This window comes from Bos mutus, chromosome 16 (assembly GCF_027580195.1).
Source record: "Bos mutus isolate GX-2022 chromosome 16, NWIPB_WYAK_1.1, whole genome shotgun sequence".
NCBI classification, from domain to species: domain Eukaryota; kingdom Metazoa; phylum Chordata; class Mammalia; order Artiodactyla; family Bovidae; genus Bos; species Bos mutus.
The window spans coordinates 43,474,536-43,759,318 of record NC_091632.1 but is presented as its reverse complement, the minus strand read 5'-3'; the positions used below and the strand labels follow the sequence as shown (position 1 = coordinate 43,759,318).

The 284,783-nt window shown below is 46.9% G+C and overlaps 7 protein-coding genes and 1 long non-coding RNA gene across 11 annotated transcripts; 4 read left to right on the top strand and 4 right to left on the bottom strand.

The window, feature by feature from the left end:
• Positions 1 to 53,680: 53,680 nt before the first annotated feature.
• UBIAD1 (UbiA prenyltransferase domain containing 1) lies at positions 53,681 to 65,905 on the bottom strand. The gene is made up of 2 exons (XM_005901309.3): positions 65,039 to 65,905; positions 53,681 to 56,321 (listed from the first exon to the last, which is right to left on the bottom strand). The coding sequence occupies exons 1-2, from the start codon at positions 65,547 to 65,549 to the stop codon at positions 55,834 to 55,836; spliced, it is 999 nt and encodes a 332-aa protein (XP_005901371.2). The 5' UTR covers positions 65,550 to 65,905; the 3' UTR covers positions 53,681 to 55,833.
• A 4,867-nt stretch (positions 65,906 to 70,772) lies between these two features.
• MTOR (mechanistic target of rapamycin kinase) lies at positions 70,773 to 194,310 on the top strand. Its single transcript, XM_005901305.3, has 58 exons — positions 70,773 to 70,930; positions 73,012 to 73,187; positions 73,822 to 73,930; positions 74,620 to 74,852; positions 76,124 to 76,324; positions 77,032 to 77,166; positions 82,248 to 82,523; positions 82,608 to 82,716; positions 85,714 to 85,900; positions 86,857 to 86,985; positions 87,679 to 87,923; positions 89,067 to 89,282; positions 89,628 to 89,833; positions 92,391 to 92,513; positions 93,281 to 93,370; positions 93,495 to 93,587; positions 94,275 to 94,409; positions 94,638 to 94,767; positions 96,113 to 96,363; positions 106,176 to 106,262; positions 108,930 to 109,097; positions 109,600 to 109,712; positions 110,056 to 110,218; positions 111,313 to 111,405; positions 112,299 to 112,445; positions 116,652 to 116,794; positions 119,685 to 119,847; positions 119,963 to 120,108; positions 153,853 to 153,928; positions 156,716 to 156,855; positions 161,044 to 161,144; positions 162,833 to 162,948; positions 164,114 to 164,191; positions 164,379 to 164,486; positions 167,847 to 167,972; positions 168,065 to 168,196; positions 171,912 to 172,027; positions 172,939 to 173,056; positions 176,567 to 176,818; positions 177,495 to 177,595; positions 178,271 to 178,367; positions 178,768 to 178,866; positions 179,161 to 179,283; positions 179,494 to 179,676; positions 180,075 to 180,209; positions 180,419 to 180,593; positions 181,851 to 181,986; positions 182,598 to 182,745; positions 183,331 to 183,453; positions 184,806 to 184,888; positions 185,946 to 186,018; positions 186,472 to 186,546; positions 186,931 to 187,066; positions 187,705 to 187,770; positions 189,859 to 189,939; positions 190,217 to 190,297; positions 192,587 to 192,692; positions 193,384 to 194,310. The coding sequence occupies exons 2-58, from the start codon at positions 73,026 to 73,028 to the stop codon at positions 193,397 to 193,399; spliced, it is 7,653 nt and encodes a 2,550-aa protein (XP_005901367.2). The 5' UTR covers positions 70,773 to 70,930; positions 73,012 to 73,025; the 3' UTR covers positions 193,400 to 194,310.
• Positions 125,771 to 132,301, bottom strand: ANGPTL7 (angiopoietin like 7). Its single transcript, XM_005901304.3, has 5 exons — positions 131,111 to 132,301; positions 128,739 to 128,839; positions 127,968 to 128,162; positions 127,088 to 127,286; positions 125,771 to 126,884 (listed from the first exon to the last, which is right to left on the bottom strand). The coding sequence occupies exons 1-5, from the start codon at positions 131,478 to 131,480 to the stop codon at positions 126,715 to 126,717; spliced, it is 1,035 nt and encodes a 344-aa protein (XP_005901366.1). The 5' UTR covers positions 131,481 to 132,301; the 3' UTR covers positions 125,771 to 126,714.
• On the bottom strand, positions 169,676 to 173,015 carry LOC138991273 (uncharacterized). The gene is made up of 3 exons (XR_011467288.1): positions 172,419 to 173,015; positions 172,141 to 172,323; positions 169,676 to 170,401 (listed from the first exon to the last, which is right to left on the bottom strand). It is a non-coding gene; the product is annotated as an uncharacterized lncRNA (long non-coding RNA).
• Positions 194,311 to 200,936: 6,626 nt separating the features above from the next.
• Positions 200,937 to 223,422, top strand: EXOSC10 (exosome component 10). Its single transcript, XM_014479969.2, has 25 exons — positions 200,937 to 201,094; positions 203,044 to 203,180; positions 204,099 to 204,222; positions 205,444 to 205,548; positions 205,841 to 206,006; positions 206,155 to 206,269; positions 208,135 to 208,210; positions 208,502 to 208,612; positions 208,813 to 208,956; positions 209,479 to 209,669; positions 211,094 to 211,250; positions 211,624 to 211,772; positions 211,942 to 211,992; positions 212,885 to 212,996; positions 214,732 to 214,782; positions 214,952 to 215,030; positions 215,122 to 215,231; positions 217,187 to 217,282; positions 217,626 to 217,700; positions 219,040 to 219,127; positions 220,210 to 220,283; positions 220,810 to 220,981; positions 221,806 to 221,867; positions 222,429 to 222,505; positions 223,280 to 223,422. The coding sequence occupies exons 1-25, from the start codon at positions 200,984 to 200,986 to the stop codon at positions 223,308 to 223,310; spliced, it is 2,664 nt and encodes an 887-aa protein (XP_014335455.2). The 5' UTR covers positions 200,937 to 200,983; the 3' UTR covers positions 223,311 to 223,422.
• A 19,312-nt stretch (positions 223,423 to 242,734) lies between these two features.
• SRM (spermidine synthase) lies at positions 242,735 to 246,764 on the top strand. Its single transcript, XM_005901302.3, has 8 exons — positions 242,735 to 243,008; positions 243,547 to 243,667; positions 244,087 to 244,179; positions 244,882 to 245,035; positions 245,785 to 245,868; positions 246,009 to 246,154; positions 246,245 to 246,367; positions 246,476 to 246,764. Exons 1-8 carry the CDS (start codon positions 242,842 to 242,844, stop codon positions 246,494 to 246,496), a joined length of 909 nt encoding a protein of 302 aa, XP_005901364.2. The 5' UTR covers positions 242,735 to 242,841; the 3' UTR covers positions 246,497 to 246,764.
• A 4,555-nt stretch (positions 246,765 to 251,319) lies between these two features.
• On the top strand, positions 251,320 to 274,918 carry MASP2 (MBL associated serine protease 2). The gene is made up of 11 exons (XM_070384402.1): positions 251,320 to 251,372; positions 260,697 to 260,925; positions 261,045 to 261,222; positions 261,992 to 262,123; positions 264,206 to 264,402; positions 264,476 to 264,623; positions 268,072 to 268,190; positions 269,953 to 270,031; positions 272,158 to 272,289; positions 272,789 to 272,863; positions 274,088 to 274,918. The coding sequence occupies exons 1-11, from the start codon at positions 251,320 to 251,322 to the stop codon at positions 274,852 to 274,854; spliced, it is 2,109 nt and encodes a 702-aa protein (XP_070240503.1). The 3' UTR covers positions 274,855 to 274,918.
• TARDBP (TAR DNA binding protein) lies at positions 272,519 to 284,076 on the bottom strand. Of its 4 annotated transcripts, XR_011467287.1 has the most exons (9): positions 283,924 to 284,076; positions 282,690 to 282,937; positions 281,012 to 281,175; positions 280,642 to 280,782; positions 279,839 to 280,009; positions 278,253 to 279,464; positions 277,239 to 277,518; positions 276,375 to 276,471; positions 272,519 to 272,860 (listed from the first exon to the last, which is right to left on the bottom strand). XR_011467287.1 is itself a non-coding variant. In XM_005901300.3 (6 exons), exons 2-6 carry the CDS (start codon positions 282,925 to 282,927, stop codon positions 278,934 to 278,936), a joined length of 1,245 nt encoding a protein of 414 aa, XP_005901362.1. In that variant the 5' UTR covers positions 282,928 to 282,937; positions 283,924 to 284,076; the 3' UTR covers positions 277,537 to 278,933. The 4 variants fall into 4 exon arrangements, 1 of the variants encoding a protein (XP_005901362.1); XR_011467286.1 differs by lacking the exon at positions 272,519 to 272,860 and having other exon boundaries at positions 276,095 to 276,471; XR_011467285.1 differs by lacking the exon at positions 272,519 to 272,860 and having other exon boundaries at positions 276,095 to 277,518.
• Positions 284,077 to 284,783: the final 707 nt, after the last annotated feature.

Genomic DNA, 284,783 nt, shown 5'->3' with positions numbered 1-284,783 from the left:
GAATGATCTAGTGATATAGGCAACAACTAAGATGAAATTTCAGGAAATATATGCTAAGTGAAAAAAGTCAATCCCAAGAGATTATATACTATATAATTCTGCTTATTTAACATTCTCAAGATGATAAAATTATAGAGATGGAGAACAGATCAGTGGCTGCCAGGGGTCAGAGATAAGGTTGGGGTGTGGAGGTGATGAGCCTGGGATGCTATGCTATGCTATGCTAAGTCACTTCAGTTGTGTCCGACTCTGTGCGACCCCATAGACGGCAGCCCACCAAGCTTCCCCGTCCCTGGGATTCTCCAGGCAAGAACACTGGAGTAGGCTGCCATTTCCTTCTCCAATGCATGAAAGTGAAAAGTGAAAGTGAAGTCGCTCAGTCGTGTCCGACTCTTAGCGACCCCATGGATTGCAGCCTAACAGGCTCCTCTGTCCATGGGATTTTCCAGGCAAGAGTACTGGAGTGGGGTGCCATTGCCTTCTCCGGAGCCTGGGATAGATGTGGTTATAAACAGGAGGAATCTCATGCTTATGGAACATCTTGACAAGATACAGACACACAAATTCTACACATGTGATAAAATTATATAAACACACACACAAAAAAACTGTAAAAAAAACAATGAAATCTGAGTAATACTGGTAGATTACATTCATGTCAATTTCCTGGCATGATATTATATTATAATTTTGAAAGATGTTAACACTTGGGAGAAACAGAGTGAAGAACACATAGGGTCTCTCAATCTTCTTACAACTGCCCATGAATCTACAATTATGTCAAAACCTACAATTATATTAAAAGTTCGATTTAAAAAATTCTTGAAAGCTCCCTGTAACGATCCTGTTCAACCAGGGATAAGGAAGCTTGTCACATCTAGCTTCTCTTTCATTCAACGTTTATGTAATATGAAGAATTCCATGTCCCAATCAGTAGAGTCCACACACTTTCATCTTTCAGTGGTCAGAGAGAAAACATGTACCCCTTCAAGATGTGGGTGTCCACCCAGGGCAGACCCAACAGCCAAAGAAGAATCTCTTTTTTCGTTTATAAATTGGAGGATAATTGCTCTGCAATGTTGTATTAGTTTCTGCTATACAACAATGTAGATCACCTATGTGTATACATACATCCCCTCCCTCTTGAGCTTCCTCTCACCCCATCCCAATCCCACCCCTCTAGGTCATCACAGAGCACAACAGACTATTTCTTAATTGCAAAGCAGTGGAGAAAAGGGGGCTTCTGGACAGGCCTAGCCTCTCCTACTTACAGCTCTGCAACTTTGGGCAAATTATTTAACCTCAGGCTTCCCTGATAGCTCAGTTGGTAAAGAATCTGCCTGCAATGGAGGAGACCCTGGTTTGATTCCTGGGTTGGGAAGATGCTCTGGAGAAGGGATAGGCTACCCACTCCAATGTTCTTGGTCTTCCCTTGTGGCTCAGCTAGTGAAGAATCCGCCTGCAATGCGGGAGACCTGGGTTTGATCCCTGGGTTGGGAAGATGCCCTGGAGAAGGGAAAGGCTACCCACTCCAGTATTCTGGCCTGGAGAATTCCATGGACTGCATAGTCCATGGAGTCTCAAAGAGTCGGACACGACTGAGCGACTTCCAGTTTCACACAGCATCTTTGCAAAGTGGCTTACACTAATCACAGCTGCTATAGCAGTGGCTGAAAGGTTGGCCATAGGGCAATGAGAGCTTGGAAAACAGAAGACGTTTGGGGTCAAAACTGTTGTCAGCGGTTTGCTGGGTGGTTAGGAAGTGGGTGTAGGTCTTTGCTTCCACTGGGAGGGTGCAGGGCTTCCACTTGGTGTGGGTACATCTGCGTACTTGCCACACCTCCACCCCAAAGACACAGAAGCAGCCTGCATTGTACAGAGTCTAGAAGCCAAGGTGAATGGAAGGATTCACCTCTGTAAAGGATTCATCTCTGTATGTAAAGGGTCACAGGGGGAAGCACTTCATGAAAACAGTCTCCCGTCCTGAATCAGACACTGGGACACTGGTACAACAGCCCCAGAAATGAGACTGGAACTGAACTGAACGAGATGTGTCTGATGTTTTCCCAGCTCGTGCATAAGATAAAGCAAGGCTTTTTGTCTCTGTCGGTTGGAGCCTCTGATAGAGTCTGCAGTGTAGACAAGCTGCCCAGCCCTGTGTGTACAGACCCCCTTCCCCGTGTGTGCAAATGAGAACACACGTGTTCACACACATGCCTCCTGCCCAGAAGGACTGGATTCTGATGTGAGAGGGGAGTTTGGGGACGCAGACACCGTCCCCACGGGAATGCCGATCTACCGCAGAGCCGTCTCCTCCTCACCTGGTCCGGGCGGAGGGAAGCGGAGGATGCAGCTGGGACGCCGGCGCTTTCATTATTTATGAAGCTTTCGTTCTTTCCCGTATAAATAATCGATGACTGCAAAGTGCGGCGGGCACCGACACCGAATATTCATGAGCCTCCTTCGCGGGGATTTCAGCTGCTGCCGCCTCGGCCCCAGATGTGCACCGCACTCACGCAGGCACGCACGCCCCCAAATAAAAATCATCATAATAAAGATTTCATCTGTCAGGCTGGGGCCTTGTCTACAGGACTGAGGCAGCCGGTGCGTTCTCGAACTCAGAGGGTTTGCCCGCCCGATGAGGGCTGGAGCCAAGCGCCCAGCCAGCTGGGGGCTGGGGGGACTGGGGCAGGGGTGGGGGGTGCCTGGTAATCCTGATACTCCACCGACGGATTCACTTCTCACCCCAGCCTCGTGAGCCCCTGGAGTTTAATCAGTATGCCCACTCAAAGATCAATAATCCTTTTTTCCGTGTGTGCTCACTGAGAGCCCTGCCTGCTTGGCCCTGGAAGAGGCGAGCTATGCAGACTCAGATTCCTGTGCATTGGGAAAATACCCTTGAATTTCCTCTCTGCTTGCACCATCTGACCTCCTCCCAACCGTGGGATTTCACAGAGGGGGCGGGGCTGGAGGAGCCAAAGAGAAATAGCAGGCACTCCCCTGGAGGCTGGCCCTTAACTTACCTCTCTGGCTCCACTCTGGCTCCCATGCCAGGGTGCAACTCATCTCTGTCTTCCTGACTTTTAATGCTCTCTCTGTCCTCCCAGCCTTTGTGCCTGCTGTTTATGCTGTTGCCTTTGCTTGAAATGCTTTTCCTTTCCCAACAACTCGCGCGCACGCTCAGCCCTGTTGGCCCCATTGACTGTAACCTGTCAGGTTCCTCTGTTCATGGAATTTTCCAGGCAAGAATCCTGGAGTGTGGTGCCATTTCCTATTCCAGGGGAATCTTCCCAACCCAGGGATCGAACCTGAGCCTCCTGAATCTCCTGCTCTGGCAGCGGATTCTTTACTCTAGCGCTACCTGGGAAGCCCCCACGAATGCCTGGCTAGTGCCTACTCACCTCTCAGGTCTCCAGTAGGTGACAGGTCTCCCCACCTCCTCTGGGTCATCTTCTCCAAACCCTTAAGCTGTGCTAGGCCCTTCCTCTGGACTTCAGGGACCTAGAGACCCCAGGTCTGGCATTTATTCCATCATTTTCTAGTGGTAATTATTGTTAATGTCTCTCTCTGCCAAACACAGGGCTTCCCAAGTGGCACAGTGGTAAAGAATATGCCTGCCAATGAAGGAGACACGGGTTTGATCTCTGGGTCAGGAAGATCCCCTGGAGGAGGACATGGCAACCCACTCCAGTATTCTTGCCTGGAGAACCCCATGGACAGAGGAGCCTGGCGGGCTACAGCCCATAGGGTCACAAAAAGTTGGACACAACTGAGCAACTGAGCACAAGCACCCCCATAAACACATACTGGATCGTAAACACGTAAGGACTGCAGACTCTGGCACACAGCAAACCTCAGTTGGAATCTAAGCTCTGCCGCTTACTAGCTGTGTGTCCTTAGGCAAGTTATTCAACCCCTCTGTGCCTGGATTTCCTCTTCTATTAAAGTTGGAATGATAAAAATAGTCAATCTCATAGGGTTCTTATGAGGATTTAATATATTAATCGAATGTTTGGCTCAATGCCAGCACAGAGCTTGGTAAGGGGACAGTCTCCTATCCCTTCTCCACAATTCCAGCAGCATCAAAGCTCTAAAAACCAAAAAGCTTTTTAAAACTCATTTGGCAGCAAAACCTGAACTGAACTGACCTTGGAGGTACTTATAGTCTTTATTTATCCCGTTTGCTGGAACTATTCATATGTATTTTGCTACAGAAATATGAATATATTTGAGTGTTCCATGATTTATAGAACATTACATTTCTAAAATCTGGAAAAATTTCAGACTCGGAAGTGCATCTAGCCCCAAAGGTTTCTATGAGGAATCCTGGATCAACAGCATTCTTATGCTTTCTATGATCGATAGTGTAATAATATTACATGCCCCACAGCCAGCACTGTGCCTGGCACAGAGCATTCACGCATAAACCCTGGGTGATGGTCAGGAAAAGGAAGGAGTTTGTCCTGCTTCGCTGACCTTCTGGGAGACTGTGTCCTGCCATCAGTCCCCTCAGAGCTCCAAGCCCCAGGTCCTGACTTCCCCAAGGTCATCCCTTGCTGTTGCTGACAGAAGCAGGGTTAAATTATATACATCTCCTGACCGAGGTTTTCCTGGCGGCTCAGTGGTAAAGAATCCACCTGCCAATGCAGGAGATCGGGGTTCAAGCCCTGGTCCAGGAAGATCCCACATGCCGTAGAGCAGCTAAGCCCATGGACCACAATTACTAAGCCCGAGCTCTAGAGCTAGTGAGCCACAAGTACTGAGCCCACGTGCAGCAGCTACTGAAGCCCACGCATCCTAGGGCCTGGGCTCCATAAAAAGAGAAGCCACGGCAATGAGAAGCCCACACACCACGATTAGAGTAACCCCCGCTCTCCACACTAGAGAAAAACCCACGCACAGCAAAGAAGACCCAGTACAGCCATAAATAAATGAATAAATACCATTTTTAAAAATCTCCTGACTTCTCTGAGATTTTGCACAGGAAGCCAATTTCATGTACCAAATCATAGCTGAGGAGCCCAGGGCTGCCCCCATGGTGATAACTGGCCCTGTTCCTCCAGGAAAGCAGAGGACTGCTCCAGGCCCTCTCTGGCCCTTCCCCACCATAGCACCAGAGGAAGCGTCTGGAAGGGAACTGTCAAGTGAAATTAGACTGAGTTCCAATCTGTGTGGGGCCCTAAGATGTGTGGTATAGACAGTTGGAATGAAGACAGCAGTAGAGGGTATATGTGTAGATATAGATACAGATGGCTATAGAATTCCAGCACTTTCTTCATTCTTACACCAAGACCATGGGATGGGTTCTGTTAAGGTTTAATGGATCCCAGTAAAGAATCTCACTGTCTCAACACCGGAGTTCAGATCCAATTGAGATAGAGAGGCACTGGAACCCCATAAACAAAGGCTAAATGCCAGCATTAGCATGTGCCCAAAGCTCAGTGGTAGACTGTGACAGTGTGAGGGAAGGCTGGAGGCATTATATCCCTCCTCGTGAAGATGCCCATTTTGTAGATGAGACTGAGGCAAGTGAGTGGAGGACAAAGATTTGAACTGAGGTCTGTCATTCCCACATTATTCTGCCTCGCTTGTTGCCTCCAACAAATCCCACAAACAAGGGCTCAGAACCTCCAGGAGTCTGTGATAAAATGAATCCAGTGTGAAAAGACCTTAGGAGTTGGGGAGCCTGCAGCAGAGCCCTGGGGTCTGGCCAAAGGCTGGTCTACAATTCTCCCCTCTCTCCACCCCTCCTGCTCCCTTCCTCTCCCTTCTTCCTGCCCCTCTCTCCCCAGCCTCATTCTTCTCTGTCAGATCACCATCACTCCTCTCCCTCTGGTTACTGTGCTTGGCAAGGCAGCTCTCCTGGTTCCACATCTGATCTGCACCTGAGCCAAGGGAAGGACTTACTTTCGGGACCAACTTCCATCTCCAGTTCATTTAGCAGCAGGTACTCTTGTCTGGGTTCACCAGTCACAAGCCTGATCCATTTCTGGCAGCTGGAACAAATCCCACGGGAGATTCAAACAATCCCAGTCACTCTGAACACCTTTGGGAGGGCAGAGAACCCAGTGGCTGGAAAACCAAATATCAGGGCAGCACCCTAGAGACTGCCCTGATTCTCTCTCATATATTAGCGATGTCAGTTTACACATCAGGCAAGGAAAGTTCCCAAATCCAGAGATTCGGCTATCCTGTCCCCACCCCCAGGACAGCCTGCCCCTGCAGCAGAAATGGCAAATGCGTTTCCTTTTATAAACCAACCCTATGAGGCTTTGCAGAATTCAGAAGCTGCATCTGAGCTCAGCATGAAGGAGTCCTGTGATTGATTAGGGATGTCTGCCGTGGCTGCAGCCTGGGACACAGTGGTACTCGGGTCATGTGTTCGCTTTCTCAGCATTAATGATGGTTTTCACAACAGATGGCCTTTAGGGAACAGACCCTGTGATTGTGTCACTCTGGGCTTGAGGGTTCTCTGTGTGCATGTCTGTAATTTGGAAAGATACATGTTGACAACAATGCTCGTAAATCAATGGTCAATGAAATCCCTTTCTTCCACACCATATGGCTTCTACCTATGACCTCCAGCAAGCACAGAAACTTCTGAAGCCTCATTGCCACATTTACAAAGCAAAGATGATGCTGCAAGTTGGGACAAAGCTGAATGCATTAAATTCTTCCCTCCACTTTGGCAAAATGGATTTGCATTTTTAAAATTATTATTAAAAAGCCAGACATTCTATAGACCTGAAACAGACAGTGGTTAGCAAGGCATGGAGCCTCACACTTGCTGGTCTCCAGGTCCTAAATACGTAGGAGCAGCAGGAAGTTCAGTTCCCTCCAGGATGTTGCAACCAAAGAACCTTCTGGCGCAGGTGAATTCCACTGTGAAAATCCTGTAAGAGCATCATGTTTGCTTGGGGCAACGGATGAAACCCTTACAATGGGCTGGACTGCTCAGGTGGCACTAGTGATAAAGAATCTGCCTGCCAATGTGGAAGACACAAGAGACTTGGGTTTGATCCCTGGCTTGGAAAGATCCCCTGGAGGAGGTAATGGCAACCCACTCCAGTGTTCTTGCCTGGAGAATTTCATGGACAGAGGAGCCTGACAGGCGGCTGTCCATGGGGCTGCAAAGAGCTGGACACGACTGAGCACCTGAACACACATGCGCGTGTGCATACATACACACACACACACACACTTGAGCTCTGTTTTCTCCTCAGTGGCCTCTCCTACTGCTTTCCCCTCCTTTACTCCACAAACCTCCTCGCTGTTCCTCAAACTAACCAAGCACACTCCTGCCCCAGGACTCTTGCACCTGCTGTTCCCACTGCCTGCAGCTCCAACCACAGATGTCTTTGCAGCTCTCTCTCTTGATTCCTGTAGGTCTCTGTTTCAAATGTTACCTCTTCACAGCTGCCTGTCCTGACCAATCACCTTCTGTGAAATAGCGCCTCTCCCTCCGCATCATTCTCTATCACCCTTATCCTGTCTCATTTTCTTATAGTACATGTGTTTGTCTTTTGTCTGTCAACCCAACCCCCAATCAGAATGTGAGCTCCACAAGGTTAGGAATGCTGTTGTGTTGTGTGAATTGTTACATCTCCAGTGTAGAGTGCTGGGCTGGCACATAGGACTCAGTGGGTGTGTGTTGAATGGGTGAGTGAGGGCTAGGCATCCGATTTTATGGAAGAACTGAGGCTTAGAAAAGTGGAGTGAGGGACTTCCCTCGCTTGACTCCAGAGGTCAAGATCCCACGCCTCCACTGCAGGGGGCCCAGGTTCCATCCCTGGTTGGAGAACTAAGATCCTGCATGCCGTGTTGCACAAACAAAACAGAAAAAAAAATTCGGAGTGACTTGCCCAACAATTACAGCTGTGTTTTCTCTGTCGAGCACTACACACAGCCATTTACATACCTCATCCTTTAAACTTCATAGCAGCTCCACGAAGCGGGACTATCCCCACACTACAAATGGAGACCAGCCAGGTTGAGGGACTTGTCCAAGAGCACACAGCAGGTCAGAGGGGCAGCTAGGACCTGATGCCAGGCTGCATGTCTCCCGGGCACTCACTGGTTACTTCTTGGCTCCATGACCTCCCAGAGCCTGAAATCAGTGTCTGACCCTCAGTGTCCCCTCAAACAAAGTGCACACTCTGTGTTGAGTGGATCATTTAGTCCACCCCCCTGTCTCCAGGCTGCACTATATCTAAACCACCAGACAGAATCTATCCAAAATTTATAAGCTCCTTGCCAAGAGATTTCACCTTTTCCCAAGTCTCCTCTTTCTAATGATAATTCTCACCGCAGTAAGTTCTTCTTTTGGTCTAACTTAAATCCCCCTTGCTTTATATTCAAACTATTTCTTCTTGTCCACCTTCCACGGAGCTGGGCAAGGCCCAGCTCCCAACACAGGCACCATAACCAGGTTGCTTTGTTAGCGGAGACAGAAGCCAGGGGGCTCTGCACCCCAGCAGTTTACTGCAAACCTGAGAACCTCAACTCCAAGGCTGGTGCTCGGTCAGCACTTGCCTCCCACTCCTCTCCCCAGCCCCGCCTGCCACGGTGATTTATGGGTCCTGTCAGCTTGAAGGCTGAGCTGTGGAGACAGCTGGAAGAAGCAGGAATCAGGAACAGCCATCCATCTGGCCAAACAGGGATGGGATGGGAGAGGGAGGCCCAGAGGGCGGCTAAGGGTTCATCAGGAGGGGGGGTGCTGGGGTGAGAGGGCAAGGAGGTGAGGCAGCCAGACCCCCCAGATGACAGTGGAACAAACACCTGGATGGACACCGGCACAGCAGGTCAAAGAGGACGGCACCAGGGCCAGTAGCTGGGAGACAGAGACGGACAGAATGGAGAACAATGAAACAAGACGGCGGGAGGGAGGGAGAAAGGACCAAAGTCAGCAGCACAGAAATCCACCTCAGGAGTTTCTAATTCTCTTTCTTCTGAAGACAAAAGAGAAATGAAGACGAAAGTCTGTGAGAGATGTTTAGTGGGGTTTGTTTCTCTGCAGGCACTCCCGGAGGACCAGGTTGAAATGCACGCCTGCCACCAGGGACGGGTCGGGGGCAGGGTGGGGGGGAGGGCGGAGGTGGCGGGGTGGGGGGGGTGGGAGATGGGGGGGGGTCAGCATCACCTGCCCCACCCAGCCCAGCCCTGCAGGGGCAGCTTGGCCTCCTCGGTCTCTCCCATCCGGGTTTTATGCCTCCTGGCCCCTGCAGTGTTTCTGGCCTCGTCACCTTAGATTTCTCTTGCTCAGAACTTTGCGACCTGCCTCTCTCTCTGCGGGTCACTTTCTCTGCCAGCCTGTCTGCTTCGCTGTCCCACCTGTCTCGCTGCCCTGGGCATTTCTACCCCTGTGATGTCCCTCCATACTTGCCTCCCGCCCTTCCCAGGTCTCAATCTCATGCCGTTCTTGGTCCCCCATCTTTCAGCTGACAATTGGTCTGTCTCTAATGTCTAAAGGTCACAGGTGCCCTGCCCTGAGCCTGGGCAGTGGGTCCAGGTGGCCTCAGAGTGGGAAAGTGGAACCTCTCGGGCAGGGGTTGCTGTGGGGAGAGGGAGCCCCCACGCCTCTCCTAGCTGCAGGCAGCTTGGCCCGAGGCGAGGTGGTGGCCATCGTTAGGGAAACAGAACAGGCAGCCGGCAGCTCCCTTTTATCCGGAGAGGATTTGATATTCCCGGACACGCCCTGCTGAAAGCCCAGGCGCATGCACACGCATGCACACACATACACAGGGACACAGAGCACAGTAGACACGCAGTAAGCAGCCTCAGATGGCCTTGCAATCACACTCCAAATCCAATCTCTTCACAGGCATCCAGGAACGAGAGACCCCCAACTGCAACCCCCAAACACAGAGAGGTACCCCCACCCCCTGAGCAGCAGGAACCCTTTGGTGGAGAGAGGAATCTCTGTGCACATCCACTGCCCAAAAGAGAAGGACAAACAGCCCCAGATTAAACCCACCTGCACCTCGGAGACCACAGCCTCTCCCCCACGACAGTGGCAGCAGGAGGAGGAACAGCTTTCTGGGCCAGGCTCTTCATTCGGAAGAAGGAAAAGAAGATTCCTTCCCAGCACACCATGCCAGAACCCTGCCCCCTCCCATGGGGCAGGAACTCAGGGCCACCCAAGCCCCTCTGCTGCCTGGCTTCCATGATCTCTTTATTTCCCTCTCTCTTTGTATCCCCCTTGATTTATGAAACTAGAGGAGATGATCTCTTATTTAACTAACTTTGAAGTTGATTCAAGTTCTTTCCATAACAAATTAGTCTCATTAAAAAGCAGTTTCCACCTGGGTCCATGGGGTGTGATGGTGGCTGCTCCCCTGCTGGTTTGGGCAGGGAAGTGATGCGCCCCCTAGGGGCCAGTGTGGAGAAGGCAGTGCCATGTGTCCCCTCTCTCCTTCAACCAGGAGTTGGTGGCGGAGGTGGGGAGGGAGCATCACCATTGAGCACTACACGTGCATGTTAAGTCTCTTCAGTCGTGTCTGACTCTTTGCGACCCCATGGACTGTAACCTGCCGGGCTCCTCATTCCATGGGATTCTCCAGGCAAGAATACTGGAATGGGTTGTCATTCCCTTCTCCAGGGGATCTTTCCCACCCAGGGATTGGACCTGTGTGCTAATAACATATACACTACCTATGCACTCCATGTACACCGTGTACAGCATATATGCACTGTATGTGCACTGCATACATACAATACATACATTACACATATACTATATGCACACAATTCCTATAGGCTGAATGTGTCCCTCCAAAATTCACACATTGAACCTAATCTCCAAGGTGATGGTATTAGGAGGTGGGGCCTTTGGGACAAGATTAGGCCATGAGGAAGGAGGTCATGGTGTCTGAGCCCACAGACTACTCCAGACACATCTCTGACCCTCACCCGGGCTCTGCCACCCGGAAATACCCATTCGGGGTCTCCCGATCACGGCTCAGCCAGTGTTTAGCTCTATGGCCACGTGCAATTAGCTTGACATCTCTAAACCATTGCTTCCTGGGCTGATGATGGGGATAATATTAGGTACCCTCTCGAGAGTCATGAAGATTATTCCAGGGTCAAGTGAAGATATGGGAGCCAGTGGAGGGGCTCCGAGCAGAAATCTCAACTGAAAGAAGAGCTAAAAATGATGCCTAAGGCTACACAGGGACACCCCGAGACACACACACCTTCAACCCAGCAAAGGGAGGCGACAGAGAAAGGTGGCAAGGGGGGTCCCGGGGGCTGAGACATTTCACAGGTACATGGGGGTCTCCAGAGTGTGACATTTCTCTGGCATAGTGCACAGGCTGTCTCAGCAGCTGGGGAAGCGTGGCCCAGTTAGGAACCTGCTAATGACATTCACTGTCAGCTCAGGACTGAGTGAACATGCCTGCAGGCCTCCTTGCCAACTGCAGGTCTCACCCGAGAGCAGAAGTCATGGTGGTGGGGGTCGGGGGAGGCCTATTTGGGCCATGGGACACAGGATGGGGGATCAGGGCTCAGAGAGGGGTCAGGGCTGGTTTTAGCAGGACCCAATAAGATGGAAAGGAAATGGCAACCCACTCCAGTGTTCTTGCCTGGAGAATCCCAGGGACGGGGGAGCCTAGTAGGCTGCCGTCTATGGGGTCGCACAGAGTTGGACACAACTGAAGTGACTTAGCAGCAACAATAAGATGGAGGGACTGGGTGTCAAGACAGACAGTAAGCTGGAGTCAAGCCCAGTGAGGAGGGAGGTGAGTGGGGGATCCACACCAGCCATGAACTCAGAACAGGACAGCCACAGAGCTGGGCCACTGAGGGGTCCTGTTGAGGCCTCTGGGTCGAGAGGAGAGGCTAGAGCCTCCACGTGGAGGCAGGGCTGTCTGCAGCACCCCCACTTGGCAGCTACTGGGAGCTGCTTGTCTGCTGCAGACAAAAGGTCTCTCCAGAGGTGACAGGGCGCTATGTTTCCTCTAAAAATAACAGCGACAGGGATTCGTCCATCTTCTTGTCAGGAGAGAGAACAGCTCAACTCCACTTCTGTCGACAGCTCTGCTGGCTCCTCAAAGCCCCCCACACAAACCAGGGCTAAGCCGGGTGTCGGGTGGGGTCTGAATCAGGCCTTTCTGCCCTGGCCTGACTGCCACCAAGCAGCCTGCACCCTTTCTGTCTCCCCAACCCTCCCACTCAGCTTGATTTTTGCCCCTCAAACCTCCTCCCTTCCCCCAGCAAGGCAGAAGTCCACCCTCCCCCATCCCCTAGGCCCAGGCAAAGCAGTGTGTGGCCTCTCTCAGGCCAGCCACAGCCAAAGATGGGGAGGGAATATCCCTCTGCCTCTCCCTGGCTGGCTTGTGGGGTCCAACCACATAGAGGGGCCATCCACATGCAGGGCCCAGGATCAGCCACAAACCCATTCACAAGGCAGCCCTAATGAAAAATTACATTCTAGAAAATAGGGTGCCATTTCCCATTTGGCTCTGGGCCATCTTGGAGGGGAAGATGGGGGAGGGGTGTGGAGGGTTGGGGTAGCGGGAGTACATTATTCCATCTCTGGGACAGCTGCCTCCTTCCCCACCACCTCCTGGCATGTGCTGTGTGTGTGCTTAGTCACTCGGTCGTGTCTGACTCTTTGCAACCCTATGGACTGTAGCCCACCAGGCTCCTCTGTCCATGGAATTCTCCAGGCAAGAATACTGGAGTGGGTTGCTGTTGTAGCCACGTGTTCCAGGAAACAAACTCACTCAGAAGGACAATGCAGATAGTGGAGTGCAGTTTATTACACAGGTGGGCCCAAGGCAGAGTCTCCTCTTAGCCAAGGACCCTGACCAGTTTTTGTGAAAACCTTACATACCCTAAGTGTAAGTGCTCAAACACACCTCCCCAAATTCTCTGAAACTAGTCTGAACAAAGGAAAAGAAAGATACAAAGTTAACCTGTGATTCGTATACCTTAAGCCTAGGTAGTTAACAGTGGACAATTATCAATAGGCCTGTGGTCACACCCCAATAAGCACAATAGAATGTATGATTCTATTTGGTTACACAGATAATTAAGGTATTCTTTTAGGCAATGGTGAGTCTAGGTACGAGCCCTGGGGCTCTTCCATCCGGGGGGTCTGGTTTTCCAGTTGGTAAGTCGTTTCCATAGATTCTGGGCATACAGCTCAAAGTCCGCAGTCCAGCCCAAGATGGAGTCCTGCTTTCAAGATGGAGCCTGTTCTGTCTGTTTCCTCCTTCATTGCCATTTCCTCCTCCAGGGGATCTTCTCCACCCAAGGATCGAAACTGAGCTTCCTGTGTCTCCTGCATTGCAGGTGGATTCTTTACCCACTGAGCCATGAGGAAAGCCCCAGCAAATGCTTTTTTTTTCTTTTTTTGAAAGTCACTCAGTCATGCCTGACTCTTTGCAACCCAAGGGACTATACAGTCCATGGAATTCTCCAGGCCAAAATACTGGAGTGGGTAGCCCATCCCTTCTCCAGGGACCTTCCTGACCCAGGAATCAAAGCAGGATCCAGGTAGCCATCTGCTGCAGGTGCCTCTACCTTGCTCTCTCTCAGGGTGCTCAGCCTCACTAGCCAGCACTCAGGCTGGGTGCTCCAGGCCCACCCCCACTTTCCTCCCTGCCTCTCCCACTTTCCAGTATTGGCATTTCAAGTCCTGGAGCAGGAGAGAACTGAGCTGCCCAGCAGGGATGCCCAAAGGAGTCCCCTTCCACAGGTGAAAATTTGTTCATTCATTCAACAAACATTTATTCAGCACCTACTATGAGGTATTCAGTGGTCTAGGGTCCAGGTTGAGAGCAGTATTTAACAGACATGGTCACTATGCTCGTGGAGCTCACACAGGTTGTAGTGAGGCAGACAGACATGAAACAAATAAGCCACGAATGAATGAGGCCAGGTTAGACTTTAAACTTGCAGTGTTAAGTGAGAAAAGAAGACTCTTGAGAGTCCCTTGGACTGCAAGGAGATCAAACCAGTCAATCCTAAAGGAAATCAACCCTGAATATTCACTGGAAGGACTAATGCTGAAGCTCCAATACTTTGGCCACCTGATGTGAAGAGCTGACTCACTGGAAAAGACCCTGATGCTGGGAAAGATTGAGGGCAGGAGGAGGAGGAGAAGAGAATGAGATGGTTGGATGGGATCACCAACTCAATGGACACGAATCTGAGCAAACTCCAGAAGTGAAGGACAGGGGAGCCTGCAGTCAATGGAGTCTCAAAGAGTTGGACACAACTTAGCAACTGAAAAACAACAGCAATGAAACAGGAAGGGCAGCTAAGGAATGCCTGGGATCTGGGGAGACCTGTCTCAGAGATGCTGAGACCTGCAGGATGAGAGGGGCCCAGCCTTGAGAGGATCCGAGGAAGAAGAGAATGGCAGGACAAAGGTACACAGTGGGGCGGAGCTCTGGCAGGCCAGGGCCAGAGAGGACCAGGGTGGCAGGAGGCTGAGGGCGGTCACGGGTGAGAGGAAGCTGGATAAGGCACAAGGGGCTAGATTAGGTGCAGGGCACAAAGAGGACTTGGGATTTTTTGGTAACTAGAATGAAGAGCCACTGAAAGTTTCAATCAGGTTTGGTAAGAACGAATTGAGAGAGCAGCATGGAAACATACATTACAGAATGTAAAATAGATAGCCAGTGGGAATTTGCTCACAGGGAATTTGCTTACAGGGAGCTCAAACCAGTGCTCTGTGATGACCTAGAAGGGTGCAATGGGGTGGGAGGCAGAAGCAAGGTTCAAAAGGGAGGGGACATATGTACACCTATGGCTGATTCACGTTGATGTATGGCAGAAATCAATACAATATTGTAAAGCAATTATCTTCCAATTAAAAATAAATAAATTTTTTAAAGTTTGAATCAAGTTTGTCTTTTGTGATCACTCTGGCTCCTGAATGGAGAGTGGCCTGCGGGGGTCAGGGAGGAGGGGAGGCTCCTCGGTTTGTGCCAGGGCCAGGTGATGGGAACTGACGCAGGTGTTTCCCAGGTCGAGCTGCAGCACTGGTCCACACACTCAGCTTCTCCTGCTGCCTCGTCTCCCAGCAGGCATGAGGAGTGTGGCCTTTATTTCCACAGCCACCAACCAATCTGGGGGCTTGTCTTTCACTGTCCCAGCCAGGTTATAAATCCATGTCTATAGTTGCCTGGAGCGAAGAAGAAGGAGACCTCAGACCAGAAAGGTTGCCCAGTGGCCAGGCTCCAGCTCAGGGGAGAATCCAACTCCACTCCCAGCACCACTGAGAAGCCCAACCCATTTTGCAGGAGGGTATGTGAAGGCTCTAGGGTTCAGGTTATTCTCAGCCTCTTGCTGGGCCTGGGATTCAAGCTCCTCCCAGTACCAGGGGAACAAGTAAGAGCAGTAAGAGCTCAGACTGTACATGCGCAACCTGGGCAAGAACTCCTCTTCCACCAGATCCAAGCTGTGTGACCCTGAGAAAATGACTTAACCTCTCTGAGCCTATTTACTTGATTAAGTCTTGCATTTACTCAACAAATATTTAGTGAGTATCTACAGTGTTCCAGGTCTTATTTACCACAGATGCTAAGAATGTTACAGCAAACGAAAGGATTTATAGCCTCGAAAGGAAGACAGGCAACAAGGCAACAGTTAATATGACTTACAATCTCTGCTAAGAAGTGAAAAATAGGGGTACAGGGACTTCCCTGGTGGTCCAGTGGCTAAGATTCCACACTCCCAATGCAGGGAGCCTGGGTTCAATCCCTGGTCAGGGAACTAGATCCCACATGCCACAACTAAGAGGTTTGCATGCCTCAGCAAAAGACCTGGCACAGCCAAATAAAGAAAAATATTTTTTTAAAAAGAGGGGTGCAATGGGTGATAATAATTAGGATAAAGAGATCTCTTTAGATAGGGTGAGATGTAATGAGATCATATACATATGTCCCTCAACACACAGCTGGGTACGTGCTAAGGGCCAGCACCCATTAGTCACTATTGCTGGGAACATGGAGGGGAAGGTGAGGGCGTCAGAACTGGCCTTCAACTCCAAGCCCAGAGCTGGAGGAAGGAGGGGCCCCAGACAGCTGCCGCTTCCTCCACCACGGGTCAGACTCAGGCCTGGACCCTCTTACAGGTGGGCAGGAAGAGCCCAACTCCTGACTCCAGGTGTTCACTCCACTTCCAGGCGTGGGAGAAGAGGAGACCCCAGCCCCTCCTCCGATGATGTGCCCGCTGGGTCCAGATGGTGGGACACCAGGGGTGGCATAGTGCTGCCCGTTGGGGATCCAGCCTTCCTGGGCTACAGACAGAATTTTCAAAACCTCTGCTGCCCCAGTCACGCAGAGCTGGAAGCCCCTCTGAAATCCTTCCCAGGGACAGTCAAAGAGACACGGGCCCCTTCTAAGTGGTCTTCAGCCCTGTGTCCTGCCTTTCTCCTCTTCCTCTAGCTGTAGTCATCAAGATGGTTTATAACCTCTCAATGGGGAGGAAGCTCCAGGGCTCTAGAGCTGGGCATGGGGTCTGCTCTGACCTTCTCCCGGACCAGAAGGGAGGAGCCAGCATCTTTGAGGGGTTCAGAGTTGGGATGAGAAAGGACAGCAGGAAATCAGTCTGAAATGGTCCTTCTCTATGGGCACCTCTGCTCACGGCCCAAGGAACAGACCATATAGATGGGTCCAGGCTCCGTTAAGAAACCCCCTCCACTCCCTGGGGACACCCAGTCCCCGCCCAGCCCCACTGCTACCTTCCTCACCTCTCCCAGCATCTGCTGCTCCCCTCCTTTCTTCGTCCTGGGACAGTGGAGAGGCACGTGGGCCCCTTGAAAGTCATCCCAGATCTCCAGGGGGATGCCCTGATCTTTTCTAGGCATCTCCATTTCCTGGGGTCTCCTTTGAATTTCTCTTTAATTAATAGATTTTACTTTTAGAGCAGTTTGGAGTTTATGGAAATATTGAGAAGGAATTACAGAGACTTCCCATGCATCCCTTTCCACTGCACACAGTTTTCCCTTTTATTAACATCTTGCATCAGTGTGGTCCTTTACCTTTTCCAGTTCTCCATTTTGAGCACCCATGTTCTGCCCTGGTTCTGCTTCCCCCTCCCTGCTGTCAAATCTAGGGCCCACCACATGCCTGATGCACCAGGTAACCAACGTGCCAGGTAACCAATTTCATCGGGTATCTAATGCACCAGGTAACCGATGCCCCAGTTAATTAACGCACTAGGCAACCAAAGCACCAGGTGACTGACGCACCTGGTGACTGAAGTGGGTGTTGCCCTCCCTGGCGCTTGCCCCTGCTCCCTGCTGTGCCTAGCTCGTATCACCAGGTCTCCCAGGCTCCATCCCCCTAGAAAGACTGATTTATGAGAGGGAGGGAGGGGCGTGGGGTTGGGACGCCCCAACATCTTTGATCTCCAAGGTTCCCAGTCACTTTCTCCTCCAAGGACCTCAGCCAGGTAAGAGACCCAGGTGAGCACTGGGATTTGGGGGACAGAGCGAACACTGGCCTCCCGCTGGTCCCTCTGACTTCCCTTAAGAAGTTAATAAAACTGCAGGCAAGGATGACCCAGAGGACATGATTTACTCAGGCTGGGGAAAAGCTTTCAATAAGGTCCCTCCATAAAAGGCCATTAAGGGAGTGGAATAACCACAGGCTAAGGGGCAACTGTTATGGATTCCAGAGTGGTTTAAGCGGAGGAATTAAAGAGGCATTCGGAGCTGAGAGACGTTATTAATAACCGCACTGGGCTCTTGGAAAGGCTTTTCATCTCCTTGAGCTTCCCAGGCACTGATTCCTCAACACCTGGGTCTCGGTGGATACAGAAGGAACAAGCAAGTGGAGGACAGGCACACCCCACTTTTAAAATTTTATTTATTTTTGGATGTGCTGGGTCTTCATTGCTGCGCACAGGCTGTCTCTAGTTTCAGCAAGCTGGGGCTACCCTCTAGTTGAGGTGCACAGACTTCTCATTGCAGTTCCTTCCCTAGCTGCAGAGCATGGGCTCCAGGCATGCGGGCTCAGCAGTCACAGCACACAGGCTTTGTTGATCCATGGCATGTGGAATCTTCCCAGACCAAGGATTGAACCCATGTCCCCTGTATTGGGGGGCGGATTCCTAACCACTGGATCACCAGGGAAGTCCTCACCCCTATTGAGTAGGACAAGTGGATGGGATGGGATGGGATCTTAGAGTTCAGGGTTCCCTGGAAGAACCTGCATGACACCCTTTCTACTGCTGAGACATGAGACTCTGGAAGGAAGGGCCTGCCCTGCTGGGGAGCATGGGGGTGAGGGCCACGTCTGGCCTCCAGTCTTCCTGCCAGGGCCAAGGACACCATGGGAAACTTACAGCGTGTGAAAGCAGAGAATCCACATGTCCCATTTGGAGGCTCCAGGAGATGAAGTGCTCCCCTGGGGAAGAAGAGGCTACTTCCCCTGGCCTCCTTTGAGCTTGCTCACAGGGACCCTTCTAGAGCCTGAACACAGGCCTGAAGAAGCCTGGGTCTCACCTGTCTGTGGGCACTGCATCCTACCAGGATCTCCTGGACCAAAAGTCCGCCGTCCATAAGGTTTCACCCCTTCCTCCCAACCCATTTTTCAAGGCTCAGTTCAAGTGGCACCTCCTCCATGAAGTCTTCCCAGCCTTCAACCTGAATTTGCCCCTCTGAGTTGCACCCCCTCCACTGCCTACTCTCCATAATACACCCAAGGGCCCCCCACTACTACACGGTTCCAGTCCAGCAAGGCTCCAACCTAGGTCCAGGGTCACCACAGCCAACCCAGTGTCTGCTTTGGGTGTCCCTCAAGATCTTGTTGTTCAGTCGCTCAGTCGTGGCCGTCTCTTTGCAGCCCCACGGACTGCAGCCCACCAGGCTTCCCTGTCCTTCACTATCTCCCAGAGCTTGCTCAAACTCATGTCCATTGAGTAGGTGATGCCATCCAACCATCTCATCCTCCGTTGCCCCCTTAGAGGCCTGTGCTCCTGGAAACAGTGGGCACAGCAAGGCCCTCAGAGGATCTCCCCACGGGGCTGAATTCTGAGCAGGCCTTCCTGGTATCTCCATCCCAGCGCAGCCTTTCTCTGAATGTTCTCCTTCCCAGAATTTATCTCTCCCACTAAAATTAGCATTCCTTTTAAAAGTTTTCACACTCTCAAATCGTTCCTTAAATGTGCATATTAACTGGGGAAAAGACTAGCCTTAGCTACTTCACCCAGCCTCACATTAATCTTCCTACAACCCCATTACAGGTAACAAGCCTGGTCCCCTTGGCTCAGCATCATAAACTCAGGGTGACTTCAGAGCAGTCTTCCGTGCCCAAGGCTGACAGCTGCAGAGGGCAATGCCACGTGGAGGGCTCTGCCTGCTGGCTTTGTCGTCCGCAGGCAGAGACCGTTCCCTTCTGGTTTCCTCATGGTACCCGCACCTTCACCTGGGGCCAGTGACCTCCTTGTTTTGTACAAGGGGAAGCTGAGTGAGTGAGAAGCCGAGTCAGTTGCCCAAGTTTTGAAGCAGATTTGAACTTAGGGCATCTGGGCTCCACCCCCTTGGCCACCACACTGCACTCCCCAGGAAGTGGCTTGCACAGGGACTTCCCTGGTGGTCCTCCTGCTCCCAGTGCAGGAAGCCTGGGTTCAGTACTTGGTCAGGGAACTAGATCCCAGATGCCACGACTAAAGAGTTCACATGCCACAACTAAGACCCGGCACAGCCAATTAAACAAATAAAAATTTAAAGTGGCTTGTGGAAAGATGGTGATGGGCAGAAGGTGGCCATGCCCTGTGAGTTGGCCACCTATTGACTGTGTGACCTACGCCAGGGCAATTAGGAGATAAGAGCAGATTTTAATTTATAACTGTTCATGTATCATACATTAATCCTTATCACAATTCTACGAAGTAGATACCATTACTACTGTTGTTGTTCAATCGCTAAGTTGTGTCCAACTCTTTGCAACCCTACAGACTGTAGCACACCATGCTTCCCTGCCCTCCACCATCCTCTGGAGTTTGCTCAAACTCATGCCCATTGAGTTGGTGATGCCATCCAACCACTTCATACTCTGTCGTCCCCTTCTATTCCTGCCCTGTCTTTCCTAGCACCAGGGTCTTTTCCAGTGAGTCGGCTCTTCACATCAGGTGGTCAAAGTATTGGACTTCAGTATTAATAAGGCTTCAGTATTAGTCCTTCCAATGAATATTCAGGGTTGATTTCCCTTAGGATTGACTGGTTTGATCTCTTTGCTGCCCAAGGGACTCTCAAGAGTCTTCTCCAGCACCACAGTTCGAAAGCTTCAATTATTCGGCACTCAGCCTTCTTTATGGTCCAACTCTCACACCCATACATGACTACTAGAAAAGCCATAGCTTTGACTATATGGACCTTTGTTGAAAAGGTGATGTCTCTGCATTTTAATATGCTATCTAGGTTTGTCATAGCTTTTCTTCCAAGGAGCAAGCATCTTTTAATTTCATGGCTGCATTACTACTGTTCCCACTGTTCTATATATAAGGACATTGATGCACAGAGAGGTTAAGTAACTCACCTAAGGACGGCTCATACACAGCAGAGTCAGGACTCAAAGCTGAGGAGACTATCCTCTCCCTACAACCCCGTTACAGGTAACAAAACCCCTCAGCACACCATCACTCCACTCTTACAGGCAGCCTCCCAGCCATTAACAACTGGAAACTTCTTGTCCTGATTTCAGTGTAACTTTCAGATCAGACTGCACCTCTGGAGTCTGTACAACCTCTCATTTGGCCCAAGCAAAGATGTCAAAGGGAGCAGGGTCCTACTCCCTGGCTCTGCCCTGCACCCCACCGAGCCAGCCACTACTTGGTGAGAGTCCCAGGGGTGACGACCATCTAGGACCTGAGTGTATTTTGGGTGTGCTGAGTCTTCACTGTTGCAAGTGGGCTTTCCCTAGTTGCCTTGCTCGGGGGTTTCTCTTGTTGCCGTGCAAGGACTTCTGTACTTGCAGCATGCTGGCTTAGTTGTCCATGGTGTGTGGGATTCTAGCTCCCCAACCAGGGACGGTCATGCCATGATCTTTTCCTGCATCCCCTTCACTGGAAGGTGGATTCTTAACCACCTGATCACCAGGGTAGTCTCAATCCTGATAATTCCTCACTAGAATTTCTGGGCTTTTTCCACCAGGACTGGAACCTCCCCATGGGCAAGTCAGGACACTCTCTCTGACTCAGCCTGTGTCTGGGAGGCAGGTCAGGCAGAGTCTGGAGGATTCAAACACTGGGACTCCGTCCCTACCATGAAGATGCCAACAGGATAGGTGACACAGAAACACACTCCCCCACCAGGTCCCTCCACTGCTGGACAAATGTCCCGAAGCCCCCACCGTCAGGCTAGACTAAAACAGTGCCTCAGTGGAGATCTGTCTTCCAGAATCCGGAGATTGTTCCACCTTCTGTCCCTAATAAGTGTCCTCAGCCAGTTTCAAGGGGCAGTGACATCAGATTTCTGAGTTTGCTCCAGCCTTGGAGGGCAGGAGAGAGACCAGAGAGAGATGGGCCAGCTGGCGGGTTGCCGGGTCAGGAACCTGGTCCTCACTACCTCGCTGGGCAATAGCAGTCCCAGGGCCTCCCGAGGTGATTTACCAGACAATGACAACCTTTAATGTCTGTTCTGCTATAATCTCCTTTATCTTAATACAATCTTTTCCTGTTGAACTCTCCAGAGCCCCAACTGCTATTTTCAATAGAGGGATTTTTTTTTTTTTATTACAACTTGATACTGTGATTACTGTCGAACTCTCAGTCTTTGTGGAGGGGAAATTAATAAGTTTTTTTTAAGCGCTCTGCACAGGCACTGCATACTAATTAGGTCAGGCTGGCTCCCCCATGGCCGGAGTCGATTATCAATCTGGCCTCTCGCCTGCCGAGACCCAGTAGCTGTCACGTCTGCAGGGAGCTGGTCGTGAGGTGTCGGCTCCTCCAGCAAGTACTGGCTATCCCCCAAGGGGTCAGGGGCCACCCTGCTCCATTCTTGCATGTGTCCAGGGGGCAGGAATTAGATATAGATGGGGAATCCCAGAACTAGAAGTAACCTTTGTTTTCAGCTCATACAGGCCTCCCCCTGCTGCAGTGCAGATGGAGAAACAGGCCAAGCGAGACGTGACCTGCCCACTCACAGACAGCCAGGGGCTAGCCTGGGGCTGTCACTCCTAGGTTAACATGCTGGGTCTCTCCCTCACTTCCTTTCCTAGAAGGTGTGTCTTCTCTTTCCTTGCTGTCTGACTACAATCCCTCTTGCTGCACTGTTGCCTCCGTCCTGTTCTGATTGGGCTGAAAGACTGACAAGTGAGTTTCTTGTCGCTGCCAGGAGAGGAAATGGAAACACGGCCCTGTCCCCACTGAATGCCACTCTCCTCCCAGCACCAGTCATGTTTGGCTTGATCGAGGGAAGAGCTCCCTCGAGCATCCTGCCAGCCGGGGCTGCCTGCTTGGGCAAGCATGGCAGTGAGCGAACGAAACAAATAGCACCCCCTTCTCCCTTGACTGTGGCCATCCACTCGGCCAAGCTTGTCACAGCTGCCCTGGGGAGGTTGGTGGGGGGCCGGGGAGGGACTAAGCTGACGCTACACCTCAAAGCTACAGCAGGCTTGGCAACAAGACAATTCTGGGGCCAGAAGGAAATGGAGGCACCTCCTGGTCTCAGGACTGGCCTGGGAAGTGGAAGAAAGCTCCAAGGTTGCCCCCGAGAAGACAGCCCATCCTTGTCCCCCAACCCAACTACAATGATGAAGAGCAGTTACTGGGGGCAAAGGGAGGGAGTCAGGTGAGACAGCAGAAGACTCCGATCACAAGGAAGTCTTGGCCCCCCACCCTGAACAGAAAAGAAAATGATCGCAATCAAAGGAAGCTCTAGTTGGAGGCTTGAAACCATCCCCCAGAAATGGACACCTGGGCTTCCGTGAACGCTCTGGTCCTGATGTCCCCGCTCTAGTGGACAATGGGTTCAGGTCATCAGGCCTCGGCTCCTGTTCAACCTCTGTGCTGCGTGATCTTGCATTTCTCAGGCGGCAGAATGAAGACACTGGGCCACTTGTCACCTACAGACATCACCTGGGAGGGGTGCTGAGGAGGGATAGGGGAAGGAAAACACCAGATCCAAAGTCATCTTGTTACAAAGATTGAGGCTCATGCAGTGGGGGAGTAAGACCCTTATGTAGTCATTCATTCGTTTGACAAATGGAGCATCTGAGAGGGTCCCTGTCCTCAAAGGCGCTCGTGCTCTGGAGCCAGAGGGTGGTCATGAAATAGGAAACCACATAAAATGACTTTAGCTAGGGTGAACACTCCCCAGGGATAAGACAGAGCTGGTGAGAGGGGGGATCAACTAGAGACCAGAGGTTCTCTGTGCCCTGTGCAGAGGTGACATGGAGGGCTGGGACGACTCAACCAGCTATGTCCTCAGAGAGACTGTGGCCCCTCTACAGTGGGGACAGGTAAGGATTCTCCTCCTCTTGCCACCAGGGGGCAGAAGACAGGTTCCAAGCTGACACAATAATGGGCAGGCCAGTACCTGGACTCGAGAGAGCCCGGGCCATCAGTGGGGAGGCTGTAAGAACCTGGGTGGCCACCTGTTGAAGAAGAGAGGAGGGAGCAGACACTGGGACTGAGCTCTGACGGCAGAGTGACAGCACATTACTCTTACTAAGTAAATTAAAGCCATTAATCACTGTAATTAGCAGAACTGCTCAGCAGGCCTTTAGCCAGGCTATTAATACATTGGCACAGGCTGCCCCATGGACTGGGTGACCTCCCCACAGTTGACCGGTGCAGGCAGGCTCAGGGGTCGGCTGCCAGGCTTGGCAGGAGGAGAATAGAGATTGGGGCCCAAGGGAACCTTAGCAGGGGAGAGGCCCCTGTCCCTTCCACATGTCTACCCATGTCATAAAGATTTCTTTGGATTAAGTGAATGGCCACGTCCCACTAGCATTGTAAGTGCCATGAGGTATGGACATTGTTTGCCTGGGTCACGGCCATGGTCAGCTCCAACATCTAAAAGAGTGCTAGGTACACAGCTGATGCTGGGAAAGTATTTGTTGAATGAATGGATGAATGAGTGAATGCATACATGCGTACTCTCTCACTTCCAGGTAAACTGATCACAAACTGATAACTCTGCTTGGATCACTTCACTTTGCCAAGCTAATTCCTCAGATCCTTCAGGTCTCAGCTACTAAGATACCATCTCTCCTTCTGGTAGAGGTAGAAACCCCCAGGTAGAGGCTATGTACCTCCCTTTCGCACCTGGAGTCTCCTGTGCTTACGCCTGTACTGGAACTTAACACATAACATAACAATTGCTTGTTTATGTATCTCCCTCTCTCCCCACAAGACTGAACTCTCCATGACAGCAGGGGGATCATGGTATCTCCAAGGCTTAGCCCAGTGCTTGTACACAGTAGGTACTCACAAAATATTTGTTGAATAAAGGAGTCAGTGTCGATGAATGAGGAATGGGAAACCAGCTGTGGGCTGCTCTGAGTCTCACCTGCTCTTCTCTGATTCCAAGTGGGCACGAGCAGCAGGCATGGACAGGGCAGAGGAGGCAGAACTGGAGTCCCCAGCCCTGGGTGCTGGGGCTCCTCTTCCAGTCACTTTCATCTCCCTAGGCTCACATTTTAATAATGGAGACATTCAACCATTAAAAAAAAGAGTGAAATAATGCCACTTAAAGTAACACAGTTGAACCTAGAGATTACTATGTGATCTTACCTAACAGCTTATGAAGTCAGATAGAGAAAGACAAATATTATATGATATCATTTATACGTGGAACCTAAAAATAGTACAAATGAACTTATTTATGAAGCTGATACAGATTCACAGGTGTGGAAAACAGTTTTATGGTTACCAAAGGTGGGGGGATAAATTAGGGGTATTGGCTTGACAGATACACATCACCATATACAAAATGGATAACAAGAATTTGCTTGTATAGCACAGGAAACTATATCTGATATCTTATAAAAGAATTGGAAAAAAGAACATATATATACACAGAATATATATATATATATGTATATATATATATATATATAGGGGGGCAGGGATGCTTCCCGGGTGGCTAAGTGGTAAAGAATCCACCTGCCAACGCAGGAGGCGCAGGTTCAGTCCCTGGGTCGGGAATATCCCCTGGAGAAGGACATGGCAACCCACTCCAGTCTACCTGCCTGGGAAATCCCACAGACAGAAGAGCCTGGCGGGCTACAGACCATGGGGTCACAAAGAGTTGAACACGACCTAGTGATTAAACAACATAGATATAGAAGCAAGCACACACATGTACATAGAACCAAATCACTTTGCTGTATACCTAAAACTAGCACAGTATTACATATCAGCTATACTTCAGTGCAAGAAAAGAAGAGAAAGGAGACGATGATCTCACAGAGCAGAGCCTCCGGGTCTCCAGGAGGGGTGATCCTGTCCCCAGAAGACCTTTGGCAATGCACCCACTGGGCTGTTTCCTCTACCCAGGCCCCAGTTCTCAGCACCCTGAAAAGGAACAAGGCCACACTGGGAGCTTTCTCCAGTGGCAGACAAGCCCCTCGGTTCAGCTTGAGCTTGGCCTTCCTCCTGAAATGGGCAGGCGGGTGTCCTGAGACCATGAGGTGGCCTCAGGGATCAGAAGATGTTCATCCTTTGAGAACACAGGAAAGTGCTCAGGAAACTGCAAGATGCCACCAGCTGCAAGTGGGAGCAGGGGAGATGGTGCGAGCAGAGGCTAAAGGAGGGTTTACTGGGTCTCTAGGAGTGGGTGGGCTGGAGAAGGGGAGGCCAGGGATCAAGATATTAAATTGAGTCCACACTGGGTTCCAATTGAGGTTCCTCACTGGGCATGTGGGTGGGGGCTTGGGGATGCCTCTGTGACCTCAGGGCCCTGTGGGTTCAGTCAAGGGACCTTGGAAGTCAGCACACCTGAGTGAGCATTTTTCTTTTTCTGCTTTCTGAGCCTCAGTTTCTTCACCAACAAAAAGTGATAACACATACCTAATAGGTGTGGAGCTTAAATTAGACAAAGCAAGTGAAATTAACTATGGTGTTGGAAAAGACTCTTGAGAGTCCCTTGGACTGCAAGGAGATCAAACCAATCAATCCTAATCAGTCCTGAATATTCATTGGAAGGACTGATGCTGAAGCTGAAGCTCTAGTACTTTGGGCACCTGATGCGAAGAACTGACTCATTAGAAAAAACCCTGCTGCCAGAAAAGATTGAAGGGAGGAGGAGAAGGAGACGACAGAGAAGGAGATGGTAGGATGGCATCACCGACTTGATGGACATGAGTTTGAGGAGGCTCTGGGAGTTGGTGATGGACAGGGAAGCCAGGCGTGCTGCAGTCCATGGAGTCCCAAAGAGTCGGACACAACTGAGCGAAGTGAACTGAAGTGAAGCTCCTGGCACGTAACAAGTACTCAGTAAATATGGCATACAAGCTTTCCACAAACAATGGGACCAGGAGCCCCACTCAGGACCTGCTCCCTGACGTGCACACCCCTGACACTGCCCGATGCCCCATCAATTTTCTTCTTCCTCAAATTGAAGGTCAGACTGCCTTGATATTGAGTAAACAGTCCTGACCCCTGACCTTTCTGAACAGGACCAATGATTAAACCCTTAGGGACATCCTGATCCACTCCTCTCAGAGTATAGGAGGCCAGCCATTGCCTACTGCAGATGGAAAGGTTACTGGTCAAGGAAGAGGAAATTTTCCTAGGAATATTTTTGTCCCAGGAAAAGGAAATTCAGTCCTAGGACTATAATCTTCCCACAGTTGGGTGAATGTCAGTTATTTCTACAGCCTAGTCCTTCTATTTCCTCTGAGAAAATACCCCCATTCCAGGTGGTACTGGTAAGACTGCCAGTCAAGTGCCAGTCTCTCCCAAAGGGATGGGCACCTGGCTCCACTGTATCCACTCATTCCTTTGGGCAAAAGTGATTGGTTCAAGTGTGGTTACATGACCCAAGCTAAGCCAATCGGATCCTTCCCTGGTGGCTCAGACAGTAAAGAACCCACCTGTGCCACTGGAAGAGACCCAAGAGACCCAGGTTTGATCCCTGGGTTGGGAAGATCCCCTAGAAAAGGAAATGGCAACCTACCCCAGTATTCTTGTCTGGAGAATCCCATGAACTGAGGAGCCTGATAGGTTATAGTTGATGGAGTCACAAAGAGTCGGACATGACTGAGTGACTAAGCATACACAAAATATATGCTGCAAGATGGCAGGGAAGTACCTGAGTCCTGTGACAGGGGTTCCATAAATATTCCGAGTGGATGAGGTGGGGTCAGGGTAACCTGTAACATATAAAGAATCTTACAAGTATTAGGAATAAGTGAGTCTTCCTAGTACATGACTTGGGGAAAGTGCCCCAACACTGCCTTGTACCAGGGCACAGAGCTTGGCAAGCAGAGCTTTGAATGTATTTCAGCTCCCACTCAGCCCCTTAGCAGGGGACTTGAGCAGTTCCTAAACTGCCAATATATGCCGCCCCCACTCTCCCTGCCCTGAGGACAGAAGAAAGCAGCTGGTGAATGAACTCAAGAGAAAGTCAGACAGAGCTGTGATGACATCATATGATCCCTAGACTCACCCCTGGACTCCTGTTTCACTGGAGCCAATAAAGTTCCTTTATTCTAAGCTACTTAAGTTGGATTTCTATAGCTTGCCACTTAAATAGCCTGATCACAACACACAGTCAAGTCTTGGCCTTATAGTTCCTGGGATCCTTAGGTATATGGGGTGCCATCCCCCAAAGTCCATCCCTCCTATGGGCATCAAGCCAAGAATAAGCATGGCTTTTAGGAATTGGACATGAATCGGAAAAACTGGACCCAATTTCTAGCTCTGGTGCCAGCTAGCCTAGATTTGGATCCCAGCCCCTTACCTTCAACCCCTGTAACCTGGAGCAGTTATTTAACCTCACTGAGCCTCAGTTTCCTCAGCGTAAAATGGGTGTAATAGCAGTATCTATATCATAGGGTTGTCAGAGAATTAAGTGAGCTCAGTGACTAGAACTGAAACATGGCAAGTAAATGCAGTAAAGAAATGTCAGCTGGTGGAGTTATTACCAATTTTGGACTCACCTTCCCCATCTGTAGAATGCGAATACAACTCAGAAAGCTTTTAGAAAGGCTAAGCAGGACAGAGTGGGCAAAGCCATGGGCAGAGGGTATCACACAGTCAATGCTCAGTGAACACTCATTGAATCTGAATCTTTGGCTGCTTCACTGAAATCTTTGAGCAGAGTTCTCCTCCTGCCGGAAACTAGCAGAAACAAGCCTGCACTTCAGCGGGAAGCCCAGCAAGGAGGAAATAAATACTCATGCAGATTATTCCTGAGTAGAGTTCTCCTGGGACACTTATTGCTAGGAGCCGTCTCATTCCACAGCCAGACGCAGCAAACACTGCGGCAGTTCACCTCCGGCTCCGCGCTCGCGGGCTCACCCTCCAGGGGCAAGAGACGGGGAGAGGGGACGAAATTGAAAAGTTTGATTTGTCGAGCCCGCCAGCGCTGCCCCCACCTCAGAACATCACTGAGTCCAGAGGCCCGGGCCGCCAAATCACCACCCGGGTCTCTGCCAGTGCTTCTCCTCTGTCTTGTAATTAGCCTGTCTGAGCCTTTACGGCAGGCAGCCGGGCGGGGGCGGGGTGGGGAGCCCGTGGGTGATGCGGAAAGGGGTGGACAGGGCGGGGCACCGAGACTGGGGCTGCAAAGCAAAGCAGACAGCGGACACGAGGCTGCTGAGAGGACCCCTGCCCAGAGGAAAGGGAGCAGTGAGGACTGCGCCCTGACATCCCGTCTGTGTAGACCCTACCTTCCAGAGGGTTCCTCTGTGTTGGCCAACGTGGAGAGTTGTCTCCGTGGCAGACACTGTTCTAAGCACTGTTGTGGTCACTACTGTTCTCGTTAGCAGGCAAAAGGCTTTATCTTGCACCTACTACTATAAAAAAAAGAGTGTGTGTGTGTGTGTGTGTGTGTGTGTGTGGCGCTAGTGGTAAAGAACTTGCCTGCAAATGCAGGAGAAGTAAGAGTCGCAGGTTCGATCCCTAGATCAGGGAAGATCCCCTGGAGGAGAGCGTGACAACCCACTCCAGTACTCTTGCCTGAAGAATCCCATGGACAGAGAAGCCTGGTGGGCTACAGTCCATAGGGTCGCAAAGAGTCGGACACGACTGAACGACTTGAGCACACATGTACTCATGCGTAGCTGAGTCATTTTGCTGTAGAGCAGAAATTAATACAACACTGTGAATCAACTATACTTCAATAAAAAATAAAATAAGTCCAATGAGAAAAAAATAAGAATGCTTATAGCCAAAGGCCAAGTCAAGTCTGAATTAAATGTTCAAATGTGGGGAAAAAAAGAGAAAAAGGCTTTGTCTGCTCTCATTTCTGTGAGAGCTGAATTGTAAAGTTCCTTCCTGTGTGTTCTCCTCCTGCTGCTCCAGTTTCTTCCTCTCACAGAAGCACATTCCAGGGAGAGCTGTTTCCTTGAGCCCTCTTCAGGTAACCCCGACACAAGATTGCAGCCCGCAGGCTTGGCAGTGCCTCAGCAAATGGCAGGGGCATTTGGTTCCCTTTCTAATCCCTCCTTGGAGCCTCCGACTGTGTTTTCTGTCCAAGGACATGAGGCTGGAAATTCAACATCAGCTCAGAAAGGGAGTAAGACACAGCAGGTGAAAGGGAGGGTGGGACGAACTGAGAGAGTAGTATTAACATATATACACTGCATGCTAAGTCGCTTTAGTCGTATCCGACTCTTTGTGACCCCATGGACTGTAGCCTGCCAGGCTCCTCTGTCCATGGGATTCTCCAGGCAAGAATACTGGAGTGGGTTGCCGTGCCCTCCTCCAGGGGATCTTCCTGACCCAGGGATCGAACCCGTGTCTCTTCTGTCTCCTGCACTGGCAGGCGGATTCTTTACCACTAGTGCCACCTGGGAAGCCCAAGTGAAAGTCACTCAGTCGTGTCTGACTCTTTGTGACCCCAGGGACTATACAGTCCACGAAATTCTCCAGGCCAGAATACTAGAGTGGGTAGCCTTTCCCTTCACCAGGGGATCTTCCCAGCCTAGGGATTGAACCGGGGTCTCCTGCACTGCAGGTAGATTCTTTACCAACTGAGCTATCAGGGAAGCCCATATATATGTGTGTATATATATATATATATATATATACACACTATCATATAAATAGATAGCTAGTGGGAAGCTGCTGCATAGCACAAAGAGCTCAGCCTGTGCTCTGTGGTGACCTAGAGGAGTGTGATGGGAGTTGAGGGTAGGAGGGAGCCTCAAGAGGGAGGAAATATATGTATACATCGCATGACTCATGTTGTTGTACAGCAGATGTATATATATACTATGTTGTATACATTTACAACATAGTATAGCAATTACCTTCCAATTAAAACTTAAAAATTTTTTTTTCTAATTAAAAAAAAGTGGGGGTTGGGAATTAGAAAGCACAGCTTCCCAAGTGAGCTGCTGGGAAATCCTATAAAAAGGCTCCCTCCACTTCCCTAATGTTCAGAGATGATGATTTATGGAGACGGCTGTCTTCCCAGCCTAAATCTACTTCCTAGAACTTGAGCCATCATCGATGTAAAACTAATGAAAGGTTTATGAATTACTGAGCTCCAGGTACTATTGATAAACTCCCTTTCATGCCGTCGTTCTAGCTCATCGTCTGCACAGCCCTTCTGGGCCTTTGCAGCAGAGAGTGAACCTCAGCAGTGGATCACTGCAAACCTCCCTCCCCTCAGAAGCGGAAAGCCTGCTTGTGCAGCATGCCATCCCTGCCAGCAGCAGGGAGGGGGTCCAGACTGGCAGGAGAACTGGGGGGTCAGCAGAGACCTCGAGATGGCAGGAAAGTTCTGGACCTGGTGAATGGTGGTTGTTGTGAAGCCTGTGTATGTGCTCAATGCCGCTAACTGTGCTCTTCAAAATGTTTATTAAAATGCGAAATTTTATCTTATGTGTATTTTGTGAAAAACTGAAAGTCTTAGTCACTCAGTCATGTCTGACTCTTTTCGAGATGCCATGGACTGTAGCCCACCAGGGTCCTCTGTCCATGGAATTCTCCAGGCAGGAATACTGGAGTGGACTGCCATTCCCTTCTCCAGGGGATCTTCCCGACCCAGGGATCGAACCCAGGTCTCCTGCATTGCAGGTGGATTCTTTACCATCTGAACCACAGGCAATTAAAAACTTTTTTTTCTTTTTAAAGCCATAGACCTTTGACCTCGGAGAAGGCAATGGCACCCTACTCCAGTACTCTTGCTTGGAAAATCCCATGGACGGAGGAGCCTGTTAGGCTGCAATCCATGGGGTCGCTAAGAGTCAGACACGACTGAGCGACTTCACTTTCACTTTTCACTTGCATGCATTGGAGAAGGAAATGGCAACCCACTCCAGTGTTCTTGCCTGGAGAATCCCAGGGACGGGGGAGCCTGGTGGGCTGCCGTCTATGGGGTCGCACAGAGTCGGACACGACTGAAGTGACTTAGCATAGACCTTTGACCTAGCTGCTGCTCCAGTGCTCACTGCAGTTCAGAAGACCCCATTTGTACTCAGGGACAAAGCTGCTCTGAGGCCTCACAGCTTGTGGTCTGGAGGGTCTTCCAGGTGTCCGAGCTCCATCTTTCTTGCTGTGCTGCAAACCCTCATCTCTGTCTGATGAATTGTAGCTTCCTTAAAAAGGGAATGTTGCCTCATATCACAGATGCAGTATATGTGAGGTTAGCAGAGTGGGCTCTGGAGGCAGATTCTAGCTCTGGGCTGTGTGGCTTTGGGCAAGCCACTTACCCTCTCTATGCCTCAGTTTACCTACCCATTGAGAGGCTGTAAGTAGTCAGCACTTTAACCATGCTCGATATGAACCTAACACATAGTAAGTACTCCATAAAAGTGGGTTCCTATTGTTCCCACTTCTCTGAGACTTCCCTGGTGGCTCAGACGGTAAAAGCATCTGCCTACAATGTGGGACACCCGGGTTCAATCCCTAGGTTGGGAAGATCCCCTGGAGAAGGAAATGGCAACCCACTCCAGTATTCTTGCCTGGAAATCCCATGGACAAAGGAGCCTGGCAGGCTACAGTCCATGGGGTTGCAAAGAGTCGGACACAACTGAGCTTCAATTCACTTCACTTCACTTCACTATTGTTCCCAGCTTTCCTTATGCTCCAATCACTGCTGAGAGCATCGTCTTTGGATATGAAAGATGTGGCAATTGAGGGGAGGGTGGCAGCAAGTAGAAGGTAGAAGTGGGTGGAGGGCATGGGATGGCAGCAGACTTGGGAATGGGTGTGCAGCAAAGGTCTGCCTTCCCAGACCGTGGTAGCTCACATCATGATTTCTGAAAAGGAGTCATAGGAACACTGATATCCCGACCTGTAGGGACCAGCCACTCTGGAGGCAGACACAGTCACCTCAGGGACCCCAGGCAGCCACGCTATCAGCAGTGATTGTCTGGAATGCAGGAGAAGCTGGAAACAGTAACTGCTTGTGACTGTTTGTGACTTCTGGGGCCAGTGCATTGAAAAAAAAACAAAACGACAGCTTCTATTTTGTTGTCTCATGTCGCTCACTCTGAGGAAGACACCACCATTTGGGAAACTGAGGCCTCCTGCCAGCAACCAGCCCCGTGGGAGTGAAGCATCTTGGGAGTAGTCCTCCAGCCCTGGTCAAGCCTTCAGATGACCATAGCCCTGGCTGACATCTTGACTGCAACCTCAAGAGAGACCCAGAGTGAACTTGCTCCTGAGTACCTGACCCGCAGAAACAGAAAGAGATAATATATATAGACGTTCATTATTGCTTTAAGTTATTAAGTTTGGGGAGTGATTTGTTATACAGCATTAGATAACTGATACAGACGGGGAGGGAGACAGGTGAGCAGGGTCAGGGGTATCTTACCCAGGGTGTGGAGCTGATAAAATACATTCCCGTGCGTCTCCCCTTCACTTCACCCTGATTTTTAGCCAAGTGAATTCCACTTCTGTTTTGCCGCTTGCCAAACACACCCTGCCTTTCCTACCTCCATGCCCCCAAACGCTGCTTTCTCCAAGACTTAAGGCTGGGGTCAGGGACTCAGCCCTTCTTACCGCTGCAGCTGGCGGCCAGCTGGCTGTCTAATAAAGAGATCACAGCACCACTTGCGGGAGAGGCTCTGCAGAGCATGGGGAGCCCTGTAGATTTTAATCCTTTCTCTCTTTAATCATTCCTCCACCTCTTCTGGTTCATAGGTTTCCACATGCACTGCAGTTTCCAAAGCTACGCGCCACCTCCCCCAGACATGGCAAACCACCCTTCTCTGCTCCAGAGGGAGTAGAATTCAGCTGAGCAGGAAATCCCAGGATCTCCGTTTGCCTTCTGGGAGCTGGAGGGGCCAATGGGTGTTAGGGACCCAGGACCCTCCAGCCCAGGCTGTCATTATCTTTGGCCTCTGACTCAGTCCTCATGAAAACACATAAGACCCCTGGACGTGCTGGGAGCTGGGGATGGGGGTAAGAGGGGATGGGAGGGAGCTGCATGATTCCAGGAGTGGCCGGGTCAGGCTGAGACAGTGGTTTCAGAGAAGGGGTCTTTGAAGTCAGACAGGCCTGGGAGCAAATCTCAGCTCTGCCACTTCCTGCCATGGGACCTCAGACAAATGATTTCTTTCTCTGGGACTTGATTTTGCTACATACTTAATAAATAAGAGTAGGGGGTTGGGGGAGCTGGGGAGGGATCGAGTAGGAGTTTGGGGTCAGCAAATGTAAACTGTTATATACAGAATGAATAAACAGCAAGGTCCTACTATATAGCACAGGCTTCCCCGGTGTTGCTAGTGGTAAAGAACTCACCTGCCAACGCAAGGGACACGGGTTTGATCCCTGGGTCGGGAAGATCCCCTGGAGGAGGGCATGGCAACCCACTCCAGTATTCTTGCTTGGAGAATCCCATGGACAGAGGGGCCTGGCAGCCTATAGTCCATGGTGTCACAGAGTCAGACATAACTGAAGCAACTTAGCATGTACTATATAGAACAGAGAACTAGATTAACTTTCCCGTGATAAACCATAGTAGAAGCCTGGCATGCTGCGGTCCATAGTAGAAGAGTCGGACATGACTTAGAGACTGAAAAACAACAATACGTGTATAATTGAATTACTTTGCTGTACAGAAGTAATTCACACAACACTGTAAATCAACAATAGTTCAATTTAAAAAAGAAATAGGGACTTCTGAGAGAGTCATTTCCTAGGCAGGTTGATAAGGAGTCTAGGGGTCCCCAAGGAGAGAGGGGTCTGGAATTCTCAAGGAGAAAGAAAGGACAAACTTTTTTTCTTTCTCCACATTCCTTAGGATTATATAACAATAATGTATCCTGCCTAAGGACAGTCTCTGGATTAAACCTTCTGTTATCTTAAAATGTAAATTATGGGAGTAGACCTGGTCTTTACAAGGATGTATCCTGCCTGAGGACAGTGTTATCTTAATGGAAGTAGGTCTGATGAGGTCTTTACAACCTCTAGACATTCTTTGGATTATATAACTTCATTGTTAACACTAGCAAGCGGGTACTCTTTCTGCCCCCTTCTGATGCCTATGTCAGAAGCTTTCTCTATCTCCTTTATACTTTAATAAAACTTTATTACGCAAAAGCTCTGAGCGATCAAGCCTCGTCTCTGGCCCCGGATTGAATTCCAGGGGCCAAGAATCCCGGTGTCTTCGCGCGATTCAGCAGCAGCCTTTCACTTCCCTGGTGGTCCAGTGGTTGAGACGTTGCCTTCCAATACAGAGGATGCTGGTGTGATCCCTGGTTCCGGAGCTAAGCTCCCACGTGCCTTGTGGCCAAAAAACCAACAAAACATAAAACAGAAGCAGGATTGTAACAAATTCAATAAAGACTTAAAACATTTGAAAAGAAATAAGCTTTGCTTACAATGGGAATAAATCAATAAATAGGAGTGGCCAGCAGTAGGGCTAGAGTCTGCAGGTGACGCCTCCCTGACCTCAGCCCCCCTCAGCCTTCCTCTCAGTCAACTGGCACGCAAGGCAGTTCTCCCGACTCTGAGCACCAGCCAGGCTGGGACGCCGGGTGACATAAGGACGTTGAGCAATCCTTCAGGCCAGAGAATCCCCACACAACAAATTCATTCTGTGCTGTAAAGAACTTGGCTGCACCCCTGCTCAGGCATTTGAGCTCTGAATTGCTGCCCTGGCACTTTGGAGACAGAGAAAGGAGAAATGAGCTCAGGAACTCTGGGAAGAGACCTTTAAACCTGCTTCAGAAATCAGATTTGTCTGGCCACCCACTCACCTGCCGTCTAGGTTTGTATGAAAGGAAGGGACTCTGGAGGGCTGCCTGTGAGGCATGGAAAACAGAGCCAGGAAGGGCAGGGGTCAGGAAAGGGGTTGAATGGGACACACAGACATGGGGGCCTCCCAAGTGAGACCCTTTCTCCTGACCCCGGGAAGCTCTGGGGCAGCCAGAGGTAAGAGCTCTCTCACTGGTGTTGGGATGAGCAGATGTGAAACTTACAGACACAATAACCAGCCTGCACTCCTTCCATTTGTTCAGGCCAAGCTCTGCCCTCCTAACCACAAGGCAGGTTTCATGCGGACCCTTTCTTCCTCCCCAAAGTGGCCTTGGATGCTTGCTCATTCATTCATTTATTCATTCAACACCCTTCCATTGAACATCCCCCTGGGTACCAGTGAACAGAGAGGGAGGGCAGAGTTGATTAATGAAATTCAAGTTCTAAACTCCAGCTAGAACTCATGGCACCAATCATTACAGCTCAACCCCCTCAGGTATCCATTGAAAAACAGGGTCTCCCCGGGGATGCCAATAGGGTCTCCACAAGGGCTTCTCTTGTGGCTCAGTCGGTAAAGAATCTGCCTGCAATGTGGGAGACCTGGGTTCAATCCCTGGGTTGGGAAGGTCCCCTGGAGAAGGGAGAGGCTACCCACTCTAGTATTGTGGCCTGGAGAATTCCATGTATAGTCCTTGGGGTTGCAAACAATCAGACATGACTGAGCCACTTTCAGGGGTGCCAAAGAAGGTGACCAAAATTGCCCAAGAAAGACTGGGAAGGCTTTCCCAGAGGAGGGCCAATCCGAGCTGGGTCCTGATGGCTGAGTAGGAGTTCATCTCAGAAGGAGAAGGAAAAAGAGGAGAAGAGGAGGTGCAGTGCGGGGTGGAGGGGAGGCAAAAGGGCATTCTAGGCAGAGGAGTAAGCATGTTTAGGCACAGAGGTGGGAAAGTTACGGTATTTGGGGAATCAGCAAAATATAAAAGTGGGGACTTCTCTGGCAGTCCAGTGGTTAAGACTCCGAGCTTCCAATACAGGGAACGCGGGTTCAGTCCCTGGTCAGGGAACTAAGATCCCACATACCATGCAGTGCTGCCAAACAACAACAACAGTGGATTTCTGGATTTCACGCGAACTGTGCAGAGAGGGTACAAGGGGGTGTCTTCCATCAGTTCCACATCCCCGGTGAAATATCTCTGGCCTTGCCCACCTATCTCCTTCCTCACCTGTATCAGTTATCCAGTGCCATGTAACAAATTATCCCTAAAATTAGCAGCTTAAAACAACAACAAACATCTAAATGTATTATCCCTTTCTGTTTCTGCGAGACAGGAATTCAGGAGCAAGCTTGCTCTGGGTCTCTTTTGAGGTTGCAGTTAAGATATCAGCCAGGACTGTGGTCATCTGAAGGCTTGGGGCTGGAGGACCTACCTCCAGGATGCTACACTTTCATGGGGCTGGTTGCTGGCAGGAGGCCTCAGTTCCTCTCCACATGGTGGTAGCTTCCCCAGAGTGAGTGATATGAGAGAACAGGGCAGAAGCTACCTTTATGTATATGTATGTATGTATGAGTGCTAAGTCACCTCAGTCGTGTCTGACCCTTTGAAACCCCATGGACTGTAACCCACCAGGCTCCTCTGGCAATCGGATCCTCCAGGTAAGAATATCAGAGTGGGTTACCATGCCCTCCTCCAGGGGATCTTCTCGACCCAGGGATTTAACCTGCATTTCTTGTGTTTCCTGCACTGGCAAGCTGATTCTTTACCACTGGTACCACCTCGGAAACCCTATGTATATGTATATTTGTGTGTGTATATATATACACACACACAAATGCGTGTGTGTGTGTGTGTGTGTGTGAACTGGCCTTTTTTTTTTTTTTTTTTGGCCACATCATGCATATGGGATCTTAGTTCCCTAACCAGGGATGTAACCCACACCTCCTGGATTGGAAGGGTGGAATCTTAACTACTGGGCCACCAGGGAAGTCTCTGAACTGGCCTCAGAAGTCACAGTAATTTCTATAATATCTTATTGAACCCTCATTCAATATGAAAGAAGACCATATAAGGGTGTGAATATCAGGAATTGGGGGTTCTCAGGGATACCTCCCTGATAGCCTTAGTGGGGACAAGCCCTTCTACAGAATTTCAGGGAAGCAGACACTCAGACTCCGAGGCAGTCTTTTCCATCAGTTTCTATGAGACTTTTCAAGGCATCTTCCAATGGTGACTGGTGAGGCTATGGTGTCAGACAGCCTAGTGATGACTGACCCTGGGGCCAGAGGGCTAGGGCCAGAAGGACCATCTGTGTCTCTCAAATCATGCCAACACATAAGACAGAACCCATCCCTGGTTGTGGTCCAACTGGCCACATGGCTTCTGGAGTGGTTATCTTCAAAGCAGGCTCATAAATGTGCCCTCCAGCACATCCTTATGACATTGCCAGCTGGATGGCCCACACCAGGCAGGGACCAGTCATGTCAGTGAGACCCATGCCAGGCCTCGGACCCATTGAGAGGTTAGTGTGGTAGTTGGGGCATCTGAGTAAGTCTCTGCATGCCTGGCCCAGGTCCTCGACAGCTCAGACCTGCTGGCCCCTCAGGCTGTGCAGGCCTTATGTAATTGGAATGCCAGACAGCACCTGCGGACAATTTTATCACACTCTGTATAATGTGTAAATACCATTAAGTTAGACAGATTTTCTCATTAATTCTCGGTCCCAGTGACAGACCAGGAATTAACACAATTGATTTTCCAGTCCCTACTCATTATCAATCATCCCCCTAGAACTTAGTCACATTTCATCTGTTCCACCTGGGCCCCAGCATCCATTTGGAGGCTTCAACATATATTAAACTAATAAAGAGCAATGGGCACTGCCGTGTCTGCCCTGGAAACCAGTGGGGAGGCACAAAGAAAGAAATCTTGGGCAAAGAGTTGCTTCTGGGGCTTGTGTATGGAAGAATGGACAGTCCTGGGGGCGCAGTCTTGTCCCTGGGATGCTGGCATTGGCCAGCAGGTGCTCAGGTGGGGGCATTAGCGACTGCATCCATTATGAATTGCCATGTGACAAACCACCCCAAAATTTAGTGACTTGGAACAACAATGGAGGTGTTTGCTCGTGATTCTGTGGGTGGATGACTTGGGCCAATCTTTTCTGGGTTCCTGTGCAGTCAGCTGGTGGCTGGGAAGAACGGAGGGTCTAAAACTGGCCTGGAACTTCCCTGGTGGTCCAGTGGTTAAGAACCTGCCTAGCAAAGCAGGGAATGTGGGTTCAATCCCTGGTCCTGGAAGATTCCACATACCATAGGGGAACTAAGCCTGTGCACCCCAACTGCTAAAGCTGGTGCCCCTAGAACCCATGCTCCATGACAAGAGAAGCCACCACAATGAGAAGCCCGAGTACCGCAACTAGAGAGTAGCCCTCACTCACCACAACTAGAGAAAGCCGTGCATAGCAAGGGAGACCCAGCACAGCCAAAAATAAATGAATAAAAAATTTTAATAATAAAACTGGCCTCACCAACATGTCCGGTGGTTGGTGCAGGCTGCCGGCTGGGTGGTCTGGGGACCTCAGTTTGGACGGCTCCTCTCTTCTTCATGCGGCCTCTCTCCTTTCAGGAGGCTGGACCTGGACCTGCCTCCTTCATGTGGCTATCCACCCAGAGCGAGGAGAACAGAAGCTGAAGACCTGTCGAGGTCTGGGCTGGGACAGTGTACAGCTTCCTTTTCATTATCCTCTATTGGTCAAAGTAAGTCAAGGATCGACTCAGATTTAAGGGACTGGGTAGGAGGCTCTGCATCATGACGGGAAGAGTGGGGCAAAAGCACCCTGCTAAGGGGACCTGCCACAGGAAGGGGGCTTGTCCCAAACAGGGTGCCATAGTCACCAGTCTGGGATCAGGCTCTCGGGCCCTCCTCCAATGGACAGTTTCTTTCTGATCCTTCATGCCAAGGGGAGGTGGCAAGCACTGAAGACCTGACTTTGGTACCCACCAAAGCAGGAATGAAATGTGCATTGCAGTGACATAAACAGTGACCACACCCAACGCTAAGGGAGGGGATAGCAGATGGGGGGAGGAGATGACCCACATCAAACTCTTTCTTAAAAATTTTATTGGAATGTAGTCAATTTACAATGTTGTGTTAGTTTCTACTGTACAGCAAAGTTAATGAGTTATACACATATACATACACTGTTGCTGTCGTTCAATCACCGTCTTGGCTGAGTCTTTGTGACCCCCTGGACTGACCGCAACAGGCCAGGCTGCCCTGTCCTTCACTATCTCCTGGAGTTTGCTCAAACTCATGTCCATTGAGTCGATGATGCCATCCAACCATTTCATCCTCTGTATACACATATCCACTCTTTTTTTAAAATTAGTTAATTTATTTTGGCTGCACTGGGTCTTCATTGTGTGCACAGGCTTTCCCCAGTTGCAGCGAGTGGTGGCTACTTTTGGTTGCTGTGAGGGCTTCTCATTGCAGTGGCTTCTTTTTTTGTGGAGCACAGGTTCTAGGCACCTGGGCTCAGGAGTTGTGGCTCGAGGGCTCTGGAGGGTAGGCTCAGTAGTTGCGGTGCACGGGCTTAGTTGCATGTGGGATCTTCCCAGACCAGGGATCGAATCCGTGTCCCCTGCATTGACAGGCTGATTCTTTACCACTGGACCACCAGGGAAGTCCTCATGTCACAGTCTTAATCCTGCCTCCATCGGACTTCAGTGCCCCAGGGGATGCTTCTGGGCCATCTCACCCACAGGGGTGAGTGGTATTACAATTAATTTTAATAGTAACAAAAGCACACACACAAGTAAATACGTTCCAAACAAGTGCATGTTGTGCGTGAGGTACTCATTCCAGTTCCAAATCCAAAATAATTGTGGATTATCCACTGCTTTTGACTACTTGTTCCATTCCACCCTCACAGCAAGTATCTCAATAAAATATTTACCCCCAAAGCCCTTTGTCAAATAGTATTAACAATCTCTACTAGACAAAGGGCTTTGGAGGGGTAAACATTTTATTGAGGTGTAATGTCCATTCAGAAGAACTCACAAATTGTAAGGGTATATATATCCTGGAGGAGTGACTGGAGGTGAGCAAGCCTTTGAGGCCACTTTCCTTCCATTTTCTCCTGGACAGCGGTCATCACCCAACCCTTGTCACTTGGAAAGCGTGGCAAGCTATTGGACAGTGTGGAAGTCAGGTGAGCTGGCAGGGACGAAGAGAGGAGGGGAGGGTGAGAGACCCTTCCTGAGTGCTTCCTAGAGCAGGACAAAGGGGCTACAGGGGGAGGGGTGAGCCCTCCCTCAGCTCTGATGTTCAGTGAGCCTGCGCGTTCACCAAGAATCATCACTAGGCAATAATAACCATCTTTATGGAGACCATTTCAGATGAATTCTAATGTGCTTTATTATGTGACTTTTTTTTAGAAGTTCTGCTACAGGGAGGTGAAAGAGGTTCTGAATATTAAGTAATATTAAGTAATATTAAGATTACAAAGGGCATCTCTGCTAGGTGGGCTCATCCCCAGTTAATTAGCTCCCTAATACCCATCAGGTAGGGAGGATGGCAGAACAGGGTCTCCCCAGATCCCACTCAAGGATTAGGCTCTCTTTCCTTTCATCAAAGTTGTCCAGGTGGACCAGGGTGCTCTCTGCCACCCTGGGAAACCCCTGGCTGGGGGCCTGAGCTCACCTGTAATCAGCCCCTGGACCCCAGTAGGGGAGGAGGCAGGCAGACAGTATGGTGTGGCTCCAGGTGAGGCTTCAGGGTCATGGGGGATGGACAGGACACTGGGGCCTCCATCCACCCCTTCTTTGCCCCATCTATCCCACTGAGATGTGGAGGAGGCACCAGTGGGGACAGAGGGGGTCCCATCTCTGAGCCTCCAGGGTTTGAGGGTCAGCAGAGCATTTAAAGTTCTCCCCATACTCCAAACAGGTGCAGAAGGGCTAGGATAGTTCTTAAGTCTTGTACTGTCAGTCTCAAAGCAGAATGGGGGCTTCCCTGGTGGCTCAGGGGTAAAGAATCTGCCTACTACTGCAGGAGACATGGGATCGATCCCTGATCCGGGAAGAGCCCACATGCCATGGAACAACTAAGCCCATGGCCACAACTGCTGAGCCTGAAGCCTTGAGCCCTAGAGCCCATGCTCCAAAACAAGAGAGTAGCACCTGCTCACCACAACCAGAGAAAAGCCCATGCAGCAATGAAGACCCAGCACAGGCAAAAGTAAATAAATAAATAAAGCCTGAGTTGAATCTTTATTTTTTAAAAAGAATGGGGCAACCAGTGGTGCATGGAAACAGGTCCCTCTGAGAATTGACTCCCCTAAATCCCTCATTCTCTCATCCAACCCCTCAGGCTCTCCCTCCCAGGGCAGCAGCCCATGAGCTGGACAATTCTCTTCTCTTCTGTCTCCCATCAAAACTCACCACCTCACACAGCACTCATTTTGGGCCCCATCGCCTGTTCTCCATAGCGACGGGTAGATTTTTTTTGCCCTCTGTGAGCCCTCCTCAGTTACACACTTATATTTTAGCAAGGACCTCTGGGAGATATAACGCTTTCATTCACAGGGCTGACTGATGATGGAATCTGAGGCACCAGGCAGGTTGCTGCAGAGCTATTTAGGTGCAGGAGAGCCTCTGAGCTTCCATTAAATCATAGCCACGGTGACCTGATGTAAGAGGATATACTGCGCTTTCCCTGAAAAGTTTTCACCCGCAAACCAGCATGCTGCTGTCACGTGTAGGGTCCTGCCTTTAAGAATGTACTCAGCAGCAGATCACTGAATGAATGGTTGAATCCCAAACAAAAATGCAACCCAGGACTTTGATCTCATCAGCTCTTGACCTCATGTTGCTGCTGTTATTTAGTCACTAAGTGCTGTCTGACCCTTTGCAACCCCATGGACTGTATGTAACCTATCAGCCTCCTCTATCCATGGGATTCTCCAAGCAAGAACACTGGAGTGGGTTGCCATTTCCTTCTCCAGGGGATCTTCCCGAACCAGGGAGTGAACCTGCCTCTCCTGTGTCTCCTGCATTGGCGGGAGGGTTCTTTACCACTGAGCCGCCGGGAAGTCCCCTTGACCCCACCCAACCTCCCAGATTCTGAGAGTCAAGGCAGAAGGCCAGAGGTCCCCATCATCCCTTTCCCCAATGTCAATTAAGTGTCCAGTCCAGGTGGTGGACCTCAGAGAGAAGGAAGGAACCAGTCCTCAGCCAGGGCAGCTCCTCCCCAAGGCTGACCCAGACCACTCAGGGCAAGGGTGGAGGTCCTTCCCGCACCCAGTCCATCCCAAACTCCAAATCCCACAGAAATGCAACCTTCCAGAAAGAGCCTGAAATAGACACACAATTCTGTCTCGGTTTCTCTGTTCCCCCTCCTGCACTTAAGTGCCTATTAGGGATAAAGGGACGGGAACAGAGGACAATAACATCTGTTTTTCCAACAAGCTCATGACAATGTGGATCCGGGGGCGGAGCTCATGTCAGCACAGGCGCCCAGATGCAGCCCCACGGTTGCAGAAGCAACCGGCACTCCATCATTTCTGAGATTATCTCCCCGTTGTCCTCCTGCTTGTTTGCTTTATCCTCACCCGGGGAGCTATCATTGCTCTCCGCAGGATCAGACCTGCCTCTCGGCTTGCTTTTTATCTCTGTCATGGGCTGGGCTTCTGCTTCAGAAGAAAGTTGGGACTCTCAAGTCCTCCGATCTTGGTGCTGCCTTCTCAAGGCTGGGACCAAGGTCAGGATGCTGGTCCACACCACAGAGCCTGGTGGAAAGAGCACTGGGTGAGGAGTCAGAGGACTTGGCTTCTAATCCCAGCTTGGCCACTGGCTCTGTGACCTCTCAAGGATGGATCTATCTAGGGATATTGAGAGTACGGTGCTTAACTTTGCAGCAGGAGCCTCGGTTTCCTCATCTACGAGATGGACGACACAAATCATAACTCCATCCTGGAACTGAGATGAGTCCCACATGTGATGCACACATGAAAGTGAACTGAAAGTGGCACTCAGGCGTGTCTGACTGCGAGTTCACGTACTATGTAGCCTGCCAGGCTCCTCTGTCCACAGAATTCTCCAGGCAAGAATCCTGGAGTGGGTTGCCATTCCCTTCTCCAGGGAATCTTCCCGGCCCAGAGATCGAACCCAGGTCTCCTGCACTGCAGGCAGATTTTTTACGATCTGAGCCACCCGGGAAGCCCGATGATGTGAACCTAATTCAGGTCAGACAGCAGAAACATTGAGGACAAGGGCCCTGAGGCACTGCAGTGTGGGTTTTGGTAGGAAATTTTGTCTGAGGCTGTTCAGCCCAAAGATGATATCTGCCAAAGATGCAGGAGACATGCTTCTGTTCCAGACTGGAGGGACGGCTGAGATGACCTCAGGCTGCACAAAGCAAATAGAATCATCCATCCTCCTCTCAGCAGTGGTAACCCCAAGACGCTCTCCCTGATGGGCCCCTCAACCCTGCTTCTTCTACCTCTCCTTCAATAAACACAGGGCAACTAGTTCAAGAAGGCCCCATGTGCAGGGGGAGCTGGAAGAAGGGTTAGGGAGGGAAGCAGGAGGAGAGGCAGGAAAGGGAATGGGAGAGGAAGACAATGATGAGAGAAGCAGCTGTGGTTCTTTCCATATTTTAAAGGAGATTTAAATTGAAAATGAGGTTTACAAAAAACAGAAACAACCCATCACACTTTCCACCACCCTCCCTGCCTTTGTAAGGAGAAGCATTGAAAATGAACAAGATTTTAAACCAAATGAGCGCTGCGTAGAGAGTAAAAGAGCCGATTCAGGTGGAGGATCTGCCATTCTGTGACCCTGTGACCTTGCGCAAGCACTGGTCTCAAGGTTGTGGGGAGGTGGGAAGGAAACCCTCCCAGAGAAAGTGTGGTAAACTTGGAGGATGGAGACTGTACCCCTGGGCAGTGTGGACTGTACCACTCCCAAGGCTTAGACCCCCTCCTCCCAGCAGCCCAGGCCACTTCCAAGAGCAGCCAGCCAGACTGGGTGATCAGACCCTCTGCAAGGGACTGGAGAACGGGTACCGCAGATCTCCCCAGCCGGCAGTGGGGTGTCTGGGGCAGGGCCTGGCCTCTCCGGGGGCGGAGGTGGCGGGGGGGGGGGTACCGCCTGAGGAAGCAGGTCTTCTCCCAGCTCGCAGGCTGAACAGAGGGCTGGGGGCTCAGATTTCACAGCAGTCTTCCCCACCTGACTAATCTTCCGCTCAACACCTCCCCGCTGTCCCTTCTCAGAAAAGCAATGGCTCTTCTCATGAAAGCAGCCCGCCCCATGCCCCACCTCTGTCCTGAGCTGGCAGGATAACGGACTGCTCCATCTCCCCGCTCTGCCCGAGTGGCTTGGGGCTATCATTTGCTCACAGCCCCCGTGGTTTCCTTTTATCCTCTCTGGAATTGCACGGAGATTGGTTATCTGGTAATTGAGATTGTTTTACAAGGTGTCGCTCATTGCATTGAGTTTCATTAATTTTCAGCTCATCCTGAACACCCAGAACAATAACTGCCCTGTCAGTGAGGAAGCAGAGGGGTGGGTGTCCCTGCATGTATACACATGCACACACATACACACGTGTACATAGGTGCACACACATGTATGTGGGCAAGTTTTTTTTTAATATAATGACAACCCTGGTAAAACAGACTTCAGATGTTTGCTGAATGTCCTTCACTGGTTGAACCCTGACAGGAGCCCAAGGAGATGAGGGCATCACTCCCCATGGCACTTAGGAAATATGATGCCCTGAAAATTCCTTTAACTTAGAGATTTTTTATTTTTGGCCACACTGTGTGGCATGAGGGATCCTAGTTCCCCAAACAGGGATCAAACCCACGCATCCTGCAAAGGAAATGAGGAGTCTTTATTTATTTATCTGGCTGCACTGGGTCTTTAGTTGCAGCATGCAGGCTCTAGTTTCCTGACATGGATCAAACCAGTGTCCCCTGAATTGACAGGCAGGTCCAGAGTCTTAACCACTGGACCACCAGGGAAGTCCCTAACTTAGAGATTCTTGAAGCTCCTCTGAATGACAGGCCACTTACATCCGTACATAAGACCATCTGTCTCTCCATCCAATACTCTCTTAGCACCTGCTCAATGGTCAGGCTCCCAGCGCCATGGGGCATTCAAAGAGGAAGCCATTTAGACCAGACGAAAGGCTTCTTGAGGAAGCCCCAAGACCAGAAGCTCAGGGGTACTAGGCTCTGGTAGGGGAGGGCCAACTGTCCCACAGTTACCCCACTGGGATTCCAATCTCCTGAGCAAAGGTTCTAAATGGGTTTCCTCATAGAACCTTGCGTGGGTGCCAAAGCAGAGCCCCCCCCAGGAAATTACTAAATGGATCCCCTCCCCAACGCACACATAGAGTTTCACAGTGAATAGTTTCATTTCTCTTCAGTCTCCCTTACTATTTTATAAGCCCAGTGGGGCACGGACTTGGTCACCTTGTATTTTTAGCTTTTAACACAGCGCCTGACACTTATCAGTGGAACAGTGGTAAAAAAATCTGCCGCGAATGCAGAAGATGCAAGAGATGCAGGTTCAATCCCTGGGTCAGGAAGATACCCTGGAGCAGGAAATGGCAATCCTCTCTAGTATTCTTGCCTGGAAAATCCCAAAGACAGAGGATCCTGGCAGACTACAGTCCATGGGGTCACAAAGAGTCAGACACGACTGAGCACACACAGTTTCAGTTGACACTCATCAGATGCTCAGTGAATGTTTGTTGAGTGAATGAATGACTGTACCAGGTATTGCTCCAGTGCTGTGAAGAACACCATGATGTCAGCTGTGGGTCTTCTGCCCTTTAGTGGGGAAGTCTGAGATCATACAGAAACAACCACACTCTAAAATATTCATCAGTAAGAGAGGAAAGGGGACTCTAACAAATGTCTGGGCTTCTCAGGTGGCTTGGTGATAAAGGATCTGCTGGCCAATGCAGAAGATGGGGGTTCCATCCCGGGGTCAAGAAGATCCCCTGAAGAAGGAAATGGCAACCCACCCCAGTATTCTTGCTTGGGAAATCCCATGGACAGAGGAGTCTGGTAGGCTACAGTCCATGGGTTGGAAAGAGTCAACCATGACTTAACAACAAAATAACAACAAGAGGTGCCTGCTACATCCCAGGTACCATGCTAAGTATTCTCTGAACATATTTCATTTAAACTCAAAAGTACCCTACAAAGCAAATACTATCATCCTCCTGTGTAGAGAAGGAACTGGAAGCTCATGGCTTGGCTGAGCACATCCATAGGGTGAGTGATACAGCCTGAACTGAATTAAACCCAGTGCTGTCAGACTCCACGAGTGTTTCACAGTGAAGTTCCATGAGTGATGTCGGAAGTGCTTGTTTGTCTGTCTTTCCTCTTGGACTGTAAGATTCCTGAGGATAGGGAACTGGTCTCTCTCACCAGTACACCCCAGAGCCTAGTGGAGGGTTGGAACATAATTCTTGCTCATTTAACTGTAACTGACTGTCTCTTCTCACAGCTGCCTGCAGGTGGCGCCAGAGAGAAGCAGAGGTGAGAAAGAGGCTTTTATCCTAGCCAGTGAATTGATCAGAGTCTGCGACAGTGGGGAGTGCAGAATGTAATCTCTGCACAGCTCTTGTGCCTCTGTTATGACACTCAGGATGACGTCAGAATAAAACATGTATGTGTGCTCCCCACCAGTTCACTATGAGCCTAAAAGGCAAGGGCATACCCATTCATCTTGAATCCTAGGACAGAGTTGGCACCCAGTAGGTTCTCAGTGAAGGTCTCTGGCCAGGATAAGCATTGGCTAGAAGGCCCTCACCGATGACCTCTGACCCCACATCTGGGCTCCTCCTCACCTGCTATCCCCCAGTTTCAGTGCAGCCTGGAGCAAGGCAGTCTTCCCATTCTCCCAACACGATGCCTTCCCTGGGCCTTGTCTCTCAAGGCCATTCATCTTGATTAGGTATTGGCAGCCTTGGCTGATTAAATACCCACCTCCCCTCCTGTTTGTGTCTCCGTGAGGAAGTGTCAGGGTTTCTCATTCTTCAGGCTTTGACCTTGGCAGTGATGTGACAGCCCTCAGCACACCTGCCTCAGTGCTGCAGTTGTGTGCTGAGTTGCCAATGACATTGATTAGGGAAAACTTCATCTGCACTCTTGGGCAGCATCCCAGGGACTTTCTCCAGCTAGGCAAATTGGGAACAGCTGTCCACCAGCACCTCAAGCTTCTGAGAAAACCATCAGCCTCATGGCCACCTCTTCCTGGAAGCCTTAATCATGACTCATCATCACCTTCTCCAGGAAGCCTTCCTGATCAGTTCCATCCAGCACCCCATCTCTACCCTCAATGCACTGTGGTTGTCAGGGGTTAGCTGACCATTGACATGCGTCAGCCTCCCCTCACTGAACACAGAGAGGGGACTGTATCCCAAACACATGTAACTCTCAGCTCCGGATGCTGCTCATCCTGAAGGCAGGGAGGGGCTCTGCCTCCCTGAAGAGACTGAAGTCTCCCCCAGCCACATGTTCAGGAAGCAGAGTCACTCATATCCCTGATGTGGGCACTCAGATTCAGTGGCTGGGTGAGGACAGCAAGAAGCACAGAAAATGGAGGTAGGCACCTGGGGGAACAGGAGGAGAAATTTTACCTGAGGATGGACCTTCCTGTGTCATCGTGGGCGGGCAGGGGCAGATTTGACCCGAAACCTCAGCCCACATGGCCAGAGCAGGTTAGACAAGTGGGTTTAATTATTATCTCCACAGAGTTGGCCTCCTGGGGGTGCTGGAGGGCACAGAGCAGACGGTTTGCCCTCTGGTCTTCCTAACCTAGAAGACCAGAGGGCAGCAGCCCAATGCCAAGGCCAAGGGCAGTGCCCAACCCTTGGTACCTACCTCCTCTATGTACAATTGCTTGACTCTTCGGCCAGGTCTCAGGCTCTCTGCTTCCTGTGTTAGAGCACCACCAGCAAGGAGCACACTGTCCTACCTGGAACCACCTCCTTAGCCCTGAGCCACCTCCCTGGGCCCACTGCCGGCCTGGTCGCTCACATACTCTTGGGAGCCACCCCAGGAGCCCCTGCCTAAGAGCATTGGTGGGACTGAGGAAGCGGTGAAGACTGTGTCATTCTCGATGCTTCTAAAATTCCCTTCTCAGGCACCCACACCCCCAGCCTTGCTTCCCCCTCCCTCACCACCCACCCACTCCCCAGGGCAGACCAATTAACTGAGACTCCAGGGTACAAGGCACTGCAGGACATGCAAAGACACAGAAGAGGTGCAGAACTTGCATTGAAGCAGTTCAGGTAAGAACCGTGGCTCTATCACTTACTAGCTGGGTGTGTGAGCATGCCGTCGCTACAGTCGTGTCCGACTCTGTGTGACACTCATGGACTGTAGCCCGCCAGACTCCTCTGTCCGTGGGGACCCTCCAGGCACGAGTACTGGAAAGGGTTGCTACGCCCTCCTCCAGGGGATCTTCCCGACCCAGAGATCGAACCCGCATCTCTTATATCTCCTGCATTAGCAGGCAGATTCTTTACCACTAGCGCCACCTAGGAAACCCAACTAGCTGGGTGACCCTGGGCAAATGTAAGCATCTCCCTCAACCTCAGTTTCCTCTCTCATGATAAAAAAAAGATCTTAATACACCATTCCTGAGGTTTTCTGAGGCTTAAAAGAACGTATTTAGGGCTCTCCTGGTGGCTCAGTGGTAAAGAATCCGTCTGCCATTGCAGGAAACACAGGTTCAATTCCTGGTCTAGGAAAATCCCACACGCCATGGAGCAACTAAGCCCATGCATGACAGCTATTGAGCCTGTGCTCTAGAGCCCAGAGCTGCAACGACTGAGGCCATGTGCTGCAACTACAGAAGTCCGAGCACCCTAGAGCCCGTGCTCCCCAACAAGAGAAGCCACTGCAATGACAAGCCCGTGCACTGCAACTAGAGAGTGCCCGGCTCCCCGCAACTAGAGAAAAGCCCACGCAGCAACCAAGACCCAGCACAGCCAAAAATAAATTAAAAAATAATTTTTAAAATAATAATAATGTAGTTAAGCTTTGAGAACAATGCCTAGCACATGATAGCTTTATTACTGTCATTCACTAAGTATTTCAGGAAACATTTATTTATTTAGAGGCTTCCATGTACCAGGATGGAGAAGGAAATGGCAACCCACTCCAGTATTCTTGCCTGGAGAATTCCATGGACAGGGGAGCCTAGCGGGCTACGGTCTGTGGGATCGCAAAGAGTCAGACACAACTGAGCACGCAGCACGTGTACCAGGAAGATGAGCTGGATCTTAAAAGATCTTAAGAGGTACTGCCCAGCTTCCTTTCCCCTCCCAACCCCTTGCTGCTCAGGGGCAGCTGATGTGAACGGTCAGAACTCTCACACCTGCCGGTCAGCCCTACAAGTCCAGCTGCTCCCAGAGGTGGCTCGGTCCTTCAGCTCCTGCTCTGAGCCCCCAAGCCCTGTGCTTAAGATGACTTAGGTGAATAAAGTACCCTAGTCCTACCAGCTCCTGGGGGTGCTGACAATAGACAGTTGACAAACTAACAGGCGTGTGATACCCACACCATGCTCAGTCCCACCCGGTTACACCCCCTGTGACCCTAATGGGGATAATCCTAAGGCAGGCTAGGAGACAGAGGGACAAGGCTATGGCAGGAGTAAGGGGGTGCGGACTCAGGGTGCCTCTGGAGTCACAGCACACAGAGGGCTGCCTCTCTGGATGTATGGGGTTGACTAAAATGTTCACTCAGGGTTCCCAGGTGCTGTGTGTGTGTGCTCAGGCGTTCAGTTGTGTCTGACTCTTTGTGACCCCGTAGACTATAGCCCACCAGTTTTTTCTGTCCATGGGATTCTCCAGGCAAGAATACAAGAGTGGGTAGCCATTTCTGTCTCCAGGGGATCTTCCCAACCCAGGGATCAAATCTGAATTTCTTTCCTCTCTTGCATCGCCTGGCAGATTCTTCAGCACTGAGTCACCTGGGAAACCCCAGGTTTCCCGTACCTTCTTACAAAAAACTCCAGTGAATTTCTGGCCAACTTAACATTAGCATCATAGGAAGGCCACAGAGCATCTTCCTTTTACCCTTGAAATCTGGTTGAGCACATGTGATCAAGACCCTCACTGTCCCTCTCAGGACCCTGGGGACCTGCCCGGAGCTCCTGCATCTTGAAGTGGGTCAGTGGCACCTAAGGCGGGAGGGTGGGGGCTTTGCCCCGCGGTTACCACCTTTCCCTGGCCCTGGGAACCTGTCTGCGGGCCCTCCTGAAGAGCCAGGCTTGGCTCTTGTCACCCCGTCAAGCAGGGGACCTGACTCGGTTTGTACCACTGTTTGGCATCCTGGCTTAGTCCCTCACGCTGGGAAGGCTGTCCCAATTTGAAAAAGGGCAAATCACAAATGTCAACTGGCTGAGACCCAAGTGCCAGGTTCTTGCCAGAGGCACTACTTTTACACCAGCCTGCACAGTCTGGAGCCCTTAATGAAACAGGCTGACAGTCCATTAGCTGCAGAGTGGTCTGCGGGGCTCAGAGGAAAGGAGCTGTCATCTACCTCCCTTCAAGGGCTTTCAAAGGGGAAATCAACTGTGTGTGCATGTATGTGTGTGATCTTAAAAAAAAAGAAAGAAAGTAGTATCAATCACAGCAGTGCCTGTTAACATGGGCAGACAGACAGCAACCTGACATCAAGAAGCGTCAACATGTTTCTTGTACTCTGTCCTCCCAGCCCCTGGGGGGCAGGTCTGAGAGATGATCCCATAACAGAGCACCCACATCACAGCGTGGGAAGACCCTTAAGGTCTTCTCATATACCCCCTCCCCAATGTCCAAGTCTTCGCTTCAGTGTTCCTAACAAGGAATCAACCTTTCTCTTGAATGCCTCTAGTCACAGGGAGCTCACCACCCACTGGGACGTTTCAAACATCTCCCTTTCCAATTCCTCTCACAACTAGAAAGTTCTTCCTGACCTAAGAGCTTAAATTTGGGGCCAAGTAACTTCTACCTGTTCTTCTAGCTTTGCCTTTTTTTTTGGCTGCACTGGGCCTTCGTTGCCTTGCAGGGGCTTTCTCTAGTTGCAGTGAGAAGGGGTTACTCTTCATCACAATGCACAGGCTTCTCCTGCTGTGGAGCACCAACTCTGGGGATTGCAGGCTTGGTAGTTGTGGTCCATGGGCTTAGCTGCTCCATGGCACGTGGAGTCTTCCCAGACCAGGGGTCAAACTCATGTTCCTTGCATTGGCAGGCAGATTCTTTTCCACTGTACCATCTGGGAAGTCCCTAGCTTTGTCTTTGATGTCACACACACCCACACTCACACACACATCCAACCTCTCTCCAGCCTCCTTTCCATGCTGACATGGTTTGAAGTGTCTTCACCAGTCTGCCTACGGCTTTCTGGACAAGATCCAGCTTAGGAATAATATCTTCAGAATGTGGGTCCCACAATAAGAGACGTAAAATCTCTGCCGCAGCTATTACCAGTGTGAAGATGCACGTGTGTGTATGCAGGTAGAGATTGAGTTCCTGGAGCTGTATTTTCATGCATTTCACATTTCACCCCATATTCCCAAACGCCTTGCTGAAATCCCAGTGTATTACATCCAAGGCCTGCTCCTGATCTATCACATTTGCTCTATCCAGAAAAGAACCAAGAAAGAAGGAAGGGTACCCAGGAATGGGCTTAGCCAACCAAACGGGGTCGACAACACAGGGATGGGCAGGACCTGTGCCTTCCTTGTCCTGGACACTAACCTATTCATTCTACCTCAGGTCACATTAACCAACATGAAAGCCAGAGCTCATCACTGACTCCAACTGAGCTTCAGGCCAGGTAACAGGCTGATTTTGGTTTTAATAAAGGAGGTGGTGCTAGGGGTAAAGAGCCCACCTGCCAATGCAGGAGACACAAGAGATGCAGGTTTGAATCCTGGGTTGGGAAGATCCCCTAGAGGAAGAAATGGCAACCCACTCACTCCAGTATTCTTGCCTGGAAAACTCCATGGGTAGAGGTACCTGGTGGGCTCCAGGGATTGCAAAGAGTTGGACATAACTAAGCATACACACACAACAGAAGAGTTGCTAAGATAACGTGATGTATGTCACTGCCCAACTCCAGAAGAGGCCAGCATTGAGCTTCTAAAGGCCTGCTGGGTGGGATTTTGTGCAAAGGTCCTGAAGGGGTGGAAAGTGAAAGTGTTAATCATTCAGTCATGTCTGACTTTTTGTGATCCCATGGACTATAGCCCACTAGGATTCTCTATGGAATTCTCCAGGCAAGAATACTGGAGCAATAGCCATTCACTTCTCCAGGGGATCTTCCCCGACCCAGCAATCAAATCTGGGTCTCTGGCATTGCAGGCAGATTCTTTACCGTCTGAGCTGCCAGGGTGGGGCAGGAGGGAAATGCTTTGAGTAGGTCAGGTGGATGAGGCAGTTCAGGGACAAAGTGAAAGCTTCCACAGGACTGGGCCGAAATGGGGATGGGGTGGCCAGGACAAGAGCCCCCTAGGCCCATGGTACTCAGCAAGGAAGGCTGCTGTCGGGGGGCATTTTGAACGCTTCTAGAGCAGAGTGTCCAAGAAACAAGGGTAAATTCCAGGGCCACCCCCAAGCTTGAAATAGCAGGGAAGCAACCTTACAGACAGTGAGCAGATGGAGCTAGGACCCAGCCAATATTCCTGGCTCTGGCCCCACGGAGGCACAGGAGTCCTGGGCAGTCCTAAGGAGATGAGAACTGACCCAAATGACTGAGGCTGAATTTCCATCCATGTCCACTGGGGGGCAGAGTAAGTCTGACTCACAGATTTAAAAGCAGTGAAGCTGTATCTCAGGGTCAACACCCACCACGTCTGCTGCCGTCACTCCGTGGAGCTTCCCCTTCTAATGGCATATAGTGCTTTGGGGGGGACCCAAGCCCACTGCTTCATATTCACTTGTGGCAAAGCCTTCCTTTGACACAGCAAAGCAGCCTTTTCAGTCTTGCAGAAATTCACCGAACTAGACTGTTATCCATTTTATGTATCTTTGCTGGCTGTGTTCTAGAGGACATACTGTCAAATGCCCAGCAGAAAACCAAACATCCTCTGTCTGCACATTCTCCGTCTATCAGCACAGTGACCCGCTGGAGAAAAGTCAAAGTAGGAAAAAGCAGAGGTTAATCTGGCCTGACTGGCTCTTGGCAAACCCATACTGCCTCAGAGAGGTAACCTCTATCTTTTCTAAGGGCTCGTCGAATCCAGTCAAACTCATCACCAAAGATCAGGCATCCTGCCCCCACCCCACCTATGTGCCCGTGCTGGTCTCGAGGTTTATGAGTCAGAGTTCACAAGCAGACGATGAGATAAGCAGCACGAGGAAAACACAGGGAAACTGGAAGCCAGATCACTGATCCACATTTTCCTTTTTTTTAATTAAAAAAATGGTTTTATTAACAAGTCTAAAGAAAACTTTCATTGAATCAAGGGGTGTAATACAAATTATAGAGACCTGCATATAAAGCCTGGCAACGAATCTGGCCTTTTAGAAAGATTTATATATAAAAATATGCATTAAAACCTGCACCAGAAACAGTGCAGAAGTTAACTGACAGCCCCGATAGAAGGCCTTACCAAGGTGGTCTGGTCTATGGACACAGGGAGCTCTCAGGCCCACAGCTTCAGAGGTAAGACTTGTGACAACGCCCTGCTGGTCTTTGAAGGCAGGACTCCCGAGAGCACCAAAATGTCACAAGCCTGGCATAAAACAAAAATGGTGCTGGGAAGACAGGCAGGAGAGAGTGCTGTCCTCCTCACCCTCCTTACTGGGCTCTGACCACTCTTCGAGGATTCTGGAACTCTGCAGACAAACCACCTTTAACTTTAGAAGAACTGCAACTTCCAACTTCTGCAAATGTGTTTTTTTCCAAGTAAGATGCCTAATTCTAACTCAAGAAGCCAAGTTATAATTGGCCTGATTTTAAGGATGAAGAGTTGGTTCTGATGTTATTTTCTGCAGGTCGAGACCCTGACATACCCACCAGAGTGGCTTTAATCACAACAGAAAAAAATGATGACAACAGCCTCGATCTAGTTCTGTCTTGGACCCAAGGCAACCAAGCAATTCTAGCCCAGAAAGTTATATTGCATGGACAATGATATGAAAACCAGCTTGGATCAACTTTGGAATCTGCCCCCCTCCCCACTCTGGGTGCAAACTATCCCACACAAGGCAAGAGAAGCCTTTGGGAGAATTGGGGTCAGTACAGGACAGAAGTCCCCAAGGAGGAAGACATAGTTTCTTTACTGGTAGGCCTGACATTTTGGGTGATCAGGGTCAGGACTGTTTGACCACTGGCTTATCACTCATGGAGGGGCTACTGTCCTGCATCAGCTCATCCTGTGGTTCTGTGAAAAGGGGCAACCATCCCTGACTCATCTCTGCTAAGCTGCTGCCCAAATAGCAGGGCTCCATAGATTGGAGAAGGAAATGGCAACCCACTCCAGTATTCCTTGCTGGGAAATCCCATAGACAGGTGAGCCTGGCGGGCTACAGTCCATACAGTTGCAAAGAGTCGGACACAACTTAGCAACTAACAGTGGATGGGAAATACACAAATGGGGACCAGGAAGAAACGGAGGGTGGTCATAGGGGAGCACAAGGAACAGCAAAGAAGGGCAAGGAGGGGTGCCCTGTGGGCCTCCAATAGCTGGCAAGGACAGCAGGCCTCCACAATTTCAGAGCACCTGCTAGTCACTAAAAGGACGGGGAGGTGGGCGGGAGGACGGGGAGGTGGGCAGGGGGGCGGGGGGTCCCTTCCTGTCAGACCACTGGGTTCCACAGGGAAACCAGCTGCCCTGCCAGTTTTCTCTCCAAAAGCAGAGTGATTTTCTCAGCTACCTCCAGGGTGGTTTTAAATTCCTTCCAAGCCCCCAGCCCAAATGCTTTGTTGTGTGGCAATCTTGACGCTTTTCCTTAACCGTGGCAATAAGTGAAGGGAGGATGAAAGGGTCTGAGTCACAACTTAGGCAAAAAGCCAGGAGCCCAGCCGGGCTGTTAATAAGCAAAGTCCTCTCTTAAGCAGAGCATTACTGGACCCGAGAGCTCAGGGTGAGACAGGCGCTCCTGGTCACGGGGGATCATCACCACACATCCTGACAGACCAAGGTACGGAGGACATTTGGCTCAATTACTATGGCTCTTCCGGGACAGGAGGCCAATCCTGGCAGCTCCTTCGCCAAGTCTCAGGGCATTTTAATCCACTTAAAAGTGACCTGACAACACCCTCTAGTGGAAATTATAAATAAAACAAGGGCTGTGTGTCCAATTTACCTTCTGAGGCCAGAGTGGTTTCCGGAGTCCCCATAAAACGGAGTAAAATAAGTAAAATAACAAAAACAAAACATTTTCTTTAAGAACGTAATAATAAAAAAAAGGTGGGAGTTCACAAGCCATCTGTAGGCCCCTCGGTGCTGAATCACCTTCTCTCCTCAGATCCTGCCTTCAATGCATCCTAAGAAAGGGGGGCACACTGGATGTGGGGAGGCGGCCACTGGTCCCCTTAGAGTTTGGGCAGACTGCCTGCTGGTGCCAGGATGATGCCGAACACGTAGAAGAGGCCCAGCAGAAGGTTGAGCTTGGCAGTCTTCTGGGGCAGTTTGTTGAAGGTCTGGCTTCGGAACTGCCTCTCAAGGGAGAAGGCCATGGGGATGGTGAGCAGGGGCAGAGCCAGGCTGATGCTGCAGTGCACAGCCAGGATGCTGAAGGCCAGGTAGGGCAGGAAGAGCAGGGTGTTGTAGAGCACATAGGACAGCGTGGGCCCGATGAGGATGGCGAGGGTGACGATGCCAGCCTCCCGGTCCGACTCCATGTCCCGGGTGTTGTTGGAATGGAGGATGGCCTCCGTGCTAAGGGCGAGGGGGATGGCGTAGAGCAGTGGGAAGACCGCCAGGGACCCCACCTGGACGGCGTAGGCGAACATCACAGCCAGCGGGCCAAACGTGATGAGGATGACGAGGTCCCCCAGAGCCAGGTACTTGAGTCCAATTCCTATGGCCAGAAAACCCAGAGAGTTGGTGTGAGATCAGGGCTGGAAACTGCGGGTCTGCTCTCCAGTGGAAAGGCCGGCTGCCTGTGGCTGGGCAGGGCATTTTCTTCTCGGACTGGGAGGCGGGGCACTGGTTGTATTCCCCTCCCCTCCAGAGCAAAATCCGAATTCTCCTCTGGTGATGGAGAGGGTCAGAAAAGACTAATCCTTTCACACCCAGTTCAGTCTGAGTCATCCCTGAGTATTCCTTCCTGCTGTCCCTCAACAAAAGGGCTTCCCAGGTGGGGCTAGTGGTAAAGAACACTCCCTTCCAAGGCAGGAGACATAAGAGACACAGGTTTGATCCCCAGCTGGGGAAGATCCCCTAGAGAAGGGCATGACAAACCACTCCAGTATTCTTGCCTGGAGAATCCCACGGACAGAGGAGCTTGGAGGGCTATAGTCCATGGGGTCAAAAAGAGTCAGATACGACTCAAGTGACTTTGCATCCACATCCCCCAACAAAGCTCTGACACAAAGAGCAGGGGCTTCCCAAACTAGTGGTTACCAGTTGGAGGGGGAGTGGAGGGGCAGAACAAGGGTAGGGGAAGGGGAGGGCCAAACTACTGGGTGTGAGACAGGCTCCGGGATGTATGGTACAACAATGTGAGCACAGCCCATATTTTATATAACTGTAAATGCAAAATAATCTTTACAAATTGTGTACATTACAAACTGGAAACGTTTTTGGAAAAAAAGAAGAGCAGGGAGTTCCTAGTCACACACAGTTCAATGGGGAGTCCATGAAGGCTTTCACAGGCCTTACAGTCCAGGGCTTGGCTTTCTTTCACCATCCACCAGCCCCCCCGTAAGACACTGCTCCTGTCAGGAACACCATGAGATTAGCCCCTCATGGAATATCCATCCCAGCTTCTTCCTTTTCGGCCACAACCTCTGGCAGCATCTTCTGGTTTTGAAAGCCCCCAGTTAACCTCAGCAAAATTTCAGGGTTCCCAAACTCCATACAGAGAAACTTTCACCCACATAATAAGGAAGACAGCTAAGAAGGTGAAGTTACAACTCTGCTTCCCCCGTCTCTGGTTCCCGTGAAGTTAAAACGCTGAATGATCCCTCATTTTTCCTCCTGTGCTGCTGATTGACCTCAAATCCTGTCTTTCAAACCAGCCCAGTTTCTCCATCCCCAAAGCCACACTCCATCCTGCCTCACTCTATCCCCAAGTCCAAGTCAGGGTCATCTTATGCACTACACTCCCACCCCCCACCCACCGCAACATTCAGCTGGTCCCTCAGCTTCGGGTCTCATAACTGCCTCCCCTCCTTCATCCCGAATTGAATCTCCACACTGCAGCCAGACTTTGTTGTTTAGTCGCTAAGTGGTGTCCAACTCTTTGTGACCCCATGGGCTGTAGCCCACCAGGCTCCTCTGTGAATGGGACTTCCCAGACAAGAATACTGGAGTGGGTTGCCATTTCCTTCTCCAGGAGATCTTCCCGACCCAATGCATCTCCTGCATTGGCAGGCGGGTTCTTTACTATTGAGCCACCTGGGAAGCCCCTGCAGCCAGAATGGTCCTCTCAAAACACTAAGCTGGCTGTGCCCTTCCGCAAACACATACCAGAACACCCTTATCAACAAGCTGTCCTCAGGATAAGAACAGCCCCAACTCTTTCACCTGACTCAGCTTTGGCCTGGCCCTGCCCTGCCCCCCTCCTGCCTTGCTCTGAGCTCTCCTCCCCTCCCTACCTCTACATCCTTCAGTTCCCCTCAGTTCCTCAGGGCCTTCAGACACTCCCTCACCTCCAGTCCCTTGCCTGGTCAACTCCTATTCAACCCTCAAGACTTTAAAGGTCATTCTTCAACCACCTTCCTCAGCCTGAGACCATATTCAGCCCCCCTGCAATATGCACCATAGCATCCTGACTTTCATAAATTCCACCACACTCGTAATTCTTTTCTTTTTTTGGTGCCGAGTGGCATGAAGGATCTTAGATCCTCAACCAGGGATTGAACCCATGTCTCCTGCAGTAGAAACACGGAGTCCTAAGCACTGGCTGCTGCGGAATTCCCACACTTCTAATTCTTAATCTCCCTCTCTCCCACAAACCAGTAGGTTTCACGAGGGCACAGCTGGCTCCTCAAACCTGACAGGCTGAACTGAACACAGAGCTACAGTAACAAGCACCTGAAATTTGGGACCAAGATCGTGAAAAATGTCCCACTGGGACTGAAACAGGCAAAGCAGCGCAGGAAGAGTGAGAGGCACCCACTCAAAGAGGTGACCCACATATATATTGCTACAGAAGCTTGGGAAACCTCTGATCTAAAGAAGTTACTAAGACATGGCCCCAGGATCAGAAGGTTAAAAGAAAAAAAACTATCGGGTCATAAATTGCATTTTAAACAAATATGAGAGACATTATCTGTAGGGAATCTAAAGGCTTGGCAGCTGAAGAACAAGACGCAGCGCAAGTTTACCTCCAAACTTGTGGTTGGGACTCTTTAGCGCTAAATGACCATGGTTGGTTCTTGGAAATGAAGCATCTCCAGGATAGGCTATAACAGGCATGCTCCCTGAGTCCCACCAACACCCAGTAAACTCATTCTGTACTCCCCACACAGTGTTTTGATAAATAGTTTGGTTGTGTGAGGACACGCCCTCTAGGAGGAAGGTCTCTCCAGCAGCACATGAGCTCTAAATAAGGAAACTGATGTCTTGTGTGATGTCTCACACATTTAGGCAACTGACAGGCAGGACTGCTCCAACTACCGATCCACCAAGTTTCTCCACCAGCTGCCCATCCCTTTATTTCCTCAGCTCTCCAGGCAGACCTCGGGACTCTATGGAAAGAAACAGAACAGCTCTATAGCCTTGATTGACATCTGGCGAGAGTACCCAAGAGCACCTCCTTAAGTTGCCTGGCAAAAAAAAAAGACGTGAGCAAGGCTGAACAGGAAAGGAGTATGTTACTGATTCAATGGACATGAGTTTGAGCAAACTCCGGGAGATAGTGAAGGACAGGGAAGCCTGGCATGCTGCAGTCCATGGGGTCACAAAGAGTCGGACACAACTGAGCAACTGAACAACAAAAGGTTGAACAGAAACCTGTGCCTGCAAAGATAAGCCCCCACCTTCAACAGACCTTGAACAAAAAAACCACAAAGCTCAGCTAAGGATGAGAGAGGTCTGTCAACCTTCTTGAGGTTATCTGACACTAGAAAATGACATAGCCCTTGAGCAGAAAGTCCTGTTTTCAGAGTGTCTGACCCAAGGCTCACGAGCTCCACCTGATTCAGAGGTGTGGCCCACCTGGGAGTTTCCTTTAGGTATCCCTTCCTCCCAACTCCCCTTTCCACAGGGGCCAGCACAGTGAAATCCTGGGCCAGTTCTTCACACGGCCAGCCAGAAGGAATTTGTTAAATCAAAATGTTGGCAAGGACATGGAGTAACTGGAACTCTCGTGCCTTGCTGGTGGGAAGGTAAACAAAGTAGAAGCACTTTAGGAAACACTTTGGCAGCTCATAAAGTTAAACATCATCTACTCTTGCCTGGAAAATCCCATGGACGGAGGAGCACAGTGGGCTGCAGTCCATGGGGTTGCTAAGAGTCGGACACGACTGAGCGACTTCACTTCACTTCACTTCTCTTCACTTCACCCTATGACCCAGTAATCTGATTCCTAGGCATTTACCCAAGAAAAAGCAAACACAAATATCCACAGAAGACTTGAAAATGAATGTTCAATCATGATAGCCAAAATATGGAAAAAATCCAAGTCACTGAACAGGATAATGGATAAACAAACTGTGATATGTTCATACAATGGCTACCTCTCAGAGATACAAGGAACTACTGATCACATCACAACACAATGAAACTCAAAAACAGGCACAAGAATTCATACTGAATGATTCCATGTACATGATGTTCTGGACCAGGCAAAAGGAATCCATGTGAAAGAAGTAAGAACAGTGGTTGCAGTGGTTCCCACTAGATGGAGAGAGTGGAGTTGAAACAGAAGAAGCACAAGGAAGCTTTTGGGGGTGATGAAAATGTTCTGTATTATGACAGGGGTATGGGTTATCAATCAAACCAGCCAATCTTAAGAGAGATCAACCTTGAATATTCATTAGAAGGACTGAGGCTGAAGCTGAAGCGCCAGTATTTTGGTCATCTGATGCAAACAGACAACTCATTGGAAAAGTCCCTGATGCTGGAAAAGATTGAGGGCAGAAGGAGAAGAGAGCATCAAAGGATGAGATGGCTGGACGGCATCACCGATGCAACGGACATGAACTTGGGCAAACTTCGGGAGATGGCGAGGGACAGAGAGGCCTGGTGTGCTGCAGTTAATGGGGTCACAAAGAGTCAGACACGACTGGATAACTGAACAACAACAACATGAGTTATACAGCTCTATGTATTAATATCTGTCAAAATTCATCAAACTATAAGGCTCAAAATCCATGCATTCCACTGTTCGTCAATTATATATCAATAAAGTCAACGTCAAAAAAAATCATGTCAGATTATGTCATTCCTCCACTCAATATATTTCAATGTATCCACATTTATTCATTCAATAAATATTAGGTACTGAGTACATGCCAGGTGGGCACTGTTCTGGACACCATGGGGTTCAGCAGAGAACAGAGACTAAAATCCCTACACCCAGGGAATTTACAGTCTAAGTGGGAAGGTAACTAACACAGTAAATACTTTCTGTGGTTAGAAAGTGATGTGTGCTGTGTAGAAAAAGCAAAGAAAAGCAATAAGGAAAATACTGTAGAGGAAGATAGTGTAGGGAAAACACAGAAAGGGTGTGTGATTTTATTTTTTTTAGCTGCTGCAGAAAGCCTTATTGTTTAGTAGTTTTAAATAGGGCAGAAAAAAAGGCCTTACCAAGCAGCTGACATTTGAGCAAATGGGTGGTGGTTAGAAAACAAATCATACACATAGATGGGGAAACAGTATCCTAAACAGAGGAGACAGCATCTGCAAAGGACTCAAGGCAGGAGCACGCCTGATGCATTCCAGATACAGCTGGGAGGGCGGTGTGGCTGGAGCGCGGTGAGGAGGAGCGCAGGTCAGAGAGCTGGGGGAGGTGGGGGGTGAGAAGATCATGTCAGGCCCTGGGAGTCATTGTAAAGACTTTAACGAGATGCGCGCCAAGGAGAGTTTTGAGCAGAGGACTGACACGGCTGCAGGAGTACTCTGAAAGGGACAAGGGTGGATGCATAGAGATCAGTAAAGCATCAGCCACAATAATCAAGGGAAATGACAGTGGCAGTGGTGGGAGGGGATGAGAAGTGGTCTGGCCCCAAATGCATTTTAGGAGAGTCAACAGGACTTACTGACAGTCTGGATGTGAGATGTGAGAAAGCAGAGTCAGGGATGATGCTCATGATTTGCAGCCTGAAGAACCAGAAGGATGGTGTTGCCATCGAGTGAGAAGGGGAAAGCTGAGGGTACAGCAGGTTTTTGGTGGGGGAGAAGATCAAGAATTTGGTCTCAGACACGTCAAGGTTGAGATGCCTATAACCTCTAAGAGAAGTTACTGAAGTTGGACCTTGGGGCTTCCCAGGTGCTCCAGTGGTTAAGAATCTGTCTGCCAGTGCAGGGGACATGGGTTTGATCCCTGGTCCGAAAAGATCCCACATGCCAAGGAACAACTAAGTCTAAGCGCCATAACTAATGGGCCTATGTTCTAGAGCCTGCAGCCGCAACTACTGAGGCTGGTGTGCCCGGAGCCTGTGCTCCACAACAACAGAGGCCACCACAAGGAGAAGCCTGAGCACCACAGTGAAGAGTTGGCCCAGCTCGCCACAACTAGAGAAAGCCTGTGCACAGCCACAAAGACCCAGCACAGCCAAAAATAAATAAGTAAAAAACAAGTGGGATCTGAGTGTGGAGTTTAGTGGAGGTACCTGGTCCAGAGGTAGAAATCCAAGACTCACCAGCTTAATAGATGGCGATAGAAGCCATGAGACTGGCTGAAATCGCCAAGGGAGTAAATAGAGCTAAAGAGGTCTAAGGACTAGGCTTGGGAGTGACGAGGAACTAGCCGAGACTGAGGCCCTATGAGACCAGTATGATCTAGCCCCTACCTCCCTTGACGGCTGCATCTCAGTCTCCCTCTCGATTATGCTGGTCTTTCAGCAAATCCTGAGATGCCAAGTCCTTCCCTACCCCAGGATATTTGCATCTGCTGTTCCTGCGGTCCTGAAGGACCTGACTCAGACCCCAATTCTGCCCCACGGCTGGCTCCTTGTCCTTCAAAGCTTAGTTTAAGTGTCACCTTCACAGAGGGCCTCTTTCTTCCATCAGCACCTTACACATTCATTCTATTTCAGCGCCCTACTGATTTCCCTCACAGAACTTTTTACAGCTGGCTGCCAGTTCACCACAGTTAGTCCTGCTTTTCTTCTTTCTCCTTCTGATGCTCCATCACAGTTCCCGTGGCCAGTCTTCTCCCCTCCTCACTTATTATTGGGGCTCCCCAGGGTATCTGTCAGAGAAGGCAATGGCACCCCACTCCAGTACTCTTGCCTGGAAAATCCCATGGGCAGAGGAGCCTGGTAGGCTGCAGTCCATGGGCTCGCTAAGAGTCGGACACGACTGAGCGACTTCACTTTCACTTTTCACTTTCATGCATTGGAGAAGGAAATGGCAACCCACTCCAGTGTTCTTGCCTGGAGAATCCCAGGGACAGGGGAGCCTGGTGGGCTGCCGTCTATGGGGTTGCACAGAGTCGAACACGACTGAAGTGACTTAGCAGTAGCAGGGTATCTGTCAACAATCCGTCCTCTGGGCTCTCACCCTGTCGTACAACTTAGTATATGTGCAAAGACTCTCAAAAGTCTCTACCTCCAGGTCAGACCTCTCCTCTGAACTCGGATTCAAATCCAACCGTCAATTTGACAGCTCCACATGGAGATCTGATATATTAAGATGTCCAAAGTCAATGTCTCCATTTTCTCTCCACAAACCTATTTTCAATCTTCTCTCTCTCACTCCACATCAACTTCACTATTTCAGTTGCTCAGGCCAAAACCTTAGAGTTATATTTGTTTGGATAGATTTTTTTTAGAGTTGTATTTAATTCCTGTTCCTCTCCTGCCTCACGTTCCATCTATCAGCAAACCTTGCCTACCTCCAAGAAATATTGGGAATCTAACTACTTCTTCCCTCTCCACTAATCCCACCCTGATTCAAGCCACCAGACATCTCTTGCCTGTTTTACTTGACAGATTCCTCCTAGATGTTCCTGCTTCTCCCCTTGCCCTCCTTTATCCATTCTCAATAACTTAGCCAGAGTGACTGTTTCAAAACACTAAGGCCTATGTCATCTTTGTGCCACACTGCCTTGCCCAAACACACTGCTTTTACTTCACCTCCTTTTACTGTCTCCCTCGTGCACACCCTGTACTCCATGCTGTTTTCCAACATTTTCAGGGACACTCCTGGCTTAAAGCCTTTGGCAATTGCTGTTCCAACATACTCTTCCTCCAAATAACTGCTCAGCCAACTCCCTCACCTGTCACCTCCTACAATCTTTGCTCAAATGCTACCTTCTTCCAGATACCTGTTAAGCCAACTCCCTCACCTCCCTCTCACAATCTCTGATCACATGTTATCTTTTTTTGGCTGTGCGAAGGGGCCTGTGGGATCTTAGTTCTCCAACCTGGGACAGAACCTGTGTCTCCTGCACTGAAAACACAGAGTCAACTTCTGGACCACCAGGGAAGTCCCTTGTGTTACCTTTTTTATGAGGCCTACCCTGATCAAACTAATTAAAATTAGTTTGTGTCCTCCTTCCTTGCTCTACTTAATTTTTTTTCCCCCTATAGTATTGTTCATCTTCTCATGTTCATCTTCTCATGTACTGTAACCAAGACACAAATTCTGGTTTCCTAAAGCCCCACATCTTGGAAACACTCTCAGTGCTGAGCAAACCAGGATATTGATCATCCTAACCATAATTTACTATTTTTATTTTCTCTCTCTCCTCATGATATATAAAATCACTTCCAGAAGGGCAGGGACTTGACTGTTGTGTTCAGGTAGAACAGAACCTGGCACATAATAGGCGCTCAATAAATAGGGCTTAAACACCTGCCCATCAGCACTTTAATCAGCCTGCTGCAAGGGGTCACCTAGCAAACTAGCTGAAAGTAATTAGGTGCATAATTTAGAGCTCTTCAAATTTAATTCCACTAAAATTTGACACTGTGGCATTATAAGGGCTTCCAAGGTGGCACTAGTGGTAAAGAACCAGCTTGCCAATACACATGTAAGAGAAGCGACTTTCCCTGGGTGGGAAAGATCCCCAGAGGAGGGGGGACCAACCCACTCCAGCATTCTTGCCTGGAAAATTCCATGGACAGAGGAGCCTGGTGGGCTACAGTCCATAGCATCGAAAAAAGTCGGAGATGACTGAAGCGACTTTGCACCCACACACATGGCATTATAAGTTATGAAGAATGAGAGGAAATTAGATACCAAAAATTTCCGTATATACCATATATATGTTATTCCTAACATCCATAAGCCAAGCCAAAAATGTTATCCCCCAAATCCACATGGTCCAAACATTATAGATTTCACATAAAATGGCCTAATTCAGAAAATAACCTTTGACACTTCTTCGAGAGCCCTATAATTCCTAAGCAAACTGTAGTTTCCATGCAACTAAGACTTGCAGCAAATAGGCCAACTTACCTCCTGTGTAGAGAAAGGAGCCAGACAGGCCTCCGAAGTAGATGAGAGCTAAGTGCTCCAGTTTGAGAGGAGACAGACAGTAGAGGCAAGCGGCACAGACACAGCCCAAGGTGTAGAGGAAGACTCCAAACCGAACTACATCCTGGGGCTCCAAGATTCGGTCCACCAGGGTCCTGTCATCACTCTTTTTGTGGTCAATGCCTTTGGAAAAGTCGTAATAAGTGTTGACCAAATTGCCAGCCCCGTGCACCGCGAGGACAGCTATGGCACAACCCACCAACAGCCTGGGATCCAGGGCGCCTTGGGATCTGTATGCCAGGGCACTGCCCAGGGCCACCGGGGTGAGTGAGGCGCTGAAGCTCCAGGGCCGCAGGGCCAGGACATAGGAGGCGCACTTCTGCCTCCACGAGCGCTGCGGAGGTCTGTCCTGCTGAGGACAGCCGTTCCCCAGCAGGTCTCTGTCCTCGACCTTGGCCGTCTCTCCAGCGTGGATGTTAATCTTCTCCGCCATGGAGGCTGCACGTGTGTTAAGTCAGTGGTAGTGAGCCACCCACTGCGCAGCGTTCGCGCTAGGGCGAGGACGGACGGGGCGGGGCAACGGACCTGACCTTTTTCGGTTCCACCAGGGACAGGGACTGGGAGGCGGCGGGGCCCAGGGGCTGCAGCGAGTGGGCCTGACACCCCAAGAGGCCCGGCAGCACCGCCCCGACCTCCTGTCACCTGTGTAAGCCTGCTTCCAGACCCCAGCCCCGCCCGCCCTAGAGCCCGAGCACGAGCCGCGACCGCCACCCCGGGGCTGCCAGGACCGCCGGCGCCGCCATCTTGTGCGCCCGCCACCTCAAGCTCGCCGGGAAACACCGGCCGGCAGCACGGCCCTAGGCCTGAGCCAGGACCGAGGCGGGGTTAGGGGCGGGGCCCTGGAGGGGCGGGGCCAGAGGTCTAGGGGCGGGGCCGAGGTAGGGTGGCGACCCAGCAGCCCCGCCCTTCTCTTGCCCAAGGTCGGGGACGCAGTTGCTTTGAGTCTTGTTGAAAACAGCCTAACTTAACGAACGACCGCAAATGCATGTCGCTTTACGACTTACCAAGAGCTTTCACTCACGGAAATAGAACTTATTCTGTTTTTCGTTCAACAAAAGTTAATTGAGCCCCCACTGTGTGCAGCAAGATTTATTGAACACCTACTGCATGCAGCAGTGAACAAAATGGACAAAACCAGGGAGCACGTTGAGGGTGATAAGGTATAATTATATCCCTTCATTTTCAAGTGGGAAAACTGAAGCTCTGAAATGGGAAATGCTGTCTAAGAAACTATTAGCTTTGCCAAGACAGGAAGGAAAACTGAAAGTCCATCTATAGATGAATGGATAGTTCAGTTCAGTCGCTCAGTCGTGTCTGACCCTTTGCAACCCCATGGACTGCAGCATGCCAGGCTCCCTGTCCATCACCAACTCAAACTCATGTCCATCGAGTCAGTGATGCCATCCAACCATCTCATCCTCTGTCGTCCCCTTCTCTTCCTGCCTTCAATCTTTCCCAGCATCAGGGTCTTTTCAAATGAGTCAGTTCTTGGCATCAGGAGGCCAAAGTATTGGAGTTTCAGCTTCACCATCAGTCCTTCCTACGAATATTCAGGACTGATTTCCTTTAGGATGGATTGGTTGGATCTCTTTGCAGTCCAAGGGATTCTCAAGAGCCTTCTCCAACACCACAGTTCAAAAGCATCAATTCTTCAGTGCTCAGCTTTCTTTATAGTCCAACTTTCACACCCATACATGACTACTGGAAAAACCATAGCTTTGACTAGATGGACTTTTGTTAGCAAAGTAATGTCTCTGCTTTTTACTATGCTCTCTAGATTGGTCATAGCTTTTCTTCCAAAGAGCAAGCATCTTTTAATTTATGGCTGCCGTCACCATCTGCAGTGATTTTGGAGCCCAAAGAAATAAACTCTCTCACTGTTTTCATATTTCCCCATCTATTTGCCATGAAGTGATGGGACTGGACGCCATGATATTAGTTTTCTGAATGCTGAGTTTTAAGCCAACTTTTTCACTCTCCTCTTTCACTTGGGTCAAGAGGCTCTTTAGTTCTTCTTCACTTACTGCCATAAAAGTGCTGTCATCTGCGTATCTAAGGTTTTTGATACTTCTCCCAGCAATCTTGATTCCAGCCTGTGCTTCATCCAGCCTGGCATTTCACATGATGTGCTCTGCATATAAGTTAAATAAGCAGAGTAACAATATACAGCCTTGACGTACTCCTTTCCCTATTTGGAACCAGTCTGTTGTTCCATGTCCGGTTCTAACTGTTGCTTCTTGACCTACATATAGATTTCTCAGGAGGCAGGTCAGGTGGTCTAGTATTCCCATCTCTTTAAAAATTTTCCACAGTTCGTTGTGATCCACACAGTCAAAGGCTTTGGTGTAGTCGATAAAGCAGATATTTTCCTGGAACTCTTGTGCTATTTTGATGATCCAATGGATGGTGGCAATTTGAATGGATAAAGATATACCTAAAATGGAATATTGTGTGTTGGCATTCATTGAATGGATAAAGATATATCTAAAATGGAATATTGTGTGTTGGCATTCACTGAATGGATAAAGATATATCTAAAATGGAATATGGTGCCCATGTGTAGAGTTGCTTAGGCATGTCTGAGTCTCTGTGACCCCCATGGGCTGTAGCCCACCAGGCTCTCTGTCTGTAGGATTTCCCAGGCAAGAATACTGGAGGGGGTTGCCATTTCCTCCTCCAGGGGATCTTCTCAACCCAGGGATCTCTTGCATCTTCTGAATTGGCAGGCAGATTCTTTACCACAGGGCCAATTGGGAAGCCCCAAAATGGAATGTTACTGAGCCATAAAAGATAATGAAATATTGTCATTTGCAGCAACATGGATGGACCTAGACATTATCATACTAAGTGAAGTAAGTCAAAGACAAATATTATGTGATATCATATATGAGAGTCCCTTGGACAGCAAGGAGATCAAACCAGTCTATCCTAAAGGAAATCAACCCTGAATATTCATTGGAAGGATTGATGCTGAAGCTCCAATATTTTGGCCACTTGATGCGACGAGCTGATTCATTGGAAAAGACCCTGATGCTGGGAAAGATTGAGGGCAGGAGGAGAAGGGGGTGACAGAAGATGAGATATGGTTGGATGGCATCACTGACTCAATGCACATGAGTTTGAGCAAACTCCAGGACATAGTGAAAGACTGGGAAGCCAAAGAGTCTGACACGACTTAGCAACCGAATACAACCCCAGTATCCTGGATTTCTGGCAGAGGATGAGATGGTTGGATGGCATCACTGACTCAATGGACATGAGTCTGAGCAAACTGTGGGAGAAAGTGAAGGACAGGGAAGCCTGGTGTGCTTCAGTCCATGGGGTCACAAAGAGTTGGATACCACTGAGCGACTGAACAACAACAACAAAATTTGACTTACTTCATTTTCAAAAATACTTTTTAAAAAAAGAGAAAAACCAACTGACATTCATGTTGGAACTACACACATTGGCCAATGCAACCATAGGGAGGTTACACAATATCAAAGAAAGTATACTGTTAGAATCAATTCGCTATATGGAATTTACAATAAAGAGTTTTGTCTATTTTATTATTATCTGTAAGTTTTGTGCTACACATCCTTCATATTAGTGAAAGTTGTAATACACATATAATATATATGTACACAGGACTGACTATTTTGGTGCCCAGTGCAAGATAAAAATTCGGGACCTCTTATTCAAAAATCATTAAGAATTTCAAGACAGAGCATTCTGACATCACAGGTCACACAGCATGAAGAAAGCCCTGAATATACATACATGCCCCCCTCCCCTCACATCTAGTTGTTAACCATTTACAATTCTACCACCCACCACATACTTGCAAGGCCGGCAAAATCTGAATATTCAATGCTGCCAAATCAGACAAGAGGAAGAAGCAGATATATTAAAATCCTGGCTCCATCACTTACCTACTTTGTGACCCAATCCCTCTGGACATCAGATTACTCATGTACAAAGTGGGAACAACACAACCTGCCTCATTCATAATGTTCAGGAATAGCAGTAACAGCATTTAGTGACTGTTCATATGTGTCACATGGTATTTTGGGTGTGTGTGTGTATGTGTGTGTGTGTGTGTGTTAGTCGCTCAGTTGTGTCTAATTCTGCGACCCCATGCACCACAGCCCAGCAGGTTCTTCTGTCCATGGAATTCTCCAGGCAAGAATATTGGAGCGGGCTGCCACCCCCTTCTCCAGGTATTTTGGGTACTTTACATGTATTAGCATTGAACCCACACAATACCACCTACAGAGGTGTTATACATTATATATATACATATATATATATACATTATATATATACATTATAATCCTTCTAGTTTTAAAGATAAGAAACTAGGTACATAAGTTCTTGCTCATATAGTCATATAGCTCATACAGTAAATGCTGGAGCTAAGTTTCAGATTCAGTTAGACTCCAAGATGCTTTTAACCACTACTCTATGGTATCCACCAAAATGACTGATACTTTCTAAGTGCTCAATAAATATTAACTATTATTTTAATGTAATGGACAATAAAACTCTGTAACCTGCAAAGAGACCTATAAATGTACTGATGACTATTGCTATAAAACCATCTTTGACGGTTCATTAGAAAACAGGGCCCTACCATGTCTTAGGAAGATAAAAATCCTATATATTGCTGGTGGAAATCAAAACTGGTACTTCCCTGATAAGAAATGAATTTGACAATATCTATTGAATTCAATCAGTTCAGTCGCTCAGTCGTGTCCAACTCTTTGCGACCCCATGAGCTGCAGCACTCCAGGCCTCCCTGTCCATCACCAACTCCTGGAGTCCACCCAAACCCATGTCCATCGAGTCAATGATGCCATCCAACCATCTCATCCTCTGTTGTTCCCTTCTCTTCCTGCCCTCAATCTTTCCCAGCATCAGGGTCTTTTCCAATGAGTCAGCTCTTCACATCAGGTGGCCAAAGTATTGGAGTTTCAGCTTCAACACCAGTCCTTCCAAAAAACACACAGGACTGATCTCCTTTAGGATGGACTGGTTGGCCCTCCTTGCAGTCCAAGGGACTCTCAAGAGTCTTCTCCAACACCACAGTTCAAAAGCATCAATTCTTCAGTGCTCACCTTTCTTTATAGTCCAACTCTCACATCCATACATGACCACTGGAAAAACCATAGCCTTGACTAGACTGACCTTTGTTGACAAAGTAATGTCTCTGCTTTTTAATATGTTGTCTGGGTTGGTCATAACTTTTCTTCCAAGGAGTAAGTGTCTTTTAATTTCATGGCTACAATCACCATCTGCAGTGATTTTGGAGCCCAGAAATATAAAGTCAGCCACTGTTTCCACTGTTTGCCCATCTACATGCCATGAAGTGATGGGACTGGATGCCATGATCTTAGTCCTTCGTGGTCCCATCCCGCGGTACCCAGACAGCGAAATGGGTACCGCCACGGCCCAGGTGCAGTGGGGAACTTTAGTAACGATGCACCGGATGTGTGCGTGGAAGTGACTGAAGTCAACTCACGAATGATTGGTTCTCCCGAGAGGACCTAAGCCTCCTTTCTCCTACCACTGGCCACGGGGTTTGTCTATTTGAACAGTCCCCACCCCCTGGAGAAGCCGGGTCCCGAAGCCTCACTTCTCCTAAATGATTATTGGCCTGTATTCCTGTCTATTTTCTTCTTATGCCCGTCGATTGGTCGTTAGGGCTAGGACTACGCCCTCCCTCCCGCCCGGCTTAGAGGACAGCGGGGAAGGCGTGTGGTGGGGACCGGGCCCTGAAGCGGCGGTACCGGCGCGGGCGGCGGCAGTTGAGGCCTTGGCCGAAGCCGCGCGGTGAGTCTGGAGCCTGGCACCGACCCCTCCAAGGCGGCGGAATGTTCAGACCCACGGCCAATCTGGTCCCTGGGGGCACCCCGGGAAACCGTCCGTCTGGGACTTGGGGTCCCCTCAGTACTGGCCCCATGGAGTTGGGCACCGCCGGAGCCCTTGACCCTCACCTCGCGAGGCTACGCCCACCTCCTCCCGGACCTCCAGGAAACCCCCAGACCCTTTAGCCTATCGTGCGTTTCTGGCGCCAGAAGGCCGGCCCATCAGCTCCTGTGTTGCTGGGGCGCCTTTGGGTCACTGCCCATCAGTCAACCCTTCTTCTGAGCCACCTATACACATTGTCCTCAGAGAGGACCAACGTCAGTGTCAGCCCCTTGCGCTCCACTGTGGATGCCTCTCAAGGACCCATTCCCCGGAGCTGAGCTCGGTTCCACCCTGAGTTTCATCCTCTCCTTCCCCCGCCCCCATCCCTAGTTTGGGCACCTGGCTTTAACTTCTGTAAGCCCTCGCCAAGACCCTTCGTATATTTAAATTCTAGTATTTTCATTGAATTCTGCCTGGAGCAGATAGCCTGTGGGCCTTAGACCTTATGAAGATAGGCTGATTCCTTTCTGAGACTGGAAATTCCTTGCTAGCCTCCCTCCCCCTCATCACAGCCAGGTGCACACACTCTGTAGTAGTTTTCTCCTCTGGAATCCTTGGGGTTCCTCAGCCCTAAAGTCTGACACTTCTTTCTGCAGTCTTCTTCTTGATGCTGGAGTATTTAAAAGCTTCTCAGAATCAATTATTACTGTTTTTTACCCCTCTGGATTTCACAGATTCTTTCAAAAATAAGAAATTTTGAAAATTTGATTTTCTGTTATAACGTAGACAGGTGTATATGTTACTGCCATAGCAGTCTGGCAGAGCTTTATCACAGCTACTTTATTATGGTCACTTGATTATTTGTGTTTCCCCCTAGACTGTAAGCTTATTGAGGGAAGGGACAGTACATAATTGAGGAATAAGTGAGTGATCTCAGGAACATATCAGTCTCTTTTAGCTCATGTTCCAGGTACATTTTATAGAGCAGAGACTTCCCTGACAGTCCAGTGGTAAAAGACTCTTTGCCTCCAATACAGTGGGCACAGATTCAATCCCTGGTCAGGGAAATGAGATCCCACATGCTGCAGGGCAGGACCACAAAATAAAAATAGAAAATAATAAAAAATTTTAAAAATATAGAACTGTGCTGCCCAATACAATAACCATCAGCCACATGAGGCTTAGAGTGCTTGAAATGTGACTAGTCCAAGTTGAAATTGACCTAACTGTAAAATACACACTCGATTTTGGTGACTCGGTACAGAAAAAAAGAATGAAAAAATATGTCAATAATTTTTTTGTATTGATAATGTGTTGAAATGATATTTGGGATGTACTGGGATTAAATGTGTTCATTTTTCTTGTTTCTTTTTACCTTTTCCATATGGCTACTAGGAAATTCAAAGTTACATTTGTGATTCATATTGCTGTTGGGTAGTGCTGCTATAGAATAATAAACAGTGCCCCTCTTTAAATTTTCCTCAAGGAAAGGGGCAGCCTTAGGCATGCTTATTCTCTCCCTCTGCCTCCCCACTCTAGTACCTGACTGTGCCATGTATGTAGTGGTCATAAAGATAATCATACCTAGTAACGATTAACTCACTGTGTGCCTGGCACTGTTTTAATCATTTTTTAACATGGGTTAACTCACTCAGTCCTAACATCAACCTTATGAGTTAGGTACTATTATCCTCTTATTACAGTTAAGGAAACTATTAAGTATCTTCCTCAAGGTATATAATTTTGGAATGAATTCTCACCCAGGTAAGTCTGGCAGCACAGCCCATAATTTGACCTGTGCTACTGTGCTGCCTCTTTTAAACATCAGTCGTTGTTGAATGGCTCAAGGCTCTTTGCATGTTTTTCAGTGAGGTCTCCCAACCTTGTTTGGCTCCCCAGCTTGACTTGGGTATATGAAGATCTGTGTTGAGGAGCTGGGACCATATATAAGTTCATTGCCATAGTTTGTTATTCAGAATATTAAAGGAAGCATCTCTCCAAAGAACCTCAGGGCAAGATGCTTGGAACCGGCCCTGCTGCTGCCACCACAGCTGCCACCACGTCCAGCAATGTGAGCGTCCTGCAGCAGTTTGCCAGCGGCCTGAAGAGCCGGAATGAAGAGACTAGGGCCAAAGCTGCCAAGGAGCTCCAGCACTACGTCACCATGGAGCTCCGAGAGGTTCGGACTGTTGTCGTTGGGGCCATTCATCATGGAGTGTTGGGGCTACCTGTACCATCCCTGGGTTAGATGCCTCTTGACCCCTAAGTGAGGATTCAGAAAATGTAAAGATTCCATTTCAGAAAGGCGCCCAGTTTCTCGTGTCCATAGAATGTGCGGATTCCTTTGCAGCAGTTACACATTTCTGTGGCATTTCCTGAGGTGTGGTATTTTAAGAGTCAGCATAGAGATGGCTGTTTCTTTTCATTTTTTTCTGTTTCATGCCACATTCCAGACCTTCTACTCTTTCTGCCTGATAACAGTGGTTGGCATGGCTTTGAAGAGTTGGTTGCTTGGGGCTTTCTAAACAGAGACCAGACTTGAGGTCAGGGACAATGTCTTATTTGTCCTTATACCTCTGGTACTAGGTAGAATCTAGGACGGTAGGTGGCCTGCTATTGAATAAGATATGCAATAAGTATTTGTTAAATAGACCAATGAATTGCTGTACAGTTTAAAACTAGAAATGGGCAGCAGCCGTGTCCCCCTTGGCTTGAACTGTACCTGCCGGCTGCCTTTCAGGTCCTAACCTTTGGGAGCCATCCCACCATCAGGGAGACATTAGCAGTTGTGCTGAGTACATCTTCTTTTGTAGATGAGTCAAGAGGAGTCTACTCGCTTCTATGATCAGCTGAACCATCACATCTTTGAACTGGTGTCCAGCTCAGATGCCAATGAGAGGAAAGGTGGCATTTTGGCCATAGGTAAGGACAGAGTCTCTGGTGAGGTGGGAACTGGAAATAAAGGACTGCTCACCTTTGTGTCCACTGCACCCTGTGTCTGCTTCCTACTGGATACTTAGTTCACATTTGTTTAAGGAATTTTAAGGAGCCTCATGGCTTTCAGTGTACTTACTCAGCTATTCTAGCAGTAGTCCTGGGACATGGGCAAAGCAGGTATTTTCAGATATCCATATATCTGAACCATATCTCAGAACCATTAAGTAACTTTTCTAGGGCCAGTGTACCAGGGCTGAGACTAGAAGCCTGCTTTCACTCCAGGCTCTGTTTTCTCCATAGCACGGTGTGGCATAGCAGGACTCACAAACAGAAAAGTAGAGTTGGGATGCATTGAATGAAAGGCAGGTAATTTTCAGCTCCCAGGAACTAGTCGTCCATCCTGTGAACTATTATTCAGTCCCAGTTTGTTTTCCTTTTCTTCTTGGGAAAACAAATTGTATTTACTAAAATGAGGTCATTTTGCTTTATGTAAGTAGTTCTAGCACAAATGCCAAATCTGTTGGTTGAAATGAAAATTGTTTGCATCCTTACTGTCTGGAGATTTCAGTCAGTACTTAAAAGGAAGAGGTCACTGGCTGTGTCCCTCTGAAAGCCGCCTACTTTCCTGGGCAGCCTGTGCCCTTCCTCACCTTTTGCCTTCCTGTTTTTTCCAGCCAGCCTCATAGGAGTGGAAGGCGGGAATGCCACTCGAATTGGAAGATTTGCTAACTACCTTCGGAACCTCCTTCCCTCCAACGACCCAGTTGTCATGGAAATGGCATCCAAGGCCATCGGTCGGCTCGCCATGGCAGGGGACACTTTCACTGCTGAGTATGTGGAGTTTGAGGTGAAGCGAGCCCTGGAATGGCTGGGTGCTGACCGCAATGAGGGCCGGAGACACGCGGCTGTGAGTGTCTGGGGAGCAGTGCATCGTGTCGGGGTCCTTTCTTTGACGTGCTCAGGGCCCTGGAAGGCAAAGAGTGAGAGGGTCGCTCCAGGCAGAGGCACTGTGCTTCTTGGTGGCCCTGAATTCTACCCCGGGTCCCTTTCTCTCCTCACCCTGAGCTCCGTTCCTGAGGAGGAAAATTAACGTTCTCTTTCATTGCTTGAGAGGCAGCCCTGTGTACAGTTCTTACCCTGACCTCTGATTTTCCAGTCGAAAACGCTTCCCCAGAAGGCACCGTTCAGCCATAGGAAAGAAGAGAAGCCACAGGCCAAGAGGCTTACAAAGCCTCAGACAGCTGCACTATCTGCAGCATCCCTCTGTCAAGGTCCCTCAATATCCTGTGGAATAAGGAAGTTCTGGGCTGCAGAGAGGAGCAAGGGAGGTGCTTGCTCCCCCTGCTGGGAGAGTGGGTCTGCCTTCTCCCAGGCCTTTCCTGTTTATGTTTTAGTCATTTATTGATTGGTCAGTACACAGTCCAGACTTCCTCTTTCCCCTTGGCTGTTCTGCATTTGAGGGAGTGGTGGCTTCTACCCTCTTCTTCTAGACGCACATCCTCCTCGCTCTCCAAGGCTCATCCCTGAAAAAGACTAGTCTGATGGGCTAAAAATGCAGGCTGGGAGGCGGGGGAGAGTCTGTCCTTAAGAGACAGAATCTATGAACCAGTGTGGTGGAAATAGAAGCTTTAGGCAGATCCTTTCCAGTCGCTTCCCTCTTTAGCAGGCAGCACCATGAGAAAGGAGCCTGCCTGGGTGAGAGGCCTGCCTCTGGTGCCACTCTCTAACTCTAACTTGGGGCAGACCCTCCTGCCCACCTTCCATTTTTCCATGGTCAAATGAAAAAAGCAAGATTAAATATTAAACAGGAACATCCATTCAGTAAAAGTTTATTGACTGCTTAAGTAGTTCAGGTACATTCTAGGCTATTTATCTATCTATCTGCTATCTTCTAGTGGAGCAGTATATAAAACATCAAACACGGCTGCCCTTTCAGAACTTGTGTCCTGACTTTCCTGTACAAGCGTTCTATTTCTAAACACCCTGTGATAATGGACTCTGAGATGTTTGATCAGTTTTACTCTCATTCCTAGGTCCCCAGGAATTCTGAGCTACAAGAGTGGGCAAGTGTGCTGTTTTCCTAGTGTGTGTTGGCTCTGGCATGAAAAGAGGCTGTGTTCCTAAGAGAACAGAACTGTCTGATCCAGATGCAAGATCTCTGTGTGCCTTTCCTCCCAGGTCCTGGTGCTCCGTGAGCTGGCCATCAGCGTCCCCACCTTCTTCTTCCAGCAAGTGCAGCCCTTCTTTGATAATATTTTTGTGGCCGTGTGGGACCCCAAACAGGCCATCCGGGAAGGAGCTGTCGCCGCCCTTCGTGCCTGTCTGATCCTCACCACCCAGCGGGAGCCAAAAGAGATGCAGAAGCCGCAGTGGTACAGGGTGAGGAGATGGTTCCATTCCAGCCTCCAGCAAAGCACTTCGGCCTAGAGCATCACTGGGCTTAAAGAGCAGAAGTAGGCCCCTGGCCACAGAGCTAGTGTCATGTCTACTTTGGTCTTACATGACTTTTTAAGCTCACTGTGAATTAGTAGTTATTTTGTTGTTTCCAACGAAGGCAAAGATCTGTCCATAGCTACGCCATTATTTTACACACCACTAATAGTGAGACTGCAATGCCAGTTACACTCACTGCCTTTTTAACAACAATTATAAGGGATCTCTTTTCAGAGATGTTAAAGTAGGGGAAAATGGGTGTGTCTGGAGGAATGAAATGCAGTAAATACTGAGAAAATACCAGTTCTCCTCTAGTGTTGCGAGTCCTGTGCTGACTGCTGCTACCAGGAGAACCTACTGAGGCTTGTCCTACACCAAGAGCCTTGAACATGGGATTGGATACCTGGGTTCTAGTCTTGGCTGCCCTGTGACCTTGGGCAAGTCACTTAGTTTCTGTTTTTAATCTGCCTCATGGTGGCATTGTGAGAGTTGAAGCTAAATTAGATGAAAGATCTCAATGAACTAGTATTGTTGGTGATACTGGCACAAGTCCCTGAGCAGGCATGGTAACCTCAGAACCCCCCACATAGATGGCCGGGCTGCTTTCTAACTCTGGGTGTTGTGTAATGAAAGCATTCTGCATCTCTCTGTAGCACACATTTGAAGAAGCAGAGAAAGGGTTTGATGAGACCTTGGCCAAGGAGAAGGGCATGAATCGGGATGACCGGATCCATGGAGCCCTGCTTATCCTCAATGAGCTGGTCCGGATCAGTAGCATGGAGGGAGAGGTGAGAAGCCACTTCTGAGGAACAGTGGGGTTAGGGGTTCCAGGCTTCCCACGTGCCATTCTGAGAGTGAGACAGGCGAGATTCTCATCCTCACAAGCTTACATTTTATAGAGAAACAGGTAATAGACAAAGAAATAAGAGCATTTCAGACAGCAGCCAGATCTATGAAGAAATGGAGTGGAGGGAAATAGGATGGAGGGGGTGACTCCCTCCCTGCAGTGATGCCAGTTGAGCTGAGACCACACGACATGGAGGAGCCAGCCTAGCGGCTGGCAGGGAGGTTGTCCATGCAGAGACTTGAGGGTGAAAGAGAGTTTGACAAGTTCAAGCAGGAAGGGAAGTGAAGCTGGTGCACCATGAGTGGGAAGAGGGAGGGTGAGGCCCTACTGGGAGGCTCATAGTTTGTGGTCCACCCAGGCTCTTATTCTTACCCCAGGGGATGATGTGACGGCATGTGTCTCTAACAGTCATTGGCTGCTTGTGGGGAAGAGCTTGTGGAGAGGCAGGGAGGAAAGCAGAAAGATGAGTTAGGAGGTGTATTGGCTCAAAAAGCAGCTACAAAGATGGGTTTAAAAGTACAAGGATTGTATTAGGGAAATAGCCTGTGAGAGAAAATGAGGAGGGAGCTGGAAGAGGCTGGGAGAACCATCAGGCCTCAACGCGTGTCTGACCCTGAGTGAACAAGAGTGGGAAGAATGGGATGGAAGCGTCCTAATCTACCATGCAGAGCCATCCCAGGGTCCTCAGGCCGGACCTGGCTGTCAGAGGAGGCCCGCCATAGCATTCTTACTGCGTTCTCTCAGCTGGAAGCGGCCCCTGGAAGGTGCGGCTGTGGCACAGATACGGCTTCCACTGACTCTGGTAGTGTAGACGCAGAAGTGGATTCAGTGTCAGTCCACTCGTGCTGGATTCAGGGTGTATCTGGGAGGTAGTCTTCCAGTGGGGAACTGGTTGCTGTGGAATTTTACCCCGGGGCTTCCTGCTTTTGGAGGCCCAGTGACGTTTGTCAGTGCCTACGTCCTGGGTGTGGGCACAGTGTGTGCTGCAGCGTGTGAAGCACAGAGTCTAGCTCTGGATCCCCACTCCTCTCTCTGCTGTGTGACTTGGGTAAATTACTTCACCCCCTCAGTTTTCTCAGTTTTAACAGGGTCTTATCCACCTCATGGAGCTCCTGTAAGGTTTCTAAATATATATGGGGTGCTTAGCTCAACTCCTGATTCCTAGTGGGCATTGCGTAAATGATCATCCTCAGAGATTTCCCCACCTGAGTATAACATGCTTTCCATTGTACCCCACACAGCTCTGGGATCTTTGTTGTCTCCAGAAAAACGGGACAATATCACCTAGCTCACAGGTTTAAATGAAATAGTACTTTGGTGACGGTACTTTGTAAATTATGAAGAACTATACAAATATAAGGGCTTTCCTGTTGGCTCTGTCGGTAAAGAATTCTACAGTGCAGGAGACCTGGGTTTCATCCCTGGTTTGGGAAGATCTCCTGGAGAAGGGAATGGCTACACACTCCAGTGTTCTTGCCTGGGAAAATCCCATGGACAGAGAAGCCTGGCGGGCTACAGTCCATGGGGTTGCAAGAGTCAGACATGACTTAGCAACTAAACCATCACCACCGTACAAATATAAAGTATTATAATTTCATAACTTCTTCATTCAACAGAATAGAATGAGCATCTACTATCAGATCAGATCAGATCAGTCGCCCAGTCTTGTCCGACTCTTTGCGACCCCATGAATCACAGCACGCCAGGCCTCCCTGTCCCATCACCAACTCCCGGAGTTCACTCAGACTCATGTCCATCGAGTCAGTGATGCCATCCAGCCATCTCATCCTCTGTCATCCCCTTCTCCTGCTGCCCCCAATCCCTCCCAGCATCAGAGTCTTTTCCAATGAGTCAACTCTTCGCATGAGGTGGCCAAAGTACTGGAGTTTCAGCTTTAGCATCATTCCTTCCAAAGAAATCCCAGGGCTTATCTCCTTTAGAACGGACTGGTTGGTTCTCCTTGCAGTCCAAGGGACTCTCAAGAGTCTTCTCCAACACCACAGTTCAAAAGCATCAATTCTTCGGTGCTCAGCCTTCTTCACAGTCCAACTCTCACATCCATACATGACCACAGGAAAAACCATAGCCTTGACTAGACGAACCTTTGTTGGGAAAGTAATGTCTCTGCTTTTGAATGTGCTATCTAGGTTGGTCATAACTTTCCTTCCAAGGAGTAAGCGTCTTTTAATTTCATGGCTGCAGTCACCATCTGCACTGATTTTGGAGCCCAGAAAAATAAAGTCTGACACTGTTTCCACTGTTTCCCCATCTATTTCCCACGAAGTGATGGGACCAGATGCCATGATCTTAGTTTTCTGAAGGTTGCAACTTTTTCACTGTCCACTTTCACGTTCATCAAGAGGCTTTTTAGTTCCTCTTCACTTTCTGCCATAAGGGTGGTGTCATCTGCATATCTCAGGTTATTGATATTTCTCCCGGCAGTCTTGATTCCAGCTTGTGTTTCTTCCAGTCCAGCGTTTCTCATGATGTACTCTGCATATAGGTTAAATAAACAGGGTGACAATATACAGCCTTGATGTACTCCTTTTCCTATTTGGAACCAGTCTGTTGTTCCATGTCCAGTTCTAACTGTTGCTTCCTGACCTGAATACAAATTTCTCAAGAGGCAGATCAGGTGGTCTGGTATTCCCATCTCTTTCAGAATTTTCCACAGTTTATTGTGATCCACACAGTCAAAGGCTTTGGCATAGTCAATAAAGCAGAAATAGATGTTTTTCTGGAACTCTCTTGCTTTTTCCATGATCCAGTGAATGTTGGCAATTTGATCTCTGGTTCCTCTGCCTTTTCTAAAACCAGCTTGAACATCAGGAAGTTCACGGTTCACATATTGCTGAAGCCTGGCTTGGAGAATTTTGAGCATTACTTTACTAGCATGTGAGATGAGTGCAATTGTGCAGTAGTTTGAGCATTCTTTGGCGTTGCCTTTCTTTGGGATTGTAATGAAAACTGACCTTTTCCAGTCCTGTGGCCACTTCTGAGTTTTCCAAATTTGCTGGCATATTGAGTGCAGCACTTTCACAGCATCATCTTTCAGGGTTTGGAAGAGCTGAACTGGAATTCTATCACCTCCATTAGCTTTGTTTGTAGTGATGCTTTCTAAGGCCCACTTGACTTCACATTCCAGGATGTCTGGCTCTAGGTCAGTGACCACACCATCGTGATTATCTGGGTCGTGAAGACCTTTTTTGTACAGTTCTTCTGTGTATTCTTGCCATCTCTTCTTAATATCTTCTGCTTCTGTTAGGTCCATACCATTTCTGTCCCTTATCGAGCCCATCTTTGCATGAAATGTTCCTTTGGTATCTCTGATTTTCTACTATAGGCCAGTTATACTGTGTCCTAAGAGCTAGAATAATGCAGCAGTGAATAAAACAGTACATACTAGCAAAAGGAGGCAGACAATACACAAATCAATAAAAGTATATATAGTACAGCATATGGCGATACGTGCTGTGGAGAAAAGTAGGGCAGAGAAAGGAATGGGGAAGCTAGCATGGATCAAGGATTACATTTTACAATATGGTGACATTTGAGCATAGCCGTGAAGAAGCTAAGGACAAAGCCATACAAACATCTGGGGATGCCCCTTCCAGACAGCTGGTTCTGTAAGCACAAGGCCCCATGGTAGGAGTGTGCTGCTTTATGAAGGGAGCGAGCTTGCTGTTGTGAGCTGAATGAGAGGAGAGAGGAGTTGGGAGGCAGGGTCCAGGGAATACCTGGGGCAGGAGGGGACTCATCACATAGGATCTCAGAAGCCCCTGCACATATCGTTGGAAATAAATTAATGGAGGGGCCAGGGCTGAGGCCAGGAGTCTAGTCAGGACAGAACTGTAGCATCTCAGTAGAGAACTTGGGCAGTGTAGACCATACTGGGAGCTGTGGTGGTGCCAGGAGGGGTTGGGTTCTAAATTTGGGATTTGGAGGTTGGTGGGAGAGAGAGGAGTCCAGGTTTGGGGCCTCAGTAACCCGAAGGGTAGAGTTGCTATTTACTGAGATGGGAGTAATGGGTCTGGGGTGGAAGGTCAGGGGTTTGCTTTTGAACTTGTTATTGTGCATCTGAGTGGAGATGTTGAGTAGTTTGGGGGAGAGATCTGAGCGAGAGACAGATGTGGGAGTTGTTGGCATGTGGATGTTATTTCCAGTCGTGAGACTAGATGAGAACTCCCCGGTAACTAGGGTGGTTGGGGGAGAGTTGGGGGCTGAGATCCTGAGGAACCCAGGGAGACCAAGGAGTAGTGGTGGTGGTGGGTGTGGGTGCCAGCAAAGCTCAGGGTCCAAGGAGCCAAGTGAGTGAAGGGTGTCAAGGAGGAGGAAACACTGTTGGATCAGATGCTGCAGACAAGTCAAATAAGATGAGGACTGAGACCATTCGATTTAGCAACAAAAGAATGTTGGTGACCTTGACAAAAATAGTGGACAAGATTTTCTGAAAAATGAAAATATCTGTGAGAAGAGTTTGGAAGTCTGGAAATTAATTGTTCTCTTATCTTTCTCAATTTGGACTGCTGGAGGACGAGTTATTGAGCAGTCCTTTGAATAGGTAAGAGGTGTGAGTTCTCAGCCAATCAGCTTGTTCCATGCCTCTTACAGAATTCCTAGGCCTCTGAGAATATCACTTGCCTCCGCTGTTTCTACCTGGGTTTCAGGTGAGAAGAGGGACAGCAGAGCTTCCTTAGCAGGGTGGGGCTGCCCCTCACCCTCTAAGGAGTCTCCTGTCATAGCCATCAACAGTCAGCTTTCCCACACCAAGGGTAGCTTACGGGTCCTTGGGAGCCAGCCCCCTGCTGCTGCTTCATCCTTCAGTAGGTGGTGCTCTTCTGCCTAAATTAGAATCAGGCCCCCTGCAAGGTCCTAGGGAAACCTGAATCCTCAAGAAGAGTGGCCTCCATCCCCTGTGGGAAGAGCTACATTTCAGGGTTGGGTGTGTGTTGCTCATAGACTCCACGGTGCCCAGGTAAATGCCTCTTGTGAGTAAAGGTGACTTCTCCCCCATGTGTACAGCGCCTGAGAGAAGAAATGGAAGAAATCACACAGCAGCAGTTGGTCCATGACAAGTACTGCAAGGATCTCATGGGTTTTGGAACGAAGCCCCGTCACATCACCCCCTTCACCAGTTTCCAGTCCGTGCAGCCCCAGCAGTCAAATGCCTTGGTGGGGCTGCTGGGGTACAGCTCTCACCAAGGCCTCATGGGCTTTGGGGCCTCCCCCAGCCCAGCAAAGTCCATGCTGGTGGAAAGTCGCTGCTGCAGGGACTTGATGGAGGAGAAATTTGATCAGGTCAGTAGCAGGAGGCCTGCTCTCTCTTTTCCCAAGCTCCATGCCTCCCCTTCCTTTACCAACCCTGTGTCCTTCCTGTCTCAGGTGTGCCAGTGGGTGCTGAAGTGCAGGAATAGCAAGAACTCGCTGATCCAAATGACAATCCTTAATTTGTTGCCCCGCTTGGCTGCCTTCCGACCTTCTGCCTTCACAGGTGAGGATGTCCATGGATGCGTTGTGTTGTTACCCATCAGGGGTAATTAAACAGAGAAGACGTGATTGCAGAAAGTTACAACTGCTTCTCATTTGAAGCAGTGACTGCTGAAAGGCCAGTCTCTGGTTTCTTAGCCAGTTTCAGCGGTACGTAGTTCAGATTTTCTGTAAATGTGGCAAACACCGGGACAGTCCGAATGTGCAGGCAGAGGCGCTGCTAGAGCCAAGCAAGTTCTCGCGTGGAAGCCAACATGTTCGTTCACGAATGGGCTCCAGATAGACTGAAGGAAGGGAAGTTTGGGTTTCTGTGGGGTGCAGCGGCTAGTCTGTGGGGCACAGAGGAGCCGATGCAGTCCTGCATCTGCCCCTGAGGTGGGCACCAGGCTGCGTCCTCGCTCACAAGGAGGAAGGACTAGACGCTTTAGGGGCTGGTTTCACGAGTGACAGACTGTGGCTTCCCCCCTTCCTGCCCTGTTCCCAGGGGTTGCTGTGAATTCCTAGCTCCTGAAACTGGCCCAGCTCAGACAGTGGCTTCTCCCTGAGGCCTGCCTGGTTCACTTCAGCTGGAAGCATGCTTTTCCTTTCTCATTATAACCCCCAGCTGTGGAAGGGCCACAGCATCAGACCTGGGGTGAATCTTCCCTTTGTTCTTTTTGCTTGGCTGCGCCTTGAGGCATGCCGGATCTTAGTCCCCCAACCAGGGATTGAACCTGCGCCTCCTGCATTGGGAGCACAGAGTCTTAAACAGTAGACCACTAGGGGGAAAGTCCCAGCCTCTGTTCTTAGCTGCGAAGTTGGGGGCAGATTGTGTGACCTTCCTGGACCTTCACTTCTGGATGGGTCCAGTTAGAGTGACAGTTCCTGCACCATGAGATGGGCTGCCTGAATGTCTAAGCACCTTTCTAAGTGCCTGGTGCAGAGTGAGCTCCAAGAAATAGAAACCATTACTGTTGCTGGCTCCTCTGGCTACTTCAAAGCCTTTTTAATAATAAGGTAAAGGTAAAAATTATACTATTACTCCAGTTGCCTGTTCATACTTAACATCCTGGTCTCACCTGCCTCCTTGCTGGGTGTAGAGACCTTGGCCCTACATCTCTTTGGTCTTCACTGTGGTGCATGCTGCCTGCATTTCATAAGCATATAGGACGCAGTGAGAGCCGAGATGGGAAACGGAAGGCCAGCCTGCCCCTCCACAGATGCCTTTCCCTGGCATAGACTCATCTCATACTGCTCAGCTCAGATGAGACAGCGGCAAAATACAGCTGGTGAAGTGTTAACCTGTGGGGTGTGAGCACAGGCCATGCTGAGTGAGGATGAGACAAATAGCCACATAAAATCACTGAACCATAAAGAAAGGATGTAATGAAAATCACCCGTAGTTTTTCAGTTTTCTATTCTTCCCTCCTGGTGCTCAGCAGCTTTTCTCTCTTTTTAATAACCAGACACGCCCCTATTCAATAGAGCTTTAAATGATCTTGGTTTGAAAGTCTGTGGTTCAAAAGAGAGTAATAAGTAGGCCATATTTGATCAAAGTCTGGCATATTGTGGAAGCAGTTACCCTAGTAAGTTCAAAAGACGGCCTAGCAGCAGGATACAAAGGCTCAGAAGGCCCCCAGGTTTGTTCTTTTGATGTGGGTTTTTGTTGTTTTATTAAATAATATACTAAAATATGTCCTTAATTCAGCCTGAGCAGCCTGTGTAAGTACAGTCTCATTGGGAAAGTGCCACTTTTTAAAGCTTAACAGTTTGGAAGTCATTGCTTGCACTTCCTGATGATGCAACCTTTGGGAATGTCAAAAATACTCCCCTTGGGTTTGGGCTAGAATCTAGCAATGCCAGATTCCTAGTCTCTTGGGGTGCTAAATCTGGAAAAGGAAATTGCCACTATCATTTAAGCTCATTTCCTGCTGAAACACTGCCCTTCTGCAAAGGTCTAGTTTTCCTCCTAGACGCACTCTGATTTGAGGGTGGTATCCCCTTGGTCTCTGACTGTTTTCAAGCCCCAGCGTGCCTCAGCTGGTGGGAGGTCAACTCATTTGACCACGAACTGTGAGAGAAGACATTCCTCAGTGGTGTAAACGCAGTGATGTGTGTTGCTGAGTGTGGTCCTGGTGGCCCTCCCTCTCCAGCGCTCACTTGGGGACGGGAGATGTGTGGTCTCACCTCACCTGACCTCGAGCTATTAGAGGAGACATACGTCAATGGCGGAAACGCAGTGGCGTGTTGCTGAGTGCGGCTATCGTGGCCCTCCACAGCCCCCACTTTCTCGGGGATAGTGGACATACGGTCTCGCCTTCTCCGCTCCAAAGTATGTGCTGCCGGTGCACGGCCTTGAGGCCAGCGAGATGGAAGAGGAGAAACAGAAGCAAGGCACGAAGCAGGCAGCTCCAGCCTTCTGAGGAGTCATAACACTTTAGCTTAAATTGCCCAAGAATTGCCTACCCGTGCACATTGGCTTATGTAAACTTAATGAAAATACACATGTGGCTTTCCAAATTACAGACTAAATCTTATTCTATTAAATATAACTGTACAGAATTCTCTAGGTGATAGCAAAGTGATTTCTAGGCCTAGGCTGAGTGGAATGGCCTGTTTATTGGAAACAATTTTCAATATTACTGTAAATTTCAATATAAAATAGCTTAGTTGATCCTTTCCTCGTTTTAAACCAAGATTTAACATATATTTCTTAAACAAGAGCATATAATCTTTTCCCTCAAAATGTAACACGGATGGGGACAATTAATGTGATTAAGTTTTTTTTTTTTTATTAAAGGAGAAAAACAGCTTATATTTCTAATATTTCTAAAAGCTTTATCAGAGGAGTGATGATCAAGCGTAAGAATTTGGTTTGTACATTCTCTCAATTCTCTTTAATGCCTTTCCAACAGGCTTTCTTGATTTATTCTTAAATTGCATGTTGCATAGGAACCCTGACCTTGACACAGAGACCAGCCCTCACCTTGAGCCATATACACTTTGTCGTTTCTGTGCTCAGATACCCAGTACCTCCAGGATACCATGAACCATGTCCTGAGCTGCGTCAAGAAGGAGAAGGAACGGACAGCAGCCTTTCAAGCCCTGGGGCTACTTTCTGTGGCTGTGAGGTCTGAGTTCAAGGTCTATTTACCTCGTGTGCTGGACATCATCCGAGCAGCCCTGCCCCCTAAGGACTTCGCCCATAAGTAAGCATCTTTATTACTATTTCATCTTCCACCCCATTTGGTTGAGGAGAAAGGATGCTCCATTCCAGTTTCTGTGGAGCTTAATCCTGTTCTCTGCATCATTAACCAGCAAATTATATAATGAATAGCCCTTCCTCAATTGAGCTCTGGCCTTTTCCAAATGAAGTGACATCGATGTAAATATTTGGGAAGCTTGAATACCTGCAAACATATTAGATACCAGTGCTGTTCTCAATATGTATATTACTTACTGGGAATCTCCTAGTTCTGTTCTTTTCTCTGGCTTTCAAAGGTCTTATTCTGATAACAACTAAAGTGAGGATTCCCAGACTAGAAATGAGGGGACCTAATGGTCACCCTTTCATCACTAAAGTTGGATACATTATTCTTCCTCTCGAAACCTCCCAATGAATAAAATATGAGAAAGACCTCAGCACCCTGCAGAGTGGCGAGGCTGGGGTATCTTCTCTAAGTCTCAGGGGGTCAGAGTTCATTAGAATTGTGTCTTCATAGTTCCCTGTGTTAGTAGCAAGGATTGTGCTAGTGAATTACTGAGCCTCGCCCATCTCAAGCCCAGCCTTCTCCTCACAGGGAGTAGAATTTCTTCCCACATGATGGCTGTGCCCTTCACTCCTGGTCCCTGACCTGCATCTTGCTCAGTTTGCTTCCTAAATCGGTACCTTGGCCAGCACCACTCTAACCCATGTGGCGCCTTTTGTGTGAATTCTGAAGTGGGGCCCCTTACTCAGGAGACTTTACTGCCATCTGCTGGACATTTGTTGTAAATATACAAGTCTGCAGTGACGGCAGTGTGATGGGCCCCACTAGGTCACCTGCACACCCACATGGGGTGGCCCCATTTGGGTAACCTGCCCTGCTTGCCCCACGGTGATTTTGAGGTAGGACATCACAAAATGCCATTATGTCTAAACTGGTCACACTTGGGTTCTCTGCAGGAGACAGAAGGCTATGCAGGTGGATGCCACAGTGTTCACCTGCATCAGCATGCTGGCCCGAGCCATGGGGCCAGGCATCCAACAGGACATCAAGGAGCTGCTGGAGCCCATGCTGGCGGTGGGCCTGAGGTAGGTGTCAGGAACCTGAGCTGTCCCTGTCTCAGTTAGTATGAGGCTCGAGCCACACTCCTGGGTCTGTGTGGAAAGAAAGAGGCATGGCTGTTGGCATATAACATTGACTAGGTAGGATAGCTCACACTAAATACAGAGGCTGATTTCAAATCCATGTTTCATCACTAGCTTGCTTGGTGATTGTAACTAAATTATTTAACTTCTCTGAGCCTCAGCTTTCTAGTCTGAAAAGTGGGTACAATAACAATTCCTATTGTCTGGATTTGTCCTGGGGATTCAGTAGAAGAGTTCACAAAGTACTGTGTGTTTAAGAAGCGCTCTGGTAATGTTCGCAGTTGTCATTTATATTATTATGGGCAAATTACTTAAGCTCCCTACACTTTCGTTCTCTTCATCTATAAAATAAGGATGATGCTGTCAATCTGCTTCCCAGGTAACTTACTGAGACTTGGTTTTAGTGGCTAAATTATAGTAAACAGGTTTGCTCAATATAAAATCATAGATTGTTTTGAAATCCGGAATCAGACCAAGAGATTTTAGGATATATATTCAATTTTATAGTATTCTTTCTGCTGTAAAAACCAAGCAGAGATGGGACCCAGTCCCTGTTCTGGAGAGAAAGGGCTGTTTCTTCTCCAGAACAGACCAGATGTCACATGCCCTTGTCGTGACTGGTTTCCCACCCTTCAGCCCTGCCCTCACAGCTGTGCTCTACGACCTGAGCCGTCAGATTCCACAGCTGAAAAAGGACATCCAAGACGGGCTCCTGAAGATGCTGTCCCTGGTCCTTATGCACAAACCCCTCCGGCACCCCGGCATGCCCAAGGGCCTGGCCCATCAGCTGGCTTCCCCTGGTCTCACGACCCTCCCTGAGGCCAGTGATGTGGGCAGCATCACCCTTGCTCTCCGAACTCTCGGCAGTTTTGAATTTGAAGGTAAGAAAAGGTGGTGACTCTTGCCAAGAAAGTCAGTGACACTGGGAACCTGGAGAACAGACTGAGGGTGCCTAGAATCCCTGGCTCTGGCTTGGGTCTTGGAGACAGGGTGGCTGATTCTGCAGCAGCTCATCCTTCCTATATTCTTTCTGTATATTGTTAATTCCTATCTTTGTTTCTTTGTCTCATACAAAGACAGGAAAAGTGGGTAGGGGGTACAGATATTTTGAAGAATAGTATGCATTAATCCAAAGAACTAATGCTACAGAGGTGGACTCTGCACTTTCTTACCTCCCTGTAGCTGAGATGGTGTTTAATGCTTTAAAATGTATAAGCAGGGCTTGGGGTGTTTTTGTTACTATGGCTGTATGATTTCCAAGAGTACTGTACTATGCAGTTCAGTTTGGAATTCCAAGCTGCAGAAAAACCCACGTTAACACCCTAGGGAGATATATTTCAGGAGAGAAAAATGCACACGTAGATGAAATTTAAGATCACGTAGGTGGTACTGGTCAAGACTGCAGAGAAACATCAAGTATAAGAAGTCTAGATGTGCTGTCTGAGTACTTACGGCATCCATGATTTCCCGTTTCAGTTCCTCCAGTTACACTGATTAACACTCAGGATAATTTATTTCTAATGAATAGCAAGGAGTTATATTTAAACTCAGCCTACATCAAACTCTCTTTTTGATGTTTGAATCTGGAAACTAAAATAGACAAGGTAAATTTGATCAAAAATGGTTTTTCTCTCTGGGAATATGAAAAACAGTGTCAGAATAAAACAAAATAATTCATTTTTTGAAGGAAATAAAAGATTAGGATGGAAGCCTGGGAATATGAAAAACAGTGTCAGAATATAACAAAATAGTTCATTTTTTGAAGGAAATAAAAGATTAGGATGGAAGCAGGAAGGAACTGTCTTTTGTACGTCACCCAGTTCCTTCTCCATCTGCCTTTCTGCCCATTGGAATCCCATTTGTTACCTTTTTAAGAGAAGAGTTCTGGATCAGTATCTTGCTGATCAACATCTTGCTGAAAATTAAATTAGTAGCCACTAAGTGGAAATTGCAGCCAGTGAGTCACAGAGCTGCTGTCCAAAGCAGCGGTGTTCATTCTGTCTTCTCTCTGCCCTTGTATCCAGGCCACTCTCTGACCCAGTTTGTCCGCCACTGTGCGGATCACTTCCTGAACAGCGAGCACAAGGAGATCCGTATGGAGGCCGCCCGCACCTGCTCCCGCCTGCTCACACCCTCTGTCCACCTCATCAGTGGCCACGCTCATGTGGTCAGCCAGACTGCAGTGCAAGTGGTGGCAGATGTGCTCAGCAAACTGCTCGTGGTTGGGATAACCGATCCTGGTAAATTGTGAGATGCAGGCAGTCTAGGGAAGTGTAGGTGCCAGGTGCAGTTAGAAGTAGCCAGCTTCCTTGCATGGTCCTTCTGGAATCCTTCGGCCTCAACAAACTGATGTCCAGCTCTTCTTCTGGCAAGGCGTTAGGTTTGGCCATGCCAGCCTATTGTGTAAGATAATCAGCCTTAAATTCTGTCATCTTTGTCCTTTCAGTAGAGAAAGAAAATGACAAGTTCAGTGAGACAAGGGTGTCTGGAGTCCCCCTCTAGGATGATGGCAGTGGAGGCAGATGTGGGAAGGGACTGGAGGGATGAAAGAGTAGAAGCACTGAAAGGCTCACTTGCTCTTGCAGACCCTGACATCCGCTACTGTGTCTTGGCGTCCCTGGACGAGCGCTTTGATGCACACCTGGCCCAGGCGGAGAACCTGCAGGCCCTGTTCGTGGCTCTGAATGACCAGGTGTTTGAGATCCGGGAGCTGGCCATCTGCACTGTGGGCCGGCTCAGCAGCATGAACCCAGCCTTCGTCATGCCCTTCCTACGCAAGATGCTCATCCAGGTGAGGGTGTGATGGCCACCCCTTGGGGTGGTGGGGAGGGCACGCTCCTGTGAGCACACGCTCCTGTGAGCACTGTATGGGGAAAGAGAGGAGGAAGAGGGAGAAGGGTTGAGACGCCTGGTAGAAGCCACATTTGGTGCCAAGAGTCCACATGTTTTCCCGGCTTGGTAATTGTGGTTCAAGTGCTTATCACCTCATAGGCCTCTTGTCGGTGTGACTCCAGGAGACCTCCTAGGCCCAGGCTGACCTCTCATGCAGCTCTTCCTTTTTCCTGGCAAGTCATCAGCAAATCCACTTCTGGCTCCTCTTTTCTGCATCTGCTGCAGAGGGTGTCAATTGGCCCAGTGCCTCCCTATCCTTCCCCTCCTAATTCTCCCACTGCTGCCAGGCCCGCCACAGAGGCCGAGCACAGGAGAGGTCCCAGCTCTGTTTCTCATTATCACTGCCCCTGCTCTGTGGTCCCTGGCTCCCTGGCTATCTTTGCTCAATAATGCCAGATGCCAAGCTCAGCTGACTGGACTAGAGCCTCAGGTTGACCTTGCTGCTTGAGCTCCTGAAACTTATCCCCTGGTTTTTGTCTTCATCTACCTAAGTAAGTTCTCTGGCCACATTGTGAGCAATGCTTGGGGTACAGTCCTGCCTGCCTTGTGTTACTTCCACCCACCTCTCTGGGTCTCAGCATGGCTTACGCGGTCATTTCCCTTCCCTTCACTCCATCCTGTCCCTACCTCACCCTCAGCTTTGTGACCCTCCCCATGGTTTCTTTTGAAGTAAATAAACGCTTCTAACAAATAAAGCACTTAAACATAGAAAATTATAAATATATGTAACTTTTATCCTAAAGAAATATCATTTATTCACAGTTTATCGTAATTAAAGTAACAGTGAATAAAGTCATCAGTGAACAAATAAATATTATATTTATATTGTCACTTTTGCTTTTAGCTTAATGGTTTATTTCTTAACTGCTGGCCTGTGTTAGGGGTGCCTATCATTTTAAGTCTGCTTGAAATAAGTAAAGTTTGGGGAAGGAAAAGAAATCATTGTTGAGCCTGGCAGCTCAAACTGTACTAAGTAAGCTTGATAAGGATATAATTCCTAATGAGAATATCAGTATGTTCATTCAGACAACAGATGTTTTGAGCACCTGCTATGTTCCAAGTACTGCTGGGTGCTGGAAGCACGTCAGTGAAGCAGCCAGGGGTAGCCTGTGTCGTCGAGAAGTTTACAGTAAGCTGTCAGGCCTTCTCATTTTTATGATACTGGAAAATGTGAAGCATCATTAAATGAATTTACTCTGTACTGAACTCAGCCCTTGAAATACCAGAATTTTATTTCATTTCATTTTTTCTGTTTTATCAGAAGGCTCAAATCTGGGAACACTTTATTAGCAAAAGGAATGAATAAAACAAGGGCTGCTTGGGAAAAAATTTTAAATAATTTTTCTTGGTTTTAAACTTTGATACAAGTTTCCCCATGCTGAATTCTACGTTTTCATGCCTTGGTAAGGGACCACACCCAAGTGTGCTGTGGTCTCTTCTTGGCGTCTTGATCATCAGGGACGGCACTGGGTATTCTTATTACCCACTGCCCTTGCTCAGCGATGCTCTTTGGCTCTGGAGTAAATTGAGGACTCTCTGATTTGGCACCACGCTGTCCCAGAGAATTGTGCATTCCTCCCTGGAGCCGTTTCCTCCCAGACAGCCATCTCTTCTTGCAGTTACAGGTCTGTCCTTAGTATCCCTCTCCATCCCTTCTCACTGCTATCTGTTGTGACCTACTGACAACAGGCTAGGGGCGTCCAGGAAATTGGGATTAGTAAAGCAATAATCTAAGACGAAACATTAACTTGGGGACTCCTCCTCTGGGTAGCTGAGTTAACATGAGCTTTGTTTCTCCCTTTTCGCACTGTGCAGAGGTTTCCTTCTGGCAACTTCAGCTCTCCAGAAGTTTGTCTATATTAAGTTGTTTGTGTCCCCAGGAGCATAACATGCTGATTTGCTGGTGTTTTCAGCAGGTTGGTTAGATCACACATGTTATCTCTGTTCATTAAGATTCAAGGGGATCCTGTTGGTATGATCCCTGTTTAGGTTTATCTAGAGGTGCCCAGAAGCATTGCTAAGTTTCAGTATTTCTTTCAACATCATCGGTCTTCGATTCCATTGTTACCATTTATAGCTACTCTGAGTGATTTGCTGACTGGAATCTGCAAAGATTTTTTTTGCAGAGAGCCCTTGCATCAGTCTTTATTTTTGCAAAACCCTGTTGACAGTGAGCCCTGTGTTTTCTCAGTCTCCTATGACTATCTACACTGTTAAATGCTATGTTTCACTGAGGACCAAGGGCCCGTGGAGCACTATGACGGAAGGGCTGGTTTCAAGCAGTTTTTCCGCTTGTCGCTGCTATCTCCAGGACTGTTCTATGAGCGGCAGAGATGGCCTTGCTTGTGGAGTATCCCCAGTTCTGGTTCCTTCCTCTAGTCCCCGCCTCATTCTCCCTTCAGACACACAGCAGCTGTTGAGTTTCCTCTGCCATAGAGAGCCTTTCTTACCTACAGATTCTCACAGAGCTGGAGCACAGCGGCATTGGAAGAATCAAGGAGCAGAGTGCCCGCATGCTGGGCCACCTGGTCTCCAACGCCCCGCGGCTCATCCGCCCCTACATGGAGCCTATTCTGAAGGTAATCTGCAGCAGACAGAGACAGGTACTATCTCTCCAGGCTGTCTTGGGACAAAGGGAGTGTTTCGTTGTTCACTGGTACACTGAACAAAGTAGATCATTTCTTTGGTCCCACACTCAGGGACAAGAGCCGCATCAAGCACCTGCAGCTCTAGATACCAAGAATTTCACCAGTTGCAGGAAAGTGCTCTCCTCCTGATGTAGTGTTTCAAGCACATCATCAATTATCAAATGTTCTTGGAGAGGAGAAAACAGCAGCATAAAGAAGCTCCCCCAAAGTGAAGAAATAAGTGAGCTTTAAAATCTGAGGCAGTGGGACTTCCCTGGTGGTCCAGTGGCCAAGACTCTGCTCTCCCAGTCCAGGAGGTACAGGTTCGAGCCCTGGTCAGGGAACTAAGATCCCATATGCCGCAGGACACAGGCAAAAATATATATTCATCGGAGACAGCCTTCAAATCTGATATGTTGAGTCATGTGAAGCGTGTCACAACCTATGTGAATGTGGGTACATGGTCACACAGATGCAGTTTAGAAAAGGCATGGGAAACATTTGTGAATCATGGCACTTCCCAGCTCCCTCTTACATCAGACTTGTGTACAGTGTGGAGAAAGGAGAATTTACATTCCAGAGGAACCCTGGATTCATAAAGCCGGAGAAGTAATTTACCTGTGTCTGAGATGATCTCTGGGGTGAACTTTACTTACGTGAAAAGAAGTTTCCTAGTCAATTATCACCAGGATTCATTTTCTTGTACCTTCTTTCCATAGGCTTTAATTTTGAAACTGAAAGATCCAGACCCTGATCCAAACCCAGGTGTGATCAATAATGTCTTGGCTACGATAGGAGAGTTGGCTCAGGTAAGGTGACAACTGTTTTTTCCCGTAGGATGGGAAGAATGTGATTATACCTCTGATGAGGTCAAAATACTTCTTAATGCCATAATTTCTAATGCTGTCTGCCACGTCCTTTTTCATTTTGTAGGTTAGTGGCCTTGAAATGAGGAAATGGGTTGATGAACTTTTTATTATCATTATGGACATGCTCCAAGACTCCTCTCTGTTGGCCAAAAGGCAGGTGAGTAGCACCACTTCCTCTTTGAACAGGACAGGCCCATGAGGCCAGGGACCTCTGTCACCTTAGTGTCCCCAAGCAATGGCTAGCACATAGTGGGTACTTGGAAACATTTGTTGACTTAGTGAAAAGAAAAAAGACTTGGAACCGAATTAGCTGTCATCCTGACCCAGAGTTGTTGTCAGTGTTAGAGCTGACCAGTGCCGTTTCCTCTAGACAAAAAAAAAAATTACAGATCACCCGTCAGAGCTCCAGCCTCCTAAAAGGAAAAAGAGTGCCTTGGCCTCTGGCTGTAGAGGCCAACAGAGCTCCAGCCCACCCTCCCCAGCCCTGGTTTCACTTTGGTCATTGAGATCATTAGGTGCCTAGACTAAAAGTAAGACCAACCTTAATTTCCTTTTGGGTCAGACTTCTTCTATCAATCATCCATGGTGAGAAGGACTGTGTATTTCCTTTGAGAAAGGCAGGTCTGCTCTTTACCTTTGATCCAGTGACGGTTGTATTGATTTGTAGCCTTGTTTTTATATCCCAGCTCTCAGGATTTGTGTTTATGGTTAGTGTCTTCACTGGAAATTCTTTTCTTGTAATAGCCTTTAATTCTTTGTTATAACCATTTAACAAAGAGTATGAAGTATGTTTTCTTTTCTCTCTTACTGGCTGTATGAGTCATGTGACCTTTTTCCTGTCCAGGTGGCTCTGTGGACCTTGGGGCAGTTGGTGGCCAGCACTGGCTACGTGGTAGAGCCCTACAGGAAGTACCCCACATTGCTGGAGGTGCTGCTGAACTTTCTGAAGACTGAGCAAAACCAGGGTACACGGCGGGAGGTAGGAAGCTTGTCAGACTTAGTCTTTATAGACTTGCTGGGAGAATGGAGAGAGAGTGGGAGATGTTTGCGGCATTAACACTCTCCAGCGGTGCTGATGAGACTTCCTCTCCCTTTCTGTTTTGTCCCTGTAGCTGGGAACGGGAGAGGAGTGTCCATGAGCACTGTTTTGTTGTAGTCAGGTGCTGTGATGAATGTTTTCCTTTTCCCCCACCCCTTTCCCACACAGGCTATCCGTGTGTTGGGGCTCCTAGGGGCATTGGATCCCTACAAGCACAAAGTGAACATTGGCATGATCGACCAGTCCCGGGACGCTTCTGCCGTCAGCCTGTCAGAGTCCAAGTCAAGTCAGGATTCTTGTAAGTTGAGGGGATCTGTGAGTGGCTTGCCAAGTGCTTGCCTCACAAAGCCCTCACTGGCTGTGTTTAGAAAGAGCCTGGTGCTGGATAACTATGAAATGATCCTTCACTTGTTCACTTGGTGACTTTTGAATGGAACGTCAGTAGTTTGCTCTTGAATCATAGGAAGGGCGCTGTGTCTAGTCTCCCTGTTTGCCTGGGTTCTTTGTTAAGGGTTAACAGACTATGTCTGTGCTCACTTTTTGTGCTGATGAGAAAGAGGTGAATTATCACCCCATCACATTTGTTCATCTGTCATTCTTTGTTAGTGCCTGTTTGATGTTTTCTCTTCCCATGGCACCCAAGGAGGAAGAGGGTAGAACTGATTGTCCCAATTTTAATTGATAGGGAAATCTGATACAAGGCTCAGAGGGCATAGAAAAGCAGGTAGCAATCCGAATCCAGGGTTCTTTTTCCATCAAGTGGTCTGGCCCTGGAGTTCTTTGCCTTTAGATAAATAGCCTGAGAGATTGGGTAGGGCCTGGGGATGCGGGCAAGTTTTCTAGACTTAACCCACTGTCTCCTTCAGGCAGACTTATCTGAAAGTAGGAAAGTTCAACAGTGGCTTCCCCATCCAGTTCAGCAAAATAAAATAAATAAATAAAGTAAATAAACTAATTGTTTCTGAACTCTGTGGATGGGCCCCTTCTGCTTCCAGTGTGTTCTGTGTGTTAGAGAAGTGTGCCTGTGATGATGCCCTGTCAGACCCCCAGCTGTCAAGCGGAGCCTGAGCCATGTCCTCCAGGTGTTCCTCCACCCTCAGCACCGTGTCATCTGGTCTCTTGGATGTTCTGCTTCTCAGGGTCCTTATTCCCCCACCCTCCATACCCTCTCCACCCCCAGTCCTTGAGATCCTTGTTGTTCAGGTCAGGTAGCATTTGTTGCTAACTTGTCTGAATTCCCCAGGGGGACCAAGCAACTGCTGAACAGATGTTTACCTAATTTAATCCCCCTTACTTTCACTTGGGGGGGTAATTATTTTTATTGATGGTTTCAGCTACAAAGTTGTGAACTGGAATGATAAGAAGCTAAATTAAACACAGCAATTTAAAGCAAACCTATCATGTACTGTTTTAGGCTTTCATAGTTTAGATAACAGACAAGCCAAAAACTGTGTGTCCTTCATGGTGAGAGCCTATTCATTGGTTCCTAATATACCCTGTATTCCCAGTGCTGTTAGAATGTGGCAGGGAGAGAGACACGAATGCTAATGAGTGTCTGGAGGATTTTTGTTTGTTGTTAACCATGCTTTGTCCACAGTGAGAGTCGCGTGTAGCTCACGACCCTCATTGCTGTTTGGTCCTAGCTGACTACAGCACCAGCGAGATGCTGGTCAACATGGGGAACCTGCCTCTAGACGAGTTCTACCCGGCCGTGTCCATGGTGGCCCTGATGCGCATCTTCCGAGACCAGTCCCTCTCTCACCACCACACCATGGTTGTCCAGGCCATCACCTTCATCTTCAAGTCCCTGGGGCTCAAGTGCGTGCAGTTCCTGCCCCAGGTCATGCCCACATTCCTGAATGTCATTCGGGTTTGTGACGGGGCCATCCGGGAAGTAAGTGCCTAAACCCCTGACCCTTGCTCCTCCCTGCCCAGTGCCTGTGTGGAAGGTCCATCTGCGCCGTGGCTTCCTTATAATGGACTCTGCTTGCCATTAACTTCCCTGAGCTTCTGACACCTAGGTGTGCAGGATTCATCAGCTCCGCCCAGCTTCCTGTCATATCATTCAGAATGGCTAAAAGATGAGTGGCTGGTGGGACGGGACAGCATTGTTATTCTCAGTAATCTAGTGTTCAGTCCAGTAATCTGATGGAACATCCCACAGTGGATTTCTGATTTCTTCTTCATGACTAGATTTAAGTCACACACTTCTGTGAATACTCCAGAGGTGCAGTTACAATACTTCTTATTGGATCTGGTAATGTCAGTTTGTCCTGTTATTGTTGGTCCTAAGTTTGAGCACGTGGTACGGTTGGTGTTTATCAAATCTCTCCATGTAAAGTTACCTGTTTGCCTCAGTCATCAGTAGCGTGTGGGGTAATAGCTTTGAGACTGTGTGACTGTCCTCTTCCCCAGCTACCTTTCACCCAGTGATTTTAGCCTCCATTGAGGATCCTTGCTGAAATCAGTTATCATGCTGTTTGTAAAGTAATGACTTTAGTTCTTTTATTCCTTCTGCTTCTAATAGCTGGCATTTTTCTGTAAAGAATAATTTTCCCCTTTCTCTTCCTCTTCCTCTCTCTTGGTCTTTTTCTTTCTCTAAACCATAGAGCCCGCACTGTAGTTCTGTGATTACCATACCTGTACCACTACCTACAGCAAACCTACTGAATACAGTTCAAGGTGGCTTTGCAGTTCCTGCTGTTCTTAGAATATATTCCACAAGGGTATACAGTCAGAGTACTGCCTTTAAAAGATATTGGAAGTAATTATTTTTCCTTCTCTGATCATATGGTCAACTTGATGTACATTCAGAAAAGATAGTATGTTTTTTAGAAAATGTATTTTCTAGCTTTGCTCCTGAAGTGTACAAGTGCAGTTTATTTTTACATAATCAACCTCATTGATTTCTTACTAATTCTAATAAGTTACCTGTATATTTTCCCAGGTTTTCACAAGATAATCATATAGTCTGCAGAAAATAAAAAGCAGTTTTGCCTTTTTTGTTTTAGTCATTAAAGCTGTTGTTACTTTTCTTCCTAGGACCTTCACTGTAGTGTTGAGTAGACTGTAATAGAGGAAACCTTTAATCTTGTTCCTGATGTAATGGGTCTGCAGTTAAAATTTCAGCAATAAACATAATGTTTGCTGTAGGTTTTTGATAGGTAGCTTTTTAAAGATATAAATATTCCCTTATGGTATTATTTGCTAAAGAGTATCTGTCATGAATAAGTATTAGCTTTATCAAATGCCTTTTTTTTTTTAATCTTGTGATAATCATTTGTTTTTTTTCTTTTAATATATTAATATGTTGAATTACACTGATACGTGTTTTAGTGCTAAAAATACCCTTGATATCTTGTGTCAAAATCATCTTGGTTATGATATTTTTTAATACATTGATTTTCTATCTAATATATAATTTAGAATTTTTACATCTGTGTTCCTGAGAGGAATTGACCTATAATTTTTTTTTAACCACAGTTTCAAAGATTTGTTTAGCTTTTCTGTTTCTTTTTAAGACAATTTGAGTCACATTTTTCTAAGAAAGTATTTGTTTTATCTGAATAGTAAAATCTATTGGTATGAAGTTGTTCACTATTTTATATTTTAATTTTTTGGTAGAGGTTTGTCATAGTATTTTTCAAAGAACCAATTTTTGCTTTTGTTTCTCTTCTTTTTAAAAAAGTTTAAAATTTACGTGTATTATTTTCTGGCTGCCCTGGATCTTAGTTTCAGCATGAGGGATCTAGTTGCAACATGGGAACTCTTAATTGTGTCATGTGGGATCTAGTTCGCTGACCAAGGATCGAACCTGCACCCCCTGTGTTGGGAGTCTTAGCCACTAGACCATCAGGGAAGTCCCATGTTTCTCTTCTCTCTTATATCTTTGTTTCTATTTCATTAATCTGCTCTTTACTATTACTTTGCTTCTATTTTCTTATTTTTGCTTTAAAAAAGAATTATTAGATATTAGCTTCTTTATGGTTGATCTTTCTCCTTGTCTAAATGTAATCTGTTAAGGCTGTACATTTAACTCCAAGTTAAATTAGAAGTGTATATTTTAATTTGCAAATTAAATGTAGCTGCTGCATTCAAAAACTTTATTGAGGTGAAATTTACATGCCATAAAAATATATCCTTCTTATGTCCTTCTTGCATGTAAAATCCAATGATTTTTAGTATATTTACAGAGTTGCAACATCACTACAATCTAATTTTAGAAAATTCTCATAACCCCAGAGAGAAACCTCCTGCCCGTTTGCAGTCATTTTCCATTCCTATCCCAACCCTAGGCAACCATTTACCTACTTTCTGCCTCTGTAGATTTGCCTTTTCTGGACATATGCATAGAATTAGAAGCATACACAGTTTTTTGTGTTTGGCTTCTTTCACTTTTGAGATTGATCTGTGTTGTTCAGGTTGTTCATTCCTTTTTTATTGCTGAATAATAATGTATTTTCATTACTGTTCAGAAGTAAGTATTTTCTAATCTTTGTTATGACTTCTTTCATCATCGAGTTAGTTAGAAGTGGGTATTTTAATTTGCAAATGTAGGATTTTAAATCTCTTTCTTGGATAGCAGTTTCTAACTCAATTGCTTTGGGTTTATGATTCTTTGATGTGTGCTGAAACTGCCTTAATCATCTAATGCTTGATTGTTTTCAGCAAACATTTCCTCTGCACTTGGGAATAGGGTGTATTTGCTAATGTTAGGCACAAGATTTTACATATGTTATTAGATTTGAACTTGTATTTGAATCTTTTATATCATTATTAATATTTGTTTGCTTAATCTATCAAGTACTGAGAGAAGTGAAATAAAAATTCTCTTTTACAAGGATAGATTTATAAATTTCTCATAGTGTAGTTAATTTGGGGATTATATCATTAGGTGCATACACATTTTAAATCATCATATCTTCCTGGTGAGCTGAATCTTTTATCATTTTACAGACCCTTTTTGTCTTTGATAATATCTTGAGATTTGTTTTGACTAATGTTAATTTAGTTATACCAGCTTTTTTTGGAGATGCGTGTCTTTTCTTATCTTTTTACTTTTGACTGTCTTGTGACTTTTTGCTTCAGGTTGGTGTTTCATAATAATATATATAATAATATGGCTAGATTAACTTTTAATCTATTTGAAAATCTTTGTCTTTCAAGTAGTACATTTCAGTCCAGTTACATTTATTGTGATTGCTGATAAATTTAGGTTGATACCCACCATCTTACACAGTGCGTTATTTTTGTCCTACCTTGTGTATTTTCTTTCTTTTCTTTTTGGGGCTTGATTGAGCTTTCATTTTCTTATTTCTTGCCCTCTATTTTGTAATGGAATGTTTTAACCATAAACGAAAAGTAGACAACTTATATTAAATTCTCATACTCATCAACAGTTGTAAGTATCTTATCAATTTGGTTTCATCTTATTACCTGCCCGCCCTAGACACACACACACATACACACACACACACACACACACACACACACACACACACACACACATTCACACACACTTTTTTTCTGGGGCATTTTAAAGCAAATTCCAGATAAAATAATATTTCACCATTCAATTCTCTCCTCTCCGTATAACCACAATTACAACACCTATGAAATTAATGAATTAATGAAATTCTTTAATGTAATCTAATACCAACCCTTCTTCAGATATCCTTGTTTGTCTTAAAATTTTCTTTTCACATTTGGCTTCTTCAAATCAGAATCCAAATAACATGGCACTTGGCTGATATATCTAATTCTCTTTCTGTATCTTCTCCTTTTCCCCTCACTTTTTTGCTTTTCACTCTGTGTATTTGTGGAAGAAACCAGGTCATTTGTCCTATAGAATTTTCCATTCTGGATTTGCCTGCTTGTATTATCAAGATGTCTTTTAATGTTTCTTGTAGACCGGTTAGATTTAGAGGATTCATTATTTTCAGGTTTTATTCTTTTGGCAAGAAATACTTCATAGGTGGTACCATATACTTCGTATTTGGGCATTTAGTAAACACGTATTTTCTAAGTGATCCACTTCTAGTGAAGTGCAGGTTCACCAGAGGATTCAGGCGGTGTGATTCTGCATTCTTCCTCCGCCTTTATCTCAATCACTTTAATATTTATTGATTATTGTTTCCTAGAACTGTTATTTGAATAGCAGTTGCAAAGTGGTGATTTTCTGTTATTCCTTCTGGATTTATTAGTTAGAAATCATCTATAAAAAACTTTATGTCATCAACAGTTTAGTCAATTTAAAGGCTAGTTCATTCAGGAAGGGCAGAACAGACTCAGGATTCTTTCATCGCTTTTTCAGAATAATGAATCAGGTCCCTGACTGTCTCTCAAAGGGTGACCCAGGCAACCCCCTCGACCCCCTGACATTTTTTGGAATATCACTGCCAATATATGGATTTATGTATTGAAGACAGTCTTCTTTTAATGATCTAATTATTTCAATCTACCCGGCTTTGTGTTCTTTTTAAACTGCCCAGTGATCTTAGTCTTTGATCACTTTCTTTCTTTCTGGCAAAAAAAAAAAAAAGATACTTCAGACTTATACTCCAGCCTCGGCATAGCCACTTGCAAGGAGCTGTGGTTTCTTCAAGTAAGAGATGGAACATAGAGACAGCAGTTTGTATGCTAGGATGCTCTTTGCTGCTGCTGTGTCACTGTTTCTAGGCCTTCTCAGTGAACAGAACTAGAAATATGTAGTTTTTAAAAAGGAAAAATAATCCATACCTTAATACTGATATTTCAAATTTAAGATTAAAGAGTTGTTTTTTACTTCTTTGACTTTATACTTGTATCTCTTTCCTGTTACACTGAAAATCTTGATTCCTTTGTTCTGAGATCTCTGTAAGTACTTGTTTTATATTGCAGAGTATATGTATTGTGTATACATATAAACAGTAAATGACCAAGCATTAACTATGATTACTGAGTGCAGGTCAAGGTTTTTTGCAGTTCGTTTTTGTTCTGAAGATGTGTCCTATTGGGAATATACACCAAAATACTGTGTTCAGAGTCACTTGAAATAATCCTTTGAGTGATGTGAAACCAACTTGGTTTATAGTTAAATTTATTTATTCCTATTTCCTTTCAATTTTTAGAAATTTCTTGTGTTTTTCTAATTTAACTTTCATTCTAGGTTTGTAAGACATTAGCATAATTGCTAAGTCAAAACTGTAAGACAAAAGACTGATATATTCAGCAAAGACTAGCTTCTGTCTCCATTCTCATACCTTGTTTCTTCTTTCCTCTGTTATTCACCTTGCTGTAGCAAGTCACCACCAACGTAGGAGCTTGAAACAACACAGATTGATTGTCTTACAGGTCTTTAGGTCGTCAGTCTGACATCGATCATACTGAACTGGAAGCAGGGTGCGCTTATGGCTGTGTTCCTTCCTGGAGGCTCTAGGGGGAACCCTTTTCCTTGCTTTTTCTGGCTTCTAGAGGCTGCCTGCCTTCTTTGGCCACCTCCTTGCTTCTTCAAAGTCAGCAACACTGTATCTCTTTGACTCTTCTTTTGCCCTCAAATCTTTCTCTCTGAACATAACAGGTAAAGGCTCTCTGCTTTTAAGGATTCCTGTAATTAGATTGGGCCCACCCTGATAATCTCTGTATCTTGGAGTCCTGACCCCCTAATCACATCCTCCAAAGCCCCCCTTGTCGTGTAAAGTAGTTTATTCACAGGTCTAGGAATTAGGACCTGGACGTCTTTGGAGGTGCCATAATTCTGCCTACTATGCTTCCCCCTAAGGTAACCAGCTTTTCCAGTTTTTAAATTTTATGTTTTCACCGTTTATTATTGAAAATATGAGAAAATATTTGTCTACTACCTCCTTTCCTCAGAAGGTAACATAATATAAACCTTCGGAACTTCGCTTTTTTCCCACTTTCACAACAGCATATCCTGGAGTTCACACCATGGCAGTGTATTGAGAAACGCCTTCGTTCCTTTAGAGACACGTGGGACTTCATTGTGTGAACATACCATAGCTATTTGACCAGTTCCTGCTGATGACTGTTTGTATTTTTTCCAGTCTTTGGTATTTAAAGTAATCCCGCAATGAAAAGCTTTGTGTATACATCGTTTTCACCTCTGTTTCTTCTTGTATCAATACTTAAATGGCTTCACTTTTTACATTTAGATCTTTGAGCTCTTTGGTATATGTCCCAGTGTACAGATTGAGAAATGGGTCCAAATTTATCTTTTTCACCCATAAAATTCGATTTGCATATCTTATATAGCAAAGTCTAAAATTAATCATTATGTCTATCCTTTTCACTGAACAATATACAGAACTTGGGATGACTGCTCAAAGTACCTCCCTTCCCTCTTATATTATGTAGTATCACTTTTTTTATACCAAATTAAACCTTATTATTTTATTCAAACAATATTTGTTTATATTTATCCACATTTGCCACTTCATTTCTTATGAAGTGAATCTCACTTCAGCTTCCTCCTAGGGTCATTTTCGTTCTCTCTAAGGCAGATACCTTTTCTGAGCATCCATTGAAGTAAATGCTGTTTTTGTTTATCTGAAAAAAAAAATCTTTATTTCACCCTCTTTTAAAACCTTTTTTTAGCTGAGAATACGATCCTGGATTCTCCTTCAGCTATAGATGTTATCCCACTGTTTTCTGACTTCTTTTGTTGCTCTTGAAAAATTATCGTTCCTTTGTATTTAATCTCCCTTTCCTTTGTGACCGTTTGGGATCTTCTCATTGTTTTGTTGTCCTAAGGTTTCAGGACTGCAAATCTGCGTTTGCATTTCTCTTTTTTACCTTGTTGGGGATTTGTGGACTGTCTGAATATAAAGATTCCATCCTTCTATTTTTCCTTCCAGAATTTGATTCAACATGTGGGGCTTCTCACTTTCTCCTTAATTTCTCTTAGTTTCTTATCGTGTAGTTCATCTTTGTCTCTCAGAGATGCATTCTGAATGTGTCTTCACATCCATTTTCTGTTCATTGATTCTTTAACCATGTCTTTGATCTGTTATTGAGTTTTTAGTTCCTACTACATTTTATAATTTCTAAAGTCATCCTGGGTTCTTTGCAACACGCCTAATATTTTTATAGTACTTTGTTCCTGACTCATTTTTTAAAATTCTCATTCTTACTCCTTTAAGCATTTTAAGCAGATTTGTTTTATATTCTCTGTCCACAAATTCCAGAGAAGCCTGGAGTGCTGCAGTCTATGGGGTCGCAAAGAGTCAGACAAGACCAAGTGACTGAATTGAACTAAATTCCACTATATATAGGATTTTCGATGGGTCTAATTCTGTTGTTTATTGTTTTTGCCAAGTCATGCTGGCAGCAAGCCTGTAAGTCTGTCCTTGTATGTTTTACAATGTTGGATCACGCATTATATTCAGCTGGGCTCCCCCTGGAGCAGTAATACTGGAATATATGCTCTGAACTTGCGTCTCTCCAGCGAGGGTTTGCATTTGCTTCTACCACGTGGTCCAGGAGAACTGAAGTTAGATTCTTGGCTTAGAGTTTCTCAAGCCACACAGGTAGTTAAAAGTTAACTAAACTCATCGTGTGGGTGTGGCCTAAAATTACACACTTTTAGGAAGACTGTCTTCTATCTCGACCTCAAGACTGGCAGATTATTTGTCTCCTTTTGCCAGTGGACAGATTGTGGGGTGGAGAGCCTCACCATTTTTCTTTATATGTAACTTTTTGAAGGTTTGGCTTTATGTAAAAGGTTTCAGTTCAGATAATCTACCAACAGTGTTTGTCATCTTTTATGCATTATTTTTAGGCTTTTCATAGCAAGGGGACCTGGGAGGGCATCTCGAAGTGAAAGTGGTAGTCATTCAGTCGTGTCCAACTCTTTGTGACCCCATGGACTGCAGCTCACCAGGTTCCTCTGTCCACAAATTCTCCAGGCAAAGATACTGGAGTGGATTGCCATTTCCTTCTCCAGGGGATCTTCCCAACCCAGGGATCGAACCTGGGTCTCCTGCATTGCAGGTGAACTCTGTACCATCTGAGCCACCAGGAAAGTATTTTCAGGAACAAAACTATGTGTTCTTTTAAAATACTAATATTCAGGAGGGAAAAGAGAAAAAAGCTTGTGAAAGAATCTAAGGGAGAAGAAATGAGGTGACTGCCTGGGCTCCCTGCCTGGGACTGATGTGCCTGCCTGTGTATATCCTGTGAATCAGCCACTGGAGAGGCTGCCGCTGGACACCTCATGGGAAACGACAGCACGATCAGGATGCTTTTGTCTCGAGGTTTCCTTTGACCTCCCTGCCATCCGCAGTGCCCTGCTTTTCCTCCAGCTTAGACTTTCTACCTCCTCTTATGTTGTGCATCACACAAATTTAACTCAAGAACTATTGTATTTTAGAGTCTCTTGTCCCTTGATCTCTGTAATGTACTGTAGGGACCATTTCACAGAAACTGTCAGCAGCGGTTCTGTGAGGAGGTGCCCAGGAGTTAGGAAGAGATAGTTCCACTGAGTCAGGCCTGTGTCCCACGTGGAACTGGGTTCTAACCCCCTTAGAATCCACTGGTATCGTTGAACTTGGAGAATTATTCCATACTCTCTGAGCCCAGTCCTATAATTGAAGAGGCCTGTCAATCTCACTTCTTTAGGTAATGAGTTCTGTCAGCCCATTACTCACTATTTGAAGCACTTTATTTTTAAAACTTAGCCAAGTTTTAAAACATGGATAAGGGTGGAAATATATATGTATGAAATTATCCTTGTTAGTGGAGGGCAGCAAAGGCAGAGAGCTATAAAAATTGGGGGCATGGGTTTAGAGTATGATTTGCTACTTGATGTTGACATGGAGCACTATCGGAGGATCATAACAAAAACTACGCCTTGAAGACATCTTAAACCTGGAAAGAGTTGGGAGTTCTCTTACCAACGCTGTCCTTACTCCTAACTTTATTTCATGAATGGCATCTCTCGATAGTGGCAAGATACCAGCCTAAATAGAATCTCCTTATCCCATCCCTCCCTCAATTTGCTTGCTGTTTTGGTTTACAGTGTCTTAGAGACACAATTAGCTAATTAATTAAGACCTAATTAAGTCAATTACTACAAATGAATCACGATGCCCATAATGGTTAGAAGTATTTATTTTAGAAAGTAAGTGGTAGTAAATTAAGACAAACAAAATAAGCAAAATAATACATTTACAGTTAATTAACTAAATTAATAAAAGATACGTTTATAGTTAATTAAAAATTTCATGTCCTTTTTTACGTTTTTAGTAATCCTTCACCAGTAGATGGTGTTTGCTGGGCTTTTAACAGTATTTGTGTCCCTGTTCTAGTGCTCTCCAGGTATCAGCACATTTAACTCTTAGACCAGGCCTATGAGATAAGAACTGTTATCTCTCATTTTCCCACTGAAGAGGCTGAGTGCAGAGAAGTTAAATGAAGGTTACGAAGCTAGTAGGTAACAGAAATGACTCAGAACAGCTAGTCTGGCCCCAAAGCCCCCGCTGAGCAGAAACTGCCTCACCTAGCGAGTAAAGCCACTGGCAGTTGTTTCAGCTCCCACCACCATTCCCGCCGACGGTTTTAAATTTCATTCTTTGAAGCTTAGTCTCAGCAGATAGGGTGGTACAGAAGCCAATTCCATGGTTGTCTTTATTGGTTCACGTGGACCCTGGGTAGGCCTGGGAGTTCCACATCGTTTGTGGTGCCAACATGCTGACCTCGTCTCTGTTTCAGTTTCTGTTCCAGCAGCTGGGAATGTTGGTGTCCTTTGTGAAGAGCCACATCAGACCTTACATGGATGAGATAGTCACGCTCATGAGAGTGAGTAGAAATGAATGCTTTGGCCCGTTCCTTGGGGTTTGGGTCCAGGAGCGTCTGGAAGCAGGTTTGGATGACGTGGACATGTTTTTTATGGGTCGTCATAGAGCTGTTACAACCTGAGGATGAAAAGTGGAGCATGGTATCCCAGTGGATCATGAAAGGGTGGAGGGGCCATGGCTACAGGCTCCCAGGTACAGGAGTTCAAGGTGTGAAGTCTGAGGAGAAATCCTGAAGTAATTGTTCTGCCAGAAATAGACTTGAGATCCTTGCCTCACACACAGCAGAGCAATTTCACTTTAATATCACAGCCGTGCTTCACTATTCCCACAAAAGCCCTCTTCCTTACTGCCTATAAAACCATGGCCTTAAGAGAGGACTGAGGATTGGGCCTTCCTGAGGCCATTAAATATGATGGGCTCCTGTCAGACTCTGAGGAGGAAGGTGATGCTTTCCCCTGATGCTTTCTACAGCCTGACTGCTGCCTTCTGACTGCAGTCACATCTGAGAGGGGGCTCGTATCCCAGATGTTATAATGTGCTTTAAGCAGGTACACAGGACACCCCATTGACCCCATAGTATCGTTTTTCTGTTTTGAAGTTGGGGAGGCTGCTTCCTACTGTTCTTTATAATTTCAGTGTCTCTGCTGGGGAGGTTGCTTTGCAGAGATGGCTGTGTCCTAAAAAATTTGGAAGACACTTCTTCCAGTCATTTTTGTTCTTCTACACCAGCCCTTTGTAGTTGGCTTGAAGGAGGCAGCAGGGCTAAAATCAAATGACTGGCTTCAAAAATGGAGCTTCCCCAAAAATGAGTCCTCAGAACCAAATAACTCCTATATGTATAAATAAGTGAGAGCTGCACGGGGCTGAAGAGCTTGTCAGATGGAATTAGGGAAGTGGGGAGTGGCACAGGAGGAAGCAGTGTGCTCTTGGGTCAAAGCTGAAGTAATCTGTGACTTGCTTCCCAAAAAAAGACTTATGGCCAAAGCATAGGGGTTTGGGGCAGGGAGCCTTACACCTGCCAAATCCAGCTTTCACTCCCTTCAGGATACAGAAGGTGCAACAGGGCTCTTGCCTTGGCTCTCGATCCAGCATTTTAGTAAGCTCCCCCCAGCCCAGGGAGAGCTTGGGCTTTGTGAACAGTGATCCAGCTGACATCCCTGGGGAGGCTGTCTGGCTTCTTTGAGGTAGGGGAAACCCCTTGTGAGGAGTTCCGGTAGTCTTCCAGTGGAGAGTAGTAGTTGTAATGTGTGCGTGCTCAGTCATGCCAGACACTTTGTGACCCCAAGCACTGCAGCCCGCCAGGCTCCTCTGTCTGTGGGATTTCCCAGGCAAGAATACTGGAGTGGGTTACCATTTCCTTCTCCGTGGGATCTTCCCAACCCAGTGATAGAACCCCCATCTCTTTCATTGGCAGGCCCACTGAGCCACTTAGACTTCTTTTAAAGCCTTTCATCCAAGGAGTTGTCTTTTTTTGTTGTTTTTTCATTGACTTCTACTCTGATTTAAATGGAAGCCCAACAGGCTTCCCTGGTAGCTCAGTGGTAAAGAATCCACCTGCCAAGCAGGAGACTCGGGTTCAATCCCTGGGTCAAGAGGATCCCCTGGAGAAGGAAATGGCAGCCCACTCCAGTGTTCTTGCCTGGGAAATCCCATGGACAGAAGAGCCTGGTGGGCTACAGTCCATGGGGGTCACAAAAGAGTCGGACATGACTTAGCAACAACCAAGAGTACTAATATGCATATGTTGCCATCATTAAGTCTCCTGGTCTGGAGGTTTTAAATAAAGTACTAGGCAACGATCTTTCTGAATTGATTTGAAGTGACAGCTTTCCTTGGAGTGAGAGGTTAGACCAATTTGCTTTGTAGTACTAAGACAAGATCTGGAGCCAGTTGGCCAGGTTTTCATTTTAGTAACTTATGTGGGATATAATTGGATGACTGTAGAAAAATACTCTTTGTGGCACTCTCTTGTCCTGAAAATGGTTTGGAACAGATGTGAGATGCTGTTGAGCAGTCTATTTAGAAAGAGCAGGAAATCTTGTTAACACTAGAGTTGCCGCCTGGCAGAGCCCAGGTGGTACCCAAAGCAGAACCACCCTGGACAACTAGCGAGCTCCTAGAGCACTGCAGAGCTGTGGTCCATTCATTCTGTAAATGGGTTTGGGTGGCTGGAATATACCAGGCTCTCTGCTGGATTCAGGGAGACAGATGTATCAGCGGGTTTCATGCCCTTAACTAGCCTACAGCTGAATCGAGGGAGGATAGCAAAAAAAAAAAAAATTAAGTATTGCAGGTGCTGGAAAGAGGAGAGCAGAGGGACCCACAGTGGATGATGGAAAGAGACAGGAAAGGCTTCTGAGTAGAAATGAGGCTTGAGCCAGGTCTGGAAAGAGGTGGGGCTTAGCTGACAAGAGGTGGGATCTAAGCAGAGAGCAGCATGAGCGAAGCACAGAGGATGAAAGTAGTCTGGTGCTTTCGGGGAGATGCAGCTTAGCTGTTCATTGTGATGTGGGGTACAGGAGGACCTGGGGAGCGGAGGACAGGGAAGGGTTCCATGGGGAAGACCATGCTCACTGCCTTTCTGCTTCTTTTTAGCTATCTTAATTCCTTGGTTCCTGTTTCAACAGAAGGGCCCCTGACTTTGCTCCTTTGTCTTCCCCCTTCCTAGGAATTCTGGGTCATGAACACCTCCATCCAGAGCACAATCATTCTCCTCATTGAGCAGATTGTGGTAGCCCTCGGGGGTGAATTTAAGCTCTACCTGCCCCAGCTGATTCCACACATGCTTCGTGTCTTCATGCATGACAATAGCTCAGGCCGCATCGTCTCCATCAAGGTAAGTATCCCGGGGCATCCTCTAGAGAGGTTTCCAGAGTCTGTCAGAGTCCCCAGTTGGTCATCTAAGAGACGAGAACCTGTTCTGAGTGACAGGGTGGTACTCAGCCTAAAAGACGGAATCTAGGGAAATACTTCAGTACCTGAAGTGTGCAGTGTGCAGCTTATTCAATGTTTCTGACCCTTTCTTGATTATCTTTATGTTTTGTCTCCTTTAATGGAACAATCTTGGTAAATGTTTATGGCAGAGCAGTTTTCTCTATTACCCAGCCACTGATTCCTTACAATTGAAATACGCTCAGAGAAAGAAAAGTAGCATATAAGCAAAACAATATGAGGGGAGACTGTGCTACCAAGAGAATATAATTCCAAGTAACTTATTAAAGTCTGTTCAGAGTGCCCCCCAAATTTGGAATTATCCTACCACTGCCACCCTTTGTAGACTTAGGGACTTGGTCCCTGACTGTACTTGTTCATTGCCGTGCCTCTGCTCCTCTTTGCAGTTGCTGGCTGCAATCCAGCTGTTCGGTGCCAACCTGGATGACTATCTGCATTTGTTGCTGCCCCCGATCGTGAAGTTATTTGACGCCCCCGAAGCCCCATTGCCTTCTCGAAAGTGAGCACCTGCCCTCTGGGACTAACAGTCATCAATCTAGTTAACCATTAAAATGTCTTGTTGAAAATGTCCTTTTCCTAAGTTCCTGGGCCATTTTTCTTTTTTTTTGTCATTTTAGGTTAGTCCAGAAATGTACTCCCATTAGGTTAGTCCAGAAGTGTACCAGGCTTCTGGAAATCTTAACTGTCCCCATCCCACTGCAGTGCGTGTTGGCTCTGTGCACCCAAAATAACATCAGAAGCCATTCCTTCCCAATAGGTGCCAGTTGTTAAGGTAGCCCTCAGTTGTTTCTGTTACTCTGGGCTCTGTGTCAGTAGTTACTGTATCTCAGCGGTTGTTGTAGGGCCGCGCTAGAGACTGTGGACCGTCTGACAGAGTCTCTGGATTTCACGGACTATGCCTCTCGGATCATTCATCCGATTGTACGCACACTGGACCAGAGCCCAGAACTCCGTTCCACAGCAATGGACACGTTGTCTTCACTCGTCTTTCAGCTGGGAAAGAAGGTGAGGCGGGAGTCCTCGACACACATGCCCTTCTGTCTTAGCGAACTCCTTCGCTTGTCAGTCTGTAGGCCTCAACCACTCTCAGAGGGGAATCATTTACACCCTTTTTCCCTTCTTCATTCAGCAAGTGTTTATTGAGCCACCTCTGTGGGCTGAGTCCTGTTCTGGGGACGATGCAGTGAACAGAATGATGTCCTTGTTCCCACAGAGCTCACGTTCCAGTGAAGCAAAGCTCTGAGACATCATTTATCTCGTGAGGGTGATGGGTGGGGAGAGACGCTGTTTCTTTAGGGGAGGTGAGGAAGACCACTCGGATAAGGTGACATTTCAGCAGAGACCTAAGTAACAGAAAGGCCCAGGCCCAGGGAGCTGGCTGCAGGCACAAGGAAGAGCAAAGGCACAGGTTCCAGAAGGCAGAACCTGAAGGGAGGGAATAGCAGAGTAATGACTTCAGCAGGGGAGCAGGGGAAAGGGCTTGGAAAGATCATAGAGAACCTTGTGAGGGCTGGGCTGGCGATGGGCCCACTGGAAGCTACATATTGTGACCAGTGGTTCTCAGAATGTGATTCCCCGACAGGCAGCATCAGTATCTACATAGCTGGGTGCCATTAGAACTGCAGGTTCCCCAGGACCTGCCAAGCCAGAACTCTGATTGTGAGCGCAGCAGTCTCTGGTTTCATATGCCTTCCAGGTGATTCTGACGCCCACGAGAATTTGCACATTGCTGTTTCATTGTAAGTACTTTGGCTTTTACTCTGAGAAACACTGAAAGTCTTTGGAGAGATTGAGCACAGGAATACTGTGATCTGACCTAACATTTTTAAATGATGGCTCTTAGTGCTGTGTGGAAGAACAGACTGGGCCAAGAGTGGAAGCAGAGAGACCATTACAGTAAAAGCCAGTTGCAGTGACCCAGATGGAAGGCGGTGGGCGTGAGGATCATAGCCCAGGGGCCAGAAAGTGATTCTCCTGCAACCACAGAGCTAGTTCCAAACCCCGAAGTAATAGCTGTAATAAGGCAGTGCTAATAATCTTTTCTCTCTTTCCCACTCTCCAAAGTAATGGTTTCTGCTCTGTTTGCTCTCCTCTTGCAGTACCAAATTTTCATTCCAATGGTGAACAAAGTTCTGGTGAGACACCGAATCAACCATCAGCGCTACGACGTCCTCATCTGCAGGATAGTCAAGGTGAGCTGTGCTTTGTTTCTGCTCTCAAGCCCCCTCATCATCTTTCTTAACTGGTATTCTTAGCAATGGGTATATGTGCAGCTTTTTAGCTCTGAACTGTGCTGTGCTGAGCTAAGTCGGTTCAGTTGTGTCCAACTCTTTGCAACCCTATGGACTAGCCCACCAGGCGCCTCTGTCCATGGGATTCTCCAGGCAAGAACACTGGAGTGGATTACCATGCCCTCCTCTAAGGGATCTTCCCTACCCAGGGATCGAACCCGTCTCCTGAGGCTCCTGCATCGCAGGCAGATTCTTTACCGCTGAGCCACTGAGGAAGCCCTTTGGCTCTGAACTAGGGATTGGCAAACTTCTGTCAAGATAGTGCATTTTTTCAGTTTTGCAGGCTCAGTGGTCTCTGATGAAACTACTCAGCTCTGCCACTGCCACCTGGAAGCAGCCATAGGCATCCATAAGCACATGAGCCAGGGTGCATTCCAGTAAAACTATTTATGGACACCAAAATATGATTCTCTAATAATTTTCATGTGTTGCAGAATATCAGTCTTCTTTCAATTATTTTTTCAGTCATTTAAAAAAATGTAGAAACCAGCCTTAGCCCTTAGGCCTGACAAAAACAGGCAGCAAGCAGCTCCTTGCTGCCCCAGCTCTTCATCATGTTTATTGCTTATGTGCCAGTTGCATGCTCATACTCCTAAGTCAGTGCTTGTCAGCAACTGGGACTGACCAATGCAGACTGGTCTCAATGCAGAATACAGCCCGGTCATGATTCATTCTGTCCGTACCTGGCTAAATCCTGGCTCTTCTGAAAGGTGGGACCCACCTGAAGGTTAAGGGTGTTTTCTAACCTGGATCAGCTTGCGGAGTCGCAGGTGTTCTGTAAACTCTGGTTGCAGGGGTATACCCTGGCTGACGAGGAGGAGGACCCTCTGATTTACCAGCATCGAATGCTGAGGAGCAGCCAAGGTGATGCCTTAGCCAGTGGACCAGTGGAAACGGGGCCCATGAAGAAACTGCACGTCAGCACCATCAACCTCCAAAAGGCAAGTGCATTGTGTCCTGGGGGGCTTGGAAAGGAGAGCCCTGCTCTTGTTGCTTGTTTGAAACTTTCAGCTCTTGCTATCTTCTGTCTAAAATAACCAAAATCCAAGCATTTTTCTGAAAATCTGGATACCGTGAACTTAGGTCATTTTGTCTTTCTCCAAGTATCTGAAGTATACAGTTTTTTAATATAAGGAAAGTAAAGAACAAGGTGTCCTTTTATGTTCCCTTGGCGCTTTGGTGGTGGAACTTATTTTTTTAATAATTTTATTTGATTATTTTATTTTTGGCTGTGCTGGTCTTTGTTGCTGTGCGGGCTTTTCTCTAGGTGCTACTCTCTAGTTGTGGGTCACGGTCTTCTCATTGCAGTGGCTTCTCCTGTTGTGGAGCACGGGCCGTAGGACACGTGAGCTCAGTAGTGGTGGCTCTTGGGCTCTGAAGCATAGGCTCAGTAGTTGTGGCGCATGGGCTTAGTTGCACCGTGGCACGTGGGATCTTCTCAGATCGGGGATCAAACCTGTGTTTCCTGCATTGGCAGGTGAATTCTTTACCACTGAGCCACCAGGAAAGCCCAGTGGAACTTGTTGCAGTTTGCATTCTCATTTTTTACATGAATAGAACACAACCAGTCAGCCTTGTAGTTAGCACTGAGACTGATGCAGGCTCTTGAAAGCAGTCCTTCAGAAACTTCTCAGACTCATTGGGCTTAACCATATGCTGGGGAACTTGTTAAAATGCTCGTTCTGATTCAGGCTGAAGCTCAGGCCTTGATAGTCTCTATTTCTAATAAGCTCCCAGGTAATGGCTGATGCCAGTGGTCCATGGGACCACACTTTGAGTAGCAAGGATTTTAGATCTCTGCAGGTCAATACTGGATTCTCTGTGCTGACCAAAGCCTGGGATAAAACCAGCTTCTCATCACGTATGCCACCAGCGATCCACTTACAAATAGGCAGTTCAAAGCATCTCTGATGGATCTAAACAGAGTAATCATATACTTCACTGACTTTTAAGTAAATTTATCAGGTTGCTTATTTTCCACATTTTGCATCAGTCTTTAGTACTTCTGGTGACTGAAAACAGCTCCCAGTTTGTATTTCAACGTAGTTTTCTTTCCTTTATTACCAGTTGACCCAAGGCAGCTGCACTTCTGTGCAGCAGCAGATAGAGGTAAAGAACTAGGCAGGGTTGGTCCCAGCTGACTTGGTCTCTTGGCCAAGCCCATAAAGATTTGCATGCAGACCTGTGTGCATGTGCTCACATACAGCTTTGGAACACTGGCCTTTACTCCTGACATCAGCCTTTACCCACATAGGCAACTGCAAAGTAACCACTACTGAGAAAAGTTTGATGATTTAAGATGAAAGTGGTAAAATACCCCTGGGTCAGGAATGATGTTACTCTCCTGTGTGTGTTTTGTAATTGCTAGTCCCAGACCTCAGGAGGAAAAAGGCTGACACCTGGCATTCCCAAGTGTTTGCTGAGGCCACCATGCTAACACCTCACCCTGGAGGGAGGAGCTGGACAAGGAGGCCAGATGCATGTTTCCACCCAGATATTTTCAGCCTGCCTTGGTGCAGAATGTCCTTCCAGCCAGGCAGCTGTCCGCCCTGCTTTAGGAAATTCGCCAGTGGTCTAGTTTGCTTCCAGGAAGTTTTGCCTTTTACCCAGAATTTGAGAAAAAGAAGGCATCTTAGTTTGTCTCACCTGAAAGAACAGATCAAGTTCAAAAACCCTAAGCAAAGTTCTCTACACCTAAAGCTCAGATTCATTTCATCGAAAGGTAAATTGTGCTTCTATGTATTCATGTGATGACAACTAGGGATTGGTATATTTGTCAGTTTTAACCAGCCTTCAAAATAATAATTTGCCACCTCAGTCACCCTTCTATTGGCTATGCTAATAGAGGATTTACATAGTACAGAAAACATAAAAGCCATTTATATATACCTCCAGCATGCCTCCAAGATTCTCAGCTGATTTCCTGTCTTATGGTAATTGATCCGGGCTTACCTTCTAAATGAATGAGCTGGCGTTCCATCAGCGTGCACCAGTGTTACAGATAAGGCAGTCAGCAGAAGGTGGGTGATGAGAGGAAACTGGAGTTTGAACAGTTGCTGTAAAACTCAGAGAATTGAGAGTTGATTATGTTTTAAATTACAAAGCAGTAGGGAAAGGCCATTGTGAGGCACATATCGTGTTTGATAGATTGTGCAGTTGTTCACTAAGCCAAAATTTTTTGGAGAGCTATTTGCTACCATTTATCGAATGGTACTAATGTTAATGATCACAATAACCACCATCTACACTTGTTGGGCACTTCCCATGTGTCTGTCAGACACTGTTGTGAGCACTTTATATGTATTGATTCATTTAATCTTCACAGTAACCATGTGAGTTCAGTGCTGTCATTACCATCTCTCTTTTATGATGTGGACATTGGGGCACTGAAAGGTTAAGAAATTTGTCCAATGTCAGCCAGTAGATGGAGGAGCCAAGGATGTGAGCCAGGTATGACTCCAGAGACCAGTCTCTTAACCACTGTGCTGCATTGTCTTTGCCTCACCCAAACTCAGCCTCACATCTTTAGAGGGCGAAAGACGTTAGTACTACTTCCTTGTATATGATTGACTTTTAAATACCTTGTAACATAGTGCTGCTATGCAGAGACTCACTGTGTAGGGTGGAAACCAGCAGTCTGTGGATTGAAAAGCACTTGGTGTTCCCATTTCATTCCACAGAATAAGGTCTAAAAGTCTTTGGTATCTAGTGTCACTCTTCTTTTAGTTCAGGAGTTCTCATTGTGTCAGTGAGAATCGACAAAAATTTTTAAGCTGTCTCTTACAGTATCTCTACTTCAGTTTTTGATGTACAGTAATAGTTGATGTACTGTCACTTATTGGTAACTCGTCAAAAGCTACAGCAGACTTCTGTTTCATCCCAGGAAAATGGTGGGTTGGATTAGTGGTGGTCAGGTTATGTAGCACACACAGGTCTCTTTCACTCCCTGGACGACTTCCCTTGAGAACTTCTGCTCTAACTTATCTGATCCTCCCTTAGTTTAGGGAGGATTGACCTGTCTGTTCTGCCAGAAAAATCTTTTAAGAATATATTTTAGAAGTTAAAGATTTAGTAGTTAGGGCTAGCCCAATTCAGAGAGAAGTCATTTTGATAATAAGAGCAACAATGTTTTGCTCGTTATTCCAGCTAGACCCTTTAGATGCATTTTTTCCTGGAGGAGGAAGACTTAAGACTCAGATGCCGCATACGAGTAGTTTGCCCAGAGTTTCTTCAGCAGCTGAGTGGCAGGGCCAGGATTCCAGCCAGGTGTTTCTAACTTCAGAGTAGCAGACAGACACTCACACATAGAGCACTAACTTGTGCTGAGCACTGTGCTAAGTCTGTTACACATATTAACTTAGTTAATCCTTAAAACACCCTCTGAGGTGGGGACTGTTATCCACACTTTACAGAGGAGGAAACTGAGGCACAGAAAAGTTAAGTAACTTGCCCAAGACTAGGCACCCAATACGTTACATAACTGGGATTTGAACTCAAGTTGCCGAGCTGCACAGAATGTGGCTTCTGGCCAGTACCCTCTATTACCCAGCCCCAGGGCCTGAGTCTTTCCATCCACCTCCCTAAGCTGTCCCTGCTAGTAACTCTTGGTGCCAGGAGAGCTCAGAGTTTTGAGGAAAATTGAAGGGGATTAACTGCAAAGTAAAAGTTCTATCTGTTCAGCTCCTTTTGTCTCATTCCAACATAGTGCTGTGTCCTCTGGGCTTTGTTGCACTATTGATGATGGTGCAGATCTGAGCATTTCCCCCTCCGTGTGTGACTGCACTGTCAGATGAGCCAGTGTCCCACTGCAGGGTGCCCTGGGCCCTTCCCACACTGCTGGAGGCCATTCTTAGTGTGATGATCCCCATCCACTCTGGGGTTGTGGAGCTCTCTGCTTGGCAGATAGAGTTGAGCACAGATGAGTTGTAAAACAGGCGTTCTCTATATTGTGTTATATTCCAGAGGTTGCTGCTTTTGTTTTATGACTTTAATTAAATATTACTCTTTTGTATTTGTACTCAGGGAGTTTTGTCATGAGAGGTACAATTGTATAAACCAAAGAAGTGGGATAATCATTAGATAGGCAAGGGCTCCTTACAATAGGCCCTCACAGCTGATGGTTTTCCTTTGTCGCCTGTGGTGTATAGGCCTGGGGAGCTGCCAGAAGGGTTTCCAAAGATGATTGGTTGGAATGGCTGCGGCGGCTGAGCCTGGAGCTGCTGAAGGACTCCTCGTCACCCTCCCTGCGCTCCTGCTGGGCCCTGGCACAGGCCTACAACCCGATGGCCAGGTGCGGTGTGTCAGGGCTCCCTTCTTCCCAGCTTCACATTGTGATCAAGAGGACTAGCCTGTAGAAAGCAATATATAATAATTAGTTTTTATTAACAGTAAGAGTAAAAAGGTATTTTTAATTTTGTTAACTTCTGGGGTAAAAAATAAAAAGGCAAATTGAACATGCTCTTATTATAGGAAGAAGATCCATCTTAACCTTGCTAATAGACCTTTCATTAGTAGATTTAGGTCCAAAATTTTAATTACAAAGTCATTTATAACTCTGAAAACAACTATGTAATAGTTTAATATAATCTGTTTCCAGTAGTAGTGATGTTCCAGTTACATGTGACTGCATAAGTCCCCAAGTCTTAGTGGTGTAAAACAACAGTCATCTAAAATTATTTATTCTACGCACAAATCTGCAGTTTGGGCAGGAAGTGTGGGAACAGTTCGTCTCTGGCCCACCCAGTATCAGCAGGGGTATTAGTCCCGGGGCTAGAAGGTTGACCTCCAAGATGGCCCATTCATACATCTGCCAAGTTGGGGCTGACAGTTGGCCAAAGATTCAGCCCTGGCCAGGGCCTTGGTTCCTCTCCGTGTGGCCTGCTCCACGGGTTGCTTGGGCTTCCTCACTGAATACTGTCTTAATTCAGGAGTGAGTGACCGCAAGGGACTGACACATGACACAGAAGTGCGTGGTGCTTGTACAACCTGCCTTGGGGGTCATGTAGTGTCACTTCTGCCCCATTCTGTTGTCAAAAGAAGTCACAAAGACCCACTCAGGCTCAAGGAGAGGAGACGTGGATGCCACTTTTTTATAGGGGAGTGGAAAAAGGAAATGGCAACCCACTCCAGCATCCTTGCCTGGAGAATCCTGTGGACAGAGGAGCCAGGTGGGCTGCTGTCCTTGGGTTGCACAGAGTCGGACATGACTGAAGTGACTTAGCATGCCTGCATACATTGAGAAGGAAATGACAACCCACTCCAGTATTCTTGCCTGGAGAATCCCAGGGATGGAGGGGCCTGGTGGGCTGCTCTCCATGGGGTCACACAGAGTCAGACACGACTGAAGTGACTTAGCAGCAGTAGCAGCAGCAGGATAGATCGTAGAAGAATGTGTGGAACAGGAGCTAGTGCTGCAGCCATCTTTGGAAAATAGAATTTACCTTAAAAATACTGTAAATCCTACACAGTGAATCTTAAATAGTCATTGAAAATTTGGTTTATAAAAAGTTGTAACACATATAGATTCATGGTATAATGTATGTGAATAAAATGGAATACAAAATGGTGCAAATGTGGGATTTCAACTATTAAAAATATGTGTACCTAGGAAAAAGATTATAAAGTAATACAATAATGATTATCTCTAGGAGGATTTAAGGAGCAATTATTTTCTTTTTTTCATTATTTTCTAAGTTTTTCTACAATGGACAGTGCTTATTTGTAATGAAGCATGATTTCATTAGCTATCTTTTCATTGGCAGGAACCAAAAAAGTGAAGTATTCCATTTCACTTTCATCATCACGGCTGGTTTGCTCTTTGGAGTGTATTTAGCAGAAATAGAGATGGTCCCTGAGACTGCTACTTGGATACCATGATTTGGTTCATCTGATTTCTTTCAAATATTTTTTAATGCTTAAAAAAAATTGTTCCTAGGGAGTCTCTGTTTCCATAGTGTGCAGATTTCACATTCTCTATTTCCATAGTATGCAAAAATAGTGTTTCCTCTCGTCTGCTTCAAGTCCTTTTTGAGCACACCCTCATCCAAAAGAGGTTTGTGATAAATACACACACATGTGTCTGTCCCCTTAATGCCAAGCATGTTCATTTGGGAGCCACCGTAGCCTTGGAACTAGATCAGAAAGCTTACTTCTTAATGTACACAGGGCTTCTCTTGGTCTTCATGTTACCCTATGAATTTCAGATTTTGTTTTCTTTCATCAGATTCCAAAATTATGTATACATTGAACTGATCTAACCCTTTAAGTATGTAAATAAAAATAGATGTATAGGCGTCAGGTGCTTAAGCCCATACATTATACAGGCATATCCTGTAGTTTCCAACTCCCTCTCCACACATTCACCAAAAGCGAGAGGGTAGGATTGAAGTCCAGATGTCAGGGGTAGCAAACGTGTCCACCCAAGTGGTGCTGTAGTGGTCTTAAATAGTTGTCGTGATTCTGGGAATGGTACCCCTGCTCCCAGGTCTTCCCAAGGCCCCAGCTGTTAGAGGTTTGGCTTAGGGAAGTTTTAAGACTTACGCATTTGGGTTCTGTTTTCTGATGCTTCTCGTTTCTTAAGCTCTGTTTTCACTTTGTTTATGACCACCCAACTAAGGGTTCTGCTTATGTTTTCAAAAGCAATAGCAAATGCCTACTTCTGGTATTAGTTTTCACATTGCCTGAGAAGAAACATCCCAAGAATCATTTGAAGATGAATGTTAACTGAATCTGTTATGTCAGCTTCTATGTTAAAAGTCCCTTTCTGTCCATCCCCTCCAATGAAAAAGAGTGATGCAAACACTGTGGAGACAAGTCATTTTGTTTTGCTCTTCGTTCTCCCACTCCATCCTGCCCCCACAGTTTTCCCTGGACCTGTGCTGAAAAATTGAACAGTCACTAGAGCCACATGTGCTTATTTCAATTTAGGTTAATTAAAAGTAACTAAAACTTAAAATTCAGTTCCTTAGTCATACTTATTACTGTTCAAGTGCTCATTGACCAGTGGCTGCCATATTGGGTGGGGAAGATAGGAACTATTTCCAGCAAGTTCTGTTGGACTGCCTTGGCCTGTACAACCATTATCAGTGCCAGGAGTAGCTTGTTAAGTTGTGGCTTTGTGGCACCAATCAGAGGCAGGAGGGGCATTTCCAACATTTGTCTCCACTCCTGTCTGCCTTCAGGGATCTCTTTAACGCTGCGTTTGTGTCCTGCTGGTCTGAGCTGAATGAGGACCAGCAGGATGAGCTCATCAGAAGCATCGAGTTGGCCCTCACCTCCCAGGACATCGCAGAAGTCACGCAAACCCTCTTAAATTTGGCTGAATTCATGGAACACAGTGACAAGGTGAGCCTGTCAGGGAGCCAGCTGGCGGGAAGAGGGGAAGCACTACATAACCCACTCTGGCCTGTGGCCTGTCTGCCATTTGTTTCCTATGCTGTGGGGTTTTGCTCTCCTCCAGGGCCCCCTGCCTTTGAGAGATGACAATGGCATTGTCCTGCTGGGCGAGAGAGCTGCCAAGTGCCGAGCATATGCCAAAGCGCTGCACTACAAAGAACTGGAGTTCCAGAAAGGTCCCACCCCTGCCATTCTCGAGTCTCTCATCAGGTAGGCCATAAACCCTTTCTCTTGATGCCTGCGTCTCACATGACCTCTCTTCTCCCACTGCCTGGTGCCAGTGTCCTGGAGGCCCTTGGAGACCTCTGCTCTGTCAAATCTGCCGTCTGGACTGCCACGTGTGTAAACGAGTTGTGGTTGCAGGTGGCCTTTCTTGGTACTCTAGCCAGAATTGTCACTTCTGTTGACCCTTAGCACTTGGGCTCCTGTTCCTTTCCAACCTGTGCTTACTTGTCCTGAGGAAATCAGCCTGAAGCAGTTCTGTGACCAGAGCAGCCTAGGAAAGATAGATTTTATGTCTGGGTTAGACCGCACTCTCTGGCTTAGGAGTAGGAGCTGATTTCTGTGCCTCAGAGACCAGCCAGAGGCAGGCTAGGGTTTTATTGACTAAATATATTGGTACCTGAGTCTTCCTCTGTGGAGTGTGAATGTAAAAGGCAGAGCCATGTCTGAAATCCAGTGGTCTTTTCCTCTCATTTGCTATGTTCTCTCATAAGGTTGTTTTGAGTCTTCTGGGTATGGAAAAAATAGGTTGTTTAATAAATTTTTCACTGTTATGAAATTACAAGCAGCCTTAAATGCTAGCTCCACAGCTCCTAGAGAATTGTTTACTTCCCCTAATGATTATCGGAGAATATTAACTCCGAGATCTAATTATCTTCATGTAAATGCTAACATGGTAGATTATTTCACTACAAATAGTTTAGGAAAACTCATGCAGCTAATCAGGACCTCCACTGTGGCTGAAACAGCCCGCTGTGAGTGGCGCTCCCTTCATTTGTAAGGATAATCAAATAACAAGTTCTCTGCTAGCTCTGCTTTTGAGTAGATGCTAAACTCTGTTCCTTTGAGTGCTTTACAGAGTGACCAAAAAGAAATAGAAGCGTGTTTTTGCCCAAATAAATTGGACTTGGAGAGAATGCTGATTTCTAAAATACCACACAGGAACGTTTATAAATGTGCCATCCTATGGGTAGGCCTCAGTTTCAAATTAGGCAGAAGCGGACACCTTCCTTCCTTCCTTCCGTCTCTGGCTTATATAATGCAATCTTGCTTCAAAACTGGAAGAAGACCCCATAGCTGAATATTGTGACTTAGCATTAAGTAACTAATTTTTGAACATTAATTTCCTTGCTTGCCTTTTTCTGTTTGATACCTCTCTGAAACTTCCCTCATCCAAGCCCCAGTTTTTTCCATATTTGAGACAATCACTGAAGCATTAGTGTTTATGCAGATATGTAGTAGAAGATGTAGTCAGAGGCCTGGAAAAGTGTTCCAGAAGGTCATTTAACTTCTTAAAGCCAGTGTAATTGAAAATGTTGTTGTTGAGTCGCTGAGTCGTTCCTGACTTTTACGATCCTCTGGACTGTAGCCCGCCAGGTCCTCTGTCTATGGGATTTCCCAGGCAAGAGTACTGGAATAGGTTGCCATTTCCTTCTCCAGTAATTGAAAATACATCCTTGGAATTGCCTGCAGATTGATACTGGCTCTAAGAAAACAAACAAAAACCTCTGGTCCCAGTGAAGCCAGGGCCTCTACACTCTGGTTGGTTCCAAGTCTGGTTCAGCTCAGCTGGTTCAGGTTCAGCTCAGCTCAGCCCTTCAGTTGGTTTCCTGTATCTTCCCAATACCCATCTTTTTTGTTTCTGCTTGTAGCTTTTCCTGCTAAATTTGTAAAACTGCTTTTTCTCAGCACAGTTGCCACGTTATGCCGTCATATTCAGTGAAGAAAGTTTTAAGAAACATCCTTAAGCTGCTTATTCAGAAGTTGCTCTCGGCGTTACCCCAGTCCTCACAGACACTCCTCCCATGGCCCAGACCCTCCTCCACGACTTTGGTTTTGTCTTGGAGGCATTACTGTTCACTAAGAGGTTGGGTTCCCTTCCATACAGAGCTCAAAGCTCAATTCCTGGCCCACCTGTATCACATTGCAGACATCTTACCTGTTTTTTCTACTGCCCAACTCCCTTCTCTAATTTTATTTTTCCTTCTGTTACTTTCTCTTTAGCATTTGTCATTTATTTTAAAGTTTAGTATATACGTTTGAATCAACTGCCTTAAATTCTTTTTGAAGCAATCAGATTAATTGTACACAGAAACATCTTTGCACAATTGATTCTTAGTTTTTATTTTTGTTATAAAAAGCTGTCCTGTGCTGACAGTACTGTTCTCTTGCTGCTGGATCAATCTGTCGTCCTGCCTGTTGAAATTTTTATCCACCTGCTCTAGGACACATTAAATCCACATGTAATCCCCAAACTGTGGCCTACAAACTCTCAACGCTGTTATGTATCAGTGAGTATAACTGCTTATTTGGGGAGCAGAGAGTTAAATGAGTATTTAGGTACTTTGAAACACACGTGCTCCTGTACTTATACATGTGCACAGTTTTTACTTGGTGTATTAGCATTAGGATAAGATCTGGTGTCCTGCTCATTCTTAGTTCATTCAGGACAGTGTAACAAATTACCATAGGCCGGGTGGCTTGAACATCATTTATTTTTCACAGTTAGGAGAAAAATCTAGAAGCTGGGAAATCCAAAATCAGGGTGCCAGCATGGTTGGGTTCTGGCAAGACCCTCTTCTGGGACGTTGGTTGCTCTGTGTGTCTTCCTGGGGTCTTTTTATAAAGGCACTAATCCCTTTCATGAGGGCTCCACACTCATGGCCTAATCCCCTCCCAAAGGCTCCCGTCTCCAAATGCCATCACACTGGGAATTAGCCTTCAAAATATGAATGGGGGATTGGGGGGTGCATCAGGGAGATGCAGATTCTGTCCACAGCACCTGCTTCTCTTTCTCCACCCAAAATAGAAGACAGGGTCTGATCAAAACTGGTGCTCTCACTGCCCAGCCCCTGACATGTTATCCCATTTTAAGACAATTTTCTGATTGAGAAAATTCCAGTGCTTACAATTGGCATCAGCTCTGCCAACTGCCCGTCAGTCCTGTTCTCTTTCACACCCTTTGTACCTTCTCTCGTACATCCTGGAGGGTGTGTCAGAACACAGTGCTCTTTCCCTTCAGGAGAGCTGAGCTCTCCTTTTTGTGCTTCTGTCCTCTTGAAGGTAGAGGCTGTGCTGTGCTCACCTTCAAGTCCTTGGAATCCATGTCACCCTGCCCCCGACAAAATGTTTTAAAAGTGACCATTACTGTCAGAACCTGCACCTCTGTGGGTTACCTTCTGTGTTTTCCTTCCACCTGCTTTCCCTCATCTCTCAGACATTTTCCCAGAAGGGTGAGGTAAACCGCAGGTGCTGAATTAGAGCTTCAGTGTTTTTGTTTTTGTTTTTGTACGGTGACTTTTTTTTTTTTTTTCAACATTAACCTTGCCACAAAAAGGTTTTTATTTCACTTACTCAATTTCATATCTATATAAATATGAGTCAATTTCAGGAACTATAGGTTTTGATTGATATAGGTACTTTGTCCCCCCAACTATCTTGAGAAATGATTTACAAATATAATTGTATATATTTAAATGTATACCATAATGATTTGATATGCATTATAGAATGATTACTAAGATCAACATAATCACCTCACATGGCTAATTTTTTTATGTGTGGTGAGAATGCTTAAGATCTACTTTCAGCAGATTTCAGATATACAAAACTGTTTTGTTAGCTATAGTCACCATGCTGTGCATTAGATCCTAAAAACTTACTCATCTTATAACTGAAAGTTTGTGCCCTTTGACCTATATCTCCACATTTTCCCATTCTCCTGTCCCCTGACAACAACCATTCTAGTCTCTATTTTTATGAAATCACTTTTAAAAACATGACTTTGCATGTGTGATACTATATGTTATTTGTCTTTCTCTGTCTTATTTTACTTAGCATAATACCCTCCAGATTCATCCATGTTGTCACAAATGGAAGAATTTCTTTCTTTGTGGCTGAATAATAGTCCATTGTTTATATTATATATGTGTGTATATATTTACACACACACATGCTATTTATGTATTTGTTTTTGGCTGTGCTGGGTTTTTGTTGCTGTGCGGGCTTTTCTCCAGTTGTGGCAAGCTGGGACTATTCTACATGGCGGTGCGCAGACTTCTCATTGCAGTGGCTTCTCTTATTGCAGAGCTCAGACTCTAGGGTGCACGGGCTTCAGTAGTTGTGGCTCCCAGGCTCTAGAGCACTGGCTCAATAGTTCTGATACATGGGCTTAGTTGCTCTGAGGCATGTGCGATCTTCTTGGATCAGGAATTGAACCCATGTCTCCTGCATTGACAGGTGGATTCTTTACCTCTGAGCCACTAGGAGAGCCTAAAGTACATTTGGGGCTGTTTCCATCTCTTAGCTATTGTGGATAATACCGCAGTGGACATGGGAGTGCAGATATCTCTTCAAGACAGTGATTTTTGTTTTCTTTGAATATGAACCCAGAACTGAAAAATTGCTGGATCACACGGTAGTTCTGTTTTCAATTTCTTGAGAAACTGCCAGACTGGTATAGTGGTTATACCAGTTTACATTCCCACCAACAGTTCCCTTTTCTCCAGTTCCTTGCCAGCACTTATTATCTTTTGTCTTTTTAATAATGATCGTCTTCCCAGATGTGAGTTGGTATCTCACTGTGGTTATGCTTTGCATTTCCCCGGTGATTAGTGACGTTGAGTGCTTGGTCATGTACCCATTGGCCGTTTGAATGTCTTCTTTGGAAAAATGAACTGTTTAGGTCCTTTGCCCAATTTTAAACTGGATTATTTGCTTTTTTGCTATTCAGTCATGTAAGTTCTTTATATATTTTAAACATTAACCCAGGGATTATGGTTTACAGATATTCTTCTCCTATTCTGTAGATTTTCAGTTTTTTTATTGTTTCCCTTGCTGTGCAGAAGCTTTTTAGTTTGAGGTAGTCCCACTTACTTATTTTAGTTCTTGTTGCCTAGAGCCTCCGTTTTCTTTAGTTGTGGGGTATATAGTTTATGAGAGAGAATTACTAGCTACTTCTACCCCAATCATCTTGTGCTCTTCCTTCTCTTCATCTCCTTCTAATCATTTTCTCCTCTCTCCAAGCAGCACTGTGCCCGCTTCTGAGCATCTCAGATCCCTTGCCTGCTTCAAGAAGTTTCTGTCTGCCTGCCTGTCCCATAGGAAGCCCTGCTTCAATATACTTATTCTCTACTCACTTTACTTCTTTGAAAATCCTGGTGATCTTGTTTTTAAGGTCAAGTGGGTTCCCAACAATCAAAGGACCCTAGGTACATTAGAAAATAGTCACTTAGAGAATTATGCTTACCTTACCCTGACTGGTTCAAGGGAATAGTTCTTTTTGGGAAAGAAAAATTACTTCCTGAAGGTCAAAATTATTTGACATCTGTGATGACTAAAGATATTTTTTTCCCTCTGTGTATGTAAGTTTGCTCAGGTAGAAAGTAGGAGTGTTGCTTTGCAGAATATTTTGAATCCAGGCAATGGCCCCAGCCTCTGGGGGGGTCAGGTGGGTAGACCAGAGTCTGACCTCATCCAGCTCCTGCTGCCCTTTCTCTCCCTTGCTTTTCTGTCTTCAGCTTCCTGCTCCTCCCTGGGTATCCCTGAAGACTGCAGCACACCCAGAGTCTCTTTCTCATAGCTCACTCTGATTTTTCACTTAAAACTTTTCCATGCCCTCAGTGGTAATAGTAATCATTTTAAAAGGAACAAGATTTAAAAGAGTTTATTGTGGAAGGAAGAAAAAAACTGAATGTTGAAAACAAACTACAGTATTTTATTTTTACAAAGCAAAATGCTTATTTATATGCAGCATGAATTATTTATTAACCATCGTGCCATTTACTTTCCTGTTTCAGCCATTTTTTTATAGATGAGATAAAAGAGGAAGCTTTTTGATCCCTTTTCTCATAAAGTAAATAAAAATAGATGTATCTGTATTGACTGAGAAAATTTTAAGTCAGTTTTGTGCGAGTGTCCACAGGGACTTATCTTCCCCTCCAGCTGAGCTCCTGCCAGCACTGGGCTTACTCCCTGCCTCTCAGTGCTGTGCCTGATCCAGGCTGAGCAGGGGAGGTGCTCAGAGACCAGTGCAAGGCCCAGAACCCTGGAGCCTCCTCCGGTCAATTCCAACTTGGGTCCATTCACCTCCAGCCAAACAATTTTTGTCTTTTTTAAAAAAAAAGTGTGTGGACTGAAGGTAATTTCATTGGGTTTAAAAATAGAAACCCCTCGCCCCCACCACCCTCTTCACTCCTTTCTCTAACACCCAAGAGAATCAAAGCAATATGGTTCATTTTCTGCCCTCACATCACCTCGGCCTCAGGCAAAATGGCTAAAATGAACTCACAATTGTTTTTCCTCCACAGAAAAATTGTGTGGAAAAGAGAAGCTGCTGCTACGTCAGGGATCACAGGCAGGGAGCCCCCTCAGGCCAACCCCCTGAGAAGTGTGTGTTTGGACCTGGTGCATTTGAATACTTCCTCCCACTTACTTTAACATTCTCAGCACCGAGTCCTGTTCTCCTAAGAGACCCCCCTCTCCTTGAAGATGATGGGCCACTTCCCGTCCCTCCCCTTTCTAGACTCCCTCCCTCTCCTCTGCCCTTTTCCCAGCCTCTGGTTTCTCCAGTCCTCCTCCAGAGCAGGCCCCTTTCTATGGCTGGAAGTCTTCCGGGCGGATTTTCATCTCCACTCGTTTGAGGGAGTAACTGGAGCCGTGCCAGCCATACCAGGTGATGCCATCCAGGTGCTTGTTGTGCTCCCCGAGGCGATAGTAGACGCCATTGAGGTTGGAGTCTGTGCAGCAGTTGTACCAGTATCCACCTGCGATGGGAAACAGTCAGTCCTCTGGTGTCCTCAGAGACCACTGACACCCTGGGCAGCAGGGATGTACTGAAGCCATTAGGGTCAGTGTCACAAAGGAGTACAAAGCCAGAAAACTGACTGTGCAGCTATAAATCCACTTTCTCCTCCACCAGGACTGTGGCCCTGCCTCTGAACTCCCCGCTCCAGATCCCGACTCTCACCTTTGCGGAGCTGGGCACACTTGTCCAAGCAGTTGTCGTTGTCCTTGTCCTTGGTGCTGAAGGCTGTGTTGTTGTGATAGATGAGGGCGTCATTCCCCACGTCGCCGCTGTAGTTCCCCAGGAAGAGGCGATAGCTGTTCAGTTCATTGCCCAGAACAAAGTGGCTGTACTCTGCGTAGCGCATGTTGCCCTCCCAGTCCTGTCAGGGGAGGCAGAGCCTTAGAAAAACCGGCAAGGCCTCCTGTCATACCACCCTGCCTCTCTTCTCTCTCTCTAGCTGCAGCCATATATCTTCTTACTGCAGGGAACGTAGCAAGACTTTACTTGTCTGTCTCTAGTTTAACACACTAACCTGGGAATCGGACAGCAAGAGTCCTAGATCAGACTTCCCTCCTGAGTCCCCATATGGCTTGATTAGTCTCTCTTTCTCTTCCCCTTCATTCTCTCTTCCGCTGTCTGTGAAGTATAGACCTGAGTTTTGCTGTATCCTACTCTGAGGTGTCATAAGAGTAACTTGAGAATATAGTGACGCTTCAGGGCCTTTAAGGAAGATCACTAACTGACATCAATAAGGTTTGCTTGCAGAGGTCCTTATATCCCAGGCCAGGGCAGGGAACAGTCTTTCAGCCCAGCTGACTATTGGATTCCTCTGCTCTGGCCTGAGTCTGGCCTCTCCTGTACCTGCAGTCTCACTTTTATGAAAAATACAGGGGTAAAAAAAAAAACCTATTCTTCCTCAACTGTCCTACAACCTGCAAGAAAACCATCATAGCAAGTATCCCAGCCGATGGTGGAAAGGAGTAGGAATGACACCCCGGAGTTGTGCAGAGTTGGGCGTGGCAGCCCTGGTCCAGTCCTGGGGACTGCACCTTGTGCTCACCTGCATCTCCACACGCAGCCGGGTGGGCCGCCTGGAGAGCCGGTGGATGTGGTCATTCCCCAGCCAGAAGTCCCCACGGATGCTGCCAAAGCCCTGCTTGTACTGCTTCCAGTCCCGGTAGAAGGAGACGAGGCCACTCTTCCGTCTCTGAATGATGGTCCAGCCGCCGCCTGAAGTCTCCATGTCACAGAACACCTGGAACGGAGGGGACGCCCTGGTCAGGACCCGCCGAGACAGGCGACAAGCCTGAGCACGGCTTCTCACCTTCTCTTGCCCCCAGAGTTGATGGACATATGCCCTTCCACAGCCACTGGCTCACTAGGTAGCAATTCTCCCCAGTATTGGCAAGCTGGGCAGGCTGGTGATTTGCTGAGAAAGATCAGAATTGAGGATGAGAGCAAGTGCACGTAGTTTGAAGGGAAAGCATCCAGGCCCTCTGACATGCTCCCTACATGTTCTCTGTTTCTCCTCCCCAAAGAGTAACTGCCGTAGGCCGTGGCGAGACTTCACAGCACGTAGGTTGTGGTGAGAACGTGATCTAACCACATCAGAAGGATTAGTATTTGGTTGGTAGTGATTTGAAGGAGCCAAACAGATGGCTGGACTTTTTCCCCCTGTAAATGGAGTGTTTAGATCGCTCTCTGGTATTTGGTGTGCTTGCGTCCCTGTCTTGAGTTTCCCGCTCTTTAGACTGACTAGCCCTGCTGTCCCCAGCCTTTGAGTAGGTAGAGAAGAGCTGACAACCCAGGCAGTGGGCTGCGACGGCCTCACCTCCAGTTCAGGGCTGCCCAAGAAGTCGTCAGGAGGAAGCTTATATACTCCAGAGATGCGGTAGTTCTTCTGGTAGAGGGATGAGCAGTCGTAGATGGCATCTGCAGGAGTGAGCCACAGGGTGAGCATCCAGGCCCAGGCTCCAGGGCTGGCCGCACCCCTGCTGCATCTACACTGAAAGTTTAAAAGGGAGACTTCCTTCTGCCACAAAATTCATAGGAGTGTTCATTGCTGCCAGTGTCCAGACTTGGGAGACATGGATATCAGGAGATCTGGAATAGGTATGTGTTGGCCTGAATGGTGGTAGGGCTGAGAGGTAGGGAAGCCCTTCACCTGAGTTACACAGCAGTACAAATATGCTTAAGGTTTGTGTTGAAGTAAATTATCCTGCTGTGGTTCTAGGGCATGAATTCTGGAGTCTTTATAATGTGTGAGGGCCACTAACAGATGCTACTGTTTAATGGATTCAGCTTCTGGGACAGCAGACCTCTATTCCCAGAAAAGTCATGAGAATCTCAGAGGGTTTGGTTTTATTGTTTCTCTGTTTGTTTGTTTTGTTGTTTTTCAGAGGTAATGGCTACTGCTTACCAGATCCCTTATTAGCAAAGATTTATAATTTTATCTTCTCCACCTTAATTCAACACTGCTCGACAAATGAAAATGCAAACAGTCTAAGGAACCCCTGCAGGCCTTCTCCTGGCACTGTTATTAAAACAAGGAAATGAGAGCTTTGGGCAGGCTGGCTTTCTCCCTCTGGTTGATTTTAATGTTTCCTCAGTTGCCCTGGGGGCTAGTGCCTTACGAGGGATTGTGTCTCCTGTTCTGAATATCAGAGAGCACTGTGGAAGGGACAGCCTTTCCAAATAGGATCAGAAAGCAGAAACCCTCGCCTGGCCAGAAGATGCTCCCTGCCTCTCTATCTGGGAGTTCTTTTTTTGGTGATCACTGCACTCAGCCTTCAAGAAGAGGACACGGTTGCAGATGGTGACTCTTCCATGGTGGGAATTGTTTGAGGCAGAGTGCTTTGCAGAGGGGAAATGGGAGACCCTTGTCTTCGCCATCAGAGTTCTTCACTTCCTGTTACTGCTCTCTCCAAGGGGCTAACTCCTTACAGAATGTAAAGGTGCCCCCACATCTGCTAGTAGAGAAGGGAAGTAAGGAATGAGGGCCTGGGCAGTAGAAGGATGAGGCCCGGCAAGGGAGCTGCAGTTGACGCCCAAGAAGCTCCTTGACCTGTTTGGAGGTGGTTCAGGTCAGGTTCCTCTACCTTCCCTGGTCACCTGCATATCTGTTTCATCTCACAGACCCAAATCAGGACTCACTTGTCTGAAAAATGACCTGAAAATACCTTTCTCGTCCCAAGCTGAGAGTCAGGAAGTACATACTGAGAAAGTGATTTACACAAAATTTTTAGGCTTAATTTCCAGTTAAAACTTTTTCTTCATTTGAACTAAGGATTACCAGTGACTTACTCTGTTCTTGTATCAGTAAGAAGTGACATATCTATTGACTCTGCTCCTCGTAACTAATAATTTGCAGATATTTTCAGAAAACCAAATTTCTGTCTAAACGAATTCACCTGGCCTGTCTGAGCCAAGCTAAGTAGAAACTAAGAATTGTTTTGCAAAAGAAAAGAGTAGTAAACATATCTTACTTTGGGCCTACTAAAAAATGCAAATTTCAGCATTTCGTTTTCCTGTATGACTAGGGACAATTTTGAGATTGTGGGGGGAAAAAAATAGAAATGTAGAATTGAGGAACCTTGAGGAACCAGTCCTTTTTAAACACAAAGGACTCCTTAGATGCCCTGGGCAGTGTCTGTGCACTTAATTCTGAGCCAATGAGAAGAGTGAGATTGGCCAATAGGACAACCAAGTTCCATTATTGCCCAGCCCACTAAGTCCCAGGAACCCGAGAAAACGGTTTTTGGTAAAAACTTTGCTTCTAGAGATGTTATGATTTTGGTGTTTGTTCCTCCTTCCTTGGGACTGAGGGGACAGCCAGTCAGCTCTGGGCAAGGAAATGGACTAATCGGGAATATGTGAGCTCTAAGACTTGCTGTGTGACTCTGGGCAGACCGCCTGATCTCTCTGTGCTCCAGGATGGCGATTCATACCTTCAGTATGCCGAAACATTGCAGGAGTAAAGAGAGACCTGGGTAAATTTACAGCATCTTAGGAATCAAAAGAAATACTTTGTAAGCCTTTGCAAAAGAGAAACTAGAGCTGGTGGCACATACCCAAGAAACTAAATTCCATGAGAAACCCCAGGGAGCATTCTGACCACATCACCTAGAAGCAGGGCTGCAGACGGGAGGCACTCAGCTGTGTGAGCGGGAGGTGGCGAGCAGCGTGAGGCTGCGTCCTCCTTACCTGCTGAGGTCTGGGTGACCGTCTGCGCTGCCTGCAGCTGCATAATGCCGATCTGGTTGTTCATCTCGGAGTACTTGCTCTCGGCTTCAGTGAGCCGCGTCTCCATGCTCTTGGCGCTGCTTTCCAGCTCCATCACCTGCATGACCACGCTGACCCAGTCCCTCTCCTGCTTCTTGCCCAGGTCGCTCAGCAGGCTGCTCAGGTTGGCGATCTGGGCCTGGAGCGCCTTTGCCTCCTCACAGCAGGTGGCTGCGGTGAGCTCTGCTGGGGTCTTGCGCTTAGGGGGCTTCTGTGGCCAAACTGGGTGGCTGACAAAGGCCACGAGGAAAATGCAGAGCCACGCCACGGCCGAGAGAGTCTTTTTCAGCATCTTTCGTGGGCCTGGGTGAGGAAGGAGGTTCTTCCTCGGGGGAACCTAGCTATGCCCAGCTGAGGTGTGCAAAACTGTGGCAGATTAAAACCTAAGACTTTCACTCGTGATGGACTTACCACTTTGCTGTTCTCTCTCTCCTTGCTCTTTCTTAGCCTTTCTCAAAACTCGCGTTTCTGAAAGTGCAGCTCAGTTGGGTAGCCCGTAGCTTTTCTTCCCAAGTCTGAATGCTCAACAAACTGAGCATCTTAAATATTGTTTGCTGCTGCACCTCCACCCCTACCATGGCCGAGCGTGGCGCTTTAGCCCCTCCCAGCTCATCTGGGAGGGTCAGGTGCCTGTTGAGTGAAGTCAGTGCAAACTTAGGCCAGAGGAGGGGAGGGGAGAGACAGGGGCGCGTCTTTCTTTCCCTGCCTGCACAGTCTCTGGGCCGAGACCAGAGGGCTGAGTTCGTGTGTTTCCAGTTTTGCCTATTAGATTGTGCCCCTGCCAGCCACTGGCTCAGCTCTATCGGTGAGCAGGGCAGGGTCAGAAGAATTTCCAGATTCCATTCTAAAGGTTACATAACCACGGGGTGAGCACAAGGTAGGCAAAGAGAGTGGGGATAAGACTCTCCACTCACCCCGGGAGACCTGTTAATGCAATCCATGCTGTTTATACGCAGTTCTAGTCTATTTTGGCATCCTTCTGAGTGTGCTTTTAACAAGGCTGGTTATTCCTTTCTCTGATCAGCATTCAGTGTTTTACAAAACCTTCTTTTGGCTAGGATCTAATGCCATCTCTCATTTGAATATTTCCAACCTAGAAAAAGCTTTAGAAATAGGAGGATAGAGTAAAGTTCTTAGGAAGTGAAAAAGGACTTTGTAGTTTGTACTCACAGGGTTTACCCAGTTGTCTGTCTTTTTACATACTTTCTCCTTCAATAAGGAGAGGGTCAGTGTTAGCCTCTTGGCACAGGTGTGTCAGCAATGACAGTGGGGCAGAAACGCAGGGCATGATCCCTACAGGACTTGTTACCTGCGTGGGCATCCGCATGTCCACGGTCTTCAGGCAGATCAAGACACAGGCCCAGCCACAGCCCAGGTTCTGGAAAGTTAAAACATAGAGAAAAGAATCCCCATGGCCTAATAATGCACGTCTAGAGTCTCATTTCCCTTTTCCTGTGGAATATGGTTTCCAGATTCATTATATATGATCTATATCCCTGAAAATAGGGATGTTGTAATCTTTTGTGTCCTGTATTTAAAGGAGATTCCTCCTTTGAAAACAAATGGGAAAAAAGACTGGGTTTTCAGCACATTTTAAGTCTTTAAAAAGCTTTTCACTAAGAATGTAAACAAAGGTCCCTCTCTCTGTACATGGTAACTGTCTTTGGAACATACGCTTGTCATTTCCAGGTACAGTTGTTGTATGTTCTGTGGCTATTCCGTGTGGGCCCTTCACACACAAGCGTGAGGCCTGGCCTCAGGCTCTCCTTACTGCCGTGACCCCCAGAGCCCTTTTCTAGTCAGGGCTTCTGCTTCTCCAAAAGTCATTACTTTTCAGGCAGCTGGAGTTACCAGACACTTTTTTTTTCCCTAGTAAATCAAAAAGGAGGAGTGGATCAGGTGGATCAGGGTTGGTTTGCTTACTGCCTGTCTTCTGTGCCTGCCTAAGAGTGAGGGTGCTGCTGGCGCCCTGTGGCAGTTGTCACTCTGCTCAAAAGGGCTTGTTCAGCATTGGCGCCATCAGCCCACCCCTGCCCTCTCTTGGCATATGTCTGGCCTTAGCTCATGGTGTTCACTTCACTGTGGTGAACCTGGCCACGACCACCAGGTTCACCAGGGTCTGCTAAACTCCACTGGCATCTTCAAGATGATCTCCTACCCAGCAAACGACCCTGAGCTCAAACCATGTGTCACACACTCCTGTGCCGCATCACACGTGACCCTGCCATCTTGGTAGAGAACATCCTGGAAGAAAGGTGCTTTGCAGCTTTCTGGCCAGCTTTCTGTTTATTCTTTCCAGTAGCCACTTCCCCTGCCCAAACAGAAAAATGTTATGAATAGATTTTCATATCTGGGTAGAAAATGAATCAGTTCAGTTCCGTCGCTCAGTCGTGTCCGACTCTTTGCGACCCCATGGACCACAGTGTGCAGGTCTCCCTGTCCATCGCCAACTCCTGGAATTTACTCAAACTCCCATCCATCGAGTTGGTGATGCCATCCAACCATCTCATCCTCTGTCATCCCCTTCTCCTGCCTTCAATCTTTGCCAGCATCAGGGTCTTTCCCAATGAGTCAATTCCTTGTATCAGGTGTCCAAAGTATTGGAGTTTCAGCTTCAGCATCAGTCCTTCCAATGAATATTCAGGACTGATTTCCTTTAAGATGGACTGGTTGGATCTCCTTGCAGTCCAAGGGACTCTCAAGAGTCTTCTCCAACACCACAGTTCAAAAAGCATCAGTTCTTCGGTGCTCAGCTTTCTTTATAGTCCAAGTCTCACATCCATGCATGACTACTGGAAAAAACATAGCTTTGACTAGATGGACCTTTATTGACAAAGTAATGTCTCTGCTTTTTAATAAGCTGTCTAGGTTGGTCATAGCTTTTCTTCCAAGGAGCAAGTGTCTTGATTTCATGGCTGCAGTCACCATCTGCAGTGGTTTTGGAGCCCAAGGAAATAAGGTCTTCCACTGTTTCCCCATCTATGTGCCATGAAGTGACGGAACCACATTCCACGATCTTAGTTTTCTGAATGTTGAGTTTTAAGCCAACGTTTTCACTCTCCTTTTTCACTTTCATCAAGATGCTCTTTAGTTCTTCTTCACTTTCTGCCATAGGGTGGTGTCATCTGCATATCTGAGGTTATTGATATTTCTCCCAGCAACCTTGATTCCAGCTTGTGCTTCATCCAGCCCAGAGTTTCTCATGATGTATTCTGCATGTAAGTTAAGTAAACAGGGTGACAATATACGGCCTTGACATACTCCTTTCCCAATTCGGAACCAGTCTGTTGTTCCATGTCCAGTTCTAACTGTTGCCTCCTGACCTGCATACAGATTTCTCAAGAGGCAGGACAGGTGGTCTGGTATTCCCATCTCTTTAAGAATTTTCCACAGTTTGCTGTGGTCCACACAGTCAAAGGTTTTGGCGTAGTCAATAAAGCAGAAGTAGATATTTTTCTGGAACTCTCTTGGTTTCTCGATGATGCAAAGATGTTGGTAATTTGATCTCTGGTTCCTCTGCCTTTTCTAAATCCAGCTTGAACATCTGGAAGTTCACAGTTCACGTACTGTTGAAGCCTGGCTTGGAGAATTTTGAGCATTATTTTACTAGTGTGTGAGATGAATGCAATTGTGCAGTAGTTTAAGCATTCTTTGGCATTGCCTTTTTTTGGGATTAGAATGAAAACTGACTTTTTCCAGTCCTGTGGCCACTGCTGAGTTTTCCAAATTTGGTGGCATATTGAGTGCAGCACTTTCACAGCATCATCTTTTAGGATTTGAAATAGCTCAACTGTAATTCCATCACCTCCACTAGCTTTGTTCATAGTGATGCTTCCTAAGGCCCACTTGACTTCACATTCCAGAATGTCTGGCTTTAGTCTGGTGATCACACCGTTGTGATTATCTGGGTTGCGAAGGTCTTTTTTGCATAGTTCTTCTGTGTATTCTTTTTAAGCACCTCTATTTAATATCTTCTGCTTCTGTTAGGTCCATACCATGTCTGTCCTTTATTGAGCCCATCTTTTTTGTTTTGTTTTGTTTTTCAATTTTTTTGTGTGTCTTGTAAATTTTATTTTTAAACTTTACAATATTGTATTAGTTTTGCCAAATATCGAAATGAATCCGCCACAGGTATACCTGTGTTCCCCATCCTGAACCCTCCTCCCTCCTCCCTCCCCATACCCTCCCTCTGGGTCGTCCCAGTGCACCAGCCCCAAGCATCCAGTATCGTGCATCGAACCTGGACTGGCGACTTGTTTCATACATGATATTATACATGTTATTGAGCCCATCTTTGCATGAAATGTTCCCTTGGTATCTCTAATTTTCTTGAAGAGATCTCTAGACTTTCCCATTCTGTTGTTTTCCTCTATTTCTTTGTACTGATCACTGAGGAAGGCTTTCTTATTTCTCCTTGCTGTTCTTTGGAACTCTGCATTCAAATGGGTATATCTTTTCTTTTCTCCTTTGCCTTTCGCTTCTCTTCTATTCACAGTTATTTGTAAGCCCTCTTCAGACAACCATTTTGCCTTTTTGCATTTCTTTTTCTTGGGGATGGTCTTCATCCCTGCCTCCTATACAGTGTCAGGAACCTCTGTCCGTAGTTCTTCAGGCACTCTGAAGTCATTCATATTAGCAACCTGTGGAGTAATCCTTTCCAGGAAAGGTAGAAACTTTTAGCATGAGTACCTCCTCTCTGACATCTCTTTTCTGGAAACTTATTTCTAACATAAGGCATAAAAGTTGGAGACAGAAGCTTTTTTATTTGAAGATTTTCTTAAATTATCTAAACTGCCCAAATCTCAATCCTCCCCCTCCCCCACCCTGCTCCTTTGAGAAAAATAGCTAATTAGGCATATATCCCATGCCAGAAGATCTGTTCTCCAAAACATCCACAACCCTAAATGTCCTAGATTCTGAATTTCTAAAAGAAGGAAAAATAAGTCCTTGTTTTGAGTACAGCTAAGCCAGTAGAGAAAACCAGAACAAATGTGGAAGACTGGAGTGGTTTTCCCTTCTCTGAGAGGCTTTTAATCCTTTCTTTGCCGTTCGGTGAACAAAGTGGCCATAAGAAATGGAAATTAATTAAGAAAATATGAAAAACCTGGGTTGGACACTGTACAGTTTTTCCACTTCTCCATTTTTCTGGTGGTGAAAGAGGGTCAGCTTGGTGCTCCCGGGAAAGATGTTTATAAAAATAAAGCTTATGGGGATTTCCCGGGCAGGCCAGTGGTTAAGACTCTGTGCTCCAAATATAGGGGGCTTGGGTTTAATACCTGGTCAGAGAACTAAGATCCTGCATGCCACAGGGCACAGCCAAAAAAACCAACCAACCAATCAATCAATCTTACATTCTTGGCTGTGCCACTTGGGCTGGCACCAAGGACTGGAGGTATCTGAGCAGCCTGGGGAATCCAAAGCTCAGAAGGGCCTAGAGGTGGTCTTTCCTTCTACCCCAGTGTGTGGACTTCCTATCTCATTTTCTTGAAAATGTTCCTATTGGAGAGACTCCTTGTTTTTCAGTGTATTCCTGCCCCAGCCTGCTCTTACACCATGCTTCCTAACTGGTGAGGGAGGGACAGCTACCCTCAGTGCCAGACTCTCAGTTTGTTGAATGAATACATCTCAGAAGAACCTGCCTTGTTCCTAGTTGAATTGTGTGCTCATGGTCATGTTTTACTTCTGAAATCTTCTAATGAGCCACAGCTGCCTTTCTACATGTGGCCATTTAATCCTGACCTATCTACCACTTAGTCTTATTTCTTTCTCAGCACAAAGCCCAGGTGCATCACAGAAGGTATGGCCACCTCTTCCCTAAGCCTCCTAGTAACTGCCTCTCATACCTAGGGTGTGGGCTTCCCACGTGGCACAGTGATAAAGAATCTGCCTGCCAATGCAGGAGACACGGGAGACGTGGGTTTGATCCCTGGGTCTGAAAGATCTCCTAGAGAAGGGAATGGCTATCCATTCCAGTATTCTTGCCTGGAAAATCCCTTGGACAGAGGAGCCTGGCAGGCTACAGTCCATGGAGTCTCAAAGAGTCGGACACAACTGAGCTCACACACATGCACCCACGAGTGCACCCTGGACTTAGCAGAAACCATTTCTTTCAGGCCTCCTCTTAGAGGCTACCATGTAATTATAGCGCTTAGCACAAAAAGTCTGTCTCTGACCCCTTTTAGGAATTTGAAGCTTCATGTGTCTCACAGGCTAGTTGGAGAGACAGACGGCTGAACTGCAGGGCTCTTTGACAGGCTGGAGTGGAGGACACAGCAGAGGGGGAATGCCCAACCCAGATGAGGTTCTGGACAGCCCGATACCCAGAGTTTGTGGTGTTTTTGTTTTTATTTTTGTTTTGTTTTTTAAGGAAGAAGTAGCCAGAGATTGGAGAGAACATCCTGAGGCAAAGTGTAGCTGTATGAAAAGCCTGGGCTTATACAATCTAAGTAGTCAAGAGTGGCATGGGGGGCGAGAAGGAAGAGGAGTGGTGGCTGGAATGAAAGCTGGAGGGGTGGAGGGGCACCGGGCCCCCAGGCCCTTGTATTCCAGAGACAGGGGCTGTGGGAGGAAGCCAGGAAGCTTTTACTTCTTGCTTTGTTTTCTTGAGTCTCACCAGAACAGTGGCTCTTTGTAGTTGCCAAACAAGATTTTTAACTGGAAGTTGGTGGCTTAGAACATTGGAATTTCTTAACATTGTAATGCATTCATATTAAATGCCCAGGAGGGCTCATCTGGCTTGAGGATTAAGGAAGCAGTATCTGAAGGACTTCTAAGTCTTAGGTCTAGAATCAGATAAATCTGGGTTCTAATCCCCTCTCATCACTTGATAAGTTATATGACCCCAGGGCAACTTAACCTCTGAGTTGACCACTCTATGAAATGGGATAAAAACTGTAACTACTCCTGACTTCCCTGATGGTCCAGTGGTTAGGATTCCATGCTTCCACTGCAAGGGGACCAGGTTCAGTCTCTGGTTGGGAAACTAGGATGCTTCATGCCGTACAGTGTGGCCCCCCAAAAAAATGTTAGTTAAAATTATAACTACTTTGTTTTGCAGGGTTTTTGTGAAGACTAAGTTAAATATAGCAAAAGATTAAAAATAGCTGAGGCATTTTTGAAAAAGAAAAATAAATTTGGAGGCATTACCATACTAGGGTTCAAGATTTATCTTAAAGCTGCAGCCAGTGACTAGGTCAATGTGGTATCGGCACAGGGTAGACGAGCAGATAAATGGAGCAGACGTGAATGTCCCGCGATAGAGCCGCACATTTGTGAGCTCTTGGTTTATGACAGAAGAGTGAGCTCTGCTGAGTCGACTCCCTAGCCTCGTGGGGGATAAAGGTTCTTGGCCCTCACCCCATACCACACCCAAAACCTCAAGTTCTGGAGATTTACATTATAAATCTGAAAACAGGAGCACTTCCAGAAGATAACATAGGAGATTATTTTCAGCATTTGGGGGATAAGCAAAGATTTCTTAAAGAAGATTTGAAAAACACTAACCATAAAGGAAAACTTTATCAAATGTAATATAGGGAGTCATCTCTTTTCACTGGAAACCATCATGAAGAGAGTGTAAAGGTAATGAGGTATTTCCTGTACATTCCTCTGTGTGTACTATATCCAGAGTATATATAGAACTCTTGTCAAACAAACAGACAAAAAGCAGCCAGTTAAAAAGATGGGCGCAAGATGTGAACAGGACTTATTTCACAAAAGATTATATCCAAAAGGCTGGTCAACACATGAAAAACTGCTCAAGCTCATTAGTCATTATGGAAGCTCAAATTTAAAACTATAAGATGCAACTTACAAAGCAGCCAAAATGGCTAAAAGGGGAAACATTGAATCCCAAGTGTTTACAAACATGTGGAGCGTCTGAGATTCCTGTACCCTCCCACTTACAATGGCCATTTGTCAGTAGCTTCTGAAGCTGAACATGCCCTGAAACCCAGCAGTTCTACTGCGAGGTTTGTTCCCAACGGAAATAGGAGCAAAGACACAAACAGGAATGTTTGTGGTAACGTCAGTAGCCCCAAACTGAGGACAACCTAAAACCTCCATCGACAGTAAGATAGTTCGCTTGTGGTGGGTTCATACAGTGACTATTCAGCAAAAAAAGACAAGCTGCCATGGCATGCAGCAACGTGGATGTATCTCGTAAATGTAATGACGAGTATTTATATAGAGTTCAAAACCTGGTGAAACTAACGAGTTGGGTCAGGAGTGAGATAGTTGCTACCTCTGAGGATGAGGAGGGAAGCTGTGATGGGAAAAGGCTTGAGTGCTTCTGCGGTGCTGGCAGTGTGTTCTGTTACTTGGTTTGGTTGGTAGTTATAATGGTAACTTCACTTTGTGATAATTTATCAAGCTGTACAATTAAGTGTATACTTTCTTGTATGTTGTACTTCAGTCCAAAAGTTTCTTTAAAAATAGATAATGCCCCTAAAACACTTTTTTAAATTAGATTGACATATAGTTGATTAAAGCGCTGTGTTATTTTCTGCTTTATAGCAGAATGACTCAGTTATACATATATGTATTCTTTTTCATATTCTTTTCCATTATGGTTTATCACAGAATATAGACTACAGTTCTATATGGGCTTCCCTCATAGCTCAGTTGGTAAAGAATCCGCCTATAATGCAGGAGACTCCGGTTCTATTCCTGGGTTGGGAAGATCCGCTGGAGAAGGAATAGGCTATCCACTCCAGTATTCTTGGGCTTCCCTTGTGGCTCAGCTGGTAAAGAATGTGCCCAATGTGGGAGACCTGGGTTCGATGCCTGGGTTGGGAAGATCCCCTGGAGAAGGGAGAGGCTACCCACTCCAGTATGCTGGCCTGGAGAATTCCAGGGACTGTGTTGTCCATGGGGGTCGCAAGGAGTTAAGACACGACTGAGTGACTTTCACTCACTCCCTGTGCTATACAGTAGAACCTCGTTTATCCATCCCATATGTAATAGGTTGCATCTGCTACTCCCAATCTCCCAATCTTTCCCTTCCCCAGAACCTCCCCTTGGCAGCCACAAGTCTGTTCTCTATGTCTGTGAGTCTGTTTCCACTTATGTGTGTTGTATTTTAGATTCCATATATACATGTTATCATATTGTATTTGTATTTCTCTTTCTTACTTTCCTTGGGGCTTCCATGGTGGCTCAGATGGTAAAGAGACTGTCTGCAGTGCAGGAGACCCAGGTTCAATCCTTGGGTCAGGAAGATCCTCTAAGAGAAGGAAATAGCAACCCACTCCAGTATTCTTGTCTGGAAAATTCCATGGACAGAGGAGCCTGGCAAGCTACAGTCCATGGGTCACAAAGAGTTGGACATGATGGAGCGACTTCTTACTTCCCTTAGTGTGGTCATCTCTAGGTCCACCCATGTTGCTACAGGCGGCGTTATTCCATCCCCTTTTATGGTTGAGTAATATTCCATTGCATGCACTATTACATGTATTCTTTATTCATTCCTTTGTTGATAGACGATTAGGTTATTTCCATGTCTTGGCTATTGTGCATAGTGGTGCTATGAACATAGCGGTGCTTGTATCTTTTCAAATTATAGTTTCATCTGGATATATGCCCAGGAGTGGGGTTGCTGGATCAAATAGCAGCTCTATTTTTAGTTTTTTGAGGAGCCTCCGTACTGTTTTCCATGGTGGCTTTACCAATTTACTTTCCCACTAACAGTGTGAGAGGGTTCCCTTTTCTCTAAACCCTCCCTAGCATTTTTTATTTGTAGATTTTTTAATGATGGCCATTCTGACTGGTGTGAGGTGGCACTCTGTTGTAGTTTTGACTTGCATTTCTCTAATAATCAGCAATAATGAGCATCTTTTCATGTGCCTGTTGGCCACTGTATGTCTTCTTTGGAGAAATTTCTATTTAAGTCTCCTGCCCATTTTTCAATTGGGTTGTTTGTTTTTTTGTTATTGAGTTATATGAGCTATAAAACACTTTGAATTGTGTCTGACACATAGTCCGTATCTAGCAAATCTGAAGTAGTATTAATTTAGGTGATGGATTATCATTTCATCAGAAAAACCTCCCTGCCCACTTAAATCTATTTTCCGTCTTTGTGCGTTGTCTTCTTCAGGTGCTTACCTATTTCCATTTGCATTTTGCTTATCTACTTCCCTGACCTGTAAGCTCTGTGAAAGCAGAGACCTGCCCTGGTTTATCTACCACAGTAGATCTAGCATCCAGCACTCAGCACAAAGGCTGGGACAAAAGAGATACTTGCCAACTGTAAGAATGACTTCCCAGAAGAAGATTGTCTCCCGCTAAATAAGCATGTGTTGTGGAGGCTTAGTCTCTCTCTCCATGGTCATTGCCAGTCGTCATCATGGTGAGTTCTTCATTGCAGGGCATTGTCTTCTCTCCTGCTTTAACATTTTCTTCCATAGGTTTTAGTTATAGAATCAAAGAAAGTGAGAACTGAAAGAGTTGGGATCATTTGGTTCAGGCTTCTTCTTTTTTAACCAATAACTTAAAGTAGCATCTTTACTGTATAACTTTGTATCTCTCGAAATCATGGATTCACATCTCACCCCCAGTGGCTCAGTGGTCAAGAATCTGCCTGCCAATACAGGAGACACAGTTTCAATCCCTGGGTGGGGAAGATTCCCCAGAGAAGGAAATGGCAACCCACTCCAGTATTCTTGCCTAGAAAATTCCATGGACAGAGGAGAGTGGCGGGCTACTGTCTGTAGGATCACAAAAGAGTTAGAGACTAAAGCAAACAGTGGCAACCTCTTTTGTTACATATGAAGATGAGTGAGAGGGCCTCAGAGCATTTGGGGTAGGGATTTCCCCTCTCCTGTATATTCTGAAGGCCTATATGAACGGCATATGCAATAGCCTGACCCTGCTTTGGCCTGTCAGTTAATCCTCATCACAGCCTAAGGGGCCACACGCAGAGGTTCATGTGAAAGAGAAAGTAACATGTCGTATATCTGAGCAGCTGTGTTCCCCATAATTAATCCAGGAACCTAACAGATCTTGTTTGTTTCCAAAGAGTAATCACACGCACATTACCTTGTAATTGTAGAAAATCACCCTTCACCAGAGACGGATCCCAGCCAGGGTGCAGGACGAGATGGCAAGTCCACGCGCAGTTGCCCAGGGACCGAGAAGTGTCCCCTTGGCTAGGCCTTAGCTTCCCTGACTTAGGCAGCACTAACGGGAAATGGCCTGTAACTCTCTGAGAATGTTAAAGAAATTGAGCCAGTTTGTGCCTGAGCAACCAGTTAACAGTGAGGGTGACTGGGCTTTACAGCCTACAGACGAGAGGCTGGATGACAAACAAGCCCACTCTGTCTTAACTCTAAACACGTGTTCCCAAGGTGTCTGTTGTGTTGCTTGGAAGCATGAGCCTAGCCTTTACAGTTGTTTCCTGGCTTCCTGAAAAGGTACAGTCTTGTTCTCTTTCCCGCACCTCTGCTGGAAGAGAATACACTCTGTCCAGGGGGTGAGGATTTGCTCAAAGCTCCTCTCTTCTTGGTAAAAACACATTCCAAATGTCTGGACTCATGCTGCCTTCAGAAGTGCCAGTGTTCCTCTAGGAATCTGTACCCTGTAGAAAAGCTCCAGGCAGCAAAGAGGGGGCAGACGAAGGAAACCCTAGTGTAGGCAGAGCACGAGCACAGATTGTATCTTTCTTTCTCAACCCATCTTTTTCTTTAATGCCCTTACATCCAGCCGTTACCCAAGAGGCCAGGTCCCTCACCAGTCACCAGTAGAGCTTAAATTTATTTCTGGCCACTCTGAAGACTTCTTACAGGTTCACTTTACAACAGCTTGCCTCTGTAGAGCATCTTACAAACTCCAAGGAAAACTGCTTTCAGTACAGAAAGCTGGCTGTCAGTGAGGAGCTATACAAAGGGCAGAGATCTGGTGTTTCTCCCAGAGCTGACCAGAAAGACAAGAGAGTCTTCCATTGCACCCACGACCATTCTAAAGGGCACAGCGTGCTGCTGCTGTTGTTACTCAGTCACTAAGTTGTGTCCGACTCTTTGTGACCCTGTGGACTTAAGCAGGCCAGGTTTCCCCACCCTTCACTATCTCCCAGAGTTTGCTCAAACTCATGTCCATTGAGTCAGTGATGCCATCTAACCATCTCATCCTCTGTCACCCCCTTCTCCTGCCCTCAACCTTTCCCAGGATCAGGGTCTTTTTAAGTGAGTCGGCTCTTCCCATCAGGTGGCCAAAGTATTGGAGCTTCAGCTTCAGCAACCCCATGAACACAATGAAAAGCTTGCTGTTGGTTAGTAGTTAACCTCTGCCCTTCCACTGCATCTAGCTCATCCCCAGGAATGGCTAGAGATTTAAAGGGACCACTCTTATGGTGAGTTAGCAAAGGTGCTTCTGATTTTTATGTACCTGTATGATGAGGGGCAGACTACTGGCAATTAAGCTGGGTCATGGTACTCTGAAACCTTGAATCATAAGCTGTATCATGATTTCAGAAATGTTAAGAGTGCATCTTAGAACTGATGAAATACAGTGGGTGCCCCATGGCCGTCTCTGACAGTTTGTCCCAGTGACAGTGAAAAGTGTCAGTGATGACACCATTGGTCTCTCGAGCTTCTTTTCGACATCTCACTGGCTGTAAATCTTGATGATTCAGTTAGTGTGTTGTAGTCCTCATCTGTCAGCTCTTCCTTACCAGGAAGGTAGGCATATTTTCCTTTTCCCGATTCTAGGACGGGCATCAGTATTTCTACAGTGTGGCCTCACTCTACCAGAGCACAGGGCCAGGGCACATCTCCTTACACAGTTATAAGTGAGGAGAGTTCAGAGCTGCCAAGTCCCTGGATGCCAGTTCATTTAATTTTTGTTTCCCAACTTCATCCACATAATAGCCTGAGTCAGAGCTCTTGGACACGCAGCAGCCAAGAAATCAGGATGGATTTTTACCCAAAATATCTCCTCTATTTTGAGTCAAAGTAGTTGAAAATAAGTTTTGGGTTCCGTCTGTCAACCCTCTCCACTTTGTTCTGTTTCCCTGACAGCTGCTTCTCCCTAATGTTCTCTCTCAGATCTCTTCATTTCATTCTGGATATGAAGAAGCAGAAAGGAGGAGAAAATCCTCCAGGCCTCACCAGAAAAGAAGCAGTGCTCATTGTTGTAGAATAAAAAGATAATGGCCAATTTGTCAAGAAGTGTTGACAAGAAAGATAAAGTTGGAAGTAATTAACTGGCTGACATGCTGGGAGTGATGTGCCTGCCAGTGGCTCCCTAAATCAGCCAGAGCCTTGGAAATGTGACAGCCATTCATCATTTTTACAACACGCCTCTGACAGGCCCCTGGGTTGCAAACCTGGCCAGCACAAATCGTGTGCTTTGACACTCCAGGGCTCTGCGGCTTCTCAGTGCCTCATGCTGGTTGTGCTAGGGCATTTAGGCCCCGTTTATCCAGCCAGGGGATGCTGGAAGTGATGAGTGAAATGGGACAGCTTGTCCAGCTTATTGCTGGACCCTGTGTCCATCCTCTGGGTGGCTGCTCTGATTCCCAGGGGCAAGCCTACAGACATCTGCAGGACGAATCCCCTGTGAGCTCCTGCCACACCTTGGTGGCTTAGCTAGTGCTGCTCTCACCCGGCCACAAGTGTGTGCCCAAGAGACTGGTTTAGACATAAGATCCAGCGCAGGACATTTTCTTACACAGCTGTTAAAAAGTTTTTGTGAAGGCTCCGGATAAAGTGGGAAATGCCTGTGTCATGTAAAAAAGCAGAATACAGTACTATATCATCACTCTGACTAGCACTATGTCTAAAATATGCATTTATACAGAATATACATAGGCAAAAGTATCATTTTGATATCGTGAACTCCCACTCCAATTTTTTAAATTAAAAAATGTCTTATATATATATACACAGACACAGACACACACACACACACCTCCCGCTACCAGTATTGAAAGGGGCTTTCCAGGTGATGCTAGTGACATAGAACCCATCTACCAATGCAGGAGATGTAAGAGACGTGGGTTCAATCTCTGGGTTGGGAAGATCCCCTGGAGGAGGGCACGGCAACGCACTCCAATATTCTTGCCTGGAGAATCCCATGGATAGAGGAGGCTGGTGGGCTACATAGAGCCCATGGAAGAGCCAGACACAACTGAAGCAATTTAGCACATATGCACCAGAATTGAAAAGATAGGAATTTTTTTCTCTCCTTTCCCTAATCTGCACTTGTTAGCTTCTGTCTTCTAAATTCTTTTTGCTTTTCATTTTTGGCTGTGCACGGGCTTTCCCCAGTTGTGGAGAACAGGCACTACTCTAGTTGCAGTATGCAGGCTTCTCATCGAGGCAGCTTCTCTTGTGGTGGTGCACAGGCTCAGCAGATGTGGTACCCGGGCTTGGTTGCCCCGAGGCATGTGGACTCTCCCTGGACCAGGGACCAAACCTGTGCCCCCTGCATTGGTAGGTGGATTCTCTTTTGTTTCCTTCAAATTTATTTATTTTTTAAATTGGGGGATAATTGCTTTATACTGTTATTTGGTTTCTGCCATACATCAGCATGAATCAGCCATAGGTATACATATGAACCCTTCCTCTTGAAACTCCCTCCCACCTCATCCCAGCCCTCTTGGTTGTCACACAGCTCTGGGTTGAGCTCCCTGTGTTATACAGCAACTTCCCATTAGCTATCTATTTTACATTATAGTAATGTATATATTTTAATGCTACTCTCTCAATTCATCCCACCCTCTCCTGCCCCTGCAGTGTCTGTAAGTCTCTTCTCTGTGTCTGAGTCTCTGTTCCTATCCTGCAGATGTGTTCATCAGTACCAGTTTTCTAGATTCCATATATATGCATTAATACATGATAGTTGTTTTTCTGACTTACTTCACTCTGTATAACAGGCTCTAAGTTCATCCACCTCACTAGAACTGACTCCAATTCATTCCTTTCTATGGCTGAGTACTATTCCATTGTATATATGTACCACAACCTCTTTATCCACTCATCTGTTACAGACATCTAGGTTGCTTCCATCCCTTGGCTGCTGTAAATAGTGCTGCAGTGAACACTGGGGTGCATCTGTCTTTTTCAGTTATGATTTTCTCAGGGTGTATGCCCAGTCGTGGGATTGCTGGGTCATATGGTAGTTTTCTTCTTAGTTGTTTTTTTTTTTTTTTAAAGAAATCACCATACTGTTATCCAAATAGATGGATTCTTAACCACTGGGCCAAAAGAGAAGTCCTGTCTTTTTTATTTTTAAGGTCCCACTTTCTCACATACAGATCTGGCAAGTCTTCTAGGTACTATGACAGACATGTCACTTATACCGTGACCAGACAAAGGAAAAAGTGGAGACAAGTCAGAACTCTTCACCCTTAATCCACTCTGGGGTAAGGCGTCAGGAGCCCATTTGATGCCGAGGCAGCCCACCTCTCTTGTATCACATTCTTTTTGTCTTCGTGCCTTAGGCCCCCAAGAGTTCCAGGGACACCAAATGTCCCAGCTTTGAAACCTTCTAACAAGGCCAGCCTCCACTTTTTTAATGTTTAGAAGAGAAGTAAAGTTACTTTTCCTAAGTTCTTGGAGCAAGAAAGGAAAGTTTGACCTGCCAGATCCTGGGTGCTATCTTCACAACCTGACTGTGACTTTAAGTGAGGGAACTGTAACGCCTGCCGGTTCCCTCTGCTCTCCCTGCCACCTGCTTTTTAGCTGCCCCACTGCCTTTCTCTGGCGTGCATTTTAGACGTTCTTACCTTGCCTTCTGTCTTCACTGCTGTCCTGCTCAAAAAGGCACTGTCATCCCCTTGAGCTCCCCAGAGCCCCAGGGAGCTGCCTCATGATAATAGCAGGGCCCGACAAACCCTGGATCTTCCTGACTCTGTACAGGAATCAAGCAGTTGTGTTTCTAATCACCCATTGGACACAGAGATGAATCTTGGTGCTAGAAAAAGTGACAGGGATGGTCTGAAGCAGCTACTGGTTCTAAGAGAGAAATAAGAAAGATACAGCTTGATTCAGCATAAAATGGGTCCCATTGGCCTCACAACTTGGCTGGTCACGAACTCCTCAGCGAGACCTGCCGAGGTCCCTTGTCAACTGTGTTGCGTGTCACCAGCCCAGCACTGAGGGAATTCAGAGAATTCTTCCTTGACAGGAAACCAAATAAAATGCAGACGGTAGTCTGCACTAGAAATAGACAGGAGAGAGAAGGCCCAGAGCCATTTGGGAAGCCAGTGCATGACATTCTCATAAATTCCTGACAGGAGCACCAGGAAGCCTGAGTAGTCCCCCAGATGCCACTGCAGACGCTCCTCGTGTGACTGGCTTTGCTGTGGGTTCCGGCTAGTGTTGAGTGCGCCTGCGTCACTTTGCTCTTAGTAGCCAAAGGTCACCAAGGCTGAGAGATGGGGTCGATGACCAAATGAACTCTACCGGGAGGAATTCCCAGGCCAGAGGATTTTGGATTTGACGTCAGTCCAGAAGCCTGTGGAACAGTGACTTAGGAGACGATAGAGTTCCTCAGGTTTCCCTTCCAGTGGTAGGAATGGCATTTGGATGGTGAGCCAGCGACCCCCCTATTGGTTTGCTAACAAGTTGGGGTTAGAACCTGGAGCAGTTCATGATCTACCCTTTGTTCAGGAGCATCCTCAGTGATACTGGTCGCCACTTGCCTGTGGAAAGCCCTGAGGAAGAGCTCAAAAGGGAGAGTCATGGGAAAGCAGACAGGCCCTGCACCGAGCACTCGCTTCTCATCCATCACTCTTGACAGGAAACCCACCAAGGCAGTGAGAAGCTCCCTCATGCCTGAGTTCCTTGCTCGCTTACACACTTTCCCTACATTTGGAAAGAGATTTTCAGATAGTGAAGAAAAGATGCCTGGGGTAATCTGTGTAGTATAGAAGACAATGAGGCCATTTCTTATTGTTAATTTGACTCAATTCTAGAAAGTGCTTCCCTCACTTGTGAATTTTCCCAGTTTCAAGCTCTTCAACTCAGCTTCCTTTAATAAAAATTAAATCTTGGAATAGGAGAGGGGAGGTGGGCATGAATGAGTGAATATGTCTGAATAATTGCCTTTTCCCTTCTTGACATCCTAATTCATTGAGTTTTCCTGTCTTCATTGTATTTCTAACACCAGGTTCATTTGTGGGCTCAGCGTTTTATTCTGTGGGTAGGCAGCTTCTGTTTGCTGTATAGATTCGCAACTATATGAAACCTCAACTGGTTTTTCTCACTGGGATATGAAGTAAAATATAAATATACCACAACACTGATGCTGAAGACAGCAGCTAAGCCATCTTAGCCTTCTGGCCTCAGTGGGCATGGAGAGGAGATAGGCCCTGTGGTCGACTGTCATCTCTATGTTGTTGTGGGCATATTACTGTCGAAGCCTCCCTCTCTCTAAACTTGTTTGTCCGCCCAACCAGCGTCAGTGAGGTCTGGTTTGTGTCGTTAAGCATTCCTCTGCTGTTGGGCTAATTTTTGAACAGTTTGCCCTTTATAAGCCTCCAGCGTTAATAGGGAAAGACTCCAGGGTACACACGGGAACGTTTATAGAACAGGCTGTGGAAGACTCCCAGCTGCCCCGTAAATGAGAGCTCCTCATCAGGGGGACTTCTGAGCAAAGGTGATCTCTGCACGTGAGTCACACATACTGTCTCTCCCTTCAGTGTCATAAAAGCACATCTGAGTTTCAACGGGGAGTATCTCAAAGGATGGTCTTGTGTCACCCAAGTAGGCAGGCAACAGGGGACTTAGTAGCTGGGAACTGCTGCATTTCCGTGGAGGCTTACTTATGCCCCACTTCACAGCCTGGACTCTGTCTATATGCCTGGCAGCCTCAAACAAGCGCCCCAGAAAAATCCGCTGTGGCTGCATGGGGACTGTCCTCCTGGGAGGCATGGAGGCAGTGGCTTCTGAAGGGAAATCAAAAATAGGGAATGGGAGGGACTTCCCTGGCAGTCCAGTGGTTACGACTTCAGCTTCCAGAGGGCTCGGGTTCAATACCTCCTTGGGGAACTAAGATCCCAGAGGGTAGGTGATGCAGCCAAAAAAAAAAAAAACAAAACTAGGGAATGGCAGCTTAGGGGTCAGAGCAGGGTGTCAACCACAGTATGAGAGAGGAGGCTAAAGTGAAGTGCAGTAGGGCTCCTGTCCTGTATGGTTCCATCTGTTCCCTGCTTTCAGTCACTTACTTCACATATACTTGCTTGGTGCCCACTGATGCGGGGAGTAGACAGCTGACACACTTTCCTCCTCCTGCAGAGCTGTACCCTTAGTTATTACTTGAGATCCTTTTAAACGTACAGTTTTGAAGTGAAAGGATAGCCCTCGGGGCTACAGCTTCTTTCTATGCAAAATGGAAATGTTAATAGTAGTGTCTACTTCGTAGGGTTAAGAGATCATGGATCAGCAGTAGTCAGCACAGTGCCTGGCACCTACAGAGCTCTCAGTAAATTTAGGTATCTTGTTGTTGCTAAAATCCTTGGCCTCACATGATGAAGTGCCAGAAGCCGTGGAGGAGGGATAAAAAGTTAAGATCTTAAATAAGGTGGCGGACTCTCTGAAGCACTGAGAGAATCTACAGATCCTCAGCCCTGCACTGTGTCCTCCAGCAGCCTTGCAGGCACATGTGGAAGACTCCCTGGGGGGAAAAGAAGAGAGAGGTGCATTAGGGAGAAAGTTCTGTGGGAAAGAAGAATGCAAACAGGAGAAAATTAACAGGGAGAGAACAGCCAGTTAACTTGAAATCTCTCCTCTCTGAACAGTTGACTGTAGGTGCATACGGTCTCCTTTCTTTCGGGTCCTCAAACCAGAACTTAATTTATCAAAGGGACCCTTTTTCTCTGCTCACGCTCCTTTTTCATGGGTATGTTTTAGTCCATTTAGTCAAAGTTGTTGTTTTTCAGTGACTGTCCTTACAGTTGGACAAGAGCTTAGCTTGCATGTCAAGCTGTATGCCCAGTTTTCCTGACCATTGATGGAGGGCTGGTCAGTAAGTCCTCAATGAGCCCAACCCCTCTCCTTCCCACAGGGCTCTGTCTGCATCCTCACCTGCCTCCACACATACTCAAGTGGGAAGTACTATACAGGTGTCTTATTTGAACTTGCTCTTAAAGGAGTTGGGGCCATGTGATGAGTTTTCTTGTCACATTTGCAAAGCTATGTTGGTCTGTCCTTAGAGGAGGTAGGTCAAAGTCATTGCAATAGTAAGGTAAAATCTGTATTTCTCCTCTGAGGTCTCTAGTTACAACTTCCTGATTTTGATCAGTTTCTTGTAAAATTCTCCTTTTTATGTATAATGAGTAGGAGAGTGAAGGGGGAAATGGCTTTCACTTGCTTTTGTTTTTGTTGCTTTATCCCAGAGGAAGGCGAGTTTTGGTAATGTTTATAAATTGATCTTGAAAATAGAATATGTTCCAGAACATGAGATTGGAAGACAGTTCTTAGAACTCCTGGACTTTTTATGTCTGATTCTTAGAGTTAACTTTTTTTGGTTCAGGCAAAGAACACTTTCCGTATCTTTCTCATCAAAATACTTTATATTCCTACAAGGGCCATCCCAGTAGTCCACATTAGGACTCAAAGTAGTATATAGACTATATCATTATAGATAGTTACATATGATATATTACATATTTCAGTATGAAAGTGTTAATCGCTCAGTCGTGTTTGACTCTTTCTGACCCTATGGACTGTAGCCCGCCAGGCTCCTCTGTCCATGGGATTCTCCAGGCAAGAATACTGGAGTGGGTAGCCATTCATTTCTCCAGGGGATCTTCTCAACCTAGCTATTGAACATGGATCTCCCACATTGCAGGCAGATTCTTTATCGTCTGAGCTACCAGAGAAGCCCAGTATAATATATCATAAGTAATATGTAGAATATATACTGGATTTCTTATTTCCTGTCTTCTTATACTGCCAAATCTTTACTTGGGCTCAAGGAATTAGATGATCACAAATATATATACCCAGTAGTATTGATTACTAATACAGTTTGCACAGCCCCACATAAGTGAGAACAAAGTTAAGAACTTGACTTTTGAGGCCAAGAGGAATAGGAAACTGCCTGACAGTGAGCATGCAGTGGAGGGAGTCCCTTCGGACTCAGATTTTCATTCTCAGCTTTGAACTCTCACAGGGCTGCCTAAAGAAAACCATGACATTACAGCATCACTTTGAAATTAAAAATATTTCTGAATCCTGCAGCAGAAAGCTATGGAAAACATTCAGGTTCAGTGCTTTGCTTGGGACCTGCTCAGAAGCGCCAAAGAGTCTGTGCAGTAGATTCCACACAAGGTGACCTGTCTCCTCCTGTAAGTAAAGGAGAAGGGTGTCTGTACAGCTACTTTCACCTCTGTACAGACCTTGAGCTTGGAGCCCACTCGAATAGTCCTGTTCAAGATGGAACTTGCATGGATGGTTGCCTAGTGCTGGCTCAAGTCTGAACATTCAGTTCAGTTCAGTTCAGTCGCTCAGTCGTGTCCGACTCTTTGCAACCCCATGAATTGCAGCACACCAGGCCTCCCTGTCCATCACCATCTCCCGGAGTTCACTCAGACTCACGTCCATTGAGTCAGTGATGCCATCCAGCCATCTCATCCTCTGTCGTCCCCTTCTCCTCCTGCCCCAATCCCTCCCAGCATCAGTCTTTTCCAGTGAGTCAACTCTTTCGCATGAGGTGGCCAAAGTACTGGAGTTTCAGCTTTAGCATCATTCCTTCCAAAGAAATCCCAGGGCTGATCTCCTTCAGAATGGACTGGTTGGATCTCCTTGAAGTCCAAGGGGCTCTCAAGAGTCTTCTCCAACACCACAGTTCAAAAGCATCAATTCTTCGATGCTCAGCTTTCTTCACAGTCCAACTCTCACATCCATACATGACCACAGGAAAAACCATAGCTTTGACTAGACGGGCCTTTGTTGGCAAAGTAATGTCTCTGCTTTTGAATATGCTATCTAGGTTGGTCATAACTTTTCTTCCAAGGAGTAAGCGTCTTTTAATTTCATGGCTGCAGTCACCATCTGCAGTGATTTTGGAGCCCCCCCCCCCCAAGAAAAAGTCTGAACATTAGACATATGTTTTTTCTGTACTCAAACATATAAGTAAAATTCCAGAAGCTTCTATCCTTGGACAAAAACAGATGAAGGAAGAAGCACATATAAGAACCTGTTTATATGCTTAATTTCATATCCATTATTTCATTTGATTCCCTAAAGAATGCCGTGAAGGAGACAGTAAGATTGCTTCAGGTTGTATGGAGACTGTCCCTGTTCATGTGGGCCTTGGGAAAGTCACTGCCCTCCCAGGCCTCTGTCTCCCCAGGAGTAAAACAGGCCTAATAATACCCTTCCCTACCCACTCTCTCAGGGATGCATGAGGTCAGAGGAGCAATAGATTGGAAAGATTGTTTGAGATGTGATTTGCAAACATGAGGCATTCGATTATTACTTTCACAAATGTTAACTTTTCTAGTTCATCAGATTTCTGGGCAGTTACCTCTCAGTTTTATTGGAAGAAATGTGGTGGAATTTGAATTTTTAAAAATAGTATTTTATAACACCAATCTCTTGCCATATTACCACGTTGAACCCACATCCTGGAATTTCCCAAAACCACTTAAAAATTAATTTGAATCCAGTAGACAGTTTGTCCTTAGGGCAGTAAATTAGATCCTAGCTTGTTAAACCAGTCTGGACTCCCAAGCTGGTCTGTCACATTTTGCTCCCTACCTGTGAACAGACACGGTCATTATTATACCATAGTTTTCTCAGGCCTGCTCCCTCCCTCTCTTCCTTCCTTCCCATAACTCAAGCTCATGTTTAGTGTAGGGTTAGCTGCTCTTTACCTCCCTGTTGGAACTAGGGACTGAGCCTTGCAGCTCCTCTCCATTTCAGGATGTCTTCACAGCCTCTCTGATGAACCAACTCCAGGCGGCAAGCCTTCCAGCTTTTCTGCCTAGTTGCCCCAATATAGTTACAGTCCTCCAGCCCCAACTGCCCTTAGGATGACATCAGCAGCGTTGTGTGTGGTTATGAAAAACATTTCTCCACCAGAGACCAGGCAAGTGCCTTGGGATGTGGTCCCTTCACAGCCTGCTTCAGAGGCAGAGCACGGTCTTGCGAGAGGGACTAAGGGGGCATCTGGATTTGAAAGACATGGACCTCATCAGTGAGCAGTTGAGACAGCTGCACAGCCATAGGCCCCAGGGTTCTCTGTCATTGACGTGGATGACCCAGCCTCAGGGCCACTTCTGTGTCTCCCACAGAGCCTGATGGTTTCTATTTGTTTTGGTTATTCTTATCATTGAGACATAAAAGCTAAAAGTTCAGAGGTACCTCATCTGTTGTGTTGGTTGGGATGGTTCTGGAGCCAGGGTTTCTTAGTTCAAAAACAGACGTGTGCTGCCTGACGTCTGATATCAGAGAGGAAACCAGTCAGTCTGCTGCTTGGAGGAAGGGCCCCAGGCAGGTGAGGCCTCCTGTCCACCAGATGTGGCCCCTTCAAGATAAGGAGTGTGAGGTCAAGATGAAATTATCAGGCCACAGTGGTAATATAATAGGTAACTGATGTTCTTTCTGCTTCTGTAAGACGTTGTCCCCAACGTGCTGGTGAGCCATCTGCCCACAAGCGACCCTGCCCTTCCCACCCTCCGACATGTTGAGTATAACCTCCGCTTCCTTTTGTTTTCCCAGCATTAATAATAAGCTGCAGCAGCCAGAGGCAGCTGCTGGGGTGTTGGAGTATGCCATGAAGCACTTTGGAGAGCTGGTAAGTGTCTCATTCCTTTTAGAAGAGCAAGGGGCAGCTACCTGGCTAGGGAAGCACTAGGCCACAGCCTTGAGAAAGTTACTTTCCTTTTCTGTTTTTTCCCCAATTATTAACAGCCTGATGCTGACTTACCTGTATCTTGAGGCTGAGGGAAGCAGTGGCCATATAGAGTATATTCAGGCTAAACAGAGATTGTGAGGACAGAATCTAATGAACAGTAATGACTTGTATTTATCAAATAGCATATGCCTAACTCTTTGCTATGTGCTTTATGTACTTCATCTAATTCAGTCCTCATAGCAACCTGTGAACAGGTACTATTGTTATCCCATTTTACAGGGATGAGAGGGACTTGAGGCTCAGTATATACTTCGGAAGAAACCATGACTAATTCTCCAGAAAAAATATGCCATAATTTATACATGATATTGAGGGATTGTTCCATTTCATTACTGCTTATATAGTTTCTTCCTTCCTGCCATCTTTGCCCAACCAATATTAAAATGTTTCCGTTACTCTCTGTGGTCTTGGGTGGGTGCTTTGGTAACTTCCTAACCATATATAAACATTGATTTAATCAACTTAACACTGGCTTCCTGGAAGTTCAAGAAGTTCTGGGTCCATATATTTGATGAGGAACCTTTTATTAGTTATGCCAGTCACTTACTCCAGTTTGCCTTAATCAAGAGCCCAGTGTGTTAGAGTAAAGAAAATTGACTACTTCACTGCCTTATGTAATGGCTGGTCAATTGGACTGAAAATTTTAAGGGAGTATTTTGCCATCTTGAGCACATGCCTGTAACTCAGCTAAGAAAGCATCTCCAGATGACAAAACAGAAAGGACTGTGTCTCATCCATCTTTGCCACAACCTTGTTTGCAGAGGGAAGAAAGTCAGAAGAGAGGGTGCTTAATGTAGTCCACTCAGACAGAGATATCCTCTCCTTTGATATCCTTAGAGCTCAGACTGCAGTAGTTGAAACAAGGATTCCACAAACATCTGGTATTTGGGTGATTTTATATGCTGGTGGCTCAGAGTGCCAACCTTAAATGAAAAGATCCCCATCTCCAGGTTCTGAAGGTGGCCGTTAGCTCCAGGATTATTGCTAAACCCTGGTGGATTTTCTGTTATATTTAGGTAGCTGAATCATATTAAATTCGACAATGGTTTGCTTTTTCTTGGCAGAGCCTGTGCTTTCTCAGCACAGTTTATGTAACAGCAATCTCATTAGAATTGTGATTCATTGCTTAAACCTTATAGTTCCTGCAATCTATTGCAACTCAAAATATCCTGCCCCCTACCTGACCTGCTCCATACGCTGCTCCCCCTACTTTCTGCTTGTTCATACTGAGTGGGTACCATATGTTAGTACCCACTTTTCCACCCAGTATAGAAATTCAAAATGGGAAATGTACCAGTGTTCCTTTTTAATTTAAGAGTTTTTAATGTTACAGTCTCTGAAGCCACTCTTTTCTAAGTTGTGTCTTTCATATTTAGGCATAGTGGAGCAGTATGATTCTAAACGAGCTCAGGAAATGAAGCTTAGAGCCCATTTTGACAAACTCCACTGCACACGGACACTGGGGCAAAGGCTGTTGTGGCCGCAGATGAGGACAGGGCAAGCGGAGGGGACTGGCTCTGCCGAAGACAAATGAGGGGAAGTAGGCACAGGTTAATGGCCTAAAATAGACATGACCTCCTCACAGCCGTTTAAGAAGAAAAGATTCTTTCAGAGAACTTAATAGCACATAGCTGTGCTCATACATGCTACTCAAATTAGAGTTTTATTTGGCAAGGAGAAGGAGCGTAATAGGGAGAATGAATGGGGGCCCTGCATCGTGTCACACAAACGCTGCTGCAGGATCAGATCGTTGTTAAAGAAATCCCTGGAGAGCTGCTCCCTGGCCTGGTAGAGAACTAGTCGTCACCAAGCTGGCGAGGAAGAAGCCCAGAAGACAGACTGGGGTGGCGGCAGATGGAGGGCAGACAGAGACATAAAACAGTCCTCGGGCCATTCAGAGAACCGTAGTCTGCACCTTCTAGACTGCAGTGGCTGCTCATTCACGTGGCCAACACTGAATGGCAGCGTGGCACGCCATCTGCTGGGTGATGGAATCCGTCCTTGGGCCCCTGCCAGTGATGAAGCTGCCAAGTGCTCAGAGGAGGGAACATTGGATGGGAGACTGTAGAAGAAGGGAGGAAGATTTTTCCAAAGAATTTTAAGTGGCAGTGTTATATTGTATTTTAAATTATTATTTCCTGAAAGTTTAAAAATGTATTAAGTAATGCAGAGAATAAAGAGCTTTTGAAAAGCGAGTTGTTTTCCTCCAGCAAATATGCAGATGTGGCCTGGTCTCTCTGGCCTCATCAGGAAAGCAGCTGCTGGCCCTGCCAGGCGGCCCACTGTCAGCATTCCAGCAGATCCAGGCCTTGGCCTCCTTACGGGAGCCCTTGTCAGGGCTTCCTGCCATCCAGATGATTTGCCCTGTCCTTGCATGCCCACATGCTGGAGTTCTGGTGACTCCTGTGTCTGAGCAGGAAATGATGGGGAAAGACATGGCCTGACAGCTACTCTCACGTTATCCCCGGATTGTTCCAACACTGTGCCAAGGAGCCAGCATCCCCACCAGCACTGTACATACCTCTGGATACTCTGAAGGCCTACTGTGCTGGGTGCGGTATCACGCATACAACGTGGCATGCTCAAGGAAGGAAAGTCTGTGGATAAATAAAACACAGCCTTATGTTCTCTGTGCCTCACAGCAGTCCTCTCTTTTCTCCCTGGCAGGAGATCCAGGCTACCTGGTATGAGAAGCTGCACGAGTGGGAAGATGCTCTCGTGGCCTATGATAAGAAAATGGACACCAACAAGGACGACCCAGAGCTGATGCTGGGCCGCATGCGCTGCCTCGAGGCCTTGGGGGAATGGTGAGCTGCAGTGGGATGGAGGCCCAACTGCCTTGGAAAGACTTCTCCCAGAGCTCTCTCCCAAGACTCCCGCTTTTGCTTTCATTTGTTTTCCCAGGAAGCATCTCTCACTTGGGAGTGTTTCTCTATTTTGTCTCAGTGATAAATAGAAAGATTCTTTTCTTTCTCTCTCTCTCTCTTTCACATAGTCTTCGTAATGCTCTAGGACAGGACAGGAATGGGTGTGTTCCTAGGATCTACACCTGTTCTTTCTGTCTCTTAACCTTGACTGGCTGATGAAGACTTCATATTCTTACTCTGCAACCTTGATTTTTCTTTTCCTCTTTATTACCTATTGCTAGTGATTTTAGGAAAGAAGAACAGATGCCTGCTTGCAGGCAGTTACTGTACAGTTACTGAGCGTACAGGGACAATGGTCTGTAGACAGCTCTGAAAGACGCACATGAGGGTGGGGCAACCTTGCAGTTTTCCTGGAGGAAGGACCAAGGCTGGGAGACAGGTGAAGAGAGTGGAGAGCGGGGATAAGGGTATTCCAGGTGGAAGCAACAGGGATGCTCAGCTGAGGACATTTGCCATGGTCTTGGTCTGGGGAGTTGTTAAGAGATGTTTTCCAGCATGAAGTGCAGTTTTTTTAAATAGCTAAAATAAAATGCCATACCACAGTCATGAACTAGTTTAACTACAGTTTTTAATAACAAATGCCTTACTACCTCCCCAGGAGCAGATATCTCTGCTTTCTCTTGCTTGTAAGACTGAGGGCCCTCCATTCATTCATTCAACCAGTCATTATTGAGTGCTTGCCCACTGCCAGCATCTGTGCTGGGGCCCTGAGGACACAGTGTGAACAAGAAGGGCACAGCCCCTGCCTTCTCAGAGCCGACAGGGCAGATGACCAGGCCGCTGTAGCACTGAGTGAATATAGTTATAAAGGAGAAGCCCAGGGTTGGTGGGATAGAAGAAGGGGCCCTAATCCTGACTTGGAAGGCTCTGGAAGGCTTCCAGGAAGAAGTGCTCTAACTCGGGCCTAGACAGTGAGGAGGATTGAGCACAGTATTATGTTACGGGTTCTGAAAGTTCAGTGTGGCTGTGGGGTCAGGTGTGATACAGAAAAGAGATAAGAGGTGGGGCAGGAGAACTTGGCAAGGCCCAGGCCAAGTCGGGCTTGTAGACCAAGTTAGAGCTTGAACTTTATTTAACCAAAGGGCTGTTGCTAGGCCATTCTCCAAACCCCACAGAATTTTTTTCTTTGCATTCTTTCATTCATTGCCCTGGATTGCTCACCTCTTCCCCTTTTTCTCCTTTGAAATTCTCTGCATCTTTCAAGCTGCACCTGAACTGTTTCTTCCTCTTGGAAACCTGTCCTGCCTTCCCCCTTTCACAGTTAGAAACAACCACTGTCCAACCCAGGGCTGGCTTGGTTGTGAGAAGTGACTTTAGGTGTGATTTTGTCTCATCTCCCCATGTGACAGTTGGGAAACTGAGACTCGTAGAAGTTGACATCTCTGCCCTGAGGCCTCTCGAGAGCAGAGTCTTCTGGGCCTCCTGACGCTGCACTTCGCAGTGCCATCCACCCCTGAAGTCTCGGATTCCTTCCAGCTTTATAATTACCTATAAAGTGTAAGTGGCCAGTGATGCTGACCAAGGGGTTTAAAAATGCAGCAGAGTAGAAGAGATTTTTAAAAGAGATGAAAGAAGCAGAATTCTTTTCCTGATCATATGCAGGTTTTTTTTTTATATGGTTTATTCAGTCAATTCTATTTAGAGTGCAGTTTTTAAATTGCTTTTGCTTTGAGTATATATCCTGAACGTGCCTGAGGCAGGTGTTCACCGGAGGTGGCTGTCTGGCACGATCTGGGATTACCAGTGAGTGGAAGACCCCCTTTCCCCATGCTTACAAGAAATAGCTCCCCCTCCCCCAGCTCCAGCCCCGGCCACACCTGCAGCCACATGAAGCTAAGTAAGCCCCCTCCCCACAGTTCCCTTGCATGGCCTCTGCATCCTGAGGACAGATTCCCTGGGAATGACATCCCAGACAGCCAAGTACTTAGGTGTTCCAGATCGAAGAATGCTCCCCCAGGCTTTTGGCTGATGCTCTAGGCAAGAAAGTCAGTCTTGGAGGACCTTTTACCCAAACCTCCTTGGAGTCACAAAGAGTTGTCAGAGAACCTCTTCGTGGTTGTCCCATAGACAGTCTCATACTTTTTCTCTATTTGGTTCTTTTCCCCTCCCCGCCTTTGAGAGTTAGGTAGGAGTTAGTATATTCTGCATTCTTATTTGTAAGAAGTCTTTGTAGGAGAGGAAGCCTGCCTCTGTGCACACTGACCAGGGTCTGACAGCTGTTGACACAGTTGCAGCTCGAAGGCGGTGCCCGTATCCTCTGGCGGGCCTCCTCTCTAAGATGCCGCTCTACAGTGCTCCTTGCTTTGTCTCTGGAGGTGACAGTATGTGGTGTTTCACACTGAACTCACTCCCCGGCTCAAGGTGAAGAGCAGAGCAAAATCTCAGACTTGGAACACAGAAATGGAATGTCCTGACGAAACAGTAGAGGGAGGCTGAAGTGCCTGTGGCTGTGAGCTGTACAAATTTGAATTCTAGAGTTGGAAGGACCATTCAGAGTGAGAACATCGCTTTTCTTTAGCTCCAGGCAGGATTCCCACCAGAATACGCTGCCCAGAGGATCTGTGCTGTGCCCTGAGCCAGTGGTTCTCAAACAGTGGCCCTTGGATCACAGCATCTGTATCATCTAGAAACTTGTTGTTTAGTCACTCAGTCGTGTCTTTTTGTGACTCCATGGACTGTAGCCTCCCAGTCTCCTCTGTCCGTGGGGTTTCCCAGGGAAGAATACTGAAGTGGGTTGGCATTTCCTTCTCCAGATCTTCCCAATCCAGGGATCAAATTTAAGTCTTCTGCAGGAAGAGCTGCTACTGTAGGAGAACCTCCAGCAGGACCCAGAGTGAAGGTTTCTAGGTTTAGGTGGCAAGAAACCAACACTGAGGTCATCCAGCTGCTGTCACTGAGCTTCAGTAAGTCCATGGGGCAGGATGGCTGCCCACCTCCTCCTCTTTTTTATCTTGGCCATGTATTAAGCTAGAATGCTCATGTCCCTGACTGTCTTCATTATGTGCCGGAGAGACAGTGGAAGGTGATGACTGCAAGGTCGCGATGCTGGATAGTGGCCCCAAGCAGTTCTCCTGGATGTGGTCACCAGTCAGCTTCTAGGGGAGCTCAGCCTAGATCCCTTCAGCATCTTTATCTCCTCCCTATTCACAGTCCCCCAGGTCACCTTACAATGCACTTATGTCCCCAAGGCTTCTGAGCTGGGCCACTTGGAGCTTGTACCTTTTCTCTTGACTCCAATCCCAATACCAAGCTAAAATATCCTGCAGTATCTCTTTCAGAAAGCAGGAGAGATTGAGGAGTCTCCTAGCTGAGTCTTGAAGCTCACGTGAATGCAGGAGCTCGTATTCCTACAGAAGCAGAGTTTTGTTTCCTTTCACTCAGAAGTGCCACATAGGAGGGCAGCAGTTTTAACTGCCAACAGGACATCTGTTCTTAAGGGATTCTGCTCTGTGTATCGAATGCATCTCATTATCTCCTAATGACACCTATACTCACAGTCATTGTACAAAATTCCGAGAGTAAACAGCATTTGGATTTCTGGTGGATGTTACCATTGTAGAGCCTTCTTCCTCTGCACAGATTGATTTCATTTGAATTTCATTTCAGACTGCAGCCATTTGTATAATACTTATAAGAGCCAATTGTCCCTATAGCTTTGAACCCAAAGTGAATGTCCAGATGTGTCTCTTCTGATTGCTTTCTCTGTAGGCCTGCCAAAGGGAAAGAGCCCAGAGTTCATTGGCATAGGAAAGAAGTTATTTAATATTTATGAAGAGGGCCAGATGTTTAGGACATTTCACGTCACATCGAGTTAGACACAGTCCCTCTCTTTGATAAACTCATTGTCAGGAAAATTCTGAGCCACCAGGCCATAGAAATGACAAATCACCAGACACTTCTCAATTATTTCATGAAAGCACTTTTTCTTTAAAGGCTTCCAGATGAAGGCAGGCCCCTATCATCCAGTTCCCCTGCAACCCCCCAGCTAACCCAAGGGGCTCTAGAGAAAAATGAGCAGGTCATGGAGGTGATTTCAGTTAACCTGACTATATAATTCTTTTCCTGCAGGGGGCAGCTTCACCAGCAGTGCTGTGAAAAATGGACTCTGGTTAATGATGAGACCCAAGCCAAGATGGCCCGCATGGCTGCTGCAGCTGCATGGGGTTTAGGTAAGGCTGCCCTCCCAGGCATGGGGAGGACAGTGAAGCTGGAGGCTCGCCTCTGAGTAGCAAGGCACTGTGGCTGCAGGCAGAGTGTCAGGTCTACAGAAGCGTGAAGCCATTCATGTCCACTTCCACCTCTTCCGTTGGTCCTTTCTGTCTTCATGGCTTTGATTAACTTGTTAGACATGCATGAAAATCTCTCTTCACAGGGAAGCCAGGGAAAACAGTGTGCAAGCATCAACACTGAGATGCTTAGTGAAGTTTGCATTCTGGCTCCGTTGTCATTAGCCTCTTTCTGCGTTTCTGCTTTCCCTGGGGCCTCTGTGTCATGATCCAGTATGATTGCTGGAGTTCTACCAGCATGTTTTTACCCCACAGGAATAATGAAAGAAGTCAGCTGTCTATCTCCTTGATTTCTTAATTTTATTGTAGAATTTTCCCAACGATGATAAAAGTAAATAGTACAATGAGTCCCTATATGCTGTTCACTTCCTCCAGCAGTTACAGACATTCTGATAGTCTTGTTTTCTCTCTTCTCCTCCTTGCTGCCCAACACTCACCCACCTTTCTCACTCCCTGAGTGTTTTCAAGCAGCGATTTCCTTTTAATCCCCACAGAAAAGTGTCATGTTCTGATCTCAGGCCCCAGCAGAGAGGATTATCCATGTCTGTCCCAGAAGTACTCTTGGCCAGAGAGGGAGGGTCCGTGGGTGTCCCAGGTGGAAGCTGCACCTGTGGAGTCCAGAGGAAGGTTACATAACGTCCGCCTCCATCCCCACCCTCTGAGTCACAGAGCTCACATCCTCTCCTTTCATGAGCTCTGAGCTGGATCCAGAACATTTTTCAGAAATGAATTGCTTCCTGAGGAGTCACTCTTTGTTATTCACTTTTGCCCAGAGGCACAGAGAATGGATGCACCGGTGGTCTGGAGTGAAAGGCAGGGAAAGGCCTCATAAAATTGGGGGCCCTGCAGCGTGCAACTAATGAAGCCAGTGTCTTTTCTGCAGATGGTCATAGAAATCCTGGCATTTGAGACATGCTCACCCCACCAGGGGAAGCAAATATCGTTCCCAGATGCCACCATTTCCCCAGCCTGCCATGATATAGGACTACTGTGCTATGACCTAGCCCATCTTTCTGTTGTAACAGAGCCTCTTAAAATATTTATCGCCTCCTTCTGAGGCAGAGGTGCTGCCAGCATGAGATGAGTTAACTGTCTCATCCTGTCCCCTGTCCAGATAATGATCCATATCAGTTGTTTTCGGGAAAATGTAATTTCCAAGGTATTACTGAACTGTGAGATGCTCCACTGGTAGGGGAAAGGCTCTTGGTCTCACTGAGAGAGTCCCTGGTGAGTTCTCTAGGTTAATGAGGTGCTGCACTCCCCCTCCTGACCTCTGGGCTCATACTCATGTAGCTCCTTCCATCTCTCATGGAACTAACTCCCAGGGGCAGCCACAGAGGCCTGTGTTTGGAAGACAGCTATGATGTTGTTAAATCGGCTTGTTCAGCCTCACAGAGTATAGAGGCTCTCTGCAGGATTCTGATACATCAGCCTCAAGATTGTCCTATTTGAACCCCAAGCTAAAAGCAAGTAACAGTGACAAGGCCTATTTGATATACTGCCTTTAGCCCAGCAAGCTTACCACTCTGATATTTTCTCTGTATATGTGTGTGCGTGTAATGCACATGTAGGTCAGTGGGACAGCATGGAAGAGTACACCTGTATGATCCCTCGGGACACCCACGACGGGGCGTTTTATAGAGCTGTGCTGGCGCTACATCAGGACCTCTTCTCCTTGGCACAACAGGTAAAAATCTATGTGTAACCAAAACTTTCTAGTATGAAATGGTAATCAAGGGTGCCCAGTTAGCTCCTAAGCACAGGGCACCTATGTAAACAGGCTCTGGCATTTGGCTCTGTGGGCTCGCTAGAATGGCTTAGGAGCCTAAGACTCAGTGAGAAGACAACTCCTAGCACATCAGCCACTTTCTGCTCTGAGAGGGACACCTGTTCTGGAAGTTACCATGTAGATTGCTTATGGAGTTGGCTTCTTGGGTCATCATGGCCTCCTTTTTACCATGTTGCTTTAGTGTTCCCTATGGTGGAGAGAAACTGTCCACTAAAGGAGGATTCAGAGAGCAGTGCGCCCCTTGCAGCAGAAATCCCACCTCTTCTGGCTGTTAGGGTATGTCACACACTGGTCACCTTCTAGGGAAGCCAGCACTTTATTTGGAAATCCTCTGCTGTCTAGCAGACTAAAATAATGAGGTGATCACACCCACCCTGTTGGGCACCAGACTGTCTTAGGTGAGGTGCTTGGGTGAATGCCCTGAGCACTCCAGGATGGGCACGTAGTCATTAACCTGAAACGTTCAAGAAAGGAAGAGTTCCCCATGCTGGGGTTTTAACAGATGAAACAGAGAAGCCTCAGACTGCAGTCCTATGAGCTCTGGTTTACACGATGTGAAAACAGCCCTGGGCCATTCATGTTCTAGACACAAAAGCTCCCATTTACCTGGAAAGGATCGGGCATTTTTCTGCCAGTTTCAGAGACCCTCTCTTAGGAGGACAAGGTGCTTAAAAGCAGGTGGGTCATTTGAGTGCTTGCACGGTCTGTTCTTATCAGTATCCCCAGCAAGAAGAAGTTCAAAGCAGATGGATCCACAGGCTGTCCTCTAGAGATGCGAGAGCACAGTGATTCTCTTTCTAAGCACACGTCTCCCTTCCTTTGTCACCCAAGCTCTAAGACGGTGAGCTTTTGGCTGCCATATATTTCTGTTTTTTCTGAGAAATCAGAGAATGCTTTTATCTGGGCTTTCAAATCAGGTAAAAGGTTTCTTCCCTTCTTCATCACTGGGATTTCAGTGAAACAGGGAATTTGTGCATCTAGTGGGGAAGCCCAGAAATCACAGTGCTCCCCTCAGCTCCCAAGCCTGAAGCTCCATTCCTGTGCTTTTCTCGTTCTCTTCCAGTGCATCGACAAAGCCCGGGACCTACTAGACGCGGAGTTAACGGCGATGGCGGGAGAGAGCTACAGCCGGGCCTATGGGGTGAGTGTGGGCTGCCTGTGCAGTGCCAGGTTTCCAGCTCAGTTCAGTTCTTTTTGCAGAGTGGGCTCATGAGTACACACAGGCTGCTGGGAGTGTGCCTGTGGGACCAGAAGGAATGACTGAAATGAAGCCTGGCTTTTGGATTGTTCATGCTGTATTAAGTTGGAATGTGATTTGCTTCCATCAGGCCATGGTTTCTTGCCACATGCTGTCTGAGCTGGAGGAGGTTATCCAGTACAAACTTGTGCCCGAGCGACGGGAGATCATCCGCCAGATCTGGTGGGAGAGACTGCAGGTGAGCCTGGTGGAAAGCCCTGTGCCACCCTCCCCACTCCTCCAATCCCCACTGGCATCCACTCCCTGCCTCCTCACTGAGGCCCGGTATACATTCAGAGCAGAACACCCACAGACTTTTCACCTGAGCCTTTAGCTGTGAGAGAATGACCACTTTCCCAACCTCATTTTACCCTTCTCAGGGAATAAAAGAAAATAATTTTTTTTTTTTTGGTCCATGCCCCATACCTTGTGGGTTGTTAGTTCCCCAATCAGAGATCGAACCCATGCCCCCTGCAATGGACGCATTGAGTCCTAATCTAACTGGACCACCAGGAAATTCTTGAAAATATCTTAAATAAGTGACATTATGGCCAGCCAGTTGAGAATCTTGACCTTAAAATCAGTGGTTCTCAACTTCAGCTATGTGATAGAATGACCTGGTACTATGTGTTAAGTCAGTTCAGTCATGTCCAACTCTTTGCAACCCTATGGACTATAGCCCTCCAGGCTCCTCTGTGGGATTCTCCAGAATACTGGAATAGGTTGCCATGCCCTCCTCCAGGGGATCTTCCCCACCCAGGGTTTTAACCCAGGTCTCTTATGTCTCCTGAATTGGTAGGCAGGTTCTGCACCACTTGCACCACCTGGAAAGCCCAGAATGATCTGGAAAGCTTTTAAAAATTGAAATACCCAGGTCACGTCAGACCACATCAACAGAAGTCCTGGGGATAGACCCAGGATCGGTATCTTTCCAGCCTTCCCAGATAATTCCAGGATGTGGCTGATGCTGAGATCCACTGCTCTAAATCCACTTGCTGGCCACCTTTCAGTTGGAGTGGGGAGGCTGATGTTTTCATTTACTAACTTCTGCGGTTTACAGTTCCTCAGGTCTTAGTCACGCGATAATCTCTGCAAACTTTTTTCCACCGAAGTTTCCCCTCATCGAGAGACTAGTCCAAATTCTCCATTAGTATTCACATTGTACATTCTGATCATTTTAGCATGAGGAGCTGTCGATTCCCAACCTGGGAGTCAGGAGTCTCAAGTGTTCTTGGAAAGGACAGTTCTCCCACCCCCTGAGGAGACAGAAGGGAAGTTCATTGGCAAAGCCTTCACTGCTCCAGAAGGCACTTGTCCCCCTGCTCATCGTAATCAACCTCCCTCATTGTCAGCGGTTTCCTCTTGATCCAATCCACACTTAATTCCAAATTCTGTCCCCAGACCAGTCGAAGTTTGTGCTTCCAGCTTTTCAGCAGGCTGTGACAGAGCCTTCTGACTCCAAGTTGCATTCTCGTCCATGGAGTTCCGGGCACATTCCTCTGGAAAGGAAAGGAGTGGGGCAGAGGCTCGCCTATGAGCACAGTCGTTTATGCCCTGAAATGAGCACATGCAGTTCCTTCCCATGTTTTATTAGCAATTATGAAATGTCCAGTGAATGTTTTGGTGGAAAAATTGTCTATTGAACCCCAGAAAAGAATTCCACAAAGCCAGAATTTCCCGCTTGTCCACACCCTCGTTTTTTTTTTTTTTTTTTTTAAAGTGCCTGTAATGGGGTGAAGGGTTTCCAAATCAGAGATCTGATGAATCTTCTGCCCTTCTAACAAGTGGGACTTTGACCAGACAGAGACTTAGAAGGGGGTGGACTAGACGAGTCTCGGAGAAGGGAGACCCATGTTTGACTTTACTGTGTCCATAATACCATCATCACCTTAGGCCTTCGTGACCTTCCTACCTTGAGACAGAAGATACTTTTTGCTTTTCAGAGCCAAGGGATTTCAGCATGTGGGAGAAGCTGGCAGATGAGAAGTCACCAAAACAGTCACTCAGTGTACTTTGTTCTGTTTTTCTAACTTTCCAAATCATTGTCGTTAATGGGATGAAAGATGATGGTCCAAAGGCTAAAAATACAGTGTTAACTTTGCAGTAGGAATTTGGCTCTTATGGATGGCTTGCTGTCCGAACACTCAACTAACTGCTTAGGCTGGAAGACTGCCATTTTGTGATCCATTCAGCTGAACTCCCCAGCCAGTAGCTCCCATGGGACAGTATGAGAGGTCAGCCTTACTTGCATTGGGTTCTTTTCTTGCCTTGGGTTCTTTATTCAGACTCAGTCTGTGTCCTGTCATGTTTAAAAGCCTGCAGCTGGACTTCCCTGGTGGTTCAGTGGTAAAGAATCTGCCTTCCAATGCAGGAGACAGGTTCAATCCCTGGTCTGGGAAGATCCCACATGCTGTGGAGCAATTAAGCCCATTCACTGCAACTGTTCAGCTGGGAACCACAACTATGGAGTCCCCATGTCACTGCTACTAAGGCCTGCTTGCCCTAGAGCCCATGCTCCACAACAAGAGAAGCCATTGCAATGAAGAGTAGCCCCTGCTCACTGCAACTAGAGAAAAGCCTGCACAGCGACGAAGACCCATCACAGCCAGAAATAAATAAATAAAAACTATCTGTGAAGTTATTTTAAAGCCTTCAACCATTGTTGCTAGACTTTTAGACCTACCTCCATGGAAGACAGCTTGTTTGGTTTCATGAAATTCTCTGATGAATTGATAGATCTCAGAACCCCGTCCCCCCAGTATTCGTCTCTGCATCTGATTTTTTATCAGGAAGGTAGAGGAGGAGAGGCTTACTGTGTTCTCAACAGTCTTTTAATATAAAATTAACTTGGCCCTTTTGATAGTGATTAGTTCACTGTTTTTAATTTAAAAGAATTTATACATGTGAATGAATGAGGTCTTTTCCCTTCTGTGTATGGTTTTTGATCTGAGATATTTAAAAAAAAAAAATGAAGAGGAAAGACAAGGCCAAGATCTGAGTGCAAGTTTAGGCTCTAATAATTTCAGGAATATAAATGCCACCAACTTTCAAATAACATCAGTTGAAACTTCAGTTATTTAAACTTTTTTTTACACTTAAGTAGTTTTTAAAATTTTGAATGATACATCTTTAATTTTTGTCAGCGATAGTCATCTTCAACCAGAGAGACTGAGGCAAAAAAAGTTAAAAATACATTATTTACAATGCAGAAAAGAAATTTAAATAATTTAGTTCATTTAAACTTCACCATAGCCCCATGAAGTTGGTATGGTTCTTATCCCATTTTACAGATCAGTCACAGAGAGGTTAAGTAACTTATCCAGAGTCGCGATAGGTAGTAAGTGGATGGGCTGCGATTCAGGCTCCAGAGGTCTTGCTCTGTAGCTTCTCGAATTTTGAAAAGTTCCTAAGAGGCGTTCACTCACATACCCTTCTCTTGAGAAATATGAGATTATAAAAATGAATCTCTTTTTTTGTTTCGGGGTGGGTTTCACCGTTGCCCTTGAGGGGGTAAGATGTAGCAGAGCACATATCTGATCCTCACTTGTGAACATCCCAGGGCTGCCAGCGTATTGTGGAGGACTGGCAGAAAATCCTCATGGTGCGGTCACTCGTCGTCAGCCCTCACGAGGACATGAGGACCTGGCTCAAGTACGCAAGCCTGTGTGGCAAGAGTGGCAGGCTGGTGAGTGTCCCGCCCCTCCTTGGGGTGGGGGCTGAGGAGGGCACCCTGCTCCTGGTCCAGTCCTGTGTCTAACCTGACCCCTTGTCTTGAAGGCACTTGCTCACAAAACCTTAGTGCTGCTCCTGGGAGTTGATCCATCTCGGCAACTTGACCATCCTCTGCCAACAGTTCACCCCCAGGTGACCTACGCCTACATGAAAAATATGTGGAAGAGCGCCCGCAAGGTCTGTACCCGACTGCAGCAGCAGACCACGTTTCTGTAGAACACTCGCCTAGTCTGCTTCTCACTGCCTCCTCCAGGCCAGAAAGGAGACAGTGTCCAAACCACCATGTCAGGGAGTGTGCTTCCGTGGGGAGGCTATTTGGGCCAGATTTCAAAAAGTGAATCACATTCGGGGAGATGCACGTATACCCATGGACCAAACCAATGCATGTAATCACAGTTTTTTTTATGAGCAGCTAGAATGTGCTGCAACAGAAGAAGCATGGTTTCTTGGTGTGTTTTGTTTTTTTCCCTAAGAGAAGTACCCAAAAAAGCAGTGTATTTATGAAAACAGACTGAAGCTTTCGTAAGACCAACTTGGTTTTTCAGACTTCTTGTCTCCTCTGCACTCGTCAGTTTAGATTCACAAGCAGCAACACCCAGGGCGTAATGCTAGAAACAGAGAGGAAACTCATCTTGAAGCCAGTGTGGTATTCCTCTGACTTTATTTACAGACAGGGCCTCGGGAAATACATGTGACTTCTGGTGGGATTTTTTTCTATTTTATTTTTAAAAACAATCTCCCTGGCTGATGGTGGTGATTAACCCAAAGTAGGTCCTGGAGGCACCGTCAGCACCTGCTTTGGCTCCTCATCATCCTCCTAAGGAAACAGAGGGGGAAGTCCCAGCTGTCTTCTCCCTTTTGTGCCCACAGTGTCCCTGAAGTGAGGAAGGAACATAGAGCAGCCACTGAAGCCATGGCTGTGGGAGATATGAGAGAAGAGCAGTCAAGTCTGAGCTAAAGGCCCACTTGGGAGATCCTTGGACTGTGGCTAGGAGTTGACCTCTTTTGTGGGTACTGGGTTTTGTGACTCTAAATGCCACCCAGGGTGGGAGCCACAGCCATGCACCCAGGTCCTGTCTTTGATTGGGGCATACTTCAAAAGTAATGGCCCAAGTGTCCTTCTCCAAATGTGCAGTTTAAGGTTTTTCTCTTTTGTTGTTGTTTGGGAGGACGTGTTTGTTTAGTCTCTGTTTAGTGTGCCTCCCAGGCCAGAGCACTTCTGATTCAAAGCCTGCTCTTCCTCCAGGCAAATGAGAAAAACAGAAGGTGCTGGATCTGAATGTAGTCTGGTTTCCTTCCTATGTGTAGCCTCCAAGTCTTTGAAAGTCTTGCCGAAGGCAGGCATAAGGAATATCTTGGCTAATATCTCAGCCACGGAGTGGCTTCTTTCAACATAGGACTACAGCCCAACTTCACAGATTATGGCCTTTTCTTAGGAGCCCACATTCTGGAGGCAGACCACAAAACCACATGGATTAAAAATTTAGAAATCAATTTAAAATTAGGTGCTTGAACTTCAAGCCTGGAACTAGAGATGCCACATCTTCATAAGAGTTCAGGAGCTACTCCGAGAAGACTGATTATTAATACTAACTGTGCTGTTGAACAAGTCACTTTACTTCTCTGAGCATTACGTTCTTCCTCTGTAAATAAGGACTGGACTCTGCCTTGCCTCAGTCAGGTAGACATGGGGAAAAGCAGGTCCCCTTCTGCAGGAAAACATCAGGCAATAGGTGTATGGCCAGTGTTCTTCTAGAAGAGACAGTTCACAGAATCTAGAGACAGTCTGGTTCCTTCTGTAAACTTCACTAAGCCAAGAACCTAGTTCTTGCCCACAAGCCCCCAGGCAGTCAAGAGCCAGAAGAGTCTGCCCAGCTCACACTCAGCCTAAGAGAAGCCCCATCCTCCAAGTGAGTGATCTATCTGTAAGAGAGAAAGAATCATTTTTCCCCCCTCCTCATTTCCTGGAGATGAAGAAAAGAAGGAGGTTTTTTTTTTATAATTATTTACTTATTTATGGCTGTTCTGGGTCTTTGTTCCTATACGGGCTTTTTTCTAGTTTCAGCGTGTAGGGGCCACTCTTTATTGTGTGGGCTTCTCTTTGCAGTGTTTCTCATATTGCAGAGCACGGGTTCTAGGACTCGCAGGCTTCAGTAGCTGTGGTGTGTAGACTCGGTAGTTGCATCTCCCAGGCTCTGGAGCACAGGCCTAGTAGTTCTTGTGTGTGGGCTTAGTTGCTTGCAGCATGTGGGATCTTTCCAGACCAGGGGTCACACCCACGTCTTTTGCATTGTAGGCAGATTCGTTACCAGCTGAGCCACCAGGGAAGCCCCAGAGTTATCCTCCATCTTTGTCATGAGAGGTCAATTCTCTTTTCTCTCCCTAATCAGATTTAAGTCTAGTCAGTGTAGTTTCCATAGAAGAAAAACTAAAAGAATACTTATACTTCCCAGGTGTGGGAGGCTAATATAGTTCATTTTTCAAAGCCAGTGGTGAGGAATGAAACTAAAGGCAGATGTGAGGGAGACAGGTGTCTTGTTAAGTGTTAGAACATGTGTGTGTCTGCGCTGTCCTCATGTGTGGATTAGTTCCCTGGTAAAGCGTTGACACGTCATTCTTCCTCTGGGTGAAGCCCTCTGTCTCTTGATGCCAATTAATTACTTAATTCTTTATATATTAAAAGTATCTGAGGTTGGTTCTGGCCCCCAAGCAAGGGAATTTCATTTTCCTTCAGAGCTATCATTACTAACATGTTTCCACTTTTAAAAAAGAAAGAAAGGAAACCTTATATAATTTATAAGGAGATCATTTTGACCTTATTTATTTGAAGTGTTGGGTTTTTCTCTCCTTTCCTGTAGCAGAGAACACATATTCTCTTTCATTTTCTGTCCCATGCCATTTCCCCTCTCTGTGTCGGTGGATTGGAATCCACTGTTTTTCCCACTTGTGCTTCTCCTGTCTGTGTGTTCTGTCTTCATCCTTAAAGCCCTTTAAAGAGTTTGGACTCCATTTATCATGATGCTGGTACATGTGGACATGGCAGGTTTATAAGTGGCTTGTAACTGAGTCCAAAACCTCTGACTCTGGCTCTACTCTTCCCTAGTTCCACTATCTGTTATGAACTCAGATGCCTCCTGCTCACTTTGTATAAAATCATGTAAAGAGATGGAACTGCTTGAGGACCCTCTGAAGCCTTTGCTTCTTAGCCAACCTGTTCAACTAAATGCTTGGCTAGTGTCTTCCCCACTCCACTTGGATATATGAGGGGTCTCACCCCATCTCTGTGTTCTTATTTGGGTACTAAGGGTTCTATCAGATCTTTTTAATGTATTTTATTGAAATATAGTTGATTCACAAGGTTGTGTAATTTCTGCTATATGGCAGTGATTTAGACATGTGTGTGCATACACACCAGGCACACTGTTTTTTATATTCTTTTCCATTGTGGTTTGTCCCCGGATCTATTCGATTTTTTACACTGTAATTTTTCCTGTGCTAGTGTCCAGGGTATACAGTGTCTTAAACAAATACTAAGGGTTCACTAGCCTGAAACAACTCCCAAGAAGTCTGATTTCCCCCAGGGCAGTATATTGATAGTGAATTAAGCAGTGATTTCCGATTACTTCATATGGATTGTTATTTGGGGAAGCTGGGCAAGTAGATTTTCTAAGCCTTGTTAAACTAGTAATTGCAGTTGGCCAAGGAGAGTTACTCCTTGAGTTAAAAAAATATGAATCCTCTTGACAAGTCCAGCCATCGCTCAGCATTATGCCCTTGCCCCTGTCCTACCCCATGCTCTAGGGTGTTCTTTGGGAGAGGGTGAATGGCAGTTCCTTTCCCCTGGTGTTGGGCCAGACGCCAAGTGACTCCCTGTGCCTTTGCCCTACTACAGATTGATGCCTTCCAGCACATGCAGCACTTTGTTCAGACCATGCAGCAGCAAGCCCAGCATGCCATCGCCACCGAGGACCAGCAGCACAAGCAGGAGCTGCACAAGCTCATGGCCCGGTGAGCTCCCTATGGCCAGGCCTATCACACCCCAACCCTGCCCCATCAGCGGCCTCTGCCCCATGGTCATGGTCAAGGCTCCCAGAGCAGCCAGTTGCTTGCATCTCTCTCACCTTTTCCAGGGCTCCACAGTCTCTGCCACTTATTTTCCCAGGATCCAATAGCCCAAGAGCACCCGTGTGCTGTTCTCCTGGTGTCCAGCTTCAGAGTTGACTCCTAGCTTTCAAATGCTGCTGGTTTGATGTGTGACTTTAGATAAGTTACTTACCCTCTCTGTGCCTCAGCTTCCTCATTATCTAAAAAGGGGATAGTAAGAATTCCTTTTCCCTAGGGTGGAACAGGATGGTGTGAGGATTAGTGGAAAGAAAACGTCAAGCACTTGGAGCAGTACCTGGAACAGAGTAGCAATCAGTGAACGTTAGCTGTTAATTCCATCATACAAAGAATGAAGGAGGACGTTGCTGGCAATCCGGTGATCAAGACTCCATGCTTCCACTGCAGGGACCTTGGGTTCTATTCCTGGTCAAGGAACTAAGATCCCTGCATGTAGCATGGCACAGCTAGAAAATAAGGGAGAAGCCGTAAAGCAATTGATGAGAAAAATTACTTTCAGCAGCTGCCACCCACCGAAATGAATTTGGGGAAGCCAGGTCCATTCAGACTTCAGTGTGCCAGTTACCTGGTTTATGTTAGCATTGACAGAGAGCAAGAAGAGACCATCCCTTAAAAACTTGGTGCCCAAAACCTGTCTGTTTTCCTCCAGGTGGCTGAGAATCCAGGTGGTTCAGTCATGTTGCCTCTGTAGACCTGGAGTCAACCATAGGAAGGCCATTGCGCTCCCAGGATGTCGTCCTCCTCAGCACGGCTCTTCTAAGGAGGGAGCAACACAGGGTTTGTTTCTCTGTTTTCAGATGTTTCCTGAAACTCGGGGAGTGGCAGCTGAACCTACAGGGCATCAACGAGAGCACGATCCCCAAAGTCCTGCAGTACTACAGCGCCGCCACAGAGCACGACCGCAGCTGGTACAAGGTAACCAGAGATGGGAGTGAGCCGGGCTCCCCACCGCTGCCTCCAGACGCCGGCCAGTGCGCCCCAGGGCGCTCACGCTTCACCGCAGAGCCTCGGTGGCCTGGTCTGGTACCACGAGTTTGATTCTTTGAGTGCCAAGAGCTAGTCAGTCAGAGGTCTGACTGATAAAGAAAGATTGAGAGATTCTTTCACTTGAAAAAGATTTATTACACCATGAGTGTGTGCATGGCTGTGGAGATGCTGTTGTCTTTTTATTCTTTTTTTAATGAGAATATAGTTGCTTTACAGTGTTATGTTAGTTTCTGTGTACACTGAAGTGAATGAGCTATGTGTGTACATATATCCCCTTCCTGTTGGACCTCCTCTCACCACCTCCCCTTATAGGTCATCCCAGAGCAGAGCTGAGCTCCCTGCGCACTAGCTATCTGTTTTACACACAGTAGTATATGTATGTCAATCCTAATTTCCCAATTCGTCCCACCCCCCCCAATCCCTTGGGCCCACATGACCACTCTCTACATCTACATCTTTCTTCCTGCCCTGCAAATAGGTTCATCTGTACCATTTTTTAGATTCTACATATATGTGTTAACATGCTATGTGTTTTTCTGACTTACTTCACTCTGTGTGACAGACTCTGGGTCCATTCACATGTTTACATATGACCCGATGTTGTTCCTTTTTATAGCTGAGTAATATTCTGTTGTGTATATGTGCCACATCCTCTTTATCCATTCATCTGTTGATGGGCATTTAGATTGTTTCCATGTCTTGGCTGTTGTAAATATTGCTACAGTGAACATTGGGGTACATATCTCTTTTTGAATTATGATTTTCTCAGGGTATATGCCCAGTCTTGGGATTACTGGGTCCTGTGGTAGTTCTTACGGTAGTTCTGTTAAGTTTTTAAGGAACCTCCATACTATTCTCCATAGTGGTTCTATCAATTTACATTCCCACCAGCAGCACAAAAGGTTCCCTTTTCTTCATACCCTCTCCAGTCTTACAGACTCTTAGCAGCTTGTTTTCCTAGACCATGTGGACACACAGTTAGTCTCTGGAACTTTATCTTCCCTTGTAGTCTCTGGAACTTTATCTTCCCTTGGGTCATCTGTTCCTTCCCAGCTTCTTTATGATTCCCATCCCTGCCTGCTCCTCATCTAAGAACTGAACTTTCTGTTTCTGTTGGAAAGCTCTGTTTCCAGAGTAACATCCTGTTATATAATAGAAAATTTTTCAAGAAGATAGAGAAAACTAGAAAATGTATAAAAGCTTGACTGGTAGAGGAATAAGTCTTGGAAGTACACACCTCCGGTGAGAGCATGCTTTCTCATGTGTTTTTTATATCTTTTCTGAGGGGCCTCCTGGTTAGACTGCCTGTGAGGCAGATGTCATCCACTCCTTTCCGGTGTCTCTTTAACCTGCTAATACTCTGGGAATGAATCCCTCTGGGGTCAAAACCTGCATCTGAAGGCCCTAGAAACATCTACAGTAAAATTCTTGCCATGCTTTAAGCATGTATCAGTCTGATCTGAAAAATGCCCATTTTGTGAAAGCAGCAGTAATTATTCTCTCTAGGACAGCTTCAGTCCAGGACTGGAAGAATATATCCAGTGAACCTTTGCCCAGCTGGAGCCTTACTAATTAGAACTGTGTCCTAACCAGATTGCTTTCCTTCAACTTTTCTGAAAGAAATGAATCAAAAAAAAAAAAAAAAAAAAAACTGGCTTTAGTCTGGGCCTATTGAGTCTGTGCTGTCGTCTCCCATCAGTGATGCATGTTAGTCCCACGTGCCTGCAGGACTCTTTCTGTCTTGTTTGCTGTGACCCCCCAGCTCACTGTACATATACAGGTATTTGTGGATTAAATGAAGGTATGGGAAAGCTGAGCCTAGGTCACTGTAGGATTCTTATTCATCAAGTAGAAGTTGATTGTGATTCATCTACTCTGCTTGGCTGGGAAAATGGACACTTCTGTGTTAAAGCAAGGTTTTTAGCAAGGGATTCAAAGAAATATACCAGTTATCCAGAAAGTTCCAACTATGAGTGAATTATTTAATGTCTTGCTGTCATCGCAAATTTACAAAGTTCCAAATCAAACTCTTCCTCATTGCCCTGTGCACCAGGCAATGCTATCTCAAAGCATTACTACCGCTCAAACCCTCAGAGGTGTGAGTAGTTAGCACCAAAGGCTTCTTCTGGCTGGCAGTCACTGGCCACTGATCTCTGACAGGCCCTCAGCCAGGTGTGAGGGACAAGCAGTGACCACGAGTCACCCTCCATGGCTGGCCTGTTCTTTTAGTGTGCCCCCTTTCCCACTGTTCTCTGCCTAGTTAAGACCTCTGCCTTCACTCTCTGAACTTCTGCTCTCCTCCATCATCTGTTTTGTATCTGCTGCCAAAGGAATTTTTCAAACCCAGCTTTTAACCCATCTCTTTTTTTTTTTTTTTTTTTTGGCAGAGCCACACTTTGTAGGATCTTAGTTCCCTGACCAGGGACTGAACCCAGGCCCTAGCAATGAAAGTACCAAGTCCTAATCACTGGACCACCAGGGAATTTCCTTAAGCTCTTTTTTTTTTAAACTATACTTGTTTATTTGCTCTTGGCTGTGCTAGGCCTTTTTTGGTTTTCTCTAGTTGCAGCAACTGGGGGCTACTGTCCGGTTGCGGTGTGCGGGCCTCTCACTGCAGTGGCTGCTTGCTGCAGAGCACAGGCCTCTGGTGCACTGGCTTCAGTAGCCGCACAGCCCTGGCTCTAGAGTGCTGGCCCAGTAGTTGTGGTGCACGAGTTTAGTTGCAGCACGTGGGATTTTCCCAAATCGGGGATCGAACCCGTGTCGCCTGCGTTGGCAGGCAGATTCTTAACCACTGACCTTCAGGGAAGACCCTTAAGCCATCTTTCAAAGCTCTGTTGGGAATTCCATGCCCTCCTGTGTGTGTCCTGAGCTTCAGGCACATGTCTATTTTCTGTGAACCACGCTGCTTGCCCACCTGCATCTTCGTCCCTGTTCTTACAGGACATCCTTGCTGTGCCTTCCTATTCCCTTCTCACCCATCTGGCATGGCTCAAGACTTGCCCCAAATCCCTCCTCCATGAAGCCTTCCCAGCCCTGCACCTGGCATTCCCGTTGTCTCCCTCTCGTTGCCCCTGTCCCATTCTGCCTATTTGTAGGTCTTTGAGCAACCTCTTCTCTAGATGAAGAGGTCCTGAGTCAAGGCCCGTGGCGTGCTTCTCTTCACAGGCCGCCCTCATCCTATGTCACCCGCCGAAGTCCCTGATGCAACAGATGCACCACAGGATGAATGATCACACTGGACTTAGTGAAATGCCCCATTCCCAAGTGTTCTGCTGAAGTGAAGTGAGGATTCGCTTTACTGACCACTGAGAAGAAAGGGCAGCCCTTGCTTAGCCTCAGCTGTGGCCTCACACCCCTCGAGGCTCTTGATACCCGAGCCTCCTGCCCCAGCTCTTGTCATAGCCCCCGTGTCTGTCCTCTCATCCCACCCCCCAGGCCTGGCATGCGTGGGCAGTGATGAACTTTGAGGCTGTGCTCCACTACAAACATCAGAACCAAGCCCGCGACGAGAAGAAGAAGCTGCGACACGCCAGTGGGGCCAACATCACTAACGCAGCCACTGCTGCTACCACAGCGGCCACGGCCACCGCCACCACCACCAGCACCGAGGGCAGCAACAGCGAGAGCGAGGCTGAGAGCGCCGAGAACAGCCCTACCCCGTCTCCTCTGCAGAAGAAGGTCACTGAGGTACCCGCCCCCCAACCCCAACCCCCCACTATCACGGACTGACTCAGGCACCAGGCGCCCTGAGGATGGAGCCCTGGTTAGCCTTACAGGAGCCTGAGGCTCTGCTCTGAAGCCCTGGAGGAAGTCAGAAAGCATGGCTTGCCATCCGGCATTGTTTAGACAGTACTTCTGTATGTGTATTTGTGTTTGGGGACCTGACGTAGCCTCCGTGCTGAAGAATGAGGTCCTTGTCATGCCTCCCACGGAGCTGAGCTCATTCTCCTAATGCCCAGCACCTGTGTGGGGGTGGCCTACACATCTGCGGGCCCACTCTGAGCACAGAGCCCAGCAGAATCCACTGTTTTTCTCTCCCCTTCCACTTCCCCTGGGGCAGTCAGTTCAAGCTCTGGGGCAGCTGATAAGCCCAGAGATCAACATGTTCAGGGCCTTGGCCCCACCTCCTCTGCCGCCCTGTCCAGGAAGCTACTCTTAACCCAAGATATTAACAGTTAGGGCACCATTGTAGTTACAGGGTGCTTGCTACATGTCAGATGCTGATCTAAAGGCTTTTTGTGCATTAACTGATTTAATCCTCATAACCACTCTTGGAGATGTGCTGTTTAGTGGGCTGTTCTGCCCATTTTACAGATGAGAAAGCTGAGGTGGGAGTGTCACTAACATATGTGTATTCCAACAGGATTTGTCCAAAACCCTCTTGATGTACACTGTCCCTGCTGTCCAGGGCTTCTTCCGTTCCATCTCCTTGTCACGAGGCAACAACCTCCAGGACACGCTCAGGTATCAGGAAGGGAAGTCCTGGTGGGCCATGTCAGGGGCAAGTCACAGGAGTCACCCATAAAGTCCTCTTTCCCTCCCCAACCCCATGAATACATCCCAGAGTCGCAGCTGACTGGGCCTCACTCATGTGAGTGAAATATGCAAAGAGGAAGGAGCAATGCCTGAGGACTCCGGTGTGTAACCTGTTATGTAGGAAAAAGAAGCCCAGCTCTTTCTCAGACTTGCTAGAATCCCTTCAGCTTTTGGAGGTGACTCTGAGAGGCCCAAACAAATAGCACAGGCCAGTCAGTCCAGAGGCTGTCAGTGTCCAGCCCTCCTGTGTCTGGGGGTTTCCCAGCTAAGTGCCAAGTTTACTAGTTGCTGCTGTGTTAGAGGCAACTCTTCCTACACATGCAAAGCTTATCCATGGACTCCTCTCTTAGATGTGTGAACTGGTGGCATGGTGATCCCTCCCTGTTGTCTGGAGTGACATAGGCCTTCCCTGGGGATGGTCTGTGTCCAGTCAGGCACTGCCAGCCACCACCACCCCACTCCTAAGTGCTCCTGGAACCAAGCACACTGGAGCCACTGACCTGGGACCCCGCCAGCACTTCTCTTCAAAAGAGTCTCAAAGATGACAAAACAGGCAAAACCTGGCAAATTAAAGTTTCTATGACTTTCCTTTTTCTTTTCCAGAGTCCTCACCTTATGGTTTGATTATGGTCACTGGCCAGATGTAAATGAAGCCTTAGTGGAAGGGGTGAAAGCAATCCAGATTGACACTTGGTTACAGGTAAGGGCACTGGGTTACGGGTGAGGACACTGGGTTACAGGTGAGAGAACTGGGTTACAGGTAAGGACACTAGGTTAGAGATGAGGGCACTGGATTACAGGTAAGAGCACTGGGTACAGGTGAGGATGGGTCAGGTCTTGCTCGTTTTCTCTCTTGGAATCATGCAGTGTTGAGAGGAGCAAGGAAGCAGGCACTATACAGTGGTAAGGAAGCAGCGATCAACCCCAAGGTCAAGACTCCATATTTTCTTCAGTTCCTTTAGAGAACTGAAGAGGATGAACCATTTCCATGCCCAGCAGTATCTATCAAACCAGTTGCAAGAGCTGTTCATGTCTCAGAAGAATAACTGGAGTTGTTTCCACATCTCATAGGCTGCATACTGTGTCTTTCTGAATATCAGGTTATACCTCAGCTCATTGCAAGAATTGATACGCCAAGGCCCCTGGTGGGACGTCTTATCCACCAGCTTCTCACAGACATTGGTCGGTACCACCCCCAGGTGCGTGGAGACCCCGGGCAGTTTTCTGTCTAACCACTAACCTTTGATTTGGCCATCAACCTTTCCTAAAACTGCTCTAGGGACACAAATGCCCCTGGGAGCCAAGAGTCCTGTCCTGCCCCCAGGAGGGTCTGTCCAGCTGGCAGGCTCAGGGACCCAGGGTCTTCTGGAAAAGAAAAAATTCCGCCCAAGGCCACACAGCCCCTGCCTGGTAGACTCAGATGAGTGTCAGCACCATACTCTTGTCATCCTTCTTTTACACGTTTGCAAACGCTCCTTCTGTGCTTGCTTCAGGCCCTCATCTACCCACTGACAGTGGCCTCCAAGTCCACCACCACAGCCCGGCACAACGCAGCCAACAAAATCCTGAAGAACATGTGCGAACACAGCAACACCCTGGTGCAGCAGGCCATGATGGTGAGTCCGGGCAGACTCGAGGCACCAAGCAGAGGTCTCGAATGAGACACTTGAGCCACCAACCAGAGGTCTCGAATGAGACGGCCTTTCTTTCTCAGGGAGAGGCCGTGTACTCCCTCTGACGGCAGAAGTTCCTCCTGTTTCTCCGAGACGGGTCTTTCTGAGCTTAGCTCACCCTGAGCACGTCCCTCTGTCCCCTTTCTGATCCAGGTGAGTGAGGAGCTGATCCGAGTGGCCATCCTCTGGCACGAGATGTGGCATGAAGGCCTGGAAGAGGCGTCTCGCTTGTACTTTGGGGAGAGGAACGTGAAAGGCATGTTCGAGGTGCTGGAACCCCTGCACGCCATGATGGAGCGGGGACCCCAGACACTGAAGGAAACATCCTTTAACCAGGTAGAAAACATGAACCGATGGGACCCCAAAGTCCTTAGCAGTCTCCTTTCCCTCTAACCTTTCTGCTGACTTGAATAAAATGTATTTTGATGGAGGGAGGTCACAGGATATAAAACACCAGAAATAGAATTGTCATGAAGTTACAAGAACCCTTCCAAAACTTTAACTAGAAAACCACGAGGTACCTCACAAGGCCATCTCGTCTCTCTTCCAACCTCACTTTACCTGAGAAGCCATTCTGAGGGTTGGGCTCCAGGACTGGAAAGTTGCCGAGCAACCCAGCCAGTGCCATCCAGCCAGCGTACCCTCCCAAGCAGTTCTGCTGCCTGCTGGGGACTCAGAGTTGGGCTTAGTCAACGCAAGTGACACCTTGCGCATTCTCCTGCTTCCCCTCTCAGGCATATGGTCGAGATTTAATGGAGGCCCAGGAATGGTGCAGGAAGTACATGAAATCAGGGAATGTCAAGGACCTCACCCAAGCCTGGGACCTCTATTACCACGTATTCAGACGAATCTCCAAGCAGCTGCCTCAGGTAGGATCTCATGGCTCTAGCAGGGTTACCAGTCATTATAGTCCTTTCTGTTCCACTGCCTGTGAACATTCTGATACTAAGTCCCCAGCACCTGGCTCCACTTCTATCTGCGGACTTTGTGACAAGGCATGGCTACTAGCAATCCATTGAAAAATATGTAAACAGCATTTCAGAGGCAGAAAGCTAAACCCTGTGGTAACTATTCACAGCTCACATCCTTAGAGCTGCAGTACGTCTCCCCCAAACTTCTGATGTGCCGGGATCTGGAACTGGCTGTGCCGGGAACTTACGACCCCAACCAGCCCATCATTCGCATTCAGTCCATCGCGCCGTCTCTGCAAGTCATCACATCCAAACAGAGGCCCCGGAAGCTGACGCTTATGGGTAAGGCCCCTCATGCACTTGATCGAGTCTCCCTCCCAGCCCGGGGGACCCCTCCCCTCCTGACGTGACTGCTTGCTGTCCACACTGCTAACCTTTCTCCCATGTATTGAGAGTCAAGTGGAAGACATCCTCGCTGGGACTTCTAGTTGATTCCTACTGTTGTGCTTCCTTAAGTGAGGCCTATCAGCCCCACCCCAGTGCAGGTGGAAGGGAACCATGCAGGCCTACAGCATGGAGGTGGGTTTGGCAGGGGGCCGGTCAGGGAGCCGATGAGGAAGAAAGAGGCTGCGGATGCAGCACAGCAGGTGACAGGCCACGTTGAGAAGGGCCACCTGGGCTGGAGTGTCCTTCTTTATACTTCACATCCTCTCTTTGTGGGGATGCTTTGTAAAGTGAACTTAGTGAAGCAGTAGTTCTGACAGTGCAGTGTGCTACCAGGAGGGTGGTTTTGAAGGCCTGAGTGTTCTGCTGGTACTCGGAGCTCTCGCACCTTTAACAGTACTCATGTTTCTTAAACAGTGATTATTCACCAGCAGTGGCGAATGCTGGTCCTTGGGTGGTTGTCTCTCTGTAGGCTGGTCTCTTCTAATACTAACATGCGTGTTGGTCAGCTTTCAGCAGCTTCTAACTAAAGGGACTTTAATGAAGGACTGTTTTCAGAAGTATGGCTGAGTTAAGAGGGCCAGCAGTATGACGTGTATAATTATTCACCCCCGCCCTTCAGACCTAGAGGGCACGGAGTCCGGCAAGGGCTGTAACCTGGAAAGAGAGGACATCCCCTGATGCCATGGTCCAGACCAAGGGAGGGAGCTACTTCTAGAACCAGAACCTGGCCAGTTGTCAGGGGCAGGTACCCTGACCTCTCCCTCTTCCACCCTCTAACCTCCTGCCAGTGACCCCATTGGCCAAGCACACCAGGGAGCCCAGGGGATGTGGTGTCTAGGAGTCAGGCTTCTAAGGTCAGAGCAGGACAGAGTGGGTTGGGGAGGTAACATGTAGAGTGACCATCTCTGGCACTTGAAGGCAGAGCTTTTTAAAAAACTTTATCTACTGTTGATTGGAACATCTCACTGGGGGACCATCAAAAAGAAGGCCATTCTTTTCACCCATTCTAGGGCGCGTTTCTTCCGTTTGTCAGGACAGTGTGACTGGGTATGGTATGTGTCTGCCGACCTGCAAATGCAGCAGTGGTGCCCCAGCCGACAGGATGGAAACCCTCTGATCCTCGCTGACTGCTCCCCACTTCACTCCCCGCAGGCAGCAACGGGCACGAGTTTGTCTTCCTCCTGAAGGGCCATGAGGACTTGCGGCAGGACGAACGGGTGATGCAGCTCTTCGGCCTGGTCAACACCCTTCTGGCCAATGACCCGACGTCTCTTCGGAAAAACCTCAGGTATTCAGGATGCCACAGAGACAGCCCTAGATAACTAGAGAAATCTAGTTATTTCTTACTTCTTTTCCAGGTCGTCACTTAACCTTTGCCAAGTAAATGATTCTGTATCTGACAGGAGGTCATCAGTAGCCAAGATGTCAAAGAGAAAGACTCTCCATTGGTTTTAGAGTGTTCTCAGGGGAAGTCCTTCAGAGGACTCAGAAAGGAACATTTCATGGCCTTTAGATGGGAGATTTGACAAATTTGATGGGTTCTATGCCAAATGAAATGACAGCCCTAATAAGCCTTCCTGTCCTCAGGCTTCTTTCACTCCTCTTTCTGTTAAGAACATGGATGTTTAGTGGGGAGGTCATTTTAGGCTTAGAAGTCATCATGGGATTGTTCCCCCAAAGCGGTGAGTTTGTTAGGCAGGTTGGGAACACTGGTGGTACCTTTATACCATCAACCCCGATTGTGTTTTAGGCTTTATGCTTCGTACCATGTCCCTCATCACATGCCCCACAATAGCCTTTTGTGGACAGGCTCATTAAAACCAGTTTGCATGTGCCATGAGTGGCTTAAAGGTCTGCTCTGTTTTCTGTTCATTGACCCTGCTTTCCTGTGGGCTTTAGCATCCAGAGATACGCTGTCATTCCATTATCAACCAACTCGGGCCTCATCGGCTGGGTCCCCCACTGTGACACACTGCACGCCCTCATCCGGGACTACAGGGAGAAAAAGAAGATCCTTCTCAACATTGAGCATCGCATCATGCTGCGGGTACGTGATGAGGCTGCCAGACCCAACCCTTCAGTGTCTTGAGGGTGAAGCTCAAAAGTCAGTTCAGGAATTGGTAGAGAGCTGTTTTCCTTGTTCCATTACTGAAAAATCTATTTAAGGGAATTAGCTATTGACGAAGGATTAATGGTATGAGTCTTCAAGCAGATAACAGAATCCTAAAGCCTAGCAATTAGGTTTTCATCACCCTCCATGAGACTGGACAGTATTTTACTCATCAAGCAACATGTATCTGCTGATCCTAACATGGTACACAGAGCGCTGACTGGCTGAATGGGGAAGCAGGGAAGCGGTGTTCAGTAGGTGTGTGAGGGAGAAAAGTGAGAAAGTTTATGAACCTCCCAGTGCTCTCGTTCACACTGAAGCTGGTACCGAGGCAAGGCCTGATGCTTGCCCTTGTCCCCTGGCCCCTCCTGTGGTCCTCAGGTTAGAGTGGCCACTGCTTCTCCTTATTCCCCTTCTCCTTTTGGTGGCAGTGGTGAAATCAGAACCCATCTCTGCCTGACCTCAGAGCCTTGTTTCTTCCCGGATATGAGTTTCTCGTCTCAGACTTGTGTCTTGGTGCAGATGGCTCCAGACTATGACCACCTAACTCTGATGCAGAAGGTCGAGGTGTTTGAGCACGCCGTCAACAACACAGCTGGGGACGACCTGGCCAAACTGCTGTGGCTGAAGAGCCCCAGCTCTGAGGTATGGTGCTCCTGCCCCGCCAGCCTCCCCTCTGGTCAGAAAGGCTCGTTTGCTCCTGTGCGCCCGGTGGGTGTGTCCTGTAATGACTAGCTGTAGGTGATGGGTAGCTTTTAGAGCAGAAACCAAATGGCTGAGCCACATAGTCTAGCTGCAGTTAGTTTCATGTTTCAACCATTGCTTACAACAGTATTTTATTAAGACTGTTAAATCTTTTTCATATATATTATTAATTTCCTATAGATCTGGTTTTTCAGTTTTGTTAATAGTATGTTTCTAGGTTTGAAGTTTTTATTTTGTTTTGGTTTTGATGTACATTTTTAAATGTTAGAAGTTAATAGATTTTTTTTAATCCTTTCTTTAAAGTTTCTTTGGCTTTATATTTAGAAAGGCTCTCTCCACCTCAAGATTTTCTTGTACTAATTATAAGATTTGTTTTTACATTTAAATCCTTAACCCAAGTTGGAATTTAAAGTTAGGGTATAGATTTTCTTTTTTTAAGGTGATAACCAACATGACAGTATTACCAGGAGCTTCCCAGGTGGTGCTAGTGGTAAAGAACCTGCCTGCCAATGCAGGAGATGTAAGAGACACGTATTTGATCCCTGTGTTGGAAAGATCCCCTAGAGGAGGGCATGGCAACCCTCTCTAGTATTCTTGCCTGAAGAATCCCATAAACAGAGGATCCTGGCAGGCTATAGTCCATGGGGTCGAAAAGAGTCGGACACTACTGGAGTGATTTAGCACACACACACAGTATTACCAAATAATCCATCCTGTAACAGAGTCAACTTTTATTATATACTAAATTCTTATATGCCCTTGAATTTCTTTCTAGAATTTCCGTATCACTGATCTTTTCTGCCTATTTATCCTCAAGTATCCCACTGTTAATACAAGTCTTTTCTCACTATTTACATGTAATTTTTTTCCAGGTAAATTTTAGGATCATTTTGTCAAGATTCCCAAGAAAGTGCCAATGAACTTTTATTGAAACTACATTAAATGTATTAAATAATCTGGAAGGATATTACATCTTTTCAATCTTAAGTGGATAGCCTTAAATGGATATTTTCTTTTTTTTTTCTTTTTTTTTTAAATGGATATTTTCATTTACTGTAGTCTTTATATTTCTAACCAAAGTTTAATTTACTTAGTCATCTAAGTTCTACACATTTCCAATTAAGTTTATTCTGAGCATTTTATTAATTTTATAATTATGAATGATTTTCGTTCCCTCATACATTCTAACTGGTTATTGTTGGACTGTAAGCAAACAACTGATTAGGATGTAATTTGTATTGAAAACCAGTTAGTTTTCAGAGCCTCGGTTCGCATGTGCTTCTGTGTTCTAGGTGTGGTTTGATCGAAGAACCAATTATACCCGCTCTTTAGCGGTCATGTCTATGGTTGGGTATATTTTGGGCCTGGGCGATAGGTGAGTGAATTTGTTTCTTTGAATCTTCTTTCTCCATTATATAGTTTTCTTGAATGATTTCGTTTTCCAGTGAGCTTTATGACCGTTTGATAAATATTTGTATTTTGTACTTTAGCTGTTTTTGCAGCATCAACCTTAGTCCCCTATTATTGTCCATGCCATCAAAACAACACGTCAAACTAAAGAGAAGAAAAACCATAGTTCAGGGGTGCTTTCTCCATAGGTTGGTTTAATGTATTAAAAACCATATGAAATCCAGTTGATTTTATTGATTCAATAAACATTTATCAGTCATCACTATGCTAAGACAAATAATCCTATTTCTATAATTAAAACCAACCAAAGTAGATCCCTCTGATATTTCTACATATTAAATTTCATACAAATGTACTGACTGCAAAAGTCATTTAGGAATGTTCAGAAATTTTAAAAAATAATAATATTCTGATGTCTACAATTTTTCTTCTGGGATCATTCCCATGCAATTATTTGAGAGTGAAAAAATTTAATCCCACAAAAATAATAAATTCCTGTTTTTAAAAAACTTAGTAGAGCACCTGTCCAGAATACCCAGATGATTCTGCCTGGAGGGGCTCAGGGACTCAGGGAGATGAGAGCCCATCTCGAAGAGCCTTGTCACTCTGAGATCCCAGCGCTGCCAGGAACCTGTGACCATTTATCCTGTGACCAAAGACCTTGGGAAAACAAACTGTCTTGGTATCATGGGGCAACTTGTGATTCACACAGATCAATTCTCATTTGAGCCCTAGAGCAAGGGTCAGCAAACTTTTTCTGTAAAGGGCCAAATAGTAAATATCTTAGGCTTCACTGGCCTTACAGGCTCCATCACAAGTACTCATCTCTGCTGCTGCAGCACAAAAGCAGCCCAAAACAACGCATGAACAAATGAGCATGACTGTGTTCCAATAAAAATGACTTGTAAAAGTTGGGGGTGGGGTGCTAGCTTTGGCCTGAGTGCTGTCATTACCAACCCCTGGCCTACAGTCTCACAGACTTGGGGATTTGTTCATCCTAGCTGTTCTCTCCTGTTTCTCAGACACCCATCCAACCTGATGCTGGACCGGCTGAGTGGAAAGATCCTGCACATTGACTTTGGGGACTGCTTTGAGGTGAGCATATGTTCCAGAACCCAGAGGACCACCCTCTACCCTGCTCCAACCATTTAGGCAAACTTAAAAGCCCAAATGTCGTACTCTTACCCCTGACTCTTCTCTCAAGGTGATAGAACATCAGTCTAACAGATGAAGTATGTGCTATTTGATTCTTGCTGTTACAGGACTCAGAAAAGGAGATGCTGGTTGAAGGCCTGGGCATGATAACACACTTATCTTTTTTCTCTCTTTCTCCCTCCCCACTCCCCCACCTTCTCTTTTTTTATTTTTAAATTTTTAGCTGTCTTAAATTATAGCGATAAGTCCCATCACTAAACTAGACTGTTTCCTTTCTATGCTCTAATTGAAATCAGTGCCGGTGATGCAAAGGAAAGCCACTTACGTGCACCTGGCTCCAGCTGAGGAAGGCAGTCTAACCAGTGGACCTGAGTTTTCCCTTATTACCCTTAGGTTGCTATGACCAGAGAGAAATTCCCAGAGAAAATTCCATTTAGACTAACAAGAATGCTGACCAATGCTATGGAGGTGAGTGGATGTTGGTAACAAGCTGCTTTGAAGTGGGACCAGTATAGTTCTATCCCCTCTCCAAGGACAGACTTCCTTCCTTGTTAGATCTCCAGCTCCGCAAATGCCCAGCTTATGCTGTAGTCATATCCTCCTGGTATTTTCCATCCTGTTAGAAATGATCAGTCTTTAAAAGTCTTACCCAACCTTTACGCCAGACCTTGTTTCATATGAATGACAGTCCTGACCCTTTGCTCTGAGGCATTCCCAGCCTGGCCCTTCAGTGATGGCCATGTTATCTCTCTCTGAGTGGGGTGACACACCCTCTGAGGTGACGCTGGGTGGTAAGGCCTTCGGGGACCAGCGTGGTGACTTCCGTGGTGAGCGGCTCTGGCCCATCTGCAGGTCACGGGCCTTGATGGCAACTACAGGATCACGTGCCACACTGTGATGGAGGTGCTCCGGGAGCACAAGGACAGCGTCATGGCCGTGCTGGAAGCCTTCGTCTATGACCCCCTGCTGAACTGGAGGCTGATGGACAGTGAGTCTCAGCAAGAGCCCGGGTGCTGGGGTTCACCCCCTCCCACAATGGGCGTGGCCAGGTCACAGTCCTGCCCCTCTTCACACACAGAGCCCAAGACCCAGTACTCAGCTGCCACACCACACTTCCACAGGGCCGCTGTGGTAGCTGGAAATCAATTTCAAGTATTTTTATTAACTAAGAAAACTCTGGTCATCAGTTTAGATCTTGATTAAAGCATTTTTCAGAATAAATAAGTACTCTAGTGACTTTTGTTAGGTTTCATGTTGAATAGCAGATGGAATTTTTACAGGATTTGCAAACAGTTGTGTTATCTCAACAGTGTCTTAGTCTACTCTTTATTCCAACCTCCTCAGAAGGTGTTTACTAATCAGAGGCGTCTTCTCTACTGCAGTTGTCACACACTCACTTGTTATCCAGTTTACATCATCTGAATCCCACTCAGCCATATAAAATGCCCCTCAGGATCAGATGCCTTGTGAACATCCACCCATTTACTCCTGAGTGTTACATTTTTGGTTTTATCTTAGTTATGGCTTTTGGGAAAATTATATTTTTATGATTAAGGGAAAGTATATCAGCCAAGTTTTTTCAAAGTTTGAAGCGCTTTTTAACCCTCCTTTTCTTTCTTTCCCTAGCAAATACCAAAGGTAACAAGCGATCACGGACGAGGACAGATTCCTACTCTGCTGGCCAGTCAGTAGGTGAGTGCTGCAGACTCTCCTTTTTGTCCAGGGTATTTCTAGAATAGGGCAAGCCTTGTCACTGCCTTTAGAAGACATGACTTAAGTAATAAGCATCTAATGTATTTTTTATTTAATGACTCTCAGGAAGAAGTGGGTACCTAAAGCTCAGAAATTTTGATCACGCTATCCAATCTTAATCTACATGTAAAAACATAAATCAATTAAAAGTACATCTGAATTGGACTTCCCTGGTGGTCCAGTGGGTAAGACTCCACACTCCCAATGTAGGGGGCCTAGGTTCAATCCCTGGTCCAGGAATTAGATTCCACATGCCACAATTAAGGTCAGAGATTCCACGTGCTGCAACTAAGACCCAGCAGTGTCAAATAAATTTAAAAAAATTTTTTTTTAAGTATGTCTGAATAGTAGTCAGTCTTTAGCATGCCCTTTAATAGTGTCTGGGATAATTATTAGCTACATTACCTTAATTCTAAAGCTTTGGGAATAGCTCAGAAATGGGAAGATGGAAGCAGCGGAAATACACACACACTGCTACCTGAGCATCTAGGAAGCCACAGGAAACACTGTTCCCAGGAATGTGGTCCATAAAGCAGGGTTACAAGAAGATAATGCGCCTCTCAGAGCCAGAACAGGCTCTGTGTATTCCCTGCTCTCAGACGTCTTAGAGTCAAGCTGTTTGACTTGTTTACCCTTCTCCTTTGCCCCTTACCCCTAACCCAACCCTTTGACCCCCACATTCAACAACATCCTACATAGTCATATTTAGGAAATACCACTGGGATGTTAAACAGTTAAATATTCTCTCCAAATACTTATGGAACATTTGCAACCAGTTACCAGCTAGGCCAAGTGGTATTCAGAGGTAAGAAAACAATGTGACATACTGAGCATGCTCTGACGAAGCACAGAATCCCGGAGTGTATATGGAGTAATAGAGCAGCTCACTGCACTGTGCAGGCAGGTGCCATGTGGTTTGATTGGGAACCAGGGGGTGGTAGGCCTTAGAAAGGAGGTATCACTCTGAACTGCGAGGGTTAAGGGAGCCCGTGGGGTGGTAGAATTGAAGCTGAGCCTTACTGGATGAGTGGAATCTGGATGGGTAGAAAGGAAGAGAGTGTTTTCTCCAGGAAATGGGCATCCTGGATCCGTGTCATCCACAAATAGCTTGGACTCTACCCTGGACACCGTGATAGGACTTGGGAATCCCTGAATCACCCACAGTGTCTGGGGGCCTTGTGCAGATGACTGGTCTCACCCAGATTATGTGACACTGGTATAACTCTCAGGGTCTGCCTTGTTAATACATTATTGGGTGACTCCCATGTGCCGCCTGTGATATACCGAGGGGAGTTAGGACAGCTTGTTCTGGTGGCACCAGTGGTGTAGACCTGGTTGCTTGTATGTGCCTCAAAAGTTAAGTTCCAAGGACTCATTAATTAAAGTATTATCATCACTAGCTTCGGTTTGAAGACCTGTCGTGTCCCAGGGCCGTGTGTAAATAGCTTCAGAGTTCTGATTCTAGATACCTCTCCTGAAGGCCACAGTCAGCAGAGGGTGAGCCTAAAGCCTGTGGACTTCTCCTGAGAATTGATGTATAAATTCCTCCAAGGAATAACATTTCAGTCACATGTGTGATCCTTTGAAAGCTAGTTTTCTTTATGTTATGACCAGTTTGGGTCCAACCAACCAAATTTTGTGGCCAGATCTTTGACCTATGAGCCTATTCTGTATGTCAGAACATTTTATTAATGCTGTGTGTTTGCAAATTCATGCAGATTTCAAAACTTTCTTTGAGGGGGTGGGGGAGCTATGCCCTGTAGTTTGCGGGATCTCAGTTCCCTGACTAGGGATTGAACCCAAGGCACAGCAGTGAAAGCACTGAGTCCTAACCTCTAGACAACCCAGGAACTCCCTAAAAAATGTTAAATTCATAAAGAGCATAACACTTCCTATTTCCTTTCTCCTCTGAGACAGGTGGGGCAGGTGTTAAAAGAGAGATCGTATGTGAAGAATTAGAGCCAATACCTTGGAACAGTGGCTTCTTGGTGTTTGAATTTTCTGCTGCTTTTTTTTGTTTCCTCCTAGAAATTTTGGATGGTGTGGAACTTGGGGAACCAGCCCATAAGAAAACGGGGACCACAGTGCCAGAATCTATTCATTCTTTCAGTAAGTCCAACCTCTGAGGAATTACATCAGCGACTAGCTCATTAAGAAAAGAGCAGCTGTGAACACCAGGAGGAGGGTCAGTAAGAGGAAGCAACAGAACTGCCTTTGAGCAGCAAAGGTCCCATGAATTTCTCATTATATTCTGAGGACAAAGGTAGACAAAGAGGAAGAATTGCTCTACACTTACAAAAGTGAATATGTGAGAAAAACAGGGGTGTGCATTGAACCTGTTATGATGATCCAGTCTTACTATTATTTCTGCTTTTGTTTATTCCAGTTGGAGATGGTTTGGTAAAACCAGAGGCCCTAAATAAGAAAGCAATTCAAATTATTAACAGGGTTCGAGATAAGCTCACTGGTGAGTGTGTATATGTGTTTACTTAAAAGGAACATAAAATCTCCTTGAGTGGGTGTTCAGCCCAGTTTCCAGTGGTTATTGGTGCCTAAACTGTGACTCTGTGCTGCTAACTGGAGTGTCTCTGAGGCCATCAGTGAAGGATTCTCTCTGATTCTCTAATGACCAATGAACTTCCTTTAAGTAATGTTATTAATCTCATTTTAACAGTGAAGTTTAACAGTAAAGTTCTATTGAGTCCAAAGTCAGCCAAATTCAAGAAAATTAATCATCATGGCTTAATATTAGAGCAAATCTGACCACTTGGTTCACTGCCCACCTGTGCTCAGATAGCTGTTACGGAATGTGGAGCCTGGATGGGAACACCGTGTACTTTTGAACAGGAGATGTGTTACGCTGACCAAGTGGTGTGACATGGGGGTGGAGGCAGGGAGGCCAAAGGCCCAGCACCACTGCTGGGACCCCACAGGCCTGTGTCTCTTCCTCTGGCCAGAAAGTGACAAGAACACCTCACTCGGAAGGCGGTGAGGATGAATTGGGACGTGGGAGGCCCAGCACGTAAGCTCTATCATCAAGGGATATTGGTTCGTTGAGCACCTGCAAGCGCTAGATGTTGAAGAAACAGTGTGGGTTAAAAACAGGCATCTTCCCTGCTTTCATGGGACTTAGACTCTAAAGAGGAATACTGTTGTAAGTGGAAGAGAGACTAGGGCTGTGAGGACAGTAACAGGGGAATTTAAGTCCAAGAGTTCCAGAAACGCTTCCCTCAGCAAACTACCTAGGAGCCAAAATTTGCTAGAGGAGTTAATTAGGGCAGATTCTTCCAGGTAAAGGAAACAGCGTGTGCAAAGACCCTGTGGTAGGAGGCAGGATGGCAAGAATAAAAGGTCAGAAAGGCTGGCAGACCAAACTGCCCCCAAGAAGGTGAGAGGAGCACGATGCAAAGTGTTTGGACTCTGAGAGGGCCAGGGCCAGACCATACAGGGCCTTCTGTTTTTACCCTGTATCTTGTGGGCAGTGAGAAACCACTGAAGAGTTTTAAGGGGATGGAGGGGAGCTGGGCAGATTTGCATTGTGAGATCCTGCCTGCTCTGACTGTGGGGGAAGCAGGAGCTGGAGGGGAGGAAGCGGCTGCCACAGTCAATGCCAGTTGGACAGTTGATTAGACAAGGATGGCAATGGAGATGGAGTCAAGAGCTGTTTAGGAGGAAAATGCAAAGGACTGATGATGGGCCGTGAGGGGTGGGGAGGGATCAAGGGTGGTTCTAGGTCTCTGGTGGCCTTCTGAGAGCTCTGATGAGCCTGGCAGCCATAATAATGCAGTGGAAGAGAATGCGAAGTGAGAGAGAAGGAACAGAGACAAGTTTCAAAGCTCTCAGGAAGTCTGGCTTTGTGGGGAGGAGAAAGGACATAGCTGAAGAGGGAGAAGTTGGATGAACGGCTCTGTTTCCTTCAACAGGAGGAGGAATGTGTTTACAGAAAGTGAGCACATGGGCGGGCGGGGGGGCAGTGCAGACATGAGTGAGAGGCAGGATGGTCGGTATTGTAAGGCTCCTGACAAAGAGGAGGCGGTGGATCACAGTGCAAGTGAACTTGGCCTTAAATGGGAGGAGGGCCCACTCTCCGGGGTGATGGAAAGGAAGAAGGGGGAGCTCGTGTTGAACAAAGCTGGCACCTCGAACATTGCCCAACATATCAGGGCTCTGAACTCTGCCCTTAGTGAGTCAGTTGGCTCTAGAGGAGGAGATGAGGGCACCTGCTGAGGGTAAGGAGCCAGAGGAGGTTTGGATGCTCAAGGAGAGGAGAGAACTTTGTGGTGGAGATGGAAGGGCGTATAGCCAGGGGAGCTGGCCAGGCAGTGCTGAGCGCCCATGTAAGGCGGGAGACTATGAGTGTGTGATGAAAGCAGGCAGCCCTGCAGGACAAAGGGGCTGGAAGGAGAGGCTGGTAGGATTGAAAGAGGCTTCTTGGCCACTTGCCCGACTCAGGGGTGATTATGGAATAGAAGCCCACTGGCCAGATCTTTGCTACTCCTGCACTCTGCCCACTGTAGGACTTTACCTTCTGTAAACCAAGAGCCGAGTATATATGAGTGTGTTTATTAGTATATATTAGGTGTTTATGGGTCACGTGGAGGTGAATTTAAAAATCCAAGTATTATATAGCATTTATATTCACGTACGAGGGGGAACTGATTCAGGCTGTGTGGACAGTTGAGCCTGGCTGGGGACTGTGGAGCTGGCTGGTATGGTACCTGGTGCACACTGGACGTTTTTGCTCCTCGTGTCCTAGGTCGGGACTTCTCTCATGACGAAACCCTGGATGTCCCAACACAAGTCGAGCTGCTCATCAAACAAGCGACATCCCATGAAAACCTCTGCCAGTGCTACATTGGCTGGTGAGCACCTCTGTTCAAATAAGCAATCAGGCCCCTACCCTGTGCCTCAAAGCCAGAGTCACAGAAAAAGATATGGGGGCTTATCCATACAGGGAAATTGGGTATCCATATAGGGAAACTGTGTCTCAAATCTCTTCTAAAGTTTATACTGACTGGGTATGCTCATTGTTCCAAAAATGGGAAAATGGAGACATATGGATGTGTATTTGGAAGGCAAACACCAAAGTGAATTAAAATGACATGTTAAATTGACTTAGACGAATAGGTGAGGCCCCCTTATTTGAGGAGTGGGGGTGTTCTTTTGGGGGTTTTGCTGTCAATTCAGAGATACAGGAAAGGCAAAGGAGAAGAAGCCAGAGGGGTGACAGAGAGGAGATGAAAAGACAGATTTATCATCCACGTTTGTAACCTCAAGGACCACTCTGGGGTCTGCTTTGATTAATCGCCTGAGGCATGCTTGAAGGTAGAAACTAGAGAGAGGGGGTGACAGAAAGGCGTCCTTGCGGGACCACAGCAGGTGTCTGGCCTGGGCTGGAAACGATAACGCCTGTCCTGCACAATTAGCTGTGGGAGATCTCAGGGAGGGTCCCGGGGGTGGGCAGACCTTGCTCTTTCCATTCTCAGTATATCTGCATAAAGCTTTGAAGAAGCGCAGATTATTAAAATATTCCTTTTCTCCTTGTCTCATTAGGTGTCCTTTCTGGTAACTGGAGGTACAGACGTGCCCACAGCACTTCTCTTGAGGCTTTTGTACTTTGGTATCTGCTTCCACTAAACTGAAACCATGGTCAGAAAGTTCAGCTCTGAAATGTAAATGAAAAGAACTACTGTATATTATAAGTTGGTTTGAACCAACTTTCTAGCTGCTGTTAAAGAATATATTGTCGGAAACACAAGGCTTGATTTGGTTCCCAGGACAGTAAACACAGTAATACTACGGAAATCAAGCCCTTGATTTTGGGGAACAGAAGATCTTTAACTTTAGAAATACGGGTTTTGACTTAACTCACAAAAGAACTCAGAAGTGTTTGCTGACAGGAGAATGGCCTAGTCGTTCCTCTCAACATGGACACAGCAAACTCAGCACAGTCACAAAGCCTCAGGTCATGGAGGACACGGATTAGGACTCTGGATTGTAAAGACATGGAGAAGCTGACTTCATCGCCTTCGCCCATCTCATTACCTCACTGGTCCGTGGACGCAGCAACAACCCTCGCAAGATGGGCCAAAATGGGTGGGAAAGGTCAGTCTTCTGCCTCACCCGCCGCGCTGCGACATATACACTTCAAGCCAAGACCCGAGCCACTCAGAGGAGAATCTGTTCAGGTCGCCGGGCAGCCTCGGCTAGGCAGGCGCACAGAGGAGATCACAGTGCAGTAGGAGGCCCACACTGGCCTTCCCGGCCTGGTTCTGGGATGTCTTCAGTGAGGTCTGAATGCCCTCCGTTTGGAGCAAGGCCTTGGAATACAGAAATGCTGTCATGGAGGTGCTGACAGAGAGAGGGAAGGTCTAGAACATGTTGGGAAGTAGGAGCAAAAAAAATCTTAAATGCACAAAGTATAAAGTGTAGCCATGTCTAGACACCATGTTGTATCTGAATAATTTTTGTGCCAATAAAAGACATCAGAATTTTAAAAACATGAATATGAGTGGCTTTTTATTCCTGTATATTAGTTCATGAAAGAAACAGTTATTCCTTCAACATTCACTGAGTACTGGGACTGCAGGACAGTCCTCGGCGTGTTCCCAGGCCAGACAAGACACAGCCACATCTCTTAGAAGCCACCCGGCCACCTGGTGAGAAGAGAGAGCCACAAGAGCCTTGGGGAAGGGGCACTGGTTCCACTGGGAGCCTCACAGAAAGGGGACACTGGCCGGGGGTCTTAAATGGGAGTGGGAGTCTGTCAAATGAAGCAAGTCAGGATGTCCTCATCAGAAAAGAGGTGTGAAAGCACAAGACCGTGCAGGAAGGGCACGTGTGAACCCGAACCATGTGAGACTGCAGGTATTAGGACGCTCTTTATACATCAAAACAGCAGTTTCACACACGGACCTCACGGTTCAGCATGCCCGGCTCAGTGGTCACTGGGAAATAAAGGAACTAAAAGGAGGCTAGAAAGTAGATCCAGGCCAGACCGGCTGCCTCACAATCCAGCGGCAAGGAGTCTGAACCTGATGCTGTGGATGGCAGGGAAGGAACCATGTGAAGTTTTAAAACAAGTAGAATCTCAGTAGGGTTTTTTTAAAGCAACTAGTATCAAACAGGTGGAAAGAAAATTAAAAGTTTGCAAAACCCAGTAAAAAAAACTGTTGCAATAATGAAGAGAGAACTTAAACAGAGCCGGCAAGCGCTAGGTAGATTCCTCTAAAGAGCATGCCTAACGAGTTCTTCCAAAAAAATACTGTTTTCAGTTGTTGAGCTAGATTTCTTTTTCTAAGTTCCTGTGGACCACAGCTACCCAGTGAGAACTACTGACTCATAAAAGTGATTGAAAGAACTTGTAAAATGGATCTAGAGATTATCATGCTAAATGAAGTAAGTCAGAAAGACAAAGACAAATACCATATGGTATCACCTATATGTGGAATCTAAAATACGACACAATTAGAGACTTTTCTGGTGGCCCAGTGGTTGAGACTCTGTGCTTCTACTGACGGGGGCAAGGGTTCAATCCCTGGTTGAACTAAGATCTTGCATGCCGCACCATGCAACCAAAAAATAAAATGAAAATACAACACAAATGAACATATCTACAGAAATGAAACAGACAGCTATAGAGAACAGACTTGTGTTTGCCAGGGGATAGGGGGAGAGGTGGAGGGAAGGATTGGGATTGGGAGTTTGGGACCGGCAGATGCAAACTATTACATATAAAATGGATAAACAACAAGGCCCTACTGTGGCACAGGGAACTGTATTCAATGTCCTGTGATAAACCATAATGGAAAGAATCTGAAAAAGAATAACTGAGCCATTTTGCTGTACAGCAAAAATTAACATTGTAAATCAACTACACTTCAATAAGAATTTTTTAAAAAGAACTTATTCCCTGGTGGCTCATATGGTAAAGAATCTGCCTGCAATGCAGGAGACCCAGGTTCAATCCCTTGGTCAGAAAGATCCCGTGGAGAAAGGGAATGGCAACCCACTCCAGTATTCTTGCCTGGAGAATCCCATGGACAGAGGGTCCTGGCAGGCTACAGTCCATGGGGTCACAAACAGTCAGATATGGCTGAGCGACTAACACTTGCACTTGGATGAGAATTATAAGGCCAGGAACCATATTTTATGGGACTTTGTATCCCCCAAATCCGTCAGAAAAGCAGGTGCACTGTGGTGCTCCATAAACACTTATTGGAGAACTCCTCTGTTAAAAACAAATATAGACTTAAATCTCAGTAGTGGGACTTCCCTGATGGTCCAGTGGTTAGGAATCAGCCTTCCAATGCAGGGAACGAGGGATTGATCCCCGGTCGGGGAACGAAGATGCCACATGCCAAAGCCCGCATGCCATAACTATGGAGAAGCCTGTGTGCAGCAACGAGGAGCCCATGTGCTGCAACTAAGACCTGACACAGCCAAAAGTATATACTTTGCTCCCCAAAATATGACCAAGTTCTACGTGAAATAACTATCAATGACTATAGTGATGTCATCATCACTGTAAGACAAATGACATGAGAATGGATGGACTCAGAAAAATGGTGGCCACCTATGATAAAGACATATTTCTTAGGACATGGAAAGTTCTTGGCATTAAGATGTTTGGTGAATCCAATGGGTTTTAAGTTATATCTAAGCAAAACCTTCTGACTGCTGAAATGACTTAGCAGAGGAAGGTGAGGTGCTAATAGAGGCTTTTATATTATTATTACTACTAATATTATGCTTTACCACATAGCTTGTGGGGTCAGAGTTCCCTGACCAGGGATTGAACCTGAGCCCTTGACGGTTTAAGTTCAGAGTCCTAACCACTAGACTGCAGGGAATTCTGTAGAAGTTTTTAAAGACAGCCTAATCCCCCTATTAATCCAGGATGGTTTCAAGTAACCAGTGTGAGGGGAGGGCCTTAAATACCTTAGAGACAACTAAAGCAGTGAGAGTTAAGGCTGTGGTATCAAATTGTTGTTGTTCAGTCACCAGGTTGTGTCCGAATCTTTACGACCCCATGGACTGCAGTACACCAGGTCTCCCTGTCCCTCACCATTTACCCAAGTTCATGTCCATTGTATCAGTGATGCCATCCAGCCATCGTATCCTCTGATGCCCTCTTCTTCTGCCCTCAATCTTTCCCAGCATCAGGGTTTTTTCCAATGACTCAGCTCTTTGTATCAGATGACCAAAATACTGGAGCTTCAACTTCAGCATCAGTCCTTCCAACAAGTATTCAGGGTTGATTTCCCTTAAGATTGACTGGTTTGATCTCCTTGCTGTCCAAGAGACTTTCAGGAGTCTTCTCCAGCACCACAGTTCAAAGGCATCAATTCTTTGGTGTTCTGCGTCCTTTACAGTCCAGCTTTCACAACTGTATGTGACCACTGGGAAGACCATAGCCTTGACTATAGGAACCTTTGTCGTCAGAGTAATGTCTCTGCTTTTCAACACACTGTCTAGGTTTGTCATAGCTTTCCTGCCAGGGCAATCGTCTTCTGATTTCATGGCTATAGTCACCATCTGCAGTGATTTTAGAGCCCAAGAAGAGGAAATCCGTCAGTACTTCCACCTTCTCTCCCTCTATTTGCCATGAAGTAACGGGGCCAGATGACATGAGCTTAGTTTTTTTAATGTTTAGTTTTAAGTCCGCTCTTTCACACTCCTCCTTCACCCTCATCAAGAGGCTCTTTAGTTCCTCTTCACTTTCTGCCATTAAAGTGGTATCATCTGCATATCTGAGGTTGTTGATGTTTCTCCCACCTATCTTGATTCCAGCTTGTAACTCAGCCCAACATGTCTCATGATGTGCTCAGCTTATAGGTTAAAAAAACAGGGTGAGAGCAGACAGCCCTGTTATACTCCTTTCTCAATCTTGAACCAATCAGTTGTTCCATACAGGGTTCTAAACTTGCTTCTTGACCTGCACACAGCTTTCCAGGAGACAGGTAAGATGGTCTGGTATTTCCATCTCTTTAAGAGCTTTCCACAGTTTTTTATGATCCACACAGTCAAAGGCTTTAGCATAGTTGATGAAACAGAAGTGAAAGTCGCTCAGTCATGTCCGATTCTTTGTGACTCCATGGACTAAACAGTCAGTGGAATTCCCCAGGCCAGAATACTGGAGTGGGTAGCTTTTCCCTTCTCTGGGGGATCTTCCCAATGCAGGGAGCGAATCCAGGTCTCCGGCATTGCAGGCAGATTCTTTACCAGCTAAGCCACAAGGGAAGCCCTGTACTACCAAAAGAAGCCCAATGCATTTCCAATCTGACCAGATCCTGCAATTCCCAATCTGTGTCCTCAAAAACCTCATGGTCACCAGCAGTGCTTCTATCCACATAGATCAGAGGCACAGCCATGACAGACTCACTTTAGGACTCTCGACCCTGAGGCAGGCAGCCAAGAGAGTGACCTCTAGCCTGAGAGACGTTCCTGGAGCTAGAGTTCCACCTCATTCCCAAACATGCTCTTGCAACTTTCAGCTCCTAGCAAGGCTAGGCGCTTCCACACAGGGGGTCTAGGTAAAAGCACATAGTAACAGCATGGATCACAAGTCCCTGAAAGTCTGCGATCCAACAGATTAGGTTAGTAGTTCTAATTCCCCACTCAGTTATGAAACAGCCAAAGAGAACAGGAAAAGCTGACCCAGAAAAGAAAGTTTGGTCCACATGCTTTGCCCATTTCTGGCCGCCTCCCTTGCAAGGACGCTGGGTGTCTCTTGACACTGGCAGGTCAGCATAAACCCCCTACAATGCTCCCCTTTTGGGGGCTGCCTTCAGTCATTATGAGGCACCATGAAACCGCAGAGCAGGGCTCATCACTTGCTTTGCGCAGGGCGTGTCATTCATTCATACAAGCACACTGTAGAGTTAGTAAATAAGAAAACGTGTGTACTGAGAAAGCAGAGAGGCTAGAGCTCTGAGGGTTCTTACCTTATCCTGAAGATCCTGGGCAAACCCGTAAGATGATAGCTTACGGTGAACAGTATTGGATTTGTGATCTCTGAAGATTTAGCTTCGGGACCAGGGACCAGCCTTGATCACTCAAGAACTTTTGTGTAGCAGAGTTTTACTTAGGGATAAAAAGGGACAGAGAAATCTTCTAACATAGACATTAGAAGGAAAGTGCCCCTGATGAAACAGAGGTAGATGTTTTTCTGGAATTCCCTAGCTTTCTCTATGATCCAGCGAATGTTGGCAATTTGATATCTGGTTCCTCTTCCTTTTCTAAACCCAGCTTGGACATCCGGAAATTCTTGGTTCACATAATGCTAAAGCCTAACATGCAAGATTTTAAGCATGATCTTACTAGCATAGGAGATGAATGCAATTGTCTGATGATTAGCACATTCTTTAGTACTACCCTTCTTGGGAATTGAGATGAGGTTTGACCTTTTCCAGTCCTATGGCAACTGCTGGGTCTTCCAGATTTGCTGGCATAATGAATGCAAAACTTTGACAGCATCATTCTTTAGGGATCTGAATAGCTCTACTGGAATTCCATCACATCTACTAGCTTTATTAACAGCAGGGCTTCCTAAGGCCCACCTGACTTCACTCTCCAGAATGTTCGCTCTGGGTGACTGACCACATGATCGTAGTAATCCAGTTCATTAAGATCTTTTTTGTACAGTTTTTCAGTGTATTCTTTCCATCTCTTCTTGATCTCTTCAGCATCTACTAGGTCTCTGCTGTTTCTGTCCTTTATTGTGCCCACTAGGTAACAAATTAACTAGTTTCAAATCTCAACTCTGTCTCATCCTACCAGTGTGACTTCAGAAAAGCTCCTTATTTTCTGTGTTTGCTTCCTCCACTGAAAATGTGAGTCTACCCCATCAGGTTGTTTTGAGGGGTGCAAATCCATGTAAAGCATCTCAGCACAGCCTAGGTTGAACCATACGCCTCCCAATGAAGAGGACGCTGGTTCAATCCCTAGTCAGAGAACTAAGATCCCCCATGCCACAGGGCAACTGAGTCCATGCACTCTAGAGCCCATGCTCAGCAACAAGAGAAGCCACCACAATGAGAAGCCCATGAACTGTAACTAGGGAGTAGCCCCCACTCGCAGCAACTAGAAGAAGTTTGTGTGCAGCAGTGAAGACCCAGGACAGCCAAAAATAAAACAAACCAAAATATATTGGTTTTTTTTTTAAAGAAATAGGCTAGCTTTTGTTCTGCCATGGTACCTGTGTACCTGAGGTACACAAATAGCTGGGGAGGGGATGGGGAGACTGAAAAAAGCATCCTGTTAATAAGATATTCTGACTAAGATAACAGCTAAGGAGGGAATTCTCTAGCAGCCCAGTAGTTAGGACTCAGTGCTTTCACTGCCAGGGTCCAGGTTCGATCCATGGCCAGGGAACTAAAATCCTGCAAGGCCTCGCAAAAAAAAAAAAAAGTAACAGCTGACATTTATTGAACACCTACTAAGCCAAACAAACTGTATTACGGGTGTGTCGTCCCCGATCTCAGGAGAGAGGATACACCCTAGAGGCATCCCAAATCCACTCCTGAGCTGCCTAATACTGCCTCCCTCCTAACAAGAACTCTTGCAGATATTCATTTCACAATCGTTTGAGTTCACACTGAAGTGCCTTAGGTTGTGTTTCCAGCGGTCGTGTTTTCAGGAGAAACCTCTAACTGGAGAAGTTCCAGAGCGCTGGAGGTAACAGACGCCTTTTCCAGTAGCTTACCTATGAAGTGCAAGAGAAATGTTGCGGTGGCTGGAAGGTGTGGGGTGGAGTGGCGTTCTCTGTCTTGCCTTTCATTTGGGAGAGATGCCAGCATACTTGTAGTCTGTTACGGAAGAACCAGCAACGAGGGAAGACACCAGACAGGGAGAATTGCAGGAGTCAAATCAAATGGGTCAGGGGGACACGAAACCAGAGCCTAAGAAGAGCTGGCTTTAAATCTGAGAATTACTGGGTCCTCTGCGTCTCACCTACGAGGTTAAAGAAAATGTCAGCCTCCCTAGGTAGCGGCGGAATGGGGGTCGGCTGGAGCCAGGTTCTCAGGCTGATTCCACCCCGACTCAAACTCCCCAGCTCGCCCCCAGCAAGAACTGCCTCCGCACATGCGCAGTGCGCGCACGTCGCGCTGGCCGAGGCACTCTCGCGAGAAGAGCCGCGCCAGCCGGAAAAATGGCGCCTCCCAGTCCCCGGGAGTCTAAGGCCCAGTCAGCCACGACCGCGGCCAAGTCTGACGGGGAAATGGTGCTGCCGGGCTTCCCGGACGCAGACAGCTTCGTGAAGGTGAGTTCGTGACGCCTCGAGGGCATCGGGAGCCGCCCGCGGCTGACCGGAAGCAGGCCCGGACCCTCTGGGCGGCCGCCCACCCGGCCGCGTGCACGATGCAGCCGAGCCGCGGGAGAGGGTTAAAGGGGCTTGTGCCCTCTCCCGGCACAATCTGCGTCTTCACCGTCCGGGGATGGGGCTTCGCTCGCTGACACTGGGGGACTCCCCACACCCCAGGGTCCTGGATCTCCCGTTTGAACCCTTGCAGTCCCGAGCATGGAGAGCTGTCGCCACGTCATAGGAAGGGATTCCTGGTCACCCTGAAGCCCCCAGTCCTCGCGACCTCGACCCCGCCCAGGCCTGAGCCATTCAAACAACTCTCCGGAGAGGCTCGGCTGCTTCAAGCTGCCCACACTTGCTGTCCTCCCCTCCCGCGGCGGGGATGGCCCTTCTTCCCTCTCCTGAGGTCCAGCCCTACATAATCCTAAACCCTGGGTTTAATGTAGAGCTGCCACCGAGTGTCCCTCCTGCAGGTGCCATTGAACATTGATCAGTGCCTCCTTCCATAGAGTTCATTTGGATTATTTGTCTAATGGTGCTTAAATATGAACAAACAAATCTGGAATTAAACATCTCATGCATAGCTCTTACAAGACCATGCAGCTAAAATAGCTTGTAAGTTAGCACTACAAATTCCCTAAAACTCCACTTGCATTTTGTCTAATTTATCATTACCACAAATTCATTTATTTGGTTCTGATTAATTCCTGGGTCACTAGCCATGGTCCTGATTGGGTGGCTCTGTGCTACCAGGAATGCCACCATGATTCAAGTTCCCATTTTCTCTCTTTTTTTCTTGGAAAACATTTATAACACAGCTTACAGTGATGTCATTTGGCTTTCATGTGACCAACCATCATTTACCCATGAGTGCCACTTCAGGTTTTTTCCCATTACCACACAGAAATTGAAATAGAGACATCCTTGACAGTAACTGAGCCATAAACACAAGTCCGGTTGTGGATGGTAACCATTCTAAATCAGTCATATGAAAGATCCAGAATATTCTTATATTGTCGGTATCTATTATGATGATTATTATTATTATTTAGCTGAGCCATGCAGCTTGTGGGATCTTAGTTCCCCAACCAGGGATTGAACCCATGCCCCTATCAGTGGAAGCACGGAGTATCAACCATTGGACCACCAGGGAACTCCCTTACACTTGTTTATCAAATTCAGAAACTAAGGTTCAAATAAATAAAATAACTTGCCTAAGGTCACAGTACCAGGCTGTTTTGAATCTTAGCCTAATTATATATGTATTTGTTATTTCTATACCCATTCTCCCAAGAATGTAAGCTCCAAAACTCGTTTTCACGTTCATTCGTGTATCATAAGGGTTGGGGTAAAATCGGCACTAAATGATGCATGGAGATTGGGTATCTTCATCATTGTTGGGAAGCCCAGTACAAAATAGCTGGTTGGAAGAAGTCCTTGGAAAAATGGCGAAGGGCCAGAAGTACCCCGGCTTGATGTGCTCGGACAGAAAAACATCTCCTGCCTTTGGTTATGTCCGGCGCCAAGATTTAATAATAAATATTAAGGATGTTGCTTGAAAAAATGGGTTATGAGATAAACACATGGGTCACTTAGAGCGCGCTGTCCTTGAAATATTTTTACTGATTAGGTGTTAACCCCGTACGCGCTCTGCTGGCTGTATACTCTAAGCTCTTTGTTCCTACTTCTATAAAAAGGCTTGACTACAGAAATAAACATGTCAGTCCTTGCAAGAGACTGTCCGAGTGTCCTTCTTTCAGGTTCGTCACTTCCAAGTCCCGGGAAAAAAATCCCCAACAATCATCTAGGACAGTTCCTTATATATAGTAGATCTTGGAAAAGAAAATGAGCTGCTGGATGAATGGTGACCCGTGTCTAAAACACGCTTGTTTTTCTGGTTTTGACAGTTCGCTCTTGGGGCAGTGGTGGCAGTCACCAAGGCGTCTGGGGGCCTACCACAGTTTGGTGATGAGTATGATTTTTACCGAAGTTTTCCTGGCTTCCAGGCATTTTGTGAAACACAGGGAGACAGGTTGCTTCAGTGGTAAGTGCTATATATTCTTTTCTCATGTTGAAAGAAATGACTATGAAGAAGTAGATGATTTTTCCTGAGATTTGTATTTTTTTCTTACCATAATTTTCTGTGCTTTGGAGCTATAAAATGTAAAAATGACAATGGATTTTGATTAGGGAATGTTACTTGGTAAATTTTGAGTTTAACTTTAAAAATATATATGTTGACTATTGCAGCTATAGACAGTGAATCTTTTTAAATTAACATGGGACTTGAAAACCTAGAGCCAAGATTCTCTCACACAACCTGTGGAGTCACAAGTTTTAGCTTTCTATTTTTTTTTTAATCTATTTTATTTTTTAGTAATGGCTTTCTAATAAGTGTATTAGGACAGACATTACACAGACACTGGTTTTGTTGAACTGTTGCATGACAGAATTGGAGAATCTGTTTTAGATTTCATGTTAAAACAGTGAATGCAGAGTACATCATTTACATAGTGTTATATATCTTTTTAGAATGTAAACAAAGCCTTGGGGTAATTTCTTCCACCCCTTCAAATAACGAATGAAGAAAATAAGTCTTTGTGAGATTTAGTGAATTGCCCAGTGCCATACAACTAGCAATGTTTTTTGCTATAAGGGTGCAGGTTTTGTTAGTTTGATCTAAAAGTATTAGGGAGGACTTCCCTGGAGGTCCAGTGGCTAAGACTCTGCCCTCCCACTGCAGGTGGCCCAGGTTCGATCCCTAATCAGGGAACCAGATCCCACATGCCATAACTAAGAGTACACATGCTGCAACTAAGACTCAGCACAGCCAAATAAATAAATATTTTGTTATAGAAAGTGTTGGGAATAATCTGAGCTAAGCCTTGGGAGCTTTCTGCCAGATGAGTAAACAAGCAAACAAAAGTATACAGACTGATTTGGGTTTTCCTGTCCTTCCCAGCATGAGTAGGGTGATGCAGTACCACGGGTGCCGAAGCAACATTAAGGACCGGAGTAAAGTGACCGAGCTGGAGGACAAGTTTGATTTGCTGGTCGACACCAATGATGTTATTCTGGAAAGAGTGGTGAGTATTTCACCTCACTCTTAAGGTAACTAACAAATGAAGAGCCTTTGTATTATTAAATAATGAAAGAAAACCCAGGCACTTCAGGAAATGAAAAGAAAGGAAGTTTAGCATTTCTTGCCCATAACAATATTCCCTCCTCTGATGATTGGCTTCTTTTCCCCCAAAATAACACAGTTGTCTTCAGATACATCACTTCAGAATATTACTTCCCCTGGGGATGCCTGTGTTTAAAGTGCCTTTATCAGAAATCTACCCTGCAGATTTGCCAGTTCCATTTTGTTGCAGGAGAAGAGGCCTCTGGATACAGGGCACAACCAACATTTAATCCGTTTTTACTAGGTTTCCCAGGTGGCGCTAGTGGTAAAGAATCTGCATGCCAATGCAGGAGACACAAACAAGAGACTTGTGTTCACTCCCTGGGTCGGGAAGATCCCCTGGAGGAGGAAATAGCAACCCACGCCAGTATTCTTGCCTGGGAAATCCCACGGACAGAGGAGCCTGTTGGGCTACAGTCCATGGGGTTGCAAAGAGTTGGACACGACTGAGCACACACACGTTCGGTCTTCTTTGAGATAGCGAGCCAACCGTCTTCTTCTGCCTAATTCTGTGGCAGAATATTCCTTACAGAAATGCACAGCTTGTCCAAAACATAGCTAATGCTCAGCCATATGACAGTCCTGTGGATGTTTAAATCATGCTGTCCTGTCCCATGAAGTCATCTCTTCCATGGTCTAGATGCCCACAGGTCTTTCAGTGGTTTGCTCAAATTTTCTGATTTCAAGTCCTACCATTTGTCAGCTAGGTGCACCACTGTTGGTAGTGCCCAAACTGAGACCCCACATCTGGTGCTGCTGTACAAAATACGGGTAGATGAGGACAGCTGTCATTCTCACTCTGATTACCATTCCTCAATGTTTAATGCAGGCTAGGATGGTAGGCCACATCATCCTGTTAAGTCACTTTTGAATTTTCAGCCCAATTCAGAACTGTGAAGAGAGTCAGTCAAGGGCTGGGAGTGCCTGATCACTGCCCTACCTTTGAGCAAGTAATGCTTTAATTACTTGGGTTGACTTTAAAATCACGTCTCCTACAGTTATTCGCTCTTAAAAATGTGTACTCTTGGATGTAGTTCTCTGGCTATGTTTCGTAAAATTTTAGGTAATTAACTCTGTTAACCCTTAAAGGGAGATACTAAACTAATACCTCTTGCACTCTTAGGGCATTTTACTGGACGAAGCATCAGGCGTGAATAAGAATCAACAACCTGTCCTCCCTGCAGGGTTACAGGTCCCCCAAACCATAGTGTCCAGCTGGAACCGGAAGGTGAGGGCTGCTTTTCAGAGGCACTGGAGTATCTGATATCAACCTTAGGGTCTTTGCCCTTTCTCATTTGCATTTCTGTTCTAATTTATTGAACACAGAACTCGCCACTGCCTAACTTGTTCTCATAAACAGACACAATCTAATTCCACCCTCTAGTCGACTTTGCAGCCACCACCCCACCCCAGGGTCACACATACATTCTTAAATGGGTGGCCGTTGGCGTAAAACGGAATTTAGTTTTCTAAGTTTTCAAGTTGCTGTGTTATAAAGTATTTGTATTTGTTGATCATAGGCAGGAGAATATAGCAAAAAAACAAAATCTGAAACTTTCCGGCTGCTTCATGCAAAAAACATCATCCGACCTCAGCTTAAGTTCCGAGAGAAGATCGACAACTCTAACACACCATTTCTTCCCAAAATCTTCATTAAGCCCAATGCTCAGAAACCCCTCCCTCAGGGTAAGTGGTACCAACTCTGCCCAACAACACAAGTGAAGGGGGAGAGGTCTCCCTCCCGTCTTCCTTTGTTCAAATTCAGAGGGAGCCAGTTAACCCTTGGTAACTAGACAAAGTGTAAACCTGTCTTTGTTGCTGCTTGGGTCTCCAGCACTCTCCAAAGAAAGGCGGGAACGCCCACAAGACCGCCCTGAGGACTTGGATGTCCCCCCTGCCCTGGCAGATTTAATCCATCAGCAGAGAACCCAGCAGGTGGAGCAGGACATGTAAGTGTTCACCTGTCTGAGTGTCCTGTTGTGAGACTTGACCACCATGTGTGTTTTCACTCTGCATCACTTTTGTAAAATGTGTGAATGAGAGCAGAACCTGAGGAGTGGGTGACTCTTCCCCTCAACCCAAGGTGAATCTTATCAGCTGACCTCCTGCTTGTGTTCACAGAGGGCCTCACACAGTCCTAAGAGCTGCCAGTTGCTCTCGTCCCTGCTATACAGATGAAAGAACCAAACTTGAGATGCTAACTTCCCACAGAACTAGAACTTCAAACCCAAGTTTTCTTAGAATTTTCTTTCCTTTGTACCACTCTGCCTCTCTTGTCAGGTGGGGTCTCACACAGGAAGGTAAGGCTCACTTGTAAACTTAGCACAGAAAAGGCCTTCTCCCTGGCAGTATAGGCAACTTGGAAAAACTTTGCTATAAACAGACAATAGGACTTTGCCTTCAGTGTAAAGAAAAAAGATGAGGGGGACTTGGTCAGTGTTGGTCCTTCTCTCACACTTAGCCAGAGTGTCGGGGCATTCATGCCTCAGCCCCAGCTCTGCACTGTGAGGCCTCCAATCAAGTGCTGGAGAAATAAAGGTGCTGAAAGGCGGCCCTGCCCTCAAGGAACTCAAAAAAGACAGGATTCTTATGCCAGAATCTGATAGCAGATTCTTATGCCAGAATTCTGATAGCAGAACTGAAGAAAATGCATCATTTAGTATATGACAGCTGAGGTATTTGCCCCATCCTCTCTCACCTCACAGATCCGTTATTCCAGATCACAAAAAATTATATATTTCACCTTTCTGTATTATCTGCAGTAGCAGCTATACAGTGTTTTTCCAATTAGTGCTCAAATCTTTATAAATGAATAGATTTTTAATTGTTATACTTTTAAGGGTGAACAAGTTGCACCTAATTTTTTTTTTATGCACTTGAATTATCATTGAAGCAATGATGCTTTTTAAAATATTTTCACAATGGTCTTTTCTTGTTTGTTTTAACAAACTGGATTAAAAGAGTTGTTCTTCCTTGAATCATGGAGTTAATCACAAAGATTTTTCTTTTTGTTTTTTTTTTCGTTTGTTTTTTATTGTAGTGTAATTGCTTTACAGCATTGTGTTTCTGCTGTACAACAAAAGGAATCACCTGTATGTACAAATAAATCCTCCCACCTTCTTGAGCCTCCCTCCCACCCACCCCTTCAATATCCCACCCCACTAGGTCGTCACAGCACCAGGCTGACTCCCCGTGCTGTACGGCAGCTCCCCACCAGCTGGCCATTGTACTCATGGTAGTGGATGTCTGTCAGTGCCACTCTTCATTTGTCCCACCTTCTTCCCCACCATGTCCACAGGTCCATTCGCAACATCTGCATCTTTCTTCCTGCCCTGCAGATAGGTTCACCAGTACAGTTTTTGTAGATTCCATATATGTGTGTTAATATACCATATTTGTTTTTCTCTTTCTGACTTGACTTCAGTCTGTTTGACAGACTCTAGGTCCATCCACTTCTCTATAAATGACCCCGTTTTGTTCCTTTCTGTCTAATACTCCGTTGTGTATATATGCCACGTCTTCCTCCACCCATCAGTAGACATTTAGGTTGCTTCTGTGTCCTAGTTGTGTATAGTGCTGCAGTGCACAGCGGGGTGCATGTGTCCTTTTGAGTTACGGTTTTCTTAGGGTATACCCCTGGTGATGAATTGCCGGGTCATACGGTAGTTCTGTTTTTAGTTTTTTAAGGAACCTCCGTGTTGTTTGCCATAGTGGCTGTATCAGTTTACATTCTGACCAGCAGTGCAAGAGGGCTGCCCTTTCCCCACACCTCTCCAGCATTTATTGTTTGTACCTTTTCGTTTTACTGATTCAGGTTTGCGCATCCTTATCAATATGAACTAGATCACTTCACGCCACCAGACTCAGTCCTTCAAAAGCCAGAGCCTCAGGTGAGTGCCGATCTCAGCTGATGGTGGTTCCCAGGTAGCCCAGGAATAAGCAGGTACATCAATGACTGGATGCAGTTTTGGCTTTCTTTAGTTGCTTTTATAGTATTGGGGTGGCCAAAAATTCGTTCGAGTTTTCCCGTAAGATGTTATGGAAAGCCGAACGAATTTTCTGGCTACCCAAATAGAAGGGTGTGACTTCAGATCATTTCTTGGACTCATAATTCACTTTGTCCTTTAAGGAAAGACGATGGTTCATAGTCTTCTCCTTCTCCCTGTACTTTTGTGATGCAGTTATACAGACCTGTAGGAGAGACACCCTGCCACTTCGTGTCCACACTGGATGAACTAGTGGAACTCAACGAAAAGCTCCTGAAGTGTCAAGAATTTGCGGTAGACTTGGAGGTAACTTTTTAGTGACCTAGAAGGAAGTGTTTACATTTTCTGTGAGTTCACCTATTCAAGAAGTATAAAATTAATACTAATTTAAACCTGTTTTTTGGTAATAATCACATTATTTATTACTGATTTTTCAAAATCAATTTAACTGTAAGCCTGATACAAATGCTTTTTTCGCTGTTTCCCCTTCTTTCTGTGTATTTTAGCACCACTCTTACAGGAGCTTCCTGGGGCTCACCTGCCTGATGCAGATTTCCACCCGGACAGAAGACTTCATCATTGACACTCTGGAGCTTCGCAGCGACATGTATATTCTCAACGAGAGCCTTACAGACCCAGCTATTGTTAAGGTTAGCCAGCCTTTTCCCACTCTTACATGTGAGCACACGATTTAAGTGCTTCCCAATTTACTACTGTCGTCATTTCAGCATAGCCCCGGGAAAGCTGAGAGAAAAAATTGTAACTTCCTCCACTCGTGTGGGCTTCCCTGGTGGCTCAGATGGTAAAGAATCTCCCTGCAATGCAGGAGACCCAAGTTTGATCCTTGGGTTCTGGGTCACCACCCAGAAAAATGTTAAAGCACTTTAATGAATACTGCAGCGAGCCCTTGATCTCAAGATTGTTGGACTTAATGACTGTCCTTGAAGCTAGCAACGTGGCTTTCTTAGCGTCATCAGCTGTTAGCACTTAAAAGCATGCAATTAGGATTGTAGAGGACTGTGGCCCAAACTAAAAGAAGCATGTAAAACTGAACCATCTTATTCTTTATCCTGGCATCTATTCCAGTATTCTAATAACCTAGGGACAGAGTTCATTTCAGAGCACAAACGGCCCTGTGCCTCTGTACTGCACGGCTTTGGTTTTATTTTCAGGTCTTCCATGGTGCTGATTCAGACATAGAATGGCTCCAGAAGGACTTCGGGTTGTACGTGGTGAACATGTTTGATACCCACCAGGCAGCTCGCCTTCTTAACCTGGGCAGGCACTCCCTGGACCACCTGCTGAAGCTCTACTGCAGCGTGGAGTCGAACAAGCAGTACCAGCTGGCCGACTGGCGGATACGGTCAGTTTGTTCTTGATGAGCAAACAGGGCTGGCGGAGGGAGGCCTGGGTGGTTGTAGCACCATTTGGATCTCTCTTTCTTTTTTTTAAGTTTATTTTTGGCCGCACTGGGTCTTCATTGTTGCAAGCAGGGCCCACTCTTTATTGTAGAGCTTGGGCTTCTCATTGCAGTGACTTCTCTTGTTGCGGACCCCAGCCTCGAGGGGTGGGCTCCGTAGTTGTGGTGCATGGGCTTAGTTCCCAGACCAGGAGTCGAACACCTGTCCCCTGCACTGGCAGAGTCTTACTCACTAGACCACCAGGGAAGTACCCCATTTGGATCTTGAGTTGAATGTCATTGGGCTTTTCTCCATTTGTTTTTAGTGGCATAAGGACAGCTGGAAGGTTTAGAATAATGTAGAGTTAATGTTGGACTGATTATGTTACATAGAGGAGAATGTTAATAAATTTCAGTTTAGTTTTGTGATGTGAAATATTTAAAAGTTTTAAAATGGAAGTAAATTTCGTTTAAAAAAATGCTTCATATTTATCGAGGAGGAAATTAGATTGTGCTTGAACATAAATTATAAGAAAAATTAAAGTGAAAAGAATGTTTCATGTTTGAAAAAGTCAGGAATTACTATCTTAGATAAACAAATAAATAGTGCATCATGCTGCATGGAAATAGTTGAAATTGCCATGCCATGTCAGCGTTTGTCCATGTCAGTCTCTTGTTTGTAATCCACATCTCCCTGGTACATGTGTGTGAAATGGTCTCCCATAAGTGTGAGAGAATTCTAAGAACAGAGCTGACTTAGCTTTGTAAGCAGTATTTACTGTAATCTAAATAATTTATAGTGGAGTAATTACTGTAGAGTAATTTACAGTATAGTAAATATAGCACATCGTAAATATATACTATATAAATATAATAATTTATAGTATAGTAATTTATAGTATTTACTATAATCTAAGGCTGTTAGGGAGTCTTGCCACACTTTGTGGGATTCTTGCTCCCCTTGGTCATTTTCAGATGGCTGGCTTCCTCTCTGAGGCTGTAGCTATTGTATGCAAAAGCACCAAACTCTTCTGCACGTCTCATGCCAGAAAGTCTCAAGAGAATTTAGTAAAGTTGAACTATAAGATGAAAATTGATAAAATCTAAAAACCACTTCCTTTTACTTGACCATTGCCACATGCCACACAGTGGGATAAGATTCACATTCAACACAGGGCCCTGATTTTTAACCACATCGTTGCCCTACTGCCCCTTCTGCCCAGCTGTGGAAAGAGCGTCTTGTCCCATGAGGATGCTGGAGAAGCTGGTGGGGCTGTAGTATTGGCCAGGGGAGACTCTTGAACTTCAGCAGGAACCCACAGGGTAGATGAGTCAAATTGCCACCTCGGGGGAAACCAGGGAAACAGCGTTCTCTGTTGCAACCCTAGACCTCTGCCGGAGGAAATGCTGAGCTACGCCCGAGACGACACTCACTACCTGCTGTACATCTATGATAAGATGCGGCTGGAGCTGTGGGAGCGCGGCAACGAGCAGCCCACACAGCTGCAGGTGGTGTGGCAGCGCAGTCGCGACATCTGCCTCAAGGTACAGCCCGGGCCCAGGTTCTGTTCGGGTCCCCGTGCTCTGCTTTGCTCTTTTATTTTTAAAAAATTTTTGAAATGAGTTAATTTATTTTGGCTGTACTAGGTCTTTGGTGCTACACACGGCTTTCTCTAGTTGCAGCAAGTGGGGCCTACTCTCTAGTTGGGGTTTGCGGGCTTCTCACTGCAGTGGCATCTCGTTGCAGAGCATGGACTGTAGGCACACGGGCTTCAGTAGTTGTGGCACAAGGGCTCAGTGGTCGTGGCGGTGCGTGTCTGCTTTGCTGTTTACGTTCATGAAAGAGCCCAGTGTCCTGAAGAGCCCAGGGCACAGTATTGATTCCCACTTATCTTGAATGTTCTTTAATATTTTGCAGAAATTCATCAAACCCATCTTCACAGACGAATCTTACCTGGAACTCTATAGGAAGCAGAAGAAGCATCTGAACACACAGCAGTTGACAGCCTTTCAGCTGCTGTTTGCCTGGAGGGATAAAACAGCTCGTCGGGAAGATGAGAGTTATGGGTAAGGGACTGTCGATCCCTTTCATTCTTGCTAGGTCTGGTGACAAGGAAATAATGGGCTTTTTCAACTTTTTTCACCATGAAAGTTGATTATATTTTCCCAGGGTTACAGCACATCATGGAACTTGTTGGCAGAATTTAATGGGATCCTGTTGTGTGTTTTATTCCAGATACGTCCTGCCAAACCACATGATGCTAAAGATAGCTGAGGAGCTGCCCAAGTGAGTGAGGGCTGATTAATGTGCTCTGACTTCCTCAGTAGAGAAAGTACTTGTCCTTCAGATCCGGCTTCCCTGATTGTTGTTACCTCAGAGCTGTTTACTCAGAGCAGATTAGTGCTCTGAGGAAGTTAGCAAGTCCAAGGAATGCAGAATCTCTGCCCGTGCCCTGCCATTTAGGAAGCAGAGCTTCTGAACTGGAGCTGTTTCTATGTTTATCCCTTATATGGACTCCCGTGTAAGTCTCTGGGCTTCTCAGGTGTCTCAGCAGTAAAGAATCCGCCTGCCAATGCAGGAGACATGGGTTCGATCCCTGGGTGGGAAAGATCCCCTGGAGGAGAAAATGGCAACCCACTCCAGTATTCTTGCCTGGAAAATCCCATGGACAGAGGAGCCTGGTGGGCTACAGTCCATGGGGGTCACAAAGAGTTGGACGCCACTGAGTGACTTAACAGCAGCCTCAGCGTGTAAGTCTCTGAGCCTGGAGCATCCACTTTAAAGGAGAGAAAATGTCTCAGACTCTTTCATCTGTACCTCCTTCTGGATTAAGGTGGCTCATGATTTTAGATTCTTATGATGTTAATTGGAGTGTAAGCAAAGAATTAAAGCTCATCATCACCTGGCACCTCCTTGCAGGGTTGCAGGTGAGCAGAGCTGTGGGGCTGCGTTCCAGCCCGCCCTGAGAGCAGGAGGCAGCAGTAGGAGGCGTCTGCTCAGGGCTAAGTGCAGCAGAGAGCACGTCTTGGAACAGCCAGCGGGGCCACCCTGACAGACCATGTTCCCTCAGTTCTCACCTGAGCGCCTACAGTCTGGCTTCACCGGGTCGTTGTTACTTCCTGTAGCCTTTGTGGGCCGAGCTCCTGGGCAATGTTGAATGTGTTCTCACTTCCTTCAGGGAACCTCAGGGCATCATCGCTTGCTGTAACCCCGTGCCTCCTCTTGTACGGCAGCAGATCAACGAAATGCACCTTCTGATTCAGCAGGCACGAGAGATGCCTCTGCTCAAGGTAAGAAGCTCCCCAACTCCACAGGTTCTCAGCTCTGTCTGTTGGCGTCTTGCTCCTTATAATCTCCTTCACACGTGAGTTGGTCTCCACTCTGAAAAAAAGCAAGAGGAAATAACAGGATTTAGGAAATCCAGTGGGTGTGTCTTTTTGATAGTCAGAAGCTAAAGTTCATCCTTTTTTTAAAAAAATTTTATTTGTTTATTTTTGGCTGTGCTGGAGCATCATTGCTGCATGGGCTTGTCTGTATTTGCGGCAAATAGGAGCTAATCTTCATTGCAACATGCAGGCTTCTCATTGCAGTGGCTTCTCTTGCTGCCAAACACAGGCTCTAAGGCGCACAGGCTTCAGTAGTTTGGCTCAGCAGTTGCAGCTCCTGGGCTCTAGAGCACAGGCTCCATAGCTGTGGTACATGAACTTAGTTGCTCCACAGCATGTGGGGTCTTCTCAGACCAGGGATTAAATCCACGTCTCCTACATTGGCAGGCAGATTCTATACCACTGAGCCACCAGGGAAACCCTCATCCTTCTTTCTTTGCAACCTTATCTTTGTTAATCCAAGGGCCAGTGATGTCTCATGATGTCTGATGATGGGCTGGTTAGCTGTTGTCCCGAGGCAGTCAGCCTTGCAGGATAAAATGGAGTGGGGATCTCAGCACAGAGACTGCATTTTGGAAGGCTGGCAGTAGTCCAAACTGAGATGATAAGAGCCCTGATGAGTGTGTCGGTCACAGGAATAGAAGGGAAAAGACAGGTTCAGGAAACATCTTCAAAAGCAAAGATTGATGGGACTTTATACCAGGTGGTGACAGTGGCCACGGTTCTTTTCTGAGCACCATGCTAAGTACTTTAGAGGTGTTCTCTGAATGGCAAGTAGAGTTGAAGATAATGGAAGTGGAGTCAAGGACCACTCACTCCACACAAGAAAGCCGAGGTGACAAGAAACAGGAGCACCCCGGAGAGAAGGGAATTCAGAAAGAGCTAACTGTGAAGATGCTAAAGTTTAGGCAAATTTAGATGAAAGCAGGACGCCCAGCCCATAATACAAACCCATACGTACACACATACCAACACACCGGTGTTCTTGTGTAGATATTACAGTATGTCTACACAAGATTATGTGTAGATTTACATATGTGTGTGTGTTTTGTTTTGTTTTTTAATCCATACAAACGTTATTCTGCCCTTGCCATGGGGTGGGAGAGAGGGTGTTCAGAAAGATATGCATGTTTTGATTTGTGTTTTAATTGGCACAGTTTTTAATGTTTTGTCTCAGTAATAATATTAGCATGTGTAAAACATGTTTGTAACTTTTTGAAAGATTATTGATCACAGGCGACTTGAAATCAGCCCCTTTGAGGTAAAAAAAAAAGAGAATCCGAGGATAAGCACATTTAATGTCTTCATCCTAATATTTCTTTCTTGACTCTATACTTTGTCCAAGTAAAGAGCAAAACGCCAGTGACTAGACAAAAATCTTTCTCAGGCTCTTTGGAATCCTTCTGTATTGTGCCTCACTGTGATAAAGGGTTTTATTCTTTCATCCAACAAATAATTACTGAGCACAAGTAATTACGGTGCCAGGCACTGGAAGGGGTGAAGGGACGAGAGAAAGTCTCGGGCGCTTGAGAGACACCGTCTAGTGAAGAGACATGTCTGCACTGAGAGAAAAAAGAGAATGATTGTGTCAGCAAATTTAGGGAACTTTCCTCACATTCTCTCTGTTTTGACTCTGTAGTCTGAAGTCGCAGCGGGAGTGAGGAAGAGTGGGCCGCTGCCCAACCCTGAGGTACCGTGATGTGTTCATTGTGGCTTTTTCAGAGGGAGGGAGGGGGATCCAGTCACAGCCTGGACAGACCCAGCCTCCCTCACAGACACCAGGGCCTGTCACCTGGTCACAGAGCTGCCGCCTGCCTGCAGGTCCTTCACGCCGGCCTGTTGCTTTCTTTTTGACACAGAGATTGGAGAATGTTCTCTTTGGCCCCCATGACTGCTCCCATACCCCGTCAGATGGCTACCCTCTCGTCCCAACTGACGGTAACGAAGAGGCCCCTGGCACGTCCTGGGGGTGGGGCTGCCCGGTGTGCCGCCCCGTAGGCTTGGCCCATGCTGACTCCCCTCCCTGTAGGGCCTGTGCCGATGCAGAAACAGGAGGGCCTCCTCTCCGCCCAAGAAGACGAGGAGACCCTGCCAGACATCAGATGTCTCGTCGCTACCGCTGTCGTCACATTATTTAACGTGAGTGACACCATCCGGGACGTGACCCAGACTGGGGGGATGTGCTGGCTTTATCAGACAGGAGGCCGTCTGCCGGAAGTGGAAGCCAGTGGCGGTGGGGGTGGGCGGGAAGCCCATTGGCCAGATGGTGTTTGCTGCCCTGATGAGGTCTGTGAGGGGAGGTGAAGGGTTCTGTGTGCTGCCTGAGGAAATCCTCAGGGGAAGTGCCCCCAGGGAGCCGGACAGGAGCTCCAGGGACATATAAACAGGGGTCTTTCTTCCCCATTCATCCAAGGTCAATCGAGGGCCAGTTTATCCTGATTCCCAGAAGGGGTGAAACAGCGTTTCCAGTGAACTCATAGCGTGTGCTGGGTATACTTTCCTGACGACCGCCAGCATCATCTATGTGTGCTTTGGATGAAAAGAAGGAAAAAAGAAAAGCATTTCTCCCCAATCTGGCCTGTTAGATTAAGTGAGCAGCAGGAGATGCAAGTACCAGGAAGTGGGTAGGAGCTTGTTCCCCACTCCCAGGGAGGCTGAGTAGAGACTCCATCCAGTGTGGCACACTTGGGGACCTTGTTCCTGGAGTCCAGCCTGGGATACGATAGAGCTTGTCCTGGTCGATCCCACCCATCACGCTTCTCCTTTCCACCACAGACATGAGCTCTGGGTTCTGTGCAAAAGGAAGACCAGGGTGTATGTGCTGGTCAGGATGGATAGTTACTGAGGTGACCAGGAAAAAAGGAAATCACACAGATAAAATCTGAATACAGCACACAATAGATGTGAAAGAAAGTGAAAGTGTTAGTCATTTAGTTGTGTCCAACTCTTTATGACCCCATGGACTGTAGCCCACCAGGCTCTGTCCAAGGAATTCTCCAGGCAAGAATACTGGAGTGGGTGGCCATTCCTTTCTTCAGGGGATCTTCCTGACCCAGGGATCAAACCTCAGTCTCCTGCACTGCAGACGGATTCTTTACCGTCTGAGCCACCAGGAGATGGAACAGATGTGGTAAGAAGGAAAAACTATAATTTCTGGAAAGAAGGAACTGAGAAAGAGAAGCAAGAATACTGTCTGGATAAAGAACAAGTTTCATTCTTAGCACATGTTCAGGTGGTAAGAAGCTGGGTGGTCCAATCCCATTCACAACTCTCCCATCACACTCAGATGCTGCGCCAGAGCCAGGGAGGTGAAGTACCACTTGCAAGATGTATTAACTGTCTGGGAGTGAACTTTCCTTTTCTCTTAACTACATACAGTTAGTCTTGTTTGAGTAGCCAGTGCAAAAAGAAGTCTAGGACCTTTAGTTGACCAAGGTGATTAGGCAGCTAAAGATGTGAGCATGAACTTGCAGCTGTATGGATGTGTAAGTGCTGTGTGTTGTCTAGCAGAGGCTGCATCCGTGTTCCTGGTGCTCAGGAAGCCTGACTACAGAGAAGGCCAGGGGCTAGCGCAGGCTGATGCCCCTGGTGAGAGCGACATTCTGTTGCATAGTTTTGTTGGTCACCTATAAAGGTGTATGACTTTAAATTTCAGCTAATTTCAGGTTACAACCCCAGGTTCTCCAGTCAGCCAGATCTGGGCTTACATCCTTATTCTGCCCCTATTAGCTGTAAGGCTCTGGAAGACTTTCTTAAGCTCTCTCAGCCTCAGTTTCCTCATCTGTACGATGGTGAGAGTAACACCACATACCTTGTAGGTTGTAAGGATGTGGTGAGAACTCATCAATTCAATGAGTGTGTATTGGGACTTCCCTGGCACTTCAGAGGTCAAGACTCCACGCTTCCACTGCAGGGGGCACAGGTTCAATCTCTGGTTGGGGAACTGAGATCCCACGTGCCGTGTGGCATGGCCAATAAATAAGTAACTTTAAAAAGTCAGCTGTTGGCGTTATTACTATTACTGTTACTCCTCTTGCGGCATCTAATATCATAAAATGGTCACGATTGTAAGCCATTGTTTTCTGTCCCTGCAGGAACCTAGTGCTGAAGGAAATAAAAAAAGTCCATTAACGGTTGCACAGAAAAAAGCCCAGAACATAATGGAGTCCTTTGAAAATCCATTTCGGATGGTAAGTACTGGTTACATATGTTAAGGGCTGACAGAAGAGGCAGAGCTTTCTGCAGCTGTAGGTGCCTTTTGCCTGAAAAAGGAACCGAGAGACTTCAGAGACCGAAGAAGCCTCACCACCGTGACGTCATCCCTGGCAGTTGGTGAAGACCCCGAGTCAGGTCTTCTGAGACCAGGTCAACAAGAGGACCCCACTTGAGGGCCAGGCAGCTGCAGCCAGGCTGACACTTTGCATTGAGGCCTCCTAAGATGTAACCAGCAAGACACCCGCATCTGAGTGCCACTGAATTCTGGGTCCAGATTCTGTTTCTCAGCATTTAACATGACTGTTTCCATTTCTCCAGTTTCTGCCTTCAGTAGAACACCGGGCTCACATTTCTCAGTCAGCAAAGTTTGATCCATCATCGAAAATCTATGAAGTAAGTGGATTTGTCACCCTTTCTAAGAGTGAACTTTCTAAGAAAAGAGGACTTCTTAATTTCTTAAACCAGGTTTCTGTTCTAAACAAGCCCATCTTTGAACCTCCCTGAAAATGAGTGCAAGAAACACTTCATATATAAGCATTGTTTCCAGAGAGAGGAGCCAGACTTTAATCAGATTCTTGAAAGCATTGGGGAACTTTTTAAAGAAACAGGTCTTTGTTTTTTGTTTTTTTTAATTAAAGTTTAATTTACAAGGTATACAGTATACAGATATGAAATGTACAGCTTGATGCATTTCTATTTATGAATATTACTTTAACGCTCTTAAAGATGACAGCTTAAATTTTGAAACATTCTATTGTATGTTGTGTGGTTTGTTTTAACAGCATTTTAAGTAAGAATAAGAATCCATCTTCCCTGGATCCCCATGAGATATTCCTGGGAGCCGTCATGTTAATTGTCTGTTAAAAGCCCTCTTCCTCCCTGCGGGAGGTGGTGCTCTGATCAGATGGGTGGCCTGGCTCCCTCTGCCCCCGACCGACCCCCACCCCTGCACTTCTCTTTAGGCCAGAGAGTCAGGCCAAGGGACTTCTCTGGTAGTCCAGTGGTTAAGACTCCACGCTTCCCAATGCAGGGACGAGAGTTCCATCCCTAATCAGGGAACTAAGCTCATACGTGCCATGTGGCACAGCCGAAAAAAAAACAAAACAGAAAAGAGAATCAGGCTGAAATCCTGATGGGCCTCTGCCCTGTTGCTGTTGGTAAGCCTGCTGTTTTTAGAAACAGGGAGTCAGGTGAGGTTTCTGCTGTCTCTTCTCTTCCCCCCGGTTGTGGCTTACTCAGGGCAGCCATCTGTGCCCCCCCACCCCCCTGCCCACCAGACTTACCATTTCCTGTCACCGAGATGTGTTCTCATGCCCCAGGTAAATGTGTTGTAAAGAAGCACATTAGACTCGCAGAAGTCCTGCCTTGAACACCATCTCTACCATTTATTAATCATGTCCCCTTGGACACGTCACTTAGCTTCTCCCAACCTATTTCCTGTCTGTAAAGTGGGTGTGATGATGGTACCTCTGCCTCAGAGTCATAGAAGGGACTGAATGGTTGGATATGCAGACATCCAACCCAGTGCCTAGATAATATAAGTACTTTATAAATAAAGCCAGCATGAGGTCTTATTTTTCATGTCATTAGATACAGGATCATTAGATAATGGGACTTAGGACCTAGAATGTATATAGCTACCAGTCAGCATGCTCTGCATCACCTCATTAAAAGAATCATCCTAGGCAGCTGAGTTTTGGAGATTTTTTGTTGTGTTTGTTTTCATTTATAGATCAGCAACCGTTGGAAGCTGGCAAGCCAGGTACAGGTACAAAGAGAACCTAAAGAAACTGCCAAGAAGAAGGCAGCTGAGCACACAGGTAGTGTAGCGCCCACCCCCTTGTCAGCTCAGCCGGCACCTTTGGTTGAGAGCAGCCCTGGCTCACTGTTCTGTCCAGTTACTCGAGCAAAGCTCTAGGCACAGCCGAGCAGCCCCAGCCCTCCCCTCCACGGCCTCCCTTCTGCCGAGGGGTGGAAGGCAGTGAGCCGGAGATGTGTGAGCTATCAGGGCAGCGGGTACTTACGCAAAGAGAGAGGAAGGAAGTGCTGCGGCTGGGCCTAATGGGGTGCAGGCTGCTTCTGTACAGCAGTACAGGAGGCGGTCTAGTGAACGTGACATTGAGCCAAGACCCGCAGCCATCAGGGGAGAGTGTTCAGATTGGCAGCCCAGCGAGGCCAAGGCCACAGCTTGCAATACTGCTCAGAGTGACCCAGGAGGCCAAAGGGATGGGGGCAGGGGGTGGGTGGAGGGTAGGACAGAGAGCAGGCAGGGGTCTGTTGTTGGGACTTTTACTCCAAGTGAGTTGGAAGCCATGGAGGGCTCTGAGCAGGGGAGGGCCGTACCCTGACTTAGGTTTGGAGGCCTCACCAGCTGCTGGGCAGAGGACAGGGCAGACAGTCCAGTCAGGAGGCAGCACAGGGTGCAGATGAAGGGGGACACTGGTGTGGATGTCATGGGGCAGGGCAGGTGGTGGAAACTCAGAGCCTGTCATGTCGCATAGAGAAGCTGACAGCATTGGGTGAGGTAGTCCTGGACAGGAGGTTTTATCCTGAGCGCCTTGGGAGGCGGGGCTGTGTGAACAGTGAGGCTGCAGGGGGCCCGGTTAGAGGCGGAGGAGGTTTTGGTTCTGGTCCTTGACCTGTTAAGGTTGAGATCCTGACACCGCGTCCTCAGGGGAGTCACAGAGGCCGCTAGGTGAAGAGCAGGCAGGGATGTGGACCCCAAGGTTGGTTGATGAGGAGAGGAACGTGGGCTGAGCCGCGAGGCAGGGTCCTCCAGGGATGTGGGGGTTGGGGCTGAGGGACAGGGTGGCCGCGATCAGCAGGGGTGATGCCGCAAGCAGTGTGGCCTAGAGACCCGGCTGCCGCCACAATCACAGAGACCATTCTCTCTCTCTTGCAGCTGCCCGGGACCAGGCCCAAGAGGAGTATAGGGCAGCCGCGGAGCAGGCCGTGTCCGTCCGCCAGCAGGCTGCAGTACGTGCCTGCGTTTCTGCTTTCTCTGGTCGTGGTCTGGGGTGGTGTGGAATGTTGGGAGGGCTCACCCTCAGCGTTGGGTTGTAGGCGTCTTCCGGTTGCCGGTCCAGTAGTGCTGCCTCGTGGCCACCCCCTGCCCCCCACCCAGAAGGTTGACGTCACTGTCCATCTGGGATGGTTCTCCCGCTGCATTTGGGATAAACATGCCTTTGGCCTGTAGAAGGAGGTGAGGCATCAAGCCCACTCTGTGTCCCACTCCACCTGGGAGCTATTTCACCCCCTGCCCCCCGGCTCCCCAGCACCCTGGAGTGCTCAGCTCTGGCCTTTCCTAGTGGCCTGACGTCATCCTCCAGCTGGGAGCTCGGCCCCCCACCGCCAGTGCTCCTCTCTCCGTCCCCAAGCCTGTGTTTACAGCTCTGGAGGCATCGTGTGCCTCACAGGGTGCTCACAGGGGTCACACACACAGAGTGGCCTCCTGCCCTGGTCGTGGCTGTGCTTCCCTCTTACAGATCTGTTCAATCCACAGCTAGAGAACGCTGCCAAGAAGAGAGAGCGGGCGACGAGTGACCCGAGGACGACAGAACAGAAGCAAGAGAAGAAACGCCTCAAAATTTCCAAGAAGCCAAAAGACCCAGATCCACCAGAAAAAGACTTCACTCCCTATGACTACAGCAAGTTGGATTTCAAGGCTTTTGCTGGTGAGGCCAGAGTGGGTGTCCCGCAGGGACCACCTGACCACATCCCATGGGGGGAAGCAGGTGACAGGGAGGGGAGGAAAGAGCAGAACTTCAGTGGAGATTAAGCTCCACCCAAGGCCAGGCAGGCAACCTGGAATTGTGAGGGCAACACAAGGACATGACAGGGACAGGGCAGAAACCCACCACCCTCAGCCCCCAGGGCTGAGCTGCAGGAGCCACTCTGGTGGTTCATCAAGATAGTGTCCATTCTGTTAATAATTGTGGTCCAGCCTTCTTCACAAGTTGTACCCAGAAACACATTTTCTCAGACATACACACATAGAGGAAAGATGTGGATTGTTGAGAAAGATGTAGTTTGTTGAGACAGCCTGGTGCCTAGAAGATGATGCTCTGTGCCTCCTTAGCCTGTGAGAGCCTGTCTGTTGAAAGGACTGCAGTGACATTCCTGATGACAGAGCAGCCTCCTTGGCGACACAGCCGTCTTTTCTGCAAGAACATCCCCTCTCGCCTCAGTTTACAGACAGTGGCTTCATCCTTCACAGAAACCAGAGGGATTTCCTTGATGTGAACTGGCCAGTGCTTTAGCCACCGGCCCCTGACCTGAGAATAGACCTATGAGAAACGAGCCTGGCCTCCGGGCTGCCCTTAGCTACTGAGAACATGATTTGTGAGGTGACAACAAGCCAGAAGTTTCTGTCTGTGAAGGGCTAGTGAGCTGACAGCCCACACTGCCTGGATCTTGTGCACCTGGCCCGGTAGTGAGTCTGTGGTGTATATTAACTCACTCACATGGTCACCGGCCTCTCTTTTCTCTTACCTTTCAGGAAACAGCAAATCCAAACCTTCTTCCCAGTTTGACCCAAGCAAGCAGCCCCAGTCAGGCAAGGTAAGAAACAGACTGAGAATTCCAGTGGGCTTGAGGTGTATGTTGTTGACCCTCCACTGCTGGCAAGACTGGCCCATCTAGGAATCCTCTCTGTCTGCATAGCTTTTCCCTCACCTCATTTCTTCCCAGGCACAAACAATACCCATCACCTATTTCAGCAAGAAAAAAAATGTTGTGTCTCTAAAAGTGGGTGTGTGGTTTTGAAGGGTGTTACTGTTTGCTGCCTTGGGAATTATAGCAGCAGGCTGGAAACACTCCCTGTGGTACCAGTACAGGCCTGCCATTGCCCGAGTGGGCGTTGCTGCCGCCAGAGTGCAATGTGACTGGACGTCTGGCGTGGGGAGGGCAAGCGAGCCCTGTGTAGAGCCTGGCCATTCCCTCAGTAGCTCATCTGTACAGCCTGCCTTCTCTAACACCCAGAAATGTCCAGTTGCAAGGAAACCCAAGAGTCATACCCTTGGCACCGGAGGCTCTGATGGGCCGTCTGAGCCTAGGCGTGTTTTCCTGTGCGTCGTGCGGTTATGGTCTTCACTCAGCCTAGATGGTTTCTTGTCTTTTCAGAAATGCATTGCAGCCAAAAAAATTAAACAGTCGATTGGAAACAAAAGCATGTCCTTTCCAACTGGAAAGTCAGACAGGTAACGTGCAAGATGCCATCGTGGCCAGGGAAACCCGGGGAGGCCTCACCTAGAGAGAGTCTCAGAGCACATCTCCTGGCCTGATCCCCATCTTTGTCAGTCAGAAAACTGAGCTGGGAGGAGGAGAGGTGATCACTGGAAACCACAGTCGTAACCACGCCTCCTAGGACTCCGTCACCCTTAGCCCTCTCCCATCACCACATGGTCTCCTAGGGTCATCCCAGAGCAAATAGGTTTGAAATCTGCCTACATCAGCCCCTTTCTGAGGAAAGAGGAAAAAAAATCAGTAAGCAAATATGGATAGTCATTGTTGTCCAAGAATATTTTAGGGAATTCCCTGGCAGTCCAGTGCGTTTGCTGCTGATAATCTGGGTTCAATTCTTGGTTGAGGAACTAAGATCCCTCAAGTCGCATGGCATCGCCCAGAAAAGGGTAATTTAGTTAAAAGCCTGAAACCCTAATCCTTGCAGCAGACCCTGAAGTCGGAGGACACGCTCCCAGGATGTGGCAGCGGAGGAGGGACCATCCTCAGCTCGGCCAACCCTCCCTCACTAGGCCACAGGGCGCTGCTGCTCCCGCCTCCACTCCTGTCCCCTGGAGTGCCCTTGGAGTGCCGGGGGCACTCTACTGCCCAGCTCAGTTCTCCTCAACCCCAAACAGACCATTGTCCCTCAGTTCTGCAGTGTTAAGGCTCACATTTTATAAACTGGCTGACTGCCACCGTTAAGCCAGACTGCAAGAACTAACCCTTTTGTTTTCACACTGTCTCTACAGAGGTTTCAGGCACAATTGGCCAAAGAGATAGTGTTGGAAGACAGCTTCAGGATCCCCTGGTGGACTGGAAGCACCAGATAGTGGTGCTGGTTTTGTACAGACTCGTTTTTAAACCATTAAAAAATAATTCTTGCTGGAAGAAAGCGGGTGCCTGACTTTTCTTTTGCGGCCACTCCAGCTCTGGCAGGCAAGAACACACCTCGTCCTGTCCAGGTCACCCTCTTCAGCGGTCTGGGGTAAGTGTGCCCTTGGAGTGTGGTTTCCGGAGAAATCCAAAACTTCCCCCGAGGAGGAATGCAGGAGACACCCAGGACTCAGGAAAGAGAGGCCTCCACAGGCCAGAGTTATGCCCACCTAACTCTCCATCCTGAGAGGATGCACTTGTCCACGCCTGCACATCATGCAAATGAAGCCAGATGGTGAAAAGTACCTTCAGGAAGAGGGACTGATGGGTGCTTAGAGCCACTGGGGCTTCTCGACAGCCTGGTCTCTTCTCTATTCCTTTCTCTCTCTTTTTTTTACATTTTGTTTTTTCCCCGTTATAAAAGTAATAATATGTTTATTATAGGAAATGAGAAAAACATAGAAAAATGCAAAGAGAAAAATTCAATCATCTTTAATCTTGCGGCACAGAGAGAATGTTTACTATTTTGATGAAAAGGCTTTTTACCTTACTTGTGAATACTTTCCAAACGACCTTATATTTCTGTAGTGTTTCACCTTTAAAACTTATATTATGAGACCTTTCTCATCCTGAAATTCATTTTAGCTAATGCACATCATTCAACATTTAGGTTTCCATTTTGTACTTTTTTTTTTGATTGCTGAACTCAAGCTTTTCTCTAGTTGCAGCGAGCAGGGGCCACTCTGTAGTTGCGGGGTTCAGGCTTCTCATTACACTGGCTTCTCTTGTTGCAGAGCACAGGCTCTAAGGCCACATGGGCTTCAGTAGTTGTGGCACATGGACTTACTTGCCCCGTGATATGTGGGATCTTCCCGAACCAGGGATTGAACCTGTGTACCCTGCTGGCAGGCGGATTCTTAACCGTGGGACCACCATTTTTGTACTATGCTTAATGTAACACTAAACTTTTTGTATAAATTCCTGACCCAGTCTCTTGATTATTCTTCAAAATTCCATTTGATTTTAGTCCTTAGGTGGGCTATCAAGAAAGCACAGAATGATACCAATATTTTTTTTAACAAATATTTAAACAAGGAACCTACTTTTTTGGAAGTCTTTCCCATGAGTTATTGAGCGGGCTGACTGTGTGTGAGACTCCACAGGGTTGCCAAGCCAGACCAGACATGGCTGTGCTGCGGAGAGCAGTCCAGGACAGCCAGAGTGTGAACAAGGCAGGACTCGAGTGGTCGAAGGTGACAGAAAAGCCAAACTATCCCTGGCTTAGCAAAAGATGTCTTTTCTCTGAATGGAAACGGCAACCCACTCCAGTATTCTTGCCTGGAAAAGCCAATGGATGGAGGAGACTGGCAGGCTACGGTTCATGGGGTCGCAAAGAGTTGGACACGACTGAGTGACTTCACTTCTCTGTAAATGCAGTCAGCCCAGAGCTGGTGCAGTGACTGGTGGTCCTCAGACTCTGACTGCCATCTTTTTGCTCTACCATCCTTAACTGGAGCACAGGACTCCCACCTCCTGGGCCTGGTGACTGCCCCCATGCCACCCGCCACATCCTCATTCTGTTCAGCTGGAAGGAGGGGAGACCAGCACCCAACCTCCACTCCCCACTGGCCAGAACTTAGTCACATGATCACATCAAAGGATACTGAGAAACTCACTAGTTCAATGCCCAGCTGAAAATCCAGGGTTCTGTAATTCTATAATTAGTCAGAATTTGGTAAGAATGGACATTGAGGCAGTCATCTGCCAGAAAATGAGAGGAGTCTCCACTATAAAAGCTAGATGAGGGAGTTCTCTGGCGGTCTAGTGGTTAGAACACCAGGCTTTCACTGCTGTGACCTGAGTTCAATCCCTGGTCAAAAAAAAAAGAGATGGGAATTTTTTTAAGAAATTATATTCATGGGACTTGCCTGGTGGTCCAGTGGTAGAGACTCCACATATCCAGTGCAAGGGGCTACAGGTTTGATCGCGGGGGAACTAATTCCACATGACACGTAGCCCAGCCAAAAAAAATTTTTAACCAAAGAAAGAGATTATATTCTACTGAGGATGCCCTGAGGAGGCTTCATAAGGTAAGAAGTGCAGAGAACCTTGTTGCCAGCTTTACTCAAAGAGTGGGCAGAGCCCCAGGTTCTCCCGAGACCAGCCCTATCAGGCTGGGGGAGTGGGCCCACCCCGTCCGAACTCTCCTGGTGGTTCTTTTGTGTGTGCTTAAGTCTGAAGGCCAAGGGCTGAACGCAAGGCAGGGGGCCTCATGTTTAGGGGGCTCACCACCTCTCAGAGGTGAAATGAATAGTGGTGACAATGTAGTAAATTCCTCATGGAGGTAAAATGAGTCCTTGTCCTGTATTTGGAAGTTATCCTTGCTCATTTTGTCTGGATTTTGTTGTCATTTTGGTTTTGCTTTTCCCACACTGCACTGTATGTGGAACTTCCCCAACCAGAGATCAAATTGTGCCCCTGCAGTAGAGATGCAGAGTCTTAACCCCTGGACCACCAGGGAAGTCGTGATTTTGTTTTTTAATAAGATGGAGACTGTAAACTGTACAAGTAGAGGTCTTTTCTAAGTGTCTTATGCAAAAAAAAAGTTGGCAACCTGATATCAGTGCCCCAGTGTGTTTTTTTAAGTTTTATGGGTCCCTGGAACCCCAAAGTCCAGGACCACTGAGCCAAGGGATGGAGCCAAGGGCCTTGGAGGTTTGGAGAACATCTGTAGCTCCATTTCACTGAAGCTTAAAGCCGTGGGGAAATTGATTGGATGCTCAAGGACCAGGGAGGAGCGTGAGGTGGGGGGTGGGGGGTACGTGTCAGTCTGGAACTGCTTGGTGATTCCGAACCGTGGAGGCTGTGAAGGGCCCTGCGCTCTGGGAAGACAACCTGGCAGGACCGGGTGGGGTTGGAGGTAGAGAATTTAAGAGCAGAAGCAGAGCAGAAGGGCTTTTTGCTCAAGGAGGTACACTGCTGTTTGTGGCCCTTAGGAAGCTTGCCATAAGCATTTTCAACCGAGTAACACCGTGTACTGGCCAAATTCGTTTACACTCAGAACCACAGCTGTCTACCTGGCTACACACAATGCTTTAAAAAATGACTCCCAAGTGCTAATCAGCGACAGAAACACATTCCTGCCCTGTGGCAGCCCCATCGCCTTGGACGGTAGCCATTCACCCCCTCCTGTCCTCTTATAAACTAGCTGCCCTTAGGAGGCTGAGACGGTTGACCTGCTGCACGGTGCCGCTTTACCACTGAGTTGTAAACACACATTGGTCTGAATGCAAGGGAACATTTCAGGCTTCCCCGTCCTGAGTTTCCCTATCAGTTGTAGATTTAAGGGGGCTATATGACAGGGGCTACTTCTGGCAAAACCAGTTTTTCCTCCTTGTGATCTGAAACTGGGTGACCTTTCTGGGCTCGTGGTCCCTGTACATCTGGGGACTTTTTCACCTAAAATGTATTCAGGACCTTCATTTTCTTTCAACTTGGAAGGTCTGGGCTACTGCTGTACAAATTATCCTAGAGGTCCCGCTTGTTATTGGTATTTGAGGCTAAGACCACAGCTCTGTCTCCTCTACAGGAGGGTCAAGGGTGTCATTTATTGTCCTCATTTGCGGATGCACGTGCTGGAACAGCTTTGTTTAGCTTGCAGGAGGGACGGAACAGACTTGACCTCCCGCTGCCCCACCCACACCCCCATGCAGTGCCCCGGGAATGCCAGGGCCCTGACCTGGGCTCAGCTATGCAGTGCCTGGGTGGAAGCCAAGACAGCTGATTCCACCGGGTGCTTGGGCCCGCGTCCTGGCCGCCCATGTTCAGCCTGTTACCCAGTGCTGCCAGCTATAAACACCATCCCTAGTCTGCTTACAGTCTGGCTCGGGCCACACAGAAGTAAGCAGACTGTCACAACTCAGAGTATGTATAAGTGTCTTGATGTGCAGGCGGTGATGTAAGCACCATGACCCAAGTACAGGGCTGAACCCAGGCAGCCTGCAGTAACTGGCATGGGTTGACTCTCTTTGGCTGGCTGTGTGATCCCGACCCTGAGTAGGTTAACAGTTCCAAGGGAGCCGTCTTCTAGCAATTCTTTTTATAAAAACTTTTTATTTTGTATTAGGATATAGCAAAGGTAAAAGGAGAAGGGGGCAGACAGAGAATGAGATGGTTGGATAGCATCACCAATTCAATGGGCATGAATTTGAACAAACTCCAGGAGAGAGTGAAAGACAGGGAAGCCTAGTGTGCTACAGTCCATGGAATCAAAGAGTTGGACACGACTTAGCGACTGAACAACAACATAACTGAAAGTGTCAGTTGCTCAGTCATGTCTGACTCTTTGTGATCCCATGGACTGTAGCCCACCAGGCTGTTCTGTCCATGGGGATTCTGTAGGCATGAATACTGGAGTGGGTAGCCATTCTCTTCTCCAGGAGATTTTCCCAACCCAAAGTTTGAACCTGGGTCTCCTGCTTTGCAGGCAGACTCTTTACCATCTGAGCCGCCAGGGAAGCCATCACAACAACATTGCCAATTAACAATGTTGTGAGAGTTTCCAGTGAACAGCGAAGGAATTCAGCCATACATATACATGTATCCATTCTCCCCCAAGAGCTTCCCTAGTAGCTCAGCTGGTAAAGAATCCACCTGCGATGCAGGAGACCCTGGTTTGATCCCTGTGTCAGGAAGATCCCCTAGAGAAGGGACAGGCTACCCACTCCCGTATTCTTGGGCTTCCCTGGTGGCTCAGATGATAAAGAATCTGCCTGCGATGCGGGAGACCTGGGTTCAATCCCTGGTTGGGAAGTTCCCCTGGAGGAGGGCATGGCAACCCACTCTACTATTCTTTCCTGGAAAATCCCCATGGACAGAGGAGCCTGGCAGGCTACCATCCATGGAATTGCAAAGAGTCGGACACGACTGAGTGACTAAGCACACAACACACATTCTCCCCCAAACTCTTCTCCCATCCAAGCTTCCACATAATTGCCTAGCAATTCTTTTACTGCTTTGGCTCATTTCCCCTTTAAAAGGAGTTTAACTCAATCAAGGCTCATTGCTATAAGACGTGAGGCTTGTACTAACAAACACCAGTGTGTTTTTCATCTGGGTCAAGAGGACACAGGCTTCCCACCTCCAAGTGGAGGTTGAAATTGATCCCATGCAGGGCCCTGTGGGGCTCCTGGGCACAAGACCTTTCTGTGTCCCCCATTTCTTTGATTATAGGAAACAGTCTTTATTCAGCCCGCATGACCTTTCCTGGGTTCCAATGGGCAGATTCAAGCCGCTGTTAATTAGGGAAGGAAGGGGATGTGAGACCAGGGAGAAACAGTCAAGAGCAGCTTTGAGGCAGGGTCCTGTTTCCCCATCAAAGGATACACACAACAGTATCTCTGAGCTGCTCTACAGATACTGAAACCCCCTCCAGGTGGGAGAAGTTAGTGATTAATGATGGTATGTTGCCCACAAGCTTGTAGACCCCACATCAGTTGGACCTGAAAGTTGATGATGTGGACTCCTATTTACCTCAGCACCAACCCACTGGAAGAATGTCTACATTGGCTACAATGTCTACAGTCCATGGAGTCACAGAGTCAGACATGACTGATCGACTAAGCACCTTAGCACGTAAGTTATTACAGGCTTCCCTGATGGCTCAGCAGTAAAGAATCTGCCTGCCAATGCAGGAGACAAACATTCATTCGATCCCTGGGTCAGGAAGATCCCCTGGAGGAGAAAATGGCAACCTGCTCCAGTATTCTTACCTGTAATATTCCATGGGCAGAGGAGATTGGAGGACTGTAGTCCACTGGATCACAAAAGAGTCAGAGACGATTTAGCAACTAAACAACAGGGCTCCCATGTGGCAACACCAGGGAATCCTTCCCTATTGCATCAGGCTTTGCCTGTGATGGAATGTTGGTTGGGATTTTCCCTTTTGGACTAGCCTTGTTATGGGCAACCAGAACTCTGTTGCATCTTGTAGCCCCCTCGTAGGGTATGTTTACAAAACTCTTGCTGTTCAGTTGCTAATAGTACCCAATTTAGGGACTCCATGGACTACAGCATGCCAGGTTCCCCTGTCGTTCACCGTCTCCTGAGTTTGCTCAAATTCATGTCCACTGAGTCAGTGACGCCAGCCAAACATCTCATCCTTGGCAGTCCCTTCTCCTCCTGCCCTGTCTTTCCCAGCATCAGAATATTTTCCAGTGAGTCAGCTCTTCGCATCAGGTAGCCAAAGTATTGAAACTTCAACTTCAACATCAGTCCTTCTGATGAATATTCAGGGTTGATTTCCATAGGATTTTGTTAGATTGGATTAAATCTAATTGGGTAAATGGATTTAATTGGGAGTGGGCTAGAGATTTGGTTTAACCCTTCAAAGTTTTCTTGGAATTCTGCTTACATGACAGCTTGTGAGTTCCTTTGCTTTTAAGTAATCTGTATTTCCCATTGAAATCTTTTACTTTGGTTAAGTAAATATTGTTTGACAGGTTCTAAAAGGGCTTCCCTGGTGGCTCAGCAGTAAAGAATCTGCCTGCAATGCCCGAGACCCGGCTTCGGTCCCTGGGTTGAGAAGATCCCCTGGAGGAGGGCATGGCAACCGACTCCAATACTCTGGCCTAGAGAATCCCATGGGCAGAGGCACCTGGCCGACTGTAGCCCATAGGATCACACAGAGTTGGACACGACTGAAGCAACTAAGCAGCAGCAGAAGGCCAAGGCTTCAGAGAGAAATACTTAATAATTAGTATGTTAAATTTCATGGGATTTCTAAAAATCTGGTATGCCCCAGTAAAATGTTATCTCATTGTTTTCTAGTTGTTTTAAAATGTTGCATGTCATAATAACTCAGTTTATTTTGTCAATCCCATTGTGGCCAAATGTTTATGACTTTTTAAATTCCTTTTTAAAGTCTTTCTTGATTTATAGATGGCTATTGTTGTATTCATGTATATTCATGTATGGACATGAATTTGAGCAAACTCCAGGAGATAGTGGAGGACAGAGGAGCCTGGCATGTTGAAGGCCATGGGGTCGAAACAAGCTGGACATAACTCAGGGACTGAACAACAACAACACTGTTGTAGTCTGTTAAATCTCAGGTTATACTGGGGAACTAGGTAAGGAAGAAAGTCCTAAGGGAAAGCCTGATCGCTTCATACAAAGTTAAAAACAGGATTGGTTACTAAATGGACTGTAAATTATGGTGATAAATTTATGGGTTTTATCTGAAATGTCACTGATTTTAACTCATGTTTTCCAGATATAGGGAAGCCCTTCTCCTCAAGTTGGTTATGATTTACAACAGTTTGGTAAATTATACCTCTGTGAGTAAAACAGAGATATTTTTCTTTTCCCTCTGCCTGTTCTGTTCAAACATTGTAAACTCTTGGGTTCTGAGCAGCCTTATCAAACAAATGGGAAAGACTCTTCTGGCATGTGGGGGGATCTTGATAGTCTGAGGACTTCTATAGAAGACAGAAAGTCACCTAGGCAAAATCTGACGGCAGGCCTTTGACATGGCTTTTTTGGTCTTGAGGGGCCTTTTGAAACTTTCATCTGAGACTCCTACTGAGGAATTACACCAGAATCAACGTGGATGAATCCATGTGGTCAATGGACAAAACAGTTTAAAAATAAATTAGTCTCAGCTGTACCTGATGAAAATGGAGGTGATTCTAGAAAAAAGAGGTTTCACTGAATGTTAAATTCTAGTGTTGTTAAATAAGGTCTGTGTTTACCCACTTTCCTTGTTGTTGCATCATATTCTTACAAAATTTAATTGTCAGAAGAACACTAAGTTTGTTTCTGAAGCCTAACTATGTAATTAATCTTTGGATAAAGATCTGATGCTCCATAATCTACAACCAGGAGATTAACACCAGGCCATGGTCATTTAAATTTACAGGCTTCCTTATGCTGCTGCTGCTGCTACGGCTAAGTCTCTTCAGTTGTGTCCGACTCTGTGTGACCCCATAGATGGCAGCCCACCAGGCTCCTGCATCCCTGGAATTCTCCAGACAAGAACACTGGAGTGGGTTGCCATTTCCTTCTCCAATGCATGAAAGTGAAAAGTGAAGGTGAAGTCGCTCAGTCATGTCCGACTCTTAGCGACCCCATGGACTGCAGCCTACCAGGCTCCTCCATCCATGGGATTTTCCAGGCAAGAGTACTGGAGTGGGGTGCCATTGCCTTCTCGGTCCCTTATGCTGGGGACAATTAAATCATACTAAGGACTAATACTGCTAGCTATGTTATTTTTTATTTTACCTGTTTTACAAAAGTATTGTTTACCGCATTATCAGATATGTGACTGAGCCTCTGATAAAATAATGATATATAGTTCCATATGAGATCAATGACTGTAACAGTATAACTCTAGATATGGGAAGAATAAGAGGCAGTATTTTCCTAAAGAGGCTAGTGACACAAAGGGTCCAGAGTCTTTTGCCACTGTTAGAAGGAGGCCTGGTCCAATGATAGCAGCACACTGAGTGGCCTGTCTTCACCAGACCTGGGAATAAGCATTCCTAGCACCATGGGATGAAATGGTCATTAAATGCCCCCCAAACCATGGTCACATACATGACCCTGAAGGGACCCTGCCAAATGAAAATTGGCGCTTGCCATCTGCCTCTGCAAAGATGAAGTCCATGGCTACTTCAGTCATTGAACTTCAACACCCCTTGAATAAAGGAATTAAGAATGGAGATCAGAAATGAGGCACTCTGTGCCCTGAGAAAAACTGGCTGAACAGGACTTCAGGTAGTTAGATATTTTCAGAAGATTTTATGAGCCTGAATTCTTGCATTTTCCCATATCTAGAAAAGCAATGAAGTCATTAACAGTGAATCTGCTTTAACACTGGGGAGGGGAATGCATTTGAAAGTCAGAATGGAGTACTAGGTGACATAGTGGCTGTAATTTCAGATGTGATCGTTCCAGAATTGTTGCAAACTTGAATTTTCTGAGGTATATCACAATCCACAAGGATTTTAAAATTCCCCCACCCTCTTCAACAAGATTTTGGCTAAAGATTGAGAGGTTGAATAGAGACTTTTCCAGTCAGAAAAGAAAAGGCATTGGAAGTGACAAAAACCCTTCTTAAGGAAACTATAAAGAAAAACTCTTAACTATAAGGTTATAAAGAAAACTCTTGCCAAGCAATGCAAAAAACTCATCTAAAATGGGACAAGGTCTTGCCAATTTCTATATTCAACTGACTGGACAACTATTAACTGCTATGCATGAGTTTGTGTTCCACCGGTCGCCCCCCACCCCCACCCAGAAGCTTCCTTCCATCCCTTCAGAGCAAGAAACTGAATGCTACTGAAAATGTGAAAAAAGCAATAACCTGAGCTGCAGCTTGAAAATAAAAGAAGGGACCCTATAACATTCTTCTTACTACTTACTATTCACACCTCTCTAAAATTGGATGGGGTAAAACTGTGGGTACATCACACCAGAGTAAAAAGATTACCAGATGACCAGCCAAGTCAGCAAGCAGACTCCTGAGAAGCAGACATTGTATTGTTCCAACAAGCAGAGTGAAAATTCTGTGTTCTTACCCTTTCTTATACCTTCTACCTACAGATTCATTCTAACTGCTAGTTATGTGGCCAGCTTCCTATTTCCAGGTCTCCTGGATTCTGATGGGTTTTCCCCATGTAGGGAATGGCCTGGAAACAACTGGCTACAATAAGTCTCTGAAGTGCCAGTTCCAGACTGGTTTTCAGACTTATTCTCCTGAATTCCTAAGGAAACGAGATCTGTTCTGTCTACTAAAGTTCTAGCTGTTCTAACTTCTAAAGTTCACCTCTAACTGGGTCTGCTGCACCAAAATGGCAGAACAAGGGATTGAGATTTAATCATATGAGACCTGGATCCAGGACATGGAACTCAACTATTTCCAATTCAGTATCTATTCCCCCAAAGTTGGCAGGACTATGCCCCATCTCAGCTTAAAGTAGTTACAGTGGTCATCACTTCATTCCCTGAAAGATTTGGGGAAAGATAAAACCAAGTGGGGATTAAAACTGAGTTCCCCCAAAACCAAGTTCCTCTGATGTGTGTGTGTGTGTGTGTGTGTGTGTGTGTGTGTGTGTGTGTGTTGCTCAGTCATGTCCGGTTGTTTGTGACCCCATGAAGTATAGCTCACCAGGCTCCTCTATGCATAGGATTCTCCAGGGAAAAATACTGGAATGGGTTGCCATTCCCTTCTCCAGGGGATCTTCCTGACCTGGGGATTGAACCCAGGTCTCCTGCATTGAAGGCAGATTCTTTTCCTTCTGAGCCACCAGGAAATCCCATCCTCTGCTGAGTTCTACCCAAAAACAATTATTCCCTTTTCTCATCCAACATCTGTTCTCAAGGTTGAGGAGTATCAAAGAAAAGGAGAGTATTGATCCCATGCAGGGCCCTGTGGGGCTCCTGGGCACAAGGCCTCCATGTCCCCCATTCCTTTGATTATAGGAAACAGCCTTCATTCAGCCTCCAGGAACTTCTCTGAGTTTCAGTGGGCAGATTCAAGCAGTTGTTAATTAGGGAAGGGAAGGAATTCAAGATCATGGAGAAACAAGCAATAGTGTTTCTCTATCAACAGATATATACAACATTCAGTTCAGTTCAATCACTCAGTTGTGTCTAACTTTTTGTGACCGCATGACCCACAGCACACCAGGCCTCCCTGTCCATCACCAACTCCCAGAGTTTACCCAAACTCAAGTCCATCGAGTCAGTGATGCCATCCAACCATCTCATCCTCTGTTGTCCCCTTCTCCTCTTGCCCTCAATCTTTCCCAGCATCATGGTGTTTTCTAAGGAGTCAGCTCTTCACATCGGGTGGCTAAGTACTGCAGTTTAAGCTTCAACATCAGTCCTTGCAATGAATACTCAGGACTGATCTCCTTTAGGATGGACTGGTTGGATCTCCTTGCAGTCCAAGGGACTCTCAAGAGTCTTCTCCAACACCACAGTTCAAAAAGCATCAGTTCTTCGGTGCTCAGCTTTCTTTATAGTCCAAGTCTCACATCCATGCATGACTACTGGAAAAAACATAGCTTTGACTAGACGGACCTTTGTTGGCAAAGTAATGTCTCTGCTTTTTAATAAGCTGTCTAGGTTGGTCATAGCTTTTCTTCCAAGGAGCAAGTGTCTTGATTTCATGGCTGCAGTCACCATCTGCAGTGGTTTTGGAGCCCAAGGAAATAAGGTCTTCCACTGTTTCCCCATCTATTTGCCATGAAGTGACGGAACCACATTCCACGATCTTAGTTTTCTGAATGTTGAGCTTTAAGCCAATGTTTTCACTCTCCTTTTTTACTTTCATCAAGAGTCTCTTTAGTTCTTCTTCACTTTCTGCCATAGGGTGGTGTCATCTGCATATCTGAGGTTATTGATATTTCTCCCGGCAACCTTAATTCCAGCTTGTGCTTCATTCAGCACAGCGTTTCTCATGGTGTACTCTGCATATAAGTTAAATAAGCAGGGTGACAATATACACCCTTGGCGTACTCCTTTCCCAATTTGGAACCAGTCTGTTGTTCCATGTCCAGTTCTAACTGTTGCTTCCTGACCTGTACTCAGATTTCTCAAGAGGCAGGTCAGGTGGTCTGGTATTTCCAACTCTTCCAGAATTTTCCAGATTATTGTGATCCACACAGTCAAAGGCTTTGGCATAGTCAATAAAGCAGAAATAGATATTTTTCTGGAACTCTTTTGCTTTTTCTATGATCCAATGGATGTTGGCAATTTGATCTCTGGTTCCAGCTTGAACATCTGGAAGTTCATGGTTCACGTATTGCTGAAGCCTGGTTTGGAGAATTTTGAGCATTACTTTACTAGCGTGTGAGATGAGGGAAATTGTGCAGTAGTCTGAGAATTCTTTGGCATTGCCTTTCTTTGGGATTGGAATGAAAACTGACCTTTTCCAGTCCTGTGGCCACTTCTGAGTTTTCCAAATTTGCTGGCATATTGAGTGCAGCACTTTACTAGCATCATCTTTTAGGATATGAAATAGCTCAACTGGAATTCCATCACCTCCACTAGCTTTGTTCGTAATGATGCTTCCTAAGGCCACTTGACTTCACATTCCAGGATGTCTGGCTCTAGGTGAGTGATCACAGCATCGTGATTATCTGGGTCATAAAGATCTTTTTTGTACAGTTCTTTTGTGTATTCTTGTCACCTCTTCTTAATATCTTCTGCTTCTGTTAGGTCCATACCACTTCTGTCCTTTATCAAGCCCATTTTTGCATGAAATGTTCCCTTGGTATCTCTAATTTTTTTGAAGACATCTCTAGTCTTTCCCATTCTGTTGTTTTCCTCTATTTCTTTGCATTGATCGCTGAGGAAGGTTTTCTTATCTCTTCTTGCTATTCTTTGGAACTCTGCATTCAGATGCTTATATCTTTCCTTTTCTCCTTTGCTTTTCGCTTCTCTTCTTTTCACAGCTATTTGTAAGGACTCCCCAGACAGCCATTTTGCTTTTTTGCATTTCGTTTTCTTGGGGATGGTCTTGATCCCTGTCTCCTGTACAATGTCACGAACCTCATTCCATAGTTCATCAGGCACTCTATCTACCAGATCTAGGCCCTTAAACCTATTTGTCACTTCCACTGTATAATCATAAGGGATTTGATTTAGGTCATACTTGAATGGTCTAGTGGTTTTCCCTACTTTCTTCAATTTCAGCAAATTTGGAAAACTCAGCAGTGGCCACAGGACTGGAAAAGGTCAGTTTTCATTCCAATCCCAAAGAAAGGCAATGCCAAAGAATGCTCAAACTACCACACAGTTGCACTCATCTCACATGCTAGTAAAGTAATGCTCAAAATTCTCCAAGCCAGGTTTCAGCAATACGTGAACCGTGAACTTCCTGATGTTCAAGGTGGTTTTAGAAAAGGCAGAGGAACCAGAGATCAAATTGCCAACATCTGCTGGATCATCAAAAAAGCAAGAGAGTTCCAGAAAAACATCTATTGCTGCTTTCTTGACTATGCCAAAGCCTTTGACTGTGTGGATCACAATAAACTGTGGAAAATTCTGGAAGAGATGGGAATACCAGACCACCTGACCTGCCTCTTGAGAAATCTGTATGCAGGTCAGGAAGCAACAGTTAGAACTGGACATGGAACAACAGACTGGTTCCAAATAGGAAAAGGAGTACGTCAAGGCTGTATATTGTCACCCTGCTTATTTAACTTATATGCAGAGTACATCATGAGAAACACTGGGCTGGATGAAGCACAAGCTGGAATCAAGATTGCCGGGAGAAATATCAATAACCTCAGATATGCAGATGACACCACCCTTATGGCAGAAAGTGAAGAGGAACTAAAAAGCCTCTTGATGAAAGTGCAAGAGGAGAGTGAAAAAGTTGGCTTAAAGCTCAACATTCAGAAAACGAAGATCATGGCATCCGTCCCACCACTTAATGGGAAATAGATGGGGAAACAGTGGAAACAGTGTCAGACTTTATTTTTTGGGGGCTCCAAAATCACTGCAGATGGTGACTGCAGCCATGAAATTAAAAGACGCTTTCTCCTTGGAAGGAAAGTTATGACCAACCTAGATAACATATTCAAAAGCAGAGACATTACTTTGCCAACAAAGGTCCATCTAGTCAAGGCTATGGTTTTTCCTGTGGTCATGTATGGATGTGAGAGTTGGACTGTGAAGAAGGCTGAACGCCAAAGAATTGATGCTTTTGAACTGTGGTGTTGGAGAAGACTCTTGAGAGTCCCTTGGACTGCAAGGAGATCCAACCAGTCCATTCTGAAGGAGATCAGCCCTGGGATTTCTTTGGAAGGAATGATGCTGAAGCTGAAACTCCAGTACTTTGGCCACCTCATGCAAAGTGTTGACTCATTGGAAAAGACTCTGATGCTGGGAGGGATTAGGGGCAGGAGGAGAAGGGGACGACAGAGGATGAGATGGCTGGATGGCATCACTGACTCGATGGACGTGAGTCTGAGTGAACTCCGGGAGTTGGTGATGGACAGGGAGGCCTGGCGTGCTGCGATTCATGGGGTCGCAGAGTCAGACACGACTGAGCGACTGAACTGAACTCTGTGTATTCTTGCCACCTCTTCTTAATATCTTCTGCTTCTCTTAGGTCCATACCATTTCTGTCCTTTATTGAGCCCATCTTTGTGTGAAATCTTCCCTTGGTATCTCTAATTTTCTTGAAGAGAGCTCTAGTCTTTCCCATTCTATTGTTTTCCTCTATTTCTTTGCATTGATCACTGAGCAAGGCTTTCTTATCTCTCCTTGCTGTTCTTTGGAACTCTGCATTCAAATGGGTATATCTTTCCTTCTCTTTGCTTTTTGCTTCTATTCTTTTCACAGCTATTTGTAAGGCCTCCTCAGACAGCCATTTTGCTTTTTTGCATTTCGTTTTCTTGGGGATGGTCTTGATCCCTGTCTCCTGTACAATGTCACGAACCTCATTCCATAGTTCATCAGGCACTCTATCTACCAGATCTAGTCCCTTAAATCTATTTGTCACTTCCACTGTATAATCATAAGGGATTTGACTTAGGTCATTCTTGAATGGTCTAGTGGTTTTCCCACTTTTATTCAATTTAAGTCTGAATTTGGCAATAAGGAGTTCATGATCTGAGCTATAGTGAGCTCCCGGTCTTGTTTTTGCTGACTGTATAGAGCTTCTCCATCTTTGGCTACAAAGAATATAATCAATCTTATTTCAGGGTTGGCCATCTGGTGATATCCATGTGTAGAGTCTTCTCTGGTGTTATTGGAAGTGGGTGTTTGCTATGACCTGTGTGTTCTCTTGGCAAGACTCTATTAGCCTTTGCCCTGCTTCATTCCGTACTCCAAGACCAAATTTGCCTGTTACTCCAGGTGTTTCCTGACTTCCTACTTTTGCATTCCAGTCCCCTGTAATGAAAAGGACATCTTTTGGGGGTGTTAATTCTAAAATATCTTGTAGGTCTTCATAGAACTGTTCAACTTCAGCTTCTTTAGCATTACTGGTCGAGGCATAGAGTTGGATTACTGTGATATTGAATGGTTTGCCTTGGAAACGAACAGAGATTATTCTGTCGTTTTTGAGATTGCATCCAAGTACTGCATTTCAGACTCCTTTGTTGACTGTGATGGCTACTCCATTTCTTCTAAGGGATTCCTGCCCACAGTAGTAGATATAATGGTCACCTGAGTTAAATTCACCCATTCCAGTCCATTTTAGTTCACTGATTCCTAGAATGTTACCGTTCACTCTTGTCATCTCCTATTTGACCACTTCCAATTTGCCTTGATTCATGGACCTAACATTCCAGGTTCCTATGCAATATTGCTCTTTACAGCATCAGACCTTGCTTCTATCACCAGTCCCATCCACAACTGGGTGTTGTTTCTGCTTTGGCTCCATCCCTTCATTCTTTCTGGAGTTATTTCTCCACTGATCTCCAGTAGCTTATCTCCAGTAGACAACATTATCTTTGAACTATTTTGCAGATATGGAAACCCCCTCCAGGAGGGAGAAGTTAGTGATTAGCAATGGTATGCTGCCCACAGGGATAGGGAAACAGGATTGAACAATTCTATGAAGACCTAAAAGACCTTCTAGAACTAACACCAAAAAAAGATGTCCTTTTCATTACAGGGGACTAGAATGTAAAAGTATGAAGTCAAGAGATACCTGGAGTAAAGGCAAGTTTGGCCATGGAGCACATAATGAAGCAGGGCAAAGGCTAATAGAATTTTGCCAAGAGAACGCACTGGTCATAGCAAACACCCTCATCCAACAACACAAGAGAAGACTCTACACATGGACATCACCAGATGGCCAACACTGAAATCAGATTGATTGCAAGTCATCTTTGCAGCCAAAGATGGAGAAGCTTTATACAGTCAGCAAAAACAAGACCGGGAGCTCACTGTAGCTCAGATCATGAACTCTTTATTGCCAAATTCAGATTTAAATTGAAGATAGTGTGAAAACCACTAGACCATTCAGGTATGACCTAAATCAAATCTCTTATGATTATACAGTGAAAGTGACAAATTGTTTCAAGGCATTAGATCTGATAGACAGGTTGCCTGAAGAAATATGGACAGAGGTTTGTGACATTGTACAGAAGGCAGTGATCAAAACCATCCCCAAGAAAAAGAAAGGCAAAAAGGCAAAATGGTTGTCTGAGGAGGCCTTACAAATAGCTGAGAAAAGAAGAGAAGTGAAAGGCAAAGGAGAAAAGGAAAGATATACCCATCTAAATGCAGAGTTCGAAAGAATAGCAAGGAGAAATAAGAAAGGCTTCCTTAATGATCAGTGCAAAGAAATAGAGGAAAACAACAGAATGGGAAAGACTAGAGATGTCTTCAAAAAAATTAGAGATACCAAGGGAATATTTCATGCAAAGATGGGCACAATTAGGGACAGAAACAATATGGACCTAAGAGAAGCAGAAGATATTAAGAAGAGGTGGCAAGAATACACAGAAGATCTATACAAAAAAGTGACCCAGATAACCCTGATAGTGTGATCACCCACCTAGAGCCAGACATCCTGGAATGTAAAGTCAAGTGGGCCTTAGGAAGCATCACTAGGAACAAAGCTAGTGGAGGTGATGAAATTCTAGTTAAGCTATTTCAAGTCATAAAAGATGATGCTGGTAAAGTGCTGCACTCAACATGCCAGCAAATTTGGAAAACTCAGAAGTGGCCACAGGACCGGAAAAGGTTAGTTTTCATTCCAATCCCAAAGAAAGGCAATGCCAAAGAATGTTCAAACTACCACACAATTGCACTCATCTCACACACTAGCAAAATAATGCTGAAAATTCTCCAAGCCAAGCTTCAACAGTACGTGAACTGAGAACTTCCAGATGTTCAAGCTGGATTTAGAAAAGCCAGAAGAAACAGAGATCAAGTTGCCAACATCCATTGGATCATAAAAAAGGCAAGAGAAAACATCTGCTTCCAGAAAAACATCAGCTTCTGCTTTATTGACTATGCCAAAGGCTTTGACTGTGTGGATCACCACAAACTGTGGAATATTCTTCAAGAGATGGGAATACCAGACCACCTTCCCTGCTTCCTGAGAAATCTGTATGCAGGTCAAGAAGCAACAGTTGGAACTGGACATGGAACATCAGACTGGTTCCAAATTGGGAAAGGAGTATATCAAGGCTGTATATTTTCACCCTGCTTATCTAACTTCTATGCAGAGTACCTCATACGAAATGCCAGGCTGGATGAAGCACAAGCTGAAATCAAGATTGCTGGGAGATATATCAGTAACCCCAGATATGCAGAGGACACCACCCTTATGGCAGAAAGCAAAAAAGAGCCTCTTGATCAAAGGGAAAGAGGAGAGTGAAAAAGCTGGAGAAAAAACTCAACATTCAGAAAACTAAGATCATGGCATCCAATCCCATCACTTAATGGCAAATAGATGGAGAAACAATGGAAACAGTGACAGACTTTATTTTCTTGGTCTCCAAAATCACTGTGGATGGTGACTGCAGCCATGAAATGAAGATACTTGCTCCTTGGAAGAAAAGCTGTGACCAACTTAGACAGCATATTAAAAAGCAGGGACGTTACTTTGCCAACAAAGTTCCATCTAGTCAAGGCTATGGTTTTTCCAGTAGTCACAGATGTGAGAGTTGGACCATAAAGAAAGCTGATTGCTGAAGAATTGATGCTTTTGAACTGTGGTGTTGGAGAAGACTCTTGAGAGTCCCTTGGACTGCAAGGAGATCCAACCAGTCAATCCTAAAGGAAATAGTCCTGAATACTCATTGGAAGGACTGATGCTGAAGCTCCAATACTTTGGCCACCTGATGCAAAGAGCTGACTCCTTAGAAAAGACCCTGATGCTGGGAAAGATTGAAGGCAGGAGGAGAAGGGGATGACAGAGGATGAGATGGTTGGATGGAATCACTGACTTGATGGACATGAGTTTGAGCAAGCTCTGGGAGCTGGTGATGGACAGGGAAGCCTGGCCTGCTGCAGTCATGGGGTCGCAAAGAGTTGGACACGACTGAGTGACTAAACTGAACTGATGCTGCCCACAAGCACATAGACCCCATACCAGTTTGACTTGAAGGTTGAGGATGTGGACTCCTACTTACTTTACCACCAACCCATTAGAAGAATGTCCACGAGCTGATCATGCCCTCTTTAAGCAATGACTAGAAAACTTGTCACTGTCTTCCCCAAGTTGGGGACACATGGTTTTGAGGGCATGAGCCCTCTGTATCCCCCTTTACCTGGTGAAGCAAGAAAGCTACCCTTTCCAGTAGAAAAGGTATAGTATTTGGGTGAAGAATCACCCAAAACTGTCTCTGAGATTTGATTCTGCAACAGTGTACAGAGAAGCTGAGCTTTCAGCATTACAAAAAGTCCCTCAAAAAAAAAAACACCCTTGTCATAATGTCACCCGTGGCTTATGCCAGTTTCACCTCCCTGCCCTGGCATGCGAAGAACTAAGCATGTAGAGCAATTAGCATTTAATATTTGGTAATTAGCATGCTTAATGTGATTCAGAAAAGTTCCTTGACATTTTCACAAAATCAGAAAGCACATTCCCGCCCACCTTTCAAGGAGCGAGGCCCAGTTCGTCAAAAAAAAAACAACAAAAACCCTGTGTGCCAGTCTTTTTTGGTGCTGAATATGCATGTGTTGGCCTCTTCCGGGACACTGCTGGTAAATTTAGAAACTCGTTTAGAAAAGAACTCTTTCTCATTCAGCAGCCATACGCCCAAGGATCAGAGAATCTAAGGGGAAATGCCTAAATCGAGCTTAAGTCCTGGGGCTGTGATGCTATTCTCAAGTAAATATAACCCTCGTTGTGCCCCCGACCAAGCACACTGCTGTGCTGAAGTCCAACACGGACTCAAATTTGCGGACGCGGTAAAGATGATACATTCATTCTACTCTAGCTCCAGCGAAACAACCTAACTCTTCTTTCGACAGTGTAGCCACCCGGTCCAGTGTTTCCAGCCCAAGGGTTCAAGCCGGCAGCCCTGACGTCTCGGCGCTCCGACACGCCGCGCCGGGCCCGAGATGTCAGCTCAGGTTTCCCTTGCTGAGTCGGGTACCCCTCACTCCCTCTCGGGCCAGTCTGTGCCTCCCCGAGCCCGGCCCCACGTGGCCCAGGGAAGCTGCCTCACTAGCCTGCTGCCGCAGACGGACGGCCCGCCGCAGCCACTGGACGCCGCGCTGCAGGTCGGAGACCAATGAGTGCGCTCGGACGCCGGAGGGGGCGGGGCCGCCAGGCTGCCGAGCACAGGCGCCGCCACTGGGGGGCTTGGGGCCCGCCCCTGGCAACAGGCCCCGCCCCGCCGGCCGGGTTAGGTTGCCGCGCGGGCGGCGGGCGGAGTTGGTCCCGTTGTGCTGTGGCTCCGCGCGGCCTGCAGTCCCGGGCCCGCGCCCCGCACCGCCAGCCCGCCCGCCCGCCATGGAGCCTGGCCCCGACGGCCCTGCCGCCCCCGGCCCCGCTGCCATCCGCGAGGGCTGGTTCCGCGAGACGTGCAGCCTGTGGCCCGGCCAGGCCCTGTCTCTGCAGGTGGAGCAGCTGCTACACCATCAACGCTCGCGGTACCAGGATATCCTCGTCTTCCGCAGGTACCCGCGCCCGCCCGGCCCAGCGCCCCGGCCGCCCGGCCCCGCGCAGCCCGCCGGCACTCCAGCCCTGGGCTCGGCCCAGCCCGACCCTCTTCCTGTCGGACCCCTGTCCTGCGCGCTTTACCTCCGGACGCCCCCCCGGCCGTCTCTGCCCGCTCCTTCCCCTGCAAAACTGTCAGAAGTTCTCGTGAACTAGGCCCGTCTCTTCCCTCCGTCCCCTCCCCAACCCGCATCCTTCTCGCTGGGCTGGGGACCGGCTTTTCGGGCGGTCCACCTCGGCGGGGAGGGAGCCGGAATCTGCGCCGACCCGCTGCGCCGAGCTCCACGTGTCAGTCCCGGACACGTCAGAGCCGGGACCCCGCGTCCAGCCTCCACCCAGCGGGCCCGCCCGCCGATCCTCGCCACGTGTCACCCCCCGGACTCACCCCTGGAGCCCCCTCGGCAGGTTGGGAGAGATTCTTCTCACCCTGGGCGAGTGGGGGGCACGTTGCCCCCTTCCCGAGGAGCCCAGGTCGCTGACTGTCACTCCCGCCCTCAGTAAGAGCTACGGGAATGTGCTGGTGTTGGACGGCGTTATCCAGTGCACGGAGAGGGACGAGTTCTCCTACCAGGAGATGATCGCCAACCTGCCCCTCTGCAGCCACCCCAACCCACGCAAGGTACCCCATCCCAGCTAGATCCAGCCCTGGGCCGAGGGATAGCCCCCACAGAACAGTGCTGGGGGCCCCAGGAGTGCCCAGTGCTCAGCCCTGCCCAAAGGGTTGTCAGAGAAGTGATAGCGAGGAAGAGGGGCCTAGAGGGGAGGAGCTGCCCATTTCACAAGGGGTGGGGGCTAACACCGGGGCTGAGACCTGAAGCTTGAGATGGAGCAGCCTTGGCAGGAGTTCCCAGGCAAAGGGGACAAAGTGGAAGATGAAGTGATTAGGTCTGTGACACAGGGAAGCTGAGAAATTGTTCCAGGGAGCTGTGTCTGCTCAGTGCGGTTTAGGGGGCAGAGAGGCCGGCCACTAACTCCCGCTGGAGCCTATTTGGTGGGGCTCCTGCCCGGCTCCTGGCTGACTCTTCCTCCCCTTGGCAGGTGCTGATCATTGGGGGCGGGGACGGAGGCGTCCTGCGGGAGGTGGTCAAGCATTCCTCTGTGGAGGCCGTGGTCCAGTGTGAGATTGATGAGGTGAGCGCACAGCTGGGTGGGTCTGGGTTCAAGTCCCAGTTTGCCCTGAATTGGCTGTTTACCACCGGGCAAGTTGCTTAACCTTTCCAGGCCTGTTTCTTGGTCTCAAGAGCACGTTGGAGGCTTCAGTAGGAAAAGCAGACAGGAAAGCACTTAGTGCACAGAAGGTGTGCGGCTGATGTTATTTCTTAGTAACACTGAGAGCTGATGCTTCGCAGAAGTCCCGAGGACTCCTTTTGTCCTTTACAGCAGCTGGGGGCTTTCATGAGCATTTAGGTGCCAGGTTCACTGGTACATCAGCAGGTCTAGTCCTGCCTCCTTGGAGTTGACATTCAACTTAGGAGTCAAAGGGTTATCTGATAAAGGTGTGCGTAGTGAGGCATACAGGCCAGGTGGAATTCCAGCCCTCTGAAATAAATTCCTTACTCTGAAATAGTAAGGAAACCACTCTCCTGGGGCACTTGGGTTTGGGGAGGGGGAGCAGGGGTGGCGGAAGTGTGGTCCAAGCTGCTGGTGGGAGTCAGCCCTCTGAGAAGGGGAGGTACCAAGCTGCTCCCTGCTGTACAGATGTGCAAACTGAGGTTCCACAAATGAATGGCTTGTCTAAGGTGAATCAGGCTCTGAGAAGGGGTCCCACTCAACTCTGGCTCCAGGGTCCACAACCCCTGTGGCCCAACCTGTTACCTCCTGTCCCCTCCCCAGGATGTCATTCAAGTCTCCAAGAAGTTCCTGCCCAGCATGGCCGTTGGCTACTCCAGCTCAAAGCTGACCCTACACGTGGGTGATGGTTTTGAGTTCATGAAACAGAACCAGGACGCCTTTGACGTCATCATCACTGACTCCTCAGATCCCATGGGTAAGCGGGTTTGGCCTGGGGCCTCTGGCAGCCACCAGAGGGGAGGCCAGCATCTCCATCTGTGTCCCAAGCCCGAGTTGCAGAATAGAGGATGGAGGGGCCCTCCAGAACTAGTGCGGCTCTTTTCCCTTCTGAGGTGTCACCTACCCCCTCAAACATGGCTCAGCAGAGTAGGGCCACTAGGCTACTGCCCAGAGTTGGTTTAGAGCCTGGAGGAGAGTGGGGCCTTGGTCCACTGAGGCCCCAGTTTCCTTCTCAGCCTCCTCTCTGCCCCCAACAGGCCAGCATCAGGATATGTGCAAGGATCTCATCTTTTTTCTTTTCTTTTTTAACACTTATTTTTATTTGGCTGCACTGGGTCTTAGTTGTAGCACGTGGGATCTAGTCCCCCCACTGGGGATCAAACCTGAGCCCCCTGCATTAGGAATGCAGTCTTGTGATACAATCTTAAACCAAGGCCCAGGCTGGAGACTGCCCTGATGCAGTGCCAACAAGAATCCCCCAGGAATGGGGTTAAAACGTGTAGCCCCTTCGCACTGGGGCACTAGATCCCTGCACCCTTCCAAAGCACCCTCTACTTGGTTGGTTTCTGAGTTCCACAGGCCTGGCTTTCAACTTCCAGCTCTGCCCCCTGGTGGCTGTGTGGATGTGTATCTTGGGGTGAGAGTGGCCCTCATGCCCCCAAAGGCAGGCTCAGGCGGTGTCCCTTGGCGCTTATCCCCCCCCACCCTCGCCCCCCGCCTCTGCAGGTCCTGCTGAGAGCCTCTTCAAGGAGTCCTACTACCAGCTCATGAAGACTGCCCTCAAGGAGGACGGCATTCTCTGCTGCCAGGGTGAGGGGGCTAGGGTGGACTGGGTGCTGCTGGGTGAGCCGGGCTCCCGCCGGGAGGGGTCCGGCTGGGGCTGGACCAGGCACTGCGCCCAGCCAGTGCTGATATCATCTGACCACCCGCCCCCGACCCCCCCACCATAGGTGAGTGCCAGTGGCTGCACCTGGACCTCATCAAGGAGATGCGGCACTTCTGCAAGTCTCTCTTCCCAGTGGTGGACTACGCCTACTGCACCATCCCCACCTACCCCAGCGGCCAGATCGGCTTCATGCTGTGCAGCAAGAACCCAGTGAGCCGAAGTGGACTGGCCCCCGGGTGGGGGCGGGAGCCTGGCAGGTGGGCCAGGAGAGCATGTTCTGAGACACACCCCTGTCCCCAGAGCACCAACTTCCGGGAGCCCTTGCAGCCGCTGATGCAGAAGCAGGTGGAAGAGATGCAGCTGAAATACTACAACTCCGATGTGCACCGGGCAGCCTTCGTCCTGCCTGAGTTTGCCCGAAAGGTGAGCCCCACCCCCCGCGGGGCAGGGCGTACCCAGGGCTCCCTGAAGGGCCATCTTGCCCACCCCCCCAGCCCAGCCCCCTCCTGACTAGGCCTTGTGTCCTTCCAGGCCCTGAATGATGTGAGCTGAGCCCGGGTACTGCTGCTGACACCGCCCACGACCTCGGACAGGGAGCCTCTGGGGCACCTGGGTCTCGCCAGCCCCGGACAAGACCCCTGCTGGCTTGCCCACCAACTGACTGTTACAAGCCCCAGAACGCTGTCCGGCTGGCCCTAGCGGGTGGACTGTCTGTCTTCCTCTGGGTGGCATTCAGCCACCAAACCTATACCAGCTGTGTACAGCATCTCCCCCACCTCTGTTGCCCCTCACTCACCAAACACATGTATTTATAACAAAATTCTGGATTGTGTGTCCCTGGACTTCAGATGGGCCCAGGCAGGGGCCACCTCAGCCATCAGTGGGTTCTCCTGTGTGCCAGACCCTGAGCTGGCCCCCCTGTCTGGCCTCCAAGTATCTGCTGTGGGAGCAGGCAGGCTGCTCCCTGTGTGACCTTGGGCCAGCCCCTTGAGCTCTGTAGGACCCAGAGATGCAACAGTTATCACACTGGCCCAAGTCTGTCCTGAGAAGCAGCCCTTAATCATTCCATCCCCAAGCCCCACACAAGGTTGGTGGTATTAGACCCATGGGGTCTGGGCTCAGGAGTTGTCAAAATCAAGGGATTTGCCTTCCCTTGGGGCTGCACAGCAGGGCTCTCAGAAGAATCTGGGCCAGGTCGCATTGTGGGGAAGGTGGTGGCAGTGACCCCAGAGGCAGCTGTCTGGAGCTTGGTTGGGATCCAGTTCCTTGGGCGTGCACATTAGGTACCTTGACTTGGCTCAGATTTTAGACCTGGGTTCAAATCCTGCCTCCCCTCCTCATGAGTGTCCCCTCTGGTAAGTTCCTAGAAACTTCCCCCAAGTGTTGAGAGGCTGAGAAAGCAGGTGCGGGCAGCTGCCCACGAGGACTCTGGGCGCAGGACTGTCCCCTCTCCAAGGTGCTGAACCTGCAGATGCCTCAGCCCTCCTGGCTGCCAGGACTGGGGCTCTGGTGGTGGGACCAGAGTCACCACAACAGGGTACAGATTGGGGAAGGGGGCATTTAGCCCACTCCTGACTCAGGATTGGCAAGGAAGGTCCTCACTCCTTGCAAGAGCTGGCCTCACCAATCCCGGCCCCACATCTGCCCTCGGCAGTGGTGTGGCTAGGGAACACGTTAACCTGGGAGACTGAGGGGGCAGGGAGCAGGACAAGAGAGTCACTCCAACCTGGTGGTAGTTGGAGGGTCCCCCCAACCCCACCCCTACCCTGGGCACCCACTTTGGAGTCCCCACTCAGCAGGGGCTAAGACTGCAGTCATAATGGGATTGGGAACAGGGGTCCGGCTCTGCCACCTACTCCTTTGGTGGCCTCAGGCCAGTCACCACCCTCTCTGGGCTTCTCCATCATCCTGAAGCTCTTGGACTCTGGGCACTTTTTGATGTTCATCCCTGGTCAGCAAGTCTGACCCCAAGCTGAGTTCCCCATTCCACCCCAGTCTTCCTCCCTGGGAGGCCCGGTGAAGTCAGGACTTATCTGGGCTACAAGGTGAGTACCAGGCAAAGGAAGACTAGTGATGGCCAGTTGAGGAGCACTGTCCTGTCACCTGCTTTAATTCCTTTAACCTTAATTAAGGAAGGAAGGTAGATACTATTAACTCCACATAGCATCAGGTGACCTCCCAAGGCCACACCAGACTGTAGGCCTCTAGGAGCTGCTCCACTCCATCTGCAGGGCAGCTCAGCCTGAGGACCCTGGTGCTCCCAGCAGGGTGTCTGCCCGGACCTCCACTGTTCGTGCCCTACCTCCCCATCTTAGGCCCGACAGTGACCAAGCTCCAGGAGGGCCCATCTTGAGTATGATCAGAGGAATGAAGGAAGGCAGTGAAAATGGGTTCCATCTCTGGGGATACTGGACCTGGGTCACACTAACTGTGACACAAGTGTTAGTTGCTCAGTCATGTGCAGCTCTTTGCAACCCCATGGACTGTAGCCTTCCAGGCTCATCTGTGCATGGAATTCTCTAGGAGAAAATACTGGAGTGGGTTCCCATGCTCTCCTCCAGAGTATCTTCCCAATGCAGGGATCAAACCCCAGTCTCCCACATTGCAGGCAGGTTCTTTACTGTCTGAGCCACCAGGGAAGCTTGTGACTTAGATATAACTCCTGACTCAGTTATCCTGTCTGTAAAATGGGAGCAATGGTCCTAAACGGTTACAAGGTTTCATCAAGGAGCACATGTCTGATGGTTCTCACTGAGCTGGGGGAAATCAGAATTCTTTCTCAGGGCAGCGGAAGAAGAAAGGGCCCAGGTTGCAGAAATAGCAGCAAGAATGCCTGACCTGGGACTGCCCTGGTCATCCAGTGCTTAAGAATCCACCTGCCAGACAGGGGACTTGGATTTGATCCCTGCTCTGGGAAGATTCAACACACACACACACACACACACACAAAAGCCTGACCTGGAAGTAGAGGGTATCTGCTGTGTAAATCCCTCCACTCCTCCAATGTGAGTAAAGTCTATACATCTCAAAAGGATGGATCTTCAGGAAAAGCACTGACCCCACAGCTGGGTGGATGTGATGTGGACACAGACTCATCTGCGGAAGCAGGTGTTTAGTGGAGATGTGAGTCGAGTCTTCTCAAGTCCCCAGAAATCCAGAAGAGGGCCGTGAACAAGTCTAGTCTCTGACTTGGAGAATAGAATAAGAATCCTATCTAGAATCCTGAAGTTCAGGTATTAAAATCAGCCCTGCCCCCACTTTAAGGACTCCAATAGATCCCACCTGAGCTGTTAGGAGAAAAATAGCCCCTCTGTATGCCCACTCTTCTCAGAGGCTGCTGCATTCACCTTTTCCACTGATTATTTCGGTATTTACCATCTTGACTCTAAACAGTATGCTTGTTGTCAGTTTTAGTCACAATCTGTCGATTTCCCATTTGGGAAGATGAAGATGTAGTAGCTCTCTGCTTCCCTGCCCTTACCACACTCTCAACAATTAAATGACAGTCTCAGTTGGCTCCACATTCAGTGCTTGCACCGTTACAAACACGCAAATAATATTTGCAGCTGAGACTCAGAGGAAAAAAAAGAAAACGATACCTTCTTATCTCTGGCATAGCTTCTTGCTTTCCCTGGAGACTTTTTCCATTTGCTTAATTTTCACATTCATTTAGGAAAAATTATTACTGAAAAAAAGCTTTTTAAAGGATCCTTGGGCTCTACAGGTGTTTTATCTTTCCATCTTTCTGAAAAGTCTGTTCTGTGTCTCCTGACTACCCAGATGGAATTCCACTCTTGATTCTCTGAGCTCGTATCCTTCTGTTTCTTGGTTTACCCCCTTGGTTTGGTGGAGCACATCCTTGAGATGCTTTCTGAGAAAGGGGACAAGAGATGAAAGTGTTAAAAAATCTGACAGGCATGAAACTCTTTATGCCATCTTCATGCTTAACTGATGGGTACAGAATTTAGGTGAGTATAGAAATATGTTAGCAATGATCTTCCTTCAACATTTTGAGATTTGCTGTTTTCCATTCTTATCATTGCAGCATTTAAAATTAGCCCGAAATGTAGCACATGGAAACAATCAATAGGTTGAAAGAGTAACAGTAAGCATGTCTCTTGTGGGCCAGGAATTTAGGAGTGACTTAGCTGGTTGGTTCAGTTTAGGGTCATTCATGAGGCTGTAGTAAAACTGTCGCTATTGCTGGAGGGTCAGCTGCCAAGATGATTCAGTCACGGGACTAGCAAATTACAGAGGTGGTTATCAGGAGAACCCATTTCCTCTTGAAGTGGACTTCTCCATAGAGACTTCTCACTCATGATGGCTGACTTCCCCCTGAACAAGTGGTCCAGAAGAGAGCCAGGTAGACTCTGCGAGGCCTCAAATGCCTCGCCACACATCACATCCCATCCTTTCAGCCGAGTCCTATGTTGCTGTTGAGTTGCTAAGTTGTGTCCAGCTCTTAGTGACCCCTGGACTGCAGCACACCAGGCTGCTCTGTCCTCCACTGTCTCCTGAAGTTTGCTCCAGTTCACGTGCACACATGAGTCAGTGATGCTCTCCAACCGTCCCCTTCATCCTCTGTCACCCCTTCTGCCTTCAGTCTTTCCAGCATCTGGTCTTTCCCACTGAGTCAGCTCTTCACGTCAGGTGGCCAAAGTATCGGAGCTTCAGCATGGGTCCTTCCAATGAATACTCGAGGTTGCTATCCTGTAGGATTGACTGGTTTGATCAGTGTGGAAGAGTTCTACACCTGAGGATGTGAATATTCCAATATGGCACTCACTGGAGTCTGGCTTCTAGTTTCCAGTGTTGCTTTGAGAGCTCCGGGATCATTTATATCTGATCTCTTGTATGTGATTTTTCCCTCTGCTTCCCTCTCTGTACCTCACAATTTGTAGAACATGATTTTTCTCTCTACTGTGTTGAAATAACACGTGTAAAGTTCTATTTTCATGTGTTGTTCCAGGCACTTGGGTGATATTTTCAATCAATAAACTTGCATTCTCTTCTGGGAAATTTCCTTATATTATTTTGTTTATAATTTCCTTCCCTCTGCTTTCTTTGTTGTCTTTTCCTGGAATTTCTGTTTTTCAGTCTTTGACATACTATATAGGACTTCTTAACAATGATTTTTGTTTGTTTAGCTTTTTATTTTTTGGCCACAGAGTGGGGCATGTGGAATCTTGCTTGGTTCCCCAACTAGGAATTGAAAAACCACATCCCCTACATTGGAAGCTCAGAGTCTTAACCATTGGACCACCAGTAAAATCCCCATATGAGACTCTTTACTGGTTGTTTTTTTTTTTTTTTTTTTATTTTTATTTATTTATTTTTTAAAAATTTTAATCAGCACGCAGACGGCCTTCGTCGCCATGACTCGGGGGAAAGGCTCTCCGGCCCGGACCGCTAGGGACGCCCCAACCAAGTAGAGAAAATGACGCCGCAGAACACACGCCGACGCAAAACCTCCATTATTTTTTAAACTCCATTTTCTGGAAGATTTCTTCAGCTTATCTTCCAAACATTTTATTGAGTTTTTCTTTTTTTCTATAATATTTTTATTTCCACAAACCATGTTTTGTTATCTGAATGCTCTTTTAAACAGCATCCTGTGCTTGCCTCTTGTTCTCGCCCTCTTCCTTTGAAAATAATGATTGCTCCCTTTTAGTTTGGACATATCCCGCTCACTGATGCTTTCTGTTTTACTGTTGTTGGTTGGTTGGTTGGTTGTATTTTTTGGTCTTTCTAATGTATGAGCTATTCCTCACCAGTCATTGAAAGTTCTGCTCATATGTAAGACTGGGGACTAAAAAGCTAATTGGAAGCTCTGAGCGCATGACAGGGACTATCGGTGACCTTCACGGTGGATGACATGCTGAGCCATTTGCTTGTAGAACCTTCAAGTCAGCATCTCTAGATCTTTCTTCCTGACCTCTTCACTCTTCCTGGGAAAAACAGAGCAGCTTGGGGGCTGTCAGATTCTCGGAGCTGACCCCGAGGAAGGCTGGTCTGTCTGCATAGAGGCCTTGTTTGCATTTGAGCCCTGCCATCCTTGGCAGGACCTGGGACTCTCCAAATCCTTCCTCCAAGAATGCATGCATGTGTGCCAAGTCACTGCAGTCATGTCCAACTCTGTGTGACCCTATGACTGTAGCCTGCTAAGTTCTTTGTCCATGGGATTCTCCAGACAAGAATGCTGGAGTAGGTCACCAAGTATCCTCCAGTGGATCATCCCAAACCCCAGTCTCCTACACTGTGGGCAGATTCTTTACTGTCTGAGCCACCAGGGAAATCTGTGACTTAGATACTCACAACTCCTGACTCAGTTATCCTGTCTGTAAAATGGGAGCATGGTCCTCAATGGTTACAAGGCTTCATCAAGGAGCACATGTCAGATGGTTCTCACCGAGCTGGTGGAGATCAGAATTTCTTCTCAGAGCAGGGGAAGAAGAAGAAAGGGCCCAGATTGCAGAAATAGCAGCAAGAATGCCTGACCTGGGACTGCCCTGGTCATCCAGTGGTTAGAATCCACCTGCCAAGGCAGGGGACATGGGTTTGATCCCTGCTCTGGGAAGATTCAAAACATAATTAAAAAAAAAAAAAACAACCTGACCTGGAAGTAGAAAGTGTCTGCAGTGTAAATCCCTCCACTCCTCCAATGTGAGTAAAGTCTATACATCTCAAAAGGATGGATCTTCAGGAAAAGCACTGACCCCACAGCTGGGTGGATCTGATGTGGACACAGACTCAACTGCAGAAGCCAGTGTTTGGTGGAGACGTGAGTTAAGTCCTCTCAAGTCCCCCAAATCAGGAAGAGGGCCATGAACAAGTCTAATCTCTGACATGGAAAATAGAATAAGAATCCTATCTAGCTCAAGTCCCCCAAATCAGGAAGAGGGCCATGAACAAGTCTAATCTCTGACATGGAAAATAGAATAAGAATCCTATCTAGAATCCTGAAGTTCAGGTATTAAAATCAGCCCTGCCCCCACTTTAAGGATTCCAGTAGTTCCCACCTGAGTTGTTAGGAGAAAAATAGCCCCACTCTGGAGAAGGCAATGGCAACTCACTCCAGTACTCTAGCCTGGAAAATCCCATGGACGGAGAAGCCTGGTAGGCTACAGTCCATGGGGTCATGAAGAGTTGGACACGACTGAGCCACTTCACTTTCACTTTTCACTTTCATCATTGGAGAAGGCAATGGCAACCCACTCCAGTGTTCTTGCCTGGAGAATCCCAGGGACAGAGGAGCCTGGTGGGCTGCCGTCTTTGGGGTCGCACAGAGTCAGACACGACTGAAGCAACTTAGCAGAGCAACAGCATACTCACTGTTCTCTCCAGAGGCAGCCGAATTCACCTCTTCTGTTGATTATTTTGGTATTTACCATCTTGACTCTAAACAGTATGCTTGTTGTCAGTTTTAGTCACAATCTGTCGATTTCCCATTTGGGAAGGCGAAGATGTAGCTCTCTGCTTCCCTGCCCCCATCACACTCTCAACAATTAAATGACAGGCTCAGTTGGCTCCGACTCAGTGTTTGCACCATTACAACCATGCAAATAACATTTGCAGCTGAGACTCAGGGGGAAAAAAAACAAACGATATCTTCTATCTCTGGCATAGCTTCTTGCTTTCCCTGGAGGCTTTTTCCGTTTGATAATTTTCACATTCATTTAGGAAAAATAACTACTGAAAAAAAACAACCTTTTAAAGAATCTTTAGGTTCTACAGGTGTTTTATCAATTCCATCTTTCTGACAAGTCTGTTCTGTGTCTCCTGAACATCCAGATGGAATTCCACTCTTGACTCTCAGACAGCATATCTTTCTGTTTCTTGGTTTACTCCCTTGTTTTGGTGGAGCACATCCCTGAGATACTTTCTGAGAAAGGGGACAAGAGTTGAAAGTTTTAAAAAAATGAAATGTATGAAACCCTTTATTACATCTCATGCTTAACTAATGGGTACAGAATTTAGATGAGTACAGAAATATGTAGGCAATTATCTTCCTTCAACATTTTGAGATTTGCTATTTTCCATTCTTATTGTCTATTGCAGCATTTAAAATTAGCCCGAAATGCAGCAGGTGGAAACAATAAGTAGCTTGAAAGAGTAACAATAAGCATGTCTTTTGTGGGCCTGGAGTTTAAGATGACTTAGCTGGTTGGTTCAGTTTAGGGTCACTCATGAGGCTGCAGTAAAGCTGTCTCTATTGCTGGAGGGTCAGCTGCCAAGATGATGAAGTCACAGGACTAGCAAATTCCGGAGGCGGTTATCAGGAGCACCCATTTCCTCCCCAAGTCAACCTCCCCATAGAGACTGTTCTTATTCATGGTGGCTGACTTCCCCCTGTACAAGTGATCCAGAAGAGAGCCAGGTGGATGCTGGGATGCCTCGAACGCCTCAGCACACATAACATACCATCCTTTCAGCCGTGTCCTGTGTTGCTCTTCAGTTGCTAAGTTGTGTACAACTCAGTGATACCTTGGACTGCAGCACACCAGGCTCCTCGGTCCTCCGCTATCTCCGCTACTGAAGTTTGCTCCAATTCATGTCCATACATGAGTCAGTGATGCTATCTAAGCATCCTCTTCATCCTCTGTCACCCCTTCCTCCTTTGGCCTTCAATCTTTCCCAGCATCTGGTCTTTTCCATTGAGTCAGCTCTTCACATCAGGTGGCCAAAGTATCAGACCTTCAGCATTTTTCCTTCCAATGACTATTCAGGATTGATATCCTTTAGGATTCACTGGTTTGATCAATGTGGAAAAGTTCTATACATGAGGATGTGAATATCCCAATATGGCACTCACTGGAGTCTGGCTTCTAGTTTCCAGTGTTGCTTTGAGAGCTCTGGGATCATTTATATCCTGACCCTTTGTATGTGATGTTTCCCTCTGCTTCCCTCTCTGTATCACGCAATTTGTAGAACATGATTTTTCTCTCTACTGTTTTGAAATAACATGTATAAAGTTCTATTTTCATGTCTTATTCTGGGCACTTGGGTGACATTTTCAATCAATAAACTTGCCTTCTCTTCTGGGAAGTTTCCTTGTGTTACTTTGTTTATAATTTCCTTTCCTCTGCTTTCTTTGTTGTCTTTTCCTGGAATATCTGTTTTTCAGTCTTGACATACTGTATAGGACTTCTTAGGAATGAATTGTTTGTTTGTTTAATTTTTTATATTTTTGCCACACTGTGGGGCCTGTGGAATCTTGGTTCCCCAACTAGGAATCGAAAAACTGCATCCCCTGCATTGGAAGCTTAGAATCTTAACCACTGGACCACCAGGTAAATCCCCATATAAGACTTCTAATCTTTACTGGTTTTTTTCATTTATTTTTAAACTCTATTTTCTGGAAGATTTCTTCGGCTTATCTTCCAAACATTTTATTGAGTTTCTCTTTTTTTCTATTGTGTTTTTATTTTCCCAAACCATGTTTTCTTCTCTGAATGCTCTTTTTAAACATGTGCTTGCTGCTATTTCTGCAATCTGGGCCCTTTCCTCTTCTTCCCCTGCCCTGAGAAGGAATTCTGATTTCCACCAGCTCAGTGAGAACCATCTGACATGTGCTCTTTGAGAAACCTGTGCTTGCTTCTTGTTCCGGCCCTCTTCCTTTGAAAATAATGATTGCTTCCTTTTAGTTTTGGACATTTCCCTCTCACTGATGTTTTCTTTTTGCTATGGTTGGTGGGTTGGTTGATATTTTTTTGGTCTTTCTCATGTATAAGGTATTCCTCAGTAATCATTGAAAGTTCTGCTCATATGTAAGACTGGGGACTAAAAAGCTAACTGGAAGCTCTGAGCACATGACAGGGACTATTGGTGACCTTCATGGTGGATAACATGCTGAGCCATTTGCGTGTAGAACCTTCAAGTCAGCATCTCTAGATCTTTCCTCCTGACCTCTTCACTCTTTCTGGGGAAAAGAGAGAAGCCTGGTGGCTGCCAGATTCCAGGAGCTGAGTCCAAGGAAGGCTGGTCTATCTGCGTAGAGCCCTTGTTTGCAGTTGAGCCCTGCCATTCTCGGTATGATCTGGGACTCTCCAAATCCTTCCTCCAAGAATGCATGCATGTGTGCCAAGTCACTGCAGTCTTGTCTGACTCTGTGTGACCCTATGACTGTAGCCTATTAAGCTCCTTTGTCCATGGGATTCTCCAGACAAGAACGCTGGAGTAGGTCGCCAAGTATCCTCCAGTGGATCATCCCAATGCAGGGATCAAACCCCAGTCTCCCACATTGCCGGCAGATTTTTTACTGTCTGAACCACCAGGGAAATCTGTGACTTAGATACTCACAACTCCTGACTCAGTTATCCTGTCTGTAAAATGGGAGCATGGTCCTCCATGGTTACAAGGTTTCTCAAAGAGCACATGTCAGATGGTTCTCACCGAGCTGGTGGAGATCAGAATTCCTTCTCAGAGCAGGGGAAGAAGAAAGGGCCCAGATTGCAGAAATAGCAGCAAGAATGCCTGACCTGGGACTGCCCTGGTCATCCAGTGGTTAGAATCCACCTGCCAAGGCAGGGGACATGGGTTTGATCCCTGCTCTGGGAAGATTCAAAACAAACAAACAAAAAAAAACAACCTGACCTGGAAGTAGAAGGTGTCTGCAGTGTAAATCCCTTCACTTCCTCAAATGTAGGTGAAGTCTGCACCCACCTCACAGAGATGGGCCTTGAGAAAAAGCACTGACCCCACAGCTGGGTGGATGTGATGTGGACACAGACTCATCTGCAGAACCCAGTGTTTGGTGGAGGGGAGTCAAGTCTTCTCAAGTCCCCAAAATTCAGAAGAGGTCCGTGAACAAGTCTAGTCTCTGACTTGGAGAATAGAATAAGAATCCTATCTAGAATCCTGAAGTTCAGGTATTAAAATCAGCCCTGCCCCCACTTTAAGGATTCCAGTAGTTCCCACCTGAGTTGTTAGGAGAAAAATAGCCCCTCTTTGTACCCACTCTTCTCTCCCAAGGCTGCCGCATTCACCTCTTCTGTTGATTATTTTGGTATTTACCATTTTGACTCTAAACAGTATGCTTGTTGTCAGTTTTAGTCACAATCTGTCGATTTCCCATTTGGGAAGGCGAAGATGTAGCTCTCTGCTTCCCTGCCCCCACCACACTCTCAACAATTAAATGAGAGTCAGTTGGCTCCACCTTCAGTGTTTGCACCATTACAACCCTGCAAATAACATTTGCAGCTGAGACTCAGGAAAACAAAAACAAAAACAAAAAATGATACCTTCTTATCTCTGGCATAGCTTCTTGCTTTCCCTGGAGGCTTTTTCCATTTGCTTAATTTTCACATTTGTTTAGGAAAAATAACTACTGGAAAAAAGCTTTTTAAAGAATCTTTAGGCTCTACAGGTATTTTATCATTTTCATCTTTCTGACAAGTCTGTTCTTTGTCTCCTGACTGCTGCTGCTGCTGCTGCTGCTAAGTTGCTTCAGTTGTGTCCAACTCTGTGCGACCCCATAGAGGGCAGCCCACCAGGCTCCCCCGTCCCTGGGATTCTCCAGGCAAGAACACTGGAGTGGGTTGCCATTTCCTTCTCCAATGCATGAAAGTGAGAAGTGAAAGTGAAGTCGCTCAGTCGTGTCCGACTCTTAGCGACCCCATGGACTGCAGCCCACCAGGCTCCTCCGTCCATGGGATTTTCCAGGCAAGAGTACTGGAGTGGGGTGCCATTGCCTTCTCCCTGTCTCCTGACTACCCAGATGGAATTCCACTCTTGACTCTCAGAGCTCGTATCTTTCTGTTTCTTGTTTTACTCCGTCGTTTTGGTGGAGCACATCCTTGAGATGTTTTCTGAGAAAGGGGACAAGAGATGAAAGTTTTAAAAAATCTGACAGGCATGAAAGTCTTTATCCATCTTCATGCTTAACCGATGGGTTCAGAATTTAGATGAGTATAGAAATATGTTGGCAATGATCTTCCTTCAACATTTTGAGATTTGCTGTTTTCAATTATTCTTATCATTGCAGCATTTAAAATTAGCCCGAAATGTAGCACATGGAAACAATCAGTAGGTTGAAAGAGGAACAGTAAGCATGTCTCTTGTGGGCCAGGAATTTAGGAGTGACTTAGCTGGTTGGTTCAGTTTAGGGTCATTCATGAGGCTGTAGTAAAACTGTCGCTATTGCTGGAGGGTCAGCTGCCAAGATGATTCAGTCACGGGACTAGCAAATTACAGAGGTGGTTATCAGGAGAACCCATTTCCTCTTGAAGTGGACTTCTCCATAGAGACTTCTCACTCATGATGGCTGACTTCCCCCTGAACAAGTGGTCCAGAAGAGAGCCAGGTAGACTCTGCGAGGCCTCAAATGCCTCGCCACACATCACATCCCATCCTTTCAGCCGAGTCCTATGTTGCTGTTGAGTTGCTAAGTTGTGTCCAGCTCTTAGTGACCCCTGGACTGCAGCACACCAGGCTGCTCTGTCCTCCACTGTCTCCTGAAGTTTGCTCCAGTTCACGTGCACACATGAGTCAGTGATGCTCTCCAACCATCCTCTTCATCCTCTGTCACCCCTTCTGCCTTCAGTCTTTCCAGCATCTGGTCTTTCCCACTGAGTCAGCTCTTCACGTCAGGTGGCCAAAGTATCGGAGCTTCAGCATGGGTCCTTCCAATGAATACTCGGGGTTGCTATCCTGTAGGATTGACTGGTTTGATCAGTGTGGAAGAGTTCTACACCTGAGGATGTGAATATTCCAATATGGCACTCACTGGAGTCTGGCTTCTAGTTTCCAGTGTTGCTTTGAGAGCTCCGGGATCATTTATATCTGATCTCTTGTATGTGATTTTTCCCTCTGCTTCCCTCTCTGTACCTCACAATTTGTAGAACATAGTTTTTCTCTCTACTGTGTTGAAATAACATGTGTAAAGTTCTATTTTCATCTCTTGTTCTGGGCACTTGGGTGACATTTTCAATCAATAAACTTGCATTCTCTTCTGGGAAGTTTCCTTGTGTTACTTTGTTTATAATTTCCTTCCCTCTGCTTTCTTTGTTGTCTTTTCCTGGAATTTCTGTTTTTCAGTCTTTGACATACTATAGGGCTTCTTACGAATGAATCATATTTGTTTGTTAGTTTAGTTTTTTATATTTTTTCCACACTGTGGGGCCTGTGGAATCTTGGTTCCCCAACTAAGAATCGAAAAACCACATCCCCTGCATTGGAAGCTTGGCGTCTTAATCACTGGACCACCAGGTAAATCCCCATATAAGACTTCTTATCTTTACTGTTTTTTTTTTTCTCTTTAAACTCTATTTTCTGGAAGATTTCTTCAGCTTATCTTCCAAACATTTTATTGAGTTTTTTGTTTCTATCGTATTTTTATTTCCCCAAACCATGTTTTGTTCTCTGAATGCTCTTGCTAAACAGCAAGCATCCTGTGTTTGCTTCTTGTTCTGGCCCTCTTCTTTTGAAAAGAATGATTGCTTCCTTTTAGTTTTGGATATTTCCCTCTCACTGATGTTTTCTGTTTTGCTGTGGTTGGTTGGTTGGTTGGCTGATATTTTTTGGTCTTTCTCATGTATGCGGTTTTCCTCAGTAATCATTGAAAGTTCTGCTCATTGTAAGACTAGGGACTAAAAAGCTAATTGGAAGCTTGGTGACCTTCACGGTGGATAATATGCTGAGCCATTTGCATGTAGAACCTTCAAGTCAGCATCTTTAGATCTTTCCTCCTGACCTCTTCACTCTTCCCGGGAAAAGAGAGAAGTCTGGTGGCTGCCAGGTTCCAGGAGCTGAGTCAGAGGACGGCTGGTCTGTCTGCATGGATCCCTTGTTTGCTGTTGGGCCCTGCCATCCTTGGCAGGATGGGACTCTCCAAATCCTTCCTCCAAGAATGCATGCATGTGTGCTAAGTGGCTTCAGTCATGTCTGACTCTGTGTAACTGTATGACTGTAGCCTGCTAAGCTGTTTGTCCATGGGATTCTCCAGACAAGAACGCTGGAATGGGTCACCATGGTCTCTTCCAGGGTATCTTCCCAACCCAGGGATTAAACCTGTGTCTCTTTCGTCTCCTGCTTTGACAGGTGTTTCCTCCAAGAATAAGTCACCCTTTTCTGCTGGGGTTGGGGGATGGGAAGCAGGGATTGGCAAGATGCTTACTTGTGTCCAGAAGGACTTGGGGCCGCAAATTCCTGATTTCACTGCAAGCTCAGAGTTGCTTCCTGGAGCATCATTTCCACCTGTCCATCTGTTTCTCCAGCTTCCTAAATGTCGATTCCATGTCCTTGCCCATGTTCCCCATTGTTGTGGACTCGTGTTTTTAAAGCTCCCCTCTTCTCTCTGCCAGGAGGGAAAGGTAGATGCCTGTGTGCCTCCCCCATGTCCACCTAGAAGCCACCACCTTTGAGATCATTGTCCCCAGGACTCTGCGTGACCTTGAAAGTCACACACTGCTGGGGAACCCCAGAGGTCAAGGGTGAAGACAGAGCTAGCATTTGTTCCCAGGCCTGGCCGTCACCCAGGCCCAGCCCCTGGCTCCTGGAGCATCCTGCCCTCGCTGCCCAGAAATCTGGGGAGGCAGGAGTCATGGGGTCTGTTCCCAGAAGGCCAGGGTGGCTGGGGGCAGGGCCAGGCGCTGGACAAACAGATCAAAGGTGAGGCTCCCTGGGCTCCAGACGGTGCCTAGTCAGCCAGAGGACACCGAGTGCACCATGAGGTGGGTGGAAGCCCCCAGGACCTGCTTGGCAGGGGTGAGGGCTGAGAGCAGGCCTCACCGTCCCTGCCCTGCACCGCCCTCAGGCTGCTGGTCTTCCTGGGCCTGCTGTGGGGCTTGGTGGCTGCGTCCTCGGGGCCACAGTGGCCCAAACCAGTGTTCGGGCGCCTGGCATCGCCCGGCTTCCCCGACAAGTACGCCAACAACCAGGAGCGGCGCTGGGCCCTGACGGCGCCCCCCGGCTACCGCCTGCGCCTCTACTTCACCCACTTCCAGCTGGAGCCCTCCTACCTGTGCGAGTATGACTTTGTCAAGGTGCCAGCAGGGCAGGCGGGGGGATGGGACACCTGGGAGCAGGGTCTGACCTTGGAGGGTGGGAGGGCAGTCAGGCCTGGCGTCGCGCCTTTGCTCCCCGTGACCCCCGAACCCCCCAGCTGAGCGCCGGGACCAAGGAGCTGGCCACGCTGTGTGGCTCGGAGAGCACGGACACAGAGCGGGCGCCTGGCAACGACACCTTCTACTCACCGGGCTCCAGCCTGGATGTCACCTTCCGCTCCGACTACTCCAACGAGAAGCCGTTCACGGGCTTTGAGGCCTTCTACTCTGCAGAGGGTGAGCAGGGGAGGAGGCCGGTTGTGGGGGCGGGATTCGGTCTCAGGCCAGACTGGTCCTCCCTTTGGTCTCCTCCCCACCCCCACTCTAGTCCCTGAGGCTGGCTTCTTGCCAGACCAGCAGGAGAAGAGTGCATACCTGGTCTGACATCATCACAATGCAAATATCCCTAACAGGCCATGATCTCTGCTCTACACTAAGCCCCCCTTGGGTGCCAGGTGCTAAGACTGAATGCCCTTCTGTGCCAGGGACATCCTTAGGGGCCCCTGTGATGCAAGGGCCAGGTGAGCCCATTTGCAGATGGGCAGGTGAAGCCCCACTAGCTTGAGTACTGCGTCTGCATGTGGACTTCGATGCTTGATTTCAGATTCTGGCTCTTGCAGGGACTTGCTGTGTGGCCTTGGGCAAGTGGTTCAACCTCTCTGTGTTTGTCCTGAGGCTGCTCTAAGAGTTCAGTGAAACCTGTACAGAGGCCTACCCACTGGGTTCCCTTGTAGGCTGCTCCCTGCACTGGCCTGGCTACGTGGAGCAGGACGCTTCACCTTCATTGGTTTAAAAAGGGTGAAATTGAGGTCTCCCTCCACCTGCTGCAGGAAGGCCACAGTGACCTTTGTTTGGCCTCTCGCACTTGGCCGGGCACAAGCCACCTCCATTCCCGAGGAGGCTCCTCTCAGGGCAGCTGTGAGGCTGGGGGCCTCTGAGCCTGAGCCCGGGCCTCAGTGATATCCCCTCTCCTTTCCTGCTGCCTGCCTGCCTGGCCCTCCCCCAGACATTGACGAGTGCCAGGTGCCCCCAGGAGAGGCCCCCACCTGTGACCACCACTGCCACAACTACCTGGGTGGCTTCTACTGCTCCTGTCGTGTGGGCTATGTTCTCCACAGGAACAAGCGCACCTGCTCAGGTGAGCCACAGCTGGAAAGGGGAAAAGGGGGACACTATGCCTGGCCCAGCCCCCACTCTGCCCCAAGATACCACTGGCTCCTCAAGGCCACAGTTGCTCTGCCCAGGCGACTGGAGGGACCACTGGCCTTGGCCCTCTAGACACTTCTCCTAGGTGGTGGCCCCTTCTTGGTCTTCTGTCCCTTCTCACCATCCACCCATTCATCCTCTACCCAACTGTCCATCTGTCCACTCACCCATCCATCCATCCATCTATCCATCTATCACCCATCCATATATCCATCTATCTGTCTATCCACCCATCCATCTATCCGTCCATCTATCCACACATCCATCCATCCATTCACCCGTGCTCTCCAATTCCTCACTCACCTCTGCCCTGTCCTTGGCTCACTCTCATCCCCTTCAGCTCATTCACTTGGTGAGCATGTGTTAGGCTCTCACTCTGTACCTGGCTCACCCTCCCTGGGGTGGGGGGGCTCCGGGATGGAGGAGTGGGGGGCCCCAGGCCTGCTTCACACAAGCTTCCCTTCATGGAACCTCAGGGTGAGGGCAGGTCCTGCTCAAAGCTGCTGTTTGGTGCCCAGCCAGCCAACCCCTTTGTCCTCCACTGCCTGGATGCCCCTCTGCGCCTTTGCCAGGGGCCTGGATGGAAAACCAGCTGGCGCCCTGGGGAGTGAGCAGCCGCATCCCTCGAAGCTGACCCTGCGCCCCCTGCTCAGTCATCCCTCCCCCGTGTCTCTCCCTGTCTCTGTTCTCTTCCAGAGCAGAGCCTCTAGCCTCCCCTCCAGCTCCCGTCTGGGTTGGGCAAGTCTGCTGCTGTCTGCAGCCCCCACTGACCGCCCCCTTGGACCTAACAATAAACGTGGCTCCACCTCCACCTGCTGCCTGTCTCTGGGGGGACAGTGGGGGAGGGCCGTGATGTGCTTCCTGGCCCCTCTCCTCTTCCACCCTCATCTCAGTCTGAGGGGCCCCAGTTGGTGGGGTGGCCCCCTCCATGGGGCCACAGGCGTCTTTCCCAGAAGGGCTTGCTCTACCTCCACCCTCCTTTTGATGGTGGGGCCTTGAGGTCCAGAGAGGGGGCATAGGCTTGCCTGAGTTCCCACAGGGCAGCCAAGCTCTTGCTGCTCCCCTACCAGGAATCCAAGGACTGGGCTCAGAGCATCCTTGGGTCCACTTCCTATTCAGAGGGCAATTCAGGTCCTGTGTGTGATGGGCTAGGGGGAGCCTGACCCAGAGCAGAAGAGGCCAGGGAGGTTTTGATGGATGGAAACTGATTGCCCATCAACTCACTGACAGGTAATCTGGTCCCCCACATCTGGGGCTGACTGCCTCTGCACCCTGGGAAGCAGCCATGTAGAAGAAGAAAGGCAGTGCTGGGCTCCTACTTCCTGAAATGTCCCCTGCACCACCACCTGGGGGAGGGGGGCAGGACCCTCCCATGAGTGATGCTAACTTCCCTCTTCAAAGGCAGAGTCAGCTGTTTCAGTGGGGAATGTGGGAACCAGACTCATCTGTGATCAATGTGGACTTGAACTTCCCTCAACTGCCCCCCTGTCTTGATCCAGGGAAGGTGGGTGGGGGGAGGGCCCAAGGGAGGCTGGGCTGGACTGTCCAAGACTGGGGGAGATGAACTTGGGGGTTGCTAGAGTCAGGGGTGGGTGGGTGACCCTCAGCCCAAGGAGATATCCCTCCTCCCATCCACTCCCCACCCAGTTCCTGGGGAATAAGGAAAGTCCCCTTCTCTTCTCTTGGTGCCTCCTTCCCCCGGGCAAATCCCACACCCCTCATTCCTGGAATTGGGACTCTGGCCCAGTGATTCCTGCAACAGAAGCCTTGGCCTAGGGCCCCCACCTTCCCTGGGGGTGTGAGTGCAGCCTCAGAGAATGTACATTCAAGTGTCGAGGGTGTCAGCTAAAGCCTGGAAGCCAGAGGAAGCCCCTCCCTAAACTGTCCCTTCAGCCCCTGGGTGGAGTGTCCTGTCTCTGGAAGGGCTTCTGGGGCTGGTGTCTGAGCTCGACCAGTAGCCTGAGCCAGGCTTCTGTGCCCGGCTCACCGTGCCTGTCTTCCCCCCTCTCCCCAGCCCTGTGTTCTGACCAGGTCTTCACTGCCCGGTCTGGGGAGCTCAGCAGCCCTGAATACCCACAGCCATACCCCAAACTCTCCAGCTGCACCTACAGCATCCACTTGGAGGAGGGATTCCACGTCATCTTGGACTTTGTGGAGTCCTTTGACGTGGAGACGCACCCCGAGACCCTGTGCCCCTACGACTCCCTCAAGGTCTGGTTCCTCTGGCCCCCACCTCATCCTGGCCCGGTAGGTCCTGGGGTGACGGGTATCTCTCCGTTTTCAGATTCGAACAGACAAGGCGGAATACGGCCCGTTCTGTGGGAAGACATTGCCCAGCAGGATTGAAACCAAGAGCAATACCGTGACCATCACCTTTACCACCGATCAGTCGGGGGACCACATGGGCTGGAAGGTCCGATACAACAGCACAGGTGAGGGCAGGTAGGGACTCTTCCAGAAGCATCAAGGAACCACAAGGGATGGAACTCTTCCTGGCTGGGCCCCGGAAACTGGGAAGGGACAATTTTTCCTTAACCTGCTCAGTGTCCCTGGATAAGTCTGAAAAGCAAACTGAAAGGTTAATGGGAAAAAGTATACTTGTTCATTTCATGTAAGTTTTATGTGGCACTAGGGCTTCCCAGTGGCTCAGATGCTATGAATCTGCCTGCAATGCAGGAGACCTGGGTTCACTCCCTAGGTCAGGAAGAGCCCCTGGAGAAGGGAATGGCATCCTACTCTGGCATTCTTGCCTGGAGAATCCCATGGACAGAGGAGCCTGTTGGGCTACAGTTCATGGGGTCACAAAGAATTGGACATGACTGAGTGACTAACACTCTACACACACTCCACGCTTTACATGGCACAACTGCCTTCCTAAGGAAATGAAGACCCAGAGACACAGCTGTGTACTTCTGTGCTGGGTCTGCTAAGGAGTGTGACAGGTTGAGGAATATAAAGTAAGGGTGGTGAACTGGGGGAAACTTGTTGTTCAGTCACTCAGTCATGTCTGACTCTTTGCGACCCCATGGACTGCAGCATGCCAGGCTTCCCTGTCCATCATGAACTCCTGGAGCTTGCTCAAATTCATGGCCATCGAGTCGGTGATGCCATTCAACCATCTCATCCTCTGTCGTCCCGTTTTTCTCCTACCCTGAGAAAGCCCAGCATCAGGGTCTTTTCCAATGTCAGTTCTTGGGATCAGGTGGCCAGTGTTGGAGCTTCAGCTTCAGCCTCAGTCCCTTCAATGACTCAAATGTAGCCAGCCTTGTTTGTTAGGATTCTTCTTGGCATCCCTTTGTCTTTGGTGATAAGGCTTCCCTCTGAGTGTAGGGAAGACACCTGTCACACAAGGGTCTTATAACCTGCTTCAGGGGAGAAGGGAGAGGTAAAGGGAGGAATATGGAAGGGTGTTGTCCCAAGGGCAAGGCAACTGTTATGTGCAAAAGCCCAGAGGCTCCATCTTTCTTGGTGTGAAGCTGCAGTGGGTGTGATGGGGTGGGCAGAGATGGGGGCTCCCGTCACACAGAGTTTGGACAGGGCATCTGCAGCTGGGGCTACACTCTGCCTCCCTGATCCGCCTCCACCCTCCAGGCCTCTTGGGCTTTCCCCACCTCTTCCTCATGACAGACCCTCACACACTGGATGGTTCTTGGTACTTCCTCCTTAGACACAAGTCCAAGTCCCCCATCTTCTGGGCACTGACCGCTGGATGTGACTGTCCCCCTGAGAGTTGACACTCTCAGCCAACTGGTCTCTGAGGATGTTTTTGGAAGGGCCGAGTAACTGAACTGGAGAAACTCCAAAGCAAAATATTTGCAGCCCAAGCTGTGCTGAGAGTGCAGGCTGAGGGTCAGGCTGCCCAGCTTGATGTCCCAGCTGTAGTGCCACCTGCTTCCTGGCCGTGTGACACTGAGCTTCTTAAAGTAACTTTCCTGAGATATAATGTCTCAATTATCTAATGAAGGATAACATCTCTGTGGAAAGGTGGGGGTTGGTGGGCTAATGTAGAAGGCATGGGGTGTGTGTGAAGGAGGTATTACTTTTTAAAATGAGGAGACTGGATTAACAAAGATTAACCTTTGGGCCGCCTCTGTTGGACACGTGGGAAAGAATGAGAGCCTGGTCAGGAGGGCAGAGACCAGCACTTTGGGAAGCCTTTTCTTTTTTTTTGATGTGGGCCATTTTTAAAGTCTTTATTGAATTCGCCACAATATTGCCTCTGTTTTTGTTTTTTTGGCCGAGGCATATAGTATCTTAGCTCCCTGACCAGGGATCGAACCCACACCCCACTGTGTTGGAAGGTAAAGTCTTAACCACTGGATGGCCAGGGAAGTCCCAAACATTTCATTATTTAAAAGCCTTTTGTTTTCCTGTGGGTCAAAGTAATAAAATTTCTAAACCTGGAGTACTGGTTTCAGAGCGAGTAGGAGGGAAAAGTCAGGTTTGCCAGCTGCTGAGTGAGAAGGGGCCGGCACATGGCCTGGCAGTGTGTGTGAAGGAGGGTGTGAGCAGGACCCTGGCCTGGGATTAAGACGGTCTCAGTAAGCCCTGGGATGTCCCTGGAGACTCTGGGGCCTGCCTGGGACTGAGAGTCACCCAGACACATAGAGATCGGCTGCTGGAGGAAGTGGAGGACAGGCAAATGGCCTGCGTGGGCTGAGGGGTGGCCTTGGGGGATTGTCAGCCATGGGGGATGGGCTGAAGCCATGGGGTGACAACAGGCCAGGGTTTGGGGGCCAAAGTGAAAGCCAGTCCTGAGCCCTGTGGGCACATGCTCATGAGGGACAGGAGAGGCTTCCCAGGTGCCAGTCTGGCTCTGAGCCACGAGGTCTGCTGGGAGGGCTCCCTGGCTGCGACCACCTCTTCAGTTCAGTTCAATTCAGTTCAGTCACTCAGTTGTGTCTGCCTCTTTGCAACCCCATGAATCGCAGCACACCAGGCCTCCTTGTCCATCACGAACTCCCGGACTTCACTCAAACTCATGTCCATCGAGTCGGTGATGCCACCCAGCCATCTCATCCTCTGTCATCCCCTTCTCCTTCTGCCCCCAATCCCTCCCAGCATCTGAGTTTTTTCCAATGAGTCAACTCTTCACATGAGGTGGCCAAAGTACTGGAGTTTCAGCTTTAGCATCAGTCCTTCCAAAGAACACCCAGGACTGATCCCCTTCCAGTGCTTATTCCCTGGTGACTCAGCCGGTAAAGAATCCGCCTGCAATGCAGGAGACCTGAGTTCACTTCCTGGGTCAGGAAGATCCCCTGGAGAAGGAAATGGCAACCCACTCCCGTATTCTTGCCTGGGAAATCCTACAGATGGAGAAGCCTGGCGGGCTACAGTCCATGGGGGTCACAAAGAGTAGGACACAACTGAACGACTAACACTTTATTAGCAAAGCACGTTCGTCTGTGCTTCACACTCAGTCCTCACAAAGCCCCAGGAGGTGAGCAAACAGTCTCATCAGACTTATGGATGAGGAAACTGAGACTTTCCTGTGATTTAAATGCATGTGGTGCAACTCTTCTCCACTCCCGCCCCCACCGCCCCTGTTACATTCCCCAGTTCTCTGCAGTGTGTGTGAGGCCCCTGGTGGGGACCAGACACACCCTTTGCAATGACCATGCTCCCTTATTGCATGCCTGATTTTCTTTCCATCACTTTGGCTGAAGCCCAGGCCAGACAACAAATCCTAATTTGTACAGTAAGCAACGGAAAATTTAATCTTGCCTTTGGATTTAAATCTTAAGAACTCTATCCCACTTGTGGAAAGCTCTCTCTACACAATAAGTGTTTCACTTATAAATCAAGAACTTCTAATTGCTCAATTCAGACTTGCCTGCTGTAGACCACAGCCAAACCCATTCGTCTCATTTCCTTGCTCAGCTGAGCCTTGCCCTGATCCATTGGCGCCACCTAATGGCCGCATCTCCCCTGTGCAAGCCAAATACATCCTGAAAGACCACTTCTCCGTCTTCTGCGAGACCGGTTATGAACTTCTGCAAGTAAGTTAATATAAAACTGCTAACTGCAACCACAATCATGATGGTTTTTAAATGAATACACATTTATATCAGCAAGTATGTGAAAGGAAGATGGGAAAACAGCTGTCAGCATGGTGGTTTCTTTTCCCTGTGATTAAACAATAAAATTCAAAGAAATGATACATTTGCTAAGAGAAATGGCTATAGAAAAATTTCTGTTCTTAGGAATTCTGCTATTTAAAAAAAATAATTAATTTGTTTATAGCAGTGCTGGTTCTTCCTTGCTGCTCAGGTTTTCTCTAGTTGCAGCAAGCCGGGGGCTACTCTCTAGTTAGTGTGTGGGCTTCTCATAGTGGTAGCTTCTCTTGCTGTGGAGCACAGGCTCTTGAGCACAAGGATGAAGGGCTTAATTGCTCTGCAGCATGTGGAATCTTCCCGGAACAGGGATCGAACCCACATCTTCTGCATTAGCAGGAGGATTCTTAACCATTGAACCACCAGAAGTCCCAGAACTCTGCTATTTAAAAAAGCTTTGTCTTGGGGAGCGCTGGTGATATAAATGAACACCTTTCTCAGTTCATACACATTACTGCAGCTCCTGGTAAAGCCACTGAAATGTTTGCCATTGTGCTCTATGTTATCACCTTGCTATAATCAAACTCCTCGTGGTCAAATGACCTTTACCTGAAACAACTCCTGGGCCCACAAAAAATTAAACAGCCCTTGCAAACAGTATATTCTGCAGAGTTATAAACAGTGACCACTGTTAAGGGAGAGGGAGGATAATTTCAAAAAATGCTTAGTGTGTTGCTTTAGGGGCCCAGGTAGGAGATTAACATGTCCTCTTTATGTTCTTCAAAATTGTCACTGAATCCCAATGGTAAAAAGTAATAACACTGAAATGATAGCTGGCTATGCAATCCAGTCCTGTGGAGGGGGGAAAAGTGAGACACTTTTCTCAATTCGCAAACTTCTGGGCGGGCTCTTACCATAGCTCCTTGAACTGCAAATCTGTTTTTCTTTTTAAATAAACATCTATTGAACATCTAGTTTTATCAGCCATTATCTTTAAAGATATATATATATTTTGCTATGCCTCGTTGTTTGTGGTTCCCCGACCAGGGATTGAACCCAGTCCCTGGCAGTGAAACCTTGAAGTCCTAACCATAACCACTGGACTGCCAGGGAAGTCTCTCTTTTTTTAGTATTTCCTGTTCAGTCTCTGATGAAAGAAAAAAAAAATCATCCTGCTCTCCTTTGAAGCATAAAGCTTCTGTCAAAGCCACTTTCTTTCATTTAAAGTCCGTTTCAGGAAAATATCTCAATGTCAAAAATGTCCCTCTAGATATTAGCAATGGAACTGATAGAAAACACCCTTGTGAAGTTTAAGGAAGTATTTTAAATGACTTTCCTCCAGCTAATAGCTGCAGGGTAGAAAAATCCAGACATATTCATTCCATGCCTGATCAGGTTGACCTTCCCCAGACTTCTGACCATCACCCTTTGGCACTTAAAGAAATGGTGCAGCATCAGCAGGAACTTGAAATCTGACATGTTCTTGGATTAAAATGGAAAGCAAAAACTGCTGCAAGAGGTCAACATCTTTGAGAGACACACGCAAGAAGACATTACCAAGCACACACATGTATCGAGGTAGCTGGGCTGTGTCATGTGGGTTCATCACCCTCCTTGGGAGCATCTCTCGAAACACTGGAAGAGGAACTACTGTGGAGTGCTTTATGATGAAAACGAGGAAATTAATATTTTCTCCATTCCTCTTTAGGGTAACTTACCCCTGAAGTCATTTGCTGCAGTCTGTCAGAAAGACGGGTCTTGGGACCGACCGATGCCAGTGTGCAGCAGTACGTATGTGCGACCACAACGCCCGCAGCTGCTTCTGCTACTACTGCTTCTGGTCTTTTTAGAAAATGATTTTATCAGGGCTTGAATTCTAAGTATGCTTGTCTTACCCAGTGTCTAGGTGTACTCTTAAGCAGTTAAAATGGGACCATGCTACTAGGAAAAGTATTTGCTTTAGTATATGCAAAAGTACTTTTCTAAGTAAAAAGATGGGGAATAGAGAAAAATTACATTGTAATACTCATAATCCCACTGTATCAGAGTATAACCACTGTTGCTATTTTGGTGTATATCTCAGTTACATATATCACACATACAAACATGTTCAGGCCACCACTTGATGCAGACAACTGCGGTATGTGTATGTGTATATACACGTACATACACACAGACATATATCCACATCAAACTGGGATGACAATGTCCATTACCATTTTGTGAACTGAGTCATGTATCTAATGAACTATGTTACATGTTCAGTTCAGTCACTCAGCTGTGTTCGACTCTTTGCAACCCCATGGACTGTAACATGCCGGGCTTTCCTGTCCATCACCAACTCCCGGAGCTTGCTCAAAGTCACGTCCATCAAGTTGCTGATGCCATCCAACCATCTCATCCTCTGTCGTCTCCTTCTCCTCCCATCTTCAATCTTTCCCAGCATCAGGGTCTTTTCCAATGAGTTAGTTCTTCACATCAGGTGGCCAAACTATTGGAGTTTCAGCTTCAGCATTAGTCCTTCCAATAACTGATCTCCTTGTAGTCCAAGGGACTCTCAAGTCTTCTCCAAGAACCCCAGTTCAAAAGCATCAATGTTAGTGGAAGTAACAAATTTACAAAACAAAAAAAAGTGAAAACCTCTCTTGCCCAAATCCTCAAACTGTTGATACCTTTAGGACACTGGGGTCCATTCCTTCACATTCGTTATCTCCTATGCTATTCATACTAATGTATTTCACTATTACATACTTTTGAACCAAAGTGGGATTCTCAAATCTGACTGCAGTTTACCCTTCCCCTCCATAATTGCTGGGCTATCTTTCCACATCAATTCAAGTACTAACAGAGCTGCTCATTCTTATTAATGACTGTCTAGTATTCCATGAGACCTGATTTTCAGTCCATGCGATCTTTATTTCGTTTACCATTACAGATGCTGTAGTTAATACCTCTGTACCTATATCTTCACATATCTTGTTCAACGGTTTCTACAAAATTCCTAGGGGAATTTAAATATTTTCATCTCTAAAATTTATATTCCTGTCAGAATATACCACCAATTTTTAGTTTAAAAAACAGTAAGAGTTGGCACTGAAGGGAGTGTTGGAGTAAGAGGTATGGGTGTGAGCCCTGGTTTTGCCACTTCTGTGGTTATGGGCATATTACCTGTGGAGAAATTATAGACAATGTGGACTAAGCACTTGGCACAGAGCCAGATACACTGCTATTAAGCTGCTGAAAACCAAGTATTATTTTTTTAGTATCCACAGAAATACATCAACAACGTTTTATTGTGTACAAAACTATGACTTTCAGACTGATACCACTTTCTCACAAACGGGTTAGTTATTTCACATTAATGTCCGAACAGGTATGAGTTCCAACCCAAACTCAAGGTAGCATGACTTCTAGGCCTTCTAAAAAGCTAAGGATCATAACAAGCTGAGTCCTTCAGTCATTTTTGTATTGTTCTACCCTTAAGGCCAATCAAATTGCACCATTTACATGGAGCCAGACTGTACATGCCACCTGCACGCCGCGCTGTTTTCTTCTGTTGCTATTTTGTTGCACGAGGAGATAGTCAATAAATGCCAGCCACTTTTTTTACATGTGGGAATGCTAAGGAAGTCCAAGTGGTTTCAAATCCCCTTCCTTTAGGGAAAGCATCCTACCCTCCTTGCTCAGGGCCTTCACTTCAATCTAGCCATTTACTGAGGGATAGGAAGGAGTGACGCTTTAAAACCACACTTAAGGTGATGCTCATTTTCAGAGATGAAATGATGTCCACCTTGAATGTGCCTTCAGGTTACAGCACCACACAGCCAACCACCATCACAATCTCCACACATCATTTTAATGTTAGAATTCAGCACAAACTGACTTCCCTCTCCCATTATTTATTATTTATTAGTTGTGGACTGTGGCCCTCCTGACGATCTACCCAGTGGCCAGGTGGAGTACATCACAGGTCCTGCTGTGACCACATACAGGGCTGTGGTTAAATACCGCTGTAATGAGTTCTACACGATGACAACCAACGATGGTAAGCAAACTGTTCCAAGTTGGGGTGGGTAATATTTGGAACCTAAGCCCTCATGATCTGAAAATAAACTTACCCAACATTTTTGGCTAAGGCTAGGCAAAAGATTAAAAGGCACGTCTCCCACCTGCTAAGTGAAATATTGCAGCTGAAGTGACTTTAATGTCAATTTACAAGAATCTGAAAACAGATCTTATCTAGTAAATGACTACCACAAACACACAATATATTCCAAATGGTTTAATTTAACAAGTCAAAACCTTATCATTAAGCACTTGAGATCTTGATACATATTCAAGTTACACGTCTAAAAGGTTTCCACTTTGCAAGCAAACATGGTAATGCAGAGACCTCCTATTTATGAAATCATGTAAAACGGTTATTCAGAACCTCTATTTCCCACTGATGCTCAAGAATCAACATTTTTCAAGGGGGTATTCAAGCAAATGACAACCACCTTTTACATGCAGTTAAACATTTTTGTTTTTCCAATGATTTGCAGGTAAATATGTGTGTGAGGCTGATGGATTCTGGACGAGCTCCAAAAGAGAAAAATCACTCCCAATCTGTGAGCCTGGTAATGGATACATTTATACAAGAGATTTGTAATTGATGGAAAGTAGAACTGGGTAGAAGACAGTAAGTAGGGCTTTAGCTGTGTTGGCAGAAATGTAACTTCAGCACTTGGCTCTTAGACCAACTTATTATTTCCAAATAATATGTTCTCATTACCCCTTTCCATGTGGAGAGGTTTGTTAGGTCCTGACTGCATCAGTCATTTGATTATTTTTGACCTTACAACTAGGCAAGCATAAAAAATTAAATACTTAAAATTATCTTGAACCATTTATACATTTATAAACACGAGTTCTTCTGTTACTTTTCTTCTCTACAGAAATGCTATTAAAACCCAAAGCTAATAACCTCATTATTTCCCTAAGCAATTGTTTCCAATGACATCTAGTTTTTAAACATTAATGCAATTTGCCTTTTAATAGTACTCAGAAAAAGTTTTTACCAGAATTGGCTCTGAAGATATAGTTGACAAAGAAGAAAAAAAATCAGAAAAGTAACAGTATATCCATTACCCCTGTTACTGGGTTTAGTCTTCTCAGTTGACACAATGTTTATAAGCTTTCATAAGAGTATTCTGCCACAACAGGAAACAGATTTGCTACATTAATAAGCATATTTAGTTAGCAATATACAGTAAAGTCTAGTGTCTGGAAGGAACAACTAGACCAGAAATAATTTCTGAACCCGAAGGTTCATGGCTACAACTGTAACATTCTCATTTTTAAAACATTTAAATGTTCAAAGGTGGAAGTAGTCTGCAAATCCTATGATACTGACCCTAGTTCCTGCTTTCCCAGAACTACACTGTAGATACCCCATTTTACAAGGAGGAAAACAGAAGCAATGGAGAGGTTTTTTACTTTCACTTCCTGTGCACACCAGCTCAGACAACTCCTGTTAGCCCTACCGAACACATTCCCAGTCCTGAGACCAAGTTACTTTGGCAAAACAAATTAGTTTCTACATATTAATTTTCACTCACCTCATTTTCTGAGGAGCTAAAAAATACCGAATGGTTTTATCGGATCTTTGAACAATGTTTTGAGCAGTAAAACATATATATACTATACTCACTTGCCTGTACAGGTGGACAAACACCAATTCGTGTGATACAATTTTTGGGTGACATTAAACATGAGTAATTGACAACTCCAAAGTGGTAATAATTAGAGAAAAACAATATCAGGTTTCTGTAAAGCCTCTATACATCTGCTTATTTCCCCAGTGTGTGGAATATCCACCCGTACTACAGAAGGTCGTATATATGGAGGACAAAATGCAAAGCTTGGTTATTTTCCTTGGCAAGTGCTGTTACTAGGTAAAACTATGGCAGCAGGTGCACTTCTGTACGACAACTGGATCCTAACAGCTGCTCATGCTGTATATGACCAAAGGGAAGACACTGCCTCCCTACAGATTAGAATGGGTGCCCTGAAGAGAATATCACCTAATTATACACAAGCCTGGGCGGAGGCCATTTTTATACATGAAAGTTACATTCATGACGCTGGTTACGATAACGACATAGCACTGATTAAACTGAAGAACAAAGTTGCAATCAACAGCAACATCATGCCTATTTGTTTGCCAAGAAAAGAAGCAGAATCTTTCATGAGGACAAATGACATTGGAACTGCATCTGGATGGGGATTAACCCAAAGAGGGTTTCTTGCCAGAAATCTAAAGTTTATTGACATACCAGTTGTTGACCATCAAAAATGTACTGCTGCCTACGAAAAGAAGTCCTATCCAGACGGAAGGGTAACTGATAACATGCTTTGTGCTGGCTTGCAAAGTGGGGGCAAGGACAGCTGTAGAGGTGACAGTGGGGGGGCATTAGTGTTTCTAGATAATGAGACCCAGAAGTGGTTTGTGGGAGGAATAGTGTCCTGGGGTTCCATTAATTGTGGGGAAGCAGATCAGTATGGGGTCTACACCAAAGTCATAAACTACATTCCCTGGATCAAGAGCATCATTAATAGTAATTTTTAACTTTGTGTCTTCAGCTAGTACGTGATTCTTTGTTTTAAAAAATATCCGTAAAAGATCTTAGTGGCAAATTGACCTGAGAAACATGAACAGGAGCGCTGCCATTCCACCCCAACTGAACCCGACTGCAGGTGAGCCTGCCTTTCAGGCATGTGTCCCGCCACTCTTCCACCACTTAACTCTCTGATTCAAGGGGACATAAGCCACTGTAGTGATACTCATCTTGGCCAATCCATTACAAACTCATGGATTAAATCTGCATTTACTTACTTAACAAAGTCCAGTGTCTTTTTCTACTATCCATTTGCATTTCTATGAAATTTCCTATTCATGTTCTTTAACTACTTTTGTATTTGTTCTTATTGATCTGAGAATGTTATATATTACAGCAGTATTGGTTCAGGAGTTACTTTGAATGTTTTTCTTGGGTAGATAAATTGGAAATAGCAACACTTTGGCCTATGTATAGATTGATTTCCATGTTAAAACCAACACTATCATTTTTTAATTATAAAAAACTGCCAAACAAAGAACACGAACAGCACTATTTCACATTGTCAAGAGATTTTCTAAAGGACAATTTGGCAATATATTTCACAAGTCTTAAAAGCGTGCATAGTCTTTGACCTGGTAATTACAATGCTAAGATTTTAATTTAGCTGTGAGAATATTCCTAGCACTTGGAAATAACCTAAATAATGTTCAAATTCAGAAGACAGTTGATTCAAAAGTGTCATTTTCATAAGAAATATATTAAAAATAAGTGGCAGTATTATTAATAAATGTAGTTTTTTTTCTTACCATGAACATGAAATACTTGGGCACACTTAAAAATAGATTACAGATCGTACAACAGCTGAGTACAGAACTCAAATACACAGTTAAGAGTTGCTCTCCTAGTAATCAACAACAAAAAACTATTCTAATTATCACATACATCTGAATTACTATGTACTTAACATCTTTCCTAAGGACAAAATTTAAGCCCTGACCCAACCTTAAAAAATTTCATTTAGTTGGCCTCCCTAAAAAGTTTTAATACCTAACACTCAACAAAATTCCTCATTCTAGCCAAAGAGTCACCATTATTATGTAGAAATTCACTGTGATTTCAACTAACTTCTCTTGTACATATAAAGTGCAACTTCTAGAGACTCACTTTTTAAAGCTAACTTTCCAGCATCTTTGTCACATAAATAAAAAAAGAAACTGTATTTTTCCAGTAAGACTCCAGACACTAAACTGTGGTGGCAACAAAAATTTTTATTCAACTGGTTCAAAAAAGTTTTTAGAATGAATGCATTTAGATGACCAAATAGACTTAAACAAATCTTTGCCAAATAGTTTACTTCTAAACTTCAATTTTTTTTTTTTAGGGTAGAATTAAATACCCATAGCTATGTAGTACCATAAACATGTTAATAGAAGGCTACTCAACATTGAAAGCCTTCTAAGACTGGTAACTAGATTTATACAAGTGTAAATAAGGGATTAAAACCATGCCATTGACAAAGTTAACTTACCCCTGGGCTTCTTGAAGGCTTGTCAGTTTAGTCTTTGGAGGTCCCCGAATACCATTTTAAGTTACCATGTTACTGCTGCTGAGTAATAGTGCAAGTGCTAAAATGCAAAATTCAGATGGTACAGGGTTTGGAAATCATGCAATTTAGATGCAGAAAAAAAAATTAAAACAACGCAAGATCCTTTACAGAGGAAACTGAATAAAACAATGTGGCGACCATAAGCCTAAAAGACGACTTCATTTATAAAAGTTTAAAACACATAACTTGCAAAACGACAAACCTATTTATCATAATCTAATTAGATAAGGGCATTAGGTAAATTATCAACACAAAAACTGTTACATTCTTCCACTAGAAAAGGAGCTGACTCTCACATAAGTTAGTTACATTTTAAGTACAATAGAGAATCAATATATTATTGCTTTTACATACTTAACAATGCACCGTGAGAGTCTTGAGTTTTGTAGATTTATTTGACATTATACTATCTCCCCACCTTTGGAAGACAAAGCCCCTTTCACTTAACACTTCCACAGACAGACAACCCACCCTGCTAGTTCTTAAAGCTATCAGGCTTCTTAATGGATTTCAGGCACAAGATAATTTGTGGTTTCTTCTACTTTATCCCTATTGCAATTAATTCCACTTTTCAAATCCCCATCTAGAAAGGTGCTGATATTCCCTTCATTTCAATTGATAGGCTTTGCTACAAAGCATTTTAAATTAACATTGCTTTGCCCACTCCTTCAAATAAGAATATTTTTAGAAGGATGATTTCCCAATGGAGATTTATACAGGCCATGTAAATAGAACATCACCCAAATGCACAGAGGCACTAAGAAAAAGCTGGAGGGTACTGCTTACCATTTTAGGTGTGGTCACCCAGACTTATTAAAAACTAGATTTGAAAAAACAAAAAACAAAAAAAACTTTTCACTTTGGACAATGCAAGAACAAATAGCAATTAAGTCTGGGTATCAGGTGTCAATGCATGACAGGTGATGAATCCATTTGACTTGAGACAACTTTTCAAATAAGTTTATTTGAAGCAAAATAAACTATTGCCAAGAAACTTTATGAAAGTTCCATCTCAAAAGGGTCAAAAAAAGGGGAATTAACTGCTATGAATTCTTTGCATTCAGGGCTGCAAAACAAAGACACATATTATTTAAATCAGTTTTATTTAAGAATTTCCAACAGTGACAACTCTTATAAAAAGCATCCAAGCACAGGACACAGAACTGCAGCAAACAGCATTCTTATGGGTAGCTAACAGACATGAGAACTTCCACCCTGCTTTGAGACACCCCGAGCTCACTGGTGAACTCTGCTTCCAAGTACTCCTGCAAAGCACACCACAAGCTCAGTCCATGTTCTCAACCCATCAGCTTCAGTTCACATTACCACACTTACAGATCAGTAACAGAAGAGAACACACACCATACAGCATTCACAGCAGTTGACAAAGGGGTAAGGGAAATACAAGTATCGTTTCACTTAACACATTCAGCTAACGTGGGTCATCTAAGAACAAAACTCACTTAAAAGTCTTCCAACAGATGTGGATGTCCTTTGAATGCAAAAACATTCGTACATTATTTGCTATCCTTGCTCTCTGCACACTCTCTCACCAAAGCCACAGGATTGAGAGACACATCTCGCCAAGTTAAAAAATATCCATTATGCACCACCAAGTCTCTGCACGCGCTCTCTCCTTTTCTCGCTCATACTAGCCTCTCATGCCTCGGCACCACCATCAATCCCACACAAGGTTTCAAAAGTTCAAACAGCCTTCTGGTTCCATATCACAGCCTTGCGTTCATAGCGTTGATACGACTCCATGAAATAAAGAGTAGCGGATAAAAATGGGACACCCACCGTCAAAGACGCAGCCTGCGCAGCGTGATGGCGAGTTCTTGAATGAGAAAGCATGTAGACAGAAGTATTCCTATGGCAGAATATTTACAGCACTACTTTCAATGAAGTGCTTCTTCCATAAACATTTGAAATGAGATGAACTGCAGAGATTAAATGAAGGCTTCATATTGTACTTTTGTATATGAAGGGAGACAAGTGTTAAAACAAAAACAAAAAAAAACAAAAGAACCAACCACTGTGACACCATGATCTCCAAAGAGGAGATTTTCCTAAGGAAAGAAATCCATATGGTGGGGTTCAAATTAAAACAAGGAGAAAAGAATGTAGTCCTAATCAATGGTTTCCATTTTGAACATGCAAAGAATTCACTTGACAGTCCAGGGATAAAATATTACAGGAGAAACCCTTTGATATCAATTGTAGTGTGTTGGTTTACCAATCAGGCAAACAGCAGTTCACGTTCAAACACTCAATATTTCAACCCTTTATGTAACAAAACTTATAAAATTCCTTTAGCTCTTCCTCTTTTTCTAAAGAAAAATGTCAAAAATACTGCTGAATATACTCCACACTGAACAAACCAATTTTGAAAATTCTTACATGTTATTTTACAATATACTTACCATGAGTTTAGAAAAATTTGAATTCCCACCAGTATACCAACTAACTGTAACCCAATGTCTACATTCCCCAGCCAGAAGATTTAGAATCCATGCTAGAGCCGAAGCCTCCATTAAAACCACTGCCTGACCCTGCATTTGATGCCGATCCCCAACCAATCGCTGCACCTGAATTAGAACCACTGTAAGAGTTATTTCCAGAACCAAAAGCCTGATTTGGCTCCCTCTGCATGTTGCCTTGGCTTTGGTTATTACCTGATGGGCCAGACTGGTTCTGCTGACTGGCTAACATGCCCATCATACCCCAGCTGCTCTGCAGAGCAGCCTGGGCTGCAGCCATCATTGCTGGGTTAATGCTAAAAGCACCAAAGTTCATCCCTCCACCCATATTACTACCCTGATTGTTTCCCAAACCCGCTCCACCCCCTCGACTATTTCCAAATCCACCCTGATTCCCAAAGCCACCTGGATTACCACCAAATCTTCCACTTCTTTCTAACTGTCTATTGCTATTGTGCTTAGGTTCAGCATTGGATATATGTACGCTGATTCCTTTAATGATCAAGTCCTCTCCACAAAGAGACTGGGCAACCTATAAAAAATAAGGGATGTAAATAGAGGAGATTAAACCATTGATTCATACAAAGTAGCAATAAAACTTAGATTTCAAGCCATCATCTACGCTGGAGAAAAAAATCAGCAAGGAGCACTTATTTCCTTTAAACCCATAAAATAGCCTTTAGCTTTATAGTAATGGCAGCAGGGATTTTTCCGTTCATTTTCAAAGGATGTGTAACACTCCCACTTAAATGTCACATATTAAAAATATACCTAAGGGGTTTATCACAAATATTCAGACCCAAATACAGGGTCAGAGAGCTTAGTTAGTAAGGATGGTAATTAGCTGGAAGGGCAATGTTCAACAGAAATCACCTAACTGGGGCAAAGTTATTAAGAGAAAAATACCTGATCATCTGCAAACGTAACAAAGGCAAAAGCCCTGAACGGTTTGGGGATGAAGACATCTACCACTTCTCCATACTGGCAAAAGAACTGCCGCAGTTCATCAGCAGTCATGTCCTCTGTACAACGCCCAACAAACACCTTTCTGCTTCTCAAAGGCTCATCTGGGCTTTGCTGATCAAATCAAAAGGAAGAAAAACCATCAGAAATATTTTACAAGCAATGAAAACAGCATTCTGGTGGAGGATGTAACACAATCTACCTGCCTTTTCTTTAGGTGAGTGCTTAAAAAGTAGGTACATCCTTTCTTTTTTGTATTAGCACATCTTCTTGTAAGACTTCAATGCTTTTAATTTTAAAGCTGATGAAAGTATATTTGGATTAAGGAAAGTTGATGAATTAGAAATGTCCTGGCAAAGAGGATAATGTTCCAAATAAGCAAGTCTTGCTTGCTTGGAATAAGTAAGGCTTTTGTAACAAGATCAACATATTCTAATTGTCTTTGTTAACACTAACGAGATCCACATATTCTCTGTTCACATGTAACTATGTAAGAAATTGCTAATTCATTAAATAACAAGAGAAGGAATAAAATGAATCATGTTTTATTCTGGAGAAGCAATAAACTAAGTATTTCAAACAAATATATAAAATATTCACCATGCATTAAGGTCCTGAGACTTTTAACAAAAGATTTCAAGAACACACCCTGCCACATTTTCCAATTGTAATGTTTTATTTTACAGTGTCTTTTAATTAAGTTTGTCACCACAAATGGCCAAAGCAGAGAAAACAAGAGAAAGTACCTTAGAATTTGGAAGTTTACAGTCACACCATCGTCCATCTATCATATGTCGTTGTGACATTACTTTCACCTGGGTTTCATATTCCGTGAAGCGAACAAAGCCAAACCCTTTTGAATGACCAGTTTTAATATCCTTCTTGACCTAGAAAAAAAATCATTTAAATTCACTAAATCTACACACACATATAACCAACCCAGAGTACACACATGAAGGGAAATAGTATAAACCAAATTTCTTTTCAGCACCCATTACGCATACATATAATAAATATTAAAAATATCACCTACTGAACATGAAGGGTAGCATCACCAGAACAAGGAGTTCTGGACGCTCATTCACTGAAAAACTGTTAAGTGAAATCAAAGCTTACCTGAACCATAAGAACTTCTCCAAAGGTACTGAAGTAATCTTTCAGATCCTGTTCAGTTGTTTTCCATGGGAGACCCAACACTATTAAATCAGATGTTTTCTGGACCGCTCTTTTCACTTTCACTGCTGATGAAGCATCTGTTTCATCCATTTTTCTTTTGTTATCTAAACAAAATGAGCAGAAATCTTTTAGAACATTCATTTAACACTTTAAACACTTCACCCCCTTCATGCAGAAATGAGAAACAAAAACATTCTAGGAATAGTAAGACACTGGAAACTTCTGGTAATGAGTGATGTTAGCTCTCATGGACAGAATAAGGCTTAAATAAGTGGCTCGGTTGCTTTTCTGGAGCCAATCTGGGGATTCTAACCTCTGGTTCTGTAACAGCTCAAGATTACAACTGTATGTTCTCCCCTCTCAAAAGATGTATCAAAACAAAAGTTCCTTTATTTTCACTTTAAAATACATTAAGGAAGGAAAAAAAACAGGTTGAAAAACAATGATGCTATCTTTGTGCCTATTAAATATATTTCCTTGATTATTTTAATGTCAATAATCTGACTACCACAAAATTAGCAACTGTAATCTCCAGTTATAGATTTTTAAGGCTGATTTCAGTTTTTCTGTTTTATGTCCAAACTTTCAACATCAAACTCACATTAATTTTATAATAACAGAAACTTAAGGTTATTAAAAAAAAAAAAAACCAGTATTTGGAAGAGCAGAGAAACTCAATGACATTTGGACAAAAGACAGACCATTTTTTGGAGTAGCGTTATGTTCACAGCAAAATTGAGGAAGGCATATTTCCCATATACCCTTCCCTCTACAGAGGCAGAGCCCCACCCCATTATAAAAATCCCCTACCAGGGTGGTACACTTGTTACAACTATGAACCTACATCAATACATTACTATCTAAATGACATTTCAAATTTGGGTAAGTATTTATCTACAACCAATGGATCAAGAAACTGCAGACTAAAAGAAACCAAGTTGATTCCAGTAAAATTTTTCTTGATACATGAAAAAATCTCTTGAGGCAACATCTTAAATACTGACCAAATAGTACACCTTTGTTGCAATATAAAGTTACAATAAAAGTAACAGATCTATCAACTAGCACAAAGTACCTACTGATAAAATGTTCTTAGTTCCTTGGCACACTTCTAAATCTTCATGCTTCCTTTTAGATTAAAACCATCACTGATAAGACAGTGAGAAAAAGCCCAGACCTAAAACTATAATTAGGACTGAATTACTTCAAGATTTGGGCTATTGCAACTGATGTTCATTTAAGGGGGGAAAAAAAGGAGTAAAATTAGCTGAATGAATGACGTAGCTTGCAAGGATTAAGAACAAACCAAAATATTGAGGCACTTCAGAGGACTATTTTCAACAGACTGATAGAACTGCAAAGCATTCTTAATTTCTTAAACTTGGCATTAGTTCAGCAAAATTAGTGCAGATAATTAAACACATAGTTTTAAAAACATGTTCTGTATTCCAATTCTCACTCATTTAGTGGTCTTCCAAGCTTGTCTGACAGTAACTTTTGAAGAAATACTTGGGCAATAAATAGGAGATGGTTTACCACGAAGAGACCATGATCTATGCTTGAGAACGAGATACAAACCTATACTTTAGGATCACTGCAAAACCAAATGGCAACAAACCTTTGGGATAGTTGACAACATATACCAGATTCCCCCAGCCAGCATCGGGGGCGTGCAGAATTCCTTCTACCAGACGGACACCTCTCATACACTGAGACACTGGATTCCGGTAGCGCAGCCCACATGCCCCTGGAAACTGGGCTGTAACCGTGGACAGCAGCACTGTCCCATCGTCTTCCGATGGTATCTCAATGGGCTCGTCATTCTCATCTTCGGTTACCCGAATATATTCAGACATCTTTGTTTCTCTTAAAGGGAAAAGAGATACAAATGACTTAACAATTGTGGTCAAAGTAACTGTTTCCTTATCCCAGCTGATTTATACGTCACTGTTTTGTAACTTGTAGAAAAATTCTCTGGTCTCTGGATTCTTACAGGTGTTGATTATCCCCGAAAAACGAGAAAGTAAAGGCAAGGATAGCTACTGAAATGTAATGCCTCGCTAGTTCATTAAGTATTTGATGAATGCCTACTATACATCAAGTGCTGCCATTGTGAAACTAGTCTCAGATGGCATGCTAGTGGCAAGGCGGGGGAGAGGGGGGGGAAGGGGAAAGCAGGAGAAAGATCTCAAGCAAGTACTTATTTTATTACAATCGTGATAAGTACTACTGGAAAGTAGTCTGAGGGTGTTTGGGAGAACCTAAGCTGGTTGAGATGTGTTGTGTGTGTGGGTGTACAGGGGTGTCAAAGTGACTTCCCTAAACAAGCGATGCAGAAGCTGAGTTTTGAGGACTGAATAGGAGCAGTGAGCCAGCCGAAAAGAACAACGGAAAAGTTCCTCCCTGTTCCAGATGGTGGGCTGTCCAGAGGCTCTCCAAACTTGAGCCGCAGGGACAGCGGCGACAGGTCCTTCGCGACGCGGGCCGCCGCCTCCCAGAAGCCAGTGCGTGACAACCGAGGGAGGAGTTTCTAAGCGCGGCCGAGGCGGGACCGCTGGGGTATCAGGCCCTAAACTCCGTCCCGGTGCAAAAGTACGAAAGCACAAAGCAATACCCGCGCCGGGAAGCCAGGCCAAACCGCTGCCTCGGGCTGCACAGCTGCGTGGGCCCAGCACCCTAGCTCAGGCGCCGGCTGCCACCCCGCGCCAGGCCCTAACGTCGCTCCCACACGAGTCCGCTCCGGCAGGACCAAGCAGGCCTGGTCCCACGACTCCCTTTCCGGGGCGGCGGCCGCCCCATCGCGGGAGCCGAGGCACACAGGGCGTCCTTAGTGAGAAGCATCTGCAACTCACCCGCTAGGCCGCTGCTAGGAAGCCCGACAGGGAGAATGAAGCAAGGAGGAATCCAAGAGCAGCCCAGCTACCACTTCGCTCCCACAAAATGGCGCTAGGGCCGCCTCCTCCCCCCTCCGGCCATCGTCCTCTCCCACCGGCTTCCCGTCCGCAGGTGGGGGGGACCGCCGCACAGAGACAACGACCCTCTCCCCAGAGAGGCAGAACCCCCCTCCCCTCAGTCTGAGCACAGGGAGTGAACTTGAAGGCTATAAGGAGGCCAGCACCTAGGCCAGAAAGGCTAAAAATGGAAAAAATGTAGATGGGTAGGCTTTTACCTCCCCCCACGTAGCGTAATAGATGGCTTCGCCCGACCAACCGCCGGCCCCGGGTCTCCGCCGGAGCTCGCGCACTTTTAAAATGCGCGAGACTAGCGCAGGGGCTCGGCCGGACCGGGCGGGGCGGGGCGGGGCCGAACCGGGCTGGGCGGGGCTGGGCCGGGCTGGGCGGGGCGAAGGCCCTTAGGCCATCCTGACCCTCGGGAGACTGGGAGAGGGCTGTTGAGCCCAAGCCATTTTTAACCTAAGCCCAGCCAGGTGCGTCCTCTATTCTCCCGCAGTCAACATCCACACCTGGAGAGAATAACTTTGTTCTAAAGAATAGCAAGCATAGCACCTACTGTGTACTGCTGCTGCTGCTGCTAAGTCGCTTCAGTCTTGTCCGACTCTGTGCGACCTCATAGACGGCAGCCCACCAGGCTTCCCCGTCCCTGGGATTCTCCAGGCAAGAACACTGGAGTGGGTTGCCATTTCCTTCTCCAATGCATGAAAGTGAAAAGTGAAAGTGAAGTCGCTCAGTCGTGTCCGACTCTTAGCGACCCC

Excerpts from the sequence above, each read along its gene's own strand:
- UBIAD1 (XM_005901309.3), bottom strand. The coding sequence starts at position 65,549 with ATGGCGGAGAAGATTAACATCCACGCTGGAGAGACGGCCAAGGTCGAG. Across the intron at positions 56,322-65,038 it reads CTCCTTTCTCTACACAGGAG|GAATTGGACTCAAGTACCTG; the intron begins GTAAGTTGGCCT and ends TTCTGGCCATAG.
- MTOR (XM_005901305.3), top strand. The coding sequence starts at position 73,026 with ATGCTTGGAACCGGCCCTGCTGCTGCCACCACAGCTGCCACCACGTCC. Across the intron at positions 109,713-110,055 it reads GCCCCATTGCCTTCTCGAAA|GGCCGCGCTAGAGACTGTGG; the intron begins GTGAGCACCTGC and ends CGGTTGTTGTAG. Across the intron at positions 153,929-156,715 it reads TGAAGCACTTTGGAGAGCTG|GAGATCCAGGCTACCTGGTA; the intron begins GTAAGTGTCTCA and ends TCTCCCTGGCAG.
- ANGPTL7 (XM_005901304.3), bottom strand. The coding sequence starts at position 131,480 with ATGCTGAAAAAGACTCTCTCGGCCGTGGCGTGGCTCTGCATTTTCCTC. Across the intron at positions 127,287-127,967 it reads GGCTGCGTGTGGAGATGCAG|GACTGGGAGGGCAACATGCG; the intron begins GTGAGCACAAGG and ends CTCCCCTGACAG. Across the intron at positions 126,885-127,087 it reads GTGTGCCCAGCTCCGCAAAG|GTGGATACTGGTACAACTGC; the intron begins GTGAGAGTCGGG and ends TTCCCATCGCAG.
- EXOSC10 (XM_014479969.2), top strand. The coding sequence starts at position 200,984 with ATGGCGCCTCCCAGTCCCCGGGAGTCTAAGGCCCAGTCAGCCACGACC. Across the intron at positions 208,957-209,478 it reads CAGACCCAGCTATTGTTAAG|GTCTTCCATGGTGCTGATTC; the intron begins GTTAGCCAGCCT and ends TTTTATTTTCAG. Across the intron at positions 209,670-211,093 it reads CTGGCCGACTGGCGGATACG|ACCTCTGCCGGAGGAAATGC; the intron begins GTCAGTTTGTTC and ends TTGCAACCCTAG.
- SRM (XM_005901302.3), top strand. The coding sequence starts at position 242,842 with ATGGAGCCTGGCCCCGACGGCCCTGCCGCCCCCGGCCCCGCTGCCATC. Across the intron at positions 244,180-244,881 it reads TCCAGTGTGAGATTGATGAG|GATGTCATTCAAGTCTCCAA; the intron begins GTGAGCGCACAG and ends TCCCCTCCCCAG. Across the intron at positions 246,368-246,475 it reads TGCCTGAGTTTGCCCGAAAG|GCCCTGAATGATGTGAGCTG; the intron begins GTGAGCCCCACC and ends GTGTCCTTCCAG.
- MASP2 (XM_070384402.1), top strand. The coding sequence starts at position 251,320 with ATGACTCGGGGGAAAGGCTCTCCGGCCCGGACCGCTAGGGACGCCCCA. Across the intron at positions 261,223-261,991 it reads GGCCTTCTACTCTGCAGAGG|ACATTGACGAGTGCCAGGTG; the intron begins GTGAGCAGGGGA and ends GCCCTCCCCCAG. Across the intron at positions 270,032-272,157 it reads ACCGATGCCAGTGTGCAGCA|TTGTGGACTGTGGCCCTCCT; the intron begins GTACGTATGTGC and ends ATTATTTATTAG.
- TARDBP (XM_005901300.3), bottom strand. The coding sequence starts at position 282,927 with ATGTCTGAATATATTCGGGTAACCGAAGATGAGAATGACGAGCCCATT. Across the intron at positions 281,176-282,689 it reads TGTTGTCAACTATCCCAAAG|ATAACAAAAGAAAAATGGAT; the intron begins GTTTGTTGCCAT and ends CATTTTGTTTAG. Across the intron at positions 280,010-280,641 it reads GTAAACTTCCAAATTCTAAG|CAAAGCCCAGATGAGCCTTT; the intron begins GTACTTTCTCTT and ends TGATTTGATCAG.